The sequence below is a fragment of the Carcharhinus amblyrhynchos genome, chromosome 31 (genome assembly GCF_965287045.1).
Source record: "Carcharhinus amblyrhynchos chromosome 31, sCarAmb.v2.hapA, whole genome shotgun sequence".
Classification (NCBI taxonomy): domain Eukaryota; kingdom Metazoa; phylum Chordata; class Chondrichthyes; order Carcharhiniformes; family Carcharhinidae; genus Carcharhinus; species Carcharhinus amblyrhynchos.
Window position 1 is genome coordinate 7652768 of NC_137354.1, and position 288358 is coordinate 7941125.

Consider the following 288358-nt stretch of genomic DNA (forward strand, 5'->3'; position numbering starts at 1 on the left):
AAAGATCAACTTAGTGAGAGGTAAGTCCATCCAAAAGTCTGATGGCAGCAGGGAAGAAGCTGTGCCTACCCAACTCCCAGTGCCACCTTTATATATCCCGGTGAGTACTGTAAAACAATTAGCATACAAATAAGATCTAAAGTGGAAGGTTGCGGTTAACCCATTCTTTACAATGTAAGTTTGGAATTCTCCGCCCCAGAGGGCTGAGGAGCTTCAGTCGTTGAGTTTGTCCGAGACTAAGAGCGATAGATTTCTACATATTAAAAACATTAAGGGATACAGGATAAGGCAGGTAAATGGTGCCCAACATCGGCCGTGATCTGACTGAATGACGGAGTGGGTTTAAAGGGCTGGATGGCCTATCCCTGCGTCTAATTTGTGTGCTGTATTGTCCTTCTAAATTTGGCTACAATCACTTTTGAGTTGGTTTCCATGGCATTGGTGAGACTGCACCTTACGTTCTGTGTACAGTCTGGTCTCCTTACTTTCAGAAGGGGTTTACTTGCTTCGGAAACTGTTCAGAGGAGATTCACTCATTGGTCAGAATATTGAATAAGGAGTTGGGATGTCTTGTTGAAGTTGTACAAGACATTTAAAGTCACACTTGGAATACTGTGTACAGTTCTGGTCACCCTATTATAGAAAGGATATTACTAAACTAGAAAGGGTACAGAAAAGATTTACTAGGATGTTATCGGGATTTGATGGATTGAGTTATAAGAGGAGGCTGGATAGACTGGGATTTTTTTCTTTGGAGCCTGGAAGGCTGAGGGCTGATCTTATAGATCTTGAGAGCGGAGGAGGATGAGAGGCGACTTAATAGAGGTTTATAAGATGATGAGGGGGATAGATAGAGTGGACGTGCAGAGACTATTCCCTTGGGTGGATGTAGCTGTTACTAAGGGGCATAACTATAAGGTTTATGTTGGGAGATATAGGAGGGAGGTCCGAGGTAGATTCTTTACTGAGAGAGTGGTTGGGGTGTGGAATGCACTGTCGGCTGTGATAGTGGAGTCGGACATTTTAGGAACTTTCAAGTGGTTATTGGATAGGCACGTGGAGCACACCAGAATGATAGGGAGTGGGATAGCTCGACCTTGGATTTGGACAAAGCTTGGCACAACATTGAGGGCCAAAGGGCCTGTACTCTGCTGTACAGTTCTATGTTCTATGTCTTTAGCGGCACAGATCAGCTAGATAGTCAACATCTTTTCCCAAAGGTAGGAGAGACTAAAACTGGAGGGCATAGGTTTAAGGTGAGAGGGGAGAGATACAAAAGTGTCCAGATGGGCAATTTTTTCACACAGAGGGTGGTGAGTGGCTGGAACAAGCTACCAGAGGCAGTAGTAGAGGCAAGTACAATTTTGTCTTTTAAAAAGCATTTAGACAGTTACTTGGGTAAGATGGGTATAGAGGGATATGGGCCAAATGCAGGCTTTTGGAACTAGCTTAGTGGGAAAAAAAGGGGTGGCATGGACAAGTTGGGCTGAAGGGCCTGCTTCCATTCTGTAAACCTCTCTCACTCTATGATTTGGCTGATTCCTGGAATGGGAGAGTTGCCTTGTGAAAAGAAGTTGAGCTGGTTGGGCCTGTACCCAGTGTGGTTTAGAAGAATGAGCAGTGTTCAAACCACAGCTCTAAGAGTGTGTACACTTTTGATCTTCACATTTAAGAATGGATAAACTTGCACTGGAAGCCATACAGGCGCAGATCCAGAGTTGGAACCCAGGAGGACATTTCTACAGTTGCATAGTTGATTCTGTCTGACCTTTTGTAATAAAAGCTTCTGTATTGTTTGCAATAAATCCCTTATTATTTTGATCCACATTGAGTCACCCTTGATTTATTACACATACCCACAGTCCAACAGTGACTACTGCATTGAGATATCCAGGGATTGTGAAAACACTACGTAAATGTAAGCCTTACTTTTTTTCATTAAACCTGAACTGCAGGGTTCTCTCATTGGACAGCACCTTGAGTACTTTGTCTAGTTCTGGTCATTGAATTCTTCCAGTTCTGGGTGGCACGGTGGCACAGTGGTTAGCATTGCTGCCTCACAGCACTAGGGACTTGGATCTGATTCCCGGCTTGAACCACTGTCAATGCAGAGTCTGCACATTCTCCCCGTGTCTGCGTGGATTTGCTTCAGATGCTCCGGTTTCCTCCCACAGTCTGAAAGACATGCTGGTTAGGTGCATTGGCCATGCTAAATTCTCCCTGAGTGTACCCGAACAGGCTCCGGAGTGTGGTGACTAGGGGGTTTTCATAGTAACTTCATTGCAGTGTTAATGTAAGCCTACCTATGATAAATAAATACAGGGGAGGAGGCACAAAATTTTTTTTTGATTTGATTTATTATTGTCACATGTATTAACATACAGTGAAAAGTATTATTTCTTGTGTGCTTCACAGATAAAGCATACAATTCATAGAGAAGAAAAGGAGAGAGTGCAGAATGTAATGTTACAGTTATGGTTAGGGTGTAGAGAAAGATCAACTTAGTGCAAGGTAAGTCCATTCAAAAGTCTGATGGCGGCAGGAAAGAAGCTGTTCTTGAGTCAGTTGGTATGTGACCTCAGTCTTTTGTATCTTTTTCCCAATGGAAGAAGGTAGAAAAGGGAATGTCTGGGGTGCATGTGGTCCTTGATTATGCTGGCTGCTTTTCCGAGGCAGCAGGAGGTGTAGACAGAGTCAATGGATGGGAGACTGGTTTGCGTGATGGATGAGCTACATTCACGACCTCTTGTAGTTTCTTGTGGTCTTGGGCAGAGCAGGAGCCAATGTTCCCAATGATGTATGGATTTGAGATACGTGCCCTTGCTCTCAATTGGTTCAGCTTTAGTCCATAGGATCTGGCTTGATCACATGACACCCAGGGCTTGCCCCCTTAAAGGGGCCACGCTACCATAGTATGCAATGTGACATTCTCTGCCATTTCCTTGACAGTAGTCTCACTTCCCAAACAAAAGACGCAACAAAGGTTTTCCGGCCAAAATCAGTTCTCTTTATATTTTCAGCATTGAATAAAGTAACAAGTTCCATTAACTCTACACCTGTTTACCATATGACAGTTAAAGCAGTTATTTATTAGTGTCACAAGTAGGCGTACAGTAACACTGCAATGAATTTACTGTGAAAATCCCCTAGTAGCCACACTACAGCAGCTGTTCGAGTACACTGAGGGAGAACTTAGCATATTTTTGGAATGTGGGAGGAAACTGGAGCACCTGGAGGAAGCCCACGCAGACATGGGGAGAATGTGCAAACTCCACACAGACAGTGACCCAAGACTGGGAATCAAACCCGGGTCCCTGTGAGGCAGCGGCGCTAATCGCTATATACAATTCACCATGATATAGAATTGCAGCTAGTATTAACTTAATGTTTGAGGCTCTGGGCTGGACATTAGTGGGTTGCCAACCCTCACCTTAGTGTATTCCAGCCTCCCACTGCCCTGCACCATCCCCATGCTCCTGACATTGGTCTACCCAAAACCTCCATCCTCACGGCCCCCTTGCCTTCCTCAGTCGACTGCAAAGCAAACTGACTCCTCACAATTCAACTTGGGATGAATGGCTGACTGTCTGTCAGTCGTTTCCCTAAACCCCCGTGCCTGATAAATGAAAGGGTCCCGAGGAAATGCTCTGTTTGTTTAATGTGCCTCTGAGATTTCCCCTGGGTGTCCCCCCTCCCCACCACACCCCCCCCCCCCCCCCCGCCCCACCCCCCACATTGTGCTGGGGATTAATCGCCATGTCCAGGGTAATCCTGAAGGGTTGGCAACAGTGTCACAGCAGGTTAGCACTGCTGCTTCACAGCACCAGGGACCCGGGTTCGATTCCTGGTTTGGGGGGGGTCACTGTCTATGTGGAGTCCACACATTCTCCCCGTGTCTGCGTGGGTTTCCTCCTACATTCTGGAAGACGTGCTGGTCAGCTGCATTGACCCGAACAGACTGGACCGGGGATTTTCACAGTAACTTCACTGCAGTGTTAATATAAACTTTACTTGTGACACGAATAAATAAACTTTTTAAAACCATAATTGGAAGTCCCAGTGACTATTTTGCCACACAGAATGGCATCGCCACTGGCAGGCACTCAGCTGTATTGCAAGGCTCTGGTACACGGTGAAAATAGATTGAGGGATCTGGGGTTACAGTGGGTGTAAACAGTCACTAGGTCTTTGAGCACGAGGGAAAAACAATTTATGAAGGAGGCGAGGCATACATTTTCTGTAGTGAAACATTTATCAGCTGCTTTAAAGCAGTAGTTCAGTTTGAACTGCTGCTGCAGACTGTTTTCTGTCACCCACAGACAGAGTTCATGTTTGGGGTGCGGCCTGTAATGTTACGACAATCCGGTTCTCTCCTTCCTCCAGCAGACAGCTGAGATCCAGATGAATGTCATGTAATAACTCTGGTGATAACTCACACGCCTTCCCGCATTCAGATCCCTCAATTAAATTGTTTGTGAAGCTGAGGCTGCAGCTGAAATCCTGCGGGGAATCTCGATGGAGCCCGCGACAATCGGATGCCATCTGTTTGTGTGACAGGGAAGATAGAGACATAAAAAATGTTGCAACTCTTGCCACCTGTACCATCTATTTAATTGACACAATACTGGCATGTATCCAGTGGGAGCTCCTTCTGTCTGTATGCGTTTGCATGTCTGCCTGTGTACAATATGTGCACGTGTGTTCATGTGATAGCTTTGTGTCTGTGTGCACTTTTGTATGTGTTTTTGTATATATGTGCGTGCGTGCATAATGTGTGTGTGTGTTTGTATTGGTGTGTGCATGTGTGTGATCTCATGTGTGTCTGTGTGCATAGTAGGTGTGCATTTGCATTGGTATGTGCATGTGTGTGTGTGCATGTGCATTGTATGTGTGCATACATGTACATTGTACATTGTATCTGTGCATACAGTGCACAGCATGTGTCTGGGCATAGTGTATGTGTGCATAAAGTGTGTCTGGGTGTGCAGCTGTATGTATGTGCATGTGTGTGTGTGTGTGTGTGTGTGTATACGTGTTTCACCAATAAAATGTTATTTATTCAAGCAGCACAATGACTGGCCGGTCACTTCTCATTAAGCAGTTCTTCCAACTCTAATTCTGAGCTGGTCGAGTAAATATGCTCCTGAAATCTAGACTGACACTCCAGTGTAGTGCTGCGGGAGTGCGGAACTGCCATAGGCACCATCGTTTGGATGAGATATTATCAGCCGAGATCCTGTCTTCCCTCTCAGGTGAACCTAAACTAATATTAAAAGAATGGGAAGTTATCTTGAGCTAGAAGGAATCCAGTCCACAATGCAACATGTGAGAGCTGATCAGGTGGCTCAGTGGGTATTGTTCTGATCTCTGAAGATGGTGGAACTCAGCCACAAAAACATCACTCCAGTACTGCACCAATGTTCAGGGAGGGGTGCTGTTTCTCAGTTCAGATACTGAAGTAAGTTCATAAATTCATAAGATATTGGAGCAGAGTTAGGCCATTCACTGTTATCACTGTTTGCAGTGTCTGTGGGAGTTTGCACATTCTCCCCGTGCTTGCGTGGGTTTTCTCCGAGTGTTCCGGTTTCCTCCCACACCCCAAAAACGTGCTCTTAGGCTGATTGGTGTTAACAAATTGTCCCTAAGTTAGTCTCCCTTCAATCTGGTTATGGTTCCGTTATTGTGGAGTCCAATAAGTGTAGACAAAGGTCATAGGTAGAAGAGGACACTCACAGTGTTAAAATGGTGGTGTGGGCTTGTTGGGCTGAAGGGCCTGTATCCTGTGCTGTGTTGTTCTTTGTTCTTTGTTCTATTTGGCACATCGTTTCCGCTCTGCCATTCGATCATGGCTGATATATTCCTCATCCCCATTTTCCTGCCTTCTCCCCATAATTCTTCAACACATTACCAATTAAAAATCTCTCTAACTCCTCCTTAAGTTTACTCACTGTCCCAGCATCTACCGCACTTTGGGGTAGCGAGTTCCACAGATTCACAACCCTTTGGGAGAAGTAGTTTCTCCTCAACTCTGTTTTAAATTTGCTGTCCCTTATCCTAAGACTATGAACTCTCGTCCTAAAATGCCCCACCAGAGAAAGCATCGGCTCCATGTCTACTTTATCCACACCTTTTACCATCTGGTACACCTCAATTTGATCTCCCATCATTCTTCTAAATTCTAGAGACTATCAGCCTAAACTGTCCAATCTATAGACTCCATCTGTTCTGTCAGGATGTAGAGTTTTATGTGGGATGATGTGAGGAAGAGCAGGGAGTCCTCTCTGGTGTTCTGCCCATTGCTTATTTTCTTTAACCAACTGGACATTGTCACATTGCTGATTGTGGGACCTTGCTGCGGGAGAATTGGCTTCCTACGTTGACTGTGACGCCCTTGAGGTGGTGAACAGCACGATAGAAACTCTTCCTTTCCTCCTTCAGAGGTGGCGAGGTTGCACAGTCGTTGGCACTGCTGCCTTACCGCACCAGGGACCCGGGTTCGATTCTGATCTTGGGTTATTGTCTGTGTGGAGTTTGCACTTCCTCCCTGTGTCTGTGTGGGTTTCCTCCCACAATCCAAAGATGTTCAGTTAAGTTGATTGGCCAGACTAAATTCCCCCTTAGTGATCAAAGATGGTTAGGTCAGATGGATTGATCATGCTTAATTGCCTCATAGTGTCCAAAGGTGTGCTGGTTAGGTGAATTGGCCATGCTCAATTCTCCCTCAGTGTACCCAAACAGGTGCCGGAGTGTGACGGGTAGGGGATTTTCACAGTAACTTCATTGCAGTGTTAATGTAAGCCTATTTGTGACACTGATAAACTATAAAAGAGCCCAAAAAAATTGCAGATACACAAGGCAGAGTGAACTTACATATAAACCCTTCACAGCAAACCAATCCTGAGAGATTGGAGCCCACTGCCCATTCAGTAATTGAAAGCGAAGACAGGGTCCACTCTCTTCACATCCCAGACAGAAACAAATATCAAACCAATGTTTCCCCGTAATACAGGACATGTTTCATCTGATCTTTACCAACTTCCACCATCTGGTGGCCAAAGATTGGAAATACAATGAAGAAAAGAAGAAGAGGATATTGTCTCTTGGCATCCCGTCTTCTAATGGCCCAGGGGGTGATTGTAAGGGGATTATCAAGAGGGAGGTTCCTGCTCCCAAAAAAACGGAGTGAAATGTCCAGGCAATGTTACCAATCATGATCCGCCAGGAATCTTCCCGGTCTGACCACCTGTCATTGGCTGTGTTGGAAATAGATACCCAAATTGTGTGTCCACAGATTGATCACACTTTCCATGGTCGTCAGGTCCTGAGGTGAGCCTCGTGCATATGTTGCCCATCCCTAATTGCCCCTCAACTGAGTTGCTTGCTGGGCCCTTTAAGTGTCAACCAGACTGGCCACAGTGTATGAACGTACCTTCCATGGTCACCAAGTAAAACTCAATCCTGCAGTCACCTAGAGCTCAGACCAGATTTTCTTTCCTTAAGGACTTTAGTGAACCAGATGGATTAACAATGGTTTCGGGAGGTGATGGCCTAGTGGTATTCTCGCCATATCCTTAATGCAAGAATTCAGCTAAGGCTTTGGGAACCCGGGTTCGAATCCCACCATGGCAGATGGTAGAATTTGAATTCAACAAAAAATATTTGGAATTCAGAATCTACCACAAAACCATTGCTGATTATTGGAAAACCCATCTGGGTCATTAATGTCCTTTAGGGAAGGAAATCTGCCGTCCTTACCTGGTCTGGCCTACACGTGACTCCAGAACCACAGCAATGTGGTTGACTTTCAGCTGCCCTCGAGCGAATAGGAATGGGCAATAAATGCTGGCCAGCCAGCGATGCCCATGTCCCATGAATAAATAAACAAAAAAATTGATAATGGCTAATTTTACTTTAATTCCAGGCTTCTTTTAATTGAATTCAAATTCCACCAGTTACTGTGGTGGGATTCGAACCTGGATCCCTGGTCCAGTAATAATGTAACTCTGCCACTGCCTCCCCTATGTTAAAGGCAGTGAGCGCATACAAGTTGTTGGTGTTAAAACCCCACTTAAACCATCGATACTACTGGGGTAGTATCAATAAACAGGGGAAATACTCCTGTGCTTCACGACAGTGTTTAATGTCCGGGTGGGATTTTACAGCCTTTCTATGATCCGCCCCTCGCCCGCTCCGATTCCCGTTTGTGGGCGGGGCTGGTAAAATTCCAGCCTTAAAGCCCGTTTGCCCCATGGGGAAGAAGTCATTGCAAAGCTCAATAAAGCTAGAGATGCATTTAATCATCGAATCTCTACAGTGCACAAGGAGGCCATTCAGCCCTTCTAGTCTGCACCAATCACAATTCCACTCAGGCCCTATCCTATGCATCTACCCTAGCTAGTTCCCCTGACACTGTGCGGCAATTTATCATGGCCAATCCACCTAACCTGCACATCTTTGGACTGTGGGAGGAAACCGGAGCACCCGGAGGAAACCCACGCAGACAAGGGGAGAACATGCAAACTCCATACAGACAGTGACCCAGGCTAGGAATCGAGCCCAGGCCCCTGGTGCTGTGAGGCAGCAGTGTTAACCACTGCGCTGCCTTTGAAGCTTCTGGAACACAAAAGCCCAAAATCAGGCTCTATAACAATAAAATCAGTGCTGCTGTATGGATCAGAATGTTACCGTGAGTAAGACAGACATGGGCAAGGTAAGTGTCTTTCAGAATAGTTGCCTAGGTGAGATCTGTACCATTTACTGGTCGAGTATAATTTCCAATGAGGACCTGTACAAGAAGTCTGGCTTCCACAGCTTGTCCTCAAGATCTTGCAGGTAAGGTGGCTCAGACTCGAGGTCAGGATGTCCCAGGAGCAAATAGTAAGGTGGACACCAGCTGGAAAGTGTGCAAGGAAGAGGGCCAGAAAGAACATGGTGGATGTTTGGGGTGACTGGACTGGAAGAGATGGGCCTTACACAGGGCGAGATGTAAAACCACAGCATCAACAAGGCCTCGATGGAGGAACATTGTTGTGGATTATACACCACCTGGGACTGGGAGGATAATTAACTAATACAAAACTCAAATTTTCTTTCTACTTGCACAAGATTTCCTGCATTGGTGCTCTAATAGAGCAATCCCTCTGATTTGATTTGATTTGATTTATTATTGCCACGTGTATTGGGATACAGTGAAAAGCGCACTCTGCAGACAAAGCATACTGTTCATAGAGAAGGAAAGGAGAAAGTGCAGATTGTTGTGTGATAATCATAACTAGGACATAGAGAAAGCTCAACTTAATGCGAGGTGGATCCATTCAAAAGTCTGACAGCAGCAGCGAAGAAGCTGTTCCTGAGTCGGTTGGTACGTGACCTCAGACTTTTGTATCTTTTTCCCGACAGAAGAAAGTGGAAGAGAGAATATGCGTTTGTACATGATACTTATTCACCTAATTATTTTATACTGCAATGACCTTCCCTAATTCCGCAAGTCTCTTCATTGAGTAATGAAGTGCTTATTTTAATTTATCCAGCATAAGTTCTGGTTGGTTGAACAGGATCCCAGTTCAAAAGCAGATGTGCCAGAGAGATTCCAACAAAGAGAGGGAAAATACTATTAGACAACCTATTCAATATGCTGTGGATAATTGTACAAATTGTTTTTATCAGTCACGGTGGTACAGTGGTTAGCACTGCTGTCCCACAGCTCCTTGGACCTGGGTTCAATTCTGGCCTTGGGCACTGTCTGCGTGGCGTTTACACATTCTCCCTGTGTCTCCGTGGGTTTCCTCCCACAGTCCAAGGATGTGCACGTTAGGTAAGATTAGGCTGGCCATGCTAAATTGCCCCTTAGTGTCCCAAGATGTGTAGATTAGGGGAGGTAACGATATGGGGATAGGGCCTGGGTCAGATGCTCTGTCAGAGAGTCAGTGTAGACTCAATGGGCTGAATGGCCTCCTACTGAACTGTAGATATACACCTCCTATTATTTTGTCACTATTAAAATAATGGAAGCCTAAGACCATTGCATAGCAAAAAAGGCCTTTCAGCCTCCTGTGCCTGTTCTATCCCCCCAGCTTGGTAAATGGTTGTACATTTTTTCAATCAGATCGTAAAACATTTACTCCTCATCAGGTCTTGTGGCCATGGGAATAAGCAGGATGTACAGTTTATTTTTAGTAAGAACTGAACCTACCTGTTGGTTTTCCTGGGTATCTTTTAACAACACTCAATAGGCTACAAAGGGATTAAACAAGAAAGCACTGACTGAGAATGTTCTTGAGAAGTAGGAACTTATTTTGCTACTATCTTCGTAGCTAGGATTTTTTTTTAAAAGAAGCAATTCGAAATCCCAGGTATTTGCTCAAAAAAGGAAATCACAATGTTCCACGGCTTAAAAGAGAAGATTTTTTACTCTACAAGAGTTAAACAAGGCAAGTCAGTGTATAAAGCAAGTCTTGCTGCAACTGTACAGGGCACTGGTGAGGCTGCAGCTGGAGTACTGTGTGCAGTTTTGGGCGCCGTACTTGCGCAAGGATATTTTGGCCTTGGAGGGAGTGCAGAGGAGGTTCACTAGGCTGATACCGGAAATGAGGGGGTTGGACTATGAAGAGAGACTGAATAGACTGGGTCTGTACTCGTTGGAGTTTAGAAGGATGAGGGGGGATCTTATAGAGACGTATAAGATGATGAATGGGATGGATAGGGTAGAGGTGGAGAGATTCTTCCCGCTCAGAAAGGACAACAGGACTAGAGGGCACAGCCTCAAGATAAGGGGGGAGCAGTTTAGAACAGAGTTGAGGAGGAACTTCTTCACTCAAAGGGTGGTGAATCTCTGGAATTCTCCGCCCGTTGAAGTGGGGGAGGCTACCTCACTAAATATATTTAACTCACGGGTAGATAGGTTTTTGGTAGGCAAGGGGATTAAGGGTTATGGGGAGAAAGCAGGAAAGTGGAACTGAGCCACTTCAGATCAGCCATGATCTTATTGAATGGCGGGGCAGGCTCGAAGGGCTAGATGGCCTACTCCTGCTCCTACTTCTTATGTTCTTATGTTCTAAACAATTATTAAAGAATATTTATTAACTTAAAAGAAATGAAAAATACATATTGAACAAGACTACAATACTCTAAGACATGGATACTAAAAGCTCATACACAGTTTATGTAGAAATTATCCTTTATTCCAAAATATATCAATGATCCCTAAGACTTCCCTTTCCCAAACAACATCCAAATAAATATATAAGTCTAATCTAGCTTATAGTTACCACACAATACAAAGCTGATGATCCAGTCTGGGAAATGCCTTTTTCAGGTCCAGCTAAGGTATTTAATCTGCCTTAATGAAGGCTTCCTTGGCTGTAAGATTTAAATGCAATGCTGTAGCATTGCTGAGAAGTAAGCGATATTTCAGGAGGCCTTGGCTGTGAAATGGGTCCTAGCCTCATGGTATGGATTGGCCTCTGATTCTGAGGGAGCTATAGTTATACTGTCTCCCCTTTTGTTACTTCAAAATTGAGAGTTGGCTGTCTACATATCTCAAATTATTTCCTTTTGTGGACTATTTATAGAGCATTTCCATCATCAGCCAATCATTTAGGTAAATTGTTTCTGTCTGGCAAAATTAACACTTCTATAGCAGTCCTCTAAGTAATCTGTTACTACTGTTGGAGCAGTTCACATCTAATCATCTTTAGATGTTCTGATGCTTTTGGAATGTCCTGATCACTCTTGGGGAATTACCTACCCTGGAAGTGCTAGCTGTTATAGTTGCGAGACAGATTTCTACCTCTCAGACCTTTTTAAATTCTCATTACTGTTGCTGCTAGGCAAACCCTTGATGGTACTTTCTGGTTTGGAGATGGTATGCTACTAATTGATCTTAACCAAAACAATATAAAGAATAACAGAACACTTTGGGCATCTTGACTGAAGATTGGGCATGCATGACTTTATTAGATTTTTAATTTGATTTATTATTGTCACATGTATTAACATTCAGTGAAAAATGTTGTTACTTGCACACTATACAGATAAAACATACTGTTCATAGAGAAGGAATTGAGAGAGTGCAGAATGTAGTGTTACAGTCATAGCTAGGGTGCAGAGAAAGATCAGCTTAATGCAAGGTAGGTCCATTCAAAAGTCTGACAGCAGCAGGGAAGAAGCTGTTCTTGAGTCGGTTGGTACGTGACCTCAAATATTTGTATCTTTTCCCCGAAGGAAGAAGGTGGAAGAGAGAATGTCTGGGGTGTGTGGGATCCTTAATTATGTTGGCTGGTTTGCTGAGACAGCGGGAAGTGTAGACAGAGTCAATGGATGGGAGGCTGGTTTGCGTGATTGATTGGGCTACATTCATGACCTTTTGTAGTTCCTTGGGTGTTGGGCAGAACAGGAGCCAACACTAAGCTGTGATGTAACCAGAAAGAATGCTTTCTATGGTGCATCTGTAAAAGTTGCTGAGAGTTGTAGCTGACATGCCAAATTTCCTTAATCTTCTGAGAATGTAGAGGCATTGGTGGGCTTTCTTAAGTGTAGTGTCGGCATGGAGGGGACCAGAACAGATTGTTAGTGATCTGGACACCTAAAAACTTGAAGCCCTCGACCCTTTCTACTTTGTCCCTGTTGATGTAGACAGGGGCATGTTCTCCTTTACGCTTGCTGAAGTCGATGACAATCTCCTTTATTTTGTTGATATTGAGGGAGAGATTATTGTCATTGCACCAGTTCAGCAGATTCTCTATCTCATTCCTGTACTCTGACTTTGTCTTGCGATAGTCTTGATTCTACATGTATTGAGACATCTTGCAACATTTACTCAAAATGTGGCTGTCTAGCTGTACTGATTAATGAGGGTAGCTACTCCATCACCTTTCTCACACACCCTTTGCCAGGTGGGGAGGGTGGGGAGGTGGTGGTTCTAAGGGGATTTAAGCCTTTGATTGATTGAGATTTTGCAGCCATGACCGCTGTTTGCTTTTGCAGGAATCTAAAAAGAGGTTGGGTTGTAATTGCCAAGGTTCCTGTTTCAAACAAATGGCCTTTGTGTCCTTGGCGAGTTTTTTTTTGTGTCAGTGTTTGGGTTTGTTGGTGGTTTTTATAGGAGGGGTGGGTAATGTATTACTGTCTGGTGAGTTGTTGATGAGAATTGGCGCAGCACAGTGTACATATTTCACTCAAATTCTTTTGGCATCTATCTTCCCTTGGGGAAGTCAAAACAACTTTAAATTCACATTCTCTAAATGTTGTGTTCATTATACATTCTCGGCAAGGCTTTAAGTTTATTACGTTTGGGTTCTATTTCTTAAATTAAACCATCTGAAGTTTTTTTTTATTGTACCATCTGTTTTTGCCTTTTGTTAACAAGCGAAAGAACAAGAGGACAGAGAAAACCTCATTCCCTGCTGTCTGTAAGAATGTGCACTTACTTATTCTTTCATGGGATATGGACAACACTGGTAAGGCCAGCATTTGTTGCCCATCCTAACCCTCCTCCTGTCCCTGCCCCCTCGATCTCCATCCGGATGCAATTTCCATCTCCAACCCCTCCAACCTGAACCCCTCACCAACCTGACAACCCCCCTCCCCACCCGCCAACCAACTCACCCAACCTCCAGCCCCCCCATGACTTGCCCCCACGCTCCAGCCAATAAAAACACATCCATCACTAAACACGGCTCATTAAAGCTCATTTTGATATTTCAACTGATTCCAAAAATTGGCCAGAATTAATAATACGGTCTGGGTTTGCAAAATGGAACAGTACGAGCTATGAGATAAACAGAAGATTGCTTGAAAGATTGTAGGTTAGATGGATTGGCCATGCTAAATTGACCCTTCGTGTTGGGGGATTAGGAGGGTAAATACATGGGGTTAAGGGGACAGGGCCTGGGTGGGTGCAGGCTCGATTGGCCATAAGACCATAAGACATAGGAGCAGAATTATGCCATTTGGCCCATCAAATCTGCTGATATTTTACTCATCGCCAGAGGTTGTGCCCTCTGGTTCTAGTTTTTCTCCTATGTTGAGTCTGTTAATTGTGAAATTTCAAATGAGACCTACATGAATTTCCCATGTACAAAGGTGTAAAATACTAGTTCTTATCACCTGTGTGACTTCCGATTTTGTAACTGCAGTATACTGTAAGGTGTGGGATTGAGCAATGTGAAGCATGTCCGCTCTACCCAGCCCTCGCAGTATCCTGTAAGTTTCAGTAAGATCCCCCCTCATCCTTCTAAACTCCAACGAGTACAGACCCAGAGTCCTCAACCATTCCTCATACGACAAACTCTTCATTCCAGGGATCATTCTTGTGAACCTCCTCTGGAGCCTCTCCAAAGGCAAATGGCCTCCTTCTGCATTGTAGGGATTATATGAACCTTGTGCTCAATCAGTTGGTGCTCAACTGTCAACCAAACAGCCTATTTTATTCTCATTTTCAGCATCTTTATATAACAATAAAGAGAAATATTTAAAGAAAATGATGAAAAATATCTTGTTAATGTCCCTAAGATTTTTCTTCAATGTTGAACACAAAGGAGCAAAATAACTGGGACATAATGGAAATGAAACGTTCCCAACAACATGCCTTAAGCTCAAATTCTGAAGAACCAATACATGTTCAGTTCCCATCACTTATTCCAACTGCTAAATTACTGTCAGGTTTTATTAATGTCCATTGACTTGATAGAATCTGTGAAATAGCTTCATGAAAAGCTGAATTAATTTATCAATTAAATAAAGCAATGAAAGGTTTGTCAATTGTAAACTAAACTGATGGAGTTTGTCTGTTCTGGAGTCTGTCCTGAATTGGCAGAATTCTATTTCTAAAAGCTTTGGCTTTGTTACATCTCCTCCCACATTCAAAGGCCTTCTTTCTTAAGGTGGCAACTTCACCCGATCTTCCCTGACTTCTTTCTCTCCCGTCATTTACCTTAAAGCTGTGCTGTTTCGCCGCTTTGAGGGTTAGTACTGCTGCCCCACAGCGCCAGGGACCCGGGTTTGATTCCCAGCTTGGGTCACTGTCTGTGCGCAGTCTGCACGTTCTCCCCATGTCTGTGTGGGTTCCCTTCGGGTCCTCCGGTTTCCTCCCACAGTCTGAAAGACGTGCTGGTTAGAGTGCATTGGCCGCGCTAAATTCTCCCTCAGTGTACCCGAACAGGGGCCAGAGTGTGGAGACTCAGGGAATTGTGTAATAACCTCGTTGCAGTGCTAATAATGTAGGTCTACTTATGACACAAACAAATAAACTTTAGACTTGAATGAACTTTAATTGTACTTGAAGGTGTGAGTCAGATCTAAACCATCACGGTAACAATTTCTGTGGGAGTGCAATGACGCGAAAGGCACATATGCTCAACACACCGCTGACAGCTCCAGAATCATAGAACCCCTACAGTGAAGATGGAGGCCGTTTGGCCCATCAAGTCTGCATCGACCACGATCCCACTCAGGCCCTATCCCCATAACCCCACACATTTATCTTGCTAATCCCCCGACCCTAGGGTAAATTTAGCACAGCCAATCCACCTAACGCACACATCTTTGGGTCGTGGGAGGTAATCAGAGCATCCAGATGAAACACACGCAGACACGGGGAGAATGTGCAAACTCCACACAGACAGTGACCCAAGCCGGGAATTAAACCCAGGTCTGAGGCAGCAGTGTTAACCACTGTGCCACTGTGTCATCCACAGTGCCCAGAATAAAATTGAGATCAGGAACTCTTTGAGAGATTTAAATCCATCTTTACAAATATGAAGTGCGCAATATAGCAAATTGATCAAAGAAGCATGTCCACTGCGACTCTCACAAACTTTTACAGATACACCATAGACAGCATTCTCTCCAGTTGTATCACAGTTTGGTATGGCTCCTGCTCTGCCCCAGATCACAAGAAACTACAAAAGGTCGTGAATGTAGCCCAAGCAATCACGCAAACCAGCCTCCTAACTATTGACTCCATCTACACTTCCCACTGCCTTGGCAAAGCAGCCAACATCATCAAGGACCCCACACATTCCGGACACTCTCTCTTCCACTTTCTTCTGTCGGGAAAAAGATACAAAAGTCTGAGGACATGTCCCAACCGACTCAAAAACTGCTTTTTCCCTCCTGCCATCAGACTTTTGAATGGACCTACCTCAAATTAAGTTTATCTTTCTCTACACCCTAGCTATGACTGTAACATTACATTCTGCACTCTCTCCTTTCCTTCTTTATGAACAGCATGCTTTGGCTTTATAGCACACAAGAAACAATACTTTTCACTGTATACTAATACATGTGACAATAATAAATCAAGTAAACATTAAATATTTAAAAAGAGCAATTAAATAGGGGTCAATTTTAACAAGTGAAACCTGGGCGTGTGATGCTGAAAATATTTCTTACCGTGAGTTGCATCCCATCAACAGATATACAGAACAGATCAGTCCCACACAGGTACAGAGCTGTATTATAATGAGAGTAGGTAACACTCTCTCACCTCTACCAGAAACCCAACTTCTCACTAAGAGTCTATCCAAGTTGCCATTCAGGCATGGGTTGGTAGGTGGTAGGTTTGTAGGTTCGAGTGACAGTCCAGGAGTTGAGCAGAGAATCCAAGCTGGTGTTTCAGTGCAGTAAAAAGTCTGACAACACCAGGTTTTAGTCCAACCGATTTATTTGATAATATTCTCACAAGCTTTCGAGGGGTTACCCTCTTCGTCAGGTGAATGGAGAGTTCTGGCCTCAGACAGAGCATATAAAGCACAGACAGTTTAGAGATTACTGATTAAAATGCAGTACAGAGGGAATGCTACACTGCGGGGGCTGCTGTGTCTCCGCTGACATGTTAACCTGAAACTCCACCTGTCTATTCAGGTGGATGCAAACCATCCCGAGGCACTATTCAAAGTCAAGCAGAAGAGTCCTCCTGGTGTCCTGGCCCAAAATGACTTGCTTAATGTATACAATCAAAAAAAATCAGTATGGTAGCACAGTGGTTGGCACTGCTGCCTCACAGTGGCAGGGACCTGGGTTCAATTCTGGCCACGGGTCGCCGTCTGTGTAAAAATTGCACATTCTCCCCGTGTCTGCGTGGGTTTCCCCTGGGTGCTCCGATTTCCTCCCACAGTCTGAAAGATGTGAAGATTAGGTGGATTGGCCGTAGTAAGTGTGTGATGTTATGGAGATAAAGCGGGGGTGGAGGAGGCGAGAGCTTGGGTAATATCCTCTGTCAGAGAGTCGGTGCAGGCTCGACAGGTCCAATGGCCTTTTCTGCACTGTGGCAATTAGAGTGGAGCTTGCACATTCTCCCCATATCTGTGTGGGTTTCCTCCCACAGTCCCAAGATGCGTGGGTTAGGTGGATTGGCCATGCTAAAATGTCTCTTAGTGTCAGAGGGAATTAGCAGATTAAATAAATGGGGTTGTGGGGATAGGGGGCCTGGGTGGGATTGTAGTCAGCACAGGCTCAATGAGCTGAACAGTCTCCTCTGCACTGTAGGGATTCTGTGATAATTTCTATAATAAATCTGATCATTCTGGTATTTACTACTTGTCAGGTCTTGTTGCTCACAAGTTGGCTATTTGCCATTACAAAATAGGGATTGAATTGTTAAAGTCGTCAATTAGCTGAATGATGCCTTGGGATAGCCTTCATTTATGAAAGATGCTATACAAATGTAATTCTCCCTTCCTATTTCAGTTTAGTAAATGCTCCTTGTCTCTGAAATTCCAAATATATATTTATCACTGAGGTGTTTGATGTGTGAAAGCTTTGATTTAGATTTCTGAACCAGGAACTGCGCTGGCTAATTAAAGGCACCAGTGCCCATCCCCAAACTCATCAGCAAACCACACAGGAGCAATTTCAGATTGGTCTATCAGCTGGAGTTCAGAGCCCTACTGTTCAGCACATCGCAATAATGTCACACTGTTCCTCGTCCGGGTCAGAATGCACAGTGCAGCATGTCCCATGTAGAATAGTGGTCATTACACCTTTGGAAATTGGGGAAAGAACAATTGCAGTGATTCCCGTATCCTGCCAAACAGTGATTGAATACTGTGGGGATTGCCAACAGTTATCATGGAATCACAGGATCCCTGCGGGGCAGAAGGAGGCCATCGAGCCTGCGCCGACAACAATCCCACCCAGGCCCCATCCCCAAAACCCCACGTATATACCCTGCTAATCCCCCAATACTAAGGGTCAATTTAGCGTGGCCAATCCAGCTAACCTGCTCATCTTTGGACTATGGCAGGAAACCGGAGCACGAGAAGTAAACCCATGCAGACATGGGGAGAACGTGCAGACTTCATATAGACAGCAACCCAAGGCCGGAATCGAACCCAGGTCCCTGGCGTTGTGAGGCAGCAATGCCAACCGCTGTGCTACCCATCACAGGTGCTAGATAAATGCAAGTCTTTCTCCACATTGGATGGCTATTTTAAATTTGATTCCTGGTCGTGATGGAGTCTAAAACGGTTAACATTTCCTACATACAAGCATGCGAATTACAAGCAGGAGTAGGCCACCCGGCCCCTCGAGCCTGTTCCACCATTCAATAAGATCATGGCTGATCAGATTGTAACCTCAACTCCACATTCCCACCGACCCTCAGTAACCTTTAACCACTTGTTTACCAAAAATTGGCCTTAAAAACATTCAGACTCTGTTTCCATCGCCTTTTGAGATGGAGACTTTCAGAGATTCACCACCCTCAGAGAAAACATTCTCCTCATCTCCATTTTAAATCAATGACCACTTACTCTTAAACAGCGACCCCTAGTTCTAGATTGTCCCACAAGAGAAAACATCCTCTCCACGTTCATCCTATCAATACCCCTCGAGATCTTAAAGGTTTTGATCAAGTAGTATTTTGGTCTTCTAAACTCCAGTGGATACAAACCTAACCTCTCCAACCTTTCCTCATAAGACAACCACCCTGTTCCTCACTTTACCAAGTAAACCTTCTCTGAACTGCTTCTAACGCATTCACACAGGGTGGGTGCAGTGGGTTAGCGCTGCTGTCTCACAGCGCCAGGGACCCGGCTTCAATTCCAGCCTCAGGTCACTGCCTGCATGGAGTGTGCACTTTCTCCCCGTGTCTGTGTGTGTTTCCTCCGGTTTCCTCCCACACTCCAAAGATGTGCAGATTAGGTGGATTGGTCACGCTAAATTGACCCTTAGTGTCATAGAATCATAGAATTCTACGGTGCAGAAGGAGGCCATTCAGCCCATCGTGTCTGCACCAACTAGATTTCCATCCAGGCCCTATTCCTGTAACACCGTACATTTACCCTTGCTGGTCTCCCTGACACTAAGTAGGATTGCTGTGGAGATGCCAGCATTGGACTTGGGTAAACTCAGTAAGAAGTCTCACAACACCAGGTTAAAGTCCAACAGGTTTATTTGATAGTAAATGCCACAAGCTTTCGGAATACTGTTCCTTTGCCTAGAGAGTGGAGAATTGTGGCATTTACTGTCAAGTAAACCTGTTGGACTTTAACCTGGTGTTGTGAGACTTCTTACTAAGTAGGATGAACAGGGTAAAGGATGGTTACGGAAATAGGGCCTAGGATTGTGGTTGGTGCAGACTCGATGGACCGAATGGCCTCCTTCTGCACTGTAGGGATTCTACAATCTTTCCTTCATCAGGAGAACAGTACTGTACATAGTGCTCCAGATTTGGTCTCACCAATGCCCTGTACAGCTTAAGCATGACCTTCCTATTTTTGTACTCAATTCCCCTCGCAATAGATGATAATAATGTTCTATTAGTTTGCCTAATTACTTGCTGCACCTGTAAACTAACCTTCATGATACATGCACTAGAAAACTGCACGTCACAGCTTCTGCTTTAAGCGGAGGAGGGGGGGGAGGCTGAAGTTAACTTATCAAAGCATCCTCACAATAGACGCCAGATTTAGACTCACACACAGTCATAGTGTCACTTCTGATCATTACAAAGCAGAAAATACAACACTGCGACAGAAGCAGTGTAATAAACTGAAGTCCCAGAGTGACCTGGCCAAGCTGTTCTTGTGCATTAATTCGTACCGTACCTCCAGTTGCTTCTTACCTGACGGGAGCAGCACGTTGCATTTGTATAGCACCTCTCATGTCGCAGCGTGTTCCAGGCTGCTTCAAGTAAGTGTCACCAGACAAGGGGAGATATTGGGAAGGATGGCCAAAGGTTTGGGCAAAGGGGGGTTGTTTTAAAGGGGGTCTTAAAAGGAGGGATGGGAGGTTGCTAGGGAGGAGGGAGAGAATTTCACAACGCTTGTCTGGAAGTCATAGAATCCCTACAGTACAGAAGGAGGCCATTCAGCCCATCCAGTCTGTACTGACCACAATTCCACCCAGGCCCTATATCTGTAACTCCACACATAGAACATCTACACTGCTAATACCCTTGACACTAAGGTTAATTTAATATGGCCAATCAACCTAACTCACACATCTGTGGAGCGTGGGAGGAAACCGGAGCCCCCGGAGGAAATCCACGCAGGCATAGGGGGGAGAAGGTGCAAACTCCACACAGACAGTGACCCAAGGTTAGAATTGAACCCAGGTCGCTGGTGCTGTGAGGCAGCAGTGCTAACCATTCAGGTTGCTGACGGCAGGGCAGATAGTGTAAGTGTAATGCAATCACTCCAAAAAGGGAGTAACAGTGTTTGGAGAATTGGAGGGCCAGAGCAGGTTATAGAGAGAGAAGCAGGGATCAGCTGATGGAGGAACTTGGAAATGGGGATATCTTTCAATCGTTGCTGTTGTGGGGCCATCAATGGCAGAGATTGTGACTTGGTGATTTGTCTAAGTTCTGATCAGATAGAAATTGCAGAACTAGATTTGGAGGAAGACAGATGCACTGGGGGAGAGTTTCCATCAATTGGCCTTGGTTTTTTTTAATCGGCGGAGCAAAGCAAAGATTGCCGAATTGGAAAGTCAAGTGGTGTCATGGCCTGAATCAAGCTTCTGTGTTCTTTAGCCCAACTCACAGAACTGCCCCTAGATTGAAATAATAAGAATGGTGGGCTTGCACCAATTGCAATAGCTCTTCAAATCTTACAGGAGGCAATGGCTGAGTGGTATTATCACCAGATTACTAATCTAGAGACTCAGCCAGTGTTCTGGGGACCCGGAAGATGGTGGAATTTGAGTTCAATAAAAAATATCTGGAATTAAGAATCTACTGATGACCATGAAACCATTGTTCCATAGATAGAAATCCCTACAATGCAGAAGGAGGACATTCAGCCCATCAAATCTGCACTGACCATAATCCCACCCAGGCTCTATTCCCATGGCCTCATGTATTTAACCTGCTAGCCCCCATTAACACTAAGGGACAATTTAGCATGGCCAATCCATCTAACCAGCACGTTTTTGGACTGTGGGAGGAAATTGGAGCACCCAGAGGAAATGCACACAGACACAGGGAGAATGTGCAAACTCCACACAGTGACCCGATGCCAGAATTGAACTCGGATCCCTGGTGCTGTGAGGGAGTAGTGCTAACGACTGTGCCACCGTGCCACCCACATACCAACTGATTCAAGAACAGCTTCCTTCCTGCTGCTGTCAGAGTTTTGAATGGACCTACCTCGCATTAAGTTGATCTTTTGCTACACCCTAGCCATGACTGCAACACTACATTCTGCACTCTCTCTTTTCCTTCTCTATGTGTTGTCTGTATAGCACGCACAAAACAATACTTTTCACTGTATGTTAATGCATGTGACAATAATAAATCAAATCGAATGTTGATTGTCGGAAAAACCCACCTGGTTCACTAATGTCCTTTTTAGGGAAGGAAATCTGCCGTCCTTACCTGGTCTGGCCTACCTGTAACTCCAGAGCCACAGCAATCTGGTTGACCCTTAATTACGCTCTAGCAAGCCCCTCAGCTGTTTTTGAGGTGTCTCAAAGAACAAAGAGCAGTACAGCACAGGAACAGGCCCTTCGGCCCTCCAAGCCTATGCCAATCATGCTGCCTGCCTAAACTAAGACTGTACACACGTCTCATCACCACCTACTCAGGGGCAATTAGAGATGGGCAATAAACACTACCATCTTACCTGGATCTTCTTAATGAATTTGAAAAAGTTCCCTTACTCAATATAATGTTTTTTTTGTTGTTATTCAGCTGCATTAATGAAATCATGGCCAGGTTCACATTCTTGTATACATCAATAAATACTTTTAAATATATAAAGGGTTCCATTCTGTTACGTTGTTTGGTCACACTGGGTTAATTGAAGATTGTGTGGATCTGATCGTGTAAGTGAGTTTGGGCAAGGGGATTCTTACTTAAGCGTAGCTTCACACTCAATGGTTTTTTTACTCATTTGGGAATAATGGGCAGGGAAGGGCAGGGGTTGGTGGAAAGATTTCCAAGCTCATTATTATGAACTGCATTATTGCTCCTTCTGCAGCCGTTAAGTCCTCTCGAACCTGGGGCTACAGGTCCGGTGGTGGAGAAGGCTCCCCACTGTGCCACAAGGCCTCGCGCAACAGGAGGATGACTTCAAAAAAACCCTGTAATTCACCTCCACTTTCCCAACCATCCGTAACGGAAACTCGGACCAGGTTATAGGTAATACCCTCCAAAAGGATGACACGGGCACTTAACCTTAAATGTAACATCTGTTTATTGAACAGTATTCCTTGAGTTTTACAATAGTTTTGTCATCTTTAAATAACTATTAACATTTAAGAGTTTCCTTGATTTAAGTTTTTCTTAAAAGTCATATCTTGAAGACATAAAATGGTAGCCGTTCCCTTCAGGGTAATGGATGAGGTCACCAGTTTGACTGGCTTTCATAGTCCACTTGTGGAATTCATGAACGGTCTGTGTGATCTTTCTTAGTTCTCATTACTACGGGAGGATGTCAGCGTTCAACAAGGCAATCCTTCTCCACTTTGCGCGCAATGTAAACTTCAAATGTGGGTCACATCCAGAGTTTCGCCCCCTATCCATCCTCCCAACAGTGACACCTTAACCCTGACCCTCTTAAGAAGTCTCACAACACCAGGTTAAAGTCCAACAGGCTTATTTGGAATCATGAGCTTTCGGAGCGCTGCTCCTTCATCAGGTGAGTGACCTTCGAACAACATCAGGGCCAGAGTGATGCCCAATGTTCTGGTGAGTGTGTCCGCAGCCTCTCTGGTCCAGACTGCCAGGGGCGGTGCTGAATGAAGGTCACAAAAAAGCAGAAAAATGCTGGAAAATCTCAGCGGGTCTGACAGCATCTGTGGAGAGAGAATACAGCCAACATTTCGAGTCTGGATGACCCTTTGTCAGGGCTCTGGCCAAGGGTCATCCAGACTTGAATCGTTGGTTCTATTCCCTCTCCACAGATGCTGCCAGACCCACTGAGATTTTCCAGCATTTTTCTGGTTTTGTTTCAGATTCCAGCATCTGATGAATGAAGGTAACTGGGCTAATTGAAGAAATTGGGTTTGGGCCATCTGGCACAGATTTCATTTAAACCCAGTATGAGTTTGAGATACAAATCTTCCTCAATACCAACCTGAAACATTGGCCAACTTCCCTTCTCCGAACATTACCTCATCTGCTGGCCATCTTGAACTTTTTACAATTTGCTTTCACACTCCTACTGCCGGGTGTCTCTTTTTCACTTTGGAACATCACCAAGGCTGCCCACACCCACCTGCCTATCACCCAACCTCCCGCCTCCCTCATTGACCACTTTAGAACATGAACTTTTCCAGTGCACTCCCATCTTCTCACCCACCCTGTCCCCTCTGTGAGCCTGAGATCCACCAAGTCGCCGCCACCCCTCTCTTAACAAGTCTCCTTTCCCCTATCGGCCCAGTGCCCGCAGATCCGCAATGGCATCCCTGGTTTCAAATCCCTCCGTGGTCTCACCCCTTTCCCTATCTCCGTGATCTCTACAGCCTCCCGAGATATCCACACCGCTCTAATTCCGATCCCCTGGAGTATCCCTGAGTTAAATCACTTCACCGATGGTAGCAGTGCCTCCAGCTGCCTGGGCCCCAAGCTCTGGAATCCCCTCTTTCCGCCCTCCTTTCACCCCTTGACCAAGTTTACAGGTCAGCTGACCCAACACCTCCTCACGTGGTTTGCTGTAACTGTTTTATGACGCTCCTGTGAGTGGCCTCGGGATACTTCACCGCATTAAAAAGGCGCTATACAAATGCAAGTGTTATTTCAGCTAACTTCCCCTGCTGGCCAAGAGAATGAGCAAATGTTTTTCTGCGCTAGATTGGAGGCGAAAGGACAGCCTGCTAACTCATCATCTCGCTAAGGCACCCATCGCCAACAATTCTCTCCGCTCTTGACTCCAGAGCTCCCAAAAGTGAAAGGACCCGACCCCCATCGTTCACCTCCCCGAGGAACTGGGAATAAAGACAAGCTCAAGGGTTAACATTCAGGGAGAATCAGCCCTTTGTGATACAGAGTTTGACGACAGGCCAACTTGTTGCTCTAACGTTCCCTTCATTCTGTGCCTCTGGCTGGAAGTGTAATCAGTCCTGAGGTTTGAGATTTTGATATTAATTCAAGTGCCTTCATGTGGATAATTCTTGTTTGTGAGCTGGCGAGAAATCCACAGTGAACTTAACTCAACTTCAAACTCTATTCTGGGTCACGGGCTCATAAACCATCAAAGAGTGCATTGTAACTCTTCCCAAAGCTCACCCCATCCGTGACTTCTTGAACCCCGGGTGTTAATCTGCTTATCTCATTTCACGTGGGCCATTATCATTAGAGTGGCAAATTTGATGCAAACACTCTCAGTATTTGTTTGCTGGTATCACACAACACTAAGTCCGTGGTCCAAGATATCCTGCACTGTAGGGAAATGCTATTCAAATCCAGCTTCACTGAGTAACGTGTACGTGAATAAACAAGCTGAGAGTTGGCCTTGGAGGCCGAACCAACCAGGACCGTCCACACACTTTATCCCGTCTCTGATAGGTCCACCCGAGCAAATGCTTGCAATCGAGCAACTGTACGCCAACACGGTGGGTTAGCACTGCTGCCTCACAGCGCCGGAGACCCGGGTTCGATTCCCGGCTTGGGTCACTTTGTGTGGAGTTTGCACATTCTCCCCGTGTCTGTGTGGGTTTCCTCCAGGTGCTCCGGTTTCCTCCCACTGTCCAAAGATGTGCGAGTTAGTGGATTGGCCACGCTAAATTGACCCTTAGTGTCAGGGGGACTAGCAGGGTAAATTCCTAGGGTTATGGGGATAGAGTGTGATTGTGGTCGGTGCAGACTAGGTGGGCCGAATGGCCTACTTTTGCACTACAGGGGATCTGTAGGAGAGTTTCCACTGTCACACTGCGAGAGATTGCCCCACTCGGCCTGTGGGAGAATTCCCGGATCATCTGAGGGAAGCCACTCAGCTCACCTAACCCTAGCCCCCTTCTCAGAGAAAATTAAAGCTCCTTCCCACCCCACTAAACACCACCCCACATCTCCTCCCCCAAATCCTGCCCACTACCTTCCATCATACCTTACAACTGGAGGATCAGGTCAGCACTGAAAACCCTTAGTCTGACGGGACACAAGGTTCCAAAGAAAACCCCACTTTGTCAAAACAAAACACAGCCTAGCAGCACTGAGGGGAGGGAAGACTCTGTGGTGTAGATCTGGACTCTTGTGAGAGGGTGCAAACTAAGCTGGTACACTGCAGTCTAACAGTTCTCCCCTTCTCTGTGACTCCAGACCCACAGCAACATGGCTGGCTCTTAAACGTCCCTCTGAAGTGGCTGAGCCAACCAAGGGCAATTAGGGAGTTGGGGGGGGGCAATAAAAACGCTGGCCCACCCAATGACGCCCACATCCCATCGATGAACTTCTAAAACAAAAATCCAAGTCTCAGAAATAAAAATGGGGAGAAGGTCGAAACTCCTCTCCGCAAATGGCGAGCGATGCCAGATCAACTTGAAATGGAGGGTGATAGAGCCACAGGGATGTGGGACAATGGTATGGGTACATCGAGTTCAGTCAATGTTTATTGTCCTTGAGTGGGAGAATAGGCCTGTCCCTCTTCCAGTCTCTCACACCCTCGTACAAAGTTCAGATCTAGCCTGTAACCAGGCTTGGCTCCGTGATCTGGAATCTATTAGATTGCTGTTGACTTCCTGACCTTAACGTCAATCCTCCCAACTAGAACAAGGGGCATTTAAAATCACCAGATATATGCCGGATATATACCGGCTTCCCATCTGCCTAGGTAAACAGCGTAACATTGTCACGTATACTAAGAGAATTGTTAGCAACAGTCTATACGATTCATTCCGTCAGGACGAATCTAATGAAATATACATTGAACTGATTCTGATGTTTAGTGTTGAATAATTTAACATTTATGGACATGGGATGGGTAGGGAGGAGATGAGGAATGTAAAGCGGGTGCAAACAGCTGGATGAAGGGGAAAGAGAGACACACGACATAAATAAAGTATCTACTACGTCTGCTACGGTAGAATTAGCCCGTCACTGACGTGGACGTCACTGTCAGCAATGCCGCGGCAGCGAGGAACCCCCGACTCCTTAAACTCAGTTGGTGTAATCGAGGGATCCAGTCGCAGGTCCCACCACAACGCAGAATTGCAAACCGGGATCCGCCAATAGGCTTAGCCGGCCCCCGGGCCTGCTCCCGAACGCTGCCCTACACTAAACGAGCTACGGGTTTATACAGCTGCCGCGTGGGGTGACAGCAGCTGGCGTGGCGCGCCACTCCTCGCTGGCCGAGGGCATGCCCCTACCTCTCACCTGCTCGAGGGAGAAGAACAGGCTGCCGCAGGAGGAGGAACCGAGGCTGAGGATCCGGAAGGGGAAAAGTTCAAGTCGATCCCAGGGTCTGTTTGGTGGCTTGTCTCGTCGGGCCTGGCAGGTGCAGACATGGTTCCTCCCTGTGTACAGGCCCACTGCCCTTGAATGTCACAGTTATCGTGGCCCTGGTGCCTGTATCTCAAGCCCTGTGTTTCAGTCCTGGGGGGTGGGGTGGGGTGGGGGGAGGGGGAGGTGTGAGGGCGGTGGGGGATGGGGAGGAGAACCACTTCTGCAACGTCCTTGAACCTCGCATGCGCCAACCGTGGTGAGCAGCTACCCACTGGCACTACACTAAAGTCCGGAGTCGTAGCCGAATGCACAGCATGCTAGCCAGTCTCGGTGCAAAGCTCGGGCGTGTTATAGCTTGTGCTTGGTGTTGGTGGCGTGCCGGTAACTCCGGCGCTCCGAGGTGTTCCGTTTGACCCGGATGGTGATGACCGGCTGCTCCTGGTTGAGGGACGGACTGGAGCGGGATTTCGTCAAGCCATTCCCTTCGCTCTCGGCGCTGTCAAACAGGGCGGACTCAAACTTGTCCAGGTCGTCCGTCGCGGCCTTCGCCTTGGCGCGGAGCAGCGAGACGTAGGTGCTGAACCTCATTTTCTATTGGACACAAAGCACAAAGCTTCAGTATGTAGAATCACAGAATCCCTAGGGAGGCCATTCAGCCCATCGAGTCTGCATCCTCCACAACCCCACCAGGGCTCACAGTACGATGGAGCACAGAAGGAGGCCATTCGGCCCACCAGTGGGCACCATGGTTGTTAGCACTGCTGCCCCACAATGTCAGGGACCCCGGTTCGATTCCCGGCTAGGGTTATGTCTGGCTTAGAGAAGATGCTTCCACCTGTTACGCGGCTCCTAAACCAGGGCCATAAATAGAAAATAGTCACGGCCAAATCCAATATTGAACTCAGTTCCTGATCCAGGGAGTGGTGAGAATGTGGGACTCGCTGCCACAGGGAATGGTTGAGTTAAAACAGCATAGATTCATTGAAGGGGCAGCTAGTTAAATGCACGAGGGAGTAAGGGGTAGAATCCCTACAGTGCTGAAGGAGGCCATTTGGCCCGTCAAGTCTGCACCAACCACAATCCCACCCAGGCCCAATTCCTTAACCCTACACATTTATCCTGCTAGTTCCCCTGACACTAGGATCATTTCAGCATGACCAATCAACCTAACCCACACATCCTTGGGCCGTGGGAGGAAACCAGAGGAAACCGACGCAGACACGGGGAGAACGTGCAAACCCCACACAGACCCAAAGCCAGAATTGAACCCAGGTCCCTGGCTCTGTGAGGCAGCAGTGCTAACCACTGTGCCACCATGCCATCCCAACCTGTTAACAGAGCAAGGCTGGAAGGCTCGCAAACGCTGTCATAGATAGAGTGGCCTGTCTCTGCTATAAAGAGATCTAACATTTTGAGGTGCTGAGCGGGGGGATAAAATCTGCATCCAATGTTGTCGAGGTCAGTTTTCTCCCCACAGAAGGGACCCTCATTCATCCAGGTGTTAAGAGGCCCCCGTCACACTCACCAGGAATTCCTTATTCCCTATTGTGTGATTTCAAGAAGAAATTAGATATAGCTCTTGGGCTAAAGGGATATCGGGGGGGGGAATCAGGATGCTGAATTTGATGATCAGCCATGATCATAATGAATGGTGGAGCAGTCTCGAAGGGCTGGGTGGCCTCCTCCTGCTTCTAGTTTCTATGTTTCTACTCAAAGAGGAGCTGGGGGCTGCTGTTGCCCTGAATGAACATTTATTTAACAAACTGCAGCGGCTCACAGAGTGATAGAGCACAGAAGGAGGCCATTCAGCCCGTCAGTGGTTGACTCATTCCGTTGCTGTACGCGGGCTCTTGCCAAGGACAAAATGGCTGCCACATATGCCTCCATAGCAACAGATACTTCCACACAGTCAGTGTTGGGTGAAGCCTCCTGGGATCAGCAGGTTTCTCACGCGTTGGCCTGGTTTCTGCGGTGAAACTGTCCCCGTGCTCACCTCAAATTCCAGGTATTCCTCCTTCTGTCTGTATTCCTCCAGCTCTTTGCCTTTCACTTTCTTGTCGGGAGGGTAGGACTGATGCTCAGTCAGGTCCACCGTCATCGTTTTGAGTCTGGTATCGTGAGCCTTTATCTGTTCCTCCTGCAAAGTTCAGACAGAGAAGTTAATAAAAACCCAAATGGACTTTTAACCCCCCTCTCCCCTCCCCCCCTCCACCCCCCACCCCCCGCCCCACCACCGCCTCGTACCAAGTAACAAACTGATGTGACCCTTGTCCATTCTGCTCAGTCTTCCGATTCCGTCCTACATGCGTTTTGCCCAAAGGCAGGTCAGGAATTGAATTTCCACATTTGGCCTCATTCATAGGATACCTACAGTGCAGAAGGAGGCCATTCAGCCCATCAAACCTGCATTGACAACAATCCCACCCAGGCCCTATCCCCATATATTTACCCGACTCACTCCCCCCTGACATCCCCCTAAAACTAAGCAGCAATTCAGCATGGCCAATCAACCTAACCCGCACATTTTTGAACTGTGGGAGGAGACTAGAGCACCCAGACAACACCCACACAGACACGGGGAGAGCATGCAGACTCCGCACAGTCACTCAAGTCGGAAATCAAACCCTGGTGCCTGGTGCTGTGAGGCAGCAGTGCTAACCCACTGTGCCACCGTGCCGCCCCAAACTACAGGTTATCGATCTTGGGTTGCAGAGTGGTCAGCACTACTGCCTCACAGCTCCAAGTACCCAGGTTCAATTCCCAGCTTGGATCACTGACTGTGTGTGGAGTTTGCACATTCTCCCCATGTCTGTGTGGGTTTCCTCCGGGTGCTCCGGTTTCCTCCCACAGTCTGAAAGGCGTGCTGGTTAGGGTGCACTGGCCATGCTAAAATCCATCTCAGTGTACCCAAACAGGCACTGGAGTGTGACGACTGGGGGGATTTTCTCAGTAACTTCATTGCAGTGTTAATATAAGCCTACTTGTGACACTAATAAATAAACTTTAAATCAACTGAGATTGCTGCCCACTGTCAGTTGATGTACAAATGTGAATGCCTGCTCTACCCTCTTCCAGCCAGCAGAGAGTGCCATTACACTGCCAAAACTAACATGGACATAAGGGAGCTGTGACTCAGTTGTACTCTTGATTGTGGGTTCAAGACCCACTCCAGAGCCTTCAACAAATACTCTTAGGCTGACAGTCCCATGGAGTACTGAGGGAGTGCTGCAGTGTCAGTGGTTTGTCTTTCAGACGTAATGTTAAAACTGAGGCCCAGCCAGCCCCATTGAGTACATGTCAAAGACCCCAGGACACTTTTTTGAAAAACAGCAGGGAAGTCACCCCTGGAGTCTTGGCCCCCTTCTCTCCCTCAGCAACATCACCAAAACAGATCATCTGGTCATTATCACTCTGGGGCTTGTGGCGCTTGGTTGTGGTGTTTCCCACTTTGTTGACCATACTTCACAAGGGTAGCATGGTGGCACAGTGGTTAGCATATCATGTCTCATATCACTAAGGACCTGGGTTCGATTCCCGGCTTGGGTCACTGTCTGTGTGGAGTTTGCACGTTCTCCCAGTGTCTGCATGGGGGTGCTCCCACAGTCTGAAAGAGATGCTGGTTAGGTGCATTGGCCATACTAAATTCTCCCTCAGTGTACCCAAACAGGCGCCTGAATGAGGCAACCATGGGATTTTCACAGTAACTTCACTACAGCATTAATATAAGCCTACTACTGACTAATAAATAAACTTTAACAATGGCTTTAAGAGCAGCTCAGGACATCCTGAAATTGTGAAGGGTGCTCCCAAGAAGGAATATGTTTGATTAGTTGAAGGTGGGTCTCATGCTGGTCCACACTGAGCCCATTATTTTACCAGTTGAGTCACTGAGAGAGCGTTATAATGAGTACCCATGGATTGAGCCAATGTCCATTTTACCATGTCTGCCAGCTGCCTTCACCTACCTCAGCCAATGGCTGTCCATCACGTAACAGCATTGGTACAGGCCTCAAATTACAATTCTGTGGAACTGGGGCAAACTACTGTAATAAATCGAGGGCAACTCGATGAGGCTTCAGAACAGAAAGGTTTCACTGCCAATGCTTATTTATTTAGTGATTTATTTAGAATTCCAGAAGGCCATTGACAAGGTGCCGCACAGGAGACTGTTCAGAGCCCATGGTGTTAAGGGTAAGATCCTGGCATGGATAGAGGATTGGCTGACTGGCAGAAGGCAGAGAGTGGGGATAAAGAGGTCTTTTTCAGGATGGTAGCTGGTGATTAGTGGTGTACCTCAGGGGTCGGTGCTGGGACCACAACTTTTCACAATATACGTTAACGAATTGGAGGGAGGAACTGTTGTTAAGCTTGCAGATTGCACAAAGGAAAAGCAGAGGAACAGGTAGTATTGAGGAAGCGGGGGGGGCTGCAGAAGGACTTGGACAGGTTAGGAGAGCGGGCAAAGAAGTGGCAGATGGAATACAATGTGGAAAAGTGTGAGGTTATGCACTTTGGAAGGAGGAATAGAGGCAGAGACTATTTTCTAAATGGGGGAATGCTAAGGGAATCAGAAACAGAAAGGGACTTGGGAGTCCGTTTTCAAGATTCTCTTAAGGTTAACATGCAGGTTCAGTCGGCAGTTAGAAAGGCAAATGCAATGTTAGCATTCATATCGAGAGGGTTAGAATACAAGAGCAGGGATGTACTTCTGAGGCCGTATAAGGCTCTGGTCAAACCCCATTTGGAGTACTGTGGGCAGTTTTGGGCTCCATGCCTAAGGAAGGATGTGCCGGCCTTGGAAAGGGTCCGGAGGAGGTTCACAAGAATGGTCCCTGGAATGAAGAGCTTGTCATATGAGGAACGGTTGAGGACTCTGGGTCTGTACTTGTTGGAGTTTACAAGGATGAGGAGGGATCTTATTGAAACTTACAGGATACTGTGAGGCCTGGATAGAGTGGACCTGGAGAGGATGTTTCCACTAGCTGGAAAAACTAGAACCAAAGGGCATAACCTCAGGCTAAAGGGACAATCCTTTAGAACGGAGATGAGGAGGAATTTCTTCAACCAGAGAGTGGTGAATCTGTGGAACTCTTTGCCACAGAAGGCTCATTGAGTGTCTCTAAGACAGAGATAGATGGGTTCTTGATCAATAAGGGGACCAGAGTTTATGGGGAAAGGGCAGGAGAATGGGGATGAGAAAAATATCAGGCATGATTGAATGATGGAGCAGACTCGATGGGCCGAGTGACCTAATTCTGCTCCTATATCTTATGGTCTTATAATGCAATGATTAACTACATGTACAATAGGGCCCGATTGAATAACTGTGCAATGGTACACTACTCCCTGGCCCCACCTGTTAATCCTTTCCAACCCGGGAAATGTACCTTCGTACTCAATTGGTTCAGCTTTCTGCCTCAGGATTGCATAGGGCCTGGCCCAACCACATGACCCTCAAGGAACGCCCCCTTTAAGGGGCCACGCTACCACTCCCACACCATTTGACTACCAACTTTCTCTTTATTCTTTCATTAGATTTGGGTTGTCCACAAGACCAGTATTTGTTGCCCATCCCTAACTGCCCTTGAACTGAGTGGCCTTTCCAGAGGGTAATTAAGAGCCAACTGTGGGTCTGGAGTCACATGTAGGCCAGACCAAGTAAGGGCAGCAGATTTCCTTTCTTAAAGGACGTTAGCGAACCAGATGGGTTTTACAACAATCAATGATTGTTTCATAGTCATCAGTGCTGAAACTAACTTTCAATCCCAAACAAAATAATTGAATTTAAATTCCACCAGCTGTCGCGGTGGGATTTGAACCTGTGTGGCCTGCGGCATTTAGCCTGGGCCTCTGGATTACTACCACAGTGACGGTACCACCATCTCCCCTTACATTGACCTTTAGTTTCAATCCCTTGTAACAGAGGTATTTGCAGTTGTGGCAATATTACACATCCTTCATCACGGGTTGTAACGAGGCACAGATCACTCACCAGAGACAGCCTGGTCAGTGTGGTGGGCAGCAGGGGCCGGCTGAACTTCTTCTGGGAGCCGATGGCTGCCGGGAAAGGGGGTGCCGAGAACATGGCCGACACCAGGTTTATCCGGGTGATCCAGGATTGCATCAGCTCTGCGTTCCTGATGGGAAAGAAACCGGACAGACGGGTGAGGAACAGGCAGCAAAATCCGGGACCGTCAGAGGAAAACTGTGAGGCAGATCGATCCTAACCCTATTAGATTACCATGGCGTCAGTGTGAGGTGACAGGGTGTCCAAGGTGCAATGGAAAACATGAATGAGTTCCCTGTGTGTGGATTTCACTACAAATAGCAAAGAGATTGATGCCCAACACCTGTATCTACAACCTGGCTCATTTACCAGCTCCCCATCTCTCACAAAAATCATTCACTCCTTCTTTCAAAGAAAAGAGGAAGAATTATAGAATATTTGAGCACAGGAGTAGGCCATTCAGCCCATCATTTTTGTTCTTTCACCACAGTACACGTCTACTTTAATCCCACTCCTCTGTCTCTGGTCTAATCCCTGGATGAGGTGTCCCAGCACATTAGTACAGGAAGGAGCAGGGAAGAAATGATCACTGAGGCCAATTTTAACACACCAATATACCTGATCACCAATTTCTGCCCAACTATCATCCAGCTCACTCGCATGTTTCCATACAGCATGAGCCCCGTATCTAATAAACACCACCCTCTTCAGATACCACACCCATGGTGACCATGGACCGCTCCACGATTATGCAAAGCACTACACAGGTTTGCCGTTGCTTTCTGCACTGTGGCTAACTAGGAAACTCTCCCACTCTTTACCAGCCTGCCATCAGGTGCATTGGAAAGACTGACAGGCTGATAACCTGTTTGACCATGTTATGATCCCACCTCACCACCAAGTCCTGAAGTGGGAATTGAACCCAAAGCTTCTGAGCCAGAGGTGGCGACTCTGCACCGCAAGACCACCCGCCATCGAAATATAGAAACACAGAAGACAGGAGCAAGAGGAGGCCATTCAGCCCTTTGAGTCTGCTCCACCATTTATCATGATCATGGCTGATCATCCAACTCAATAGCCTAATCCTGCTTTCTCCCCATAACTTTTAATTCCATTCACCCCAAGCACTATATCCAGCCGCCTCTTAAATATATTCAATGTTTTGACATCAACTACTTCCTGTGGTAATGAATTCCACAGGCTCACCACTCTTTGGGTGAAGAAATGTCTCCTCACTCCATCCTAAATGGTCTGCCCCGAATCCTCAGACTGTGACCCCCTGGTTCTGGACTCCCCCCACCATCGGGAACATCCTCCCTGCATCTACCCTGTCTAGTCCTTTTAGAATTTTACAAGTCTCTTTGACACCTCCCCTCATTCGTCTGAACTCCAAATATCCACTGCCCTCTGCATAAAATATTTCAGCCGAAGCTGTCCATCCACCATCAGGTTTGTGAGTTTCCATCCGTGTCTGTGTTTCCCGGGGATTGGGATTTATGCCAAGTTATTTACCCACGTTACATACGGCCCTTAGGATCTTTGATTCGCTCTCCCCAAGCCTCCCTTTGCATTGCCGCTTCTCAGAAGTCTCTGATGGAGATTAATTTAGTTTCTATTTTTCAATTATTTGTGTCTTTTTTTCCTTAACTGGCCCTCTTTGATGTCAACTTCAACGGAGATTGAAACCAAAAGGACGAGGTTTATCTTTCGATCAGACATGGAGTGATTGATTTGTACCCTACCCCTTTAGCGCAGCCTGTGTGTGGTGCCAGGGATTTACTCGGTATTATAAAGACCAGTCACTCACGGCGCCTGGAGCAGAAATATTCTCCAATCAGCCGTCTTTAGGTAGAAGACGTTGGGCTTCTTGCTGTAGTCGCTCGCTCGCACAGCCAGGGAGTGGTGGATGCTGATGGCGTTCTTCAGGTCTTCCTCTGACAGCTGCTTGTCAGACTTGTACTCATCCTGTTACAAACAAAAGAGCGAGGAATTAATCAGCATGTCCTTCAGACCTCAGAATCTACAAAGAAAATCGCAACGTTCTCCTGGTAACCATCTCCTCACGCTCTCTACCCGCTTCCGCCTCACAACCAATACCATAAAAGAATGATCTGCTGGGCAATTTGTTGATGTGATTGGCTCATGTCTGCATTTCAAAATGTTTGACTAGTTGCAGATATTTTTTGAGTGTACAGCTCGGGAAATGCTTGTTAAAAACCAGAAGCCGAGGAAGTGAAGGTACAATAAGCTTGGGGCAGGGTCTTTTAATCCTCGTTCCCTTAGAAAGGAGGTAGACGTGTGAGTATTGGGCAAAGACACAATCGATTGCTGCCTGTCGCCATCTTCACTGGGTCTTTGGTTCTTCCAGAGGTGGCCAGTACGCTTGCCTGCGGAAACATCCTCTCCATGTCCACTCTATCCAGGCCTCACAGCGTCCTGTAAGTTTCAATAAGATCCCCCCTCATCCTTCTAAACTCCAACGAGTCCTCAACTGTTCCTCATATGACAAGCTTTTCATTCCAGGGTTTATTCTTGTCAACCTCCTCTGGACTCTTTCCAAAGCCAACACAACCTTCCTTAGATATGGGGCCAAAAACTGCTCACAATACTCCAAATGGGGTCTGACCAGAACCTTATACAGCCTCAGAAGTACATCCCAATTCTTATATTCTAGCCCTCTTGATATGAATGCTAACATTGCATTTGCCTTCCTAACTGCTGAGTGAACTTGTATGTTAGCCTGAAGAGAATCTTGAACAATGATTCCCAAGTCCTTTTGTGTTTCTGATTTCCTAAGCACTTCCCCATTTAGAAAATAGTCTCTGCCTTCATTCCTCCTTCCAAACCCCACACTTTGAGAATGGTTAAGCTGATGAACTGAGACAGGGGTAGAGTCTGTCCACGTCACAGAGGTGGAGACATTCAGGTTTCATGTGGGCGTGGGGTCAAAAACTCAGCTTGGCGTCAAATATGACACCAGGGTTCTGAACAGTTAGAGCCGCCATCAGGAACCAAACTGGAGAAATCTATAAAAAGTCACTGAGTGTTGTGATAAATTCCTCCATTCAACCAAAATACCCGACGCAAAAATCAAACCTTTTGTAAGTAGAGGATCATTCCTTTTAACACAGCGTAGAAGGTCTTCCAGCCTCGCCTCCCTCGGGGAGCTGTGGGGAAAGATATCAACAGAGTGACGCACTGTTCATCACAGAGTCTTTAAGCGACAGGAACCTTCAATGGCTGAGCCGACAATCATCCAGGAATTGGGCCAAGTTTAGCAACAACTGGGGAACTCGTGTCTGAGAATAAAGATAGCTGGCCTACCTGTAGCTTTCCCATTCTTTAAGTGACGTGCACCCTCCACACACTGCGAGGGTGTGGTCCACCTTGGCTCTGGGGGAACCGCGGGCAGGGCGTGGCGTGTGGTGCGCAGCTGCTGTGACCTTACAGACCGACGGAGTTGGAAAACCACTTCCACTTCCCAGGATTTACTCCCTACTGTCTACTCAGTTTGACTTGCTCAGAATCAACTCGGAACCAACCCAACTGCTGCGCCCGGATTGGTGGAGTTCATAGAGTCAAAGAGGTTTACAGCATGGAAACAGGCCCTTCAGCCCAACTCGTCCATGCCATCCAGTTTTTAATCACTAAGCTAGTCCCAATTGCCCACATTTACCCCATATCCCTCTATACCCATCTTACCCATGTAACTGCCTAAATGCTTTTTAAAAGACAAAATTGTACCCGCCTCTACTACTACCTCTGGCAGCTCATTCCAGACACTCACCACCCTCTGTGTGAAAAAATTGCCCCTCTAGACCCTTTTGTATCTCTCCCCTCTCACCTTAAACCTATGCCCTCTAGTTTTAGACTCCCCTACCTTTGGGAAAAGATATTGACTATCTAGCTGAACTATGCTCCTCATTATTTATAGACCTCAATAAAATCAGCCCTTAGCCTCCTACACTCCAAAGAAAAAAGTCCCAGTCTATCCAGTCTCTCCTTGTAACTCAAACCATCAAGTTCCAGTAGCATTCTAGTAAATCTTTTCTGCTCACTTTCTAGTTTAACAATACCCTTTCTCATAACAGCTTGATAACAATAATGCGCAGGGGGGCTGCTGGAATTAATGGCATAGAGATGGGAAGAGATGCCAGTGCAAGAAACTCCCTGGTGTACAAAATATATTCCTTCCCTCAAGGACACTGGGTGGCGAGGTGGCACAGTGCTTAGCACTGCTGTCTCACAGTGCCAGGGACCCGGGTTCGATTCCCGGCTTGGGTCACCTTCTGTGTGGAGTTTGAATTTTTCCCCTGTGTCCACGTGGGTTTCCTCCGGGTGCTCTGGTTTCCTCCCACACTCCAAAGATGTGCGGGTTAGGTTGACTGGCCATGCTAAATTGTCTTAGTGTCAGGGGGATTAGCAGGGTAAATATGTAAGGTCACAGGGATGGGGCCTGGGTGGGATTGTGGTCGGTGCAGACTCGATGGGCCGAACGGCCTCCTTCTGCACTGTAGGGATTCTATGATTCCGTGACCTTAGTGAGTCAGATGGGTTTTTAATGATAAATTAATGAGAATAGCTTTTAGTTCCAGATTTTATTAATTGAGTTTAAATTCCACCAGCTGCCATGGTAGGATTTGAACCTGTGAGGCCAGGACATCATCACTAGCCTAGTGACATTCACCTAACACTCTAAAGAACCTTCTACTCCTTTCTCCCTCATGTATTTATCTAGATTCCCCTTTAATGCATCTCTGCTTTTCACCTCAACCACTCTGTGCGCACAGAGTTCCACATTCTCCCTTCTCGCTGGGAACAAAGACATTTCTCCTGAATTCCTTACCTGGATTTATTCATGGCTACGTCATATTTGTCCCCTGTGGTATTGCTCTTCCCACAAGTCCAAACACCTGCACATCATCCAACGCATCAAACCCGTTAAGAACTCAGATCACTAATTATCTAACTTTCAATCTGAACCTCCAGCAGAGAGACATAATCCCAAGCAATAAACTTGGAAAGTTAGTGTGAATCATCGGGATATTCATAGAATTATAGAATCCCTACAGTGCAGAAGGAGGCCATTTGGCCCATCAAGGCTGCACTGACTCTCTGACAAAATATCGTACTAAGGTCTGTTCCCTCTCCCTGTCCCTGCAACCCCACACAATTACCATGGTCAATCCACCAAACCTGCACATTTCACAACACTAAGGGACAATTTACCATGGCCGATCCCCATAACCTGAACATCTTTAGACACTAAGGGACAATTTAGCATGCCAATCCACCTAATCTGCATATCTTTAGACACTAAGGGAAAACATAGCGAGGCCAATCCATCTAATCTGCACATCTCTGGAGTGTGGGAGAAAACCGGAGTGCCCGGAGGGAACCCGTGCAGACATGGGGAGAACGTGCAAACTCCACAATGTCACCCGAGGCCAGAATCGAGTACAGGTCCCTGGCGCTGTGAGGAACAGAGCTAACCACCGTGCCACCCTATTCCCTTATGACGAAGGAAGGCCCCGGTGATGAGTCAGCCTTGGATAAAATCTGAGAGCAATGATAGAATGCAGCAAAAAGCTGTTCCAAACATCAAGCTTGGTATCAAACACTGTCAAAGAATACCTGGTGATGGTCCAGATTGTGCGGGTCATCTAGTCAGAAAGGGCCAAGTCACTTTGTAGGATCCTCCTGCACAAAACACTTATGGACATAAATTCTAATCGCCCACCAGGAGCTCATTATTGTTACTCTGGAGCAGTTATCTCAGACTAAGGCATGGTTAGTAAGTTTGCATGACACCAAGATTGGTGGCATAGTGGACAGTGAAATAGGTTATCTCCGATTGCAACGGGATCTTGATCAATTGGGCCAGTGGACTGACGGATGGCAGATGGAGTTTAATTTAGACAAATGTGAGGTGATGCATTTTGATTGATTGAACCAATGCAGAACTTATTCAGTTAATGGTAGGGCATCAGAGAGAGTTATAGAAAAAAGAGATTTAGGGTTACATGTTCATAGCTCCTTGAAAGTGGAGTCATAGGTGGACAGAGTGGTGAAGAACGCATTCGGCATGCTTGGTTTCATTGATCAGAACGTTGAGTACAGGAGTTGAAGTTGTACAAGGCATTGGTAAGGCCACTCTTGGAATACTGTGTACAGTTCTAGTCACCCTGTTGTAGAAAGGATATTATTAAACTAGAAAGAGTGCAGAAAAAATTTACTAGCATGCTACCAGGGCTTGGTGGTTTGAGTTATAAGGAGAGGCTGGATAGACTGGGACTTTTTTCTCTGGAGCTTAGGAGGCTGAGGGGTGATCTTATAGAGGTCTATAAAATAACGTGAGACATAGATCAGCTAGAATGCCAATATCTTCTCCCAAAGGTAGGGGAGTCTAAAGCTAGACTTGCTGAAACTTCCTGCGGGGGGAAGCAGATACAATAGTGAGTTTTAAGGGGCGTCTTGACAAATACATGGATAGGATGGGAACAGAGGGATATGATCCCCGGAAGGGTAGGGTGTTTTAGTTCAGTTGGGAAGCACAGTTGGTGCAGGCTTGGAGGGCCGAAGGGCCTGTTCCTGTGCTGTAATTTTCTTTGATCTTTGTAACCTGTTGTTCTCCCTCTGGCTGGATTCCTCACATCACTGGTTTGAGGTGTCTCCGAGCGGGGAAGAGAAAGCAAAGCTCAGAAGCTTGGAAACCCCTTAGTTGCTCAATGGCGACAAAGGTCATGGTCTTCACTTGGCACTTTGACCAATATTTTGGACAATGGTATTTCTCTTTTAGGAAATGGTTATCTCGCCCCTGGATGGTACAGGAGTGAATCAGGTACATGACATTACAGGTAACCTTTCTGTTTCCATGGCAATATTCAAACAACATACAGCTGGGTTGATGACACTTACTTTTCTTCCCATCGGAATCTGCGTGAACCTTGCGCACCAGGAAGCCATGTTTGTAGGTGGCTGCGTTGGGATCTTGCACGATGTCCAAGAAGGGGTTGCTGCCACTACTAATCCTGTTCATAGCCTTCAGGCTGGGGTCCGTTCTTTCGTCAGCCAGTTCGGACAGAGACTTCCGCAGCTCCTCCTCATTGCTGAGGAGAAAAAGAAAACCAAATAAACTCTCACCTCTAAACAGTGATGGAGCCACCGTGACACAAGTCACCTCTCCTGTGGTTAAATCAATGATTAGTCATTGGATGGCATGGTGGCACAGTGGTTAGCACTGCTGCCTCACAGCGTCAGGGGCCCAGGTTCAAATCCCAGCTTGGGTTGCAGTTTGTGTGGAATTCTCCCCGTGACTGTGTGGGTTTCCTCCGGGTGCTCCAGTTTCCTCCCACACTCCAAAGATGTGCAGGTTAGGTGGATTGGCCGTGCTAAAAAGTGTCAGGGAGATGAAGGCCAGTCCAAAATTTGAAGCTGTGCATGGGAAAAGGTCCATGAGTAGTAACGGGGGGGGGGGCACTTAAGGGCACTGATAGGGGCATGGGCAGGTTGCCAATCTATGATCTGCCCACACCATAGAAGTGTGCCTGGGTTGGAGAGGAGGGATCACCGTAGGAATTCCGTCCATGCAATTTTACTCTCCATACCAGCCTCAGAACCTGCTGGTGGGGTCACGGGGAAGACGGGAGGGGGAGGAGGAGGGCATCAAACTCTGGCCTTGGTCAGTTTCAGTCAGTTTCAAAGGACGGGGAGGGGGCCTCCATAACTGCTCAGGCCTCCCACACATCCAGCTTACATCAAGTAGTCACAGAGGAAACTGCCCATCATTTACCCAATGGTGACTCTGGGCTGCATGTTGACACTAAGGGGTAACTCACACACAGTTAGGTAATTGCACCTAACCAGCACACCTTTCCGACTCTGGGAAGCCAAGTTCCGCACACACGAGGACGGCCTCAACCGGGATCTTGGATTCATGTCACACTATTTGTCACCCCCATGACTTGCCTGGGCTTGCAACATCTCACTTACAGTCCTGCCTGGAGACAATACACATCTCTTTAACCTATGCTTAATGCTATCTCCCCTCACACTGTCTGCACCTTTAAGACTTGATTAGCTGTAAAGACTCGCATTCTAATCAGTATTCTGTAAACTGAGTGTGTGTCTTCATACACCCTGTTTGTGATCAGAACTCCCCACTCACCTGACAAAGGGGTACAGCCCCGAAAGCTAGTGGCATTTGCTACCAAATAAACCCGTTGGACTTTAACCTGGTGTTGTGAGACTTCTTACTGCATGTTGAGATGCAGCAGAATGCCAGGGTCTCACAATGTGTCCCCTTGTAAGTGTTTTATTTTATTTATTCACATTACTGACAAGGCCAGCCACCCCTAATTGCCCTTGAGAAGGCTGTGGTGAGCTACCTTCTTGAACACGGTTGGCTTGCCAGGGCAGTTAAGAGTCAACTACATTGCTGTGGGTCTGGAGTCACATGTGGGCCAGACCAGGTAAATCCAGTGGATTTCCTTCCCTAAAGGGCATCAGTGAACCAAATAATTCAGAAGTTGTCTAGTCACCATTACCGATTTTTTAAAACGCTATATTTCAATATTAATTAATTGAATCTGAATTCCCCAGATGCTGTGGTGGAATTTCAAGTCTTGCCATCCAAAGTTTAGGTGGATTGGCCATGCTAAATTACCCCTTAGTGTCAGTGAATTAGCAGGGTGAATGCGTGGATTTACAAGGATAGGGCCTGGGTGGGATTGTTATTGGTGAACGTGCGATGGGCCGAATGGCCTCCTTCTGGACTTTAGGGATTCTATAATTATTTATTTTGTTCATCGGTGTCACAAGTAGGTTTACATTAACAGTGCAGTGAAGTTACTGTGAAAATCCCCTAGTGCCACACTCTGGCACCTGTTCGGGTACACTGAGGGAAAATTTAGCCAATGCTACTAACCAGTACGTCTTTTGGACTGTGGGAAGACACCCACACAGACACGGGGAGAGCTTGCAGACTTCGCACAGTCAATTATCCAAGCCAGGAATCAAACCCGTTCATTAATCTAGGCCTCTTGGATTGATAAACCAGTAACAATAGCCTCCAAGTAGCCACACTCCTGAATGTGTGCAGACCAGCACCCTGATGTCTCATTTTGAGGCCTATATTTTAGGATGTGGGAAAAACAGGGATCAAAAAATATTTGCTAAGCTGTAGCAATAGCCCCATGGGTGTTCAATGGAAGTGGGGATCAGTGACATTTCCAGAGATTATCAATCACTGCAGACAACCAGAGAGATCTCCCTTAAACACTGTCTCACACTCAGTCACTCCATTTAATTTCTGATTTTTTTCTCTGTTTCAGCATCCTCTCATTTTCTCTCACTCTCTCTTCCTCTTCCTGTCACCTCTGTATTTCTAGTATTCAAATTGGCTTGTTGATGACGTTGAGCAGGGCCTGTCTTTATAAGTCAGGCAATTCTGAAGGAGCTTTTGACATTGAGGCCTAGGATTCAGGCCTGTCGTTACTGAAAGGCGCCACGCTTAGCCAAACACCACATCGCTCAATCCTACTTTTTTTATATAAAAAGATTTTGTCTTTTTTTAAAATCAGACCTGGTACCCCGTGAAGAACACAGCTGCAATAAATCTCACAGCAGATAATCACAGATATGTGAAGAGAATTCTCACAGGACTGACTGCAAAATCAATGCAATTAACAGTACAAAGCTAAAATAAGAAAATCTAATTGAAAAGTTGTGCTTCCTGAACCTTTGAAAGTACACATTTCTGTTTCAACATCCAGTTAAAAGCTTTTATGCACAGATCCAACTATCTCAAGGTTGATTAACCTCCCAATTAGCTGTTGTAGAAAAGTGTACACTTTTGCTGACATTCTGATTTTGATAATTGTATCAGTCTTTCCGTCCTTCATTAAAAAGTTAGCACAGGAGAGGAAGTTAGCCAAATGACCCACCTTGGGAAGAATGCACCCTTCACAAATTGGGAGTGAGGTTAGTCAGTCCCTGTATTGGGTTAGGGCACAACTCAAATACACACTTCCATTAAAACCACAATACCAATGTAGGGAGCCATTCCTGATTTCACTGTCTTTCAGTTTTAAGTTTATTTGTGTCACAAATAGGCTTACATTAACACTGCAATGAAGTTACTGTGAAAATCCCCTAGTCGCCACACTCCAGCGCCTGTTCGGGTACACTGAGGGAGAACTTAACACGGCCCAAAGCACCTAACCAGCTGGTCTTTCGGACAGTGGGAGAAAACTGGAGCACCCGGAGGAAACCCACGCAGACGTGGTGAGAATGCGCAGACTCCACACAGACAGTGACCTAAGCCGGGAATCGAACCCGCGTCCATGGCACCGTGAGGCAGCAGTGCTAACCACTGGGCTGCAAGGTATGTGCACGTTACCCAAATAATTCTCATAATCAGTTACTCATTGATGGAAACTTTCATAGTGTTGTATTTACCATTTATATAGATGATCTGGAGGAGGGAACCGAGTGTAGGGTGTCGAAATTTGCTAATGACACCAAAATTGGTGGAAAGGCAAATTGTGCGGAGGGTGGGGAGAGTCTACAGAAGGATCTAGATAGGCTGGGCGAATGGGCCAGGAAATGGCAAATGGAATTTAATGTTGGCAAGTGTGAGGTGGTCCACTTTGGTAGGAATAATGGTAGGAAGGATTATTACTTACGTGGAGAAAAACTGCAGCATGCAGACGGTGCAGAGGGACCTCGGGGTCCTTGTGCATGAGTCGCAAAAACCCAGCTTGCAGGTGCAGCAGGTGGTCAGGAAGGCGAATGGGATGCTGGCCTTCATCGCGAGGGGGATTGAATATAAAAGTAGGGAGGTCTTGCTGCGGCTGTATAGGGCATTGGTGAGGCCGCAGCTAGAGTACTGTGTGCAGTTTTGGGCGCCGTACTTACGCAAGGATATTTTAGCCTTGGAGGGAGTGCAGAGGAGGTTTACTAGGCTGATGCCGGAGTTGAGGGGGTTGAGCTATGAGGAGAGGCTGAATAGATTAGGCTTGTACTCGTTAGAGTTTAGAAGAATGAGGGGAGATCTCATTGAGACGTATAAGATGATGAATGGGATGGATAGGATAGAGGTGGAGAGACTCTTCCCGCTCAGAAAGGATAGTAGGACTAGGGGGCACAGCCTCAAGATAAAGGGGGGGGGCGGTTTAGAACGGAGTTGAGAAGGAACTTCTTCACTCAAAGGGTGGTGAATCTCTGGAATTCTCTGCCCGTTGAAGTGGTGGAGGCTGCCTCGCTAAATATTTTTAAGACGCGGGTTGATGGGTTTTTTGATGAGAGAGGGGATTAAGGGTTATGGGGAGAGGGCGGGAATGTGGAACTGAGCCACGACAGATCAGCCATGATCTTATTGAATGGCAGGGCAGGCTCGAAGGGCTAGTTGGCCTACTCCTGCTCCTATTTCTTATGTTCTTATGTTCTTATGTAGTGTTGCACTCCCAATTGACTCAAATCTCCAAACTACAGTTTCTCTTCTCGTAATAATGCTACTTGTTTTAGAGTCTTACAGCACCTAAAGAGGCCCTTTGGCCCATTGTATCTGTGCCGGCCATTAAGCACCCATCTATTTAATCCCATTTTCCAGCCCTTGGTCTGTAGCCTTGTATGCTATGATATTTCAAGTGCTCAATTTAAATGTTTCTTAACTGAGAGGGTTCCCCCGCCCCCACCAGCCTTTCAGGCAGCGAGTTCCAGATTCCCATCACCTTCTGGGTGGAAAAGGTTTTTCTCAAATCCCCACTAAATCTCCTGCCCCTTATCTTAAATCTGCGCCCCCTGGTTATCAACCCCTTTACGAGAGGCAAAAATTCCTTTCTATCAACTCTATCTATGTCTGTCATAATTTTATACATCTCAGTCTGGTCCCCGCCTCAGCCTTCTCTGTTCTCAGGAAAACAACCCCTCTCTTCATAGCTGAGGCACTCCAGCCCAGGCAACATGAACTGTGTATTTTACTAATGTTGGTTAAGGGCTAAATATTGGGAATAACTCCACTTCTCCTCACCCACGGGGGTCTTCCTCATCAACCAAGAGGAGGGCCTCGGCTTAAGATTCTAGTCAAAGAAACAGAACCTCTGACAGTGTGGCATTCCCTGCGCACTGCACTGGGATATCAGCTTAGATTTGATGTTCCGGTGCCTGGAGTGGGATTTGAACGCACAACCGTCTAACTCACAGACAAGCGCACTGTCAACTGAGCCATGGCCAACAACGTAACAGCCTGAACAACTCTGGATTGATCCAAGTATTTGATAAGGTCACCAATAATCTGGCCTCTACTTTCTCAAAAGACGAAGCAAAATTTGGTATGTCTGCTACGACTCTCACCAACTTTTACAGATGCAGCATAGAAAACATTCTTTCCGGTTGTATCACAGCTTGGTATGGGCTCCTGCTCTGACCAAGACTGCAAGAAACTACAAAAGGCGTGAATGTAGCCCAGTCCATCACGCAAACCACCCTCCCATCCATTGACTCTGTCTACACTTCCCACTGCCTCGGCAAAGCAGCCAGTATAATTAAGGACCCCACACACCCCAGACATTCTCTCTTCCACCTTATTTCATCAGGAAAAAGATCCAAAAGTCTGAGGTCATGTACCAACCGACTCAAGAACAGCTTTTTCTCTGCTGCTTCAGAATTTTGAATGGATCTACCTTACATTAAGTTGATCTTTCTCTGCAGCCTAGCTATGGCCATAACACTATATTCTGCACTCTCTCCTTTCCTTCTCTATGAACAGTATGCTTTGTATATGTGTGCAAGAAACAATACTTTTCACTGTATACCAATACATATGACAATAATAAATCAAATCAAATCAAATCAAATCAAATCAAAATCAAAGGAGATGTATCATAGAACCACTCAAACAGTTCACCTTACTGGCTGCACCCTTGAGGGTTAAGTTAACTCTCTCTCAAACTTCAAACATATTTGTTTCCCCTGGGGGAGGGGGGTGAGAGACGGGGGAGGGAAAGAGGGGGTGACAACGGCAACAACAGAATATAACAAGCCCCCAAGGCGTTTGAGATCAGGAAAATCTGATAGCATCCAAAACAACCAGAGTGAAACAAACAAGAGCTAAACAAACTTAACACTTCATATGTACACATCATTCTCCCTCCCCCAACCCACACACTGTTTGGAGACTCGAGGCTAGATTTCCAGTGAGGTGTGCTGCTAATTATAATTCCTATCTGAAAAGTGACAACCTGTGCCTTCCATCTCCCAGAGGTTGTGAGTGTTTACTTAATGCCCAACGCACGGTCTGTTGACTGCAGCGAGGCACATCTGCCCCTGGCCTTGTGCTGTTAACAGCGCCATCAGAGCAGATTAGACCTCAACTGTTAACTCTTGATCTCCACGGATACGGCCTGATCTGCTGGGGCATCGCTAACATTCTTTTCTTATTATTTCAGATTTCCCACATCCGCACTGTTGTACATTCTTTTTATATTCAGTTATGTGGCAATAAGAGAAGCCGTGTGCGTTCACAGATGGACAGGGTTAACACACTGGCCTTCATCAGTCAGGGCATTGAGTATAGGAGTTGGGACATTGTGTTACAGTTGTATAGGTCATTGGTGAGGCCACACTTGGAGCACTGTGTCTAGTTTTGGTCACCCTGTTACAGGAAAGACATTGATAACAAGTGCAAGCTATGCGGATGTTGCCAGGATGGGTAGGCCTGAGTTATAGGGAGCAGTTGGCCAGGCTAGGACTTAATTCCTTGGAATGTAGGAGAATGAGGGATGATCATATTGAGGCGTATAAAATCATGAGGGGCATAGATAGGATAGTCTTTTCCCAGTGAAGGGGAATTGAAAACTAGACGGCCTACGTTTAAGGTGAGAGGGGAAAGATTTGAAAGGGACCCGAGGGGCAACTTCTTCATGCAGAGGGTGGGATGTATATGGAATGAGCTGCCAGAGAAACTGGTTGAGGCAGGGACAATTGCAACATTTAAAAGGATTTGGATAAGTACATGGGTGGGAAAGGATTAGGGGGATATGGGCCAAACGCAAGCAGTTGGGACTAGCTGGGAAGGCACCATGGTCAGCATGGACTGGTTGGGCTGAAAGGCCTGTTTCCATGCTGTATTTTGCGACAGAGATGTCCAAAAGTAAGCAGATATGTAAAGGTTATCTCCACTGGTAGAAAAGTCACAATATAGGCAGACAATACAGATTTAAAGAAAATGGCAAAGGAACCAAAAGGACACAAAGAGAATATTTTCTAAATGTGACAGATCCCGATCTGAAATGTACTGCCTGAAAGGGTGGAGAAAGCAGATTTAATAACAACTTCCTCAAGAAAACTGGGTGGATATTTGAAGGGGAAATTTGTCAAGGTTAAAGGCACACAGCAGGGGAGCGGAGCTGATTAGGTAGATCTCTCAAGGAGCTCGTTGAAACACAATGAGTCGCATGGCCTTTCACTTGTGCTGTATGATTCTAACCAATGTCCTGTCCTTACTGCGTGCAGTTCTGCTCACCAGAAGAATGTGGAAGCTTTGGAGGGAGTTCACCAGGATGCTGCCTGGTCTCAAGGGCATTGACTCTCAGGAGAGGTTGGATAAACTCGGATTGTTTTCACTAGAAAGAGATCTGACAGAGGTCGACAAAATGATGAGTGGCAGAGTCAGGGTGGATAGTCAGAGGCTTTTTCCCAAGGGTGGAAGAGTCAATTACTAGAGGGCATAGGTTCAAGGTGAGAGGGAAAATGTTTAAGGGAGATAAGCTTTTCACACAGAGAGTGGCGGGTGCCTGGAACCCGCTGCTAGAGGAGGTGATGGAAGCAGGCACATTAGCAACATTTAAGAGGCATCTGGATGGGTACATGAATAGGGAGGAATAGAGAGATACAGACCGAGTAAGGGCAAAAAGATTTTTTAAATTTAGAACATAGAACATAGAACATTACAGCGCAGAACAGGCCCTTCGGCCCACGATGTTGCGCCGACCAGCTTTTAAAAAAAAAACAACACTAACCCACTAATCTAAACCAATCCCATTTCGTCCATAAACCTATCCACAGATCTCTTAAACTAGGCGCATTTACAACTGCAGCTGGCAGGGCATTCCAGTCCCTCACCACCCTCTGGGTAAAGAACCTACCCCTGACATCAGTCCTATAACTACCCCCTCTTAATTTAAAGTCGTGCCCCCTCATGCTAGATTTCTCCATCAGAGGAAAAAGGCTATCACTATCTACCCTGTCTAAACCTCTAATCATCTTATATGTTTCAATAAGGTCCCCTCTTAGCTGCCTTCTTTCCAGCGAAAACAACCCCAAATCTCTCAGTCTCTCCTCATAGGATCTCCCCTCCATACCAGGCAACATCCTGGTAAACCTCCTCTGCACCCTCTCCAAAGCCTCTACATCCTTCCTGTAATGTGGGGACCAGAACTGCACACAGTACTCCAAGTGCGGCCGCACCAGAGTTGTGTACAGTTGCATCATGACGCTGCGACTCCTAAATTCAATCCCCCTACCAATAAACGCCAAGACACCGTATGCCTTCTTAAGTTTAGTTAGGGCATTATGATCGGCATGGACTTGGAGGGCCAAAGGGCCTTTTCCAGTATTGTACTTTGTTCCTTATCCTAATACAGATCACATTTGAAATGCCAATAATAGTTTCTCCAGGAGTCAAGGGGAAGATAATAAATTGGATCATTTATTGATGAATCAGCCTTCATACTGACAACAAGAATCTCAGTAATATTTATTATTTGGCAATAAATTATTTTTCTGCATTAATATTCTCTGCTCAGCAGCTGCCCACAGTCCACAGCTCGCAGCTCCCAGTCACCTTGACAACACAGGCTTCAGGACGTCCTAGTAGGCCAGACTCTCGAATGCTCCTGGTTTATTAAAATTCCAGAGCTGGAATCCATAAGACTGAGCCGCGAAAAGTAATTAGATAATTACATGTGATGCTGCGCTGCATCTGACGGTGACTGAGTGACTGAAATAAACAGGGAAGGCGTTATGACGTACAGAATAATGAAACAGCTGGGAACCTGCTCAAGGGTGGAAGAGACACACAAGAGCAAACAGCGAGTGGTTTATTAAAAAGGATCCTGAGCCTGAGAGAGCTTTCACGTTTAATACCTTGACTGAGTCTATGGTGACGGGGGAACCAATAAGAAAGAAAAACACATTTGGCAGGCCGCCGCCTCACCAACCTTCCGGTTGTAGATACATCTGTCCATGACGGCATCGGTAGGAGTGACTGCCACATTGTCCCTATGGAGACCAATCGCCTCTTCACATGGAGGATACCCTCCACAAAAGACTGGGCAACCATCAGACACTGTGGGCCATCAGCAGCAGCCAACTTGTACTTGACCATAACCTGGTTCAATGAAAGGTGAGGGAAGGTGTGCGGGGATCAGCACCACTTGCACCATGACAGTACAGTGGTTAGCACTGCCATCTCACAGCGCCTTGCCATCTCACAGCGCCAGAGACCCAGGTTCGATTCCCGGCTTGGGTCACTGTCTGTGTGGAGTTTGCACATTCTCCCCGTGTTTGCATGGGTTTCCTCCTGGTGCTCCAATTTCCTCCCACACTCCAAAGATGTGTTAGGTTGATTGGCTGTGCCAAATTACCCCTGAGTGTCGGGGGACTAGCTGAGGTAAATGCATAGGGTTTTGGGGATAGGGCCTTGTGGTTGGTGCAGACTCGATGGGTCAAATGGCCTTCTTCTACACTGCAGGGGTTCTATGATACCAGGCATATCTGGAAATGTGGTGTCAACCTGGTGAAGCTACAACACAGGACTACTTGCGTGCCAAATAGCAGAAGCAGCAAGTGATAGACAAAGCTAAGCGATTCCACAACCAATGGATGAGATCTAAGCTCCTTAATCCTGTGAATGGTGATGGACAATTCAACTACTAATTTGCGGAAGAGACTCCAAAAATACCCCCGTCCTCAGTGATGGAGAACTCCAGCGCATCGGTACAAAGGACAAGGCTAAAACATTCACAACAGCCAGATGTACTGAGTAGATGATCCATAATAGGTGGCACCACTATGGCACCTCCAGCCAATTTGACTCACTCCATGTGATGTCAGGAAATGGCTGAAGATACTGCAACATTCCAGCAATAGTACTGAAGGTTTGTTCTCCAGAACCTGCCGTATCAAGCTGTTCCACTATAGTAACAACATTGACTTTACTCAGCAGTGTGGAAAATTGCCCAGGTGTGTCCTTTACACAAAACGCAAATCCCACCCAGCCAGTTACTGTCCCATCAGACCACTCTCAATCATCAGGAAGGTAAGAGAAGGGGTTATCAACAATGCTATCAAGCGCTACTTACTCAACCTGCTCACTGATGCTCAGTCTGGGTTCTGCCAGGGTCACCCAGCTCCTGACCTCATTACTGCCTTGGCCCAAACACAGTCAATAGAGCCGAACTCCAGAGGTGAGGTGAGAATGCCCTTGATATCAAGGTCAAGTGTGGCATCAAGGTGCCCAGCATAACTGGGGCCAATGGGAATCAGGGGGCAAACCCTCTTCCACTTGAAATCATACCAGGCACAAAGGAAGATGGTTGTGGTGGTTGGAGGTCAGTCATCTTAGCCCCAGGACATCTCTGCAGGAGTTCCTCAGGGTACTGTCCTAGGCACAATCATCTTCAGCTGCCTTATCAATGGCCCTCTTCTCTCATAAGGTCAGAAATGGGGAAACATGGTCTCGGTTGGGAATCCTATCCTTGCCCCAAATGGGGCTCTTTTGTGGCCAATGTAAGGGCCACTCCGAGGGGGAATGGGGGAGCTATGCATAGGGTTTCCATCATCTCACCAGCACTCAAGTGAATCTGGACAGGGCATGGACATACTCTCCCTGTGTGTGGGTTTGTTGAGAATGCACCAGTTTAAGGGGGAATAACCCAAAAATGACGAAGGGTTGATCTTGGCTGGGAAGTGTGTGGGGGGGTGGGGGGGGGGGGGGGGGAGGTGGTAGGGTGTCACCTCAATCTGAAGCCCACCAGGGGTCACCCTCCCTTTAAGACTGGGCGACTTGTTCACCTCTTTCTTCCCCCTCCAACCACCCCCAATCCCCACTCATCTCAGGCCTATCTCCCAAGGCATCAATCACCCTCCTCCAATCCCCCCAGCCTTCTCTACCCACCGCACTCTGGAGCCCCTGGGCCTCCTGTCCCTGCTGTAACAGTTCCGTGCAGTGCCTCTCCTGGCCACTAAACGCTGGTCCAGCCAGAGAAGCCCGTGTCTCATAAATTAGTGAAATAAAAATACCCGCTCACCAGAATGAGAGGAGTTAGTGGTGGGAAATGGTCCTCACCCAGCCATGACCTCAATAGGTCAGCGTAGTTGCTCTTGTTAGGTACAATCCAGAGCAGCTAATTTGTGCACAGCAAGATCCCACAATGTGATAATGACTAGATTCGATTTCTTTTAAACTGAGGGATAAATGCTGGCCAAAACACCATGGTTAACTCTCTTACTTATCTTCAATATAATGCCATGGGATCTGCTACATTCACCAAGAGGGAAAAAGGGGTCTCAGTTTTAATATCTCATCCGCCAGTGTAAAATTCAGCGCTGCTCTTGGGGGAAGCACTCCAGGACAGAGAAGCCAGCAATTAAGGATCAGTTTGCTTTACATTTTGCACTTTTAACCCTTTGAAATGGGACCTCTGACAGAGCAGCACTGGAGATAAGAGGGGATTCCCTCTTATCTGAGCATCTATTTGACGGGGGACGTTTATGATGAGACATCTTGTCTATTTATTCAACAGCCTCTTGAGAGACAGAATGGAGACGTGAGGTGTCTCCCAAAAGGGATCTTAGTGGACAGGTGGACATGATGGGTTCCACGGCGGCATGGTGACACAGTGGTTAGCACTGCTGCCTCACAGCGCCAGGGATCTGAGTTCAACCCTGGCTTCGAGTCACTGTGGAGTCTGCACATTCTCCCTGTGTCTGCGTGGGTTTCCTCCAGGTGCTCCGGTTTCCTCCCACAGTCCAAAGATGTGTGGGTTAGGTTGATTGGCCATGCTAAATTGCCCCTCAGTGTCAGGGGGATGAGCAGGGTAAATACGTGGAGTTACAGGAATAGGGCCTGGGTTGGATTGTGGCCGGTGCAACCTCGATGGGCCGAATGGCCTTCTTCTGCATTGTAGGGGTTCTATGCTAAGACTGATAGCCACAATTACACTTGGGGTTGTGTCTCACTCAAGAAGCATTGGCTGTATTGTCCATGCCCTGTCCAGATTCTGAGTGCTGGTGACGATGATGGAAACCCTACACACAGTCTCCCTGTGCGTTGGATTGTTGAGAACACACCAGCTAAAGTCATCACGAGGGGAACAGAATGGCGTAAAAATCTGGAAATCATGAAAGCTGCATCTGGTCTCAGATCAAATAACAAACTGTTAACTCAAATCTCCCAAACCTCCTCTTGGCAAGGTTGCTGATTCACTGTTGTGGGATGACATGGTGGCATAGTGGGGACATTCTCCTCTCTCCATCCCCCAAAATCTTTCCATCCCCAATCGGGGTCCAAAGATGTGTGCAAGTTAGGTTGATTGGATAAGTTAAGTTTATTTATTAGTGTCACAAGTAGGACTCGAGCCCCCTTGTTGACATCTGTTCATTTTATTTATTTATTAGCGTCACTAGTAGGCTTACATTAACGCTGCAATGAAGCTACTGTGAAAATCTCCTAGTTGCCACAGTCCGGCGCTTGTTCGGAGAGAGAATTTAGCATGGCCAATGCACCTAACCAGTACGTCTTTCGGACCTGCCCCTTGGTATCAGGGGGCTTAGCGGGGTAAATACGTGGGGTTATGGGAATAGGGCCTGGATGGGATTGGTGCAGACTCAATGAGCCAAATGGCCTCCTTCTGCACTGCAGGGATTCTATAATTCAAAACCCTGAAAACAGAAGTGGACTTTGCTTTAAAATGCAGTAAAAGCAGTCTCCCTGCTCGCCAACATCTCACCAGGGCCAAGCGAGCCGTCCACATCAGTAAGGACAGAGCCCGAAGGTCGTCTGAAGGTTGAACCACTCGCACCGACGTCACCCCCATCAATCAGCAATGATCTCACCAGCAGATAAATCCCACCGCTCACGCCATGTTTATGTCAGTGACAGGGAGACGCTCAGCACCTCTGCTCCAAATTGGCCTCTTAATAAATGCGATTCCCCCTCCCCGAGGGCATCTGTGCACTCCCAGGGGTTTGACACACGTCCCAATACGTGTGACATGAAAGCAACAGCAGTCTGCACCACCCCCGCGAAACTTACACCGAGCTGTCACAGCCAAGTGCTGAAAAACAACTTGTATTTATGTAGCAATTTTAAAGCCATCAAAGATCGCGAGGCACTTCACAGGAACATAGGACGGACAATACTTTACTCTGAGCTTAGAAAGATGGAGACATTAGGGGACAGGTACACAATTCCTCACCACCACACTGCCTAACACGGTGAAACACCTTCTCACCGCCTGCTCTTAGAACATAGAACATAGAACACTACAGCACAAACAGGCCCTTCGGCCCACGAGTTGTGCCGATCACATCAACACCTACCAACCTACAGACCTATCTATAACCCTCAATCTCATTAAACCCCATGTACTCATCCAGAAGTCTTTTAAAAGACCCCAGCGAGTTCGCCTCCACCACCACTGACGGCAGCCGATTCCATTCACTCACCACCCTCTGAGTGAAAAACTTACCCCTAACATCACTTCTGAACCTCCCTCCCCGCACCTTAAATCTGTGTCCTCTCGTAGCAACCATTTCAACCTGGGGAAATAGCCTCTGAGAGTCCACCCTATCTATTCCTCTCAACATTTTGTAAACTTCTATCAGGTCGCCTCTCAACCTTCGTCTCTCCAGGGAAAAGAGTCCCAGCTCCCTCAACCTAACTTCATAAGGCATGCCTCCCAGTCCAGGCAACATCCTTGTAAATCTCCTCTGTACCCTCTCAATAGCTTCTACATCTTTCCTATAGTGAGGCGACCAGAACTGCGCACAATACTCTAAATGAGGCCTGACAAGGGTCTTATAAAGTTGCAGCATTACCTCCCGACTCCTAAACTCAATCCCTCGATTAACGAAGGCCAGTACACCATACGCCTTCTTGACCACCTCCTCCACCTGCGAGGCCGATTTAAGAGTCCTGTGGACCCGGACCCCAAGATCCTTCTGCTCTTCAACACTACTCAGACTTCTGCCCTTGATAGTGTACTCGTTCATCCCGTTGGTTCTGCCAAAATGGACGACTACACATTTATCTGCGTTGAAGTCCATCTGCCACTTCTCCGCCCAGTCCTGCATCCTATCTATGTCCTGCTGCAACTTTTGCCATCCTTCCAGACCATCCACAACACGACCAACCTTCGTGTCATCAGCGAACTTACTTACCCATCCCTCCACTTCCTCATCCAGGTCATTTATGAAAATGACAAACAACAAGGGTCCCAGAACAGATCCTTGAGGCACTCCTGCTCTTTGGCAGGAATTTTATAGCCTTTTACGGTGGTGATGAGAAGGGGCCTTTCAACAGCTCACCAAGCGCGGGGGGAGGTGAGGTGGAACATCCCAGCCTCTGAGGCAGGTTTGGGCAGGAAACAGTATGAACCTTCTGGAATATCCAAACACTGCAGCACCACCAATTACTGCATCCGCAAACTCTGCAGTCTCTCCGTTTACCTGGACACAAGCTCGCTCAGTGACTCAAACTCAGTTACGCTTTAACAGCAGGTTTAATACAGGGAGACGGCACAGGGGAGAAAAAAAGAGCAGAACGGGAGACGAGGAACTTCAATTATGTGGACACATCGTAGAAGCCAAGGTTGCTCTCCTCTAAGCAGAGAAGCTTAAGAGGACATTTAAATTATCAAATCCGTACAGAAAGAAGGAGGTCATTCGGCCCATTGAGTCTGCGCCGAACACAATCCCACCCAGGCCCTATCCCCTTAACCCTCATTTACCCTCCTCATCTCCCTGACGCCAGGCTCAATTTAGCATGGCCAATTAACCTAACCCACGCATCTTTGTACTGTGGGAGGAAACCAGAGCACCCGGAGGAAACCCGTGCAGACATGGGGAGAACTCCACACAGACAGTGACCCGAGGCTGGAATTGAACCCGAGTTCCTGGTGTGCAAGGCAGCAATGCTAACCACTGTGCCGCCATGCCCCCCTTGATTGAGATTTACAAAATCACAAAGTGTTTGGATGGAGTAAACTTGTGTTTGGGTGGCACAGTGGTATAGTGGTTTAGCACCGCTGCCTCACAGAGCCAGGGGCCCGGGTTCGATTCCTGACTTGGGTCACTGTCTGTGTGGAGTCCGCACATTCTCCCAATGTCTGAATGGGTTTCCTCCGAGTGCTCCAGTTTCCTCCCACAGTCCAAAGATGTGTGGGTTAGGTTGATTGGCCATGCTAAATTGTCCCTTAGCGTCAGGGGGAACTAGCTAGGGTAAATACGTGGGGTTATGGGGATAGGGCCTGGGTGGGATTGTGGTCAGTACAGATTCAATGGGCCTAATGGCCTCATTCTGCACTGTAGGGATTCTGTGATAATTAAGGAGAAACTGTTTCCTGGGGCAGAAGGGTTAGTAACTAGGGGCCATGGATTTAAATGCAATCGACAAAAGGAGCAGAGACAACATGTCGAAACATTTTCTCACACAAGGTGTGAACGTACCGATGGAATGGGAAGGGGAAGCAGGTTCAATGGCGCTATTTAAAAGGAACTCGGCCCATCAAGTCTACACCAACCACAATTTCATCCAGACCCTATCCCCTCAACTTCATGTATTTACCCTGCTGGTCCCCCTGAAACTAGGGTCAATTTAGCACGGCCAATCAACCTAACCTGCACATCTTTGGACTGTGGGAAGAAACTGGAGCACCCGGAGGAAACCCACACAGACATGGGGAGAATGTGCAGACTTCACACTGACAGTCACCCGAGGCCGGAATTGAACCTGGGTCCCTGGCGCTGTGAAGCAGCAATGCTAACCACTGCGCCACCATGCCATCCATGTAGGCCAGACGAGGTAAGGACAACAGATTTCCAGATGCGTTCTTCTGATAATCAACAATGGTTTATTGAATTCAAATTCCACCGGCTGCCATGGCGGGATTCGAACCTGGGTCTCCAGAACATTAGATGAGTTTCTGGATTAATAGTCTAGCGATAATACCACCAAGCCTCCTCTGAGTTGAATGGCAGAGCAGGTTTGAGAGGTTGGGTGGCCTACTCCTGCTCCTGTGTTCCTTTGTGGGAAACACAATTAATTCAAAGGGTCAGCACTGACACAATGGGTCAAATAGCCTCCATCTATGTATCTGTTGTATCATAATTAAATAATCCAGTCCTATGTTGTTCTGCAAACAATGAAATCCTTCCCTGAGCAATGTGGTGGGAGGTGTAGTTTAGTCTACACAAATCCAACAGGTAGACACGTTCAGAGCACGAGTATAGCTACCTTCATTTATTTAGGACATGACTCAAAAGCCGTCTATTCATCTCCCACCTGTACCAATTTGTGAGACAGTAATGGGTCTAATTAGTGTGTGATTGCTAATTTGATACCATCCATTTGAATCCAATCCGAGGCACCAGCAATTAAAAGGCAGGGAGACCCAGTGCAATTAGCAAGAACCAAACCTATCTGCTTCCCTTACGTTCCGCAGACTGTTAGAAGTCGGATAATGATGAATGGTCACGAGTATTTCTGCTATTTAGGGTCCGATGATGGCCAGGGGAACCAGGCAATGCTCCCAGGGTATCATGAAGCCACCCAATCTCAGCCAGTGTAGGACAGAAGAGTAGCAAGTGCCCTGAGCACAGCCGAGATCTTTCCCCTGACTTATGTTAACCTATCAGCATTTTATTTCAGAAACTGGGGGGGAAATATGGCCCATGGTGCGTGTCAGTATTTGCTGGGGGATCCTGGGAGTGTGTGTCAGCATTCGCAGGGAGTCCTGGGGTGTGTTTTGGTTGTTATGATGTGGAGATGCCAGCGTTGGACTGGGGTAAACACAGTAAGAAGTCTCACAACATCAGGTTAAAGTCCAACAGGTTTATTTGGTAGCAAACGTCACTAGCTTTTGGGGCTTTTCCCCTTCGTCAGATCAAGTCAGAACTCCCCACTCACCTGACGAAGGGGAAAAGGCCCGAAAGCTAGTGATGTTTACTACCAAATAAACCTATTGGACTTTAACCTGGTGTTGTGAGACTTCTTACTGTGCATTTTAGTTCACAGGGAATCCCAGGGAGTCTGTCGGTATTCAAAGGGGGTTCCGGGGAGTGTGTCAGTATCTGCAGGGGGTTCTGGGGAGTGTGTCAGTAATTGCAGGGGGGGTCACTGGGGAATGTATCAGTATTTACAGGGGGTCCTGGGGAGTGTGTCAGTATTTACCAGGGGTCCTCGGGAGTGTATCAGTATTTACAGGGGGTCCCGAGAAGTGTGTCAGTGTTACAGAGGGTCCCGGGGAGTGTGTCAGTATTTATAGGGGGACCAGGGGAGTGTGTCAGTAATTACAGAGGGATCCCTGGGAGAGTGCCAGTATTTACAGAGGGTCCTGGGGAGTGTGTCAGTATTTATAGGGGTCCAGGGGAGTGTGTCAGTAATTACAGGGGGATCCCTGGGACAGTGCCAGTATTTACAGGGGGTCCCTGGGGACTGTGTCAGTATTCACACGGGGTCCTGGGGTATGTGTCAGTATTCACAGAGGGTCCCAGGAGAGTGTCAATATTTACAGGGGGTCCTGGGGTGTGGGTCAGTATTTACAGGGGGTCTCGGGGTGTGGGTCAGTATTTACAGGGGGTCTCGGGGTGTGGGTCAGAATTCATAACACAACATTTCACTATCCAGATAGCAAACAGAAGTTGCAGTGAGATCTGCAATTTCTCAGACAACAAATTACAGCAAAGTTACAACTTGTGTGTGAATGTAACAAGTACTCAAGACAGATGCTCCATACTCACATTGTCCACTGTAACTTTTCATTTTTTATCGAACTGTACAAAACCTGCCGAGAGACAAAGATGGAGGGAGAATGTGAGAAGAGTCATGATGAATAGTGTCGATCCTGCAAGAACCAAACTTTATATATAGCTTCAGGGTGTCAGCTTGGATTAGCAGCCAAAGGTTGAAGAATCTCCAGGGATTGAACAATCTGGACTGGCATTACAGTGCAGCACTGACAGAGGGGCACCTTGTCCCAGACATTACATTTAGGTGTGACGATAAACAGAATGGACCTACCTCGCACTAAACTGATCTTTCTTTACACCCTAGCTATGACTGTAGCACTACATTCTGCACTCTCTCCTTTCCTCCTCTATGAACGGTATGCTTTGTCTGTAAAACACGCAAGAAACAATGCTTTTGTTTCGTCACGTGTTTGTCACATGTATTAACATAAATCAAATCAAATCAAAATGTTATGTCTGCTTGAGAACCAAATGCAAATGTTATACTGGGAAGGCATGATATTCAGGAAAGATAAGATCTAAAGGGCTTTCATCATTTTAAATGCCAAATATTCTTACTTAAAGCATGTGAAATGATGTGTAAATATTGTTGCGAATTTTACATGGAAACATTTAACTAAGGGTTTTCCAGCATTTATTGCCCATCCCTAACTGCAGCGTGTTTTTCAGCGCCATTGACCATTGCCAGGATCTTTCATAGAGGGTCAGGACTGGATGATCCAGTCAGCAGGCAGAGCTAGAAGGTCCAGTCAGTAGGCAGGGCTGGAAGATCCAGTCTGCAGGCAGGGCTGGATCTAATCAGCAGGCAGGGCTGGAAGATCCAATCCGCAGGCAGGGCTGGAAGATCCAGTCTGCAGGCAGTTTATGTTAATACTGGAATGGACCAGGATGGGACTGTTCCATTTACAGATCTCTGCTTATACAGTGAGTGTGCCTATCCATTACACAATCTACCCCCAGAAGAGTGTCCTCTTGAGGGATTGTAAGGGGCTTTCCACATGCTGTTCTAACAGATTCTTATACTCGTTTCCCTTGTGGCTTCATCCTTGTGGACTTCTGCAGTACCATTCATGGGGGTTTGTTTGGATCAGGGCGTGAGCCATCTGACAAAATATTGCTCAGCCTTCCACAGGACTCTGGGTTATTTTTCACTCCCAGCTGTTACAGAAAGCACACAGGAAACTCAGTGACAAATTCAACCATGTATAAAATGCAATAAATTGCATGGGAATAGAACTAGGCCAGTTAGCCCCTCCAGGGTACATTGCCAAAGAACAATTAGACGATTGACTGAAGGAGTCCGTTGTTTGGCTGAGAGTTGGATATTTGACTGAGCGAGTGGAATATCGAGAGAAGTGACCATGTGTAATACCCTTTCCTTATCCATGACTATTTATTGAAGGAATGACAATAACAGTGCAGTCCCTTGCACATGTGGAATTCCGGGTCATGTCTTATTTTAAAGCTAATCAAGGATTGAGTTCTTTTTAAATTAATTCAAGGGATGTGAGCATCGCTGGCTAGGCCAGCATTCATTGCCCAACCCTAACTGTCCTCGAGAAGGTGGTGGTGAGCTGCTACAGTCCATGTGCTGCAGGGACACCAACAGCGCTGTTAGGGAGGGAGTTCCAAGATTTTGACCCAGTGACAGTGAAGGAACGGCCGATATATATCCAAGTCAGGATGGTGAGTGACTTGGAGGGCAACTTCCAGGTGATGGTGTTCCCAGATATCCACTGCCCTTATCCATCTAGATGGTAGCAGTCGTGGGTTTGGAAGGTGCTGTCTAAGGAGCCTTGGTGAGTTGCTGCAGTGCATCTTGTATATAATACACACTATTGCCACTGTGTGTTAGCGATGGAGAGAGTGAATGTTTATGGATGGGGTGCCAATCAAGCAGGGCTGCTTTGTCCTGGATGGTGTCAAGCTTCTCGAGTGTTGTTGGAGCTGCACCCATCCAGGCAAGTGGGGAGTATTCCATCACACTCCTGACTTGTGCCTTGTAGATGGTGGGCAGCGTTTGAGGAGCCAGGAGGTGAGTGACTCGCTGCAGGATTCCCAGCCTCTGGTTTGCATTTGTGGCCTCAGTATTTACATAGCTAGTCCAGTTCTGTTTCTGATCAACAATAATCCTCAGGATGTTGACAGTGGTGAATTCAGCAATGGTAATGCCATTGAATGTCAGAGGGTAATGGTTAGATTCTCACGTTCTTTGTACAATCTTTATTTTTCCCATGGCTTCATTCCAAAACTAATTTTCATAAGACTTTCCTAAAAATCCCTGGACACCTTCAAAGCACTTTACATAATGGGTTAGAAGTTCATGCTTCAGTGACAGACATCTCCATAGAGTGATCTCCATAGAAGAAGCTAAAGAGCCACGATTATGGTGTATCTAGTCACTTGCTAACCACTGGGAATAGTCTGTTTTCAGTTTGTTGAACCAGATTTCCACAGAGAACCGGGTGACACAGTCGGTAAGCATGCTCCCCTCTCCTTCTATCTCCAAAGCTAGGATTTAAATCCAACCGGACTTGTGGGGGTAAGTCCTCAGTGAAGAGTTTTTACAGGGACAGGAAAGAGTCAGGCAGTCTTAATATAAAGTTTATTTATTAGTGTCACAAGTAGGCTTGCATTAACACTGCAATGAAGTTATTGTGAAAATCCCCTAGTCGCCACACTCTGGCACCTGTTTAGGTACATGGAGGGAGAATTTAGCATTTGGGTCACTGCATGTCTTTTGGAAGGGACCGGAGCACCTGGAAAAAACCTACACAGACATGGGGAGAATGTGCAGAATCTGCACAGTCACCAAAGCCAGGAATCAAACCCGGGTCCCTGTGAGGCAGCAGTGCTAATCACTGTGCCACCATGCCTATAGTAGTTCACAATAAAAATATTCTCAAAGCATGGTGCAAACAGATACCATATTGCCTGCTACATGATGTACCAAGCTTCACCAGTTGGGCGTACATGACGGTGAGTCAGACTTTCAGAGGAACCCCCTCCCTGTTTGGCTTTTTAAGAGCAAAATTGCAAGTGTACGTGCAAAGTTGCTCAGCATATAACTACATATAGTGAACAGTGGAAGTAATCGTCCATTAACAGGGCAAAGTGCAAGGGAGCTTGACATGGTGTCCAACTCCTCCACCCCCCCGCGTCCCCCCACCCCACCCCCACCCCCATGTTGTGCCTGACCTGGTGCAGCTCAAAGCTGACCCCTGGGCAAGTTACAGGAAAAATATCCTGTTCCCAAATCACTGACGTCCCGTCAAAATTTCACAAATTCATCAGAACAGCCCTCTGTGAGTTTTGTTTCATTTTGACTATTCCAGTCTCTTTACAGAGGGGACCAATCTCTAACGACACAGAACATTTTGTTTCCCATCCTGCTGTCACATTAGGCGCATTGTTCACCCTTTCAGATACATCACAGCCGATGGAAAACGCAGCGATGTTTTAATATTGCTAAGCAAGACAGAGGAACAGCGTAGCATGAGATCCAATATAATAAAGTCTTCAATCATGTCATGCATGCTCTACGAGGTTCCCTGTTAGTTGTAAACCCCAAAACAGAAACATCCAAATTAAGCCAAGGGAACCATCTGAAGAGTTTACATTAAATAACATCTGCTCCACTCAGTGAAAGCTCTGGCGCCTAAGTGGGATGATTTTCTTCACAGCTTGTGTTACCCTGTTGCTGTTTTGGAGAGATTTACATGCACAAACAGAGTTTCCAGTGGAATGAGGTAAAGTCGCCAGAGTCCCAGGTGACCATACGCTCCTTTCCCCTTTGCAGGGGAGGGCTGACTGGCAGCGATTTTAACCTGAGGATCACCACACCTCAGGCAAGGGGCAAGATTGAGAAGACGGGGTCTTCATGAATAACCTCAGCCGGTATGGGAATTCATAGGATCCCTACAGTGCAGAAGGAGGCCATTCGGCCCTTCAAGCCTGCACCAACAACAATCCCACCCAGGCCCTATCCCCATAACCCCAGATATTTACTCTGCTAATTCCCCCGATACTAAAAGACAATTTAGCATGGCCAATCAACCTAACCCACACATCTTTGGACTGTGGGAGGAAACCGGAGCACCTGGAAGAAACCCACGCAGACATGGTGAGAACGTGTAAACTCCACACAGACAGTGACCCAAGGCTGGAATTGAACTCAGATCCCTGGCACTGTGATGCAGCAGTGCGAACCATTGTGCCACCATGCCAACCATGCAATTGAACCCATGCTGTTGCATCAGCAGCCAGCTGTTCAGCCTACTGAGCTAACCAGCCCCCTCCCCAACCAGTGAAGTGGGAGGTGCTCATTCAGACCCTTGAGAATATTCTGCCATTAATTGAGATCATGTCTGATCCATTAACTCAATTTGCCTTGGCTGCGTACCCCTAATATCCGTCACTAACACAAAACTGCTTGGTCAGTCTGAGATTTTGAGTTCTTCAATTGAACGAGATCCGGGTTCGATTCCCAGTTCGGGTCACTGTCTGTGCAGAGGTTGCAAATTCTCCCCACCATCCACACCCTTCCCCCCCCCCCCCCCCAACCCCATGTCTGCGTGGGTTTCCTCCAGGCACTCCAGTTTCCTCCCATGGCCCAAAGATGTGCGGGTTAGGTTGATCACACAAGTTAATTTCACCAGGGGGATTAACGGGGTAAATATGTGGAGTTACAGGTATAGGACCTGGGTGGGATTGTTGTTGATGTAGACTCAATGGGCTGAATGGCCTCTTTCTGCACTGTAAGGATTCTATGACTCTATGAACTGTTGTGTTTGAAAGAGTTGAACACTGCCAATGCCATTTGTTTAGAGCAAGAGAGGGCTCAGGCAGATTGCATAGGATATATGTCCCAGGAACAGGCCATTCAGCCCAACCAGTCCATGCTGGTGTTTGAGCTCCACTCAATAATCTTCCCATCTTTCATCAGCTAAATCTACCATTGTAACTCTCTATTCCTTCTTCCTCATCTGCTTGTCTAGTTCCCCGTTAAACCCATCGACACTATTCACTGCAGCCACTCCCTTTAGCAAGCTCCATACTCACATCGCTGTTTGGGTAAAGAAGTTTCTTCAAAATTCCCAATTGGATTTGTTCGTAACTATTTTATATCAATGCTCTCCAGTTATGCTCTTCCCCCCACAAGAAGAAACATTCTCTTTGTAACCACTCTTTAAAAGCTTTTCTAATTTTAAAGACCTCTACTAGATCACCCCTCAGCCTTCTTTTGCCAAGGCAGTAGCAACCCAGCCTGTTAATTCTTTCCTGGTGTGTAAATCCATACATTATTCTGATATCATCCTTGTTAATCTTCCCTGCACTCTCACCTGTGCCTCTTTATCCTTCTTATAATATCGTGATCCAAACTGCACGGGATACTAATGTGTTATATAGCATCTTATCGCATTATGCTGTATCGCACCTTGTCACAGTAAACAGACAAGGTGCTTCATATAATGACTTACTTGAAAAAGTAAAGTTTATTTATTAGTCACAACTAGGCTTACATTCACCCTGCAACAAAGTTACTGTGAAAATCCACTAGTCACCACACTCCGGCTCCTGTTCGGGTACACTGAGGGAGAATTTAGCATGGCCAGTGCACCTAACCTGCACACTTTTGGGCTGTGGGAGGAAATCAGAGCACCCAGAGGAAACCCACGCAGACACAGGGAGAATGTGCAAACTCCACACAGTCGGGAATCAAAACTACGTCCCTGGTGCCGTGAGGCAGCAGTGCTAACCACTGTGCCACCGTGATTTATTACTGTCATGTATTAGTACACAGTGAAAAGTATTGTTTCTTGCATGCTATACAGACAAAGCATACTCTTCATAGAGAAGAAAAGACACAGAACAAAATGTAGTGTTACAGTCATAGCTAGGGTGTAGAGAAAGATCAACATGGAGGTACAGGTCCATTCAGAATTCTGATGGCAGCAGGGAAGAAGCTGTTACTCTGTAGCCAAGTGTGGCAGTCACAATCCAGTTAATGAATGATCAACAAATATATTTTTGGCTGTGAGTAGAATGTTGGCCAAGACAAGGCTGGTAGACTCACGGCCTCAATTTAGCATCTCCTCTGAAAAGGCAGCATTGGCTAATAGTACAATGCACATTTGATATTAACCCCTTAGACGTTATGCTCCAATTCCTGACCAACATTGTGCCATTCAGTTTGGTCACTGCTGATCTACAGCTCAGCTCCAACACTTGGCTTTGTTCTGTATTCCTTCACATCCAACAAGTTTATTTCCCATTGACACCAGTGACTGGTTGCCAACCACAGCAACTTTGGATCAGGATCCTGGTGATCCACACTCTGACTTTCCCCACTCTTGTTGGGATGGAACAAGTGAGTCTCTCCCAGTATCAGAACCAAGATAGTGAATGCAATGCAAATCATTTACAAATTAGAAAGGAGAAAGATAAGAAATAAACCACAAGTTACCAATTTGTGGAACCTCAGTAAACTTCCAGGTGGCCGGAACACTGAGTGTAAAACATTTGGAACAACACAGAGGAAGAGTTAAGTTTATTTAATAGTGTCAGAAGTAAGCTTCACAGTAACATTGTAATGAAGTTACTGTGAAAATCCCCTAGTCACCACACTCCGGCGCCTGTTTGGGTACACGGAGGGTGAATTTAGCATGGCCAATACTCTTAACCAGCACATCTTTCAGACTGTGGGAGGAATCCGATGCGCCCGGAGGAAACCCATGCAGACACGGGGAGAATATGCAGACTGCGCAGTCACCCAAGTCGGGAATCATACCCGGGTCCCTGACGCTGTGAGGCAGCAGTGCTAACCGCAGTGCTAACCACTGTGCCACGCTGCTGCCCAAAAAGAGAGTGCATTAAAAGTAAAACTAAAATTTAAAGTTTATTTTTTAGTCACAACTGGGCTTACATTCACACTGCAAAAAAGAAGACGAAAAGCCCCTAGTCACTACAGTCCTGCGCCTGTTTGGGTACTCAGAGAGAATTTAGCATAGCCAATTCACCTAACCTGCTCATCTTTGAATTGTGGGAGGAAACCAGAGTACCCGGAGGAAACCCATGTCATACCATCAGCTACAGAAAGTGAAATAAAGAGAAAGAAAGAAATACTGGATTAACAGACAGAAAAGGGACAGAAGGAGAAAGTAAAAATAAGGTAGAATTTGGCATTTTTTGAACTGTCCTGAGACCATTCATGACCTGTAAGAAGGAGTGTCTGAACCTACAAATGCTTATATTATGATGATTGGCAATCATTAACCATTACGACATTGTGGAGGGTTAGACACTAGATTTAACCTTGTGATACCATTAGTGTGTAAAGACAGCAAACTTCTTGTAAATCATGGACAGATTAAGCGCAAATTGGTGCTTCCACAAAGCTAAAAATGGAGCGGGACATCCTGGGGGTTACCACTGACCAGAAACTGAACAAACCAGCCAAATAAATACTGTGGCTACCAGAGCGAATCCTGCAATGAATAACTCACTTCCTGATTCCTCAAAGCCTGTCCACCACAAGGCACAAGTCAGGAGTGTGATGGGATTCTCTCCACTTGCCTGGATATGTACAGCTCCAACAACACTCCAGGATAAAGCAGTCCGCTTGATTGGCGCCCCAATCACAAACATTCACTCAGTCCGCCCAAAGAACATTTGCAGCAGTGTGTACTATCCACAACATGTACTGTAGGAACTCAGCAATGTTCTTTAAACTTTAGACAACACCTTCCAAACCCATGACCATCTAGAAGGTCAAGGGCAGCAGATACATGGGAACACCACCAACTGGAGGTTCCCCTTCAGGCTACTCACCATCCTGACTTGGAAATATCATAGAATCATAGATTCCTACGGTGCAGAGGAGGCCATTCAGCCCATTGCATCTGCACTGACCACAATCCCACCCAAGCCCTATTCCCACAACCTCATGCCATTTACCCTAGCTAGTCCCCCCCAACACTAAGGAGCAATTTGGCATGGCTAGTCCACCTAACCTGCACATCTAGGACTATATCATCGCTCCTTCACTGTCGCTGGGTCAACATCCTGGAATTCCCTCCCTAACAGCACAGTGGGTAAACCTACACCACATGGATCAGACTGGCAACTCACAACCACGTTCTCAAAGGCAATTAGGGATGAGCTGACCTAGCCAATGATACCCATCTATGGATGAGTTTTTAAAAAGCAACCAGCAATTTGTGGTGAACATGATTCGTTTGCTTGTTGGTGACAAATCCAGGGTCAGTTTGTGCATTAGTAACACAAGTATGTGTTTCAATAGCATTTAACTCTCAGCAAAAATATGGCCCATTGTTCCAGGGGACAGAAAGCCACTAATCTCACTCTCCTGTTTCGGATCTCCAAAGACAAGTGCCAGCGACATGAGTGGAGGGTCAACAGTCAAATGGAAAGGACTCGTTGAATGTTTTTAAGGCAAAGATAGATAGATTTTTGAACAGTAAAGAAATTAAGGGTTATGGTAAGCGGGCGGGTAAATGGAGCTGAGTCCACGAAAACATCAGCTATGATCTTATTGAATGGCGGAGCAGGCTTCAGCAGGAAATCTGGCATGTCAGCTACAACTCTCACCAACTTTTACACATGCAGTATAGAAAGCATTCTTTCTGGTTACATCACAGCTTAGTATTGGCTCCTGCTCTGTTCAAGACTGCAAGAAACTACAAAAGGTGGTGAATGTAGCCCAATCCATCACTCAAACCAGCCTCCCATCCACTGACTCTGTCTACACTTCCCGCTGCCTCGGCAAAGCAGCCAGCATAATTAAGGACCCCATGCACCCCAGAAATATCAGGCTGGCACAGTGGTTAGCACTGCTGCTTCACAGTTCCAGGAGCCCAGCTTCGATTCCCGGCTTGGGTCACTGTCTGTGTGGAATCTGCACATTCTCCCTGTGTCTGCGTGGGTTTCCTCCAGGTGCTCCGGTTTCCTTCCACACTCCAAAAATGTGCAGGTTAGGTTAACCAGCTGTGCTAAATTGCCCCTTAGTGTTCTGGGATGCGTAGGTTAGTGGGTAAATATGTAAGGTGTGGGGATAGGGCCTGGGTGGGATTGTTGTCAGTGCAGATACGATGGACTGAATGGCCTCCTGTAGGGATACTATGATACTTCCATCAGGAAAAAGATACAAAAGTCTGAGGTCACGTACCAACCAACTCAAAACAACTTCTTCCCTGCTGCTGTCAGACTTTTGAATGGACCTACCTCAAATTAAGTTGATCTTTTTCTGCAACATAGCTGTGACTGCAACTACCTTCTGTACCCTCTCTCATTTCCTTCTCTATGAGCAGTATGCTTTGTCTGTATAGCACGTAAGAAACAATACTTTTCACCGTATTAATATACATGTGACAATAATAAATTGTGTCAAATCATAAATCAAATAAAAGGCTTGAGTGGCCAGATGGCCTACTCCTGCTTCTAGTTCTCGTAACTAGGATGTAAATAGCAGGGCAGTGGAACTGGATGAAGACTGGGACTGAATCCTGGGGGTTTGGATTAGATCTGCTGGGCATTGCTCTTGTTTGGCCAGGGTTTCAATGGCGGGACTGCTGCCAAGAATATTGCTACTGCATTGCATACACACACACAAACACACACACACACACATTGCAAGTAAACAGAAGGTGAAAGCACAAACCACAAAGTTCCCAGAGCAACAGCCTCTGGAACTTGAGTGATTCTCACTCCGCTCAGGTCCCACAGTTTTCTGCCCTTTTACTGCAATGCAGCAAACGGGAGGCAGGGGGGCTGCTATCCTGCATTTGGGGAACCAGCGCTCCTGTTCCCCCCACCCCCAAATCTTAACCCTCCCCCCCCCACCTTGCACTGTTCCAATGTTGGTGGTGGTGGTGGGGGGGGGGGAGGTTGGAGAAGTGTAGCAAATTTCCGGAGCTCCCCAACTTCAGTGGGATCCTCATTCAACACATGTAATGAACCAGGAGCTGGGACACACACACACACAAACAGGAGGATGTGACTGGCATTATTATAGTCTAAACTTTCCCCAATTTCCCCTTCACTTGCGTCCCTAGAATTAAAAGATTTTTTTAACATTAATTAAGAGAGAGGGAGAGAGAAATCCAGCCAATGCTCTCTGTCTCTCTCTCCCCTTTCCCTTACCTTCTTATTCTGTACTTTAGCCGCTCCCGCTGTTCGCAGCGATTTGGAGCGTTGCGGTGGCCGGTACCGAGCGGCGTGAGCGCCGCAGTAATCCCGGTTGTAGCGGGCAGAGGCTGCGGAGCGGGGCCGCAGGTTCTCCCCGGTGTGGACGCTGTTCAATCCGATCATGCTTGCCTCTGGCGAGAGGCTATGGGCAGATTCATGCACACAGACTGCAACCTGAACCTGGGCACCTTCAGACTGAAATAGCTTACTGCACAGAGAGAGAGACAGACAGGGAAGCTCTCTCTCTCTCTCTCTCTCTCACACACACACACACACACACACACACAGATAACAGAGACACAGAGAGACAGACAGGGGAGCTCACACACACACACAGATAACAGAGACACAGAGAGACAGACAGGGGAGCTCACACACAAACAGATAACAGAGACAGAGAGACAGACAGGGGAGCTCACATACACACAGATAACAGAGAGACAGACAGGGGAGCTCACACACACACACAGATACACAGAGAGAGAGAGACAGACAGGGGAACTCACAGCACACACACACACACACACACACAGATAACAGAGAGAGAGACAGACAGGGGAACTCACAGCACACAGATACACACAGACAGACAGGGGAGCTCACTGTACACACACACAGATACACAGAGAGAGAGAGACAGACAGGGGAGCTCACAGCACACTCACACAGACAGATACAGAGAGAGAGGAAGACACACACAGAGGGGGCTCACTGCACACACAGACATACACACAAACAGGCAGAGAGAGAGAGAGTGACAGAGACACACAGATTGATGGGAGCTCACTGCATAGAGAGAGACAAAAAGACACAGAAGGACACAGACAGAAAGACACACACTAGCTCACTGCACACAGAGATACACACACTGACAGAGAGACTCACGACACAGAGAGAGAGAGAGACAGAGACACAGACAGAGAGATACACACACACTGACAGAGAGGCTCACTAGAGAGACAGAGACACGGACAAAGAGGATCTCACTGCACACACACACACACTGAAAGACAAACAGAAGAACTCACTGCACACAGAGACACAGGGAAGCTCACAGCGCACAGAGACAAACACAAACAGAGGTGCTCACTATATACACACACACACACAGTAATTGCTACACAGTGCAGGTCACAGTACAGCACATCCACCGATCAATAGCCCGTGCTCGGGGCTGGGACTAAATTAACATTGTAATTGCCAGACTTTTTGCCAGATCATTGGGAGCATCTCTCTCTCTCTCCTCCCCCTCTCCATTCTCTTCCCCTCCTCCTTTTTATACAAGCAATATTGGTGTGATGCCTTGGGGAGGCTCCTGTCACCTATTCCTCACTAATATTAGTGACTGTGCTGGAACGTTTAGTAGGCGTCGAGTGTTTTCAATGTCAGACACAGAAAATGTCAGCTCCTAATTAGCACTGTGGGCAATGCTCAGAGCTCAATACATCTGGTTTTATACGTAGGCTGTTTTTCTCAATAAGTATATTTAAAAGCATAGGAGCAGGTTTACAAGTGATGTGCTTTTATTAATCTTGCATATCGGCAGTGCCCACATTCCACGCCACCCAATGCCACCTCCACCACACGCTGAGAAGGGTATCTGCCAACACCCCCCCCCCCGCCCCACTGACAACTCAAAACTGTCGGGCATGGGCACAGTGGGCGATGTGATGAGCAGCTACACCCCTCACCCCTCCATCCCTGTCCACCCCCATCCTGCCATCTCGAACTGGTCCTCAGTGCAAGAGGGGCGGCACGATAATTAGCACTGCTGCCTCACAGTGCCAGGGACCCGGGTTCGATTCCCGGCTCGGGTCACTGTCTGTGCGGAGTCTGCACGTCCTCACCATTTCTGCGTGGGTTTCCTCCCACAGTCCGAAAGAGGTGCGGGTTGAGTGGATTGGCCCTGAGTGTCAGGGGATTAAGAGGGTAAATGGAGTTATGGGGATAAGGGCTGGGTGGGACTAGTTGTCAGTGCAGACTCGATGAACCAAACGGCCTCCTTCAGCACTGCAGGGACAGTATGAATACTGTGCACCTCAGTACCCCAGTGTTCCCCGTACTGTACATCAATCATAAGCAATGATCCTGGAGAGACACGTAGTATACTGAGAGACACATTTTGCATGCTAACTCAAGTACAGCATATATTACAGCATGCACAACATGTGAACTTTGGACATGGAACGCCAGACTCGAAACCCTAGCTCTATTCTCACTCCACAGATGCTGCCAGACCTGCTGAGATTTTCCAGCATTTTCTGTTTTTGTTTCAGATTCCAGACTCTGCAATATTTTGCCTTTACTAGAATGAACATGTTTAATTTAGAAGTCTGCATTTTCAGGCCTCTAGCTGTTTGAAGCATTAACTCTGTTTCTCTCTCCACAGTTGCTGCCTGTCCTGCTGAGGACTTCCAGCATTTATCCACTTCTGCTTCAGATTTCCAGCTCTTTTTGCAGTATTTCGCCTTTGTGTGTTCTATTCCAGAGCAGGCACACTGTATTGTGACCACATGCACTACTCCATGTTCAGTGTACACCAGCCTCACAACACCAGGTTAAAGTCCAACAGGTTTATTTGGAATCACGAGCTTTCAGAGTGCTGCTCCTTCATCAGATGAAGAAGGAGCAGCGCTCCAAAAGCTCATGATTCCAAATAAACCTATTGGACTTTAACCTGGTGTTGTGAGATTCCTTACTGTGCCCCACCCCAGTCCAACACCATCATCTCCACATCATTGTATACTAGCACAATGACACAGTGGCACAGTGGTTAGCACTGCTGCCTCACAGTGCCAGTGGCCAGGGTTCAATTCTGGCCACGGGTCACTGTCTGTCTGGAGTTTGCACATTCTCCCTGTGTCTGCGTGGGTTTCCTCCGTGTACTCCGGTTTCCTCCCACACTCCAAAGATGTGTGGGTTACGTTGATTGGCCATGCTAAAATTGCCCCTTAGTGTTGGGGGGGGTGGTGCTAGCAGGGTCAATACATAGGGTTACTCTACACAAACAGTGACCTGAGGCCGGAATCGAACCCAGGTCCCTGGTGCTGTGAGGCAGCAGTGCTAACCACCGTGCCACCCCATGAGGCTGTTATCCAGAGAATGAAATTCCAAGATTAGTGACGGAGGTTCAGGGTTGCAGAGGTACCAAGAGTTTGGCCCTGGAGGTTCACAGAGAGGCTTTGGAATATTCTGATGTTCGATCAGTTGTAAAGCAGGCAAAATGGATGGTAATGCAGAAAGGTTGGCACCATTCACTGGAGCGACAGTGCTCAATGAATTGAATAGCCTTTAGATCACACACCGCTTTCTACCAAGCAGGCATTGAAATTGTAATGAGGCGAGGGGTGACTGCACGGTATAGACCAATTGAAAGTGCCGACATGGCAACGTCAGTGACAATCTGAAACAGTGAACCACAAAAAGGTACAATACTGAAATACAAAATCTAATTTTAAAAATGCATTTCCTTTTATGCCTGTGTCCCTGATGCGTACATAAACGGCACTCTGAACTACAATAGAACTGGGAGCATCAAACTGAAAGCATAGCCTCCAGAATGTATGCTTAATTATGTTATTAATTTTAAGTCTCCTGTTCATTGGTGGCTAGGGAAATATTTGCTGCGCTTGTTCCTCATGATTTCTGAATTTTCTGAAAGGAACGCATTTGTCGGGACTTGAGGAAAGTTATTTTGTTTCGCCCAAGCATGGAAACTTAGCCCCAGTCTCTCGAGAGTGAGCCCAGCAGCCCTCTGCTGTGAACCGACTATTTGGGTTAGCTTGTAGCTCTGACTCGGAAATGAGAGCATCTGAAAATATCGAGTGGCCCAGTGTTCGCCCGCTGAGTTTAACTTTCCAACAAGACCCCCCCCCCCCCCCCCAATGGAGTCGTGTGTGAAATAGAAAGAAGTTGCGTCTGGTGAAAACTGACAATGTGTGATTGTACCCAAAGCATTCAAATCAGGGGCAGCACATAGGTTAGCACTGCTGTGTCACAGCTCCAGGGACCTGGGTTTGATTCCTGGTTTGGGTCATTGTCTGTGTGGAGTTTGCACATTCTCCCCGTGTCTGCGTGGGTTTCCTCCAGGTACTCCGGTTTCCTCCCACAGACCAAAGATGTGAGGGTTAGGTTGATTGGCCATGATACATTGCCCCTTAGTGTACCAGGATGTGTAGGTTAGAGGGATTAGCGGGGTAAATGTGTGGAGTTAGAGTCTGGGGTGGGATTGTTGTCGGTGCAAACTCGATGGGCCAAATGGCCTCCTTCTGTGCTGTACGGTCTCTATGATTCTCTATGTGAGAAGTTTCAAAAGTGCGATCTGTGGATTCGGGATCTGCGTTGGAAGCCTTTTACCTGAGATCGAGCCCTAGATCAGGTGCAATCAGGTGCCTTTCCTTGTCAGCTTGGATCTTGCCCTGTCTCTCTTGTGAGGCATCAGTGCTACCCACCGTGCTGCCCATTTACATGCCATTTATTTGAAAGGGCAGCATCTTGGTTTGACATTTCACCCAAAAGACCTCACCCTCCGACAATGCAGCAGTCTCTCGGTAACTTCATGGATCTGTTTGTTGTTGCTCAGAATGAGGGATCACCAGCATAAGGGTGCCTGGAAAGTACAGGGATCCCTCTGGGTCCAGATGTACTTGCGTCCCTGGAGGTTTTGATTTTGCTCTGGTGTTTGTGAATCTGCACAGTGATGTTGGGTCTTGACCGTGACCATGAACTGATATCAATCTGAAATGGCTTTTGGAGGAAGCAAGGAGATGGATTAAGGGCCAGTCATGCCTGGTCTGTGTGTTGGCTTTGTAACATTAAGAAAGGAAGCCACAGAGTTCCACACGGCAGTCACTGACCCGCCAGTTTCAGGATTCCAATGCTGCATCCGTATTTCCTATTTCTGCTTATTTTCTATATTTCCTGACAAACAATGCACTATTTTCCTGAACAGAACATGCGCAGCATTGATGGGTCAGTTTTACTTTAGGTAGCTGATGGCGTTCAAAACAGGCATTAGACCAGAAGTCATGAGGAGATGGTGGTTTAGTGGTAATGCCAATGAACTTCAATGTTGCGAATTCAAATCCCACCAGGAAATTCAATTTAATTAATTAAAAATTAATAATAATGGAATTGAAACTGACAGAAAGAAATCTGGTTAACTTTGCTTCACTTCCTTTAGGGGAGGGCAGTAAAAAGCCTCACAAATCCAGGTTAAATTCCAACAGGTTTATTTGGAATCATGAGCTTTCGGAGCGCTGCTCCTTCATCACGTGAGGGAAGGAAATCCGCCTGTGAATTTAGGGAAGGAAATCTGCCATCTTTATCTGGTCAGACCTACATCGCTGTTCCTTCCCTGTCGCTGGGCCAAAATCCTGGAAATCCCTTCCTAACATAACAGCACTGTGGGTATACCTACTCATGATATGGAGATGCCAGCATGAGGATGGCCTCAACCAGGATCTTGGGTTCATGTCACACCATCTGTGACCCCCACAACTTGTCTGGGCTTGCAAAATCTCACTAACTGTCCTGTCTGGATACGATTCACACCTCTTTAACCTGTGCTTAGCCCTCTCTCCACCCGCATTGTCTGCACCTGTAAAGACTCGATTACCTGTTAAGACTCACATTCCAAACATTATCTTGTAAATTGAGTTTGTGTCCGTGAATGCCCTGTTCGTGAACACTACTCCTCACTCACCAGATGAAGGAGTGACACTCCGAAAGCTAGTGCTACCAAATAAACCTGTTGGACTTTAACCTGGTGTCGTGAGACTTCTTACTGTACCTACACCACAGGGACTGCAGCAGGTTCAGGAAAGCAGCTCACCGCCACCTTCTCAAGGGGCAATCTGGGATGGGCAATAAATGCTGGCCTAGCCAGTGGCATTCTGTAAATGAATTTTAATAAACTTGCCATGGGTCACTATCAGTGTGCCCATATTTACATGGAGCATCTGGGAGCAAGACCATAATTATATGGGGTCCCCGGAAGTATGCCCATAGTTGTTCAGGGCCACTGGGAGTAGTCCCATATCTGGGGATAATTACACAGGGACCTTCGAAAACAACTGCCTTAGATAACTCCAAATCCATTATTTGTGCTTTGAAAAACAAAAAGGAAACATGTTTTATTTTCCAGGACACGGATGATTGGTCCCATCGGTGGTTACAATCAGGCTGCCCGCTCTTTTATTTCTTAGTGTGGGAATCATTGCTTTACCCAGCGCATCAGGATTTCTCTGGCGAAGAGTTACCCAGTCTGCAGGGAGTGGGAGAGGAAGAGGGACGCACTAATAAATGACCCAATATCACTGCACAGAGGCACAAACACAAGGGCAAAATTAAAACCTCCAGGGATGCAAGTCCTCCCTCAGGTATGTCTGGCTCCAGAGGGATCCCACTACTTTCCAGGCACCCTTATGCAGGTGATGCCTTCATTCTGAGCAGCGACAAACAGATCCAGCTGAACTGCCTGCTAAACTCCGTCTGCAAATTATCGTCCCAGTAGACACAAGATTCCCTAGCGAACGCAGTCACTGACAGAGCCCCTTCAAGCTCGAAGGAAAGAGGATGCAAGATGGAACGGGTCTGTGTCATTTCCTCTGTAATTTCCTCCGGTTAAGCTGTGTAATTATAAACATCGACAGGCTCGAAAAGCAATTTTAAAAGGTAATGGGGTATGGAAATGCCACAGATACAAACTAGGAGCAGGAGTAGGCCATTCAGCCCCTCGAGCCCATTTGGTAAGGTCATTGCAGATCTGATTGTGGCCTCAGCCCTATTTTCCTGTCTACCCACCACCGCCGCCCCCCCCACCTTGTGCTATGTTGGTCTTCATCTCAAGGGGGTCGGGATTAAATAGAAAAAGAATGGACATTACGTTGCAATTTCTCTCTGCAACTGAAAGCATGAGAACCAAAAACTGCCCAGCGTCAGAGTCAAGGACAATTTCTTGAGGTTGGGGAGGAACTCGGGAGTGGGAGGTGAAGTTGTGGTCCATCTAGGACAAGGAAAGAGCTTCATCACAGGGCACTGGCAGCAGTACCAAGGAAAGAGGAAGCTGTAGTGTTGGGATAGCCTTCACCTGAACCACACAGGGACCAACACACTGGCAAAATGAATACACATATTAGAGTGTGCCAGCAAATACCATAAGGTAAACTTGTAAAAAGTTTGAATGACAGGTCCTTTATCTGGGTGCATGCAGCATTTATAACAAGCTAGATGAACTGATGGCACGGTAGCGCAGTGGTTAGTGCTGCTGCCTCACAGCGCCAGGGACCCGGGTTCAATTCCTGGCTTGGGTCACCAGCTGTGTGGAGTTTGCACATTCTCCTCGTGTCTGCGTGGGTTTCCTCCGGGTGCTCTGGTTTCCTCCCATGGTCCAAAGATGTGCAGGTTAGGTTGACTGGCCATGCTAAATTGCCCCTTAGTGCCGAGGGGGTGGGGGGGAAGAGAACAGCAGGGTAAATGTGTGGGGTTAAGGGAATAGGGCCTGGGTGGGATTGTGGTCTGTACAGACTCAATGGGCCGAATGACTTCTGTACTGTAGGGGTTCTACGATTCTGTGATAACACGAATAGAGACAAATGTTTCTGATGTGGCTCTAAACTGACCATGGCTGGGACCTGAATATTCAAGGGTATTTAGCAGTTCAGAATGATTGGGAGAAAGGGAAAGGAGGTGGGGTAGCTTTGCTAATAAAGGATGAGATCAGAACAGTAGTGAGAAATGATCTTGGTTCAGAGGATCGAAATGTAGAATCAGCTTAGATGGTGATAGGAAATAGCAAAAGGAAGTTACTGGAGGGAGTTATTTAAAGGCTCCCTGTCGGTAACTACACTGTAGAGTATAAATCAACAAATAGAATCATAGAATCCTACAGTGCAGAAGGAGGCCATTCGGCCCATAGAGTCTGTACCAACCACAATCCCACCCAGGCCCTATCCCCATGCCTTTACCCTAGCTAGTCCCCCGACACTAAGAGGCAATTAAGCATGGCCAATCCACCTAACCCGCACATCTTTGGAACCTGGGGGGAAACCGGAACACCCTGAGGAAACCCACGCAGACATGGGGAGAACATGCAAACTCCACACGGACAGTGACCCAAGCCAGGAATTGAACACGGGTCCTTGGCGCTGTGAAGCATCAGTGCCAACCACTGTGCCATCATGCTGCCCTTATAGTGGGGGACAAGTGTATGAAAAAGAAGTGAGTCACTAAAGCGAGTACTGGTCCATTAGAGGGTTAGACAAGTTAGTTAATGATAGGAAACAAAAAAGGGCAGAGGCTTTGAACAAATATTTTGTCTGTATCTTCATAGAGGACGATACAAAAGCCATCTCAAGAATAATTCAAAGGCTGGGTGCAAAAGGGAGGGAGGAATTGAAAATAATCACGAGTAGAGTGAAAATTCAATGCTCCCAGGGAGAGGAAAAGTGAGAGCAATGATCTATAAAGCAAGCAAATGAAAAAAAATCCAATCGCATTGCCTAAAGCAGAGTTTGGAGCAGCTGATGAACGTTCTGCTCAGACCCAGTGATGCGTGTGCTTGAACCCGGAGGCTGGCAGACTCTGCTACATTACTGAAGGGGAACGGGGGGAGCTGGTGGTCAATGTTCCTCCAGCAACTGGAGGCCATATCACTGAGAAGGAACACCAATCAATGCTCTGGGTCACAGCTCCGATTTCATAGAGACGGGTGAGAAGTAACTTTGCAGCACGCCTTAGTGCACCACTGCGATATCCCAGCCTGCTTTCCAACCATTCTGCACCTCAAACAACTCCTTTAACATCATAGCATTAGCCATTTGCTGTTTTACCTACCTGTCTTTGATTCCAATAACTGGCCCTCAGCCACTTTGAGTATTTTCACATTGAATTAGTACCAGACATTTTCCATTACCGCTCTAAACCCAATGATATTCTCACTGTTTCCAAAACACTTTCCAATAAACCATACCACACTTGGCCCAGAACCAGGGTAACTACCTTCCTCACTGGACTGGAAATATGAATCAAGAAAATGTGCTTTTACCCATTTCTGGAATTCCTTCCCCTCTTTGCAGTTCACACTGTAATTTTCCCAATCTAGGATAATTGAACACCCCGGTTATCGTGACTCTAGCTCTTGCATCTAACCAAAGAATGGCAGAGTGTTGGCTCTGGCAAGAAAACCGGTTTCTCTCCAGATCTTACCGCACTCTGCCATAAAGACACAAGTGGGTGAGTTTCACACCATCATGCAGAGCAGCAATCTCAACACACCAGCAAAGTCCGGCTGCACTGAAATTGGGCTGCCATGTTTAAAGGGCACCTCAATCAGAAAATACAGAAACCTCTCCCCCTGGTCTGGTGCGACAATAATCTCTCCCTCAATGTCAGCAAAACAAAGGAGATTGTCATCGACTTCAGGAAGTGTGGTGGAGAACATGGCCCTGTCTACATCAACGGGGATGAAGTGAAAAGGGTCGAGAGCCTCAAGATTTTAGGTGTACAAGATATCCTGGTCCATCCATGCCGATACTATAGTTAAGAAAGCCCACCAATGCCTCTACTTTCTCAGGAGACCTTGCCTTTGACAAGGTCCCTCATGGCAGACTGGTGCAGAAGGTGAGTCGCATGGGATCAGAGGTGATACAAAACTGGCATAAAAGACAGAGGGTAGCAGTGGAAAGGCGCGTTTCTGAACAGAGGGCTGTGACAAGTGGAGTTCATGATGTGGAGATGCTGGCATTGGACTGGGGTAAACACAGTAAGAAGTCTCACAACACCAGATTAAAGTCCAACAGGTTTATTCGGTAGCAAATGCCACCACCTTTCGGAGCACTGCCCCTTCATCAGGTAGGTGGGAGTTCTGTTCACAAACAGGGCATATAAAGACACAAATTCAATTTACAGAATAATGATTGGAATGCGAGTCTTTACAGCTAATCAGGTCTTAAAGGTACAGACAATGTGAGTGAAGAGAGCGTTAAGCACAGGTTAAAGAGATGTGTATTGCTCCAGACGGGACAGTTAGTGAGATTTTGCAAGTCCAGGCAAATCATGGGGGTTACAGATAGTGTGACATGAACCCAAGATCCCGGTTGGGGCCGTCCTCTTGTGGTGTTCCTCAGGAATCAGCGCTGGGACCTTTGCTGTTTGTAATATATATAAATGATTTGAAGGAAAATGTAACTGGTTTATTCAGAAAGTTTGTGGACGACACAAAGGTTGGTGGATTTGCAGATAGCGATGAGGGCCATCAGAGGATACAGCAGAATATAGATCGGTTGGAGACTTGGGCAGAGAGATGGAAGATGGAGTTTAATCCAGACAAATGTGAGATAATGTATTTTGGAAGGTCTAATACATATAGGAAATATACAATAAATGGCAGAACCCTTAAGACTATTGAAAGGCAGAGGGATCTGGGTGTACAGGTACACAGGTAACTGAAAGTGGCAATGTAGGTGGAGAAGGTACTCAAGAAGGCAGCAACAGTGGCACAGTGGTTAGCACTGCTGCCTCACAGCGCCAGCGACCCGGGTTCGATTCCTGGCTTGGGTCACTATCTGTGTGGAGTATGCACATTCTCCCCATGTCTGCATGGGTTTCACCCAGGTGCTCTAACTTCCTCCCAGAGTCTGAAAGATGTGCCGGTTAGGTGCATTGACCCAAACAGGTGCTGGACTGTGGTGACTAGGGGAATTTAACAGTAACTTCATTGCAGTGTTAATGTAAGCCTACTTGTGACTAAATAAACTTTAACATTTTTTTCTCCTTGTGTCTGCATGGGTTTCCTCCGGGTGCTCTGATTTCCTCCCAAGTCTAAAAGACATGCTGGTTAGCTGCATTGGCCACACTAAATTCTCCCCCAGTGTACCCAAACTGGCACTGGAGTGTGGAGACTAGGGGATTTTCACAGTAACTTCATTGCAGTGTTAATGTCAGCCTACTTGTGACACTAATAAATAAACTTTACTTTCACTTAAAGAGATGCAGACCACTTTTAGGACAGCAGCACATCACAGGACTGTGTCCATTGCAATCAATCGAGAAACCTGTTCCCCTTGTCTAGAGTTGAGAGGGTTAACTTTAATTAAGATAACTCCATCACAGCATGGCATAGCCTCGTCACTCTGTGCCACCTGTCCCAGGTCCTCAAATACAGAGTCAATTAGATCATTCTTTCCACTGTTCAAAAGAGTGTGTTGCAAGTTCTCTAGGGGCACTGAGGCACCCTGGTGAACAGCACCCTTTGTTAGAGAACACAAAAACACAAATATTCTAACGCAGGAGGCTTTGGATGAGGAAAGATGAAGGTTTACCTCCTTTGCCCTTCAACATCCTGACCCAACCTACAATGATAGCTGAACTGCTGAATAATCTGAATCAATCTCCACCAACTAGTTCACAACAGACTCAAGACTTGAGGTGAAGAAAGCCATTGGAAAAGTATAAAGTCACCCGTCCTCCCCAAACACGCTACGTTTACTGTATGCCATGTCTTAAATTCTTAACATACTTAACCTCAAAATCGGGAGCCAGAAGGGGTATTCTCGTTTGTTCTTAGTTGATTACACGAAGGAGGATTTTATTTATCCTTTGTTGTTGGCTGGGCCATCCCCAATTTTCTCTGAACTGAGTGGCTTGCTAGGCCGTTTCAGGGTGCAGTTTAGAGTCCATCATGATGCTGTGGGTCTGGAGTCACATGTAGGCCAGGCCACGTAAGGATGACAGATTTCCTTCCCTAAAGGACATGAGTGAACCAGATGGGTTTTTACAACAATCAATGATCGCAGAATTGTTACGGTGCAGAAGGAGGCCATTCAGTCCATCATGGCTCCACCGGCTCTCCAAATGACCAAGTCACTTAGAGCCATTCTCCCACCTTCTTCCTGTAACACTGGATATTCTTCCTTTTGGGATAACAGCTGGATCATACTAGCGGGATCTTCTGGCCTTGCCAACTGGGCATCCTGCCGTGAGTTTCCTGGCGGCAAAGAGGTTCCTTCAACGGGAAACCCCGTTGGCGACGGTGGAACCAGAAGATTCTGCCACCGGCCAATGGCGGGGCTGTCTTCACCACTGCAAACACGCAGCAGGTTGTGTGGAAAATCCTGCCCAACTGGCGCATTCCCTTTTGAATGCTTCAACCGAACCTGCCTCCAACATCCTTTCGAGCAGCGCATTCCAGACCAGAACCACTCACTGCAAGAAAACGCTTTCTCTCATATCACGTTTGTTTCCTTCGCCAATTATTTAAAATCGCATGTTCTCCACCCTTTGTGTGGGAATAGCATGGTGACGCAGTGGTTAACACTGCTGCCTCACTGCGCCAGGGACCCAGGTTGGGTTTGTGCGGAGTCTGCATGTTCTCCCCATGTCTGCGTGGGTTTCCTCTAGCTTCCTCCCACTGTTCCAAAAGACATGCTGATTAGGTGCATTGGTTGTGCTAAGTTCTCCCTCAGTGTACCTGAACAGGCGCCGGAGTGTGGCAACTTGGGGATTTTCACAGTAACTTCTTGGAGGTGTTAATGTAAGCCTACCTGTGAGACTAATAAATAAACTTTAAACCAAACTGAATATAATTTTCCAGTTGAGGCTGAACTGTTGTTCAACATGAACTCCTTGCTCTTGTACTCTCTGCCCCTATTAATAAAACTGAGGATGTCTTATGCTTTATTAACTGCTCGCTCAACCTATCCTGCCACCTTCAATTACTTATTTTTTATTGTCTCTCCATGTTCTTCCAACCAAAATGAATCACTTCATGTCTCTCTGCATTAAGCTTCCTCTGACACCCGTCTGCCCATCAGTTAGGCTAATGAGGTTAGTCTGCTAGAAAATGAACTCCCCGATGAGTCCTGTATTATTGACTCTTTTAGTCACATTTTAATTTGATGATTTAAGTTTCCTTTCCACTTTGTTTTCGTTAGTTCCCCTTCTTTTAGGGAGCTGCCCCTTTTTGAGTTGTCCCTGAGTTAAGTTGATTTTGTTTATTTGGTTGGACACAAAAAAATGTCCCTGATGAGTCCTAATTGATGGTCCACTCAGGAAGCCTCATGTTCCCTATTTAAAACAGGTGTGTCAGTTTCTCTGCCTGCTGAAGCAAGAAGCAACTGAGAGGGAGCTCTGTTGTTTGCTATTCCCTTTTAAATAAAGAAACCTTCACTTCCATGGAGTTATTAATTGTCTATGTAATTTTGAACTTGTGAATTATCCTCCTCACTGTTCACAATGCTTCCAAGTGTTGTCCTCTTCAAAAATCTTAAAGTCAAGAGCAATACAGTGTGGCACAGTGGTTAGAATGGTCCAAAGATGTGTGGGTTAGATAGATTAACCATGATAAACATGTGGGGTGATGGGGATAGGGTGGGGGGAATAAACTGGGTAGGGTTACTCTGTTGGAAGGTTGGTGCAGACTTGATGGGCTGAATGGCCTCTTTGGCACTGTAGGGATTCTATGAATGCCATGATTCTCTGATCCTTACCCGGTCTGGCATACATGTGACTCCAGACCCACTGGAGTCTATTAGCGGTTGGCTATTAACTGTCCCTCTAAAATATTTTAGCAGCCACTCAGTTGTACTGGACTGGCTGTTCAAGGAGGCAGTTCACCATGACCTTCTCAAGGGCCATTGGGATGGACAAAAAGAAGATGCCAGCCTTGTGTGCAACACTCACATCCCATGAAAGAATAAAGCAAGTGGGCATCTGCATTTACCCTATCAACTCCCTTCATTTCACCTCCAATATTCTATTCCAGGGCATAATAAAATTATTCACTCACCACGAGTTCCTGATAACAGTACGGAAACTGCAGAATCATGAGAGGGTCCCTTTAGACATAAATAAGAACAAAATCTAGAAAAAAGAGAGACCAAGCCAACACAAGTAGGACTGGATATAGTAAGAAGTCTCACAACACCAGGTTAAAGTCCAGCAGGTTTATTTGGAATCACAAGCTTTCGGGGCACTGCTCCTTCATCAGGTGAGTGGAGAGTTAAGTTCACAAACATGACATATACAGACAAAGACACAATTACAAGATAATTACAGCTTGGAATGTGAAAAATGGTTGGAATGCAAGTTTTTACAGGTAATCAAGTCTTTACAGGTCCAGACAGTGCAAGTGGAGAGAGGGATAATCACAGGTTAAAGAGGTGTGAATTCTCTCAAGCCAGGATAGATAGTAGGATTTTGCAAACCCAGGACAATCTGTAATTATCTTTCAATTGTGTCTCTGTCTATATATGCTGTGTTTGTGAAATCTACCTCTCCACTCACCCGATGAAGGAACAGCGCTCCAAAAGCTCGTGATTCCAAATAAACCTGTTGGACTTTAACCTGGTGTTGTGAGACTTCTTATTGTGCCCACTCCAGTCCAATGCAGGCATCTCCACCTCAGGACTGAATATCAAAGCGCCAACTGTGCCAGGCTGTCTGCAGCAACAGTGAGAAAATTGACAAATTTGATCAGTTTCCATGCCATCAACCTTGGTCAGTTTCAGCACAAAGCTAATTTCCATCAGGGCACAGTCCCATAATGAAAAGACAACTGGGTTATTAAGTAAGATCAATCTAACAACATATTCCCAGGATTCGATGGCAACACATTAGATCAGCAGTAATACTGTTAACCTCTTGTTGCTGTCTGACTCTCATACTGTTGACAAGTAATCAGAACTGTTTTTGTTATAAAAGGGCTTGGAAGGATTTGATTAAGGACAAAATTTCAGTAGTTACAGAGGTCTTCTAGGCGGGCAGGACCAGCGCAAACACAATGCTAATTATTCTCCTCGGCAATCGTACCTTCAGCAGCTCCTTTGGGTAATCTTTCCCCTCGTTCAGTCCTTCCAAATTCCCGATGAAATCGGAACAAGACATCCTCTTGCCAATATTCTGTGATCAGAAAAAACAGGTCATTCAGTCCAAATGGTCTGTCCCAGTCTTTATGTTCCACACAATCTATTTATTTATTCTTGTGGGCATCGCTGGCAAGGCCAGCATTTATTGCCCATCCCTCGGTGGTGGTGGGCCGCCCTCTTGAACTGCTGAAGTTCATCCAGTGTAGGTACACCCACAGTGCTGTTAGGGAGGGTGTTCCACGATTTTGACTCAGTGATAGCGAAGGAATGGTGATGTAGTTATAGAATAGAAACCCTACAGTGCAGAAGGAGGCTATTCAGCCCATTGAGTCTGCACCAACCACAATCCCACCCAGGCCCTATCCCCATAACCCCATGCATTTAACATAGCTACTTCCACTGACACTAAGGGTCAATTTAGCGTGGCCAATCAACCTAACCTGCACACCTTTGGGAAGAAGCTGGAGTACCCGGAGGAAACCCATGCAGACACGGGGAGAATGTGCAGACAGTGACCCAAGCCAGGAATCGAACCCGGGTCCCTGGCGCTGTGAGGCAGCAGTGCTAACCATAATATTTCCAATAATAATATTTTTAAGTCAGGATGATGTGTTGCTTAAAGTTTATTAATTAGTCACAAGTAGTCACATTAACATTGCAATGAAGTTACTGTGAAAATCCCCTAGTTGCCACCCTGTGGCGCACTGAGGAAGAATTTAGTATGGCCAGTGCACCTAACCTGCATGTCTTTCGGACTGTGAGAGGAAACCGGAGGACCCAGAGGAAAACCATGCAGACACAGGGAGAACGTACAGATGCCACACAGTCAGTGACCCGAGGCTGGGACTGAACCTGGGTCTCTGGCACTGTGAGGCAGCACTGCTAACCACTGTGCCACCATGCAAAACTGCCATTGTGTGAAACTCTGGGGAACCCGCAGTGGTGGTGTTCCTATGTGTCTGCTGCTCTTGTCTCTCCATGAGGTAGAGGTTTGGGTTTGGAAAGTGCTGCCAAAGGAGCCTTGGTGAGTGGCTGCAGTGCATCTTGTAGATGGTACACACTGCTGCCACTGTGCTTCGGGGTGGAGGGAGGGAATATGCAAGTTGGTGGATAGGGCTACTTTGTCCTGGAACGTGTCAAGTTTCTCAAATGTTATTGGAGCCACATTTATCCAGGCAAGTGGAGAGGATTCCACCACACTCCTGGCTAGCGCCTTGTAGATGGTGGACAGGCTTTGGGGAGTCAGGGAGGCGAGTTATTTGCCTCAGAATTGTTATAGCCACAGTAAATATATGGCTGATCCAGTTTAATCTCTGATCAATAGTAACTCCAGGATGTTGATAGTGGGGGATTTAGTAATGATAATGCCTTTCAATGTCAAGGGGCAATGGTTAGATTCTCCCATGTTGGAGATGGTCATTGCCTGGCACTTACATGATGTGAATGTTACCTGCCGTTTGTCAGCCCAAGCCTGGATATTGCCCAGGTCATGCTGTGCATTGATTAGACTCCTTCAGCTTCTGAGGAGTCGCAAATGGTGCAATCATCAGCGAACACCCCCGATTCTAACATTATGATGGAAGGAGGGTCATTGATGAAGCAGTTGAAGATGGTTGGGCCGAGGACACTACCCTGAGGGACTCTATAATGATGTCCTGGGACTGAGATAATTGACCTCCAACAATCACAGTGGCACAGTGGGTTAGCACTGCTGCCTCATAGCGCCAGGGACCCGGGTTCAGTTCCCGCCTTGGGTCCCTCTCTGCATGGAATTTGCACATTCCCCCTGCGTCTGCGTGGGTTTCCTCCGGGTGCTCTGGTTTCCTCCCACAGTCTAAAGATGTGCAGGTTAGATTGATTGACCATGCTAAATTTCCCCTTAGTGTCAGGGGGATTAACAGGGTAAATATATGGGCCTGGGTGGGATTGTTGTTGGTGCAGGTTTGATGGGCCGAATGGCCTCCTTCTGCACTGTAGGGATTCTAAGATTTTATGAATCACAACCATCTTTCTTTGTGCTGGCTATGATCCGGCCAGTGGAGTGTTTTCCCCCCTGAATCTCATTGACGTCAATTTTCCTGGGGCTGCTTGATGCCACACTCGGTCAAGTGTTACCTTGACAAAGAGCAGTCACTCCCCTCCCCTCTTAAGTTCACCTCCCGAAGCATTTCTTCTGAATGGATGTGTGTTCGTAATGAAATGGTAAAATGTCAACACAACAGTGAACCCTTTGATTAGGCTGGTGTTCCCTCAAGTATTGAAGATCAAGAGGTGATCGAATGAATTAAGATGAATAAAAGAGTTGAGAGGGCAGATGGAGAGAAACAATTTCCTCTGATGGTGGGGAAGTCGAGGCCAAGAGGGAATCATTACAAAATTAGAACCTGGCTGTTCGGAGCAAGGCGGCTTCTCGCCAGCTGTGCCCAGCATACCTTCTAATTCTTTTACTCTCGTTCTATGCTTCTAAAACATCATTCTTTATGACTGTAACACTACATTCTGCACCCTCTCCTTTCCTTCTCTGTGAACGGTATGCTTTGTCTGTACAGCACGCAAGAAACAATACTTTTCACTGTATACTAATACATGTGACAATAATAAATCAAACCAAAATCACTTCTTCACACAGAGGGGAATGGAAATCTCTTTTCCCAGAGCATTGTGGTCTCTGGAATTCTCTTCCTCAATAGGCAGCGGAAGCAGAGTCTTTGAATATTAAGGTAGGGCTGGGCTGGATAGATTCTGGATTTACGGGGGGGGGAGGGGGGGGCAGGGGTGAAAGGTTATGGGGGGGATGGGCGGGAATGTGGGGCTGAGGTTATAATCAGATCAGCCACGATCTTATTGACTGGCTCGAGGGGCCTAGTGGCCGACTCCTGCTCCTAACTGGTCCGCTCACATGGAAGGCTGGAACTCGCTCCCTGAGAAGCGGTTGAGGCTGGGGAGGGGAGGAGGGTGCGTCAAATGAAAGTGCCGTAACTGAGACAGATCGGTTTTTGTCTGCAAGGCTGGGCAGACAGACGGATTTAAGACAGAAATCAGCCGTGGTCTAATTGAATGGCGGAAGAGGCTCGACGAATTGAATGGCCTCCTCCTGTTCCCAGCCAACTCTGACTGAACAGTATAATCAACACCTTGTGTCAGCAATGATGAGCCTTTGTTCCGACGCCATCAACTGAAGTGGAGAGAATTCGGTTGCCATTGGTTGCAAAGTCATCAGCAAACTTAGTGTTCAGTTAGATGAAGTCAAACCTAGCTCCTGTGGAGTCATTATAATTCCGAATGCCTATTACTGTGCTGTTAGAAACATAGAAAATAGGAGCAGGAGGAGGCCATTTGGCTCTTCGAGCCTGCTCTTGCCATTCATTTTGATCATGGATGATCATCAAATTCAATATTCTGATCCCATATGGACAGAAGAGCTCACCATATGAGGAACAGTTGAGGACTCTGGGTCTGTACTCATTGGAGGTTGGAAGGGTGAGGGGGGATCTTATTGAAACTTACAGGATACTGCGAGGCCTGGATAGAGTGGACATGGAGAGGATGTTTCCAATAGTCAGAAAATCTATAACCAGAGGGCACAACCTCAGGCTGAAGGGACGATCCTTTAAAACAGAGATGAGGAGGAATTTCTTCAGCCAGAGAGTGGTGAATCCGTGGAACTCTTTGCCGCAGAAGGCTGTGGAGGCCCGGTCATTGACTGTCTTTAAGACAGAGATAGATTGGTACTTGATCAATAAGGGGATCAGGGGTTGTGGGGAAAAGGCAGGAGAAAGGGGATGAGAAAAAAAATCAGTCATGATTGAATGGCAGAGCAGACTCGATGGGCCGAGTGGCCTAATTCTGCTCTTATGGTCTTCATTTCCCAAGCACCCCCCCCATATCTTTTGATCCCTTTAGCCCCAAGAGCAATAACTAATTCCTTATTGAAATCACACAACATTCTATTCTCTACAAAGACTTCCTTCCACACATTTAAATCTATCAGCATATTCTTTCTCCTTCATGCGTTTGCTGGCTCTCTCACTCACCTGATGAAGGAGCAGTGCTCCGAAAGCTCGTGATTCCAAAAAACCCTGTTGGAATTTAACCTGATGTTGTGAGACTTCTTTTTGTGCCCAATTAGAAGTCTCACAACATCAGGTTAAATTCCATCTCCATCTCATGGCATCTATATTACTCACCCTTTCTGGGTAAGGAAGTTTCTTCTGAAATTCCTCTTGGATTCATTAACAAATAGCTTACATTTATCACCTTTAGCTTTAGACACCACCAGACCAGCCGATTAAACTTCCCCTTTTCCTGCAACTGTGTGGCTGATACTGTACAAAGCATTAGCGAGATCACTCTTAGAATATCGTGGACAGTTTTGGTCCCCTTTCTTGAGGAGGGATTTACTCGCATTGGAGGCAGTTCAGAGGAGGTTCACTAGGTTGATTCCAGGGATGAGGGATTTGTCTTGTGACGAGAGATTAGGCATCATAGGCTTATGCTCCCTTGAGTTTAGAAGAATGAGAGGGGATCTGATTGATACAAGATAATAAGTGGGATTGACATTATAGATGTGAAGAGGATGTTTCCCCTTGTAGGGCAATCTAGAACAAGAGGTCATAGTTTTAGGATAAGAGATAGAAGATCTAAAGCAGAGATGTGGAGAAATTATTTTTCTCAAAGGGTTGTGAGTCTGTGGAATTCACTACCGCAGAGTGAGGTGGGTGACGGGACTTTGAGTAAATTTAAGGAAGAGACGTACAAATTTTTAATTAGTAAGCATTTGTAGGATTATGGTGAATGAGCAGGTAAGTGGAGTTGAGGGCAAGATGAGATCAACAATATCATATTAAATGTTGGGGCAAGCTTGAGCGGCTGAATTCCCTACTCCTGCCCCTAGTTCTTATGATTCCTTCAAAATCAGACCTCCCCACCCCACCTGCCAAAGACTGATCGATCACTATCTTAAAGACTCCATTTGTCTTCCAGCATCCACAGACTCGTTGGGTAGAGAATCACTACTGCACAGATGTAATCAAGTCCCCACCTTAAATTCTGAATTGCTTTTTTTACTGTTTACATTCTAACCCTTTTTTTTTCTGGCACTCCCATATATAAAATAAATTGTCTACTTAATGAGACACTCAGTACCGGCAACTAGGGGAAAGTCAATGGTATAGGCACTATTATTATTACAAGCAGTAAAGAAGGCATGTTGGCCTTCATAGCGAAAGGATTTGAGTATAGGGATAGGGGTGTTTTGCTGCAATTGTATGGGGTGTGGGTGAGGCCACACCTGGAGTATTGTGTGCAGTTTTGGTGTCCTTATCTGAGGAAGGATGTCCTTGCTACACAGAGGGAGTACAGCGAAGGTTTACCAGGCTGATTCCTGGGATGGCAGGTCTGTCATATGAGGAAAGACTAAGTTGGCTAGAATTATATTCACTGGAGTTTAGAAGAGTGATAGGGGATCTCATAGGAACTTATAAAATTCTAACAGGGTTAGGGTTAGGGTTAGAGTGTCGCAAGATCAGGAAGGGGAAAAGAATGTAAGCCAGGATTCAGGGCTGTAAAATAAAGCAGGTTTGCAATGCAACATTAGTCCCATTTGTGGTACTGTACTGTCAGTCTTCCATCCCAAACATTGGTCCATTATTCTATGTTGGTACTTACATGTCCATGAAGATCCGTATTAAGTAGCATCAGTGCACAAGTAAGTGTGTGTATGCCATCTGCAGAAAGAAAATTCAAACAGCCTTAAACAGGATGACTAGAGTGTATAGCACCAGAGAGATGTGGCCTATCCCAAAATTCAAGAGTAAGGGATGGACAATCAATGCTGGCCAGCCAGCAACGTCCATGTCCCACGAATGAATAATACAAAAGAAGTCTCACAACACCCACTTAAAATTCAACAGGTTTATTTGGGATCACGAGCTTTCGGAGCGCTGCTCCTTCATCAGGTGAGTGGAGAGGTAGGTTTCACAAACACGGCATATATAAACAAGAGATACAATTACAAGATAATGGTTGGAACGTGAGTCTTTACAGGTAATCAAGTCTTTGCAGGTACAGACAGTGCAAGTGAAGAGACAGATAATCACAGGTTCTGGCTTGTGACAATTCACACCTCTTTAACCTGCAATAGATGCCAGCATTGGACTGGGGTAAACACAATAAGAAGTCTCACAACACCATGTTAAAGTCCAACAGGTTTATTTGTATCAAACACCACTAGCTTTCAGAACTGGCTGTTCCTTTGTCAGGTGGGTGGGAGTTCTGAACTTATGTTTTTTGATACAATGAGTGTTTTTACCTCCACCCATATTTCGGACAGTGAGTTCCAGACCCCCACCACCTGCTGATTGAAAAGAAAATTCCTCAACACCCCTCTCATCTTTTGGCAAATTATTTTACATCTGTGTCTCCGAGCTATTCACCTTGCTGCCAAGGGAAACTAGTCCTCCCTATCCACTCTATCTCAGTCCTTTATGGTTTCATACACTTGTGCGATATGGTGGCACAGTGGTTAGCACTGCTGCCTCACAGCGCCAGGGACCCGGGTTCAATTCAGGCCTTGGGTCACTGTCTGTGTGCAGTTTGCACGTTCTCCCCGTGTCTGCGTGGGTTTCCTCTGGGTGCTCCGGTTTCCTCCCACAGTCCAAAGATGTGCAGGTTAGGTGAACTGATCATGCTAAATTGCTCCTTAGTGTCCCAGGATGCGTAGGTTAGGTGGATCACTAGGGTATATACGCGGCGTTCCGGGCCTAGGTAAGATTCACCATCAGAGAGTCCGTGCAGACTCAATGGGCCAAATGACTTCCTTCTGCACTGCAGGGATTCTACGATTCTATGAATTAAATCTTCCTTCAGCCTCTGCTGTTCCAAAGACGAAAACCTTGGCCCATCAGATCTTTCATAGGATCACAGAACCCCTACATTGAGTCTGCACTGACACTCTACAGCGCATCTTAATCAGACCCTCCCCTCCACCCTTTCCCCGTAACCTCATGCATTTACCCTGCTAATCCATATACGCCTTGGCACACTAAAGGGCAATTCAGCATGGCAATCCACCTAGCTCGCACAGCTTTGGACTGTAGGAAGAAACCGGAGCACCCAGAGGAAACCCATGTAGACACGGAGAGAATGTGCAAACTCCACACAGACAGTCACCTGAGCCGGAATCGAACCTGAGACCCTGGTGCTGTGAGGCAGCAGTGCCAACCACTGTGGCATCATGACACCCTTATTGGCCATACATCCTCATAAATCTTGTAAATCGCATAAAGGAAAAGAATGAGCTAATCAGAGGGGACATGAGTGAATGGAACAAACCTGGAACAGTTGTAGATTTTTACTTTAACCATAAGCTGCCCTCCAGTGCCCCCATCTGGCCATTGAAATGAAGTACAAAACCTGTCCATCCACCAACTCAGAGTCCCTACATTGCAGGAAGAGGCCATTTGGCCCATCAAACCTGCACTGACAACAATCCCACCCAGGCCCCATGACCCCTCGTTTTTATCCTACGAATCCCCCGACACCAATTCTGCACGGCCAATCTACCTAACCTGCACACCTTTGGACTGTGGGGAGGAACTGGAGCACCCGGATGAAACCCAGGCAGACACGGGGAGAACATACAAACTCCATACAACCAGTGACCCAAGCTGGGAATTGAACCTGGGTTCCTTGCGCTGTGAGGCAACAGCGCTAACCACCATGCCACCCATAAAAAGAGCACTGAACCATTTTTACGTCGGCTGATTTCTATGAGGGCAGGCTCCCATTGCCCACCCAGGCCATTCTGGGTAGAGCATGTCTGCTTCTGAATTTTAATTTTTAAAATATTTACCTCTCCGTCCTCTCAATTCCCGACCTGCCTCGGCAGCAGTCACCGCTCTCCCCCATCCTCTGGGTCCAGCTCCTGCCATCCATCCTTAACTGGCATAGGGCTGAAGCTGCTCTGTTTCTTGGGAGACTGACACGGAGGCACAGTGGTTAGCACTGCTGCCTCACAACTCCAGTGTCCCAGGTTCAATTCTGGCCACGTGTCACTGTCTGTGTGGAGTTTGCACATTCTCTCCGTGTCTGCGTGGGTTTCCTCCGGGTGCTCCGGTTTCCTCCCGCAATCCAAAGATGTGCGGGTTAGGTGGATTGGCCGTGCTAAATTGCCCCTTGGCATCAGGGGGATTAGCAGGGTAAATATGTGGGATTACGGAGATAGGGCCTGGTTGGGACTGTGGTCGGTGCAGACTCGATGGGCCGAATGGCCTCCTTGTGCACAGTAGGGATTCTATGATTCCAGCTGCACTTACCCTCTGTGGAGATGGCGTCAGGATTGCACTGGTGATATCGATGTGAGAAATGAATCAGCACTCGCTCCCGCTCCTGTGTCTCTCCCATTAGTGCAAACTCCTTCAGGAACGCTCTGCAAGAAGAACATAGAAACCATCACTTCATTGCATATTAATACCACACCTTCTCTAAGGCCCTCTACTCAGGGGGTTTGTATGTAGAACGTGTGCTTTAGGCAGCATAGCAAAGATGTAACGATTGATGCGATCAAGGCAACTTGTCCCCCTCTCACCAAACCTTTCACTTTGCACCCATGCTCAGCACAATGGTTAACAGCACCAGGGACCCAGGTTCAATTCCCAGCTTGGGTCACTGTCTGTGTGGAGTCTACACCTTCTCCCCATGTCTGTGTGGGTTTCCTCCGGGTGCTCCGGTTTCCTCCCCCACAGTCCAAAGATGTGCAGGTTAGGTGCCTTGGACATGCTAAATTAACCCTTAGCGTCCTGGGATGTGATAGGCTACAAGGATTAGCAGGGTAACTAAGTGGGGATAGGGCCTGGGTGGGATTGTTTTCGGTGCAGACTCGATGGGCCAAAAGGCCTCCTTCTGCACTGTGGAGTTTCCATGATTCCACTATGAAAGTTGCCTAGTCTCCACACTCTGGCACACGTTTGCCACCTGTACACTGAGGGAGAATTTAGCACGGCCAATGCACCTGACCAGCACATCTTTCGGACAGTGGGAGGAAACCAGAGCACACGAGGGAAACCCACGCAGATACGGGGAGAATGTGCAGACTCCACACATACAGTGACCCAAGCTGGGAATCGAACCTGAGTCCCTGGCGCTGTGAGGCAGCAGTGCTAACCACTGTGCCACCCAATGGGCTTCCCATTCGACTCCCTCTTCACCTCATCGTGAAAAGGTGAGTTGGGTCGGGGCAGGCGCAATCCCTGAGGGAATTCCATCGAATCAATTTACCCCTCCTTCTCCTGGCTCACAACCTGCCCTTGGCGAATCCTCTCCCAACTTCCCCCAAGAAATTAGACAGAAACTGTACAGAGTAGCTGCTGTGTGGCCTCACCAATGCCCTGTACAGTTGTGAACAAGACATTCCATTCCCCTTGCTGCAAAGCCCAACATTCTGTTTTGCCTTCTTAATTGCTTGAGATATCAGCCAGTGTATGCAATGTTTTTAAGCTTGGCTTATTAGACTTTTCAAATTAATTCTATTTATCCAACTTTGTTAACCCGATTGAATTGGCTGAAACTTCTTAATCACGATTTATTGGACTTCTCTGAAGTGTTAATGCGAAGGACTCTTAACCGAGATTGTTCTGACTTGTGGGATATACTTAAGTGCAGACAAAGGACTGGTTTCTATTTCTTACCTCAGCGCTTGATCTAGACTCATCCCCGTGAAGTCAAAAAACCTCAGGTATTCCTCGGCCACCATCTTACTGAAGTCATTACTGAAAGAAGAAGAGGAGAGTGAAGAAAAGGGAGAGAATGAGAGACAGGCAGCATCAGGATGAGAGAAAGAGAGAGGAAGGGCTGGAGTTTCCGCGCCGGGCGCTGTTGTTGGAAGTGACACAAGTTGCACCCAAATTGTACCAGTGTCGAGATAATGTTCTTTCCCTTGGTTTTCTAGATCGGGGTCTCCAAACTACGGCCCGCAGTGGGCCACATCCGGATCGGAGTTTGGAGACCGCTGTTCTAGATCATAGAATCCCTACAGTGCAGAAGAGGCCATTCGGCCCTCGAGTCTGCACCAGCTCTCTGACAGAGTATCTTACCCTGGCCCTCTCCCCTACCCTATCCCTGAAACCCCACGCATTTCCCATGGCTCCTCTAACTCATTTGCAAAATGGTAAACCCAAAATCTAGCCTGAACCAGTGCTTTAAAACCAAATTTTTAAAAAGTAAGAAAATTTGCTTTCTTTATATTCTAAGCTAGGTGCCGTTTGTCCAACAGATTGCTTTAAAAGGCTCTGGTCAGACCCCATTTGGAGTATTGTGAGCAGTTTTGGGTCCCATGTCTAAGGACGGACGTGCTGGCCTTGGAAAGGGTCCAGAGGAGGTTCACAAGAATGATCCCTGGAAAGAGAAGCTTGTCGTATGAGGAACGGTTGAGGACTCTGGATCTGTATTCCTTGGAGTTTAGAAGGATGAGGGAGGGATCTTATTGAAACTTACAGGATACTGTGAGGCCTGGATAGAGTGGACATCGAGGGGATGTTTCCAATAGTAGGAAAAACTAGATCCAGAGGGCACAACCTCAGGCTAAAGGGATGATCCTTTAGAACGGAAATGAGGAGGAATTTCTTCAGCCAGAGAGTGGTGAATCCGTGGAACTCTTTGCCACAGAAGGCTGTGGAGGCCAGGTCATTGAGTGTCTTTAAGACAGAGATAGGTAGATTCTTGACTGATAAAAGGATCGGGGTTATGGGGAAAAGGCAGGAGAATGGGGATGAGAAAAATATCAGCCATGATTGAATGGCAAAGCAGACTCGATGGACCGAGTGGCCTAATTCTGCTCCTATGTCTCATAAACACGGCTAAGGATGAAGTTACCACGAAACAATAATACTTTTTAAATCAGCCTCAATCCACTTTCAGTGAGTTACCTGTTCCGAAATGACCGAAAATTACTTTTGAAATATACACAGCTCTATTTGTTAGTTATACTGAGATTAACCTCCAAGTTAGATTCAAATTCAGAACATTTATTTATAATTTATTACATAATTTGCCCAAAAGAGGCAGCATAGTTTATGGAACTTGTTTTGTAAAGGGCCTGCAGAGAGAAAGAGGGAACGGCTATTTTGTCTACAGGGCCTAAGCCCGGTACAACATATTTTCAACTAAAACAGAAAGTTACAGAAACTCGAGTTGTGCTCTGTGTCACTTGTGCCTAAAAATTCTGCAACATTTTACATCTTTACGTCAATTCAGGCAGAATTATTAGAGAATCCCCACAGTACAGAAAGAGGCCACTCAGACCTACACTGACTTTCCAGATCGCATCCTCATAACCCCACATATTTACCCCGCTAATTCCCCTAACCTACACATCTTGGAACATTAAGGGACAATTTAGCACGGCCAATCCACCTAACCTGCACATCTTGGGACACCAAGGGGCAATTTAACATGGCCAATCCACTTAACTTGCACACTTTTGGACCTTAAGGGGCAATTTAGCACGGCCAATCCACCTAACCTGCACATCTTTGAAGTGTGGGAGGAAACCGGCCGACCCGGAGAAAACCCACACAGACACAGGGAGAACGTGCAATCCCTACACAGCCAGTCACCGAAGATTAGAATTGAACCTGGGTCCCTGGCACTATGAGGCAGCAGTGCTAACCACTGTGCCACTGTGCCGCCCACTGCTGCAGGAGAAACCAGAAACTCCAGTCTTTAGTGGGTTTAAGAAGCAGAGTAGCAGGCGGAGATGTATGAATGAGGGAGCGAGAGAGGGAAGGAGTCTGTGTGATTGATAAAGAGAGAAGGTCAAGGAGACAATAGTATGAAAGGCAGAGTCAAGTGGAGTCAGAGAGAGAATAACTGAGACAACGCAAACATTTAAAATATTCCCAAACAGGAACAGGAGACCAAAGAAGAAACAGAAAACGAGACAGGGAAGAGAGAACATTAAAGAGATAAATAGAATATTGAATATACAGAAAACAGCACTAAAGCAGGAGGAGATAAAATAGATAGGAATAGAAGAACAGATGCAGAATTTTATAAAGTGCACAATAAAGGCAATCATTAGGACAGAAAAGGAATGTGAGATGGAGGGAGGGCAGGAGGAAAGACAGAAGGGAGGAAGGAGAGGAAGAAAAGATGCATGAGGAAAGGAGGAAAAATGGAGGAGAAACAGAAAAGGAAAGGAGAAAGGAGAGAAAGTAGAGAGGGGAAGAGAGTGGAGGGGGAGAAATGGGGAGAATCATCACAGCTTGTTTTTGTGACATTTTGGAACATCGAGACAGCAGCACCCTCTGATGGCCACGAGAAGATGAACTGGAACTTGGTAAATCTCAAAGGCTGCTTTCCAAACACTTTGAACCTGCTCAGGTAATTTGCTGGGTAAAATGACGTGACTGGAAGCACTCGCAAAGGTCACACTAAGTCCTAGTAACAGAGCCCGGGAAGGTCTCAATCAGCCTCTCCCACAATTAAATATCTGCCCTGTAAACCCCAGCGGAATGACTTTTGTGATGTGAGTTTAGATGAATTTTTATGATTTGGTATTTCCAGGAATACAAAAACGTGGAGCAGAAACGGGAGTGTTGGGAGACATCACACCAGGATCACGCATTGGTGACTTTCCCACCCTATATGTTTGTTACTCTGAGACAGATACAATCAGAAATCTCACCAGGTTAAAGTCCGACAGGTTTATTCGGAATCATGAGCTTTTGGAGCGCTGCTCTTTCAGTGGAGAGATAGATTCACAGACACGGATGTATATAGACAAAGACACAATTGCAAAATAATTACAGATTGGCCTGGGCTTGCAAAATCCTACTGACTGTCCTGGCTCGAGACAATTCACACCTCTTTAATCTGTGATCATCTCTCTCTCCACTTGCACTGTCTGTACCTGTAAAGACTTGATTACCTGTAAAGACTCACATTCCAACCATTCTTCACATTCCAATCTGTAATTATCTCACAATTGTGTCTCTGTCTGTATATGCTGTGTTTGTGAAACCTACCTCTTCACTCACCTGACGAAGGAGCAGCGCTCCAAAAGTTTGTGATTCCAAATAAATCCATTGGACTTTAACATGGGATTGTGAGACTTTTTACTGTGGCCCACCCCAGTCCAATGCTGGCATCTCCACATCTGAGGCAGATAACAGCATTATAAGTGGGCGATTTGAAAATCAGAGACTAACGTGTGTCAAAGTTTCTGCCAATCGCACTGATATTTAAACTCTTTTTTTCCAGCTTTATTTCCAGCTCCTCTCTCTTTCTCCTCTGTCATTTCCCAGAGCCACTCACTTTTTCCCCAGGTGGCGAGCCACGTCTGACCTCTTGAACCCGTCCAGGTAATAGAGGCGCTTGGCCAATCGCTTGGCGGCCTCCTGGTCCGTCTTGTTGCCATTGGCCAAAGTGTCGGTGCTTCCCAGTGCCAGCTGTTCGGTGCTGTCCATCTCGGACTCAGAGTCTATCACCAGGTGGTTCAGGTTGCTGTCACTGGGGAACAAAACATTCGAGAAGGGATCGGTAAAATCCACTCAGACACCTTGTGAGTCTTTCCCCGAGTTAAATCACAACGTGCTTCAAGCAACAGACACAGGTCTTAACTTATGTAATCCATCGTCACATCTCTCAGAAGAGGCTCTTCAGATACAACAAGTTGCTTCAAAGCGCCACACATGTTCCAGAAGCAAGCACAGAAACCATTTTCTGCATAGCAAGATGCCAGAGAAGTCATTCAGCCCATTGTGTCTGCAATGACTCTCTGACAGAGTAACTTACCCAGATATCCTTCCTTCCCCACCTTATTTCTGTGACCCCTCACATTTCCCATGGCTAGTCCATCTACCCGAGACATCTTTGGACACTAAGAGGCAATTTAGCATGGTCAATCCACCTAACCTAGAATCACAGAATCCCTATAGTGCAGGGGGAGGCCATTCAGCCCATTGATTCTGCACTGACCACAATCCCACTCAGAACCTATTCCTGTAATCCCACATATTTACCTTGCTGATCTCCTGACACTAGGGTTAATTTAGCACAGCCAATCAACTTAACTGACACATCTTTGGATTGTGGGAGGAAACTGGAGCACCCGGAGGAAACCCATGTTGACACAGGGAGAATGTGCACACTCCACACAGACCGTCACCCGAGGCTGGAATCGAACCCGGGTCCCTGTCGCTGTGAGGCAGCAGTGATACCACTGTGACGCCCTTAGTGATGGGCTATTTTATCTTTGACATATTAGATTGGTATGTCCCAATACATGACAGCTACCAGGAAATCCCTGCCAATCTTTCACTAGCTCCATGGGATTTTAAACACCGGTCAGTAACAATATTTGCTCTAATCATAGGGCCTGAATATAAGCCTTTGAGCAAAAAGACATATAGAATTCTCTTGTAATGAAAACAGAAAAATGCTGGACAAACTCAGCGGGTCTGGCAGCATCTGTGAAGAGAGAAACAAAGTTAAAGTTTTGAGTTCATGTGACCCTGCTACAGAATTTTCTCATTTTGTGCACATAAAAATATCATTGCTACTCAATCAAATATTTAAAACATGCATTATTAAAACAAACAAAATGGATAGATTGTTAATACGTTTAAGGATGAACTGTCAGGTCATTCTCGTCACCCTACCTGTAACTGCGACAATATAATTCTGCACCCTCTTCTTTTCCTTTGCCCCTATGTACTTTATGAACAGTATGTTTTGCTTAGATAGCACAGGAAAAATGCTTTTCATTGCATCTCAGTACAATGTGACAATAATAAGTCAAATCAAATGTGTCTTCGCAGACAATAGAGGGTTGGCCACTGATTATCAAAGAAGCAGAGTATTGCTGACAAAAGCTTGGCAGTTAACCGTACCCTGGTGCATTCTCACCTCTATCAATCAGAGTCACTTTGCCAATCACTCTCCACTCATGCGGTATAAATTGTTGTTTGCTTTACAATTAGTATTCTGTTGGTATGAGTGCAAGGTGAGAAGGTTATTAAAGAGTTGTGTCGGGGAACCGATTACTGGGGTGCGATTGAAGAGGTATACAAGACTTTGAAACATCTCCTAGAAGCATCTCACACAATGGGTTACTTTGAAGGCCGCGGACATAGGCGCATAGCCTCCAATGAGAAGCTCTGGGAACAGACCTCCACCCTCAGCTAAATAGTCAGCTCCCTGTGGTGGACGGCTAAATGCCCACTGTTGGTAAAATGCCAACCCAGGCTCAGCTAACCCCTCCCCTCCCCCTGGAGTTGGGGTCAACTCCCGCTTTTGATCTCAGCAATGGGAATTCTTCCCTCCTTTTGTGTTTATTTATTAGTGTCACAAGTAGGCTCACATTAACACTGCAATGAAGTTACTGTGAAAATCCCCTAATCGCCACACTCTGGCGCCTGTTCGGGTACCCTAAGGGAGAATTTAGCACGGACAATGCACTTAACCAGCACATCTGTGAACTGTGGGAGAAAAGCAGAGCACCTGGAGGAAACCCACGCAGACACAGGGAGAACGTGCAGTCTCCACACAGACAGTGACCCAAGCCGGGAATCGAACCCAGGTCCCTGGCGCTGCGAGGCAGCAGTGCTACCTGCTGTGCCACCATGCCATGCTGATAAAATTCCAACCACGGCATCAGAACAAGTATTCCGGTGGAGAGTAAATGTCGAATTATTAACAGGGTTTTGTTTGGAAGCGTTCACCTGTGGTTTTTATAGAGAAGGTACAAAGCTCATGAGCAATCTCCTGATGTGTCACTTCTGGATTGATTTTAAAATCTTGATCAATAAATCCAATGAGTAATCTCACTGAAAGTGACTGAAAGTGATTAAGAAGATAGTGTGGTGTAAAGAATCTGATATATATGGATTCCAATGTGTCATGCATTGTCTTAAAAGGCATGTGAAAGTACTAAATGTACACTAGGCAAGTATACATGCACCCAGTATATCAAATTTTCATTTCCTCCTTCAGCATCTATTTAATTGGAGAATGTCAATGAAATAAAGTGAAATTCCTACTTTGATAACGTCTTTCACATTCTCAGGATGTTTAACTAACTAAATCTTTTGAAGTGCAGTCGTAACATAACGTGACACCCAATTTGCACACAGCAAGCTGCGACAGACATTAGGGCCATGATTTTACCACCACGCCTGCCCCAATTCCGAAGAAACCAAAACGGAATTCTCCGCTGGCCTCAGGTGGGATTTTACGAGGCTCGCCTGAGCGAGGTCGTAATATACCGGCCTATGACTGTTTTAATGATGTTGAGGCATTAATGTTGGCAAGGACATTGAAAGAACTTTCCAATTTGTGAATCGTGCCATGGTAGCCTACCTGAGATAGAAGGTACCACTTTGGTTTAACATCTCAGCACCTCTGATAGTGCAGCACTCCCTCAACACCGCACCAAAGTTTCAGCCACGATTATGCTCTCACATTGCTAGGCGGGTCTTGGACCCAGAGCTTTCCAATTCTGAGCCATGCCTAACGCATCAGAATTGAGTTACTGAGATTTGCAAGATGACAGATTTTAGCTCCATTAACACTCAAGAAGCTCAACACCATCCTGGACAAAGGATCCCACCCCATCCAGCTCCAACATCTACTCCCTGCACCATCGACCCAGCCGTGTGAACTATTCACAAGATGCACTGCAGCAACTCACCAAGGCTCCTTCGACAACGCCTTTCAAAACCGCCACCTCTACCACCTAGAAAGACAAGGGCAGCAGATACACAGGGAACGCCACCACCTGCAAGTTCCCCTCCAAGCCACTCACCATCCTGACTGGGAAATATATTGCCGTTCCTTCCCCGTCGCTGGGTCAAATTCCTGGAACTCCCAAACAGTATCTACACCTCAAGGGCTGCAGTGGTTCAAGAAGGCAGCTCAACACCATCTTCTCAAGGACAATTAGGGATGGATAATTGAAACGATGGCCCAGCCAGCAACGCCCACAACCCACGAAAGAATTAAAAAGGTAAATCCGAAAGATGACACATTATCCCTGGTAACAGTATCTAAGGAGTTCTGATGCCTACTTTTCATACAAAATCCCAATTATTGAAGAAATTATTCTTAAAGAACCACTGACAGCTCCTGAATACTGGAGGGGCCATTCAGTTTTCCCCAAGCACTCCAGCCGTGTCCCAATCTCCTTTCCAACACTCACTATCCATCTCAGCAAAACACCATCCCCCAACCCCTTATACCCATAATGGACACAATTCATTCATGAGAATTCCATTCCATTCATTGGAATCATAGAATCTCTACAGTACAGAAGAGGCCATTTGACCCATTGAGTCCACACTGACTCTCTGACAGAGTATCTTATTCAGGCCCTCCTCCTTGTCTTATCCCCGTAACCCCACACATTTCCCAAGGCTAATCCACCTAACCTGTACATTTTTGGACACTAAGGGACAATTTAGTATGGCCAATCCACCTAACCGAAACACCTTTGACTGTGCAAGGAAACTGGAGCATCCGGACCAAACCCATGCAGATATGGGGAGAACGTGCAAACTCCACACAGTCACCCAAGGCCAGAACTGACCCCGGGCCCCTGGCGCTGTGAAGTCACAGTGCTAATCACTGTGCCACTCATTTCTGTATCATTTCCCACACTTCATCAGATCAACTCAGTCATGGGGTGACTCCCCTCTCTTCCCAGCAATGATCTTGTTCAAATACATTCCCCTTCTTAACTCTACTGTCAGAATCATAGAATCCCTACAGTGCAGAAGGGGGCCATTCAGTGCATTGAGCCTGCACCAATAACAATCCCACCTGGGTCCTATCCCCATATCTATCCAGCTACCCTCCCTGATACTAGAGGGCAATTTAGCATGGCTAACCCACCAAACTCGCACATCTTTGTGGGAGGAAACCCATGCAGACACAGGGAGAATGTGCAAACTCCAAACAGACAGTGACCCAAGGCCGGAATTGAACCTGGGTCCCTGGCACCGTGAGGTAGCAATGCTAACCACTCTGCTGCTTTAGAATGTTCGTGATCATTGGCCCTTAAATATTGATAAATAAGACCTTAACACTGGATATAGACACAGGTACAACAAGAGTTAAAAGCCATATTGAGTTATTCTAACTTGGGGTAACACTCAAGGTGATACTTACTGATGACTTCATCTGCCAAAACCTCTTTGCTGGACAGTGAGTGAGAGATATCGGTATGAGAAACAAAGAGAACGTACAGCTGAGTCACAGAAGCATCCGACAAACCTTTCTGCTCACCTCCGCACTGATAAAGCCCCTGGCACATGTCAATAAGTAACGCTTAGCACAGAGGTGGCTGGCTCCACCCATTAACACACCGCAGAGCAATGAACCCGGGTCATCTGCATTTACCAAGCTACCTGCCGACGTGAAGCATCAACAAAGTTGCCGTGGAATAAATGAGCTTGCAGTCTCTTTTCGCTGTCCAGGAGAATCACATTCCGGGAGCGCTATTTGGCCAACGCTCACAGGGGGAGGAGATTGGAATTAGTTCCTGTTTCTCACTGTGAGAAACTGCTTGCTCCTCTCAGCATTACCCGCGCAGTTTCACAGTCGATACAATCAAGTCTATTAATGATTAAACAGCCACAACCTTCCTTCTCTCTCTCAACCAGTAGGTAACCAAGCCAAACACTTGAAGTTTATGAAACTGCACAAATTGTTTGGCAGGTCCATGAGGCACCCGCATCCCACCACCATCCTCTCCACAACAGAGTATTTACTACTGGAGTTGCAAACCAGGGAACTCTGATTTAAAGCAAAACAACCAGTGGTGACCCCAGGGGAATAGAAAGGGTTTTTTTGCGCAGCGAGTGGTTGCGATCTGGAATGCACTGTCTGGGAGGGTGGCCGAGAGCAGGTTACAATGCAAACTGTGAGTGAGCAGCTGAACAGACAGCACTGTAGCGGTGCGGGGCTTCCTGGAAAGAGTGCGGAGGTGGGTGAGGAGAGGGAGTGCGATGAGTCTTTGCAGGGAGCCAACACTGACTCAATGGGCCAAAGGGCCTCCTCCCATGCTGTCTGTAACCGTCCAATGCTTCCAATGAGCAATGTTGCCAACCCTCCGGGATTATCCTGGAGACGCTGGGAATTAAAAATTAATCCCCTGGACAACCCAGGAGAAAAGTCATAAAAGCGTCAAAAAAAAGTGTCCATTTTAATTGTGTTTTTAACACTTTCGTTTATCAACTTAAAGTTTAGGTTTGCGTAAATTAAAGATTTATTTGCGTCACAAGTTGGCTTAGTTGTGGGGCAGCACGGTGCTTTAGCACTGCTGCCTCATGGCGCCAGGGACCCAGGTTCGATTCCAGCCTTAGGTCCACTGTCTGCATGTTCTCCCCATCTCCACATGGGTTTCCTCCGGGTCCTCCGGTTTCCTCCCACGGATGTGCAGGTTAGGTGGATTGGCCATGATAAATTGCTCCTTCGTGTCAGGGGGACTAGGAGGGTAAATATGTGGGGTTACAGGGATAGGGCCTGTGTGAGATTGTTGTCAGTGCAGGCTCAATTGTCCAAATGGCCTCCTTCTGCACTATAGATTCTATGATTCTTCAATGAAGTTACTGTAAAATTCCCCCAGTTGCCACACTCCGGCACCTGTTTGGGTACACTGAGGGAAAATTTAGCATAGCCAATACTCCTAACCAGGGCATCTTTCAAACTGTGGGAGGAAAGCGGAGCACCCGGAGGAAAGCCACACAGACACAGGGAGAACGTGCAAACTCTGCACAGACAGTGACCCAAGCCAGGAATCAAATCCAGGTCCCTGGCGATGTGAAGCAGCAGTGCTAACCACTGTGCCACCATGCTATGGGAATCGAGATTTGGTGGGGCGGGGGAAAGGGATGCATGTTTGGGTTGGATTATTGGAGGGGAGAAGCTAAGTCTCCAGGAATGCATCCTAGCAGAATTGGCAATCCTGAGTTTTTTTTTAAATGTGGGTGTCACTGGCTAGGCCAACATTTGTTGCCTGGCCCTCATTGCCCTTGTGAAAGCGGTGGTGAGGCACCTTCTAGTACTGCTGCAGTCTATGTGGCGTAGGAACATCCACCGTGCTGTTAGGGAGGGAGCTCCGAGATTTTGACCCAGCCACACTGAAGGAATCCAGGCAGTGTGGCAAGGTCCCTGCCTGCCTGGCTAAAGCCACGGTCACAGACTGCCCTTCCCCCCTGGATGGGGGTCCGCAGTAATGACCTGGCTATGGAGGTCACTTCTTAATCTAAAACCTTTGAGTGCCGGAGAAAGAGAGGTGCCTCCCATTCTAACAGCAATGAATGATGGCATCAACAACACAACACCGCTGTTCAAATGTTACTATCTTAACAGATGATGCTCTTGTGTTCAAACATCAGAACCTTTTGAAATATACAGTCAGTCACAATTTAAGACAGGATTTTTACCTCATGCCAAATGTTGATAGACCTTCGGTTAGGTCAGTTCTGCAACATTGCACTCAGGTTTCCTTCTCTAAAGGCAATTAGTGCACTAAATGGTATTTTACGACGATCGTTTCATGACCATCAGTAATTCCAGATATTTCATGGATTCAAATTTCACCATCTGCCGTGGTGGGATTCGAACTCGGGTCCCCAGAGAATTACCCTGGGTCTCCGAATGGATAGCACAGTGACAACACCACTACACCATAGGAGCTTCCTGCTTCATAGGGGCAGTTGAGAGTCAACCACATTGCTGTGGCTCTGGAGTCATATGTAGGCCAGACCAGGTAAGGATGGCAGATTTCCTTCCCTAAAGAACATTAGTGAACCAGATGGGTTTGTGACAATTCAGTAATTTTATGATCATAGTTACTTTTTTAATTTTAGATTTATTTTGGCCAATTGAATTTAAATTCCCCTGCAGCCATTTCAACTTGTCTCTCATTTGAACTCATATGAGTCCAGGCCTGGTGACTACAACTTACTCCGTGCTATGTCCATCATGTTACTCTATCCATACCTGAGGGTCAGTGTAACCAGAGGACACAGAGTTCAGGAAATAAGCAACAAGGCCAGAGGGGGAATGAGAAGATTTTTTAACGTGACAAGTTCTTGGGATCTAGGATGTACTGTTATGGATGGTCGAAGCTGGGTCACTAATGTCCTTTTGGGAAGGAAATCTGCCACCCTTACCTGGTCTGACCTACATGTGACTCCAGAGCCACGGCAATGTGGTTGACTCTCAACTGCCCTCCACAAGGGTAACTATAGATGGACAATAAACGCTGGCCAGCCAGCAATGCCCGTGTCCCACAAACAAATGAAACAAAAAGCAGATTTAATAGGAACTTTCAAAGAGGGATTAGATATTGAGCTGAAGGGGAAAACACTTTCAGAGCTATAGGGAAAGAGAGGGACTAATTTAACGCTCCCCCAAAGAGATGTGACAGACATAAGGTGCCACATCATCTACTGCAGTTTTTTCACTACACAATGACTCCAATCCAGAAAAAAAGATCCTTAATTGGCTGTTGGGGGAACTCTGAGATTGTGAAAGGTGCTATATAAATGCAAGCAAAAACACAAAATGCTGGAAAATCGCAGCGGCCCTGGCAGCACCTGTGGAGAGAGAAACAGAGTTAACGTTTTGAGTCCAATATGATTCTTCGTTGAAACTGAGGCAGAAACATGTCAGGCTGTTGAGAAAGAGGGGAAGGTCAGTGAGTGCAAAAAGTGGGGCAAAGCATGTGAGGGATAGGTTAGAGGGCAGGGAAGATTAAATTACAAAGACAACAAGAGCAAAAAGCAAAGAGAGTGGGAATGGTAATAGTAAAGAAAAAAATGCTTTAGTCCAGAGTATGTGTTAATAGCATAATAAAGGTCAGCACTGTCTGAAAGCAAAATAGCAGAATGTGTCAATAGCAGGATAAAGGTCAGAGCTCTCTGAAAGCTAAGTATGAGAACAAGATACAGATAGGCACTATGGGGAAAATACAAAATAGGATAAAGTTTGTGACCTGAAATTGTTGAACTCTGTATTGAGTCCAGTGGGTTATAAGTACCCAATTGGTAAATGAGGAGCTGTTCTTCCAACTTGTGTTGGACCTGCCTTTCTTTAAACAAAATTGACTGCCACTGAGATCTAATCACTACAAAAGTATCTCACATCAGGTGCATTCCAGTGTACAGTAAAGTCAACACCAGTAGCAATAATGTGCTTTCACACAGCACCTTAAAATAAAGCAGAACAATCCACTGCTCAGAACATGGAAGTTATTCATGAAAATCATTAACATCAAGACATAGAAGGACATTTCAAAACAGTTGACCAAAAGCTTGGTCAAAGAGGTAGATCTTAAGGTGTGTTTTAGCAGAGGACAGAGGCACAGGAGGTTAGGGAGAGAAAGTCACATTCAGAGGCTGGACAGCTGCCAGCATAGTCACCAATGGGAGAGCCATTAAAGTTAGGTTAGTGTTGCCATGCCAATTCTTGAGAGACAAGCAAGACATGTGGCACATTGGCACTGTGATTAGCATGGCAGCACAGTGATTAGCACTTCTGCCTCACAGCTTCAGGGACCTAGGCTCAATTCCAGCCTCAGGCGACTGTGTGGAGTTTGTATGTTCTCCCCATGTCTGCATGGGTTTTCTTCCACACTCCAAAGATGCACAGGTTAGGTGGATCAGCCGTGCTAAATTTTTCCTTAGCGTCCAAAGATGTGCAGGTTAGGTGGATTGGCCATGATAAATTGCACCTTAGGGCCCCATTAGCTATGGGAAATGTGTGGGGTTACAGGGATAGAGTGGGGGTGAGGATCTGGGTAAGATACTCTGTCAGAGAGTCAATGCAGACTCAATGGGGTGAAAAGCCTCCTTCTGCACTGTGGGGATTCTATGATTCTCTGAAGATGTGGGTTCACCCCATTTAGACAGGGAAGGGCAGGTTTACATCTTGTTGCGTCTTGTCCAGCCAGTAGGTTCCCTGACATTATAGCAGGAGAAATCCACTTAATTTTCTGCGGATCAATGATGTTAACATTGTGTGTCAGGTTCTCCAGGTCTAACAATAGATAAATACTCCAACTACCAAATCTTACACCAAACATCAGTAACAAAACCAGCATTCTCATCTCATTTGAAACTGGAGTCCATTCGAATCATAGAATCACTTTGGTGCAGAAGGAGGCCATTCAGCCCATCAAGGCTGCACCGAACCTCTGACAGAGTATCGTACCCTGGCTCTCTTGCCCGCACTGTCACTATGACTGATGGATTTACGTTGGTTAAACCATCCAACCTATGCATCTTGTGACACTAAGGGACAATTCAACATTCCTTCTAGATGGTAGAGGTCATACCCTGTCACAACCGAGGCAATTTCTTTTTACGTTCAATTGTGGGACATGGGTGCCACTGACTGGCCGGCATTTATTGCCCATCCCCAGTTGCCCTTGTTCAGAGGGCAGTTGAGAGTCAATGACTGTGGCTCTGGAGTCACACATAGGCCAGACCAGGTAAGGACGGCAGATTTCCTTCTCTAAAGAACATTAGTGAACGAGATGGGTTTTTCCGACAATGCTTTCATGGTCATCCGTAGATTCTTAATACCAGGTATTTTTAATTGAATTCAAATTCCACCATCTGCTGTGGCGGGATTCAAATCCGGCTCTCCAGAACATTAGCTGAGTTTCTGGATTAATAGTCTAGCAATAATACCACTGGGCCATTGCCCCCCCACTGCATCAGTCACTGGGGCAAATGTAGGCCATTTCAGACACTGGGGCAAATTAACACTGTATCACCCTTGGATCTAATTTTCACTCCGGGGTTATTTTAGGCCAGGCCAGGTTGTGTGGAAGAGTTCCCACCCTCCCCTCGGTAGGCAGCTCACTAGCACCACTCAAGTGCAGTCCAACAAGATCAGACGTCATTTCTGCCCACCAACCAGCTCTTCCTGTCCGCCTGGGGGCATGGTCACCTCAGAGCAACTCTGATACCCGAGGCAATATTTTTCATAGCATTTCATCAGATCACTGAGAAACCTCAGAAAACACTTCCTACACAGTGGACGACAATGAAAGCAAGAAAAGCCAATACCCCTGGGCTACTCCGCACACATTACTGGAGGACTGTTTCTCAACTCAGTAAGAACCTGGAATTCCTTGGAGCTGGTGCTACTGCGTTGAATTATTTCACTAGATGCCAGACTTAAACTCTGTTAATTCGACAGTGTAACATTGGCAGGGGGAACGCCACAAAACTTGCAGGCCTATGTTTTCTTGGTGGTAAAACGAAACCAAGAAGAAGTTAAAATGCTTCTGATCCCCTTAAAAGTTTTACAATTTTTACAGGTGCACCATGGAAAGCATCCTTTCCGGATGTATCACAGCTTGGTGTGGCTCCTGCTCCGACCAAGACCAACTACAAAGGGTTGTGAACGAAGCCAGTCCATCACGCAAACCAGCATCCCATCCACTGACTCCGTCTACACTTCCCACTGCCTCGGAAAAGCAGCCAGTATAATCAAGGACCGCCCACACCCCAGATATACTCTCTCTCACCTTCTCCCATCGGGAAAAAGATACAAAAGTCTGAGATCACATATCTACGACTCTCATCAACTTTTACAGATGCACCATAGAAAGCATTCTTTCTGGTTGTATCACAGCTTGCTATCGCTCTTGCTCTGCCCAAGACCGCAAGGAACTAAAAAAATGTTGTGAATGTAGCCCAATCCATCACGCAAACCATCCTCCCATCCATTGACTCTGTCTACAGTTCCAGCTGCCTTGGCAAAGCAACCAGCATAATTAAGGACCCCACACACCCTGGACATTCTCTCTTCCACCTTCTTCCTTCAGTAAAAAGATGCAGAAGTCTGAGGTCACGTACCAAGCGACTCAAGAACAGCTTCTTCCCTGCTGCTGTCAGACTTTTGAATGGACCTATCTTGCATTAAGTTGATCTTTCTCTACACCCTAGCTATGACTGCAACACTACATTCTGCACCCTCTCCTTTCCTTCTCTATGAACGGTATGCTTTGGCTATATAGCACACAAAACAATACCTTTCACTGCATGTTAATACACGTGACAGTAATAAATCAAATCAAAATTAAATCAAATCAAATCAACAAATTCAAGAACAGCTTCTTCCCTGCTGCCATCAGACTTTTCAATAGACCTAGCACATATTAAGCTGATCTTTCTCTTCACCCTATCTGTAACTGAAAGGTAGATCCTGAACCCTCTCCTTTCCTTTGTACTCTATGAACAGTACATTTTGTCTCGTGTACAAGAAACAATACTTTTCCCTGTATCCCAAATACACGGGACAATAACAAATCAAATCAAGGTGTCTGTTCCTCTCAGAAATCCAGCAGATATGATCACTCAAGCTTTGAGAAACACTCAATGTTATCTGCACCAGAAAAATAACCAAATCTCCATTAGGTCTTACCATGAGCTTGCACCCAGGGCCATATGAGACCATATCAGACAACAGCGTGTCTGGAGGTGATCACCACTGGGTCAGATTTTGATGTCTCCCGTTAAAGATGGACATAAGGAGTGGTATCTTCTTTCAGAGATTCATTAATCTTCGGAAATTGTTAGGATTGAGAGCAGTGGTGAGTCACTAATCCAAGGCTGAGTTAGATAGATTTTGGATTGACTGAGGAGTTAATGTTTCTGGGGGACAGGCAGGAAAGTGGAGTTAAGGCCAGTGTCAGATCAGCCATGATCTGATTGAGTGGCAGAGCAGGAGCAAGGGGCCAAATGGCCAACTGCTCCTGCTCCTTATGGGACTCAACTGGCGTCCAAGTCACGATTTGTTTCTTTACATGATGAGTTGTCACAAGGTGAGGCTGAGTGTGGCTTCGAAGGTTAACTGAGGAGTCGCAAGTTAAGCACTCAGTCCTGACTACGCACTTGCTCAAGATGGTTCTTCAGGGGGTAGAATCCTACCTCCCATCACCTTATGGATGGGGTCCAGGCCAGTCTACAGGGACAGCTGCACCTGCTTCACTGCAGTCTGGACACCTGACCTCAATCCACACTTCAAGACCAACTCCTTGGTCGTTTTATTTGTGCAGTGTTCCCGGAAGAATTGCCAAGTCTCTCTCCCTCACTGTTGATTCTCCCGTCATTCTTGCGTCAGCGGGCTTCGAGTACAGTTCTCACCTGGCATCACACCTGCTGCCTCCTCTCCCCTCTCTCGCAACGGACCAGCAACATCTGAAAGTAAGGAACAGGTATGGGTGAGTGCAGAACGGGGAGCGTGCTGAGTGATTTACCCAGCAGAAAATGTCAACCACAATTAGGTCACTGCAGCTTAAGGCTGTCATTGAGTCAATGACGAGATGCAGGTTAGGATGGAGACAGCAAAGTCATGCTGAAATGTATATGGTACATGAATTTTTACAGACAATGTAGCATGCATATGATGGATGACAAAGTAATTCAATCCCTTACCCAACCCCGGCACCTCCTCCTGATGGTTGTCTGATGCATCGGTGGTCCCACCTCAGTTCTCTTTGTCTATTCCCTCACAGCTGGGCAACACCGAGGTCTTCTCCTCGGGTCCATGCCCTCGACATGTGCCAACCTTTTCCTCCGAGGGCCCTCCTTACCCCCAAGTCCATGCTTGGCATCCCCTTCTGTCGCCACTCTGGACACCAGCACACAGTTCTCCAATCGTGGTATCTTATCGTTAACTCCATTTTAGTGGGAGGGCGGGGGGAATGGTGGGGGAAGTGGATGGGTGGATGGCGTGGGAGGGGCAGATGGACAAAAGGATGGCACCTGTACCCGCAAATGTTCCCTCCACAGCTGGCTCAAACTTGGGATCTTCAAACTTTCCAGTGTGGGGAACGGTCTGCAAATATTGACACGTTCCCAAGATCCTCTGCAAATACTGACACATTCCCAAGATCCTCTGCAAATATTGACATATTCCCAAGATCCTCTGCAAATATTGACACATTCCCAAGATCCTCTGCAAATATTGACATATTCCCAAGATCCTCTGCAAATATTGACACATTCCCAAGATCCTCTGCAAATATTGACATATTCCCAAGATCCTCTGCAAATATTGACACATTCCCAAGATCCTCTGCAAATATTGGCACACCCCCATGGTCCTCTGTAAATGTTGACACATTCCTGGGAATTCCTTTCCATGTATAGACCTACACTCAAGGGCTGCGTTTAAATATTCACATGCCCATGGTGACCCCTGATCCCAGTGTCTGAAAGAAAGTGTCAACCATTCAAAAGAAAAACAATGCCATTATTTCAGTAAACCTAGATCTTTGTTTCAAAAGTTCAAAGGGCTTCCCTGTCTCATTCCATCATTTGTGCAGAAAGCATTTCCTGATGGACTGTACACATCCCCACCAGATAACACGGACCCAACCCTCTGAGTGACATTTTGCAAACAATGGCTGAGACGCCATTGTCTTAGTATTCTTGATGCATGATGGATCTACCAACACTGACAACAGCCGGGGCCCTGAATGACATGAAATACTCCCCCCTCCCAATCCATCAAACCTCCAATAAACAGCTGTACATCTGGAATCATCCAGCACAGGAGGAGGCCATTCAGCCCATTACATTCTGTACTAGAGCCCTCAAATGAGCAGTCCCAAGTGCCAGCAAAATTGCATGAGGAGTTCTCCAAACTCTCCTGCTATAATCTTGACACAGACCACAGGAAAAGAAGCCTTAAGGGCATCTTTACCCAAAGTTACAGCAGATGATTAGGAGAAACCTTTGCAAGAATTTCATCCATAATTGTTTTAGGATTATTAATGTTTGACATGTGTGCAGAGTTCTTTACAGACACCAGTGTAGGCCAGTTGGTCTGTTACTGTCAACTCAATAGAAGACAATATAATTTCATCAGGAAGGAATATGAGATTACACAGCCAGGGGTTTTGCAAATGTACAAGTATGACTATGGAAAAACATACCATAATTGAGAAATCTAAACCATGGTAATGATGAACAATATGGTAACAACATGAATCCAATTAAACAGCAAGCAAGTGGTTGGTATGGTGGCACAGTGGTTAGCCCTGCTGCCTCACAGTGCCAGGGATCCAGGTTCGATTCCTGGCTTGGGTCACTGTTCTCTCTGTGTCTGTGCGGTTTTCCTCCGGGTGCTCTGGTTTCCTCCCACAATCCAAAAGACTAGATGCATTAGCCATGCTAACTTTTCCCTCAGTGTACCCAAACAGGAGTGTAGCGACGAGGGGATTTTCACAGTAACTTCATTGCAGTGTTAATGTAAACCTACTTGTGGCGCTAATAGGAAAGTGACATTGCTACAGGACCCAAGGCAGGTCTCTGAATCATCATAAAGTCTTTGTCAGTAAATTATTTCTCAAAAGAATGTTAAGGCATTGATTTCATTTTTCTATACATGGTAAGATCCCAGAAAGAGTGAATCCCAAATTAATCCATTTCCTGACAATGGTTGATCCAGCAATTTGAGATCATTCTTAAGCTGTTCTTTAAGTACCTCCTCAAGAATTTAAGACTTGGGCCCACATCGCACCTAACGCACTTCTAACCAGCCAACACCGGTGAGTCAGCATTAGAACATGAGAATTAGAAGCAGTGATCAGCCATTCGGCCCGTCGAGCTAGTTCTACCATTTGGTAAGATCGTGGTTGATCTGACAGTGGCCTCGCTTCCACTTTCCTGGGCACTGCCCTCCCATGACCTTTGACTCTACTGACAATCAAAATTCTAAATCCGCTATAAAAATATTCAATGGCCCAACCAACCTGCTCAGCCTTTCCTCTTAAGATAACCCCGTCATCCCAGGAATCAGCCAAGTGAGTTGGTACTCTACTTTCTCAGCAGGCTAAGGAAATTTGGCATGTTGGCTACAACTGTCACCGATGCACCATAGAAAGCATTCTCTCCGGTTGTATCACAGTTTGGTATGGGTTCCTGCTCTGCCCAAGACCACAAGAAACTACAAAGGGTTGTGAATGTAGCCCAATCTATTACGCAAAACAACCTCCCATCCATTGACTCGATTTATAGTTCCCACTGCCTCAGAAAAGTAGCCGGCATAATTAAGGACCGCACGCACCCCGGACATTCTCTATTCCACCTTCTTCCGTCGGGAAAAAGATACAAAAGTCTGAGGTCACGTACCAACCAACTCAAAAACAGCTTCTTCCCTGCTGCTGTCAGACTTTCGAATGGACCTACCTTGCATTAAGTTGATCTTTCTCTACGCCCTAGGTATGACTGTAACACTACATTCTGCACTGTTTCCTTTCCTGCTCTATGAACAGTATGCTTTGTCTGTATAGCACGCAAGAAACAATACTTTTCACTGTATACCAATATATGTGGCAATAGTAAATCAAATCAAATACTCAGATGGTTCACTGAGGGTCCCAACTGTGGATTACAGTGAGGTGATGGCCTAGTGGTATTAGTGCTAGACTATTAATCCAGTAAACCCAGCTAACATTCTGGGGCCCCAGGTTCGAATCCTACCATGGTGGAATTTGAATTCATTTTTTTATTGAAGAATCCACATTGTCAATTGTCAGAAAATCCCATCTGGTTCACTAATGTCCTTGAGGGAAGGAAATCTGCTGTCCTTACCTGGCCTGGCCTACATGTGATTCCAGAGCCACAGCAATGTGGGTGATTCTCAACTGCCCTCGGTCAACTAGAGATGGGCAATAAATGCTGGCCAGCCAGCAACATCTGTGTCCCACGAATGAATTAAATAAAATGACAAGGGGTGAGGGTGCTGCCCACTGATACATGGGGCATGGGAGGGGCAGTGGATAAGTGGAAGGCTTATTTCAAAAGGGTTGATGGAATGGGAGAACGCACCTGCATGCATGTCTGCGGAGCTTGAAAGAGTTAACAAATAGCAAGAGAGAGGGAAAAAAAAAAGTTCCATTGATACTCACAGCTCTGCCGTGTGCTGTGAGGGCCCAGAACCCCCCCGAAGCTGCAGGCAGCACAGGCTCCCGACTGCATCACCCAGCACCTCAGCAGCTGCAGATCCCATGGCTGCTCTCTCCAGCTTCCCACCCCCCCCCACCCACCCATCCACAGGCCCAAGCCCCCTCCCCCCTCCGCCCCCCCCAACTACCCAGCCACCCACACAGCCCTCTGGATTGCTGAATCAAAGCTGCCTGGGGAGACGGACACCTTCCCTCTTCTCCTTCAGTCCTGCCTGGATCCTGGTGAGAGCGGCTCAGTGGTGTGGAGGGCTGGAGGCACGGGTTTCGCTGAGAAATCTCATGCCAGTTAAGGCTGGGTGACCTTGACTTGACTTAAGGCGGAAAAACATAAACGAGGAGGGGGGGGGGGGGGTGGAGGTGGGGGGTGGTGGGTGACTAGCCACTTACACCCAGGCAGGCATCTTCTCATCAGCTTCAGGCTCCCTCGGCATCCCGCGCAGTTTAGAACTCAGATAGATAGGCAGTCTCTTTCTCTCCTCCATATCTCCTTTTAGTTGTGTTTGTTCTCTCTCTCATATCATCAGCCTCTCTTTCAGCCTGTGCTGCAGCTACTTCCAGTCTGCTTCTCATGTCGTTACACACCGTCCTCATATTGCAGTGTGCTCCTGTAGACCAAGCAGTAAGGTTCACTTCTCCCTTCCCTCAATCGGAACTCCCCCCCCCCCTCACCCTCCCCCTTCAGCCTGTCAATCTGGGACAATTCAGGCTCTGTCCATCCCTTCTATTGTCCTCCCACATCTGTTCCTTTCCTTCTTTTTTAACCACACCTTGCCTCTCCTGTCAAACATTTTCTTGCCAAACTTTTTCCTGGGGGGGGTGCTATTTGCGCTTTGCTGGATTGTCAACTAATCATCCGGCCTGTCAACGAACGAGTCCCCCTCAGTTCCTCGTCCCCTGTCCTGTATCTCTCTCCCTTCACTACACTGAAAAACAGACCATATAAATCTCTCTCTCTCCCCTCCCCCTCACTATTATTACCTTCCCCAGCAATCATTCATCGGTAACACTTCTTACATGACCCTGACAGGGGATGCAGGACTTGGGAGCAAACGCAAGCGGTAATAATGTTGTCCGATTTCAAGAAGAAATTAGATATAGCTCTTGGGGCTGAAGGGATCAAGGGATAAGGGGGCAGGGGGGAAGGGGGGATCAGGATATTGAATTCGATGATTGGCCATGATCAAAATGAATGGCGGAGCAGGCTGGAAGGGCCGAATGGCCTGCTCCTGCCTCAAGTTTCTGTAGACTTACCTCAGCAGTCGGGGCTTAAACAGGGCCGCTGGGTTTTTGAAGTCCACACTTTCCTCTCGACCTAACCCCACCTACCCCTTCCCACCACTGCCTCACAGTGCCAGGGACTCAGGTTCGATTCCCGACTTGGGTCGCTGTGTGAAGTCTGCATGTTCTCCCCATGTCTGCGTGGGTTTCCTTTGGGTGTTCCGGTTTCCTCCCACAGTCCGAAAGACGTGCTGGTTAGGTGCATTAGCCGTGTTAAATTCTCCCTCAATATACCCGAATAGACGCTGGAGTGTGGCGACTAGGGGATTTTCACAGTAACTTCATTGCAATGTTAATGTAAGTCTACTCGTGACACTAGTAAATAAACTTTAAGCTGAATAATGCAGTCATTATATCTAGTAGGTGGCCACTCAGCCCAGCAAGTCTAAGCGGTTCTTTAATAGAATCAAGATAGTCCCACTTTCCTGCACTTTCCCCAGATCCCAGTACTCTGTTTCCTTTAAGTACTGTGATTCCCATTTAAAGGATATGATTGAATCTGGATCTTCCCGCCATCTCATGGTCTATGGTTCAATTGTTCTGTGTTTGATTGTGTGAGCCACCTAGGCACTATCTCCATCATCCTGCATATTTACCCTGCTAATCCCCCAATATTTGCTGCAGCCTGCTGTGCTCAATTGGTTGAGCCTGGGTGTTGACTCAGAGTAAAGTAAATAGCCTCACAGAAGCTACTGAGGCGAAGGATGGAGTAATGCTTTGAAAGAAACAAAAATCTAACATATAGAATATACAACACACTGCCGATATCCAGATGGGAGTTGACCTGGAATCTGGGGGTTCACATTCTCCAAATTGCTGCTCAAAAGGGAAACAGGGGAGCACAAACCCATGAGATAACATTACACAGAAAGGCTGGCTTCACTCTACAAAGCTCGTATTATGGTCAATCATAGAATCCCTACAGTGCAGAAGGAGGCCATTCATCACATCAAACCTGCACCAACAATAATCCCACCTAGGCACTATCTCCGTCACCCTGCATAATTACGCTGCTAATCCCCCGACACTAAGGTCCAATTTAGCATGGCCAATTAACCCAACCCGCACATCTTTGGGCTGTGGGAAGAAACCAGAGCACCCAGAGGGAACCCACATAGACATGGGGAGAACGTGCTAACTGCACACAGACGGTCAGCCGAGGCTGGAATTGAACCCAGGTCCCCGGCATTGTGAGGCAGCAGTGCTAACCACTGTGCCACCTTGCAACTTAAATGGAGTTTGAGTGCTGAATGCTTCGGTGGCCGCACCTTCAGCTGTCAAGACCTTATATTCCAGGATTCCCTCCCTAAACATCTCTGCCTCCCCACCTCCCTCCTCCTTTAAAACTCTCCTTAAAAGTTCCCTTGTCACCAGTGCTAATGTTTCCAAATTGTGTTTGATAACAAAGAGGAGAGGCAGTGGCGTTGTCACTGGACTAGTAATCCAGAAACCCAGCATCACAGGTTCAAATCCCCCCATGACAGATGATGAAATGTATACCTAATAGAAATCTGGATTTAAAAGTCTAATGATGACCACAAAACTATTGCCAATTGTCATAGAAACCCATCTGGTTCATTAATGTCCTGTAGGGAAGGAAATCTGATGTCCTTACCTCGTATGACCAGCATGGACTCCAGAGCCACAGCCATGTGGTTGACTCCGTTGGGAAAAAGATAGAAAAGTCTGAGATCCCGTACCAACTGACTCAAGAACAGCTTCTTCCCTGCTACCATCAGACTTTTGAATGGGCCTACCTCACTGTTGCTCTTTCTCTACACCCTAGCTATGATTGTAACACTACATTCTGCACTCCCTTCCTTCTCAATGAACGATCTTAACAGTGCGCAAGACACAATACTTTTCACTGTACATCAATACACATGACAATAATAAATCAAATCAAAATCTTAAATGCCCTCCAAGGGCAACAAGGGCTGGGCAATAAATGCTGGCCAGCCAGCAATACCCATATCGCATGAACAAATTTGAAAAAAGACAACTGCCCTGACAAGTGAGGCAGACATGTTTAAAGTTTATTTGTTAGTGTCACAAGTAGGCTTACATTAACACTGCAATGAAGCTACAGTGAAAAATCCCCTAGTCGCCACACTCCGGCACCTGTTCGGGTACATTGAGGGAGAATTTAGCATGGCCAATGCACCTAAACAGCACATCTTTCAAACCAGAGCACCCAGAGGAAACCAGAGCACCCAGAGGAAACCCATGCAGTCACAGGGAGAACATACAGTCTCCACACAGACCCAAGATAGGAATCGAACCCAGGTCCCTGGCGCTGTGAGGCAGCAGTGCTGACCACTGTGCCACCATTTTGCCCAACACATGACTGATGAGCATTGCAATTATTCAAAAATTTTGAACAAATTCAGGGAATGCACAATGATTGGTTTAATCACTGCAGGAAGTAAAGAGGTATCATCACCCCAGGGCATTGTGGGAGGTAATCTCCACCATTCACTTCACATGTAAATCTACAACCAATCATCGTGGCTTAGGCCCTCTGCATCACTCTAACACTTCCTTGGTGACTGAGTCAGAGATTTTACTATTGATGAGGAAGACTTTCTGGCTGCCCTCTATACTGTAAATCCATTTCCTGCTTTCTCCATTTTCCAACTGACCACATATAATATTTAACTTATTGGTTTCTGATGCAGTGAAGCCAGGCTCCACTGTAGAAGGGCTTCAACTGTGGTCATATTATGCACAAGATCAAGGCAAAGATTCTCTTAGTCGCTCCAGATAGATGTTCAAGATTATTTGTCCCATTACAGAAGGCATTGGTGGAAACCATTTGTTTCCCTTCTATTCAATCAGTTAGAGGGTATGGGCATCGCTGGCAAGGCCAGCATTTGTTGCCCATCCCTAATTGCCCCTCGAGAAGGTGATGGTGAGCCACCTTCTTGAACCCTCTGCAGTCCACGTGGTGTAGGTACACCCACAATGCTGTTAGGGAGGGAATTCCATGATTCTGACCCATTGTCAGTGAAAGATTGGTGCTATATTTCCAAGTCAGGATAGTGAGTGACTTGGAGGGGGACTTGCAGGTGGTGATTTTCCAATGTATCTGCTGCCCTTATCCTTCCAAGTGGTAGAAGTCACAAGCTTGGAAGGTGCTCTTGAAGGAACTTTTGTGAGTTGCTACAGAGCATCTTGTAGATGGTATACAGTACTGCTATTGTGCATCAGTGGAGGAATGAACATTTAAGTTGGTGGATGGTCTATAGAATCAAAGAAGGAGGCCATTCAGCCCATTGTGAAGCATCAACTCCCAACTGCTGTACGTGAACTCTTATCAAGATCATTAAACTTCCGAGACCAACAAAGCACAGTCATCCAACTTCTTAACTCTTTCATTTAACATTTTAACATCCTACCAACTTGGGACTAAGCCCTTTGTGCTGGACACAGATTGACAAGAGAGTCAGACCCTGTACAACGATAATGTGCATTTATACAGCACCTTTAATATTGGGAAGCATCCCAAATTGCTTCACAGGAGTGTAAATCAATCACATTTATGATCCATCAAAACATAGCTGGCCAAAAGCTGGGTCAAAGAGAAAGATTATACGGAATGCCTTAAACATGGCGAGAGAAGGACACGGAGAGGTTTAGCGAGGGAATTCCAGGGGTAACTGAAGGCAAGGCCATCAGTGGCAGAACAATGAGGAACCAGGGATGTATAAGAGACTAGAAATAATAACGGGGCAGGAGAAGGCTACAGAAATAGAGAGGGACAGTTAAGGCCATGGAGGGATTTGAAAACTAGGATATTTGCTGCAGCGTCGCAAGTTAAATACTCCAGCCTGAAATGTGAACTCGGAAATGGGCCAAATTTTAAAAGGTTTGCGGCCTACCTGGAAGAATAATCCGACTTTGGTTCATCGTCTTCGAGCTCAAGGGTTCTCTTCAGTAGGTTGTCCTCCGTGTACAGCTGGCACCTGGTGAGAATGTTCTCCGACTTACTGTAAACCACCATCGGATTGACACCGGCCTTCTTATCCACTCTCGTCACCTCGCACCCGGGACTACTCGACCAATCAGAGTCCTTGGCGGAATTCAGGCATGAGTCACTCTCGCCACCATTCCAAGGCAAAAACTTCTCTTCGATCAGTCGGGCATTCTCCTTAATTTGTTCCTGGATTTCCGAGGTCAGGGTTGGAAAGTCAAAGGTGAAGTAATTCCCGTGATTCCTATTGGGAGAAGGTAGGATTTCCACCGAGTCCAGGCTGGTATAAGAGGTTCCCTTGGCTCGATGGGACTCCAGGATTGATTCGAATTGCTTGCTGAAGGTATCAGTGCCTTCTTCGGAGAGACTCCGTGAAATAGCTATCGAAGTGGCAGGTGAGAGCATATTTCTGACCTCTATCTCTGGTGACCTGCAGAGCACAAAGGTCAATAATGATGCAACTGTTCAGGGAATTGGTGAGAACACAAGGAGAGAACTCCATCTGTGTTTTATGAAGGATATACAGATACTGGGAGCAGTTCAGAGAAGGTTCATTAGGTTGATCTTTGGAAGAAGTGATTCATAGAATCCCTACAGTGCAGAAGGAGGCCATTCGGCCCATTGAGTCTATACTGACCACAATCCCACACAAGCTCTAGTCCTATAACCCTTCACATTTACCCTTCTAATCCTCCTGACATTAAGGTCAATTTAGCATGGCCAATCAACCTAACCTGTACATCTTACAAACTGTGAAGGAAACCAGAGCTCCCCGAGGAAACCCACGCAGACACGGGGAGAATGTGCAAACTCCACACAGACAGCGACCTGAGGCCAGAATCGAAACCAGATCCCTGGCGCTGAGAGGCAGCAGTGCTAATCCTTGTGCCACCGTGCCACCCCGTGCCTTATATTAGGAAAGCTAGAGGTGGTTGGGCCTATGCTTGTCGGAGTTTAGTCAAATTAAAGGACATCTTATTGAAACCTGTAAGATTCTGAGGGGGGCGTGGGGGTGGTGGCTGTTTGACAGAGTAGTTGCTGAGAGGATATTTCCCCCTCATGGGGGAATCGAGAAAGATGTAACAGCTCTTTTATTTAAGGCAGAGATGTTAATCTTTGAATTTTCTTCCCCAGTAAGCAGGGCAGGCTGGCTCATTCTATAGATTTTAGACTGAGTTCGACAGTTTTGATCTATAAGGCAACAAGGGTTTTGGGCAGCAGGCAGGAAAGTGAAGTCAAAGCCACAATCAGCTATGGTCTTATTTAATGGCGGACGGAACAGGCTCGAGGGGCCAAATGGCCTACTCTTACTTCTTACGCAGCAGAGAAGGAGGCCATTCCAGCAGTTTTTAGGAGCTATCAAATTAGTCCCACACCACCTGCACTTCACACATGTTTCTGCAAAATGTTTTCTCCCTTTCACTGTGGGCAGCACAGTGGTGAGCACCGCTGCCTCACAGAGCCAGGGATCCAGGTTCGATTCATAAGAACGTAAGAACTAGGAGCAGGAGTAGGCCACCTGGCCCCTCGATCCTGCTCCGCCATTCAATAAGATCATGGCTGATCTTTTCATGGACTCAGCTCCACTTACCCACCCGCTCACCATAACCCTTAATTCCTTTACTGTTCAAAAATCTATCTATCCTCACCTTAAAAACATTCAATGAGGTAGCCTCAACTGCTTCACTGGGCAGGGAATTCCACAGATTCACAACCCTTTGTGTGAAGAAGTTCCTCCTCAACTCAGTCCTAAATCTGCTTCCTCTTATTTTGAGGCCATGCCCCTAGTTCTAGTTTCACCCGCCAGTGGGAACAACTTCCCTCCTTCTATCTTATCCATTCCCTTCATAATCTTATATGTCTCTATAAGATCTCCCCTCATTCTTCTGAATTCCAATGAGTATAGCCCCAGTCTACTCAGTCTCTCCTCATAAGCCAATCCTCTCAATTCCGGAATCAGCCTAGTGAATCTCCTCTGCACCCCCTCCAGCGCCAGTAAATCCTTTCTCAAGTAAGGAGACCAAAACTGTAAACACTACTCCAGGTGGGGCCTCACCAACACCTTATACAGCTGCAACATAATCTCCCTGTTTTTAAACTCCATCCCTTTAGCAATGAAGGACAAAATTATATTTTCCTTCTTAATTCCCTGCTGCACCTACAAACTAACTCCTTGAGACACAAGGACACCCAGGTCCCTGTGCACAGCAGAATGCTGCAATTTTTTACCATTTAAATAATAGTCCACTTTGCTGTTATTCCTACCAAACCTCACATTTACCAACATTGTACTCCATCTGCCAGACCCTCGCTCACTCACTTTGACTATCTATACCCCTTTGCAGACTTTCAGCGTCCTTTGCATACTTTGCTCTGCCACCCATCTTAGTTCATCTGAGAACTTTGACACACTACACTTGGTCCCCAACTCCAGACTATCTATGTAAATCATAAACAATTGCATCCTGACACTGATCCCTGAGGCACACCGCTAGTTACTGATTCTGGCCTTGCATCACTGTCTGCGTGGGGTCTGCACATTCTCCCCATGGCTGTGTGGGTTTCCTCCCACAGTTGGAAACCAAGGGGCAATTTAGCGTGGCCAATCCACCTAACCCACACCATAATCCAAAGATGTTAGGTTGATTGGCCATAATAAATTGCCCCTTAGTTTTTACAGGGTTGGCAGGATAAATACGTGGGGTTACGGGAATAGGGGCTTGGATGGGATGGTCGTCGTTGTAAGCGCGATGGGCTAAATGGCCTCTTTCTACACTGTAGGGATTCTATTTTATTCTATCGTTCTATAAATTGCCCCTTAAGTGTCCCAAGATGAGTAGGTTAGGGGATTAGTGGGGTAAAGAAGCAGGGATTTGGGGATAGGGCCTGATAAGCTACTCTGTCAGAGAGTTAGCACAGGCTCAATGGGCCAAATGGCCTCCTTCTGTACTGTAGGGATTCTAAAATGCCTCTTGAGAATTTCTATTGAATCTGCTTGCACCATCTTTCAGGCAGTGTGTTCCAGATCACAATGTAAAGTGTAAAAAAAAGCCTCCTCATGGCCTGTGGGGCTCTTTATCCAATTACTGTAAAACTGTGTCCTCTCCTTACCGCCCCTCCTTCCACGTGATGTCTTCAACAATTCACATTAAACGCAGCAGCAAATAGAAAAGTTCTCCAAATGATAGAACGTTTCCACAAACAGCACGGGGCAGAGGGAGGGGAAGGGGGTGGTGTCTTGGTTATTTATGTTTTAAAAGTGCAATTACAGGCATTGCTGTCCATGGTGTTAAGATGCTGAGGCTGCAACGCTGTCCTAACAAATCACAGGAACCTCAATCCAGCATGCCTGCTGTGGACCCGGGAGGGGGGGAGCAGAATTAGGCATCTCGTCAAGCAAGTGCGATGCGAAGGAGTGCCAGCAGAGGGGGCGCTGAGTCAGGGTAACGTCAGGACACTGTGGACTCTGGGGATCCGCAACACAAATAGAAAACACTGGAAAGCCCTCAGAGCCTGGCTGCGGAGAGGAGGCTTGAGGTTAACACCTGAAGGAGAGAGGCACATTGGGAGGGGTTGACAACACCGGTGGGGAGTGAACGAAAACCGAAATGGAGGGCAAGAGTAGAATGCCTACAATGCAGAAGGAGGCCATTCAGCCCATCAAGCCTACAGTGCAGAAGGAGGCCCTTCAGCCCATCAAGCCTACAGTGCAGAAGGAGGCCATTCGGCCCATTTAGCCTGCAGTGCAGAAGGAGGCCATTCGGCCCATTTAGCCTGCAGTGCAGAAGGAGGCCCTTCAGTCCATTGAGTCTGACCGACTACAATCCCAGCCAGGCCCTAACACCAAGCATTTACCCTGCTAGTCCCCCTGACACTAAGGGTCAATTTAGCGTGGCCAACCCACCTAATCCACACATCATTGGATTGTGGGAGGACGCCGGAGCAACCCAAGGATGCTTATTCACCCCACCCCCCCAACACCACTTCCCCATGTGAAGCCCTGAGATGGGCTTCCTTCATCAAAGGTACAACTCGTTGCTCTCAGAGACTCACGATTTAACAATCCTACTGGTTAGTAATCTGGAAAGTCGGTGAACTAAGGGGCTGCAGTTATCATTCTACTCTGCAGTATTTAATTATTGTTTTACCTTAAGGAGATGTACAGATTTTTAATTAGTAAAGGGTTGAAGGGTTATGGAGAACGGGCAGGTAAGTGGAGTCAAGGTGAGATGATCGTATTGAATGGTGGAGCAGGCTCGAAGGGCTGAATGGCCTACTGCTGTTCTTAATTCTTATGTACCACAGTAAGAAGTCTCACAACACCAGGTTAAAGTCCAACAGGTTTATTTGGAATCACGAACTTTGAGAGCTGCTCCTTCATCAGGTAAAAGTGAGTGATGAAGAAGCAGTGCCCCAAAAGCTCGTGATTCCAAATAAACCTGTTGGACTTTAACCTGGTGTTGTGAGACCTCTTACTGTGCCCACCCCAATCCAATGCCGGCAGCTCCACATCATGGCTTATGTACCGTAGAATGGTATAATCATACAACCAGTGCTTTGCTATTGCCTTAATGCATTCATACCCATCTTATAAAACCATAGAGCCATAGGGAGGCACGGTAGCACAGTGGTTAGCACTGCTGCTTCACAGCTCCAGGGACCTGGGCTCGATTCCCAGATTGGGTCACTGTCTGTGTGGCATTTGCACATTCTCCTCGTGTCTGAGTGGGTTTCCTCCGGGTGCTCCGGTTTTGTCCCACAGTCCAAAAATGTGCGTGTTAGGTCAATTGGCCATGCTAAACATTGCCCCTTAGTGTCCAGGGATGTGTAGGTTAAAGGGATTAGTGGGTAAATGTGTAGGGATATGGGGTTAGGGCTTGGGTGGGACTGTGGTCGGTGCAGACTCGATGAGCCTGTTCCTGCACTGTAGGGATTCTGTGTTCTATAAAATCATTGAGCTTCTACAGTGCAGAAGGAGGCCATTTGGCCCATCAAGTCTGCACCGATAACAATCCCACCCAGGGCCTATCCCTGCAACTCCACTAATTTACCCTGCTAATCTCCCTAACTCATACATCTTGGGACACTAAGGAGCAATTTAGGATGGCCAAACAACCTAACCCACACATCTTTGGATGAGGGAACCAGAACCCCTGGAGGAAACCCATGCAAAAACGGGGAGAACGTGCAAACTCCACACAGGCAGTGATCTGAGGCCGGAATTGAACCTGGGTCCCTGGCACTGTGAGGCAGCAGTGCAACCACTGTGCCACTGTACTATCATCTTGGAATATAGGGAACATAGGAGCAAGAGTAGGCCATTCAGCCCATCCAACCCTCTCCATCATTCAAACAAATCATGGCTGATCTTCTAACTCTACACCACTTTTCCCACACTATCTCCATGACCCTTGATGTCATTAATGTCCAGGAATCTATTGACTCTCTGCTGGGAACATGCTCAGTGACTAAGCTTCCACAGCCCGGTGAGGTAGAGAATCCCAAAGATCTGTCAACTGCGACTGGAGAAATTTTTCCTCATCACAGTCTTTAATGGGCCTGTTCCTTATTGAGATTGTATCCCTGGTTCCAGACTCACCATCAGGGCAAACATCCTGTCTACACCTACGCTGTTACGTCCTGTAGCAATTTTGTAAATTTCACTGAAATCACCTCTTAATCTTCAAAACTCTACACAGGCCCAGTCTCCTTAACCTCTCTTCATCAAACAATCCATCATCCCAGGCATTAATCTGGTGAGCCTCCATGGCACTCCCTGTATATTCTTGAACAGACTAAGAATGTGCACAATTCTCCAGATGCAGCCTCACCAAAACTCTATACAACTGCAGCAAGAAATCTTTACTCCTGCGCTCAAATCCCCTTGTGATGAGCCTGCACTTGGGGCAGCAGGGTGGCGCAGTGGTTAGCACTGCTGCTTCATAGCGCCAAGGACTTGGGTTCGATTCCTGGCTTGGGTAACTGTCTGTTTGGAGTTTGTACATTCTCCCCGTGTCCGCATGGGTTTCCTCCAGGAGCACTGTTCCTGTCACAGTCCATAGATGTACGGGTTAGGTTGATTGGCCAGGCTAAATTAACCCTATTTTTGGGGGGATTAACAGGGTAAATATATGGGGTTAAGTTGTTGTTGGTGTAGGCTCGATGGGCCTCCTTCTGTACTGTAGGGATTCTATGAAGACTAATCATCTATTTCCCTTCCTTATTGCTTGCTGCAACTGTGTGTTAGTTTTCAGTGACTCATAGACAAGGACACTCAGGTCCCTTTAGACATTAGTATTTCCTAATCTCTCACTGTTTAAGAAATCCTTTGCTTTTCTGTTTTCTCTCCTTACTCACATCACATCTGCCAACTCCTGCCCACTCACTAGGCCTGTCCAAATCCCCTTGAAGCCCCCTTGCGTTCGTCTCACTTTCCCACCTAGCATCTTTGGAAATATTACATTTGGTCCCCGCATCCAAATCATTTCCGTAAGATTGTGAACAGCTGTGGCCCCAGCACTGATCCCTGCGGCACTGCGCACAAGTAACAGCCTGCCATCCTGAGAATGACCCATTTATCCTCACTGCTTCCTGTCTGCTCACCAACTCTCAAACCACACCAGTTGTGCTCTCATTTTGTTTGCTAACCTCCAGCGTACGACCTTATCAAAAAAAAAATCACTTTGCTACTCACTACCTATATCCATGCAACGATGACTAGGTTTATGTACAATATTCTATTGGGCAGCTTATGGACAGCGGAGAGCTATTGAATTACTTGATGAGGTCTTTCATTGCTCCTAATAACTATAAATTTCAGATAGGATTGTTTCCCTGCAGTGCTATTTAGCGACTTGTGTCCAAAGGAAAGGAAACAGGTGACTGGACAGTACATCTTGCTGCAACAGGTTCACTCTCCAACATCCACAGGTATCATAAATGCACTTTAGCACCCTTAATCTGCCCACAACTCAGCTCAAACTGGCCGAGTTACCACGAGAAACCCGAGGTTTGTTTGTGCAGGAAGGTAAAATGTCCCAGTCATTCAGAAAGGACCAATCCTCAAGGATCGATGTTGAGAGAGGTTGTTGGAGCACAGTACAGACCACTTTGCTCTATGTCTAACCGTTCCCTCAGCCTAGCTGGACTGAATTGCAGATTCCAAAGGTGTAGCTAAGGGTCTACACTATAACTGTGTGGCCAAACTCCCCTCCAACTCGATTTTCAACTTTGCTGATGACACCACCATAGGGGTTGGATCTCAAACAATGACAAGACGGAGTAGAGGAATGAGGTAGAGAATCTGGTGAGCTGATGCAACAACAATAATCTCTCCCCAACAAATTGAGGGAGATAGTCATCGATTTCAGAAATCATAGAGCAGAATATGTCCATCTACATCAATGGGGGCGAAGTAGAAATGGTCGAGAGCTTCAGGTTTTTAAGTATCAAGATCAGCAACTAACCTGTCCTGGTCTCCCCTCATGCCAACACAATAGTTAAGAAAGCCCACCATTGACTCTACTTCCTCAGAAGACTAAGGAAATCTGGTGTGTCTGTTACGACTCTCGCCAACTTTTACAGATGCCCCATAGAAAGCATTCTTGCTGGTTGTACCACAGTTTGGTATGGGCTCCTGCTCTGCCCAAGACCACAAGAAACTAAAAAAGTTCATGAATGAAGTCCAGTCCATCACGCAAACCAGCCTCCCATCCAATGACTCCGTCTACACTTCCCACTGCTTCAGCAAAGCAGCCAGCATAATTAAGGACCCCACATACCCTGGATATTCTCTCTTCCATCTTTTTCCATCAAGAGCAAGATACAAAAGTCTGACATCATGTCCCAACCGACTCAAGTACAGCTTCTTCCCTGCTGCTGTCAGATTTTTGAATGGACCTACCTCGCATTAAGCTGATCTTTTTCTACACCCTCGCTGTGACTACATTCTGCACCGTCTCCTTTCCTTCTCTATGAATGGTACGCTTTATCTGTATAGCATCCAAGAAACAATACTTTTCATTGTATACTAATACAAGTGACAATAAAATAAACCAAATCAAATCAGATACCATCCAGGCATCCCAGTGAGAAGGATTTTGATTAGTTTGAATTCTTTGCAGCAGTTTGAGACTTTTGGGATAACAGGATCCAAGCCAGAGATTTGAATCTAAACACAAATCCTTTTCCTGACAGTTTACTTATTTACAGAATGCGGCATTAGCGCGGTGAGCGTACGGACACCTCATGGACTGCAGCAGCTCAAAAAGGCCTTCTCAAAGGACGGTTAGGGATGAGCAATAAATACTGGCCCAGCCAGCAACACAAATATCTCATGAATAATTTTGTTTTTAATTCCCTATCTCTGTCTCAGAGTACCAGCAGTCCCTCTGTATGTTATTTAAATAAAACCAAAGGGTCAACAAATGAAACAAAAATCACAAAGGGTGACATCCCCTGATGGGTGGGACTGTAATTAAAACAGAATGTCAAAAGAAAACCCAACTAATCCAAATTAAAATATCATTACCCGGGGAGTGAGAATGTACCCCCACCCCCACAGCACCCACCATCACAACGCCTGAAATGTGACATTGGAAATGATGTGATTTGATTTATTATTGTCACGTGTATGGGGATGCAGTGAAGAGTACTGTTTCTTGCATGCTGTACAGACAAAGCATACCGTTCATAGAGAAGGAAAGGAGAGAGTGCAGAGTATAGTGTTACAGCCATAGCCAGGGTGTAGATCACTTAGTGCGGGGTAGGTCCATTCAAAAGTCTGACGGCAGCAGGGAAGAAGCTGTTTTTGAGTCAGTTGGTACGTGACCTCAGGCTTTTGTGTCTTTTTCCCGACGGAAGAAGGTGGAAGAGAGAATGTCGGGGGTGTGTAGGGGGACCTTAATTATACTGGCTGCTTTTCCGAGGCAGCCCAGCTGCAAATGTAGCCGCTGGGGAGGGGCAGGCAGTCAGATTGGATTATTTCCCTCGACTGCCCACTGCCTGGACCTGTGGATGGCCCCCTATCCCCTCTTTACCTGTATAATCAATCAATATTCCCTACCTCTTTATCCTGAACAATACGATGAAGGTGACATGAACAGGAGGCATATTGTAACACCCGCTCAATAGGCACTGATTACCTCTCATCAGCAGCAGAAGATGGCTCGGAGAATACGTCATCCTCTGTAGGCTTTGCCTGTTCCTCTCGGTACTCCTCGTGATTCCCTATGGTCTCTCCTGGCATGAAACCTCTTGAGGGAGCTCGAGGGTCCATCTGAACGGCATCTCCACCAACCATTAAACTCGGATGGTGAATACCGTCGTGCGTGTCCGAACTGGTCGCGTTGTACTGGGCCATGACTTCATCCAGGTTGGTCTCCTGGTAGCGTCTGATAGGCACAGCATCCAGATCAGTCTCTGAATACTTGGTTGTTCTAGTTTGGTCTCTTGCCTTGTAAGTGCCATTTGACAAGGGTGCGCCTTTCAAATCATTAACTGCCTCGGCAGAGCCATGATTGACCACCAATGGTTGTGCCTCGAGAGACCCTTCGTTAGACTCTCTCTTTTGCTTCTTCTCTGCTACTTCACTCGTCACAGGAGCGTGCGGATTCGCCAGCGAGTGCCGGATTTCAGAAGCAGCTGCAAGCAGACAACAGATTGTTAGGAACTGAATGGTGGAGGAGTTTCTGGAGATGTTGAGCGGCAGTGCGAAACCTAAGCGAAAGCCCATTTTTCATACAGTGTGTATGTCTGAACTAGATCCAGCTCAGTGCTTGTATAATTGCACAACCAGCAAGCACATTTGTGTAGGCTCTAAAGCGAGAGAATTCAGCAACTCACCAGCCATAATTGTGCGAATAGCCATAGAGGGAGTGTGTATGGAGCAGTCTATGAATCCTACCATTAGTAACGCAGGCCATTCACCTCAACTAGTCTGTGCTAGTGCTTACACTTCACACGTATCTCCTCCATCGACACAACTTCCCACTATTCTCCACTGAGAGTGTTTGAAGATTCTTATATATGGAGCAGCAAACAGTGCAATATAGATCTACGTTTGATCATTCAGAGTAACTCTTTACAGCCAGTAATTTGTCCCAAAATGAGTTTCTGTGATGTCTTCAGCCAGGCTAATGAGATTGGTTTGCCAGAGTATGAACTATCTGATGAGTCTTAATCGATAGCTATATCAGGGAGCCTCATGCTCCCTATTTAAAGCAGGTTTGTCAGTCTCCCAGCCTGCATTCAGCAGGGAGCAACTGGACAGCTGGCCGTGTATCAGATGTATGGTGTAAATAAAGTAATTTGGTGACGGGACTCTCACCTCCACTATTACAGTTTCGAAGTTTACCTTTATCTTCCGGGATCTGTGCTTCTGATGTTCCGTAGAAGAACTCCCGTCTGGCTTTTGCAATCCGCTGAGCCCGTTCAGAATATTCCCCAACCAATATGCAAGAGTTAGCCTTCAAAACAAAATGAGAACAGCCCATGTGTCCATTGATCAGCGAGACTCAACATGTTAATTGAACAGCGATTATCAAGACCTTTCTCAAAATTCCATGGGTCACATCGGGGGCCCCAAGTGTTGCCCTGGAAACCACATTAATACGTGCGTGCTCTAATTTCAACTCCTAATTTTGTGTCTGGTCCAATGAGGAAGGCTGGGAAAACTGCAGTAGGCTCATGTTGTAAACCAACAGAAACATTCCCTAATCTCGGAATGTCAACTGCCCAACATCCATATTCGACACAACAATTTGTGTCTTGTTAGCCTCACAACACCAGGTTAAAATCCAACAGGTTTATTTGGAATCAAGAGCTTTCGGTGTGCTGTTCCTTCATCGCCTGAAGCTCGTGATTCCAAATAAACCTTTGACCTGGTGTTGTGAGACTTCTTACTGTGCCCACCCCAGTCCAATGCCTGCACCTCCACATCATCTCTTGCTAGTAACCTTAACATGGCAAAATATCTCAAAACACTTCATAGGAGCATTATCTCACACACACACACACAAAGCAAGAGAGAAAATGCTGGAAAATCTCAGCAGGTCTGGCAATATCTGGAATGAGAGAAGAGCTGACCTTTTGAGTTCTGATGACTCTTTGTCAAAATTTGTCAAAGCGCACAGAAAAACTGGCAGAAAGCAACAATAAGGAAATAATTAAAGTTCCTCATCCTTGGAAACATTCTCATGAATCTTGTCTGTTTTTGAAGTTTACTTATTCTTGTTACAAATAGATTTACATTAACACTGCAACTAATTTACTGTGAAAATCCCCTGGTCGCCACACTCTGGCACCTGTTCAGATATACTGAGGGAGAATTTAGCATGGTTAATCCATCTAACCAGCATGGATTTTGGGAGGAAACCAGGGCACCCAGAGGAAACCCACAGACATGGAGAGGACGTGCAAACTCCACACAGACAGTGACCCAAGCCGGGAATCGAGCCCGGGTCCCTGGCACTGTGAGGCAGCGGTGCTAACCATTATGCTACTGTGCCGCCCAACACATGACTGATGAACATTGTGATTGTTAGATGGTGAAGAGGATGTTTGAGCAAATTCAGTAAATGCACAATGATTGGTTTAATCACTGCAGGAAGTAAGGAGATAGCATCACCCCAGGGCATTGTAGGAAGTAATCTCCGCCATTCACCTCACATGTAAATCTACAACCAATCACTGTGACTTAGGCCCTCTGCATCACTCTAACTCCTCCTTGGTGACTGAGTCAGAGATTTTACTATTGATGAGGAAGACTTTCTGGCTGCTCTCTATACTGTAAATCCATTTCCTGCTTTCTCCATTTTCCAACTGACCACATATAATATTTAACTTATTGGTTTCTGATGCAGTGAAGCCAGGCTCCACTGTAGAAGGGCTTCAACTGTGGTCATACTATGCACAAGATCAAGGCAAAGATTCTCTTAGTCACTCCAGATAGACGTTCAAGATTATTTAAGCGTCCCAGAGCACTTGGAGGAAACCCACGCAGACATGGGGAGAACGTGCAAACTCCACACAAACAGTGACCTGAGCCAGGAATTGAACCCAGATCCCTCGGGCTGTGAGGCAGCAGCGGTAACCACTGTGCCATTCTGTGCTGTCTCTAAAGTCTTCACATCCTCCCAAAGGTTCAGTGCCCAGAATTTAATTGAACTCTAGCTGAGGAGAAACCAGTATTTCATTAAGGCTCATCACAATTCCCTTGCTTTTGTACTTAGTGCCTCTTTCTATACAGCCCACCGTCCTGTCTGCCTCTTTAGCCATTTTCTCAGTCTGCATTGCTAGCTTCAATGATATTTGCACATACCACCCTCAGGTACCTTTGTTCCTGCATCCCTTTTTAGAATTGTATCTCTTTATTTTAACTTGCCTCTCCTCATTCTTCCTACCCAACTGTATCGCTTTATACACTGCTCTGTGTACAATTTCATCTGCCAATTGTCCACCCATTCCACCAGTCTGGGTCTGCTGGAAGTATCCGTACCTTCCTCACTGTTTATGACTCTCCAAGTTTTGTGTCATCTGCAAATGTTGAAATGGTACCCTGTACACTCAAGTTCATGTCATTCATGGTAAGACAAGCAGTAATCCGAGTATTGGATATTGGGGAACGCCACTACATAGCCAAAAAACCAACAACTCTTTACCATTACTCTACGTTTCAGTCACTCAGGAACTCTTATCTATGCCACCATTTTCCCTTCTATTTTACGGGCTTCAACTTTGTAGACAAGGTTAGGCCAGGCCACACTTTACCCTCTTGCAATGCTCACGCGATGTTCTTAGCTTGTCTAAACCAACTAGTTAAACTTGCACAACAGTTTGAAGAAAGTTTTGTTGATGAATGTTTTCAAAACAGAACCACAGTGCTGAACAATGTTTGCAAACTGGACAAACATTAGGGATGAGTGTTTTGTCATCAAATATGTCAAAGATTCATAATAAATTAGAGGCTGGCCATCTTATTGCAACCTTGCGCTAAACAGCTGAGTTTGTCAATTCTGAGAGATGTTGAAAGTTTTACTTTTCTCCCAGTCAATATTTATCCCACAATTAGCATCACTAAAAGCAGATTATTTGGTAACCATCTCATTGCATTTTGTGGGATCTTGCTGTGTGGGAACTGGCCGCTGCGTTTCCTACATTGCCAAAGTAATTGAATTACAACAAATTGCTTCTTTGGATAGGAAACACCTTGCAGACGTCCAAAGATCATGAAGGGTGCAATAGTAGGGGAGCCAGTGGTATTGCCACTGGACCAATGTATAAATCCCAATGTATATATCTCAATATATATATCCCAATGCATAAATCCCAATGTGAATCCCAATGCATAAATCCCAATGTATAATCCTAATATATATATCCCAATGTATATTGCAATGTATAAATCCCAATATATATCCCCATATTCCATTGGGTCACTTTCAACTGGCTTTTCAAATAGAAAGTCAAATGGACAACAAGGGGACAATGGAAATCTTTTGATTCTGTTGAAACAGTTTCATTCGATGTCATAAATGCTGGAATGTTTCTGACTGACGTGAAGAAATTCTTTCTGAATGCAATTCCTTCATTCTGTTGTTTACTACAGTTACCCTAGATCAGCTTTGAGCAAATCCTGCTTCACAAACTGCCAAGAGATTGTTATTCTCAATAGAAAGGGACAGAGGCATTGGGGTGGGCTTGGGAGGATGGGAGGGGGTAATAATTGGAGAGGACTGCCCTCACACAGTGGGCGAACTTTGACCTCTGCTGATCAACCATTATTCATTGCTCCTGATTTTCATTTCTGATATATTCAAGGTTGGGACTTGTAGTCAATCCATTATTACCCCTTACAAGTTTGGCAAACTCAAAACTAGGCCCCAGAGAAACATTTGCGCTCATGTGTCCAAGGCTAGAAATGACCATCAGGCCTATACCATGGCCGCCCTCACCCTTCAGTCCATCTTATTGTCATGCACCAACCATTCGTCCCCTCCACCATACAGGAGCAAAGCACAGATATTTATCATTAATTCAGGGTTCAAGTCCCTCTCCAAAGACCGAGGCAATTAATCTTGAGAATAATTTACAATGGAGTACTGATGCATTGCCGGAGGTGCCATCTTTTTTGGATGACATATTAAACTCAGTCACTACCTTGTGGACATGAAAGTCTCGCGAGAACCATTTGGAAGAATAGCAAGCAAACTCTTTGTGACAACTTTAATCAGGGAATTGAGGTGGGCCTGTTAGAATAAGAACTCCCTCATTAAGGGCCAAACTGATGGGCCAAACAGGGAGCCTCTTGCTTTGTATTTAACTGGGACTGCCAGTTCCTCTGGCACTCCTGGTGTAGACTGCTAACTGATAGCACTACGTATGCACTTGTCAGATTTGTAAATAAAGGGATTTTGGTGAAAGGACTTCTGCCTCCAAGGACTTATTACATTCTCCCTATTAATTGATTGATATTTATCTCTCAACCAACATCACTCGAATTAATTGACTTTTTTCTTTATTCCATTAACTGTCACATTCCCTACAATTTTCCTACAAACCAGCCTCCCGTCCATTGACTCTGTCTACACTTCCCACTGCCTTGGCAAAGCAGCCAGCATAATTAAGGACTGCACATAACCTGGGCATTCTCTCTTCCACCTTCTTCCATTGGGAAAAAGATATACAAATCTGAGGTCACGTACCAACTGACTCAAGACCAGCTTCTTCCTTGCTGCTGTCGGACTGTTGAATGGACCTACCTTGCATTAAGTTGATCTTTCTCTATGCCCTAGCCATGGCTGTAACACTACACTCTGCACTCTCTCCTTTCCTTCTCTATAAATGGTTTGTTTTGTCTGTATAGCACGCAAGAAACAATATTTTTCACTGCATGCTAATACATGTGACTATAATAAATTAAACCAAATCAATTCAACAGTGACTTCACTCCAAAGGTACCTGTTGCAATGTGTCTTTAAGATGTCAGCATGGCATTACTGGATCAGAAACACGTCATGTAAACCAGTCTTAGTTTCACTTTTCCTCTGAGCACAGCACACACACACAGCTCTGATCTCTTCAAGCTTTCTGTCCTGCTATAAATGTTCTCATGCGCCTAGTCTTAATAAATGATCCCGCAATGTGTTTACCCAATCCCCTGTGAGCAATTGATGCCTTGTGTCTTGTACAGTGAATACAGGATGATGTTATTATAATCACATGAACTTCATTTGCTGGTGAATGTTAAAGACTTGAAAATTGCCATACGATTGCAAGGACTGTCTTCATTTTGTCTTCTTGACCCAGTGCCATAGTTTTTTATCCAATCGTGGGACACGGGTGTCGCTGGCTGGCCAGCATTTATTGCCCATCTCTTATTGCCCCAGGCAGTTGAAAGTCAACCACATAACTGTGGCTCTGGAGTCACATACCGGCCAGACCGGGTAAGGATGGCAGATTTCCTTCCCTAAAGGACATTCTGAAATCTGAAGCACAAAGGGACTTGAAAATCCTGGTTCAGAACTCTCTTAAGATTAATATACAGAATCAGTTGACAGTTAGGAAGGCAAGTTCAATGTCAGCACTCATTTCTAGAGAACACAAGTAGGGGTAGAATCATAGAATAGAATCCCTGCAGTGCTGGGGGAGGCCATTTGGCCCATTGAGTCTGCACTAACCACAATCCCATCCATACCCTATTCCCATAACCCCTTATATTTACCCTGCTAATCCCCCCTGACACTAGGGTTAATTTAGCATGGGCAATCAACCTAACCTGCACATCTTTGAATGCACAGCTGAGGCTATATAAGGCTCTGGTCAGGCCTCACTTGGAGTATCGTGAGCAGGTTTGGGCCCCACACCTAAGGAAGGATGTGCTGGCCTTGGAAAGAGTCCAGAGGGAGGTTCACAAGAATGATCCCTGGAATGAAGAGTTTGTCATATGAGGAGCGGTTGTGGAGTCTGGGTCTATATTCAATGGAATTTAGAAGGATCAACGGGAATCTAACTGAAACTTACAGAATACTGAGAGGTCTAGATAGAGTGAACATGGAGAGGATGTTTCCACTAATGGGACAGACTAGAACTCGAGGGCACAATCTCAGAATGAAGAGACGCTCCTTTAAAACAGAAATGAGGAGGAATGTCTTCAGCCAGAGAGTGGTGAATCTGTGGAACTCATTGCCGCAGAGGACTATGGAGGCCAGGTCACTGCGTGTCTTTAAGACAGAGATAGATAGGTTCTTGATCAATAAGGGGATCAAGGATTAAGGGGAGAAGTCAGCAGGATGGGAATGAGAATCATATCAGCCATGATTGAATGGTGAAGCAGACTCAATGGACCGAATGGCCTAATTCTGCTCCCATATCTTATGGTGGGTTTTTCCAACAATCGACAATGGTTTCATGGTCATCGATAGATTCTTAATCCCAGTTATTTTTTATTGAACTGAAATTCCACCATCCGCTGTGGTGGGATTCGAACCCGGGTCCCCAGAACGTTAGCTGAGTTTCTGAATTAATATTCTAGTGATAATCCCACTCGGCCCTCGCCATCCCTAATCTGATCCTTCCATCATTGTCAGATCTTTGCATATAGGAGACCTTTCAGCCCACCATGCCCTCGCCACCATTCTGATTTGTCCTACTTCACTGCAGTAAAAACACCACAAGGAACGAATCTCAGGGGAAACGGAGGAGAGTTGCTGCTGAGGAGGGACAGGAATAAAGCCACTTCTGACTGGGCTGCATGTTCCCAGCTGCTAATGTGTTTAGTTGCTGATCATTGTCTCGATTCTGTTCCCAGGACAATTATCACAGTCCGCTTAATGACTGGGCAGCGTCAATGGGGCCCACCCAGTGTGTCAACTGGACATTCCAACATCTCTCTCCTGTGTTGGGCACTGAGCAAAGAACAGCAGCAGACCCAGTAACTCAGAGCAAGATCCATCCCTTTGTTACTCCTCATCTCTGTCACCTGGGTGAGTGAGGATCTTTTCTGTTAGCCTTATATGCACTCTCACACATACAAACTGCCACCCACAGCCACACATTCAGCTCAGTCTCATTAATAGCCAAATAACTGAGTTGGGCAAGAGCCAGTCAATAATCATATTTGTCTTTGCTGACCTCAATTACAGCTAACAAGTTAGACTGGTGCCAACCTTTAGTCTGGCCACCTCTGCAGATCCCACATCCTTTATTTCCAGGGTTTCAGGGTTACAGAGTTTACAGTGAAGTCGTTGCCTTACTCTCCTGTGTTTTCTGATCATAACTGGGCAGCACGGTGGCACAGCGGTTAGCTGTCTCACAGGGACCCAGGTAGACCATTTAGGACAGAGGTGAGGAGACATTTCTTCACCCAAAGAGTGGTGAGCCTGTGGAATTCATTCCCACAGGAAGTGATAACGAATTCCACAGGCTCACCGCTCCCTCTCCCTCAATAACCTCTTCCTCAATGTCAACAGAACGAGGGAGATTGTCATCAGCTTCAGGAAGCGTAAAGGAGAACATGACCCTGTCTACATCAATAGGAGTAAAAAGTCTGACAACACCAGGTTTTAGTCCAACCTATTTATTTGATAATATAGTCACAAGCTTTCGAGGGGACTGCCTCTTCGTCAGGTGAATGGAGAGTTCTGGCCTCAGACAGAGCATATAAAGCACAGACAGTTTAGAGATTACTGATTAAAATGCGAATCCTTACACCTAACCTGCTGTTCAAGACCTGAAGTGGCTGATAATGTGAGTGGAAGGAGCACTGATCACAGTTTAAAGAGATGTGTATTGTCTCCAGACAGTACAGTAAGTGAGGTTTTGCAAACCCAGGCAAGTCACAGGGGTTACAGATAGTGCGACATGAACCCAAGACAAGAACAAAGTAGAAAGGGTCGAGAGCTTCAAGTTTTTAGGTGTCCAGATCACCAACAGCCTATCCTGGTCCCCTCATGCCAATACTATAGTTAAGACAGCCCTCCAAGCTCTACTTTCTCAGAAAACTAAGGAAATTTGGCATATCTGCTATGGCTGTCACCAACGTTTACAGATGCACCATAGAAAGCATTCTTTCTGGTCATTTGGTGTGGTTCCTGTTCTGCCCAAGACCACAAGAAACTACAAAAGGTCATGAATGTAGCCCAATCGATCACGCAAACCAGCCTCCCATCCATTGACTCTGTCTACACTTCCCACTGCCTCGGAAAAGCAGCCAGCATAATTAAGGACCCCACACACCCCGGACATTCTCTCCTCCACCTTCTTCCTTTGGGAAAAAGATACAAAAGTGTGAGGTCACGTACCAACCCACTCAAGAACAGCTTCTTCCCTGCTGCTGTCAGACTTTTGAATGGACCCACCTTGTACTAAGTTAATCTTTCTCTACACCCTAGCTATGACTGTAACATTACACTCTGCACTCTCTCGTTTCCTTTTCTATGAATGGTATGCTTTAGCTGTATAGCGCACAAGGAATAATACTTTTCACAATAATAAATCAAATCAAATCAAAAAATAGTTGATGCCAAAACATTGAATGTATTGAAGAGGCGGCTGGATATAGCTGTTGGGGTGAATGGGATCAAAGGTTATGGGGAGAAAGCAGGATTAGGTTACTGAGTTGGACGATCAGCCATGATCGAGCTGAATGGTGGAGCAGCTCGAAGGGCCGAATGGCCTCTTCCTGTTTCTATGTGCCTTTCCTCCACAGCTCAGCAAATAATGCCTTTTCACATATATATCCAATTGCGCTTCTGAGAGGTTGCCAGGCATTGAAAAGTGCGACCTTTGTGTTAATGACTGACTTGCCACAATGCTGCGCAAGTGTTTGAATGACTGGGATAATGAATGAACCCGATGGTTATTAAAGAAATCTTTATAGACGATATGAAACCCGATTCTCATTAGAATGTAAAGGAAAGAATTGAAGCAGCAATCTGCCCCTTGTTCCAGTAAAAAGCTCACCTTGGACAGCCCAGAATATTCATCATCAGCAACTAGCAAAGGCATGGCATATCAACATGTAACCATGGAGATGCAACTCAAGGCTTTAAAATAACACAGCAAGAACCACGACACCTATCGATAATACACACACTGGGGAAGTGTGCACACATCGAAGGCACAGGATCACAGGATGCCATAAGGAGGATTGGGAATAAGGAACTACCATTCTTTATTTATTTAATTGGTGTCACAAGTAGGTTTACATTAACACTGCAATGAAGTTACTGTGAAAATCCTCTAGTCACCATATCCAGCGCCCGTTCAGGTACACTGAGGGAGAATTTAGCATGACCAGCGCACCTAGCCAGCACATCTTTCGGGCTGTGGGAGGAAACCCACGCAGACACAGGGAGAACGAGGAGAATGTGTAGATTCCGCACAGACAGGAAAGACTCCAAAGGCTGGAATCGAACCCAGCTCTCTGGCGCTGTGAGGCAGCAGTGCTAAACACTGTGCTGCTCACCACAGCTCTGCAAATTTTGCCTTTCATGTGTGCATCTAATTCCCTGTTTGAAAGTACCCACTGAATCTGCTCCCACCACCCTTTCAGCCCGCACATTCCAGATCACAACATCTCACAGCATTAATAAAAATATACTCATCTCCCCTCTTTGTCTGTCTCCTTAACTGACTAATCTCCAGCCACACTAGCCCAACTATGGACTGTACCTGAATCTCAAAACTTGAGGAGCACTCACACTAATGACATCACATGTATCCCATACCCACCATCAACGTAGCTTCCCTGAGCAAGCCTGCAACTCAACGCAGATGTGTATCAAACAGTTCAGAAAGAAAACTAGGTCAACATTCCTCAGACTATTTAGTACACTATAGCAGTCAGCAAACAAAGCTCATCTACATCTAAGCAGCCGTACCTGGATTTGAGCACGGACTCCCGGGACGAAACACGATCGTCTGGCCAGTCCTCATCTCACCCGGCTAGGTTTTAGAGCAGATAAGAGGCCGTAACTTCATGCCTGTAATCTAATATCTGCCTTTGGACAATACTCATGAACTGGGATTTGTTCTCACGGTCTACAGTGTCCCTTGATGAGAAAACAGCCTTGTAATTATGTCCTGTTATCCAATTTTGGAAGCAAGACGGGAATTAACTAATGGCTGTGATCCAGAATGGGCCATTTCTGTTTTCGGTAGCAAATCCCCAAAATGGAGACAGTATAAACTATTTGGAACGGCCAACTGTCTCTAGAGGTCCAGAGGGAAGATTAGTCCCACCTGCTCACATGCCGGACTTTCTGAAATTACTCCTCAGAGGCCAGGAGCCCTTCACCAGATTCCCATTTGGCTAAAAAATTATTTCTTCTCCTAAAAGTGCTTCAGGTTCAAAGTCCAAGGATTGAACGTTCCCATCCAGCCCGCTATGGGAATCGTTGGTCCATTGATCTCGGGTGAGTACGACCGGGGTGTCAGGAGACCCCTCAATTCATATACAGGTGAGACACCCTGATTGAGGTAATGATTGTCTTCCAATCAGAGAGCCCCCCCCCCCCACCGACCCCCATGGGCTTTAGTTGAGGTCATTACAATTTCCCTTTCCTTCTCTTCAAAGGTCAGTGAATTATGTCCAAACAATTGGCAAGGCAAATGATATGTTGGCCTTTATTGCAAGCGGATTTGAGTACAGGAGGAAACAAGACTTCTTCCAATTACATAGAGCCTTGGTGAGGTCTCACCTGGAACATTGTGTACACTGCTGGTCTCCATACCCGAGGAAGGACATACTTGCCAGAGAGGGAGTGCAGCAAAGATTCATCAAGCTGATCCCTGGGATGGCAGGATTGGCCGATGAGGAGAGATTACAGAGACTGGACCTATATTCTCTAGAGTTTAGAAGAATAGAGGTGATCTCATTGAGACATACAAAATTCCTAAAGGGTTTGACAGGGTAGATGCAGGAAGGGTGTTTCCCCTAACCAGGGATATCAGTCTCGGTGTAATTGGTAGGCCAGTAAGGACTCGGAAGAGGAGGAATTTCTTCACTCGGAATGGCACACTGTCGGAGGGTTGTGAATCTTTGGAGTTCTCTACTTCAGAAGGCTGTGGAAGCTCAGACAGTGAGTATGTTCAAGGCAGAGATGGGTAACTTTCGAGATTTTTAAAACGTTGGGTGGGGTTCTCCAGTCTCATCCATGGCGGGACCCATTGCCAGCGAGAATGGAAAATCTGGTGTTCCATCCAAAACTCCATTAACTTTCAGTGGCATTGAAAAATCCCAGTAAGTGATTGAGTGAGTGAACGAGTGCCGGTGTGAGTGAGAGCGAGTGAATGAACGAGTGACGGTGTGAGTGAGAGCGAGTGAATGAACGAGTGATGGTGTGAGTGAGAGCGAGTGAATGAACGAGTGACGGTGTGAGTGAGGGCGAGTGAATGAACGAGTGACGGTGTGAGTGAGGGCAAGTGAATGAACGAATGACGGTGTGAGTGAGGGCGAATGAATGAACGAGTGCCAGTGTGAGTGAAAGCGAGTGACGGTGTGAGTGAGAGCGAGTGAATGAACGAGTGATGGTGTGAGTGAGGGCGAGTGAATGAACGAGTGACGGTGAGAGAGGGCGAGTGAATGAACGAGTGACGGTGTGAGTGAGGGCGAGTGAATGAACGAGTGACGGTGTGTATGTGTGGGAGTGAATGAGTGACAGTGTGTGTGTGTGTGTGTCGCTCAGTCTGTCTCACACTCTCCCACCACACACACCCACACCCCGATACAAATCCACATCCCTATACGTGCATACACAGAACACACACACACAATCCAACATATTCTGGTCTTTTTCTATTGCTGTGACATTGCTTTAAATCTATTTCTCGGGGGCAATTAGGGAAGGGCAACAAATGCTGACCTTGTCACATCCCAGGAGAAGAATAGAGCTGTTCCAGACTCCCACACCACCCTTTGTGTGAAGCATTGCTCCCAGATATCTCCCCCAAACTTCACTCCACCCAGGCAGAGTAACGCCTCGCCTTCTGTCAAATCCCTTAATCATTTGAAGCATCTTACTCAGATCAGCTCCTGTTGGATCAGACTGGGATTCTCCCTTTTAAACTCATCCCATGACAACGCAGCAATCTAAATCCCTGCTGTCATTACTAATTCCTCATTATTTATGTAGAAGCTGGCCCCTTTAGAAGGGGGACACCGGGAGGGTCATGTGACCTGCTCACCCAATGGGAAATGAGTGCAGGATCTTGGGACAGAGCTATTACAGCCACACTACAGCCTGAAGTTGGAAGTGTTAACGTTGTGAAAGTACTCTGCGTATTTATCTGTTTGTGATTAACCGATTAGAATTCATTGATACTAACTCGTGGTCACCAATCATAAGAATCCCTACACAGCAGAAGGAGGCCATTTGGCCCATCAAGTCTGCACCGACCCTCCGAGACAATTCCATCCTATCATGGTAACCTCATCTATTTACCCCGCTAATCCCCCTAACCTACACACCTTGGGACACTAAGGAGCAATTTAGCATGGCCAATTCACCTAACTTGCACATCTTTGGAGCGTGGGAGGAAACCCATGCAGACACAGGGAGAATGTGCAGTCTCCACACAGACAGTGACCCGAGGCTGGAATTGAACCTGGGTCCCTGGTGCTGTGAAGTAGCAGTGCTAACCACTGTGCCAACATGCCCTTCCAATTATTACTACTTACAGTTTTAGATCATAAGGAATTGAAGATGTTTATAGCAGAATTCTTCAAGTCCAGGACAGCATGCCATTATAGAAGGGATAGATACACCTGTGAAACAGGCTGCTGAGAAGTAGGGATACACAGAGAGACAGCACTGTGACTATATCGTGTGTGCCTTATATCAAAGGCATCCACCTGCAAGAGTGCATTAGTTCAGCTTGCTTTACCTGGACAATTTGTAATCAGTCTAATTCCAACAGTGTTTGCCCGGTCTAAGATCTGAGACAGAGGATGCCCTTCCAAGCACTCCCATAACACATCACAGCCCACAGAATCTGTGCTTTCAACCCATACAGCGATTGAGTATACATCACGGGAGTCTCAAACCAAACAGGACTCAGAATGTTAGGTCTATTTGAGTCTGTCATAAATTGTTGAAATTGGAGAATTGTGTGGACCATACTGCTCCATCATTCAATAAGGTCATGGAAGATCGAACCTCAACTGTACTTCCCTCTCATATCCCTTGTTTGCACTTTATGAATCAGAACTGGAATTTGGAGGTAAATGTCAGATGTTGGAATCTGAAACAGAGATACAAAATGCTGGAAAACCTCTGCGGGTCTGACAGCAGCTGTGGAGAGAGAACAGAGCTGTAGGCTGGATCATCCTGACTTGAAACATTGGGTGGACTTTTACCAGCACGTCCGCCCATGGTTCGTATGATCCTGCCCAAGTCCAATGGACAGTGCCATTCTCCGAGCCTCACCCAGCCCTGGAATCGGGGCAGGCGTGCCAGTAAAATTACAGCCAAAAGCTCTACACTCTCTCCACAGATGCTGTCAGGGGTTTTCCAGCATTTTCGCAAATTTGAGGGGTTGGGGAACTGACGCAGATTCTCTCGACTTGCAACATGGCGCAGAGGGATAAGGATAGGGAGGGGAAATTGCTCAGTTTTCTACTTTCCATGTGGAGCAAGGAATGAACTCTGACAAGACAATAAGACAAAGAAAACGTGTGGAGAATAGTATTTGTATCACATCTTGACTGACACCTGTCAGAGTGGGAGGTATTTCATGTTTGAGGCTGGTCATTGGGTTTCTCCAGGATCTCAGTCAGATCATTACACTTAGACACAGATGCTGTAGTCCCTTTAGCCGATGCCAGCACCTCAGCAAGAAAGAAATGACCATAGCCCTCCGTCCTCCAGCTTCTTCCTTAGTGAGTCCAAAACCAACAACACAATTTGCTCTTATCTGTTTGCCATTAAAGATGAGAAAGACTTGAATTTATGTAACAACTTTCCCAACCTTGGGAAATTCCAAAGTGCTTTAGATGTATTAAATGCCTTGGGAGGATAGTCACTGCTTTAAAGTAGGAAAAGATTCCTACAGTATTTCACAGAATCACAGACAGACCAAAGTGGACAGAGAAGGAACTATTAGGAAGGATGACTAAAAATGTGATTAAGGAGGGCCTGTAATCATAGAGTGTCTACAGTACACCAACAGTGTGACAGAGTGTTCTATCCAGGCCCTCTCCTCCGCCCTATAATCTGTAACCATTAGCACATTTACCATGGCTAATCCATCTAATCTACACATCTTGGAACACTAAGGGACAATTTACCAGGGCCAATCCCTCTCACCTGCACATCTTTGGACGCTAAGGGACTATTTAGCATGGCCAATCCACCCAACCTACACATCTTTGGACAGAAGGAGCAATTTTGCATGACCAATCACCTTAACCTACACATCTTTGGGCACTAAGGAGCAATTTAGCATGGCCAATCCACCCAACCTACACATCTTTGGAGTGTGTGAGGAAACTGCAGCATCCGGAGGAAACCCACGCAGACACGGGGAGAATGTGCAAATTGCTATGAGGAGGCACAGGGACCTAATGAGACACTTGACTAACAACGTGGCCATCCATAGTGGGGGAAGATGGAGGGGTGCACAAGAGATGGGTGTCGAAGGTACAGAGACAACCCTGCAATCTGGAGCAGTTAGGAATAGAATACCGCCATGGCTCGCAGGAGTTTAAACAAGGGGGATACTAATTTTAATTTGGAAGATTGGGACCAACATAGATGGGGAGGGAGAGAGCGAGAACTGAGCAGTGGCTGGATGGGATGGGACGTGGACATTGGAGGTTTGTTTGAGCTGGGGTGAATGGAGAACACGGGAGGGTGCCCTGCAGAGGACTGGAATGGTGCAAGATGGAGTTAACAGAGACATGAGATAGCTAGTGCCACACAAGCAAGATTACAGAGAGATAAGTTAATGGTATTTGTATTGGATGGTCAATGGGGTCTAAAGATGTGCCAGTTAGGTTGACTGACGTTAATAAATTTCCCCCTACTGTCAGGGGGACAGGCAGGGTAAATACGTGGGGTTACAGAGATAGGGCCTGTGTGGGATTGTTGTTGCTGTGTGCTCGATGGACCAAATGACCTCCGTCTGCAGTGTAGGGAGTCTATTCTATTCCAGTGAATGAGTCAGTAGATCAACTTGGAAACTGAGATTGTGAAGAGTCTGGTATAGCCTGAGACACTAGAAAACATTCCGAGTTTGTGATGAATTAAAGAGCACTGCAAAACTCGAGTTTCAGAAGAAACAAGTAATTGTATAATGGATTAAATTCCTGTCCACTATGCTATTGGTACGGTGCTATACTTCCAATTCACACGTTTTAATTCATTCTCATTCTGATTGGACGATCACTGCTGGACAGTGATCACTGCTGGAATGTGAAGCCTCCTGCAGTAGCTTAGCTTCCATTTGGAGCAAGGAGTGAACTTAGCTGCTCCTCATCAGCATATATCATCAGTTAGATGAAGTCAGCAGCATTGACAGGAGCCAGAGAGGGAAAGAAGTCCTATCTGCCAGCCTTCCTAGGATTAACCATCGCAGGAAGCCCAACCTCTCAACCCCTCAACAGTTAGCCCATTTAGAATCATACTATCATGGAATCCTACAGTGCAGAAGGAGGCCATTCGGCCCAACATATCTGCATTGACTCACCCAGGGCCTACTCCCAATAACCCCATGCAATTACGTTGCTAGTTCCCCAACCCCAAGGGTGAATTTAACATGGCCAGTACACCTAACCCACGCATCTTTGGACTGGATCTACCATGACGATCATTCAGAATTTAATTCCGATTGGCGCTTTACCTGTTTGATCGTGGGAATGTTTGGGGCTTCTCTTCCAATTGGATCCAGGTTTGGGACAGTGGCAATGCCATGGTTGCCCGATGATTCACTGCTAGCCGTGGCAGTGATTAGGTCTCTCCCAAGGTCCAGAGTCTTTGTGTGGATTGGCTTTGAAAGGAATGGCTGAAGTGTTTTCTTCCCAGTCCGAGGGCTTCTTTCTCCGGAGCACAGACTCTGAGCCGCAGCATCGGAATACTTTTGACTGGCACTCCCAACTGATGAAAGCATACTTCGGGTGGGAATGAGACCATTTGAGAGCTCACTGGGGGCTCTCGCAGTCACCGTGCTTGTGCGCACATCAAGGTGCTCCGTCTGAACTGGTTTGGGTACGAAACCCCGAAACATTTTGGGCCTGGTTTGGGGGCTTTTCCATCGAGCAGAAGGGGAGGAAGGGTTAGATCCTGGAGGGAGCATGGACACACTAAAGGGATTCCCCACGGTCTTCACTCTGGCCTTCTCAATGTAGCTGAAGGTGACGACTGAACTTTGACCTCTGGGGTCACTGTCCATCCCACTGATTGCGTTCTCCAAGGAAACGGGACAAAAGGGATGAGTTCGATTGCACACCGGAGAGGTCGGGGCAGTGGACCTTCCCGGGCTAGAGGGAATAATTTCCCGAAAGGGGTTGGTCTCCGATCGGGTGCGGACGAGCGAGGTCTTGGCCTTCTCGCGACCAGGGAAGCCCAGGAAATCCATCCTCGTGTCTGGTGGAAGGCTGCGTCTCTGCGTGCGGGAGGCTGGCAGCTGAGGGCTGACTGAGAGCAGGCAAGGCGATTGGGCATTGGTATCGGGAAGGGCAGTGTTCAGACAATCCCGCTTCTTCAATGCTGGAGATCTTTTGGCACAATTGGTGGGTAGACCGGTTCTCAGCTCCATATAGAACGCCATGACACTTGTATTCTGCGTCATCTTTGCATAACGTCCATCCAATTAGGAGCTAGCAGGACGCAGGAGGAGTGCGGGTACCACGATCACCCTCCCAGGCTGAGGTACATTGGCTCTCCAACCTAGACAAAATCCAAGAAAGAAATTACTGACAAAAACTGTCAAAATATTAACAAAATTTTAATGTGGGGCCTCTGAAATAGAGAGTGTGAGGTGGCACGGTGGTGCAGTGGTTAGCACTGCTGCCTCACAGTGCCAGGGACCCGAGTTTAATTCCTGGCTTGGGTCACTGCCTGTGCAGAGCCTGCACATTCTCCCCGTGTCTGCGTGGGTTTCTTCCGGGTGCTCCAGTTACCTCCCACACTCCAAAGATGTGCAGGTTAGGTGAATTGGCCATGCTAAATTGCCCCTTATGGTCAGGGGGACTAGCTAGGGTAAATGCATTGGGTTATGGGGATGGGTGGGATTGTGATCGGTGCAGACTCGATGGGCTGAATAGCCTCCTCCTGTACTAGGATCTATGATCCATGAACACGTTGGCCAAGAAACCAATGTCAATGGTTCAATGGGGCACCAACGCAATAGACCTTTGCCCAAATCTGAGATGGTGTCCAATTAATCCAATAATACATGGAAGCTCAATTAAAATAGGGCACATCCATACAGGTGCAAGTACCTACACACAACATTTGCAGTGGCACGGTGGTTAACACTGCTGACTCACAGTGCCAGGGACCCCGGTTCAATTCTGGCCTCAGGTCACCGTCTGTGTGGAGCTTGCATGTTCTCCCCATGTCTGCGTGGGTTTCCTACACTTGCTCCAGTTTCCTCCCGCAGTCCAAAGATGTGCAGGTTAGATTGACTGGCCATGTTAAATTGCCCCTAGAGTTGGGGGGGGGATTCGCAGGGTAAATACGTGGGGTTATGGGAATAGGGTCTGTACGGGGCTGTGTTTAGTGCTGATGGGCCAAATGGCATCCTTCTACACGGTAGAGATTTTATAATTCATGGACATGTACATACACACCCATATAAGGGTGGGATTGTGGTTGGTGCAGACTCGATGGGCTGAATGGCCTCCCGCTGCACAGAGACACTATGATCATATAAGGAGCTGGGTTTAAAACGTCATGAGGCAGGAGCACCTCCCAATCAGTTTTAACCAATTGATCAGATTTTAGATATTCACAACAAAATGAAGGAAATCTAAGGCTGCAATTACAATATTTCCACACAGCGGCTGGAGCAACTGGCAGTGTGTTAGTGTCCCTGCCTCTGAGCCCAAAGCTCTGGGCTCGAGTCTCACCCCAAGCCTCAATGGTCAAGTTTTAAAATTTATTTATTAGTGGCACAAATTGACTTACATTAACACTACAATGAAGTCGCTGTGACAATCCGCCACACTCCAGCGCCTGTTCGGGTACGGTGAGGGAGAATTACCACGCTCAAAGCACCTAACCAGCACGTCTTTCGGACTGTGGGAGGAAACCCAGGGGAAACCCACACAGACATGGGGAGAATGTGCAAACTCCACACAGACAGTGACCCAAGCCGGGAATCGAACCCGGGTCCAGAAGGTGCGTTCATAATCTGGTCACAAGCTGTGTGCAAGATCCTTCCAACACACCAATGGCTGGCGGTAAGAGAGGGAGAGTCTCCTGGTCAGTTACATTTAATGTGGAGAGGCGTCTCCAGCGACAGACTAATAAACTGTTCCGGGAATTACTACCATGCAAACGGACGGAAGTCTGCACCACTAAAGACGGGAAGGGAATTGGACGGCATGGCCTGAGGTATACTGAACCCAGCTTCTCTGACTCAAATTGTTGCTAAATAACTCCAAAGATGTATGGGTTAGGTGGATTGGCCATGGTAAATTGCTGTTAGTGTCAGGGGGATTAGCTAGGCTAAATACATAGGATTATGGGAATAGGGCTTGGGTGGATTATTGTCAGTGCAGGCTTGATGGGCCAAATGGCCTCTTTCTGCACTGTAGGGATTGTAACCATGATATAAAAGCTTCTTCAATAATTCCTTACAGGCAATGAATTTTATAACAGGTATGGTTCACTGACTGAGAATCAAAGTATTTAGGTCAATGCCGTTGGCTGAAGTGCACGAACTCCGGGTTAAGTTCAGGTGGATAAATCTTCATCCCATCGAAGGAGAATCTTTTCAAATCATAATTTGTCTATTCTACTTGTGGGGGCTTCCTGTGTCCAAATTGGCTGCAGCAAGGAGGAGGTGGCATAGTGGTATTGTCACTGGACTGGTAATCCAGGGACCCCGGGTAATGTTCTGAGGATCCAAATTCAAATCCCACCACCAAAGATGGTGAAATTAGATTTTGATAAAAATCTGGAATTAAAAATCTACAAATGACCACGAAACCATTGTCAGAAAAACCCATCTGGTTCATTAATGTCCTTTAGGGAAGGAAATCCTGCTATCTGTACCTGGGTCTGGCCTACACATAACTCCAGAGCCACAGCAATGGGGTTGACTCTCAACTGCCCTCCGAAATGTTTAAAAAGTTAAGTTTAAAGTTTATTTATTTATTAGAGTCACAAGGAGGCTTACATTAACATTGCAATGAAGTTACTGTGAAAATCCCCTGGCAATGGGCAATAAATGCTGGCCCTAACAGTGACACCCACATCCCATGAATGAGTTAAAAAATAAAATTTCAAAGGTGGCTACATTTCAAAAAGTGCCAAGAACTTTGGAACATCCAGCGGTGGTGAAAGGTGCCATGTGAATGCAGGTCTTTCTTCTTTCCTGGATGCACTTTGCCCATAATTGACCAAAGGACGGAGTGTGTCGACCCTCCACTGTGCAGCTGGCACCTGCCATCCACTGAGCACAAACACACAGGCACGAGGAATAACCTGGCAGCTGGAGACAGGGACGGAATTGGATTTTAATATGTTGACCGAGCAAATCCCCAGAGCATGTTATCGTGCAGCCCGAATAAAACCTGCTTCAAGTAAATTGTAAAATAGTAACGAGAATAACACTATCGCAAGCTGCAGTGACGCAGCTCACAGTCTCCATAGATTAGAGAGAGAGAGAACAGAAACACAGACTGCCTCCCCCACTGTGCCCTGATGAACTGTTTACACTGCATCCCCGAGAATGAAGTATGATTGAAGTTGATTTAATCCTGATTAATATCCTTGGGCCACGTGAGCGGATGTAGGCTGGTGGGCTGTGTTGGAGGTGGGGGGGGGTGGTTAGGATATAAACAGCAGGAGGGACAGAGGCGAGCAGGGTCGGATAGACAGTCAACAACAGAGAAGCTTCTCAGGATTAACCCGCTCACAGCATTCAGAGCTAGCGTTGCTCACAAATCAAGAGTGTTTTGGCTCAAAGACAAATGTCGCAACTAAATGAACCTACTTGTTATTTGGTTGCTACTCCCAACACTTTCATACATGCTATGCTAAGTATAAGACTGTGTTGTCAACTATTTATTAGGTAGATGTACCCACCAGTGCTGATTTCAATCTCTACAATATTGGTTTAACAATGCTGGTTTTTAGTTTTTTTATTAATTCGTGGGGCATGGGCGTCGCTGGCTGGCCAGCATTTATTGCCCATCTCTCGTTCATAGAATCCCGACAGTGCAGAAGGAGGCCATTTGGTCCATTGACTCTGCACTGACCACAATCCCACCCAGGCCCTATCCCTGTAACCCTACGTATTTACCCTGCTAATCCCTCTGACGCTAAGGGGCAGTTTAGCACGGCCAATCCACCTAATCCGCACATCTTTGGACTGTGGGAGGAAACTGGAGCACCCGGAGGAAGACCACACAGACACAGGGAGAACTTGCAGACTTCCCATAAACAGTGACCCAAGGCCAGGATTGAACACAGGTCCCTGGCACTGTGAGGCAGTTGCCCTTGAGAAGGTGGTGGTGAGCTGCCTTCTTGAATCACTGCTGTCCACGTGCTGTGGGTTGACCCACAATGCTATTAGGGATGGAATTCCTGGATTTTGATCCAGTGACAGTGAAATATTTCCAAGTCAGGATGGTGAGTGGCTTGGAGGGGACCTTACAGTTGGGTGGTGGTTCCCATGTATCCGTTGCCCTCATCCTTGTAGATGGAAGTGGTTTTGTGTTTGGAAGGTGCTGTCTAAGGATCTTTGGTGAATTGCTGCAGTGCATCTTGTCGATATTTGCTGTGATAGTGGAGTCGGACACTTTAGGAACTTTCAAGCGGTTATTGGATAGGCACATGGAGCACACCAGAATGATAGGGAGTGGAATAGCTTGATCTTGGGTTTGGGCATAGCTCAGCACAACATCGAGGGCCGAAGAGCCTGTACCGTGCTGTACTGATCTATGTTCCATGATAGTACACACTGCTGCAATTGAGCATCACTGGTGGCGGGAGTGGATGTTTGTAGATGTGGTGCCAATCAAGTGGCCTGCTTTGTCTTGGATGGTGTCAAGTTTCTTGATACAGGAGTCCCATTTGGGATGGCCAGCTGATAGTTCTTCAACTGAAAGTCATGTGTTTGTGGGTGGGTGTCCATACTCATGTAGATTATATGTATGGACTTCAGGTGAGGGCAGGAGAGAGTAGCGATGGTTAATTAGTTACCGACACTCATTTTCTGGACTTAGAGAAACTGACTAGTTGAAGCAGCCATAAAGCCAGACCTTAGTTTTGTTCTCAGTGGAGCATCGGAGGATGAGGTTTACAAGATTATGACAGGCTTGGATAGAGTGGATAGCCAGATAGAGTGATAGAAGGGTCAATTACTCAGGGGCATAGGTTGAAAGTGAGAGGGGGAAGTTTAAAAGAGATGTAAGGGGCAAGTTTTTCACACAGGGCGTGGTGAATGCCTGGAACGCGCTGCTGGAGGAGGTGATGGAGGCAGATTCTCCAACGTTCAAGAGGCGTCTGGATAGATATATGAATAGGCTGGGAATAGAGTGACATGGACCACGTAGAGGCAAGTAAGTATTAGATTAGAGAGGCATTTGTGTCGACACAGACTTGGCGGGCCAAAGGGCTCGATCCAGTGCTGCACTAGTCTTTGTTCTAGGGGTAATCTCACAGAAAAAAAACTGAAAAAAAGAAACATTCCCTGGAATAGCAGCTAAAGGTTAATGGTAGTTCCCAATGGAGTAAGGTGGGGAGAAGGAATATCAATTTCAGAGCTAAAATTCACAGTGGATCTCGAATTGATTGCCATTTGTGGAAGAGAGCTCTACCTTCCTACCATCCTTTGTATGAAAAGATATTTTCTAATTTCACTCTTGAAAGGTCCAGTCCCTCACCCCCACTAGTCTTAGACTTTCTAACTGGCGGCATTAATTTCTCTCCATCTACTCTATTTACCCCCCTTAATGTCTTAAAACCTGAATCCAACCTAAATTCCTGGGAATACATCACCAGGGTTGCATACTAGGGGGCACGGATGGTTCGCGGCACCCCTCCTCCCTCGTCGCCTCCATTGGCTTGAAGCTGTCTTGCACCGTGCCAACCTGCCTCGCAGGCGTAACACTCTGTCAGTGGGCTAAGTACCTGCCAGCGGGAATCCTGCCCTTCACTGGGGAGAAGGAAATCCCACCCTCGACAGTTGCTCTCCAATCCCACCTCAGTTGCCGATACTGGACGAGGAACAACAGAAAGGTCCACTTGAATCCTGGGGTAAAGTAAGTCCTTGGGTATTGGGTGGGAAGGGTTTGGTCAGCTTAGGGAGGGGTGGGGGGTGCGGTTTAGCAAGTAGGTGGGTAGGAAGAAAGCAGGGGTACTATCTTAGGGGAGTGGGCACCCAATGCACAAGGAGGACCCCCCCCAAAAATAGTATCCTCCCTCCCTTCCCACTCTTTTCAAAACCTTTCAACACCAAGAATCTGTCCCCTCCCGGAACTCAATCTCAAGGACAGCATCCTTGAGTGTTGCTAAATGCTGACTATGAATCATAGCATCCCTACAGTGCAAAAGGAGGCCATTCAGCCCATCGAGTCTGCACTGGCGACAATGCAACCCAGGCCCAATCCCTGTACCCCCATGTATTAACCTCATTAATCCCCTGACCAATGGCCAATCAACCTAACCTGCAAGGTGGGACAGTCGTTAGCACTGCTGCCTCACAGCTCCACGTACCCGGGTTTGTTTCCCAGCTTGGGTCACTGTCTGTGTGGAGTTTGCACATTCTCCCCGTGTCAGCGTGGGTTTCCTCCAGGTGCTCTGGTTTCCTCCCACAGTCCAAAGAAAAGCTGGTTTAGGTAGATTGACCATGCTAAATGCTCCCTCAGTGTACCTGAACAGGTGCCAGATTTTCACAGTAACTTCATTGCAGTGTTAATGTAACCCTACTTGTGACTAATAAAAACTTTTACTTTACGTTATCTTTGGAGTGTGGGAGGAAACCGGAGCACCCGGAGGAAACCCATGCAGACATGGGGAGAACGTGCAGCCTCCACACAGGCAGTGACCCAATGCCGGAATTGAACCCAGGTCCCTGGAGCTGTGAGGCACTGCTTATGTTAAATACACACATTCATGCACACAGAAACACACACACCATGTACAATTTATATTATGGCAAGGGTGGCATATTATTGGAGTTAACTGGCTTGTTCACAAGCTCAATTAGCCCTTGATATTTGATTTAAAGATGGCAGGTGGGCTGCCAATTTTGGTGTGTGCCCACCTACCACGACACAGAGGGGGCATGAGCTCAGGGTGGATGAGAACATGCCACCCCTCCACCCTCACGAAAAAACACCCAGCAAGCGCACATAAAATCCAACCCCAAGCTTGTCAAACCTCTCCTCGTAAAGAAATCCTCTAAGAGTCTGGCCATTATTCTGTTAAAGACAAGCTGCACTTTCCCAAGGCCGATCAGTATATCCATCCTAACGTACAGTGTCGAAAATCCGAGTGTGGTCTGATCATATCTTGGTGGGTATTTCATCAGGGCTGGCAAGTGTAACAATTCCAAGGTCTCCGTGCTGTCCCAGAGTGTAAAGCACAGGCTGAAGGGGAGATGGATACTGATAATAATTATCTGCACATTGTCGGAATTGCTTCATCTAATGCTCCCGTGATACTTCCTGAAGCATCAAGATGGATTACGTGCTCGAGACAGTTTCTTTCCGAGCTTTCCTCACAGCTTTGAGCTTGACAAAATGCAACACTTTCAATGCTCGCTTTGGCAGTCACCACAAAACATGCTAGAAATAAACACTGTCATCTGAAGGACAGCATCCTTGAGAGTTGCAAAATGCTGATTATCGTCAAACACACACTTGCACTGACGCATCACAGATGCAACAGGGCGCGCACGCACACACACACACACACACGCACCCCCATTAAAACACACGAGGTGCATACACAAACTCACATACACAGAATGTAGAGACACCTCCAAATACACAGATGCATACACACGCATGTACTGACACCCACAAAAACACACTCACTCACATACATGAACAGGCACTAACAAAAACATACACATACATACACACACAACTGCACTGACACACGCAAAGACATGAATAGACACCCACAAAATCACACACACAGCTGCAAACACAAACTCACATACACACAATGTACAGACACCAACAAACACACAGACATGTACAGACACATGCATTGACACCACAAAAACACACACACGCACAGACATCCACAAAAACACACACACAGGTGCACATACAAACACACACGTACAATGCAAAGACACCCACAAACACACAGACGTGTATACACGTGTACTGACACCCACAAAAACACACACGCACAAATGTGTACAGACACACACACACACACACCCTCACTCACAGTCAAACCCCATGAACTTTGGTCTCCTCATCTAAGAAAGGATATACCTGCCACAGAGGGACTGCAGCAAAGGTTCACCAGACTGATTCCTGCAATGACAAAATTTTTAATGTAATTATTTCAGTTTGTCACCAATCCCTAACTGCCTTTTGAACTGAGTGGCTTGCTGGGCCATTCCAGAGGGCAGGTAGGGTCAACCACATTGCTGTGGCTCTGCAGTTACACATAGGCCAGACAGGGGCAGGACGGCAAATTTTCTTCCCTAAAGGGCATTAGTGAATCAGATGGGTTTTTAATGACAATTAACAGTTGCTTCATCGTCATTTTTTTTTGCCATGGTGGGATTTGAACCCAGGTCCCCAGAAATATTATCCTGGGCCTCTGGATTACTAATCCAGTAACAGTATCACTCCCTTCCCATGTCTGACATATGAGGAGCATTGGGTTGAGCGGCTCTCTACTCATTGGAATTCAGAAGTATGAGGGGAGATCTCACTGAAACTATAAAGGCTGGAGAGATGGGATGCAGGGATGTTGTTTCCCTTGACTGGGGGATCCAGAACAAGGGAGCCACAGTCTCAGGGTACGGGTAGGACATTTAGGACAGAGATAAGGAGAAAGTTCTTCACTCAGAGGATGATGAACCTGTAGAATTCTCTACCACAAAAGGCTGTGGAGGCCAAGGCAGTGAATATACTTAAGGAGGAAATAGGTAGATTTCTAGATTCTAAGGTGGCAATGGGTATGGGGACACTGCAGGAGTATGGCGCCGTGATAAAGGATCAGCCATGATCATATTGAATGGTTGACAGCACACAACCACACACACAAGTAAGGTGTACTGTGAGATCCTTAACTGAGACAATGGGCTCCCTTTGGTGACAATATAAACCTGTCAGTGATTTAGAATTTTGAAGAATGTATATTTCAGAACAAAAAAACAAAGAAAATTACAGCACAGGAACAGGCCCTTTGGCCCTCCAAGCCCGCAATGACAATGCTGCCCAATTGATCTAAAACCCCTTACCCTTCCGGGAACCATATCCCTCTATTTCCATTCTATTCATGTATTTGTCCAGACACCCCTTAAAAGTCACTAATGTACCTGCTTCCATTACCTCCCCCGGCAGCGAGTTACAGGCACCCGTCACCCTCTGTGTAAAAAAACTTGCCCCATACATCTCCTTTAAACCTTTCCCCTCACACCTTAAACCTGTGCCCCCTAGTAATTGACTCTTCCACCCTGGGAAAAAGCTTCTGACTATCCACTCAGTCCACGCCTCTCATAATCTTGTAGATTTCTATCAGGTCGCCCCCTCATCCTCTGTCGTTCCAGTGAGAGCAAACCAAGTTTCTCCAACCTCTCCTCACAGTTAATGCCGTCCATACCAGGCAACATCCTGGTAAATCTTTTCTGTACCTTCTTCAAAGCCTCCACATCTTTCTGGTAGTGTGGCGACCACAATTGAACACTATATTCCAAGTGCGGCCTAACTAAGGTTCTATAAAGCTGCAACATGGATGCCAATTTTTAAACTCAATGCCCCGGCCGATGAAGGCAAGCATGCCGTATGCCTTCTTGACTACCTTCTGCACCCACATTGCCATTTTCAGTGATCTGTGTACCTGTACACCCAGATCCCTCTCCCTATCAATACTCTTAAGGATTCTGCCATTTACTGTATATTTCCCATCTGTATTAGACCTTCCAAAATGTATTACCTCACATTTGTCAGGCTAATGACTGACAAACTTCCCAATAATGTGAAATAATAAATGCTTCACTTCAGTTTAACTCAATGAGGTAAATTCTGCCTTTTATATGCAATATTTGTGTAGTGGGGCTTAGTGGTATTGTCGCTGGACTGGTAATCCAGACACATATGTACTGCTCTGGGGACCCAGGTTTGAATCCCACCACGGCAGACGGTGAAATTTGAATTCAGTAAAAATTTGGAATTAAAAGTCTAAATGATGACGAGGAAACCATTGTCATAAAAACCCATCTGGGTCACTAATGTCCGTTAGAGAAGGAAATCTGCCGTCCTTACCCACTCTGGCCTACATGTGAGTCCAGACCCTCAGCAATGTGGTTGACTCTTAAATGCCCTCAGGGGCGAGCAACAAATGTTGGCCCAGCCAGTGACACCCAGATCCCCTGAATGAATAAATTTTTAAAGGAGCAAGTATCCCATCTTAACAATCAGAGGAAGGTGCAATCCATTTCACACCATTTAAAATCAATCAAAAGTACCACTGGGTTCTAATTTGTGTGTTCCTAACAATTCTTACAATGGCCAGTCCGTGAAAACATGAGCCCATGTCAAGATGAAACAAAAGGCCTCGCTCTTTGGAAAACAAAATGTTTTAAACTTTCTAAGGGAAGAAGGAATTCTTCCTTCCTCTCTTCTCATCTCCACATCTCCGTCGATGGGAGAACCACAGAATCTCTTCTGGCAAACACACAAGAGGAGCAGGAGGATAATGGGGGCATTTACCAACCTTCAATGAGAGAAGAACATGCAGACGCCCACTCAACAGTAAACTGGGCTGGACCACATCATGGGAGTTATTTATGGATCCTTCAACTAATAGCAATGTGGCTATTACTGTAGCACAGTACCTTGTAATCTCTCCATATCCCCTGTGAGAGCTCCTCGTCCAGACAGAATCACAAAGCCTTTTCATTCTTTCGCCCTGCAACCATTAATGAAACAGGAATGAGCGGTGACTCAAGTGCGATGCGGGGCTTTTGATACAGCAAGCAGGGAGAAACTGTCTGTGCTGGCAGGGCTCCTCAGTAACCAGCGGAGACTGTTTTAAAATGATCGAGAAATAAACATAGTGGGGAGGGGATGAAATTTTGTTAAACAGAGCGAGCTGGTCTAATCTGAAGAGGCAGTGGAAGTAAATTTAATAGCAATTTTCAAAAGGAAATTTGAAATATCTAGAACCCCTACAGATGGATATTCTCCCAAAAGATAATATTGCTCCCATCAATTCAGATGAGAGAGGGAGTTGGAAACAGTTGGGTGGCACAATGGTTAACACTGCTGCCTCACAGTGCCAAGGACTCGGGGTTCGATTTCCTGCCTTGGGTGATTGTCTGTGTGAAGTTTGCACATTTTCCCTGTGTCTGGATGACTCATCAGAGCTGATGAAGGGCCATCCATTCTCTCTCCACAGATGCTGCCAGACCTACAGAGATTTTCCAGCATTTTTCTGCTTTTGTTTCAGATTCCAGTATCCACATTTTGCCTTTATCTCCCCGTGTCTGCGTGGTTTTCCTCCGGGTGCTCTGGTTTTCTCCCACGGTCCAAAGGTGTGCAGGTTAGGTGGATTGGCCATGCTAAATTGCTCCTTGATGTCTCATGGCTAGGGGATTAGTGGGGTAAACACGTGAGGTTATGGGGATGCTCTGTCAGAGAGTCAGTGCAGTCAAATGGTGCCCTCCTGCACTGTAGGGATTCCGTCATGTTGAAGAATGTCACCTTGAAATGCGACCCCAGGTAGAAAGTGCACTGATTGAATTCTAAATGATGGGGCAGCCGTATATACATCTTGGGTACAATGAGGGTGAAATAACTTCTGAGAGGCCCATGTCTCCACACTAGATCACATAGATGATTTGGAGTTGGGGACCAAGCGTAGTGTGTCAAAATTCACAGATGACACTAAGATGGGTGGAAGAGCAAAGTGTGTAGAGGACGCTGAAAGTCTGCAAAGCGATATAGATAATCTAAGTGAGTGAGCGAGGGTCTGGCAGATGGAGTACAATGTTGGTAAGTGTGAGGTCATCCATTTTAGTAGGAATAACAGCAAAATTGACGATTATTTAAAATGGTAAAAAATTGCATCATGCTGCTCCGCAGAGGGACCTGAGTGTCCTTGTGCAGGAATCTCAAGGACTTGGTTTGCAGGTGCAGCAGATAATTAAGGCGGCAAATGGAATTTTGTTCTTCGCTGCTCGGGGGATGGAGTTTAGTAAGATTATGTTGCAGCTGTATAAGGTGCTGGTGAGGCCACACCTGGAGTACTGTGTACAGTTTGGGTCTCCTTACTTGAGAAAGGATATACTGGTACTGGAGAGGGTGCAGAGGAGATTCACTAGGTTGATTCCGGAGTTGAGAGGATTGGCTTACGAGGAGAGACTGAGTAGACTGGGGCTATACTCATTGGAATTCAGAAGAACAAGGGGAGATCTTATAGAAACATATAAGATTATGAAAGGAATAGATAAGATAGAAGCAGGGAAGTTGTTTCCACTGGCGGGTGAAACTAGAACTGGGAGACATGGCTTCAAAATAAGGAGGAGCAGATTTAGGACTGAGTTGAGGAGGAACTTCTTCACACAAAGGGTTGTGAATCTGTGGAATTCCCTGCCCAGTGAAGCAGTTGAGGCTACCTCATTGAATGTTTTTAAGACAAGGGTAGATAAATTTTTGAACAGTAAAGGAATTAAAGGTTATGGTGAGTGGGCGGGTAAGTGGAGCTGAGTCCATGAAAAGATCAGCCATGATCTTATCGAATGGCAGAGCAGAATCGAGGGGCCAGATGGCCTACTCCTGCTCCTAATTTTTATGTTCTTATGTTCTTATTAAATCTGAATTATTTACCATGGTTTGTAGGTATTTCCCAGGACAGAGTACTCACCCCAGTGCCTATGACCCGGACACTCCACATCATATGTCCCTGTAGAGCTTCCTGATTGGGCAACCATAACAGGCTTTAATTAGGGACATCTTTTTGCGTTCAACCAAATAAACAAAGTCAACTTAACTTAGAGACAACTCATAAAGGGGCAGCTCGCTAAAAGGAGGGGAACCACCCAAAACAAAAGACAAAGTAGAAAGAAAACTTAAAGCATCAAATTAAAATGTGATTGAAGGGGTCAATAATACACCCCAGTCCCTGCGGTGCCCAGTAGGCACGGAATGCATCAACAGTGCTCTTGGACACCGCATGCTCCCTCTCCATGGAAACCCAGCCGTGAATAGAGCCACGGTAGAGGGGCAGACAGTCGGGTTGGACGATCCCCTCAATCACCCGCTGCCTGGACCTGTAGACAGAACGCCTTGCCAAGCCCAGGAGCAGGTTCACGAGGAGATCCTCCTCCTTCCCTGTCCCCCTCCACACCAGGTGCCCATAGATCAGGAGCATGGGGCTGAAGGGCAAACAAAACATCAATTAAAGATTTTTGAGAAAACTGGCACAGCGGTTAGCACTGCTACCTCAGAGCACCAGAGACATGGGTTCAATTCCGTCCTCGGGTCACTGTCTGTGTGGGGTTTGCACATTCTCCCCGTGTCCCCTTGGGTTTCCTCCCACATGTCCAAAGATGTGCAGTTTAGGTTGATTGGCCATGCTAAATTAACTCTAGTTAGGAGGATTAGTGGGTAAATATGTGGGGTTATGGGTGTAGGGCCTGTGTTGGATTATGGTCTGTGCAGGTTCGATGGGCCAAATGGCCATCTTCTGCACTGTAGGGATTCTATGATTCAATGAAAAGTTTCTGCAGTCTACAACACATAACATAGACATGGTGTATGGACTCCCAAGGTTGCAAAAAGGGCACACTTGGGAGCCCGTGAACTGGTACACCCTATGGTTGTACGGTTCTGTTGTGTGTAGCAACCTCCGCCTCAGGTCCCCGAGAAGGTGGGGGGAGATCCCTCCATAGAGAGACCTCCATTGGGGATCTCCTCTGCCCGCCAAGGAAAGGCCTTAAATTAGGGACCTCATCTTCCAGCAGGTCCAGTAACACTACTCAGGGAACATCAGAAGGTCTGAGCACTGAGCTGGGAGGTCCAAAGAGGCAGAAAGGGAGTCGTTAGATCCTAGGAAAGATATAGCCGGGAATAACAGTTCAGAGCCAGAATTCCAGAGAGGAGGAGCACAGTGTTTGGAAATGAGGCACTGGAGGTGGAATGGAATTCCTGGAGGAAGAAGTAGCTGTTTCCCTGAGTTGAAGGGTCAGTTACAACGCGACACAAGTTAAAAGTGAGGGAGGGTTTGGGGGGGATTTGAGGATTTTATCCAGAGGGTGGTGACAGTCTGGAATGCGCTGCCTGGGAGGGTTGTGGAGGTGGGATGCCTCACATCCTTTAAAAAGTACCTGGATGAGCACTTGGTACCGTAACATTCAGGACTATTGGCTAAGTGCTGGCAAGTGGGACTAGGTGGGCAGGTCAGGGCATTTCATGCATCAGTGCAGACTCAGCGGGCCGAAGGGCCTCTTTTGCACTGTAGTATTCTGTGATTCTGTGAGCAATCTGGGATAAAGGCAAAATTCTGCGGATGCTGGAATCTGATACAAAAACAGAAAATGCTGGAAAATCTCAGCGGGTCTGACAGCCTCTGTGCAGAGACAATAGAGCCAACGTTTCGAGTCTGGATGACCCTTTTTCAGGTCCTCCAGACTTGAAACATTAGCTCAATTCTCTCTCCACAGGGGGGGTAACCCAGGATTGACAGAGTGCAGGTGGCGAGCTGAGAGATTTCGTGCAGGGAATGGAGAGATCTGAAGGTGAGGATCTTGAAAACAGTTCACTTGGTGACAAGAACTTGGCCAGAAAATGGGGTTGTGGGATGGGGGCAAGGGCTACTTGGCTCTGGATTGGCTGAAGTTTGTGGAGGGTTATAGGTCAAGATAGTTCAATCCTTGAGGAGATGGAAGAATGGCTTAGGATTCCATTAGCGGAGGGGGAGAGTAGGCAATATCCTGGAGTGCTGAGGAAGAGAAGGCTGAGTGTAAGGGATTCAGTTTGGAGTCAGACCAGAAGCCAAGGCTGCACACCACTGTACCCCATCGAGGTTAATGGAGGGATCAGCTTTGTGGGTGCTGGCAGATTAAAGAAATTCATTCTGGTTTTGCTAATGTTGAGTTGAGGCAAATTTCAAATGCTTCCAATTCAGGTGGGGTCAGTCAGCTGGACAGCACATGTGGCTTTGGAATTGTTGGGGTTTGGGAAGAGGTAGAGTTGACAGTTATTAGCTAGCTGAACCTGGCTGATAATTTTACTAAGATGTTACTGACACCCAATGATAGCCCGTGCGTCAATATCTTCCCAGTAGTTCGAGCCAATGTTGAGGCACGAAGTAACAAAGCTTTAGATGGGTGTAGCACGTCAGCACCTTCTCAACCTGACCCTCAAACATCGAGGGTCAGATTGGGAAAATGTGGAGGCAACGATATAGTGGTATTATTGATGCAGAAACTCAGCTATTGTTTTGGGGACCTGGGTTCAAATCCCGCCACTGCAGATGGTGGAATTTGAATTCAATAAAAAATATTTGGAATTATGAATCTACTATGACCATGAAACAATTGTCAGATTATTGTCATATCAATTATTATTGTCATATCAATCATCCTAGTGTCCTACAGGGAAGGAAGTCTGCCATCCTTACCTGGTCTGGCCTACATGTGACTCCAGACCCACAGCAATGTGGTTGACTCTCAATTGCCCTCTGAACAAGGGCAACTAGGGATGGGCAATAAATGCTGGCCCAGCCAGCAGCACCCATGTCCCATGAATTTAAAAGAAATCTCTCTATTTCAGGGGGGGTGCAAAGGTGCGATCGCTAAGGAGAAGAACCAGCTTTTTTACCTTGCAGTTGTGCACCCATCAGAATTCTGGTTGGCCCCAGCCTACATGTGAAAAGAAAATAAAGAAATTATTATTTGCATTCCTTGTCAGACTGGTTCCAATCCAGCCGCACACCCCATGTTGCTACTCCTGAGTGCTGAACTCCTCAGCACTGAATCAGGAGTTGCGCCTGTTGTCATAGACGTGCAAACAAGATAAATGAAGCGGTTTACAAATGTGCATGCTTGTAAAACTCAGGCAGCGATGAAATGGCTGCTCCCTCTAATAGCAACGTGCTTGCACTTGGTGCCGTTACATGACTTACAGTAACTCTTTCCTGACTGCAGAATCAACTTTGCTTACAATGCAGCAGCCACCTCGGACTCAACAGAGAGGCACACTGCTCATTCATTGCACAGAGTGGTAGAAGACCCAGCTCTGAGGAAAGGTTGGTGAAACACAGACACTTCAATCCGTCCAGCGGAGCGCCGGGGGAGAAATCCTGAACCTCTTGTATTAGTTAAATCGTCGCTGCAAAAGGGCAGAGGTAGAAAATGCTCACACGGCTGACCTCAATAAATGATGGGCGGGATTCTCCAGCCATGCGCACCCCAGCACCGGAAAATCCCACCCAAGCTCATTGGGCCTTTAAATGACTCGCCCAACTTTCTGTCGCACCCATTACGATTCCCACGGCGAGCGAGGGGGGAGAATTTTGGCCGATGTCTTCATAGGATCCCTACAGTGCAGAGGGAGGCCATTTGGCCCTTCGAGTCTACATCAACTCTCTGAAAGAGCATCTTAACGTGCCCTTAAACCCTTTAACCCCATGCATTTACCATGGCTAATCCACCTCAAAGGGGCAATTATAATGGCTAATCCACAAAACCTACATATCCTTGGACACTGAGGGGCAATTTAGCGTTGGCCAATCTATTTACCCTACACATCTTTGCTCACTAAGAGGTAATTTAGCATGGCTAATTCATCTAATGTACACATCTTTGAACACTAAGGGCACTTAAGCACAGCCAATCCACCTAACCTACAAATCTTTGGACACTAAGGGGCAATTGGACATGGCTAATCTACCTAACCTGCACATCTTTGGAGTATGGGGGGAAACCCACGCTGACACGGGGAGAACGTACAGTCTCCACACAGACAGTCACCCAAAGGTGGAATCGAACCCAGGTCCCTGGCGCTGTGAGGCAGCAGTGCTAAACACTGTGCCACCGTGTTGCCACATGGTAACCAAGCACTTCAGGCAAATAAGTGTTAGTACTGAGACCGTCATCAGACACACACTGATGGTTAAAATTCTCAATCAAGTTTATAATGCGCACAAGTCATAGAGCTGCTCAGAAACTGGATGAACAACTAGGCCGGCATCAGCGAGTGTGCGGCTGGTGTCAGTAAGGAGTTGGTGAAGCTGGGAATAAAGGCAATTTATTGTGTTTAGTCGAAAGAATTGGAATTGTACTCTTGATCCTGAAACAATGTCCCAGCTAGGTTCCAGCTCTGAGAGAATATTCCATTCTTCTTCAGAAATTCCCTCTAACTATTGCGCTGTCGGCTGTGTTTCAGTGGCTAGCATGTTTGTCTCTGTGGGTTCAGGGCCCTTCCTTGAGGCTTCAGCACTATATCGAGGTCGACCTTCCAGTGCAGGTACTGTTGTCCTTCAGGTAGCCGTATAAACCAAATTTACACTGCTCTCTCAGGTGGATACTAAAGATCCCATGGCAATAATTTGAGGAAGAGATCTCCCCAGTGTCCTGGCCAATATTTACCCTTCAACTAGGGTCCAAAGATGTGTGGATTAGGTTGATAGGGCATGTGTCAAGGGGGTTAGCAGGGTAAACATGTAGGGTTATGGGATTAGGGGTTGAGTGGGATTACAGTTGGTAGAGACTCAATGGGCCGAATACCCTCCTTCTGTACTGTAGGGATCCTATGATTCTATGCTGGCCATGATGTTGTCCCTGGGACCTTGTTGTGTACAAATTGCCTGTTGCCTTTCCTACATTATAACAGTGATTACGTTTCAAATTGTACCTTAGAGACATTGGAAAAGACATTAAGACAAAGCATTAACCCTGCGGGCAGGATTTTCTAGCCCCAAGAGTGGAAAGCCCTGCCCGAGGTCAATGGACCTGTGCATGGTCCGTGTCCAGCCCGCTACAATTCCCATGGCGGGCGGGAAGGGAAAATTCCACCCAATGACTCTTTCTGCTGGCGATGCATGGCCAGCTGAGAATTTCCAGCAATCTCTGCTTTTCCTTCAACTGAGACTCCACTAAGTTTAATCATATAATGAATAAGAGCAGCACAGTGGTTAGCACTGCTGCCTCACAGTGCCAGGGACCCAGGTTCGATTCCTGTGTGGAGTTTGCACATTCTCCCCATGTCTGCGTGGATTTCCTCCAGGTGCTCCAGTTTTCTCCCACAGTCCACAGATGTGCAGGTTAGGTTGATTGACAAATGCTAAATAGACCCTAGTGTCTGGGGGATTAGCAGGGTAAAGATGTGGGGTTACGGAAATAGAGCCTGGATGGGATTGTGATTGGTACAGACTCGATGGGCTGAATGGCCTCCCTCTGTACTGCAGAGACTCTATGATTGTATTCTATGATTCTCGTGCAGCCTGAGTCTGATATTTAATTGGATTATGTCACCTATTCTGCGCCCACCCACAAATTACCTCCACTTTATGCAAACACAGATACTGTGCCGAAACCAATCTGTTCCGCTGCCAGACACACATTTAACTACAATCGAAGCCTCTGCAAGTGTTAAAGCCCAAACAAATAGAACAGAGAGTAAATATTTAGTAATGCGAATAAATACTCCCTATTATCAGGTCATCATTGCTGTGCCAGGAATTGCATTGCTGGAATCCCGGGCAATGCGCCAAGATACATGCACACTATATCAACGTGTACATTACAGGACAGCACGGGTACAATTTTACCAATCTAAAGCACGCGTGCGGAATGCTACGATACCCACTGGTCCAAAGGAATGGACTTCCTCTCACCAGCACTTACAAACCAATTGTAAGGACACCCACCAGGTGACCGGGGCCAGGTGTGCCCAACACAGGGCTGCCAATAAACAGTTGTTAAGCCACAGGTTGAAAGCTGTGCCCACATTGTGAGGCTGTGGCTGTCGGAAGCGCGTACAAGTCAAAAACTCAGCTTAAGGCTCTCCAAGCTTTCCCAATGGAACTCCCAATCAGGGGTTCCCGGGATGCAATGGGGAGCAGAACATTCGAAGATGAAGCCTTGCGGTTTCAGAATGGAGAAACCCAGGGGTGCCCACGAGGCCTGCAGGATCCTGCCCTGTTGGAGCCTGGTGTACCAATGCATGGGTAAGATGAGGGCAGCATGCTGGCACAGTGATTAGCACTGCTGCCTCACAGTGCCAGGGGCCCAGGTTCAATTCCCAGCTCGGGTCACTGTCTGTGTGGAGTTTGCACGTTCCCCCCATGTCTGCGTGGGTTTCTTCCGGGTGCTCCGGTTTCCTCCCTAAGTCCAAAGTTAGGTGGATTGGCCATGCTAAATTGTCTCTTAGAGTCAGGGGGACTAGCTAGGGTAAATGCATGGGGTTATGGTGATAGGGCCTGGGTAGGATTGTGGTTGGTGCAGTCTCAGTGGGCTGAATGGCCTCCTTCTGTACTGTAGGATTCTATGATTCTACGAACACATTGACCGAATACCGTGATTTCAGGGGAATTGAACCTGTTGGTTTCTGAGTGTTAAGTAGCCATGCGACTCATCCATTCTAACCCTTACTGCGCCATCTGCCTACACCAGCCTCCCATCATTTTTGCATTTATTTCTCTCCCGTCTGAGGACTCTTTTCATCCCATCTGCCCTCTCAGGTGGGAGGAAAAGATTCCGGGGCACTATTTCAAAGAGAAAGAGGGCAGTGAGTTCCCCTGACACCACACCCCCAATCCCACCCCTGTGCCCTGCCCACTATTTATCCATAAACCAACCGGTTCTCTGGCCATTGGCACAATTCTCTGCTTGTGGGATCTTCCTCTGTGAAAATTGGGTTCCATGTTTGCCTCATTATAACAGTGACTCCATTGGCTGCAAAAGCATGTTGCGATGGTGCCCTGCTGATGTGACAGGCACTACATCAATGCAAGTTCTTCTTTCCTAATCTTGGCTGGCAATGCCAGGGGAGTGCTATGCTGTTGGTGGCGCCAGTTGAAGTATTCAATCAAACCTGCCTCTTCATAAGGCTCCAAAGGACCTCACAGCATTTGTTTTGGAAGAGGATTTCATTAATTCCTCAATGAAATCAGATTAGGCAGTCATTGTTTGTGGGATCTTGCTGTACCAACATAACAACCAGGACTTCACGTCAAAAAATAATCCATTGGCTGTCAGATTTTTAAGAAGCATTTGTTTAGAGAATCCCTACAGTGCAGAAGGAGGCCATTCAGCCCATCAAGTCTGCACCAACAACAATCCCAGGAGGCCCTATTCCAGTAACCCCATATATTTACCCTCTAACCCATATAATCCCGCTAACCAATGCATCCCGGGACACTAAGGGGCAATTTAGCATGGCCAATCCACTTAACTCGCACATCTTTGGGCTGTGGGAGGAAACCGGGGCACCCGGAGGAAACCCATGCAGACACGGGGAGAATGTGCAAACTCCACACAGACAGTGATCCAAACCAGGAATTGAACCCATGTTCCTGGAGCTGTGAGGCAGCAGTGCTAACCACTGTGCCACCATGCTGACCGATATTATGGGATGTGGGCATCGCTGGCTAATCTGGTATTTATTGCCCATCGCTAATTGCCCTTGAGAAGGTGGTGGTGTGCCACCTTTTCGAACCGCTGCAGTCCATGTGCTGTTGGAACACCGACAAGACCAACTATCCGAAAGGTGCTACATAAATGCATGTCACTTCTCTGTCTACATCATTGCCGTTTTCCTCGCAGAATCTTGGCTAGGCTTCTAGCTTATTGGAACGTAATAACTGGAGGAGACCATTCAGCCCAAGAAGTCTGTCTCCTCCTTCAGTTAGATCATGGTTGATTTGAGACCCACTGTGCCACCACGTCTATCCATGTATCTGTCAAGATTCCTCTTAAACATTGCTATTGTATCTGATTCTCCTCTGGCAGCGCATTCAGGCACTCGTCACCCTCTGTAAAAAAACTTGCCTCTCACATCTTTAAACTATGTCCCCTAGTAATTGACATTTTCACCCTGGGAAAAAAATTACAACTATCCATTCTATCCATGCCTCTCACAATTTTGTAAACTTCTATCTTGTCGCCCCTTAGCCTTTGAAATTTGAGTGAGAACAAACCAAATTTGTCCAACCTCTCCTCATAGCTAATATCCTCCAAACAATATCCTGGTAAACCTTTTATGATGTTCCTCTACTCTTTAAAGTGAATCAAAACCTATTGACTGAAAGGTGCTTTCTTTACAGCTGAGTTTTTGATGCCATTATTGAGTCTCTTACATAGAAATAAGAAGAAGGTGTAGGCCATTCGGCCCTTCAAGCCTGCTCCACCATTCATTTTGATTATGGCTGCTCATCAAATTCAATATCCTGATTCCCCCTTTCTCCCACAACTCTTTAGCTCCAAGAGCTATATCTATTTATTTTCTTGAAATCACATAACATTTTGGCCTCAACTACACTCTGTTTTTGAAGTCCACACATTCACCACCCTCTGGGTGAAGAAATTTCCCCTCACCTCAGCCCTAAAATGTTTATCCCTATTCCTCAAACTATGACCCTTACTCTCCACTCACCTGGATGAATACAACTCTAACCAGAAGCTCGACACCACCCAGGACAAAGAAGCCCGTTTGATAGGTAGCCCTTCCACAAACATTCATCCCCTCCACTGCCAACGCACAGTGGCAGCCATGTGTACCATCTATGGGACGCATTGATACATCGCTGCAGTCCATGTGGTGTAAGACAACAACTCATACCACCTTCTGAAAGGCAGATTGGGGCAGGCAATCAATGCTGGCCTGGCCAGCGACACCGCATCATAGGAAACACACACACACACACACACACATATATATACACACACATACGCACACCCACATACACATATATAAACACACATGCACATATATGCACACACATGCACATATATACACACACATGCACATATACACATACACACATACACATACACACACACATGCACATATACACATACACTTATATACACACACACATCCACGTACACATATATAAACACACATGCACATATATATACACATACATACACACGCATACACACACATGCACATACACACATGTACACATATATACAGACACACACATACACACACCCACGTACACATGTATAAACATGCATGCACATATATACACACACATGCACATATACACGTACACAGGCACACATAACCACACACATATATACACACTTCAGCGCACACACACACACACACACACACGCACAAATACACACATATATGTAGAAATGCACACACATACATATATATTAGCAGAACCTGTAGTGCCCTGCAGTGGGGCAGCAATAGCAGGAAGTAACTCTGAAGTAGGAATGGGGCTTGCAAACTGTTTGCCAATATCAGATTGCAAAGCCGCATTGCCAAATTCTGACCATTCATCCATTCGAATGATTGAGATGATAGAGTTCGGCGAGATGTATTTCCATAATGTAGATGGAAAGATTGGCACATGGAAAGGCAGATGGAAAAACTTGCATTGACAGTGGCACCTCTTGCAACTTCGAACATCCTTTACAATAAAGAAGCACTTGGGGATTTTTTTTTGCAGTGCAACGTAAGAAACACCACAGCCAATTGTCGCACAGCAAGCTCCCACAACAGCAACCAGATGATGACCAGCTTTAGTCACGTTGCTAAAGGAATAAATATTGGCGAGGAGAGTGGGGAGAACTCCCCTTCAAAATAGTTTCACCAGATCTTTAACACACACCAGTTTAATTTCACTTCCAAAAGATTAAGGAGATTAAGGAGAACCCCAAGGCGTTCTACAAATATGTGAAGAGTAAAAAGATGAGATGTGAAGGAATAGGACCTATAAAAGGTGAAGGGGGAAAAGTCTGTGTAGAACTGGAAGAAATGGCAGAGGTGCTCAATGAATACTTTGCCACGGTATTCATGGTGGAAAATAATCTGGGAGGTTGTACTGCAGGTTTGTGGCGGGCTGAAAAGATTGAGTATGTGGATGTTAAGAAAGAGGATGTGTTGGAACTTTTAAATTCTATCAAGATAGATAAGTTGCCAGGACCAGATGGGATGTACCCCAGGTGGCTGTGGGAGGCGAGGGAAGAGATTGCAGAGCCTCTGGCGATGATCTTTGCATCATCAATGGAGACGGGAGAGGTTCTGGAGGATTGGAGGATTACAGATGTAGTTCCTTTTTTCAAGAAAGGGAACGGGGATAGCCCAGGAAATTACCGACCGGTGAGTCTGACCTCAGTGGTTGGTAAGTTGGTGGAGAGGATACTGAGGGATACGATTTATGAACATTTAGAGAAGTTTAGTATGATCAGAAATAGTCAGCATGGCTTTGTCAAGGGCAAGTCATGCCTTACGAGCCTAGTTGCTTTCTTTGAAAATGTGACTAAACGCATTGACGAAGGAAGGGCGGTGGATGTGGTTTACATGGACTTCAGCAAGGCATTTGATAAGGTCCCCCATGCAAGACTTCTTGAGAAAGTGAGAGGGCATGGGATCCAAGGAGCTGTTGCCTTGTGGATCCAGAACTGGCTTGCCTGCAGAAGGCAGCGACTGATTGTGGATGGGTTTTTTTCTGCATAGAAGTCGGTCACCAGTGGAGTGCCCCAGGGATCTGTTCTAGGACCCTTGCTGTTTGTCATTTTCATAAATGACCTGGATGAGGAAGTGGAGGGATGGGTTGGTAAGTTTGCCGATGACACAAAGGTTGGTGGTGTTGTGGATAGTCTGGAGGGATGTCAGAAGTTGCAGCAAGACATAGATAGGATGCAAGACTGGGTGGAGAAGTGGCAGATGGACTTCAAAGTGGATAAATGTGTAGTGGTCCATTTTGGCAGGTCCAGTGGGATGAAGGAGTATAATATCAAGGGTGGGACTCTTAGCAGTGTTGAGGAGCAGAAGGACCTTGGGGTCCGGGTCCATTGGTCTTAAATTGGCCATACAGGTGGAGGATGTGGTCAAGAAGGCATATGGTGTACTAGCCTAAGATCCCACTTGGAGTACTATGCGCAGTTCTGGTCGCCTCACTACAAGAAGGATGTGGAAGCTATTGAAAGGGTGCAGAGGAGATTTACAAGGATGTTGCCTGGATTGGGTGGCATGCCTTATGAGGATCGGTTGAGGGAGCTAGGTCTTTTCTCCCTGAGAGATGAAGGTTGAGAGGCGACCTGATAGAGGTTTATAAGATGTTGAGAGGTATAGATAGGGTGATTCTCGGAGGCTATTTCCCAGGGCTGAAATGGTCGCTACGAGAGGACACAGGTTTAAAGTGCTGGGGAGTAGGTACAGAGGAGATGTCAGGGTTAAGTTTTTCACCCAGAGGGTGGTGAGTGAGTGGAATCAGCTGCTGTCGGTGGTGGTGGAGGCGAACTCCTTGGGGTCTTTTAAGAGACTTCTGGATGATTACATGGGATTTAATGGGATTGAGGTTATAGATAGGCCTGGTAGGTAGGGTTATGATCAGCGCAACTTATGGGCTGAAGGGCCTGTTTGTGCTGTAGTGTTCTATGTTCTATGGGATCACCGCACTACACACTGGTGGGGAGGGGGAAGCCTCATCGCTGTCTGGAGAGGCAACTTGAACCCACAACCGCTCTGATTCAGAGGTGAGAGATGAGTAATGCTACCTGCTGGTCCACGGATTTAAAAAAAACACAAAACCTGTTCAACTACCAGCATCATAAAGTCTATTGCCCCACCCGGTGTCTGCCACCGCCCTGCTCTCTCCAAAATAAATATGATTACACAACAATTACAATGATGTGCATTTCCACACTATCCTTTAATAAAGTGAGAATGTCTCCAGATTTCTAGGAGGAGAAAATAAGCATAGAATAGAATCATAGAATCCCTGTGGTGCAGAAGGAGGCCATTTGGCCCATCGAGCCTGCACCGATAGCAATCCCACCCAGACCCTATCCCCGCAACCTCATACATTTACCCACCCTTACACTAATATAGTATGTGCCAATCCACACATCCCACACATCTTTGGACTGTGGGAGGAAACCAGAGCACCCAGAGGAAACCCACGCAGACACGAGGAGAGTGTGCAAACTCCACACAGACAGTGACCCAAGGCCAGAATTGAACCCGGGTCCCTCGCGTTGTGAGGCGGCAGTGCTAACCACTGTACCACCCCATTGTTTCTATTCTACCCTCGTAAATGCCTGGATTGAAACTACCTGTACTGTAGGCAGTGCATTCCAAATCCCCAACCACTTCCTTGCGCGAAAAAGAATTTTTTTTTACCCCCTCAAAGCAGCTCCGTGTGCGTGTGAAACACTTGTATCTGAGAGGAGTGATTAGGTTTCGATATGCAAACCTTTTCTTCAGCTGAACTGAACAGCGAGCGGCAATTTTTCGCTCATTAGTCAGCCCGGCGTTCTGTTTGCTGAGTGCACTGTCTGCACTCAACAGAGCCGTCCCTACAGGAACTCGACACTTCTTGTTCTTTAATCCCTCTTATTGCTGCCTAATGAGACAATGCTCTCGGATTTTCTCTGCTGTTGACGGAAAGCCAGTTCTGTCTAGTTGCAGATTACACAGCCGAGAGCCCAAGGCCGAGGCAAATACACGCTGAGAAATGACCAATTTAGCATTGTTTGCATTGTCCTGCCTGAAGATTAATGGGGGCTTCCTGTGGCCCACGGAACTGGTGGTGTCTAAGGCACAGACACCCCTCCCTTACCTCAGTCCCAGGCTTCCTGCGGGTCGCCAGACCTGTTGCTGTCCAGTTTGCCAGCATCTGCAAGCACTGCTATCAATACAGCATCTGTTTAGGCTACAACAGAGCCACCTCTAATTACTGCCTTCAGATCAAAAGTGCGAGCAGTTAACTCCCAGAGACCGAAGCATTTCCTTCCAGTTTCAGTCCCTAGTCCGTCGCATCTTCCCAAACTGAGAGGCGACCTACATCCATCCCGCGCTCCAGAGCAGCACGACCACCGTCCGTCAAACTGTTTGCCTCGCCACAGCCAATCCTCTGTGCCGGGGCAAGGCTGCCAGTCCCTCCTCCGCAGGTCTCATTCAGGTTAACAGATGGTCAGCGACTCGCTGTGGCGTCCACCCGGCTACTGCTCGCAAGGTCAGTGGCTCCATTGAGGTGGGAGGGAGGAGGCGGCGGGGGCTTTGCTCTCGGGACAAAAGGAACAGGTGGGATGAATTACAGCGTTATTCTGCTTGGATGGTCAGTCAGGAATCCGAAAGGCCACCTCAAGAGTTGAACAACAGCAGAGGCCAGGGACAATGCGACGAGGGGCAGGCGACAAGCCAGTGGCCTGTCAACTTGCCACATTAAGGGCAAAGAAATGGGATTAATTGGATAGCTCTTTCCAGGGACTGGAAAAGACACGATGAGCTAAATGGCCTCCTAGTGTCTGTATCATTCCAGCCTCCCATCCATTGACTCTGTCTACACTTCCCACTGCCTCAGAAAAGTAGCCAGTATAATTAAGGACCCCACACAGCCCGGACATTCTCTCTTCCACCTTCTTCCATCGGGAAAAAGATACAAAAGTCTGAGGTCACGTACCAGCCAACTCAAGAACAGCTTCTTCCTTGCTGCCGTCAGACTTTTGAAAGGACCAACCTCACATGAAGTTGATCTTTCTCTACACCCTAGCTATGACTGTAACACTACATTCTGCACACTCTCCTCTCCTTCCCTATGAACAGTATGCTTTGTATAGTACGCAAGAAACAATACTGCTCACTGTATGTTAATACATGCGACAATAATAAATCAAATCAAATAGTGCCGTGTCGTGTTTTTCCTGTTTCCTCTGCTTGTTAGTTTCACTCTCTGTATTTCCGACAGACTCCAGTCCATTTCACACACATGCCAAGAGACACATAAGCTGAATGATTAAAAAAACAAACTCAATTGTCCTCGTTTAGCTTTCAATGAATGCTGAACTTAGAGGGAGCACTGAACTGAATTCTTAATTCAAAAGGACTCGGAACTGGGTTGAACCAGAGCAGCCTGGATGGGGTCCAGTTCTCACCACTCCGAGTTGGGAAGCCTTTGTCCCTCGAAAGAAACTGGCTGTAAACACACATAAAAAAAATCCCCGGGTCCGTGTGTGTGTGCGTGCATGCAGGGTGACGGTTCCCAAACCCCATCATTATCATGTAGCAACGGTGTCTCTCATCGACCACAGAAACATGGGAACAGGGATGGCACGCTGGTTAGCACTGCTACCTCACAGCACCAGGGACCCAGGTTCAATTCTGTGTGCAGGGGAGTTTCTTGATTTCATTCTGGAAAGGTCTGACTACAATTCTTCCATTTACAAGTCAACTCATTAATCAATCAGCATCTTTTTCTCCCACAGTACAAATTGTTGCCAGTGTTTGAAATTTAGCATTCTTGAATTTGTCCTGATGAGTGCAAAGCAAAAAACTTCAACAACATTTCTCTTTTCAACAAATTTCAATTTTTAGGTTAAGTCCCCCTAGTCCTAGATTCCCCGACCAATGGAAATGGTTTCTCACAATCTACTCAATCTGTATTGCCTTAGTAACATTTAATTCCAAACCATGGAAAGATTTGTTGGCCCTGGATGGGATTTTCTGGTTTTGGGGTGAGCATGGCCAGAAAATTCCTCCCCCCCCACCACCAACATCTCGAGTACTGTGTGCGATTTTGGTTTCTTTATTTAAGGAGAAATATACATACGTTGGGGGAAGTTCAGTGGGGGATCTTTTGTATGCTTAGCCCTGTTTGTTTCAGTCTATGCCAAGACGTTATTTTAAGATGTTTCTGCCTATGCACAATTACATTTAAATGCTAGACTGTTGGTGGGGGGGGGGGGGCGGGGGGGGGAGTGGTTTAACTAACTCTGCTAAACTGAACAATTGTAGCTAATTTGACAACATATAGAATCAGCAGGCATGATGGGTTAGCTAAAAATTGACTGCGTTCCTGAAGGATACACATTGCAGGCAAACAATAGTTTCCCACAACAGTAGCTGCGAGGTTTTTCTCGACAATACGCGAAAAACACATACAATAACGAGATAAGGGTTGAAATATATTTTTGGTTTTGGAGTGTGTGAGTTCAGTTCAAGTTCAGTGCAGTTCAGTTCTGAGATGAGAGGGTCTGGCTGAAAAGCCTGTCTCCAAGTTCGCTTTTTTTGCTTCTGTCATGTTAATTCTTTAAGTTCTTTTCTATAAAAGAAAACCATTTTAAAACTTGTACCAGTGCTGTCCTCTTGTCTCTTCACACAAATGAATGGACCCAACATTCAGGGGAGGTTCATTAGATTGATAGCTGGAATGAATGGGTTGTATAATGAGGAGACGTTGGAATAACTGGTCTTGTTTCCACTGGAGTTCAGAACAATGGGGGGTGATCTGATGAAGTTTATAAAGGTGCTGAATGGTTTTGACAAGGTTGCTGTGTAAAGGATGTTTTCTCTTGTGGGTGAGTCCAGAATTGGGGGTTCACTGTTGTAAAATTAGGGGGTCACCTTTTTAGGATGAAATGAGGAGATTTTTTTCTTTGAGTGTTGTGCAACTTTGGAACTCTTTGCCTCAGAAGGCAATGGAGGCGAGACCATTGAATATTTTTAAAATGGAGGTAGCTAAGTTCTTATTAGGCAAGGGAATCAAAAGTTATGAGGGGTAGATGGGAATGTGGAATTTGAAACAAACAGATAAGCCATGACCTTATTGAATGGCAGAGCAAGCTCAAGGGGCCGAAAGCCTTACCCCTGCTCCTAGTTCATATATTTGCACATTTACATCCAACTCCTGATGGGTCATTTAGAGAGAGGGTCAGGTCGTTGAATCCAATGTCTGGGCATCTAGAACTACAACCGTGACTGTATATTATCTCGGTCTGATGCAGCTCTTAACAGTTCAAGGTGAGTCATTCGGTCAAATGGACAGATCACCACAAATAGCACATGGAGGAAACTTTCCTTTTTCTGTTGACACAAAGCAGTTTCCCTTGGCCTGTAGAAAAGGTTTATCTATAAGAAGTTGGGTTGGCCATTCAGTTGCCATTGTGCTTGTTTCTGAAATCATGTGTGTGACATGTCTTCAGGATTTGTCATTGGCTGAATGGCACACACAAACACGCGTGTAGAAAGGCTGCTTCTTCTTGTGTAAGAATTCAAACCTCGGGGACATGAATGATTATTAATACAGGCAGAGTGGGTGAAGCTTTTTGGTTTCACGCACCCCATGATCTGAAATTTCCACCTTTCCACTTGCCTGTCGAACTCTCCCACCCGTGACAATTCCCACAGCGAGCAGGGCCAAAACATTTAGGCCAATGTCGGAAATCCAGCTGTCCAAAATCTCAAATTGTCTGAAAAAGGAATATTTTTAGGATGTGCCGTCCATCAATCTTCATTAAGTAGTATAAGAAATAATTAACCTGGACTATCAGGCCAGCCGCTGTGGTGGCAAAATCATAGAATCCCTACAGTGCAGAAGGAGGTCATTCGGTCCATCGAGCCTGCACTGATCACAATTCCTCCCTATCCCCATAACCCCACATATTTACCCACTCATCCCCCAACACGAAGGGGCAATTGAGCATGACCAATCAACCTAATCCACAAATCTTTGGACTGTGAGAGGAAACCGGAGCACCTGGAGGAAACCCACACAGACACAGGGAGAACATGCAAACTCCACACAGAGAGAGGCCCAAAGCCAGGATCGAACATGGGTCCCTGGCGCTGTGAGGCAGCAGGGCTAACCACTGTGCCGCCGTGGAGTTGACAAGTTTCCCACTTGGTTGCTCGCACATCAGTTCATTCCCATGCTCCGAACAACCCTTGACAGCGCCCTAACTGGCTAAAGCCACCAACCCGAGAAACCGCACAATGCGAAACCCGGCACCACCTCAGTCCCGAGGTTATCGAGGATTTGAGACACTGTCCCTTTAAATCCATTTTGAAGAAACCTCTTTTCTCGGAGTGGTTAGAACATGGAACTCGTTACCACAGCGAGTGGCTGAGATAAATAGCATGGCTACTTTCAAAAAGGCAACCGGAAGAGTATATGAGAGGGAAAAAGAATAGAAAGATATGCAGAAAGGCTGGGATATGATAGACGGAATAGGAGGAGGCTCATGTCTTCTTCTTGGGTAGTCCCTCCAGATAGAAGGTGACTTGTTTTCACTCCAAATCAATGGTTCTGTGCAAGTCCAATGCACAATTTACAAACTCATATAGAGAGTGTCAACACCAACGCTACCTGGATTGGGCTGTTTTATGTACATTGGGGCATGCCCCTTTAAGAGAACAGTTCAGGTGACCCTGGACTCAAGCTCCAACTGTGCTAAAGTGTGTTAGTAAACAGTTTTCCATTTGGTTTACTACCACTGACCTCATGGTCTATTATTAGTCTCGATATCAAACAAAACAGGCTGCTTCTGCAATGTATGTTCTCTGTCATTCTATGTAATCTTGGCTGACTGTTCAATGCGCTATGGAAGGAGTGTTGCACAGTTGGAAGTGTCATCTCCCAGAGATGATGCTAAACAAGGATGGCACGGTGGCACAGTGGTTAGCACTGCTGCCTCACAGCACCAGGAACCTGCGTTCGATTCTCGGCTTGGGTCACTGTCTGTGTGGAGTTTGCACATTCTCCCTGTCTCTGTGTGGGTTACATCCCAAAGATGTGCAGGTTAGGTGCATTGGGTGTGCTAAATATTCCCTCGGTGTACCCGAACAGGCACCTGAGTGTGGTGACTAGGGGATTTTCACAGCAACTTCATTGCAGCCTATTTGTGATGCCTAAATAAGCTATGTCATGTGTCTTTTATAGGTCTTTCAGGGCATTGCAAAGAGTTGGTATCCTGGCTAATGGCGCACCCTCGATTTACACCACCAGGAAAATCAGTGGTCATCTTTTGCGTTGATATTTGTGGAATCCCGCTGTGTGGAATATGGCTCACTGGCTGGTCTATGTAAGCACAGTCACAACACTTTGCTGTGTATCAAATGGTTCAAAAAACAATCTAATTGGAAGTTTCAAAGATGCACATTTATGTAGAGACACAAGTCAAAGACTAAATGAGACAGTGTCCTGAGGCTGGATGCTTACTGGAGATCTCAGCAAGTACCCTTGACATCTTCTTCAGAAATACACTCCAAATGCTGACCCAAAACCCTGAATGCTTCATTGCTAAGATTCCACAACTCATTTCTTCATGTCTACCCATTTTTTTCTTCAATCTTTCATGATATGTCTGACAAAGCCAGCATTTGTTTCCCCGTTTGTCTCTAATTGCCCTTCAACTGAACATCTTAGAGGGCAGTTAAAAATCAATCATGTTGCTGTGGTCTTGAGTTACGCCTAGGCCAGGCTGGGTAAAGGACAACAGATTTCCTTCCCTCAAGGGAACCAGATGGGTTTTTTTGCAACAATCGGTGATAATTTCATGGTCACCATCGCTGAGACCATCTTCAAGTTCCACATTTATTAATTGAATTGAAATTCCACCAGCTGCCTTGGTGGGATTTGAACCCCGTATCCCCAGAGCGTTAGCCCAGATCTCTGGACTAGCAGCCCAACAATATTACCACTGTGCCACCCCATTTATTGATCTACAGCTAGCTATCCATTTCATTATGAAGCAGATTCATATTTCCAACATTACAACAGTGATCACACTTCATAAGCACATCAGTGTACTGATGGGTGGCACAGTGGTTAGCACTGTTGCCTCACAACGCCAGGGACCCGGGTTCAATTCCAACCTTGCACATTCGTAGAATCATAGAATGCATACAGTGCAGAAGGAGGCCATTTGGCTCATCGAGTCTGCATCGACAACAATCCCAACCAGGTCCTATCCCTGTAGCCCCACATATTTACCCCACTAATCTCTCATCTAAGCATCCCGGAACACTAAGGGGCAATTTAGAGTGACCAATCAACGTAACCCGCACATCTTTGGAGTGTGGGAGGAAACCGAAGCACCCGGAGGAAACCCACGCAGACACGAAGAGAACATGCAAACTCCACACAGACAGTGACCCAAGCCGGGAATCAAACCCAGGTTCCTGGAGCTGTGAGGCATTAGTGCTAACCACTGTGCCAACGTGCCACCCCTGCATCTGGATGGGTTTCCTCCAGGTGTTCCAATTTGCTCCCACAGTCCAAAGGTGTGCAGGTTAGGTGGATTGGCCACGCTATATTTCCCCTTAGTGTCAAGAGGATTAGCAGGGTAAATATGTGGGGTTATGGGGATAGGACCTGGGTGGGATGTCGACAGCGCAGGCTCAATGGGCCCAATGGCCTCCTGGCACAGTGGTTAGCAGTGCTGCCTCACAGCGCTAGTGTTCGATTCCCGGTTTGGGTCACTGTCTGTGTGCAGTCTCCCGGTATCTGGGTGGGTTTCCTCCGGGTGCTCCTGTTTTCTCCCACAGTCTGAAAGACGTGCTGGTTAGGGTGCCAAATTCTCCCTCAGCCTACCCGAACAGGCACTAGAGAGTGTAGCAACTGGGGGGATTTTCACAGTAACCTCATTGCAGTGTTAATGCAAGCCTTACTTGTGACGTTAATAAATAAGCAAACTTTAAACTTTTTTTGCACCGTAAGGGATTCTACGATCTCTGGCTGCGAAAGAGCATTGGGAGAGCGGCTACAGAATCGCAAGTTCTTTCGGTTCCTATCTAACCCTTTCTTATCGTCCCTGCGTAGCCTAGCAACCATTCCGCTGTTCAGGGCAAACTAACAACGGGCCCTAACTCCCACATCTGAGGAACGGATAAATGGGAGTCTGCAGCTGTGAAAGTGGCCAGCCGTTCGCACATAATACTCTCTCTGAGCTGCGTGGGTTTAATCTCCAGGGAACAATGTGACAACGGGCCGGTGGCCTTCATAAAGCCTCCAGGAGCATCCGAAGCCCGGCTCCGATCAGTATTCGGGCAATTAAAATTCTTCTATTAAAAAGAGAAAAAGAACGTAATTAAATCCAGTGTGAAAATTCAATCTTCACCCAAAAACCTCCAAGCGTGAAGTGGATTAAAACCTCACCCTCCGGTTAAAGCGTCGCCGTTCACAGAACAACTTCTTGACACATTGAATTGTCAGGCATTAATGGAGGGGGGGAGTCAGGAGCCCCCCCCTTCTCCCTGCTCTGGGGGGGTGGGAGCGGTGGCTGGGGTAATGTATCAGAGACTTCACTCTTTCTCTCCCAGCTCCCGAGCCTTTGCAAGCGGGCAGGGGAAGTAAAGTAGGTCATTTGTCCCCAGGCGCCTAAATATTTCAGGGCCTTTTCTTCGTTGAGCGTTGCCATAAATCACTGAGGGGCAAGCTGGCCTGGCCGCTCAAACTCAGCCCCATGTGCTGGGGGGGGTGCGGCTGTGTACTCACCTCGGGCACACTCACACTGATAAAATGGCTCACTGGAACTTAGCAAACGCTGAAGCTACGGATTGACCCTTTTGTTTTTAATTCGAGGAGTTTGTTGGGTTTGAGCAAAGTTTAAAGTCGTGGCGAATCTCCTCCATGGGTTTCCAACTCTGGCTCTGCCCCCCACCAGCTCCCACCATTGGTCACCCGACTTGTCCATTGATGTGGGGCCCAGTCCTCCCACCAGGACCAGGGAGAGGGATCATGGGCCCTGGGGCATCACTTGTTTCCAGGCCCTTTATTTCCTACCCCACCCCCCCCCTCCCTCGCATCCCCCCCCGCCATCCCTTCCCCGCTTCCCCACCAACTTCCTCCCCCTCTCCCATCTCCCTCTCCCACCACCCCCCCACTCTCCCAACCCCTTTCCCAGCACCTCCTCCCCTCTCTTCCAAACCCCCTCTCCCTTCCCCACCAAAGCCCTTCCCCCCGCCAGACCCCTTCTCCCACCCTAACCCCTCCCTCCCCTGCCAACCCCCCTCTCCCACCCCCTCCCTCCCCTGCCAACCCCTGCTACAACCCACTCCTCCCCCTTCCTTCCCAACCCCCTCTCCTCTCTCCCAGCCCCATCTCCCACCCGTTGCACTGCTTCTCCCCTTGCCCCACCACCCATCTTAGCCATCAACCCTATCCCACCCTCTCCGTATCCCTCCACCCCCACCACCACAAGCACCATCACAAAAACAATACATGACCCTAACTTACAATGAGTATATTGCGAATACTACTGTCTCACAGACTGCTGCCTCAAATGCAAATTCTCTTCATAAATGGAAACACTGTACTCAGATTCATATGGAACCTGGAATTTTTGCCATGTAGAATCATAGAATCCTGACAGTGCAGAAGGCCATTCAGCCCTTTGAGTCTGCACCGACCACAATCCCACCCAGGTCCTATCCCCATAACCCCACATATTTACCCTGCTAATCCCCCTGACACTAGGGTCAATTTAACATGGCCAATGCACCTAACCAGCACGTCTTTCAGACTGTGGGAAGAAACCAGAGCAAACCCACACAGACACAGGGAGAACGTGCAAACTCCACATACACAGTGACCCAAGGCTGGAATTGAACCCGGGTCTCTGGCGCAATGAGGCAGCAGTGCTAACCACTGTACTGCCCCATCTCTCTTTCTCTCTCTCTGTATGATCCAGGACAATTTATATCAGGCTGATTTTATTGATGATAATCCGTGTCATACCGTGGTCACTGCATCTAAACATCTCAGTATCATTGGTCACACACACAGTCTCCAGAATTGAAGCTAGCTGTTCCTGTATTCAGCAGGGCTGTGTGTGTGTGTGTGTGTGTGTGTGTGTGTGTGTGTGTGTGTGGGGCATGGCAGCATATTGTGAGGCAGCAATGCCAACCAATGCCAGGCACCCAGGTTCAATTCTGGCCTGGAGGTCAGGAAGTGCAACCCTCAAGCGGGAAAGGTCGGAAAGCTTGGTCAAGGAGCGTGGATTGGCAAACACTTGACTTAATGTGGTACTGAGGGGAGCTGGAACAAAGCATCAGGGTTCTGTGAGGGCAGGATGCGGTTCATTTCTTACTGGAGGGATAGGTTCTTAAGCGATCCAAGATCTCTGCCAGGATGGCAGCTGCCACTACGTCCAGATTGACGGCTCCTGCATCTCAGAGGAACCCAATGCTGGCCACTAAAGTGTCTGTCAGACACTTGCAGCAAGTCTTGCCCAAAGAAGTGACATGGGGTTCTCACTGGCATTCCAGCCGAAAGGCAAAACACCCACCTCCTACATTAAATACCGCCTACTGTGTGGGAAGCAGTGATGTGGTGTTGGACTGGGATGCGCACAGTAAGAAGTCTCACAACACCAGGTTAAAGTCCAACAGGTTTATTTGGAATCATGAGCTTTCAAGAATCCACTAAACTGATGAAGGAGCAGTGCTCCGAAAGCTCGTGATTCCAAACAAACCTGGTGCACTTTAACCTCGCGTTGAGAGACTCCTTACTGGGAAACAGTTGGTCGGTGAGACTTTCGTCACACCTGTCCTAACCCCATAATCCCGAGCCTACACATCTTGGGACAATTCACCTAACCGATACAACTTGGGACACTAAAGGAGCAAATTAGCACGCCCAATCCATGTAACCAGCACGTGTTTGGACACTGAGAGGCAATCTAGTATGGTCAATCCACCCTAACCTACACATGTTTGAACTCTAAGGGGCAATCTAGCACGGCCAATACGCCTAATCCGCATTTCTTTGGACTGTGGGAACAAACCGGAGCACCCGGAGGAAACCCCCGCAGACACAGGGAGAACGTGCAGACTCCACGCAGATAGTGACCCAAGCCGGGAATCGAAGCCGGGTCCCTGGCGCTGTGAGGCAGTGGTGCTAACCACTGTGCCCCATAGTAACCCAGCTCTTGAGGGCTGGAGAGCCAGATGTCTTCCAGCTTGAAAGCAACACAGATTGCAATGGCAGGTAAAGGGGAGGGGCCTTCTATATGAAGACACCCTCTCCCTCTCTCCAACATTTCAAGTTTTGAAGTAAGTAATGTTCCTTGCTAAGGCGGGATTCCACTATAATGGGGGCGCCTTTCTGCAATGTGACCTTCAGCCCCCCCTGCCAGCCAGGAAAGACCTCAAAGCATGCTGGGAGCACCTGACCCCTGACCTGTCACTAGGAGACTGGCTCCAGGCAGCGAACTGGACCCACCACCTCCAGAAAACTGGTCATCAACTTCAAGGGTCCTTAGGCGGCTGTTATTTAGTTTAATCAACTACCCACAGTATGCCAAGGGATGGGATAGAACCAGGGACCCAGCACAGTAGCCAATGGCTCCATTTTTAACATCTACCTTATTTTCAGGACATGTTCTTGGCCCCAGCAGGAGTTCCATGTGTTTTCCTGACCCGCTGAGGGTGGCCACACTGCAGTCTGAAAATAAAACGGACTATGTTTCTCTTTGGGGCAAGCGTTAAGGGCCTCTGGAATCATTCCCTTCCACCAGCGCCACCCAAAACCACTCAGGCATCTGAAAGTCCTTGGGATCCTGCTGTGCACAAGATGGCTGCCACCCCCACCCACACACGAATGGTCGCTGTGTGTAATACATCCTCAGAGGCAGAAGTCCCTTCACCAAAATCCCTTTATTTACAAGTCTAACAACAGCAAACTGAATGCTTTTGGTTAGCAGCCTACACCAGGAGTGACGTGGAGATGCTGGCATTGGATTGGGGTGGGCACGGTAAGAAGTCTCACAACACCAGGTTAAAGTCCAACAGGTTTATTTGGGATGCCGAGCTTTCGCAACACTGCTCCTTCCCTCAGTCCTCACTCGCCTGAGGAAGGGGCAGCGCTCCGAAAGCTTGTGACACCCGGAGTCCCAGAGGAACTGACACCAAACCAAGAGGATCCCTGATTGTACCATCAATTTGGCCCTCAATCAGGGAGCTCATACTATAACAGGCCCACCTCAGTTGCCTGATTAAAGTCGGAGTTTTGAAGCGATTTATGGAATGGGAGGATCACAGCAGCTGTGAGAGCAAATGGATTCGCCCCTGCTGCTGAAATGCTCATTTTGATCAAGCGTGGTGGAGGAGGCATTGGTTATCCTTCAACATTATGGACAGAACAAACCCATTAATTGGTACGTACGTCTGAGCTGGTCTGTTTTTAACCAGGACGGCTGTGTTTGCTGTCAATTACAAGACACAGCACGGTAATCAGTAACGGCTTCTGTCTGACATGGTGCAGCCCTCTGCATTTCAAGGACTATTCTCAGTTTATGAAATAAGCTCCAAGGAAAGTAGTGAGAGGATGAAAAGCTCAGACTGCAGATTTCACTTGTCCCCCTTTCAGGAACGATGCACAGTTGATACCCAATAATTAAATCTTTTGCTTGTGTTGCTGAGAAAGGAAGATGTCGCCGAAGCTTTTCATCTTGCACCCATCAGGACAAATGCAAGAATGCCAAATTTCCAACCATCGCGACAATTTTATACTACAAGAGAAGAGGGCGCTGATTGGTTGGCAAGTTGCGCCTGATTGGCCAAGCTGTTACCATGGAGAAAGCAATGGGGAACTATATGGGTGGCACAATGGCATAGCAGTTAGCACTGCTGCCAGAGGGCCCGGATTCGATTCCGGCCTCAGGTGACTGTGGATGGCAGCCATGATGTGGAGATGTTGGTGTTGGACTGGGGTGGGGCACAGTAAGAAGTCTCACAACACCAGGTTAAAGTCCAACAGGTTTATTTGTAATCACGAGCTTTTGGAGCGCTGCTCCTTCATCAGATGAGCGCTGCTCCTTCACTCATAGCTCGTGATTGAGAAGGGGATACAGGAGAGAGGGAACAGGAACAGGGGGGAATGTCAAAGGCAAAACACAAAGAGGGGGAAATGAGGAGGGGAAATTGGGAGAGGGTGAACAGAAAGGGGGAGAATGAAAAAAAAAGAGGGAAATCAGAGAAAGAGACCAGGAAGAGGGGAATCTGGAGAGAGGAAACAGAGATAGGGGTGAATGAAGAAGAGGAGAAATGGGAGACAGAAAACAGAAAGAACGAACAGGGGGCAGAAGAACAGGTGGGGGAATGGAGAATGGGAACTCAGGAGGGAACCACAGAGGAATGTGAGAAAATACAGAGAAGAAATAGGGAAATTGTGAGAGAGAAAATATAGAAATGAAAAATAGTAAGCGACACAGGGAGGGAGAATCGAGGATGAACATTTGAGAGGGAATAGAAGGAGAAGCAGTAGGGACAAGTGTTTGTCTTTGCTTGGGATGAGGCTGTAACTGCAAACGTGCAGAAAATTGCAAGTGTGAAATTCCAATTTGATATTCATCAAGATAAAAGATTCATAATTATCACATTCACAACAGCTCGAGACGAATTAAATCAGGCGTAATGCACTGTCATAAAGTGAAAATGTACCATGTCAATGAAGCAACTGAAGGAAGTAGCCTGGAGACATCTCAAAGAAACACAAAACTTCCCAAAAGGGGAATAACCACTGCAGAAGACATACCCATAGACACTGAAAACACAGCAATAACCAGAATAAAATTATACAACATTATGCTTATTAAAAGTGCCAAACATTATGAAAAAAATTATCTTCAAAATGCTTTGTACATTAAAAATTAGATCCAAATTTTAATGTTTTGTTGCTATTGAGAAAAAGATTTAAAACCAGAGCCAATATCTTAATTAACAGAAGATAGAACATTATTTTCCCTGCTCCCTCAGGGACATTAGTGAACCAGCTGGGTTTTTGTTACAATCACAGTCATCATTCGACCTTTTTTAAAATTCCAGATTTTTATTGAAGTTCACCATCTGCCCTGTTGCGATTATGAACCCAGGTCCCCAGATCTTGCCGTGTGATTCTAAATTATAAGCCTAGGACAATACCAGTACACCACTGCCTCCTCTCAGCAAATGTATCTTCCAATAAATCTATTACGCAGGGAAAAAGCCTGCCTTTTTTTTCCACTCATTCCTGAGACAGGGCCATCACTGGCCAGTCAGCATTTATTGCCCATCTCTAGTCACCCTTGAACTAAATGGCTTGCTGGGGCATTTCAGAGGACAGCTAAGAGACAACCACATTGCTGTGGCTCTGGAGTCACATGTAAGCCAGGCCAGGTAAGGAAAGCAGATTTCCTTCCCTAAAGAACATTAGTGAGTGAACCAGATGGGTTTTTCCAACAACAGTTTCACGGTCATCAGTAGATTCTTAATTCCAGATTTTCTTTATTGAATTCAAATTCCACCATCTGCCATGGCAGGATTCGAATCCGGTTTTCCCAGAACATTAGCTGAGTTTCTCGATTAATAGTCTAGCGATAACATCACTATGCCATCGCCGCGCCCCCCCCTCACCAGTACCCCAAGCTACAAGAGATTATTGAATCTAACGTCAATTCAGAACAATAGACTCGAGGCAACCAGCAAGCAATCACTAAAACAGAGTTGAGATGTCTGGGTGGTATCACCATGTTAGATGAAACCATTTCGCTGTCATATGAGTACACAAAATATTTCATTACACCATCTTGGGGAAGGGCGGGAAAGTTCTCCCCAGTGAATTAGACCAAGATTCAATGTCACTAAAAATCACATTGCGGTTCATGGGAGCTTGCTGTGAGCAAATTGGCTGCCTGTTTCCTAGCTTACAACAATGACTACACTTCAAAATGTACTCAATAAACCGTTCAGTACTTAGGCATATCTAACAGTGCGAAAGGCACCACATAAATACAAGTCTTTCTTCTTTTTCACTCCAGATTAGCACTGCCTCATTACGACAGATGGGTTGTTACAGGATTCACTGGCCCATTGCGATTCCAGTTAAAGCCACACTCCCTGATCTGTTGGAGGCTGCACTAAAAAGCGCAGAAGTGCCAACTTCTCTTGGTGGGTCCTGTGAATCGTGACTGGATTTACCAGCCCTGCTTCCTTCCGAGTATCGAGTGGAGAGCACTCAGCACCCAGGGTTCTGATATGAAAACTGCAAATTGTAGGCATCTGACGAGAGAGTGAACATGATGTGGGTATGCCGGCGTTGGACTGGCGTAAACACAGTAAAAAGTCTGACAACACCAGGTTTTAGTTTTTATATTATCAAATAAATAGGTTGGACTAAAACCTGGTGTTGTCAGACTTTTTACTGAGAGAGTGAACAGACAGAGAAACAGGGAGACAGAGACACAGAAAGACAGAGAGAAACAGACAGGGACACAGAGACAAGCAGAGACACAGAGAAACAGACAGAGAGGCACACAGAGGGCCAATTTTATCAAGCTGTGCCAGTTTTCGGATTCGAAAACTTGGCAAAGTCAGCCATGAGACGAGTACCGCGATCCGCGCCCACCTCTGTGACAGTTCCCCCTTTACCAAGGCCCGAAAATGGCCACAATTGGGATCGCGTCAATTTAAATGCATGCATTAAAATTGACTTAATGGGTTGCACGCCCAACCTTACCACTGCTTCCCCCTTTGCCACTGCGGTCACCCATCCAGAAGCAGCACAAAACAGGCATGCTCCACAGAAGTCTGATTCGGGCGCTCCGGTTAGTGCCTCGTGTCCGACGGTTCTCTATTTGAGATCAGCGGGGGGGGAAGGGGGGGGGGGTCTGCTGCCACTCTGCCTGAGATCAATGAGAGGGAGGGGGGGATAAGGGGGTCAGTAATGTTGTGGGGGTGGGCTAATGTCTATGGGGGCCAGGGGGAGGCATTATCGAGCCCAAGAGCAATGTGGCAGGGGAGCTGCATTCTATCATTTCTTTTCTGCGCACGCGCAGTTGGGGGCGCCGATCGGAGCTGCAGGGTTTTGGATGCGTTAAGCCCCGCCCACAGGCTCGTGCAGTGCGATTCAGAATTGTTAATCTGTTTTCAGGCAGAGTGCGCATGGAGGCACCGGAGAATGGGTCTAAAAGTCGGATCTGAAACACTCCCAGTTTCAAGTCCACCCAGCACTTAGAATCAAAATGGTAAAATAGGACCCAGAGACAGAGAAAGAGACAAAATACAGAGAGACTAGAGATAGAAAGGGAGGGGGACAGACATACAAAGAGAGGGAGAGAGGGACAAGACAGAGCGACAAGACAGAGGGAGACAGAGACAGAGACAACAGAAACAGACAGAGGAGAGGGACACAGAGAGACAAGTCAGAGGGATAGACAGAGGGAACCTGGGAGACAGAGAGACAGACAGACAGAGAAACAGAAACAGACAGAGACAGAGAGAACCCGATAGAGACAGAGATGATGGAAATGAAACTTTGAGGCAGGCTCCGATGTGAATTGTTAACAGCTTCTTTTGAACATAATCTCAAAAACACATGTCAGGGCTTCAGGATCAGCATATTGGTCTCTTTAAACGGCTGCAGACATCATGTTTTTGATATTTCATGCCTATAGCAGGACACCAAATGTGAACTTCTTACCCCTGGCCAATGATCAAACACCACACAGACGCCACAACATCTTGGATTAAGAAGGACCCCCTACTGCCTTTTTCAACACTGCTTGAATTAATGGGCAGATACATCTGCATCTAATCATGTTCTCCCTTGACTGAGCATCATGAGGAGATTGGTGACAAGGAAGCAAAATGCTTCCATCACACAAGGAACCTTCAAGCCCTTTTCCTCACCATAACTGACCGGATAGATTGGCTAATGTTACATCGCTCGGCACTCCAGCAATCAGAATTGGCAAAGGGGATATGTCAGGAGCAGCTGTTGAAGAAAAACCAATTCCTTAGGTAATTGGAGAGACTATAAGGACCAATTCTCTTTTTTTTATGCATTCAAGGGATGTGGGCATTATTGGCTAGGCCAACATTTTGTGCCATCTCAAATTGCCCTTTAGAAGGTGGTGGAGGCCTTCTATTTATTTATTACTCACAAGTAGGCTTACATTAACACTGCAATGAAGTTACTGTGATAATCCCTCAGTCGTCACACTCCGGCGCCTGTCTGGGTACACCAAGGGAGAATTTAACACGGCCAATCACCTAACCAGCACGTCTTTCGCACTGTGGGAGGAAACCAGAGCACCCGGAGGAAACCCACGCAGACACAAGGAGAACTACAGGCTCCGCACAGATAGTGACTCAAGCCGGGAATCGAACCCAGGTCCCTGGCACTGTGAGGCAGCAATGCTAACAACTATGCCACCATGCCTCCCAGGTTTGGGGAACTTCTAAGTCGTGGTATTCCCATAGATCTGTTGTCCTGGTTCTTCTAGGTACTAGTAGGCGCAGGTTTGGAAGGTGTTGTCAAGCAAGGCTTGTTTGGTTCCTGCAGTGCACCCTGTAGATGGAGGGAGTGAATGTTTGTGAAATGGGTAGCGATCAAGTGGGCTGCTTTGTCCTGGATGGTGTCGAGCTTCTTGAATGTTCTTGGAGCTGTAGCTATCCAGACCAACGGAGAGTTTCCATTACATTCCTGACTTGTGCCTTGTAAATTGTGAACAGGCTTTAAGGAGTGAGGAGATGAGTTATTTGCCGCAGGATTCATAGAATCTTTCCAGTGCAGAAGGAGGCCAGTCGGCAATCGAGTCCGCACTGACTCGCTGACAGAGCATCTTACCCAAGCTCTATCCCCATAGCCCCATATATTTACCCCACTAATCCCCCTAACCTACACACCTTGGGACAATTTAGCACGGCCCAATCCATCTACCCTGCATATCTTTGGAGTGTGGGAGGAAACCAGAGCACCCAGAGGATATCCACTCAGACATGGGGAGAACATGCAAACTCCACACAGACAGTGACCTGAGGCTGGAATTGAACCCAGGCACTGTGAGGCAGCAGTGCTAACCACTGTGCCACCCTTAATGCTAAAGAGAGATAATGTTGCCAAGGTTTTTCATCTTGCACTTATAGGACAAATGCAAGAATACCAAGGGTAACTGTTTCTGTATTGAACAGAAAATCTCAGCACATGAAGCAATATGTGGACTTTGAGCTTACAGCAAGAAGAATGATTAAAAACAAAACATTTGAGGAAGTACAGAGGAAGGTCTTGAAGTCAAAAGGAGCTGCTGTTTAACCTCTACAACCACCCCCACTTTCGCCCAAAACTGACCCCCGTATTTCACTATTGGCAGTTGTGTTAGAACGATAGCCTAATGACGATGGTAACACAGCGATAATGTTAAAAAACAGTGCTGGATAAACCTTAGCCAGACCAGCAGAATCTGTGAAGAGAAAAACAGAGTTAATGTTTTGGGTTCAGTGTGACACAGAAACATGGGAACTAGGAGCAGGAGTAGGTCATTTGGCCCTTCGAGCCTGCTCCGCCATTCATCTTGATCATAGCTGATCATTGAATTCAATATCCTGATCCCTCTTTTCTCCCCATTTTCTCTTGATCCCTTTTGTAAAGAGAAGAGATTAAATCCACTGTAAACCTTTCATTAGGCATCCAGCTAAAATATAACAGAAAACTGCTCTTTCTCCTCTATTTAACCTCTCAATTTTACAGATGGGCTCCTCCGTACTTCTCAAATGTTTTATTTTTAATAACTCTTCTTGCTGTAAACAGCAAATTCCAGATATTGCCTCATGTACTGAGATTTTCTTTCTCCTCTAATCCTGATTGGCCTGTCAGCTATTTTTCATTTCCAATGCACCATTTCCAGCGCTTTTCTCGGTTTCATAAATACAAACACATTCATGTTTTTAAGTGCACTGAAAGCTCCAACATGAATAAGCTTACCTTCAGTAGCAGGGAGATGAAAATAGCACAAGTATATAGGGGAAGAGGTGAATCATGTGTTACATCTCTCTTCTTACTCACGTAGCTTTTCAGCAGAGGAACATTCATCATCTTCAGCGGCAGAAGCAAACTATGTCACCCACAGCTAGATCAAGCCTTAGCCAACACAGGGCAGTGCAAGAAATATGTCTATTTATTGCACAATACTGCATACTTTGAGGCTAACATTCACAATCTCCGGGGGTGCTTATCCCTACCTTCTTGTGAACCGTCCCCCCCCCACCCCAGTTTAAGTAAGGGTCCTGTACGTTCAGGGCTGTGAGGCATCACCAACTGAGGAACTGGCAAATTTTCAGTGGTGATCATAGAATCCCTACATTCAGAAGGAGGCCATTCTGCCCTTCAGGTCTACACTGACTCTCTGACGTTTATCTTTCCCTATCCCTGTAATTCTACGTTATTTCCTGCTAATCCTCTTAATCTTGATAGATTAAAGGGGCAATTTATCGTGACCAATCCACCTAATCTACACACCACTGGACTGTGGGAATAAAACAAAACACCCAGAGGAAATCTCCGCAGTCATGGGGAGAACGCGTAGACTCCACACAGACAGTAATCTAAGGCCGGAATCGGATCCACATCCCTGGCGCTGAGAGGCAGCAGTGCTCACCATTGTGCCACACCTGAGGTGGAAGAGCTAAAACCTCGAGGAACAATGGCTGCTTATGGGTAGAGGATCCTTCAGGAAGGGAACTTGCCCTAAGCAGCATGATATAGAGGGAGATGATGGTCTACTGGTATTATCACTCAGCTGATGTACTGGGGACCCGGGTTCGAATCCCACCATGGCTGATAGTAGAATTTGAATTTAATAAAAAAATTTGGAATTAACGATCTATTGATGACTATGAAACCATTGCCGACTGTCAGAAAAATCCATCTGGTTCACTAATGTGCTTTAGGGAAGGAAATTTGCCATCCTTACCTGGTCTGACCTACATGCGGGTCCAGAGCCTCATCAACGTGGTTGACTCTCAACTACCCTTGTGCAACTAGGGATGGGCAATAAAAGCCAGCCAGCCAGTGACACCCATGTCCCAGGAATGGATAATATAGTAGCACAGTGGTGGGGGGCTCATGCGCAACTGAAGAGGAAAGCAGAGGAACCCGAAACATGGAGAAATGAACACAGGAGCTGCTTTTAACACATACTTGGAAAACTGGATCAGTGCCACCTCAACGGAGAAGCAAATTGGTCACCCAATAGTCCCTGCAGTAGTAGCTTGGCTCAGTGCCTCGTGTTCCTGCCTGTTGGTTAGAAGGTTGGAGTTCAAGCCCTACTCTGGACCTTATAGACCTCAGACTGACACTCCTGACAAGCTACAGCTACATCATCGGAGATCTATCCTCCCACGATTGCTAAAAGACCCCAGCGTCCTGTCACTTCGCTCGCTTAACACCAGCGAATTACACCCACTTACCTTATTGTGGGATCTTACTGCTGCACCTAGCAAGAGACAGTAATTCATTGAAGGTTTTACATATCTTTTGACATGCAAAAGAAGTTCAACTTCCCAGAGCACATTGTCAAATATTTTGACACACTGGCAGTCCTGAGTTAAAGGGTGGCATGGGCAACATTTTCTGCAAATATATCAAAATAATCCTCTATTTTGGTTTCACTTCTTCTTGCTGCCATTAATTGTAAAAGCGACATTGCAGCAGGAAGTAATGTTACAACATTGGTTCTCTGGCTCCTCCAACCAGGAGCTCCTTTTACGCCTGATTCCCCTGTAGCCCCAAAAAAATCGTAAGAAGTCTCACAACACCGGGTTAGAGTCCAACAGGTTTACTTGGTAGCAAACGCCACTAGCTTTCGGAGAGCTGCTCCTTCGTCAGGTGGGTGGGAGTTCACAAACAGGGCATATAAAGACACAAACTCAAATTTACAGAATAATGATTGGAATGCGAGTCTTTGCAGCTAATCAAGTCTTAAATGTACAGACAATGTGAGTTAATCTCCACATCATGACCCCCAAAGAATCAGCAGACTTATCCTGTCCACAGCATTGTAGAAGCCCACATGTGGAGTACTATGCTCCAAGCTGAGGAAGGACATTATTTCCCTGAGACAGAGTGCAGAAAAAAGTCCACCATATTCCTGAGAGGAGAGGATATGGTACTGAGGAAAGACTGACTAGATTCCCTGCAGTTTAGAAGAATGAGAGGTGATCAATTTAAACACATAAAACACTTCAGACTTGACAGGTTAGATTCTGAAATATATTCCCCTGGCTGGCAAATGTAGGATACTTGGTCACAGTCTCTGAAGAAGCAGTCGGCCGTTTAGGACCCAGACAAGACACTGAAAAAGTTGTAAATCTTTGGAATTCTCTACCACAGAGAGCTATTGGATATCATGGGGAGGCGATGGCCAAGTGGTATTATCACCAGACTATCAATCCAGAAACTTAACTAATGTTCTGGAGTCCCGGATTCAAATCCTGCCACAGTAGAAAGTGGAATTTGAATTCAATAAAAAAAGTCTGGAATTAAGAATCCTCTGATGACTGTGAAACCATTGTTGGAAAAACCCATCTGGTTCACTAATGGAAGGAAATCTGCCATCCTTACCCAGTCTAGCTTACAAGTGATTCCAGAGCCACAGCAATGTGGTTGATTGATTCTCAGCTGCCCTCTGAACCAGGGCAACTAGGGATGGGCAATAAATGCTGGCCAGCCAGCAACACCCATGTCCCACAAATGAAAAAAAAATATTCAGGACAAAGGCCTATAGACGTTTGGGTACTAAAGGAATTGGGGGACAACACAGGAAGGCAGGCTTGAGCCAAGTTCGCCATGGTCTTGTTGAATGAGAGAGCAGGCTTGAAGGGTTGAATGGGCTCATTCCTTACATCCTTATAAAAACCAGGAGCAGGAGTACGCCATCCAGCCCTTCAAGCCTGCTCTGCCGTTCAATATGATCATAGCTGATCCTCAATCTCAATGCCGTAATCCCGCTTTCTCCCCATACCCCTTGACACCATTAAAATCTAAAAAATCTATCATTTTTTTGAATATTTATTCAGTGACTTGACCTCCACAGCCTTCTGTGGTAGCGAATTCCACAGGTTCACCACCCTCTGAGGGAAGACTTTGTTTCTCATCTTAGTTCTAAATGATCTATCCCATATCCTGAAACTGTGGCCCTCTGGTTCTAGATTCCCCAGCCAGGGAAAATATCCTCCCTGCATCCAGTCTGTTTAAAGTTTATTTATTAGTGTCACTAGTAGGCTTACATTAACACTGCAATGTAGTTACTGTGAAAATCCCCTATTGCCACACTCCAGTTCGGGTACACTGAGGGAGAATTAAGCATAGCCAATGCACCTAACCAGCACATCTTTTGGACTGTGAGATGAAACCAGAGCACCCAGAGGAAACGCACACAGACACGGGGAGAACGAACTGTGGGAATTTTACTTGTTTCAATCAGATCCTCTCCCATTCTTCTAAACTCGAATGAGTACAGACACAGTCAAACAAATCTCTTCTCACAGACCAGTCCTACCAACCCCAGTATCAGCCTAGTGACCCTTTGCTGCACTCCCTCTGTGGCAACGGGTAGGGAGACCAAAACTGCACACAATACTCCAGGTGTGGTCTCACCAAGACCCTGTATGACTATAGCTAGACATCCCTACTTCTGAACTCAAATCCTCTTGTAATGAAGACCAACACGCCATTTGCCTTCCTGATTGTTTCCAGCATCCTGCCTCTCCACTTTCACTGACAAGGATCCCTTGGTGCATCTACACTTCCCAATGTATCAGCCATTTAAATAACACTCTTCCTTTCTGCTTTTCACAGCAAAATGGATAACTTCACATTTAACCACGTGGCACTGCATCTGCCACCTGCCCACTCACTCAGCTTGTCATTGTGTTCTACTCTGCACCTCTTTCATTCAATGGCCATCAGGGCAATACCGTGACCCTGTACAAAGTTTAATTCCACCAGGTCCTGGTGGTTTAAGCTTCTGTGGCAGCACAGTCATCGTCACATTGGGCTTGACTTGATTGCACTCCATTTAGTTTTTGACAGGTTAATGGATGCAGGAAACGCACAGGGAAATTTTATACTAATGCATTAAAGCAATAATTTACAAAAACATCAGAAAGCACTTCACATTTGACAACTCATAATAAAATGCAGTTCCTGATGCGTTGTAGATAGTTGGGGGGGGGGGACATTTTCCCATCCCGACTGTCATGGAGTGGGGTACCAGAACCTCGTCCATTGACCTCAGATGGATTTTGCTAATTTTGGGGCGAGTGCAGCCTGAAAATCCCACCCTGTAATTCTGTGCACAGCAAGATCTCACAAAACATCAACAAGAACAGTAGCAAATCTATTATCGTTGGTGTAAACCAAGGAATGAATGTTGGCCAGGACAAAAAGGAAGGGCATAGGTCAGCCAGATAGTTAATATCTTTTCCCAAAGGTAGGGGAGTCTAAAGCTAGAGGGCATAAGTTTAAGGTGAGAGGGGAGAGATACAAAAGTGTCCAGAGGGGAAATTGTTTCACACAGAGGGTGGTGAGTGTCTGCAGCATGCTGCCAGAGGTAGTAGTAGAGGCGGGTACAATTTTGTCTTTTAAAAAGCATTTAGACAGTTACAGCGGGTAAGATGGGTACAGAGGGATATGGGCCAAATGTGGGCAATTGGGACCAGCTTCAGGGTTATAAAAAAGGACAGCATGGACAAGTTGGGCCGAAGAGACTCTTGTAAATCTCTATGACTCTGAGTGTCGGGCTTAAATCATCCAGCTTCTTTGAACAAGAGGAATTAATAATACCAGCTATGTGAGAGTGAGAGAAAGGGAGAGATCGGCAGGTACTGGAGGAAGAACAGAATCAGAGATGTCGTTACCCTGCCCTCGGTGACTCTTGCTCACATCTTCAAAGGCTGAGTAGCGACCAGGCCACCAAGAAAACTTTCTGCTCTTCTTCCAACAAAGCCACACCATCTTTAATGTTCCCTTGAATCTCAGTTTGAAACTCCTCAAGCCCTACATCCTTCTAGGATCTTTGCACTCCACTAATTCTAGTTTCTTGTGCCTTCCCAATTTCTTATTGCCCCACCTTTGCTGGCTAGGCCCCAGACTCTGGAATCCCCTCACTAATCCTTCCCTATCTCTCTCTCTCTCCCCCTCACCTCTTTGAAATGTTCCTTATAAACCTCTTTGACCAGACCCCCATCCTACAGGATTGCCAACCCTCCAGAATCAGCCTGGAGTCTCCCGGAATTGGGAATCAATCCCTGGGACACTCCTGTCCAACAATCTTGAAGAAAAGTCATCGGGATATTGAAAAAGGTTGATGGATTTATCATTTCCTTTCACATTTCTCTGGATCAAATATAATAATATTGCAAATGGGAATTCAAGGCTGTTTGGCCAACAACCATATTGGGTAACCGGATCGATGAAGGCAAGTATGCCATATGCCTTCTTGACTACCTTCTCCATCTGTATTGCCACTTTCAGTGACCTTGTACCTATAACCCAGATCCTTTTGCCTATCAATACTCTTAAGCATTCTGCCATTTATTGTATATTTCCTATTTGAATTAGACCTTCCAAAATGCATTACCTCATATTTGTCTGGATTAAACTCCATCTGCCAGCTCTCTGCCCAAGTCTCCAACTGATCTATATCCTGCTGTATCCTCTGATGGGCCTCATTGCCATCTGCAAATCCACCAGCCTTTGTGTCGTCCACAAACTTACCAGTCAAACCAGTTACATTTTCCTCCAAATCATTTATATATATTACAAACAGCCAAGGTCCCAGCAATGATCCCTGAGGAACACCACTTGTCACAGCCCTCCATTCAGAAATGCACCCTTCCACTGCTACCCTCTGTCTTCTTTGACTGAGCCAGTTTTGTATCCACCTTGCCAGCTCACCTCTGACCCCATGGGACCTCACCTTCTGGGAGCAGATGTTTGAAGAAAAATCAACACCTGGCATGTGGGAGGCTTTCAAATGTACCTCGATAGGGTTTCAGGAGCAGCACCATCTTGATGTCCTACATCCTAATATTTTTTATCTGGTTCAGTGTTCAGAATTAAAGGTCTACTGATGACCATGAAACCACTGCTGTAAAACCCACCTAGTTCACTAATGTCCTTTAGTGAAGGAAATCTGCCGTCCTTACCCGGTCTGGCTTACGTGCAACTCCAGAGCCACAGCAATGTGGTTGACTCTCAAATGCCCTCTGAAATAGCCTAGCGAGCCACTTAGTTCAAGGATTATTAGGGATGGGCAGCAAATGCTGGCCCAGCCAATGATGTCCACATCCCCCGAAACCGAATTTTGTTTTTATATTAGTGTCACAAGTAGGGTTACATCAACACCGCAATGAAGTTACTGTGAAAATCCCCTAGTCACCACACTCCGCTGCCTCTTCGAGTACACTGAAGGAGAATTTAGCATGGCCTAATGCATCATCTTTCAGACCCTTGGAGGAAATCAGAGCACTCAGAGGAATCATAGAACCTCTACAGTGCAGAAGGAGGCCATTCGGCCCATTGAGTCTGCACCGACCACAATCCTACCCAGGCCCTTTCCCATAACGCCACATATTTACCCTGTCAATTCCCCTGACGGTAAGGTCAATTTATTATGGCCAATCAACGTAATCCGCACATCTTTGGGCTGTGGGAGGAAACTGGAGCACCTGGACGAAACCCACACAGACACAGGGAGAACGTGCAAATTCCACACAGACGGCTAGCCGAGGCCGGAATTGAACCCTGTGAGGCAGCAATGCTAGCCACCATGCCACCCTTTTAAAGAAGTGTCAGATTTTGGTTTAATAAGAGGCATCTTGCGGTGTTTCACCATCAGGGTTTTGGTTTAGTGCTTAGATTCCCTTCTTCAGCGGTGAGCACGAGCCTGGAACTGCGCACAAACCGCAGCTCAGGCTAACTGGTGGGGCTGACAGAGCAGGGCTAGAAACTCGACAAGAGCACAGAGCCAGGAAGATGGAAATTGATTCACAACCTGTTTTTAAACCAGCCTAAAAAGAACCCACTTGTCACAGCGCCATTCACTGAACATTTTGATTACATTCTCCATTCAAGAGAGAGCGCTGGGAATAGTTTATCCTGACAGGGGAGACATGAAAATGATAGCACTTAAATACACGAAAATAGCACAGAAGAACTGACAATAGGCAGCTATCTGTCAATCAGAGTGGAGTCCCGCTGAATAACAATCCTCTCTTGATGCTGAGGCTCTTTGCAATCCTGCTGCCTGTGTCGATGGATCATTGCTAACCAACTGTTGATTCTTGCAATTTGCAACTCACTCCGTTATCTGGACAGCTGCTTTGACAGTCCTGATCGTATAACTTCCATCTATAACTTCAGGGAACACCTCCCCAAGCACCTATTGATTTTCGGTGATCCTGCAACTCCTGGAAAAAGCACAGCGAGACTCCAGGAATAAAATAATTAGTATTTATCCAGCACTTTTAACCAGCTCAGGCAAGCATTGCTAAACCAATAAATTTCATTTATGAAGTGCAGTCGCTGTTGCAACGTAGGATACGCGTCAACGAATCCTCACCCTGCAAGCTCTGACAGACAACAGAATTTCTCTCAAAGAGGCCATTCGGCCCATTGCGTCTGCATTGACTCTCTGATAGAATATCTTACCCAAGCCCACTCCTCGCCCTATTGTCATAACCCCACACATTTCCCACGGCTAATCTCCCTAAACTACACATTTTGGGACACTAAGGGGCAACTTTGTATGGCCAAGCCACCTAACCTGCACATCTTTGGGAACTAAGGGGCAGTTTAGAATCATAGAAACCCTACAGTGTAGAAGGAGGTCATTCGACTCATCGGGTTTGCACCAACAATAATCCCACCCAGGCCCTATCCCCATCACCCTACACATCTTTCCCGCTAATCCCTCTAATTTCCACATCCAGGCACACGAAGGGGCAATTTATCACAGTTAATCAACCTAATCCACACATCTTTGAACTGCGGGAGGAAACCGGAGCACCCAGAAAAAACCCACACAGACACAGGGAGAATGTGCAAACTCCACACAGACAGTGACCCAATCAGGAATCAAATCCGGTCACTGGATCTGTGAGCCAGCAGTGCTAACCACTGTGCCACCGTACCGCCCACACAGACACGAGGAGAACATGCAAACGCCACACAGACAGTCACCCAGCGCTGGATTTGAACCCAGGTTCCTGGAGCTTTGAGGCAGCAGTGTTAACCCTGTGCCACCCAAATAATTCTGGTCTCTATTTCTCTCTCCACAGATGCTGTCGGACCCTTTGAGATTTTCTTGCACTTTCTGATTTTATTTCAGATCCCTGGCATCTGCAGTATTTTGCTTTTACAACAGTAATGAGATGATGAGCAGGTCATCTGTGTGGTTTGCTTTTTCAATGATGTTAGTTGAGGGACAGGTAGTGGTCAATCCACCAAGGATAATATGACCTTGATCTGCTTGGAGATTGTAGCTATGGAATCTTTTACCTCCACTTGGGAAGGCAGACAGGACCAGAGCAGACAAAGAGTCACAGAGGGACGGAGAATCAAATGTAATCATGAGTAAAAGCAGTAGGGGGGGGGGGGTGGAGTGGATAGATGGTGTGTTAGACTAGATGGCCTGTGTAAGCAAGTAGTTGGTTAACCTTCAGAACATTTTCATTAGCTCTGGTAGCAGGAACAAATATAAAACACTTAGAAATACCTAGTCAGACTTCACAGACATTGCCCGGGATTCCCCTGTCCCGCTGCAGTGAATGGAGATTTGGCTGAGCTCCAAATTGACTGTCTCACTGGGGTGTGAATGGCCGGAGAATTCCAGCCATTGTATTGCTTTGCATTTTATAAAACAGTCACTATGCTTTGCAATACAGTGAGTGTTTCATATCAGCAAATGAGATCCATTGTGCACACAGTGATTCTTGCGATATCTTAAAGCGCTTTACAGCCAATGAAGCACTTTTGAAGTATATTCAATTGTTGTAATGCAGGAAATCCAGCAGTAAATTTCTACTCACAATAAACCTCCACAAACAACAACGTGATAACAACCAGATAATCTGCTCTTTGTGAGGTTAGTTAAGGGATAAATATTGGATAGAAGGTTGGGGAGAACCCTTCTGCACTTCTTCAAAATTAGTGCGAGAAGTTCTTTTACATCCATCCAAACAAACCTTGGTTTAGCATCTCAACACAATCGCAGAATTGTTACGGCACAGGAGGCCATTTGGCCCATCATGTCTGCACCATACTCAGAAGTGGAATTTTTACCTTGTGTTACCTTCCTCAGGAGCACTTTCGGAGATATTTAACATCAAACTGTAACACCTGCACAGGAGGCCAAGTGGAGTCCGGGTGTGAAAGCAGATCACATTGAGGATGTGAAGAAGCAGGGACATTCCACCCAATGTGGACCCACTAAACTCCAACTTACTTATTGGGACATACAGTAGAAATTAAAGCTGACCTCTTGTACTATTATAATTTGGTTAATGAGACAGTGCATTGGGATCTGCAATGAAGGGGAAATCGTTTCTTACTCTTAATTAATGGGACAGCACTCAGGAGCATTGACATCCTCTCGCATTCCCTTATTAGTCAATGGAAACGCATGTTGTAAATCGGTAGTCAATCTCAGTCTGTGAGTGAGTACATTATGAACAATATCACCATATTATTTGCCGAGGAGATGCCAGTGTTGGACTGGGGTGAGGCACACTAAGAAGTCTCACAACACCAGGTTAAAATCCAACAGGTTTACTTGGGATCACGAGCTTTCGGAGCGCTGCTCCTTCATCAGGTGAGTGGAGAGGTAGGTTTCACAAACACAGCATATATAGACAGAGATACAATTGTAAGATAATGGTTGGAATGCGAGTCTTTTCAGGTAATCAAGTCTTTACAGGTACAGATAGTGCGAGTGGAGCAATCACAGGTTAAAGATGTGTGAATTGTCTCAAGCCAGGACTGTTAGTAGGATTTTGAAAGCCCAGGCCAAATGGCGGGTGTTACATGTAGTGTGACATGAACCCAAGCTCCTGGTTGAGGCCGTCCTTATGCTTGTGGAACTTGGCCGTCAAGATAGCCAGCTTCATCCACCTGATGAAGGAGCAGTGCTCCAAAAGCCCGTGATTCCAAATAAACCTGTTGGATTTTAACCTGGTGTTGTGAGGGTTCTTAGTGTATTACTTGGAGTACGGTGTACAGTTTTGGTTAGCCTGTTATAGGAAAGAGTGCACAGAAGATTTACAAGGGTGTTGCCAAGTCTGATGGGCCTGAGCTATAGGGAGAAGTTGGCCAGGTTAGGACTTCATTCCATGGAACGCAAGAAAATAAGATGTGACTTTATTAAGATGTATAAAATCATGAGGGACATAGATAGGATGAACGCACAGTGGGGAATTCTCCCATCCCACCTGCCACAGGAATCGTAGCAGGCAGCGAGTAGACAGTCCATTAACCTCAAGGGGGATTTTCCAGTTTTGGGGCTAGTACAGTCAGCAAATACCACACGTATCTTTTTCCCAGGGACAAGGAATTGGAAACGAGAGGGTATAGGTTTAAGGTGAGAGGGGAAAGATCTAAAAGGGATCCAAGGGGCAACTTGTTCATGCAGAAGGTGGTGCGTTTATGGAATGAACTACCAAAGAAAGTGATTGAGGCAGGTATAATAGGGACATTTAAAAAGCATTTGGATAAATATATGGAAGGGGAAGATTAGAGGGATATAGGCCAAACGTGGGCAATTAGGACCACCTGGGAGAGCACCATGGTCAGCATGGACTGGTTGGGCCGAAGGGCCTGTTTCCCTGCTGTATTGCTCCAGGACTCTACACTTTTATAGTTGAAAGCTAAAATTATGATCTGTCCAAGGAGTTAAAAGTTCAGTGCACTATCACTGCTGTGCTATTCACACCAAATGTAGTAATGAAATAATCTCCAAAGGTTCTAGCTCAACCAGCAAAGCTATCTGGATAAAAGCAGTGAATGGAAGTACAGTTATGGCTTCTTGTCAAACCCACATTGCTTCATAACTCCACATTGGGGGTCAGTTTAGCTCAGTTCACAGGACAGCAGAGTGACAGCAACAGCATGGGTTCAATTCCCACACCGGCTAAGGATATTCATGAAGATTTCTTCAAGCCTTCTCAACCTTGCCCCTTGCCTGAGGTGTGGTGATCCTCAGGTTAAATCACCACCAGTCAGCCATCCTCCCACTCCTCTCAAAGGGAAGAGCAGCCTAAGGTTATCTGGGATTATGGCGACTTTACCTCTATCCCACCACTGGTAGCCGTGTCTTCAGCAATCTAAGACCAAGGCTCCACTCCACGTCAAAATAAACCAACTCAAAGTTTCTTCCATTCTTGCCACCTGCCACAGGCATGCGTTGGAAGAATTCTGCAGGCTGCTACTGCAGCTATTTGGCCGTGTTATGAACACATCTTCCGTGGCCATCTAAAGCTTTGGGATTCTCTCCTTAAACCTCTCCACCATTCTCTTCTCCTTTAAGACACTCCTTAAAACTTGTTACTTTGACCAAGTGTTTGTGCGCTAATATCGCCTGCTTTGGTGTCAATTTTTCATCAACAGTGTTCTAGTAAAGTGACTTGGAGCCACTTACAATGTTAAAGGCATTGTATAAATATAGTTCATTGTTTGTGTCCTCACTGGAAGGATTTTGCAGGTTGATACTCAGCCTGTTGGCCATGTTATGAACGCACCTTTCTTGGCCATCAAGTCCTGGGGTGGGACTCGAATTAGGAGCTGCTGGCTCAGAGTCTGACAGAGAGTTCCAGGGATTCACAACCTTCTGAGGGAGAAAACAAAATCTCCTCATAAGTGGGCCACTGTGCCACAAAGCCTCGCTAAAAATGAAGCAAGATGACCTAGAAATAACAACACATTCAACGTACAGGACAATACCAATACTTGCTCCAGTATAATGTGTTTCTCTTCCAATGTGACCATAAGGGGATGAAAAAACAAGGCTATTGTTGCTCCAGTGTTTTAGCATGGTTTTTGTCCCTTATCCATGGTAAATCCTGTGATTCTCCTTGATTCCCCCAACATCTCTCACTTTCTGTAGCTGATGCCAATATTGGCCTGGGGTGGGCACAGTAAGAAGTCTCACAACGCCGGGTTAAAGTCCAACAGGTTTATTTGGAATCACGAGCTTTCAGAGCGCTGCTCCTTCATCAGGACTGGTGTTATGAGAATTCTTACTGTTTCTATACATTGTTGACTTTCCACCCGTGACATAGAAACTAGACGCAGGAGCAGGCCATTCAGCCCTTCCAGCCTGCTCCGCCATTCATTTTGATCATGGCGGATCATCAAATTCAATATCCTGATCCCCCCTTCCCCCCCCCGCCCTTATCCCTTGATCCTTTTAGCCTCAAGAACTATATCTAATTTTTTCTTGCATTCACAAAACGTTTTGGTCTCAACAATTTTCTGTGATAGTGAATTCCACTCGTCCAACACCCTCTGGGTGAAGAAATTTCTCCTCAAGTCAGTCCTAAAGGGTTTACTCCTTATCCTCAAACTATGATATCTAATTCTGGACTCCCTCACCATCAGGGACTTTTGAAGTTATTGGGGTTATGTTTAGCTTTCTAGTAACACAGGACAAGCTTAATAATTGTGTTAAGTATGGTTATTGTATGGAGTTATAAAACTTATATAAAATTTATAAAACTTACAGAATTCTAACAGGATTAGACAGGCAGATTCAGCAATGTTAAGCTTGCCCCAGGTTACTAGAAAGCTAAGTGTAAGCCATTAGCTTCAACAGGCTCAGGGAGCGGAAGATCGAGGGGTGTCATCCAACCCAACTGTCTGCCCTTCTACTGCAGCTACATTTACGGCTGGGTGTCCCTAGAGAGGGAGCATGTGGTGTCCATGGGCACCAAGGGATTTTGTGCCCATTGGGTATCACAAGGGCTGAGGTGTATTACTGACCTTTGTAATCACATTTTGGTTTGATATTTTAAGTTTTCTTTATGCTTTGTCTTTTAGTTTGGGTGGTTCCCTTTTTTTGGGGGGGCCTGCCCCATCCCGCTTTGCCCCCGAGTTTGATTGATTTAGTTTAATTAGTTTGCATGAAGAGAAATGCAACCCTGTAGCTATCATCAGCGACGATACTGAACGCTGGCCATAATAACAGAAAATCAATCACTACAGATGGACCAGGAGGCAATAGGTGCCAGGATTAAATGTTCATTATCCACGCCAATGTGATGAATTAACTGCCCACACAACATGAATTACAAGCATTCTCAGAACAACATTTTGGCTCGAATACTGGTGGAGGAACCCTGCTTAATGAATCCCGCAGCTGGAGCTTTGGATAACAGTAGCGGCTCCCAGACCTTTGGAGCTTGGAGCCACGTACAACAGGCCAGAACCTGTCACCGGGCTGTATATGATGACACAATAATCCCATCAAAAAAAGAAGTTTACTTCCATCTACCAGCAATGTAAAGGATAGAATAAGGAGGATGCGAGGAAAAGAGAAGGTAAAATATCCCCAGAAGTAATATTTATTTATTGGTCACTAAGGTTTACATTAACACTGCAATGAAGTTACTGTGAAATTTCCCTAGTCGCCACACTCCGGCACCTGTACGGGTCAATGCACCCCAACCAGAATGTGGGAGGAAACTGGAGCACCTGGAGGAAACCCACACAGACACGGAGAGAATGTGCAAACTCCACACAGACAGTGACCCAAGGTGAGAATCAAACCCGGGTCCCTGGTGCTGTGAGGCAGCAGTGCCAACCACTGTGCTGCTGTGCCACCTATGCCAGGTAGAGAGAGACAGAAAAGGAGAGATGAGGAACAGAGGGGAGAGAAAGACACAAGCAACAAAAATATCTGAGGGGAAAGAAGGAACTCGCTGTCTTGGAGGACGGTGGAGGAGGAAATAACCATAAAGGGAATGGGATGGCTACTTGTGGGAAATGAAAGGGGATAAATTGAAGCAGCAAGAAATCACACAACGTTTTGGCCTCAACTCATTTTGTGGGAGTGAATTCCACACATTCACCACCCTCTGGGTGAAATTTCTCCTACCTCAGTTCTAAAGGGTTTACCCTTTATCCTCAAACTATGACCCCTAGTTCTGGACTCCCCCAGCATCAGGGCCTTTTGAAGCTACTGGGTTACATTTAGCTTTCTAGGAACTCGGGACAAGCTTAACAATTGTATTAAGTAGTTATTGTATGATTATTATAAAACTTCTATAAAATTTAAGTTTTATATCAATCCCTTTTCTTTTTATTTCCCACCTTCCACAGAACTAGTTTATGCAAACAGGTGAATTAGGAGTAGGAGTCGGCCACTCGGGCCTGTTCCACCATTCAACAGGCCGCAACCTTAACCCAATGTTCCCACCTGCCCCTAATAACCTTTTACCTCCTTGCTTATCAAGAATCTATCTACCTCTGCCTTAAAAACATTCAAAGACCCTACTCCCATCGCCTTTGGAGGAAGAATGTTCCAGAGAGTCCCCTGAGGGAATCTCTGTCCTAAATGGGGGACCCTCTCATTTTTAAAACAGTGGCCTCTAGTAAGAGATTCTCCCACTAGAGGAAACAATGGACGAAAATTTCCCATTTCACCCGCCATGGTTAACATAGTGAGAGAGTTAGAGAATTCGGCAGACCAATTAGACGTCTGTCGAGCTTGGATGGGAATTTGGGCCGTGCACAGCTGGAGAATCCCACCCATCCTCTCCTGATCGGCCCTGTCGAGACCCCTCAAGATTTTCTCATATGTTTCAATCTTATATGTTCCAATCAAGTTGCCTCTTACTCTCTAAACCCCAGCAGAGTCCATTTGGTCTCCTCTCTTATTTTGTCAATTTTTTTGAATCTTGCTGTCTCACTTTTCTCTAACCTCTTCCCCATTCATCCTCTCTCATTCTTCAGAGTCATTGGTGGCACAGAAGGAGGCCAGTCGACCCATTGAGTCAGTGCCGGCTCCCTGTAGAGCAGCCCAGTCATTCCCCTGTTCTATCCCTGTCGCCCCGCAGTACAAATAACGTAACTCTCATCAAAGTCAAATGTGCTGCCAACTCACAACCAGGATTACTCATTGCCTATGGCTGCCCAAGGGCCTTGAGGGAGGTGATGACGCAATTGTTTTGTGACTAGATTAGTAGCCTAGATTAATGCACTTGGGTTCAGATCCCACTGCAGCAGATGGTGAAAGTTAAATTCAATGAAAATCTAGAATTGGAAGTCAATGAAATGATCAGTGGAAAAATCCATCTGGTTCACTAATGTCCTTTAGGGATGAAAATCTGCCGTCCTTACCCAGTCTGGCCTACTTGAGACTCCAGAGCAATGTGGTTGACTTTTAACTGGGCACAGTAAGAAGTCTCACAATGCCAGGTTAAAGTCGAACAGTTTTATTTGGAATCACGAGCTTTCAGAGCGCTGCTCCTTCATCAGGTGAGTGATGAAGGAGCAGTGCTCCGAAAGCTCGTGACTCCAAATAAAGCTGTTCGACTTTAACCTGGCATTGAGAGACTTCTTACTGTGCTTATCCCAGTCCAACACCGGCATCTCCACATCATGACTTTTAAATGGTCAGCACACTATTCAGTTCAAGGGATGGGCAATAAATGCTGGCCCAGCCAGTGACATTTACATCCCACAAATGAACTGAAGAAAGAGATTAATCTTCAGCAACCCAGGATGACCATCATAGGATGTTTTAAAAGAAACCATAATTCCCTTGATCACTCTCTCAATTAATATATTTGAAATATTCAAATATTGAAAGTGGGGGGTAATAGATTATTATGGATGGATGGTAGTCCTCACTATAATTCCAGATAAATAATAAATTAAGGAAATAGGTATTTATTAGTCACAAGTAGTCATTTTAACACACTGTGAAAATCCTCTAGTTGCCACACCCCGCCGCCTGTTCGGAGGGAGAATTTAGCACGGCCAATGCACCTAACCAGCAGATCTTTAGACTGTGGGAGAAAACAGAAGAACCTGGAGGAAAGCCCCACAGACATGGGGAGAACATGCAAACTCCACACAGACAGTGACCCAAGCCAGGAATCGAACCCAGGTCCCTGGTGCTGTGAGGCAGCAGTGCTAACCACTGTGCTGAACTTTGTCTTTATCGTTCTGCAGTCAGTGAGGAGACCTAAAGATTCCTCACCAAGACGCACTGAATTGTACAACGAAGGTGGATTTGAGATAAACGTGTTCTTCTCCAGAGCGTTGAGAATTGTTTTCCGACCTTCTCCTGTCTGATGGCCCATTAGCCTTCTCTTTTGGGGAAGCAATTAGTAGACAAACATTTTACACTTCAGCTATTTTTAAAAATGTTCTTTGTTGCAAATTGTTGGGGGTGGTCCAAATTGTTACAATCCCAGTACCAGCTTTCAGAGAGTCGCAATATTTCATTGGACCACAAAGTCACCAATTGTAATTGGCTGAAATTGCCATCAGCAGTTGGCCAATGGTGTAGAGGAGACAGCAATGGTGTCTGTACAATGGGCCACATGCAGCTCTGGGATGAAATGTAGAAACTTTTCTTTAACTACTCATTTGGCAATTACACTCTTATTCAGTGATTCCAAATAGACAAGACTGGATGTCAAGTCAAAAGGTGTTTGGGCTTGAATACGATGCCCAGACCATTCCCTTCCTCCCATTCCGATATGGGCCCACACCAAAGAATGACGACCAATAGAGAATCAAAATCCCCCACACTCCGACGCCTGTTCGGGTACAATGAGGGAGAATTTAGTACGGCCAATACACCAAAACAGCAGATTGTGGGAGGGAAACAGAGCATCGGGAGGAAACCCACGCAGACATGGAGAGAATGTGCAAATTCCACACTGACAGTTTCCAAGGCAAGGGTTGAACCCAGATGCCTGGCGCTGTGAGGCATCAGTATTTATTGCTGTGCCACCATGCCACCTTCTAGTGAGTGAGTCAATCAAACCTTGCCAGAGTTCCCTGCCCTTCTCTAAATCACCAGTGCAAGTAGTGGCCTTAAGTCCTGACCCAAAGCAGAACATCTTAAATAATACAACATATCTTCCGAACTCTATGGGAAGTTTATTGTCCTCTGCAAACAATAAATCAATTGGGGGGACTTTATTTGGATATCAGGTCTTGAGGATGATGCCTCGAACAGTGCGGCACCCCCTCAGTGAAACCCTGGCAGATGGATTATCTGCTCCAACCTCAGATGAGCCAGAATCCAGAACCTTCTGATATTGAGGCAAGTGTGAACCATATTTACCTAGAATATCTCTGGAAAGGCTCACACACCCTTGAAGCACAACTGGGCAGTAGTCCAGAGACATTCACCATTCTTACCGCCCTCTACAAATAAAAACATCTCCCACGATAAAGTCACTTCCATGTTTTGTAGCCAACCGCCACACTTGCTAAGATTGCACAGTGCTTCAACCCCATGGTTCCAAACCGCACAGTTCAATAGATTTTTGTTTAAATAGAAAACAATTGCAAAAAAGCAAAGAAAGATTGTTCAACTGGCACATCTTAACAGTAAGCTTATATTCTACCCCCATTTTCCCCCAGGAGTTATTAATACCAACTCTCCACAACCACCCTCCCCCGAAAACCCAACCTCACCCCCAACGCAACCCCCAAATGTACGTAGCCCAGTCTGTCACACAAACCAGCCTCCCATCCACTGACTCTGTCTACACTTCCCGCTGCCTCGGCAAAGCAGCCAGTATAATTAAGGACCCCACACACCCTGGACATTCTTTCTTCCACCTTCTTCCTTTGAGAAAAAAAGATACAAAAGTCTGAGGACATGTACCAACTGACTCAAGAACAGCTTCTTCCCTGCTGCTGTCAGACTTTTGAGTGGACTTATCATATATTAAGCTGATCTTTCTCTGTACCCTATCTGTAACTGTAACACTATGGGGGTGATTCTCCCATCCCACTGCGCTGATTTTTTTTAGTGCAGTGGGCCAGGAGATTCAAGCAGCACCAGATTAGTGCGATCCACGCTGGGCGCCTGGGCCTGAGTGCTTCACCCTGGGTCGGAAATAGAATTAGAGTTGCAGCTTCTAATTTAAATGTAATTAGTGGGTCTGGGACTTAAATCTCCAGGGGGTTTGTTAGCTTCTATACCCTGCCACGAGTATTTCACTCCAGCGGAGTTTACAGTACTTTCCCATTGCTGGGAAGCTGGCAGCCCGACCCCGGTGGAGTGAAGGAGGGGCAATTGAGGGCCCACCCCAGAAGGTCAGGCACCAGGGGGCTGGTGCCCCCCCCCCCCCCCCCCAGGCATTGGCACCTTGACAGTACCAGCCTGAGCCCCCTGTCACTGTCCAAGGAGCAAAGTCCCAATGCCCAGGGGACACCTTGGCACTGCCCACAGGACATGGGGCAGTGCTGAGAGGGTGGTGCATAATGGGGCAGGGCATATAGGGGGTGCAGGGAGAGATCAGTGGGGGTGGCAGGGGGTCCCACTGCCACTCTACAATTGGGCAGAGTGACAGAAGGAGGGAGGCCAGCAATGGGACGGTGGAAGGGTGATGGGGGGTGGCGGGTTTACACATGAATTTGACAGAATTTTTCTGGGGGAAATCACCCCCCAATATTCCACACCCTCTCCTTTCCTTCTCCCTATGTACTCTATGAATGGTATGCTTTGTCCGTGCAGCACACAAGAAACAACACTTTTCACTCTATCCCAACGCATGTGACAATAATAAATCAAATCAAATATTTAACCATATACTTCCCCGAATACTGGTGTGATTTACAGCGACATGAGTTCTGTTAGCCAGGAAAGGGTTAACAGGAGAAAATACAGAACAAGATTTGAATAGAGGAAAATGATTGTTATTTTCTGATCGAGAATAGGATGGAGGTTCAGCACAATACCTGTCTGGCAGGAACAATAGCAGCTCCTTATAGGCCAGGAGGGACAGGAACTGCAGGACTGGTGTTTCTCACGAACCCTCTGCACATCTGGGAACACAGAGCATCCCGCGAGTTGTTCCACTGCACTGCACTGCCTTCAGATCCCACTCACACCATCTCCAGCTCCAGCTCCCGCACGGTGAGACAGATCCATCTCCTCCCAGTGTTAAGGTCTGCACAGAGCTCTCTCGCCGTCCTTACGGGAGGCAAAACCTCGCCTGCCAGTGTGGATTACAGATAGTCCACAGGGAATCTCTGAGCACAGCCTGACTGCACGTGATTCCCCCTAAATCTCCCCCCTCTTCTCCCCCCTCCTCCTCTCCTGATTTCAATTACACTCAAGCCTGCCAGCCTTGTGATTAAATGCACAATTAATTTAGCCAGCTCTGGAAAACAATCCAGACCAAAAGCAGTCACTCCAGTCTCTGACCACAGAGGCGAACTCACTGCAGGCAGCACACTACTCGCTGATCAGGAGATGATTAGAGGCGATGCCGAGGTTTAAATTGAAAGCTGCCGGGACCACAACGCTCCTGACAAACCCCACTGATCTTTTTTTCCTTCTTGGCGAGTTGCATTGTGTAGCTGCCGCCTACAGCAGCCCTGCCCGTCAGCCAGTGTTTACAAAAACAGCCTGCACAATCAATTCTCCATCTCCCTCCCTCCCTCCGCACCACAGCCAGGTCTGGGCAGGTGAACTAACACACTGCTCCTTATTATCTGGGAGACCCCTGGGCTCCCAAAGGATCTCTTCTGAGAGCAGTCCAGCTGATCTTTATAAATATTTTTGATGGGGATGTCAAAATGTTAGGGTCCTTATGGTGTCTGTATAACACACACAAGAAAGAACACAGCACCACAGAACACACATATAGGCGAAGACAATAAAAACTCACAATAAAACACATGCACACAAATAAAATATAACAAAAACATAGACAATAGAACACGGAAACAGAACAGAAACACACAATAGAACTGCAAATAGTGAAAAAACACACAATAGAACAATTGTATCTTGTATGTTTGTTATACTATGGTATGTGTATATTGTGAGTTCTATTGTGTGTACTTTTATTGTGTGTTTGCATGTTCTATTGTGTGTGTTTTTACAGTATGTGTGTTCTATTGTGTGTTTTCATTGTGTGTTTGTGTTCAATTGTGTGTTTTTACAGTATGTGTGTTCTATTGTGTGTGTTTTATTGTGTGTTTGCGTGTTCTATTGTGTGTGCTTTGACAGTATGCTTGTTCTATTGTATGTTTTTATTGTGTGTTTGTGTTCTAATTTGTGTGTTGTTTGTGTGTACGCACATTTGATTGTGTATGTTTTTACTGCATGTGTATTCTATTGTGTGTGTTTCTATTGTATGTTCGTGTGTTCTATTGTGTGTTTTCATTGTCTTTGCCTATATGTGTGTTCTGCAAACATGCAGTAAAAACACACAATAGAACACGCAAACACAACAAAAACACCCACAATGGGACATGCAAAATACAATAGAAACACACAATAGAACACACATACAGTAAAAACACACACAATAGAACATTACATTTTGTATGCTTGTTTTGCTGTGGTATGTGTATATTGTGAGTTCTATTGTGTGTGTTTTATTGTGTGTTTTTATTGTCTTTGCCTATATGTGTGTTCTGCAAACATACAGTAAAAGCACACACAATAGAACACACAAACACAGCAAAAACACCCACAATAGAACATGCATAAAATAAAAACACACAATAAAACATGCAAACACAGTAAAAACATACAATAGAACATGCAAATACAACAGAAACATGAACAATCTAACACAAAATATATACATACCACTGTATAACAGACATACAAAGTACAATAAAACAGATATATACTCCTACCACAGTAGAACTCACAAAAAAACTAACAGTGCATGTACCCAAACCACAACATAAGCCACAACTCATGCAATACACACTCGCATTTCAGGCAAATGACCTTCCATCAGAACTGAAATAAAGACTGAAACTGTTCCTCTCTCCACAGGTGCTGTCAGACCCACTGAGTTTTTTTCCAGCATATTCTGTTTTTATTTCAGATTTCCAGCCTCCGCAGTGTTTTACTGAATCCAGATACACTGCCTCGCTGGCACTACTCCCAAACATTCAGCAATGGGCCAGCAACAAATGTGAAGGGCAAGAACTTGAAATGGAACCACCAGGGGCCATTGAGGACTCTCAGTGGTCATTGTACCCTGGCCAGTCCAGGTTCATCATGATCGTCACTGTGATTCCGACACTCAGCCCCACACCCCCTCGCTCACTGGCGCTATCAGTGCCACCATTTTTCTTTTTAATTCATCCTTTCTTATTAACAAGTCACGTAACAAATGTTTAGAAGACCACATTGCTGGAGATCGTGATTTCCCAGTCTATGAATCATGGTCTCCCCCTCAACGGAAGCACAACAGCCCAAAGATGCAAACTGATCGGTTAAAGTTTATTTAGCAGGGTTACAAGTAGACTTACATTAACACTGCAATGAACTTACCGTGAAAATTTCCTAGTCGCCACACTCCGGCGCCTGTTTGGGTACTCTGAGGGAGAAATTAGCACGGCCAATGCACCCAACTAGCATATAACCTAACCAAGTAAAGATGGTAAATTTACTCCTTTGCTGAGCAACAGTGAACCATATTTGTTGTTAATATGGGCAGCACAGTGGCACAATGGTTAACACTGCTACCTTACAGCGTCAGAGACCAGGTTTGATTCCAGCATCGGGTCACTCTCTGTGTGGAGCCTGCACGTTCTCCCCATGTCTGCATGGGCTTCCTCCAGATGCTCTGGTTTCCTTCCATAGTCCAAAAGCGTGCCGTTTAGGTGGACTGGTCATGCAAAATTGCCCCTTAATGTGTCCGAAGATGTGTTGGTTAGGTAGATTGGTCGTGCTGAATTGCCCCTTAGTGTGTCTGAAGATGTTTAGGTTAGGGGGATTGGCCGTGAGAAATGCACAGGGGATGAGGCAGGAAGGGTTGGTGGATGTGCTCTTTCAAAGAGTCATTGTAGACTTGATGGACCAAATGGCCTCTTTCTGCAGCATAGGGATTCTGTGGTGAATAATGTATCAGTGCATCAGTCACATGGAGAGCTGTGTGAGTTATGTTCGATTAAGCTCCAGCATTTATGTCTATGGGCTGGATTTTCCGGCCGCTTTTGCCTGGAAACTGGAAAATCCCACCTGAGATCAGCGGACCTTTGCATGGTCTGCCCCCTCCCCTCCATCCGCTCCGATCCCCATCACGGGCGGGACTAGAAAATTGCTCCCTACAAGTAAGATCACTTCAATCTTCTAGAAATCACAATTAACTTTGGACATGGGAGTTTATAAAGGAATATATATATATAGAATCATAAAAAGTTTATGACACAGGAAGAGGCCATTTGGCCCATCATGTCTGTGCTGCCCGATAAACCACCCACCAAGACTAATCCCACTTTCCAGCATTTGGGCTGCAGCCCTGGAGGTTAGAGCTTGTGAGGTACAAATCTACACAGCTTTGAAACGACTTGAGGATCTCTGCCCCTACTGCCCCTTTCAGGCAGTGAGTTCCAGACCCCCACCACCCCCCCTCAGTGAAAATCCTTTTCCTCATCCCCCGTCTAATCTCTCTGCCAACCATTTTAGCTCTCTGCTCCCTCCCCCAATCACTGACCGCTCTTCTAAAGTCAATAGGTCCTTCCCATCCACTCAGACCAAGCTCCTCACAATGTTGTACATCGCAATCAAACCTCCTCCCAGCCTCCTCTGTTCCAAGGTGACCAATCCCAGCCTATCCAAACTTTCCTGATAGCTGCAATTTTCCAATTCTGGCAACATCCTCATAAACCTCCTCTGTACCCTCTCTTGTGCAATTTTGTCCTTTCTGTAATGAGATGACCAGGACTACACACGGTACTCAAGTTGGGGTCCAACTAATGTTTTGTATGGTTTCTCCCTGATCTTCTATTCTACGTTTTATTTAATAAGGAAAACAATTTAATTTGCCTTCTTAACCACCTTATCAACATGCCCTGCTACCTTCAGGTATCTCTGAGCATTCACTCCACGGTCCTTCACTTCATCGACACCTCTAGGTATCCTTCCATTTATTGTCCATTCCGTTGCCCTCCCAGAGTGCATCACTGAACACTTTTCTGGGTTGAATTCCATTCACCACTCTTCTGCCCACCTGAGCTGACTGTGACAGTATTGCTGGAAAAAGAAACGTTTTGCCGAAGTTTTTGTCTTGCACTCATCAGGGTAGTTACAAGAATACCAAATTTCAAGCAATCACAATACTACAGAGGAAAGGGTGCTGATTGTTTGAAATGTTGATTCTGATTGGCTAAGGCGTTGCCACGGCAAAAACAGAAGGGAACTGAAGATTCCCCAGGTAATTCAAAAAATCCACAAGCCTTGAACATATTCCTTTTGTTTGCATAAAAAGGCCTCTGCATATGAATATATGTCCTTTCTAACAATATCTGAGTCCTCAAACAGGAGACCAATCAGCTATATATGATATGATGAAACTTTATCTACACAATCTTATTGTATGAATGTGAAACACTTTTTCTATTTTATTTTTATTTATTAGTATCATAAGTAGGCTTATTATATGCTTTGTCTGTATAGCGCACAAAAAACAATACTTTTCACAGTTTACTAATACAAGTGACAATAATAAATCAAATCAAATATTACCACTGCAATGAAGTTACTGTGAAAATCCCCTAGTCGCCACACTCCGGCGCCTGTTCAGGTACACTGAGGGAGAATTTAGTGTGGCACGTAACCAGCACGTCTTTCAGACAGTGGGAGGAAACCAGAGCACCCAGAAGAAACCCAAGCAGACACAGGAAGAACCTGCAACTCCGCACAGACAGTGACCCAAGCCAGGAAACAAACCCGGGTTCCTGGAGCTGTGAAGCAGCAGTGCTAACCACTGTGCCACTGTGCTATTACCAGTTGCAAGTTATGTAAAGTCTATTTATTGTTGAAGAGTTAGATAAAAAAGTTTATATATTAGTGTCACAAGTAAGCTTACATTTACTGTGAAGTTACTGTGAAAATCCACTAGCATTGAAAAAATATCCGGAGGAGAAAAGAATTGTATAGATATGGTGGAGGGGGGAGGGTGGGGGGGGAGCGAGGACTTGGGACCAACTGGATTTCTCTTAAAAGGTGCTAGCATAGATGGGTCGAATGGCCTCTCTCTGTGCTGTACTGAACTTTGATTCTCCAGGCGGGATTTTCCAGCCATGTTTGCCCCAAGACCGGAAAACCCCATCCGAGGTCAACATTGTCTTCCCACTGTCTTCCCAATCCTGCCCACTACAATTCCCAGGGCAGGCGGGGTGGGAAAATCCTGCCCTCCGTGGCTGTCAGGCAGGTCTGTGTCATGCGCGTTAACGCAGAGCGATCCACCCCAGGGAGATACTAATACAACAAGATTGGCAGATTTGACATTCACAGAGGTTGTGTTTAATTTTAACATAATTACACGTGTGGATTTCCTTGTTTGTCATCCTGGCGGATTATCTGAAGGGTTCAGCTAAACTGTCTCTGGCGTGGAGAGGAACTGGAGAGGAATAGAGAGAGCAAAAGGATTGCACAAATGAAAGAGAGAGAGAGAATTACACTGAATTCAGTGCATAGAAACAGGCCATTCGGCCTGACCAGTCGATGCCAGCATTAAACTCCACCAAAGAAATGAAATAAGAGATAAAAACAAAAAGAAAACAGAGAGAATGAGAAAATAAAAATCGGAGAGCAACTGAGCAGATGGAATGGCATTCTAAATGAACTGCTGACACCTAGTGGTTTACAGAACAACTTTTGACTTGTTCAAAGCACAATTCTAAGTAAAGTTTATTTATTCGAGTCACAAGTAGGCTGACATTAACACTGCAATTAAGTTACTGTGAAAATCCCCTCGTCGCCACATCCCAGTGCCTGTTTGGGTACACTGAGGGAGAATTTAGCATGGTCAATGCACCTAAACAGCCCATCTTTCGCACTGTGGGAGGAAACCGGAGCACCCGGAGGAAACCCATGCAGACACAGGGAGAACATGCAGACTCCACACAGGCAGTGACCCAAGCCAGGATTCGAACCTGGGTCCCTGGCGCTGTGAGGTAGCGGTGCTAACCACTGTGCCACTGTGCCACCCTCTCATTTCTAATTCTAAGTCTAATTCTCAGTCACTTCAAGATGTCTTTTTCTTGGTGAACCTTTTTTGGGACCATTACAGGGAAGCGGGGACAGTGCTCACTCTCATAGTATTAAACATTCCATGAAAGCAAATGTTGGAGTGAGCCCTCTCTAACGGGGATTCACGTATCGCCAATAAAATGTTTATTGCCTCCTCAGAAGGCCCAATTGTTTCCAACCAATTGAATGACCTCAGCGGCATCTTCGCTGTTAGTAAGTGGGAAAACATAGCAACCCATCCCTGCACAGCAAGATCCCAAAACAATAGTGTAATGAGATAATGATCGGTCATCTAATGTGTTTATAAATGGAAGAGGGAATGGGCATTTGGACAGGACACCGTGGAGGTCAACTCTGGGCTTCTCTCTGAACAATATATTGACTGCGACTAGGCAACCAACCCTTTGTTTCACATCTCACCCAAAAGACATTGGACCAGTTTCCCCAGCCAAGAAATAATCTGGGAAACAGGAGCGCCCAGAGGAAACCCACGCAGATACGGGGAGGATGTGCAGACTCCTGGTCTAACGGTGTTCCCATTAGGGTTCCGTGCAGAGTTTAAACCCTGTCATAATTTTGTAGACTTTTACCTCCCTCTTTCCATACTCTCAAATCACCTAAACATTAGCAGCAAAGGTAAATTGCCTCAAGTATTCCCAATTTGAACGATCAGAAGTCCACAAGCACCTAAGCCCAGCTCGCAGCCTTGCCTGAGTGAACTCAGGCAAGGCCGAAACGTTGGCTCTGTTCTCTCTCCCCACGGATGCTGTCAGACTTGCTGAGGTTTTCCAGCATTTTCTGTTTTTGTTTCAGATTCCAGCACCCGCAGTATTTTCCCTTTATCAGCAGCACCCTCTGTCGTTTGCTGGTGGGACAACAACTGGGTGGGACTGGTGCAATCAGAGCAACGAAAACTTGAAGAATTTGAACAGGTTAGTGCTTCCACCCAGAATTGCTTTTAGGGGAGACTGCATAAACTCTTTAAATTACCTCCCCCCACCTCCTCCCACCTGTGCAAAACTCAGATTAATTTTAGAGAAGGATATTAAAGGATATGGAACCAACATTGATAAATAGAATTAAGATGCACTTTGCTCACATTGCTGCCTCACAACGCTAGGGACCTGGGTTCGATTCCGGCCCTAGGTGACTGTGTGTGTGGAGTCTGCACATTCTCCCTGTGTCCACCTGGGTTTCCTCCAGGTGCTCCGGTTTCCTCCCACAGTCCAAAGATGTGCAGGTTAGGTTGATTGGCCATGCTAAAATTGCCCCTTAGTGTCCTGAGATGTGTAGGTTAGAGGGATTGGTGGGCAAATGTGTAGAGATTTGGTGGGGGGGGGGGTAGAGCCTGGGTGGGATTATGGTCGGTGCAGACTTGATGGGCCGAATGGCCTCTTTTTGCACTGTAGGGTTTCTATGAAACTTCTATGAAAAGGTGAATCTGGACAAATGTGAAGTAATGCATTTTGGAAGGTCTAATATAGATAGGAAATATACAGTAAATGGCAGAACCCTTAAGAGTCATAGAGGTTTACAGCATGGAAACAAGTCCTTTGGCCCAACTTGTCCATGCCATCCTTGTTTTTAAAACCCGTAAGCTAAACCCAGTTGCCCGCATTTGGCCCATATCCCTCTATACCCATCATACCCCTGTAACTATCTAAATGCTTTTTAAAGTCATCCCAGAAGGATGTGAAGGCTTTGATGAGGGTACAGAAAAGATTTACTAGGATGTTGCCTGGTATGGAGGGCATTAGCAATGAGGAGAGGTTGGAAAAACTTGGTTTGTTCTCACTGGAGTGATGGAGGTTGAGGGGTGACCTGACAGAAGTCTGCAAGATTATGAGAGGCATGGACAGAGTGGATAATCAGAAGCTTTTTCCCAGGGTGGAAGAGTCAATTATTAGGGGGCACAGTTTTAGGGTGCAAGGGGCAAGGAGATGTATGGGGCAGATTTTTTACACAGGGAGTAGTGGGTGCCTAGAACTCATTGCTGGGGGAGGTGGTGGAAGCAGATACAACTTCCAAGGCGCGTTTTGACAAATACATGAATAGGATGGGAATAGAGGGATATGATCCCCAGAAGGGTAAGGAGTTTTAGTTAAGCATGATCGGTGCAGGCTTGGAGGGCCAAAGGGCCTGTTCCTGTGCTGTAATTTTCTTTGTTCTTCGCTCTTTGGAGGAGAGGAAAATCGTTACAGATTAAGACCTACTTCAAGCAAAAGGTCAGACTTGAAATGTTAACTCTTAATTTCTCCAGATCAGCTAAGTATTTCTGGTACTTTCCACTTACATTTGCAGCACTGGCAAAACTTTTGCTATTATTTTTAGTGATGGAATGAGCTTAGTTTTTCCCTATTTTAACTCAAGTGCTAAACCGTTCACACCAAATTGGATTATGGATCAGGTAAAATAGCGAAGTAATGTTACACCATCAAACCAAACTCTTGCACAATAATATCCACAGCACACTAACATCCACTTGCCTGGATGGGTGCAGTTCCAACAACACCACTTCTACAACATTCAATCCTTCCACCACCCACACTCAATAGCAGCAGTGTGTACCATCTACAAGATGCACTGCAGCAATTCACCAAAGATTTTTAGGCAGCACCTTCTAAACAGCTGACCATTTCCATCCAGGAGGACAAGGGCAGCAGATGCACGGGAACACAACTAGCTGCAGGTTCCCCTCCACGCCGCTCACCATCCTGACTTAGAAGCATATTGCCATTCCTTCACCGTCGCTGGGTCAAATTTCTGGACTTCCCTCCCTCATGACATTGTGGATCAACCCACAGCACATGGACTGCAGCGTTTCATGTTGAGAGGGTTAGAATACAAGAGCAGGGATGTGCTTCTAAGACTGTAGAAGGCTCTGTCAGACCCCATTTGGAGTATTGTGAGCAGTTTAGGGCCCCATTTCTAAGGAAGGATGTGCTGGCCTTGGAAAGGGTCCAGAGGAGGTTCATAAGAATGATCCCTGGAATGAAGAGCTTGTCATATGAGGAATGGTTGAGGACTCTGGATCTGTACTTGTTGGAGTTTAGAAGGATGATGGGGGATCTTATTGAAACTTTCAGGATACTGCAAGACCTGGATAGAGTGGACGTGGAGAGGATGTTTCTACACTAGGAAAAACTAGAAACAGAGGGCACAACCTCAGGCTAAAGGGATGATCCTTTAGAACACAGATGAGGAGGAATTTCTTCAGCCAGAGGGTAGTGAATCTAAGGAACTCTTTGCCGCAGAAGGCTGTGGAGGCCAGGTCATTGAGTGTCTTTAAGTCAGAGATAGATAGATTCTTGATTAATAAGGGGGTCAGGGATTATGGGGAAAAGGCAGGAGAATGGGGATGAGAAAATTATCAGCCATGATTGAATGGCAGAGCAAATTTGATGGGCCGAGTGGCCTAATTCTGCTCCGGTGTCTTATGGTCTTATGGTTTTAAGAAGGCAGCTCACCGGCACCTTCTCAAGGGCCACAAGGGATGGGCAATAAATGCTGGCCAGCCAGCGACGCCCATGTCCCACGAACGAATAAAAGAAAGATAGTAAGACAAAGGGCTGAATGGCCTGTCATCTGCATTACAGCAGTGACCGCACTACAAAAATATATCCCTGGATATAAAGTCCATGGGGATAGCTTGAGGTCGTCCAACTCAAACTTTGTTTATCATTTGTAATCATCTGTGAATAAACTGTGCATTTATCCATTTGGTTTAACATCAGAGCTGAAGAAGGCCATTCAGCCCCTCAAGCCTATTCTTAATTCCAAAGAATCCCTATACTGCAGAGAGAGGCTATCCGGCCCATCGAGTCTAGACTGACTCATCAAAACAGCATCCCCACCCTGGCCCTCCCTCTGCCCCATCCCTGTGCATTTAGCATAGCCTATCCACCCATCCTGCTCATCGTTGGACAGTAAGGGGCAATTTAGCATGGCCAATCCACCTGCACATCTTTGGGGTGTGGGAGGAAACTGGAGTACCCAGAGGAAACCCATGCAGACACAGGGAGAATGTGCAAACTCCACACAGAGAGGCACCCAAGGCCGGAATCGAACCCGGGTCCTTGGTGCTGTGAGGCAGCAGTGCTAACCATTGGATCATGGGTGATGTGCATCTCTATTTATCAATGTTAGTTCCATATCCTTGTCTAAAATTAATCTCAGTTTTGAAATGGTGCCCTTTCTTGTCACTGATTGCTGGCGAGGGTTCTGGATTTCCACTCCTCTGCGTGTGAAGAAATGCTTCCTGACATCTTCCCAAAAGGCCTCAATCTAATTTTAAGATGATGACCCTTTGTTCTGAACTTCCCTTTCCAGAGGAAACCATTTCTCTCAATTCACGCTCTTCAATCATCTTAAACACTTCAGTTACTGCCTCCCCCTAATCTTCCTTACTGGAAAGAATAAAGGGAATGAGAATCAAAGTTTCCGAACACAGATAACAGCTGCTGTTAAGGATGGTTAACACTGACCACTGAAAGCACCATTCACCTTTGAGCAAGTTCAAACCGGTTATCAAATGGAACTTGGAACCCTTGACCAGACTGAGTTGATTCCAGTTGAAATGAGTTAGCGTGACTCAAATTGAAAATTAGATCGACTCTGGTCGTGATCGGTCAGACTGATTAATTTACTGGCTCGACCAGTCCTGACCGGTTGAATATCCAAAACCTGCGGGAGTGCAAATATAGAAAATTAATTCACCTGTTCCATCACATTCACCCCAACACCACTGATAAGTGAAAAAAAATTACCTGTGTGTGTGTATGCGCACGTACATGTGTGTGCGTGTTTGTATGTGCGTGAGTATATGTGTGTGGGGTGCATTCGTCTGCAGGTGTGTGTGCGCATGTATGTGTGTGTGTCTTGTGCATGAGTGTGTGTGCGTGTGCATGCATGTATGAGTGTGTGTGTATGTGTGTGCATCTATACATGTATGCACGTGGGTGCATTCGTGTGTATGTGTGTTTGTGTGTGTGGGTATGTGCATGTACTTGCCTGTGTGTGCGTGCATGTTTGTGTGTGCGCGCATGCGTGTATGTGCGCGTGTGCGTTACGGGCTAGGTGAAGTGTTAAAACACCTTAGCTGGCCTCACTGTCACTTTGTTGCAGTAAAAATTCACAGGTCATCACCAGGAATTTTCTGGGAGAATTCTCCCAACTAGTCGGTGCAACATTGGCAGAACTTCGGCAGTGAATCACCAGGGATGTTCCCCATGAGGACCTGTAAACAGGGAATAGGAACACAACTAGAGTCAAACAGCAGAGAGGGCAATGGGACTCTTCCACTGGGATGTTTGGAGCATCCATCACAATCCACAAGACACTAATTGCCCCTTCATGTAACCCTGAGTTACCCAGTGACCGCCACTGTCATTGAAACATTTCTGGTAACCATGATCAGAAATACAACTTAGTGAAAGAAGGGCATCAAATGGCACTTGGTAACTTCAAGTGGATTAATGAGAATTTAATCCTCCTGGGTGCTACTGTTTTGGACATTGGTTAATGTGTTTCGAGTAAATTTCCTACTGTGCCAAAATAAACAGGCTACAGAGAGTGTCAAAGTTAACTCATAGAATTTCAATGTCAACAACATTGGAGACAGGCTGTGAAGATAGGGGGTGATTTACACACTGAGATTCCAATACCACTCCAACAAGTAATACCTAATGATTAGAATGGATCTCCTGTTCTTCGGGCAGAGGCTAAGAATCAGATGCTGTCAGCTGTGCAAAGTTGTGAACAATACAGGCTGTTCAAGCGGCGATTGGGTTAAAACAGTTTAAAACCGTGACACTATCCTTGGCGTTAGAGATCTCTCAGTCCGGCCATGAAGTTTCTCTGAGTTTCTGCCAGGGATCTTCATGTGACAGCAGAGGCCGTTTCCCCACCCTCAGGTCCTTGGGTTCATGGGGCAGGATGTCCCACGAGGCAGCGGGGAACAGAGTGCAGGATTTTGGCTTTTTTTTACTTCCCCCTCTTTGCCGCCGCTCTGCCTCATCATTCAGACATTGTGACTAAGAGCGTGACACAGCTTGGAGAACAAGCATGAACGGTCGGTAACAATCTCCTCCTGTCAAGAATGTCAGTGCTGCTGTACTTCATGGAGAGTTTCAGGGTTTTTCTTTGTCATTCTCTGGAACATTACACATCTGAGATTTGAGAGAATAATAAGTGATGTGTTGGGTGATTCTTGGTCATTAGAACTCAGTGTCCAGTCCACTGAAGTTGATTTTGCTGGAAATTTTCCTAAATGCATTGGTGTCATTTAATCATAGAATCATACAGTGCTTTTGTAATCTATGCCTCGGTTGATAAAGGCAAGTGTCCCATATGCCTTTCTCACCACCTTACTAACATGCCCTCCCACTTACAGAGAACCGTGGACAAACACGCCAAGTCCCCTTTGTACTACAGAACTTCCTAGTGTCCTACCATTCACTGAGTACTTTCCTGTCAAATTATTCTTTCCAAAGTGTGTCACCTCACACTTTTCAGGGTTAAATTCCATCTGCCACTGCCCAATTGACCATTGCTGTGGCTCTGGAGTTACATGTAGGCCAGACAGGGTAAGGAAGACGGATTTCCTTCCCTAAAGGACATTTGGGGTTTTTCCGACAATTGACAATGGTTTCATGGCCAGTGGTAGATTCTGTGTGCAGTTTTGGTCACCGCACTTGCGCAAGGATATTTTGGCCTTGGAGGGAGTGCAGAGGAGGTTCACTAGGCTGATACCGGAGTTGAGGGGGTTGAGCTATGAGGAGATGCTGAATAGACTGGGCTTGTACTCGTTAGAGTTTAGAAGGATGAGGGGAGATCTCATTGAGACGTACAAGATGATGAAAGGGATGGATAGGGTAGAGGTGGAGAGGTTCTTCCCGCTCAGAAAGGATAGCAGGACTAGAGGGCACAGCCTCAAGATAAGGGGGGGCAGTTTAGAACAGAGTTGAGGAGGAACTTCTTCACGCAAAGGGTGGTGAATCTCTGGAATTCTCTGCCCGTTGAAGTGGTGGAGGCTGCCTCGCTAAATATATTTAAGACGCGGGTAGATAGGTTTTTGGTAGGCAAGGGGATTAAGGGTTATGGGGAGAAAGCAAGAATGTGGAACTGAGCCACTTCAGATCAGCCATGATCTTATTGAATGGCGGGGCAGGCTCGAAGGGCTAGATGGCCTACTCCTGCTCCTATTTCTTATGTTCTTATGTTCTAGAGTCCAGATTTTTTTTATTATTGAATTCAAATTTCACCATCTGCCGTGGTGGGGTTCGAGCCCATTGTCAACAGGGCTTCCTATCAAATATACCCCTTGCCGCTAGGGACCCACAATGGGGTGCACTGCCGGCAGGACTGGAAGATCCCGCCAGTGTGTATGGCCAAAATGTTCCAGCCCAAGACACAGAAGAAAATATCAGAACAGGTGTCCCGAAGAGTTTGGGTTCAAAGGCTGTCTTGAGGGAGGATTTAGGGAGGGAATTTCAGAATGTGGAGAAGAGGCAGATGAAAAGACAATAATGAAAAACCAGGGATGCCCAAGGGGCCAGAATTGGAGAAACAGGGTGATCCCCGAAGGAGTTTACAAAAAAGAGAGGAGCAAGGATATGGAAGAATTTGGACTTGTTTTCCAAAGAATTAGGAGAAGCCAAAGAAACATTCCTCCAAGCCTGCTCTCTCATTTTATAAATTCCTCAATAATCTCCGATATCAAATTTGCTTTCACATCCCTCTATTGGTAAATGTCCAAAACTAACCTCCAATTGATCAAATGTGATTTGAACTTGTTGTATTTGATTATTTATCTATTTTAAGTCCAGTGACATAATCTCTACAGTACCACCTTTTGTACCTTTTTAAATTATATTTATTTATTAGTGTCACAAGAAGGTTTAAATTACCACTGCAATGAAGTTACTTTGAAAATCCCCTAGTCGCCACACTCTGGCACCTGTTTGGGTACACTGAGGGAGAATTTAGCATGGCCAATGCACCTAACCAGCACGTCTTTCGGACTGTGGGAGGAAACTGGAGGAAACCCACACAGACATGAGGAGAACATGCAGGCTCCACACAATGACCCAAGCCAGGAATTGAACCTGAGGTTCCTGAGCAATGCTAACCACTGTGCTGCTGTGCCACTGTGATATATGGACCATGGTTCCTACGGAGGTCTTGCTTATTCATAGATTTATAGTGTCCCTACAGTGCAGGAGGAGGCCATTCAGCCCATCGAGCCTGCACAATTCCTCCCATTCCTATCCCAGTAACCCCATGTATTTACCCTGCTAATCCCACTAAGGGAGAATTTAGCATGGCCAATCAACCTAACCTGTACATCTTTGGACTGTGGGAGCAAACCGGAGCACCTGAAGAAAACCCACGCAGACATGGAAAGAATGTGCAAACTCCACTCAGACAGGCACCTGAGGCTGGAATTGAACCCGGGTCCCTGGCGCTGTGAGACAGCAGTACTAGTTTTGGAAGAAATATAGGTGGATTCAAGCTTATTTGATCAAGCTATACTGGGGGCAAATGTACACATCATTGAGGTTGACATAGATTGAAAGAGTGTCAATAGTATGTTAATTATATTGTTAAGATAGACAGGTAAAGGGCACTGTTTAATTAATGACTTCGAGCACTTGTAAAGAGAGACTGCTAGGGTCTATAAAATAAGGAGGGGCACAGATCAGTTAGATAGTCAACATCTTTTCCCAAAGGAAGGAGAGCCTAAAACTAGAAAGCATTGGTTTAAGGTGAGAGGGGAGAGATACAAAAGGGTCCAGAGGGGCAATTTTTCACATAGAGGGTGGTGAGTGTCTGGAACAAGCTGCCAGAGGTAGTAGATTGTAGTAGATACAATTTTGTCTTTTAAAAAATGTTTAGACGGTTACATAGGTAAGATGGGTGTAGTGGGATATAGTCCAAATGCCAGCAACTGGAACCAACTTAGAAATAAAAGCTGGGTGGTATGGACAAGTTGGGCTGAAGAGCCTGTTTCTGTGCTGTAAACCTCTATGAAATTGAGGGGGCGCCTGACCAAAAAGTTCTGTGCCTACACCAGTGATGGGTCAGCAGAACTCAGTGTGAGCTAGGGTACTGGCAGCGGAGTCTCGGATGGCATCAAGTTTATGTAAGGCGGGCGCTGGGAGGCCAGATAGGAGAGGATTGGGGCACTCAAGTTGAGCGATCAGGATGGCATTGGTGAAGGTTTCAGCAGCTTATGAGCCGGGGTAGAGGCAAAGTCAGGCAAGGTTACCAAGGTGGAAGTAATTCTCCTTTGAAATAGTGCCATGAGGTCTTTTACCTCCACCCAAGACAGCAGACGGGGCCTGGATTTAGCATTGCATTCACAAGGTCCAACAATGCAGCAGCACTCCCTCAGTACTGCACTGGAGTATCAGCCTGCCTTATGTATCCTGATACTTCTGCAGTTGTTAAATTCATAGAATCTCTATAAAAAGAGGCCATTCAGCCCATCGAACATGCACAGACAACAATCCCACCTCAGCCCTATTCCTATAATTCCACTTATTTATCCTGCTAGTCCCCCTGACACTAAGGGGCAATTTAGCATGGCCAATCCACCTAACCCACACATCTTTGGAGTGTGAGAGGAAACCAGACCACCCAGAGGAAACTCACACAGACACGGGGAGAATGTGCATTCGCCACACAAACAGTGACCCAAGCCAAGAATTGAACCCAGGTCCCTGGCACTGTGAGGCAGCAGTGCCAACCACTGTGCCACCGTGCCGTCATATTGATCACTTGCGTGGAGTAAACATCTATTTATCTTCTGGGTCTGGCCTGTACCTGGCACAGAATAATTCTGACACATGACAGTATGTTGCAAAATATTTTCCGCCCACAATATACAGTACCCGAAAACAAGATCAAACGATTAAAAGAAAATGCTGTATTGCTTTTTTGATCTTGCACATTGGCACAGCGGTTAACTCTGCTGCCTCGCAGCAGCAGAGACCCAGATTCAATTCCAGCCTCAGGTGACTGCATGGAGTTTGCACATTCTCCCCGTGTCTGCAAGTGTTTCCTCCAGGTGCTCCAGTTTCCTCCCACAGTCCAAAGATGTGCGGGTTAGGTGCATTGACTGTGCTAAATTGTCAGGAGACTAGTTAGGGTAAATGTATTGGATTATGGGGATAGGGCCCTGGGTGGGATTGCTGTCAGTGCAGGTTTGATGGGCCAAAAGGCCTCCTTCTGCGTTGCAGGGTTTCTATGATTATAATTGTTTTCCCTCTTCACAGGCAGCCTAGAATGCTTGTTAGCTTGAATACACTGTATCAGTGCAAAGTGAATGAAGAGGTGCAACAGATCCATAAATCGTTCTCTGCCATGGTTCTTACGTCCAGCTTTATGTTTCCTCTGGCTGATAGCATTGATTCAGGAATCTGGACACGTTATTTTCCACCTAACCGTTCCAAAACAATTGCAGCAAACGCCTCCCTGTCTGGTTTAACCTCCCACCTTGCAAATGGAGACGTGTTAACACCAATAAATGGCATTGCTGAAACAGGGAAGAGAGGGAAAGTGCAACATCTTCCGAGTGTTGGTTTGTCCGAGGCAATTTATTTCCTTCGTTGGCCCAGTAAAGATTCCCTATGCAAAAGCACAAAGGTGTTTTGTACAAGGTTCCTTCTTTCATCTGCGTGGTTATAGCGAAGAACGCCAAGTCGACAAGTTGCTTTGCTGGATTATGGGAGATTTTCAGCAACAACAATTTAATGCTGCCTATATTTTTAAAAAAAGATTAATCACCATCATCGTTCTCCACAGATAATATCTTTCTTTAATCCAACAATGTTATTAATAAAGAGAGACTTACATTCGTATGCAACCATCTGAGCCAATGAAGTACTCTTGGAGTGTAACTCCTGTCGTAATGTAACAAATGTGGTAGTCAAGCTGCGATGTGATATTAATATATCTTATTTTGGGGGGGGGACTGTTTTAAGTTTCAGTGTTTTTCTACAAGCAGTCGATTTGTCTGGAAGGAATGCAGCAGATGCTGAGGATATAGGATAATAACCAGGATAATTTTAGAACAAAGAACAACACAGCACAGGAAACGGGCCCTTCGGCCCAACAAGCCCACGCGCCATTTTAACATTGTGAGTGCCCTCTTCTACCTATGATCTTTGTCTACGCCTATTGGACTCCACAATAAAGGAATTATAACCAGATTGAGGGATGCCTAAAATAGGGACAATTTGTTAACACTAATCAGCCTAAGATCACGTTTTTGGGGTGTGGGAGGAAACCGGAGCACCCGGAGAAAACCCACGCAAGCACAGGGAGAATGTGCAAACTCCCACAGGCACTGCCCCAAATCCATGTATCTGCACAGCAAACAGTGATAGTCACTGAGCTGTCATGTTGCCCATCAGCTGGTCCAGTTTAAGCGTACACTAACGACGTGAAGCACTAGGCAACTCTCGAAGCAACATCCAAGAGCAGCTCTCGCACGACCCATCGCATGTATGACCCTTGTTGGACAACAAGGCGGACCAAATCCCCTGTGGATTAAAAAAAAGACGTCAATCAACATGCACAACTTAAACAGACATTTGTGGAATCCCCAGAAGCTCAAACATAAGACAAGTCAGCCATAAAATGTGTTGGACGGTCCATAGGAATCAATTGATTCCCAGGAATGTCCTAAGGCTCTTGATCCTTATTTAGAACAATCTTCTGTATTCTGTTCTTTAGCTAGGAATGTGTTACTTTGTAGAGTTAATGTTCACTGAAGTTCTCCTGGGGTTTCAGACTAAGATGGCTGAGTCATGTGATTTTAGGTTACTGAGAGGAGCTAGGCTTGCAGCAGAAAAAACAGCTTCATTTTCATTTTAGAAAGAGTGCAGTTGCTGCAGAGGGCTGGTTAAAGGCAACAGCCTATGATCAGTTCTCCCTCTCTACAAAATCTGTCTGGAAGTTCCAAAACTGTTAATCCAAGTAAGAGCAAGTATATTTGGATTTGCTAACTATATCTTAAAAGTGGGGTTTAAGCCTATAAGAGAAATATTGCTTAATTGGAACTGAATACAATACGTTGGAAATTGAGCTGTTTCTTTTCATGTTCAAAGATTATTTAATGTTTAATAGTTACACCTGAATTGTGTTATGAATAAAGCTTGTTATGATAAAAATAAGATCCCTGATTTGTCAATGGAATCACCCCTGAGACAAAGCACCCTTTCCTCACATTTATGCCAAATGAGAAAGTTTTGGTGTCCAGTCTGACTTTGGAATATACATTGGGGTTTCTGATCTGGTACCCTGACAAGAACTGGGGGCTCTTAATTGCACTGATGTGAAGGGAAAGTGTAAGTGGTGGGGAGATTACCAGGCATAGAGGACTGATAATTGGATTTATTCTGATTATAAATTTATTCATAAATATCAATTTATTCCAATAGAACCATAGAATTTCTCCAATGCAGAAAGTGGCCATTCTGCTCATCGAGTCTGCGCCAACACTTCAAAAGACCATCCAACACAGGTCCCAGCCCTTCCCCTCTATCACTGTAACCCCACGTGTTTACCATGGCTATTTCACCTAACCTACACATCTTAGGACACTAAGAGGCAACTTATCATGGCTATTCCCCCTAACCTACACATCTTGGGACACTAAGAGGCAACTTATCATGGCTATTCCCCCTAACCTACACATCTTAGGACACTAAGAGGCAACTTATCATGGCTATTCCCCCTAACCTACACATCTTGGGACTCTAAGGGACAACTTACCATGGCTAATCCCCATAACCTACACATCTTGGGACACGAAGGGGCAATTTACCATGGCTAACCTCCCTAACCTACAAATCTTGGGACACTAAGGGGCAATTTAGCATGCCCAATCCACCTAACCTGCACATTTTTCGGACTGTGGGAGGAAACCAGAGCACCTGGAGGAAACCCACGCAGACACAGGGAGAATCAAACCTATGTCCCTGGAGCTGTGAGGCAGCAGTGCTAACCACTGTGCCACTGTGCCACCCCATCCCCTTGGGTGACTCAATGTCAAACTTTGTGAGATAATGCTTTTATGAAGCGCCTTGGGCTATTTTATTAAGTTTTGGGGCAATATGGATACAAGTTGTTTTAGAATCATTGAAAATATATATTCAGGCAGAATAGGTAACATCACCAGTCCCACACTCACAATGGAGAGTGAGTCACTGGGGGAGTATAAATCGATTAGCATGGCAACAAGTGCCCAATCATTGACCCATGGTCCTTTGAAGCATTGCTTCCTGTTCAGACCATGTAGTCAGTAAATTAACCAGGATAAAAGCAAAATATTGCTTCTGAAACAGAAACAGAAAATGCTGGAAAATCTCAGCAGGTCTGACAGCGTCTGTGGAGGGAGAACAAAGAAAACGTTTCAAGTCTAAATGACCCTTTGTCAGAGCTCATTTGTGCTCTGATGAATGGTCATCCATACTCAAAACATTGTCTCTGTTCTCACACATAGATGCTGTCAGACCTAGAATTCCTATAGTGCAGAAGGAGGCCATTTGGCCCATCGAATCTGCACCGACCACAATCCCACCCAGGCCCTATCCCTGTAACCCCACATGCCAATCCCCCTGCCACTAGGATCAATTTGGCATGGCCAATCAACCTAACCCGCACATCTTTCAGGCTGTGGGAGGAAACCAGAGCCCCCAGAGGAAACTCACGCAGACACGGGGAGAACATGCAAACTCCACACAGACAGTGACCCGACCCGAGGCCGGAATTGAACCCCAGTCCCCAGCGCTGTGAGGCAGCAGTGCTAACCAGTGTGCCACCTGCCGAGATTTTCCAGTACTGTCTGTTCTTGAATCGACCAGAGTGTTTAATCCACGGGCCTGTGAGTGTAAAATGAACAGTGCGTCTGGAAAGTTAAAAGGTAGGCTGTTGGTTTGCACTGTGTCTGGTCGAGGGCCAAATAATCTGGAACTCCTTGACGTAGCTTGGCAAGCATTGCATTTCCCGTGGAGCGTTCTGGCAGCAGCTATGGTTGGTGATTGCTAACACTCCCGTGCTCTACTTCATTGGCTATCATGCATGTAGCCTGTATGTAAATGACATGATCGTCAGCTGGTCATGCTGAATGGCTCTGCTCAGAGGGCTGGGTGAGTTGTCACTCTGATGTTTTTGCCTTTTGGGAGCTGGGCTAGGTTCCAGTTTAGAATGCCGAGCTCCTTTTGCGCTAGATACAAACGTCTGTTCTTACGCAATAAGTTGTTCGGCCTCAATTTAACTCCAGATAGTTGGGATGCATGCATAAACAACACACACACACACACACCCTCTCAATGGCGCGCTTATCATCTCAGGCTAGGTTTACACTGGCACGCTCCGAGTTGCTGGACTCACGTTTTGAAAGCACCTTGGAGGACAGAACCCTTTTAAATGTGAACTCTGGATTCAGAGGCCAAATCCTGGATATGTCGATTGTTACAAACCCAACCCGAGGAGGTCTCAGAGGCATTGCCAAACTGTAAATGGGTTCTTAGTGCAACAGAATCCACGCCGGGATTAGCAAGTAGAAAAATGGCAAGTCAGCCTTTCCACTCCGTTTTTAATAGCGTTGAATAATTCAAGAACACAGATTGATGAAATGTTTGTTCAGTTGTGCTGCATTACTATGTGTCCTCAATGCACCAAATCTACTTTTCTAATTATCAGGGATTTTTGTTCCTGTCTGCGGTTTTTGATGCACAGATTAACAAAGCAAATGTGAGTCTAATTCTGCATCACTGCTGGGCCAATCAGTCAGAGAATGGAGATACGGGATTGGCTATGTTCCACTGGAACAGTGAATCATAACCCAACACCTTACACTTAAAGAGCACCTTTTTAGAGGAATACAGCAGCCCCAAATGCTTTGTAAGAAGGCTTATCAAACAAAACTTAACGTGTTGCACAAGGGGTGTACTGCTGATAGAAGCCTACAAGATTATGAGGGGCATGGACAGACTGGATTTTTTACACAGAGGGTGGTGGGTGCCTGGTTCTCACTGCCGGGGGAGGTAGTGGAAGCAGATACGATAGTGACATTTAAGGAGCGTCTTGACAAAGGCATGAATAGGATGGGAATAGAGGGATATGGTCCCCGGAAGGGTAGGGGGCTTTAGTTCAGTCGGGCAGCATGGTCAGTGCAGGCTTGGAGGGCCGAAGGGCCTGTTCCTGTGCTGTAATTTTCTTTGTTCTTTGTTCTTTGCACCCGAACAGGCGCCAGAGTGTGGCGACCACGAGATTTTCACAGTAACTTCATTGCTGTGTTAACGTCAGCCTACTTTTGACACTAATAAATAAACTTCATGTAAAGACAAGTGACCAAAAGTCCGCTCACAGAGGTAGGTTTTGAAAAGCACCATGCAGGAGGAGAGAGATGGAGAGGTTTAGGGAGGGAATTCCAGAGTTTAGGATCCAGGTGGCCGCAATGCACGGCTTCCAAGTACTGGGATAATCAGGAAAAAAGAACAAAGAAAATTACAGCACAGGAGCAGGCCCTTCGGCCCTCCAAGCCTGCACCAACTATGCTGCCCGACTGAACTAATGCCCCTTACCGTTCGGGGGACCATATCTCTACATTCCCGTCCTATTCATGTATTTGTCAAGGTGCCCCTTAAAAGTCACTATCGTATCAAAACTGACAAGAGACCAGAGTTGGAGAGTGTCGAACCCGAGGCAAAACTCCTAGACCCAATTTTAACCACATTCACATAGGCATTTTCTCCTGGTAGCTTCTGCGACTTAACCACAGCACTGGAAGAGATATCCACCTGCATCCTCTATAATGTGGACATGCATTGACTAAGAATCCTCCAAAGACAGTGCTTATAGCGTCATTGTGCCAGTTCAACAGCTTTTGGTGACCAAATACGACAGGTGCAGAGCCAATGAAGGAAATGACCAGTCAATTTGAACAACAGCCAAAGGAGAAGTGTTCATCACATCGTGCCGTATGGTGGCACAGTGGTTAGCGCTGTTCATAGAAATCATAGAATCCCTACAGTGCAGAAGGAGGCCATTCGGCCCATCAAGCCTGACCAACCACAATCCCATCCAGCCCCTAACCCCGTAACACCACATATTTACCCTGCTAATCCCTCTGACACTAAGGGGTAATTTAGCCTGGCCATTTAACATAACCCGCATATCTTTGGACTGTGGGAGGAAACCAGAGCACCCGGAGGAAACCCACACTGACACAGGGAGAACATGCAAACCCCACACAGGCAGTGCCCCAAGACTGGAATGGGACCCAGGTCCCTGGTGCAGTGAAGCAGCAGTGCAAACCACTGTGCCACCATGCTGCCCAAAATGTACATTGCCTGACTGGTTAATATTATAAAAATTTACATTGTATTTACACAGTAAATCTCTATTTTAATTCTGAAGTTGAATGTTGTAGTTGAGACTTCCTCTGTGTTGAATGTTTTACCGTAATTCACAAACTCGGCCTTCCTGCGACTGGGAACTCCCTGGGAAATCTCCGGACACGCAGTGAATCTGGGTCGATTGTTGTCTGACTTTCTATCCTGCCCTAACCCAGTCACCAAATATACAATTCTTTACATTTCTGTCCCTCTTCAGCTCTGAAGAAGAGTTGCAAGATCTCAAAACGTTAACTCTTGTTTCTCTCCCCACACACACTGCTGAAATTATCCAGCATTTTCGTCTTTATTTCAAATTTTCACCAGCTGCAGTATTTTACTTACATTTGAGTGTTTAATTCACTGCTGTTTCTTTTCCAGAAATACCCACCTTGGAGAAGTGCTTCCTCCTCTCCTCAATGGGATTCCCATTTGTCTCTTGTACTCTGTTGACTTTCATCGCTTTCCATTTCCCTCTTGGTGTTTGACAAGGTGTTAAGCTATGCTCACTTCCACAGCCGATGTCTCCATCTCCGATTACTGTACGTGTAATCCAACTGAAGTTCCATTCTCATGAAAACAGTTTCACCTCCCTGACTGAGCCATCTTTCACATGTTTTCCAGTTTTACTTTCATTGAGTACTAAGCTTTGTTCTCCTATCAACACATTCTTACCTTCAACCCACTAAAAGCACCTTCTTTAGTCCATAAAAGGTACCATTAACACTCCTTAGGGTGGCACAGTGGTTAGCACTGGTGCCTCATAGCGCCAGGGACCCGGTTCGATTCTCAGCTTGGATCACTGTCTTAAAGTTTATTTATTAGTCACAAGTAGGCTTACATTAACACCGCAATGAAGTTACTGTGAAAATCCCGAAGTTGCCACACTCTAGTGCCTGTTAGGTGCATTGAGGAAGAATTTAGCATTGCCAATGCTCCTAACCAGCACATCTTTCGGACTGTGGGAGGAAACTGGAGCACCCAGAGGAAACCCACGCAGACACAGGGAGAATGTGCAAACTCCACACAGACAGTGACCCAAGCCAGGAATCAAACCTGGCACCCTGACGCTATGAGGCAGCAGTGCTAACCACAAGTGCTAACCCAGAAAGCCTACTGCACCTGGTATTCCCAGGCAGTCTCTTGTCCAAGTATTAATCAGGCCTCTGCCTGTTTAGCTTCCAAGAGCAGATGAGATTGAGCCTTTTTAGATTTGTGTGGCTGTACGGAGTCTGCACATTCTCCCTGTGTCTACGTGGGTTTCCTTTTGGTGCTCCAGTCTCCTCCCACAGTCTGAAAGTTGTGCTGGTTAGGTGGATTGGCCATGCCAAATTCTCCCTCAGTGTGCCTGAACAGGCGCCAGGGTGTGGAGACTAGGGGATTTTCATAGTAGCTTCATTGCAGTGTTAACGTAAGCCTACTTGTGACACTAAGAAACAAATAAACATTGCCTTGAGTCTGTGACCATCTTTGTCAATCTCTCCTTAGCTCTGATCATCCATTCTGCTCCACCCACCTCCCCAACTATATAATTAATCATATTTCTATCCCTCTTCAGATCTGAAGAAGAATGATATTGGACTTAAAATGTTAACTCTGTTTCTCTCCCCACAGATGCTACCAGACCTGTTGAGTTCATTCAACATTTTCTGCTTTTATTTCAGATTTCCAGCAGTCGCAGTATTTTGCTTTTATTGTCCTTTGCTCTCAGTATGGTTCCCATCAATGGAGACCTCTCCCAGATTCCCACTGAGTTCAGTTTTGTCCTGAATGCCACTCTCATTCAAAAGCTGCGTGGATGTCAAGGACAGTGACTCTCACCTTACATTGTGAAGTTGTACGAATGAAGTAGTGGCTTGATGGGAAAATTGGTCAAGTATTTGGTACAAAAGAAGGAAAGCTGATCAAGGTATTCCAAAATGCCAGGCCCCTGTAAGACTTAATAAGACTGACTCCGCGTAACTTAAGACATGAATAAGACCAGAGAAGGTTAAGCTGTGCCTAACCTCAGTAAGACCTGATAAGGCTGACTCCACATGACCTAGAGCTGTATGAGTAAGACAAGATAAGGTCAGGGATGAAGGAGTCATCGACTTTGCTCTGTTCTATCAAAGGACAAGATAAAGGTATGACTGATGAGACAAAGAGTTTTAGGAAGTCTGCAGGTTGTACCATGACATTGCTTATGATGCCTCTATTTGATCAAATTCCTGAATAAACCCTGTCATGCAAACTGATAATGATGATGTATAAATAGTGAATTGATTCCTTATGTAAGTGTGGACTTGAGGAAGAATTAGCAAGTCATAACGACGGCTCTCTGAACTCAAGTTTTTGCCAATACTGCACGCAGTCTTCCGGAAATAAAGACAAGTTATTTTGTTGGAACGAACTTTGTTGAGCCTTTCTACCACAGTCAAGAAGGAGGAAAATTTCCACTTCAACAACCTCTTAAATTCTACTATTTTGCCCATGTTTGGACCAAGGCTGTAATGAGGTCAGGAGCTGAGTAACCCTGGCACAGTTTGCTGATTATCGAGAATAGACCGATGATGTGGTAATTGGCTGGGGTGGATTTGTCCTGCTTTTTGTGGACTGGGCATCCAAGATGCACTGCAACAACTCAATAATGATCCTTTCACACCAGCTTCTAAAACCACAGCCATCTAGACGGGCAAGGGATAGATGGGAACACCGCCACCACCTGCAAGTTCCCCCTCCACGCCCTTCACCATCAAGAGTTGGAAATATATCGGCCGTTTCTTCACTGTCGCTGAGTCAAAATCCTGGAACTCCCTCCCGAACGGCACTGTGGACTGTAGCAACTCAAGAAGGCAGCTCACTCGCCTTCTCAAGGGCAGTTAGGGATGGGCAATAAATGCTGGCCTAGCCAACAATGCCTGCTTCCCTTGAATGAATAAGAAAAAAAGATTTTGACATTTCTGGGTAGATGTCAGTGTCGTAGCTGTACTGGAACAGCATGGCTAGGGGTGCAGCAAGTTCACGAGCTTTCAGTACTATTGCCAGAAGGCCCCACCTTCTCAACCTTGCCCCTTGCCTGAGGTGTAGTGACTCTCAGCTTAAATCATCAGAGAGAGTCACCTCTCTCCCGCAAAGGGGAAAGCAGCCTCTGGTCATCTGGGACTGTGGCAACATTTCCTTTTGATCTTTGCTTTGACAGAATATTACCAGGCCCATTGCCTTTGCAGTATCCAATGCTTTCGGCCACTTCCTGATATCACATTTTGCAAAAACATACTTTATTCATAAAATACCTGAAAGAAACATTAGAAAACATTTCAGACTGTCATAACACAAAAGTCAAATGAAATTCTCATTTCCTCCAGAGATCAAGGTGCACTCTCACACACTTCCATTCAGCTATTAGAACATTAGAACATGGGGTGGCACAGTGGCTAGCACTACTGCTTCACAACGCCAGAGACCCACATTCAGTTCCGAGTGGGTCACTGTCTGTGTGGTGTTTGCACCTTCTCCCCGTGTCTGTGTGGGTTTCCTCCCACATTCCAAAGATGTGCAGGTTAGATGGATTGGCTGTGCTAAATTTCCCCCTGGGGGGCTAACTGGTGTAAATGTATTGGGTTACGGGAGTAGGGCCCGGGTGTGCTTGTGGTTGGTGCAGACACGATGGGCCGAATGGCCTCCTCCTGCACTGTATGATAACAAACTGCAGTTGAGAATTCTGATTAACTCTAAATGTCCAACATGAGGATAATTAGCAGCTAATGTTTTAATATGTGGTTTGAGAATAATACAAAATATTTAAGTAACATCTTAAGAATATCTCTACGAAATGAATTTGTAACATGCCAGTAAGGTGAACAATGTTTTCATGAAAAATATCAGCATAAGTCAGGCACAAATTATGCAATAAGGTAAATTACCCAGGCCGGGTTATGATACCAAAAGATAAAGGCGTCTTCATTTGATTTTAGAGCTGGTTTAAACTAGTTAGAGAAATTACAGGAAGCCATTTTTTGGAGAGACCTTGCGTAAAATGAATAGACAAATGACAGATCAATATTTGAAGGTGTCAAACTATAATTGATTGAAGGGCATGCCATTGTTAGGTTGACAGAACAGCGAATGAATGAAATTGCTTTTTAATTAAGTGCTGAGCTGTATAATCTGATAACAAGAAGAACAATATTTTAATCTTTGGCATGAAATCAGATCTTTCGAGAATGCCTCATTGTTAATTTGCTGTGCGGTTGAAATCAGACCTCTCCCTTTCAGCTGAAAGAAATTTATCTTGACTTAATTGTATGTTTGTCTGAATCTGAGTATTGTTAATTTGTAATGTCTTTGATTCTCATGTTTTAATAAAACTAGTTTAATTGAAGAATTGCATTGAACTGAATAAACTTTTATTATTTGCCTTTGTGAAATGAAACGTTTAATGAAAAATTAATCAGGCCACCTAGAAGAATTTCCCACAACACAAACATTTCCATATTTTTGTAACAAAGAGTACGATTCTGTTCAAACTACACTCATCGGTCATGTCTGGTGTTTCAATACAGTTGCATATCGTTAGGATTAATCACACAATCCAAGGGTTTTTACACAGTTACTATCCCCTAGGTGTACATTGACCTCACATGGAGACCTTTCTCCATTATGTCTTGGTGGTGGCTGCTCCAATCTTGAGTGCGTCCCTCAGCACATAGTCCTGGACTTCAGAATGTGCCAGTCTGCAACACTCAATCAACGACGATTCTTTGCACTGGAAGGTTGACAATTTCGGACAAACCAAAGAGCGTCTTTCACTGAGTTGGTGACCCCCTAGCAGCAGTTGATATTCGTCCTGGAGTGTGTCCCTAGGAACAGCCCGTAGAGCACAGAGTCCTGCGTCACGAACCTGGACATGTATCACTGCATCTCTCTTCACACTGTCATTCCACAAGGAGGTGTGCGACCATCTTGGCCCCCCCCCCCAACACGTCTCACCTCCCCCTGCTCCCCGCAGTCACTTCGAGGGCAGCGTGCGGTAGTGCAGAGACTTGGGGGGTACATGAAGGATCTGATGGGGAGGGGGCTTTCTCACCACCAGCCCAGCTAGATCTTGGTGCTTGTTGGAAAGTTCTGGTGATGAAGCACCCAGCCTTTGATTGTCTACTCAGGGAAACCATTCGACAAGACCCACCTCTCCTTTTCCCTCATGGCACCTGATGATTGCCTAGCTGAAGTTGCTAGACCTGTCTGAAATCTATTGCATTTAGCACGGTGACAGTGCCACGCGACACAGTGGAGGCATCCTCAATGTGAAGACAGGACTTTGTCTCACAGTGACAGTTCGTGTCACTGTCTATGCAGAGTTTGCACATTCTCCCTGTGTTTATGTGGGTTTCCTCCGGGTGCGCCAGTTTTTTCACACAGTCAAAAAGGTGTGCTGGTTAGGTACACGCTAAATTCTCCCTCAGTGTACCCAAACAGGTACCAGAGTGTGGCGACTAGGGGATTTTCACAGTAACTTCATTGCAATGTTAATGTAAGCCTACTTGCAACACGAATAAGTAATGTTTAAACTTAAGAGCATCTTACCAAATTCACCCTCCCCCCTCTGTCCTCTTCACTATCCCTGTAAACCTGCGCATTTATCATGGCCAAACAAACTACACATGTGGGACCCCAAGGGACAATTTAGCATGGTCAATGTACCTAACCTGCACATCTTTGGACTGTGGGGGGAAACCAGAGTACCTGGAGGAAACCCTCGCAGACACGGGGAGAACATGCAGACCCCACACAGTCACCCAAGGCTGGGAATTGAACCCAAGTCCCCGGTGCTGTGAGACAGCAGTGCTAACCACTGTGCTTCACTGTTGGATTTTAACCTTGTGTTGTGAGACTTCTTACTGTGTCTACCCAAGTCCAGCATCGGTATCTCCACATCAGGGCCCTACCACCTCAGTAAGCAAGGTGTTAGTGAGCCATTCTTGGTGGATGCTTCAACTGAGTTAGAAGAATAGAACCCCTACAGCACAGAAAGAGGCCATTCTGCAATTGCGCCTTCACTGACAACAAACCCACCCAGCCCTTATCCCTGTAACTCCAAGTATTTATCCTGCTAATTCCCCTAACCTACACATCTTGGGACTCTAAGGGGCAATTTAGCATGGCCAATTCACCGAACCTGCATATCTTTGGACTGTGGGAGGAAACCAGAGCACCCGGAGGAAACCCATGCAGTCACGGGGGGGGAATGTGCAAACTCCACACAGACAGTGACCCAAGCCAGGAATGGAAGCCGGGTCCTTGGCGCTGTGAGGGACCAGTGCTAACCACTGTGCCACCGTGCCGCCCCAATATACAAGGCTAGGGACCAAGTGCGGGATAATGAGATTAGAACAAATATTTGATGACCAGCACAGTGGGTCTGTGAGGCTGCAGTGCTAATTACTGTGCCACTGTGCTGTTGTTAGAAGAACTGAATCAAATTGGTGAGGTTCGAATCCGCCCCCACCCCCAGCCTGCCCTGAATCATCTCTTCAGCCTTGTGTTTAAGTGCAAAGAAACTCTGCAAGATTTTATTTCTTGGAGCAGGAAGCACATTGGTTGACGGTTAAGCTGATTGATGCAGCCTTGATGACAGATTATGTTTTGGTGCGAGTGGTTTATGCTGAAAGTTGAGAGTGTGGGAGGACAAGCTGGCAAGGCAGTGCAGTGCAAACTCAGAGCGAGTCCAAAATGATTATGCACGCACTCCCCTCTGCACTGCCCACATCACCTGACAGTCTCAGCTTTAAGTTGCCAGCAGGCAGGACATGACATTAGCTCAGAGTAACAACTGAATCGAGCCGGGAGCAAACAACACAGAGGGGCTAAACAGAGGCAGGGCTGGAGTAAAACCAGGACCGTGCACAGGCTGGGTACTGGAAAGGCAACCCCTGTCCAGGTGTAACTATGGAATTTATTTTCTCGTCTCCAGCCTAAGGTCGTGCTGTCTGTCACATCAACCAGGATTAACCTACAGCCAAAGGGGAGTGGTACACCTGTAGCTGTTGGTAACAATAAGGTTAGTGTCGACTCACTTTGCTCCTTCACTTCTAGTTCTTGGGAATATATTAAAAAAAAGGCTTCCCTTATGCCACTGCTTTCCCAGCCGTTGCTGGCACTCTGGTGTGGTGCCAAGGGAGTGCTGCACCATTCGGGCGAGAGATGGGATGTACGGCGGGATTTTCCAGCCACGTTCACCCCAAAACCGGACAATCCTACCAGAGATCAATGGACCTTTACATGGTCCGCCATCTCCCCCTCACCAGCTATGATTCCCGTGGCAGGCCAGATGGGTAAAATCCCCCTGTAGATTTTTACAGCATACAAAGAGGCCCTTTGGCCCATCTTGTCTGTGATGGTCATCAAATATCTATTCCAACCTCGTTTTCCAGCACTTGGTCCGTAGCCTTCTATACTGGGGGTGGCACAGTGGTTAGCACCTGCTGCCTCACAGCTCCAGGGACCTGCGTTTGATTCCCAGCTTGGTTCACTGTCTGTGCAGAGTCTGCATGTTCCCTCCGTCTCTGCGTGGGGTTTCCTCCGGGTGCTCTGGTTTCCTCCCACAGCCTAAAGATGTGTGGGTTAGGTGGATTGGCCATGCTAAAATTGCCCCTTAGGGTCAGGGGAACTAGTTAGGGTAAATGCATGAGGTTATGGGGATAGGGCCTGGGTGGGATTGTGGTTGGTGCAGATTCAATGGGCCAAATGGCCTCTTCTGCACTGTAAAAGTTTAAAATTTATTTATTATTTACACATAGTTTTTACCAAATATTTATTGTAAATATCCCTTAGTCACCATACTCTGGCGCTTATTTGGGTACACTGAGGGAGAATTTAGCATGGTCAATGCACCTAAGCAGCGTGTCTTTTGGACTGTGGGAGGAAACCCACGCAGAGAACATGTAGACTCCGTACAGACAGTGACTTGAGCCAGGAACTGAACTCCGATCCCTAGCGCTGTGAGGCAGCAGGCTAACCACTGTGCCACCGTGCCGCTCTGTAGAATTCGATGATCTGTACTGTGGCATTTGAAATGCTCACCTAAATGTCTCTTAAATGTTGTGAGGGTTCCCCGTCTCTACCACCCTTTCAAGCAGTGAGTTCCAGATTTCCACCAGCGTCTGGCTTAAAAATCCTTGCTAAATCCCCTGTCCCATTGATTGGGTGCTCTGAGTAACATTTCTGACTGAACTAACATTGTAGAAAAATAAAAGTCGTTGCACGCCTGTGGCATCTTGCTAATAGCTCAGAATGATTGCTGTGGTTTTCCCCAGAGGAAACGCTTTAGTCAGCTGTGAATTGCTTTCACCTAAGGGGTCATATAGACAAATACAAGTGGTGTATTTATTTAATTTATATTTAATATATATTTAATCAAATTCTGTGAAGAGTCATAATGCGCTTTAGAAAATCTATCAATCCTTATCATGGTTTCAGACTCCCACTTCACCACATTTCTTGCTTCACTGCCACATCCATGACTTAATTCAAGAACTAAATCCCATCCCATGGAAAGTCCCGGAAATTTATATTCCAATACTTCATCCTGTTAACACATTTTAATTCGGTAACATGCACTGTCGAACGTCTTTGCTGCCTTTGTTGGATAAATATATCAGATTGCCATTTGGGGCAGGCGCATGATGTTATCACAACACAAACTTGCTTCCTCTCTAAAAGATGACTGATATCAGTAGAAGATTATCGCCAGACATCACATGTAACTCTGTCAGTAACCTGTCACCAACTCTGCTGCACAGTCACGTCCCAATGATCTAATGGCATGGAAGTTAATGGTGCCTTTTCTAATTGTGGGATTGTGGTCGGTGCAGACTCGATGGGCTGAGTGGCCTCCTTCTGCACTGTAGAGATTCTACGATTCCAACACAGACAAAGGAATTCATTTTCACAAGGGGCTCCAAATAATAGGGCACCTCATCTGATAACAAAGGAAACATGAAACAAAATCAGAATCTGTAAAACAATACAACACACGAGGCCATTCAGTCCATTGCTTTACAAGTCTAGCCACCCCACTTTTTTTGGTGCAGGATGACAAATGAGTTCTCATCAAAGGGCTCTCAGTCTCCCTGAACTGGGACCAATGGCAACACATTGATGGAAATCAATGAGTACAAGTCCTGTTCTAGCACGCTGTGAAACAGTGTGTGGTTGTTAGTATTGCATATATGCTCACACCTCTCTATCACCTTCATTTTAATAACATAAGAACTAGGAGCAGAAGTAGGCCTTCTGGCCCCTCGAGCCTGCTCCGCCAATCAATAAGATCATGACTGATCTTTTCGTGGATTCAGCTCCACTTAACTGCCTGCTCACCATCACCCTTAATTCCTTTACTGTTCAAAAATGTGTCTATCTTTGCCTTAAAAACATTCAATGAGGTAGCCTCAACTGCTTCACTGGGCAGGGAATTCCACAGATTCACAACCCTTTGGGTGAACACATTCCTTCCCAACTCAGCCCTAAATCTGCCCCCTCTTATTTTGAGGCCATGCCCCCTAGTTCTAGTTTCACCCACCAGTGGAAACAACCTCCCTGCTTCTATCTGATCTACTCCCTTCATAATATCATATGTTTCTATAAGATTGTCCCTCATTCTTCTGAATTCCAATGAGTATAGTTCCAGTCTATTCAGTCTCTCCTTATAAGCCAACCCTCTTAACTCCAGAATCAACTGAGTGAATCTCCTCTGCACCCCCTCCAGTGCCATTATATCCTTATACAGTACTGTCTATAGATTGTTAACAGTTTGTTACACGTAACACTGTGCACCTTTGTCTTATGCAGCAGCCTGTATAGGGCATTGGTGAGGCCGCAGCTGGAGTACTGTGTGCAGTTTTGGGCGCCGTACTTACGCAAGGATATTTTGGCCTTGGAGGGAGTGCAGAGGAGGTTCACTAGGCTGATACTGGAGTTGAGGGGGTTGAGCTATGAGGAGAGGCTGAATAAACTAGGCTTGTACTCGTTAGAGTTTAGAAGAATGAGGGGAGATCTCATTGAGACATATAAGATGATGAATGGGATGGATAGGATAGAGGTGGAGAGACTCTTCCCGCTCAGAAAGGACAGTAGGACCAGGGGGCACAGCCTCAACATAAAGGGGGGGCGGTTTAGAACGGAGTTGAGGAGGAACTTCTTCACTCAAAGGGTGGTGAATCTCTGGAATTCTCTGCCCGTTGAGGTGGTGGAGGCTGCCTCGCTAAATATTTTTAATGATGGGTTTTTGATAAGCGAGGGGATTAAGGGTTATGGGGAGAGGGCGGGAATGTGAAACTGAGCCACGACAGATCAGCCATGATCTTATTGAATGGCGGGGCAGGCTTGAAGGGCTAGATGGCCTACTCCTGCTCCTATTTCTTATGTTCTTATGTTCTTTTGTGTGGCACCTTGTCAAATGCCTTCTGGAAATCCAGATACACCACATCCACAGGTTCCCACTGTCCTCCACACTCATACTGTTCTCAAAGAATTCCACTAAATTAGTTAAACATGACTTTGGAGGCTTTGGAGAGGGTACCAAAACGATTTACCAGGACGTTGCCTGGTATGGAGAGCATTAGCAAGAGGAGAGTTTGGAAAAACTTGGTTTGTTCTCACTGGAATGATGGAGGTTAAGGGGCGACCTGATAGAAGTCTACAACATTAAGAGAGGGATGGACAGAGTGGATAGTCAGAAGCTTTTTCCCAGGGTGGAAGAGTCAATTACTAGGGGACATAGGTTTAAGGTGAGAGGGAAAAGATTTAAAGGAGATGTATGAGGCAAGTTTTTTACACAGAGGGTTGAAGGGTGCCTGGTACTCGCTGTCAGGAGAGGTAGTGGAAGTAGATACGATGATAGTTTTAAGGGTCATCTGGACAAGTACATGAATAGGATGGGAATAGAGGGATATGGTCCCCGGAAGGGTAGGGGTTTTAGTTCAGTCGGACAGCATGGTCGGTGCAGGCTTGGAGGGCTGAAGGGCCTGCTCCTGTGCTGTAACTTTCTTTGTTCTATAACCTGCCTTTCATGAACCCATGCCATTTCTTCCCAATGGGACAATTTCTATCCAGACAGTTCGCATAGACTGAGTGACTCCACTGAGTGTAGATAAAGGGCGAACAACTAACTGTGGGTTTTAAGACGATAGAGTGGGCTGGAAAGACACAAACTTTTTCCTCTGGTGGGGGAAGCCCAGAACAAGGGCAGCATAACCTTAAATTTGGAAGCAGGTGAATTCAGAAGTGATGCCAAGGAGGCACTCCTTCGCACAAAGGGTTGTGAAAATTTAAACCGTTCTCCATCAAAAAAGCTGTTGAAAATGTCATTGACGTTTTGGGATTGACAGATTTTTAATTGGGCAAAGGGATAAGGGTTATGGAACCAAGGAGAGTAGTTGGAATTAAATAGAGATAAATTGTGATCCAAATGAATAGCAGAACAGGCTCGAGAGCCAACTCCTGTTCTCTATGTCCAACCAATCTCTTTGGCTTGGCTGCCTGTCCTTACATCTCCTCAGGTGTTTGATGTTAGATTTAGACTGATTACATTTTCGTAAAGTGTCCGGGGACATTTGATTGTGTTGAAGGCGCTGAATGTAAGTTATTCTTGTGCCACCGTGTGGGCACACCGGGTAAGAAGGTTTGGCACTGCACAGAAGTGGGATTGTCAGTTTTAAACACAAACAATTATGATATGAACTTTTAAGCCACTTCCAACTTGAGAGTGGGTGTGTTTCCAGTCTTGTAAGGGGGCAGTTCAGCCTGCAATTGTAACTAAGAGCCACTGAGGGTGACACAACAACAGATACCATGACTACTTGCATCAACAACACTGCAAATGATTGCAGAGCAAACACTATAATGAGTTTACCTTAATTGCAATGAAATTAAATGTTTGGTCTGCAAATATATTTCTATCTCTTAAAGCCAGTCATGAAGTAAATGGGTTAATTTTGTTTGGTGCTTCACACCTGACTTCCTCTTTTAACATTCATATCTGTGCAGTGTTCCAAACAATGGAAAGCTCGATATGCAAGCAATACACATCAGATCGCATCATGGTACATTCTAGGGGACAACCCCGCTACTTCTGGCCAGGAGATGTGCTTTATGTGTAAAATCAAAGAAAGGGCCATAGCATCCCAACAGTGCAGGAGAAGGCCATTCAGCCCATCGAGTCTACACGGAGTCTCCAACAGAAATCTTACCCAGACGTATCCCCTTGCCCTATTCCCATAACTCCACATATTCATCCCACTAATTCCCCTAACCTATATATCTTTGGACATAAGGGGCAATTTAACATGGCCAACCCACCTAACCTACACATCTTTCAACATTAAGGGGCAAATTAGCGTGCCAATCCCACTAACCTACATATCTTTGGGTAGGGAGTGGGAAGATTGTTGAGACAAGACAAAGAGAACATCAACAGTCTACAGTCTGAATCAGAACAAAAGCCACCCCCCCAACTCCCCCCGTCAACCAGACGTAACCTCTCGTTGCTAGGCACGGGCCTCCCCATGGGGATTGACCTCTCGTTGCTAGGAAGGCCCTCCCCATGGAGATTGACCTCTCGTTGTTAGGGACAGCCCTCCCCATGGAGATTGACCTCTTGTTGTTAGGAACGGCCCTCCCCATGGAGATTGACCTCTCGTTGCTAGGCCGGGCCTCCCCGTGGGGATTGACCTCTCGTTGTTAGGAACGGCCCTCCCCGTGGAGATTGACCTCTCGTTGTTAGGGACAGCCCTCCCCATGGAGATTGACCTCTCGTTGTTAGGGACAGCCCTCCCCATGGAGATTGACCTCTCGTTGCTAGGCCGGGCCTCCCCGTGGGGATTGACCTCTCGTTGTTAGGAACGGCCCTCCCCATGGAGATTGACCTCTCGTTGTTAGGAACGGCCCTCCCCGTGGAGATTGACCTCTCGTTGTTAGGGACAGGCCTCCCCATGGGGCTAGACCCCTATCAGTGGGCTGCTCATTCCCATGTCTCCCCCCATTCACTCACCCTGCTGATGGCCAGGAGGAAGTCCAGCCTCCCCGAGTGACGCATACTGTGGCGGAGTTTTCAGTAGATGAGATGCTCGCTGGCGAACACCAGCAAGCTCAGCCCCATGGCAACCAGAAGCATGTAGAAGACCCCCGCCATGTTGTCGATGTCCAGCTTGCTGCTCATCACCTCAATTTTATCGTTGTGGCAAATGCCTGACAGCCAGAGCCTCTCCAACATCTCGGTGTCCCCTGGGGAGAGAGAGAGAGGGGCAGTGTGAGACAGAGAGAGCCAGAGTCTCTCCAACTTCTCGATTTCCCCTGGGGAGAGAGAGAGAAAGAGAGAGAAAGAGACCGAGTGAGTGTGGGAGTGTGGGAGAGAAAGAGAGAGAGACAGAGAAAGCAAGAGACAGAGAGAGAGATAGAGAGAAACAGACAGAAAGAGACTGAGTGAGTATGGGTGAGAGAGAGAGAGAGAAGATGGGGAGAGAAAGAAAGAGAGAGAGAGACGGGGAGAGAGAGGAAGAGACTGAGTGAGAGAAAGAGAGAGAGACTGAGTGTGGGCGACTGTAAGAAAGAGAGAGGCAGAGAGAGAGAGAGACGGGGAAAAGGGAGAAAGAGATAGAGAGAAAGAACAGGACAGCCACTAGGCTGGTATCAGCTGTTGGTAAAATGCTGGAATCTATTATTCAGAAAGTCTTAACCAAGATACTTAGAAAAACAGTCAAACTCTGGGCGGCATGGTAGCGCAGTGGTTAGCACTGCTGCCTCACTGCTCCAGGGATCCGGGTTCGATTCCTGGCTTGGGTCACTGCATGTTCTTCCTGTGTCTGCGTGGGTTTCTTCCAGGTGCTCCGTTTTCCTCCCACAGTCTAAAGATGTGCGGGTTAGGTGGATTGGCCATGCTAAATTGTCCCTTCGTGTCAGGGAGACTAGCTAGAGTAATTGCATGGAGTTGTGGGGATAGGGCCTGAGTGGGATTGTGGTTGGTGCAGACTTGATGGACCGAATGGCCTCCTTCTGCATTGTAGGATTCTGTGATTCTATAGCTCAACTGGAACAAAACAACATGGCTCTATGAAAGGGAAATCCTGCTTATCAGGATTATTAGTGTGTTTTGAGGATGGAACTTTTACCAGGATGTTGCCTGGTATGGAGGGGAGGTCCGATGAGGAGAGACTGAGGGATTTGAGGTTGTTTTCGTTAGAAAGAAGGCGGCTAAGAGGGGATCTTATTGAAACATATAAGATGATTAGAGGTTTAGATAGGGTGGACAGTGATAGCCTTTTCCCTCGGATGGAGAAAGCTAGCACGAGGGGGCATAGCTTTAAATTAAGGGGTGGTAGATATAGGACGGATGTCAGGGGTAGGTTCTTTACCCAGAGGGTGGTGAGGGATTGGAATGCCCTGCCTGCTGCAGTTGTAAATGCGCCTAGTTTGGGGGCGTTTAAGAGATCCGTGGATAGGTTTATGGATGGAAAGGGATTCGTTTAGGTTAGAGGGTCATTGCTTTTTAACTGGTCGGCGCAATATTGTGGGCCGAAGGGCCTGTTCTGCGCTGTAATGTTCTATGTTCTATGTTCTATGTTCTATCAAGGGACAATTTACCATGGCCAATCCACCTAACCTAAACATCTTTGGACACTAAGGGGCAATTTAGCTTGGCCGATCCACCTAACCTACACATCTTTGGACACGAACGGACAATTTAGCGTGGCCAATCTATCTAACCTGCACATGTTTGGAGTGTGGGAGGAAACCCACACAGGGGGGACATGCAAATTCCAAACGGACAATCACCCAAGGCCAGAATTAAACCAGGTTCTTGGCACTGTGAGGCAGCAGTGCTAACCACTGTGCCACCGTGCTACCCTGTAGCTCCTGTGAGAGGAAGGAGAGAGGGTGAGTGCAGCAACAAGGAAGATGGGAATGCACCATAGAGGATGGCCCAAGTGACCACAGAGACTGGAAAATATGGTGGGGGAAAGGGAGGATTTCAGAAGCTCTGGTGCAGCAAGTGTAATCATTAGATTTGAGGAGGAGAAAAGGGTTGGTGAAGCAAAATGGGACTGAATGCAATGCTGGTAGTTGTGAAGTAGTAGCCAGGAATGGAGAGAAAAGTCAAAGGCTGGGGTGGAAGAGTTATAGATGGAACACAAAGTAATAAGGGAATTGGGAAATTTGATGAGTAAAACTCTGCAGATCAGAGCGAGAGCAGGAACATCAACACTGCCATCTGTATCATGGAAGGAGATGTTCAAGACAGGATTTCTAAAGCACTGGAGGAGGCAGAAGGAATAGAATCTTTGGATGCATTGTGCATTTGCTGTGTTGATACATTGCTATTGGATTATAGTGCGGCTGCTCTTTGCAGGGTGGCACGCTGGCACAGTGGTTAGCACAGCTGTCTCACTGTGCCAGGGGCCCGGATTTGATTCACGGCTCGGGTCACTGTCTGTGTGGAGTTTGCACGTTCTCCTCGTGTCTGCGTGAGTTTCCTCCAGGGGCTCCGGTTCCTCCTGCAGCCCAAAGATGTGCGGGTTAGGTGGATTGGCCATGCAAAATTGCCTGTTAGTGTCAGGGGGACTAGCTAGGGAATGGAGATAGGGCCTGGGTGGGAGTAGGGTTGGTGCAGACTGGATGGGCCAAATGCCCTCCTTCTGCACTGTATGATGCTATGACACAGCCAAATCAAAGATGGTATTTTTTCAATTCAGAAATACCTGAATGCAACCCAGTCAGACCCTTCAAACTCGAGGTGTGCTAATTGAAGGCGAGGAGCAAAAGGCGACAATTCTCCTTCTCCGGGCAACACTTTAATTTAGTCTTCCATTAGCTGTCGTGTGCTTGGTGTCCTGAAATCAGGAAGATGCTCCATAAATGAGGTCTTTCGTTTCTCCCAAAGTGCTTCCTCTGTGACAAGGACAAAACGTTCTTATTTAGGTAATCAGGCCCCATCTATGGTAAGAGAGGGAGACCAAGTTAACATTTCAAGTGTGTGGTCGCCATAAACCTGAAGATCAACACCTCACCTTTCAATCATAGAGGTTTACAGCATAGAAACAGGCCCTTCGGTCCAACTTGTCCATTCTGCCAGTCTTCACCACCAAACTAGTCCCAATTGCCCACATTTGGCCCATATCCCTCTGTCCCCATCTTACCCATGTAACTGTCTAAATGTTTTTTAAAAGGCAAAATTGTACCCGCCTCTACTACTGCCTCTGGCAGCTCATTCCAGACACTCACCCCCTCAATTGGGTTAGTGCAAGGTAACACAAACAGGAAGCTTTAAATCACTTCAGAATGTGAAGTTTGCACATTCTCTCCCATGTCTGGGTGGGTTTCCTCTGTTTGCTCCGGTTTCCTACCACACCCCAAAGATGTGAGGGTTAGTTGATTGGTCATGCTAAATTAACCCTTGGTGTCAGAGGTATTAGAAGAGTAAATACTTGGGCTTACGAGGTTAGAGCTTGGGTGGGATTGTTGTTGGTGCAGGCTTGATGGGCTGAATGGCATCCTTCTGCACTGTAGGGATTCACATGGCTGCCTAGGAATCTCTCACACTCTAACCAACAGCCATTGGTGTGTGTTGGAGGAACTTACACACAACCTAATTTTGTCCGGATTGTGAACGCACCTTCCTTGGCCATCGGATCTTGGAGTGAGACTCAAACCTAGAGCTTCTAGATCAGAGGAGGGACGTTACCCACTGTGCCACGAGACCATCCCTTCATTGAAACCAGCAGGCATGGACAAGTATATATGTAATGCCCTCAACAAGGCCCATGAGGCTGGGCTCATGGAGTATGAGCTCCCTGACTGAAGAAAGCTCAATCAGGGAGCTCATACTCTAATAGCACAAACTGCTGGGTTTCATTGAAATCATGATAATACATGTGCCAAAAGGGTATTTGGATAGATTGCAAAAATGTATTTCATGAATTTGCCATTAAGGTAGCACACTAAAGATAAGCATTCAAAAATCATATCACTTAAAGTTTATTTCTTAGCCACAAGTAGGCTTACATTAACACTGCAATGAAATTACTGTGAAAATCCTCTAGTCACCACACTCCATTCGGGTACACTGTGGGAGAATTTAGCACGGCCAATGCACCTAACCTGCACAGCTTTCAGACTGTAGGGGGAAACCGGAGCACAGAAGAAACCCACGCAGACACAAGGACATTGTGCAGACTCCATGCGCAATCACCAAAGCCGGGAATTGAACCCGGGTCCCTGGCACTGTGAGGGAGCAGTGCTAACCACTGTGCCACCCTTAGATTAGTGATCGATTTATAAAAAGCTGGCTGAGGGTAAATCAGGATGTAATCAAATGTCTTTCTTTGCCCGTCTTGTGCTTGTGTAGGTGCCGTTGGCTTGACCTTACCTCCTCGTGGCGTGAATGCCAACAGTTGACGATGTCAGCTCATGTACTGGAAGTCTGGGCAATTTTTCTGGTGATCCTGGCTACCATCATTGCAATGAGCTGTCTAATCTTCCTGCCTCCAGCTGTTGTACTAATCTGGAGGATGAAGCATACCCCCGATATCTCACTGGTGGGAGCAACATGAAGCCGGATGCACAGAGGCCCTTGTGCAACAAACTTTACATTAATGGCTTGACTCAAATCTATCATTCCCATGTCCAGGTTTAGCACTCCGAACTGTAAAATGCTAACCTCTTAAATCTGAAGGATTTTCCTCCTGGCAACATCTCTCTTGTTGCAAATCTCAGGGAGACTCCTGCTGCTGAGTCAATCTTTTAATCTTCTTGGAAGAAGCAGGAGATTTGAGATAAACCCTGTCTCACCTTTATCTATAAAGTTTAGTTATTAGTCACAGGTAAGGCTTACATTAACACTGCAATTAAGTTACTGTAAAATTCCCCAAGTCACCACACTCCAACACCTGTTCGGGAACACTGAGGGAGAATTTAGCACAGCCAATGCACCTAACCAGCATGTCTTCCAGACTGTGGGAGGAAACCAGAGCACCCAGAGGAAACCCACACAGTCACAAGGAGAACGTGCAAGCTCCACACAGACAGTGACCCAAGCTGGGAATCGAACCTGGGGCCCTGGGATGTGAGGCAGCAGTGCTAACCACTGAGATGCTCATTGCCGCCGTGCTACCCATACTTCCAACTAGAATAGAGCAGCAGAATGTGGGGGGGGGGATCCCTGAAATGATTTAAGGAATAGTTAGCTCTGATAATGTAGATTCTTCCTGGATGACTGTGCTTTTTATATATTCATTCATGGGATGTGAGATTATATATTCATTCATGGGATTTAACCGGCATTTATTGCCCATCCCTTGAGAAAATGGTGGTTCCATCTCAGAGATGGAGCATTTCTCTGCCATTTCAGAATCCCCATTCCACTTTTTACAAGTTACAAGGCGTACAATGCAGTTTTGAGACTACCAGCAAATACAGTCAGCTAATCTCACTCTATAAACTGTATAAAATGTGTAGTTTCACTCTGAATCTGTTAATCAAACTCGAGTACATGGTCTTGTGCATATTGAGGCACTCCTTTAATACAAATATGGTCCCACCAACAATGTTATCGAGATGGTCCATTAATGCAAGATATTGTCATTTTGTATGAATCACCCCCTTTGACTTGTGTGTGTGCTCATTTTCAACCTAGTGCTCTGCATGACAGTAAATATACTCAACCACAGTACAAACATTGATAGGAAGATAAATGTCAAGATACACTTTAATGATGGGAAAAAGGATTGTGGCACCATCTGGTGTCAAACTAAACAACACACACACTCAGGCACACCAAGCCACACATACAGGTGAAGGGGCTTTTGGAACCCTAGCGAAAGCCCCTCTGACAGCAGTCACAATCTCCCATGTCAGTTCAGCTGTCCTGCAGCGGGGGAGTGGGTTGGGGAAGGCAAATGGGAAGAGGTCCATTGGGTTGGTGAGGATAGCACTGAGCTCAGTGTAATCCTGTAATGTCAGGTGCTAAATAAATGCAGGAAACTGAAGTTTAAAGATAATTTATTCGAGTCACAAGTAGGCTTACATTAACACTGCTGCAAAGTTACTGTGAAAATCCCCTAGTCCGTTGCTTGTTTGGGTACACTGAGGGAGAATTTAGCATGGCCAATACATCTAACCAGCACATCTTTCAGACTGTGGGAGGAAACCCACACAGACATGGGCAGAATGTGCAGACTCCACACAGACAGTGACCCAAGTTGGGAATCGAACCTGGGCCCCTGGCGCTGTGCGGCAGCAGTACTAAACACTGTGCCACCGTGACGAATCCAGGTGTGCACTTCTGAGCAGCAAATAAATTAGTGAGCAAGACACCATCCTTGGGCACTAGGGTTCCAATATTAGCATTCACACAAGATACCCACATCTACTGTTTTAGCATTTGTTGGTAAAATAGTGAGAAGAAATGAGTGTTTGTTGATCACTGGGAGTGCTTTATTTCCTTGATTATGAACAATGTTTATTCTGCATATATTCTTGGAAAGTCCTGTTACCTGTTCTGTGTACGTGCAAAGAGCTTCCTATAAGATTAGCCAGATTGTGATCTGCTCTGGGTACCATACTTTGGGAAGGATGTGAAGGCATTACACAGGGTGGAGAGAAGATTCACAAGAATGGTTCCAGGGATGAGAGATTCAGTTATGAAGATAGTTTGGAGACATTGGGACTCTTTTCCTTGGGGAAGAGGAGATTCGATGGAGGTTTCTTCTTTATAGGTGTCCAGAGTCATGAGAGGTCTGGACAGATGGGAAGAAACTGTTCCCACTCGGGGATAGTTCGAAAACACCAGGACAAAGAGTTAAAATAATTGGCAAAAGAAGCAATAGCAACACCAAGACAAACTTTTTTGACAGCGAGTTGTTAAAATCTGGAAAACACTGCCTGAGGGTATCAGAGGTGGACTCAATCGAAGTGTTGAGAAGTCAATTAGACTGTAATCTGAGAAGGTTGAGTGTGGACCATTGCAGGGAGAAGGTAGGGGAGTGGCATTAAGTTAATAGCTTAGAGAGCTAGTACTGAGACGATGGGCTGCATGGCCTCCTGCAACAATTCTGTATCCAGCTAAGATAATGTATCTGCAGATAGTCAGTGATGTCTTTCGACAATAGTTGATAATAGCTGTTCAACCTTCCACGCAAGGCTCCTGGAGGACTGATAGTGAAAGACTAACAGCAAGTCAGGGCCTTCACAGAAGGGGGCAGGTAACCAAAGGTGTTTGCTCTCAGCAATGTATCCCTACTCCTCCTCACTCTACAGAAATCTTTCAATCAGCCATTGCATTGAGCCATGGAAGAATTGACCAGGGTAGGCGCAGAAGACAAATTTAATGGACGGATCCTCAAAAAGGTGCCAGGCATCTGCGCTCCCCCATATCAGCCTTCATCACGTCCATTTTAAGGGCATACTGACGGAACATGGTTCAATTTCTAACCTCCGACCTCTAATATGGAGCCAAGTGCCACAAGGAATAATCACCTTTGACATTGAGACATCATTCAATCATGGAGTTGGTCACTAGACATCAAAGCACAGGACGGTAGGGTGAGATAACTGATGGGATTGGCCGCTATCAACTCCATCAGTGCTGTATCACATGACTACCAGGATTCTAGGGAGCTAAATAAATGGACTCTTGTTTTTTTTATCTGGAATCTTGCTCCGATGACAGGACACAGCCTGAAGCAAATGTTTTGTCCTAACCTTGTACCAAGTTTTATTTCCTTCGAGTGATAATTTGTGTGCGGAGCAGGAATTTATGTATGCCACTCTCTGGCAAGTCAATAAATCTGTTTTACTATCTGCTTCATGCTCCATTGATTTCAATTCTACAGCTATACAGGAAGATCACAGCACCTCACTTCACTGAGAGGCAGATTCGATTCGAGCACAATATTGCAGTAAAGTACTGTGCTTGGTTGACAAGTTGGCAGTATTACTATACAGAGCATTATCAAAATTTAATGCTTTCCTTCCGAGTGAACACATCAGATATGCACGTACGACTTCAACAACATCCAAAAGCACCCAGGATAATGGCTAACCAGGAAATTGCTATCACACAGTTTGGTCATGGGATTGTATTTTCATGATTTAGATTGTTTTCAGAGGTCGAAACTGATGCAAGTTATCACCGGCAGGGCACCCACTTCAATCTTCCAGGAAGCAGTGGCATCCACTAGCAATCCAGAGACCCGGCGGTGTTGCTCTGAGGACCCGGGTTTGAATCCCACTGCAGCAGATGATGAAATTTGAATTGAATAGAAATCTGGAATAAAAAATCTAATTATGTCGATTGTCAGAAAAACCCATCTTGTTCACTAATGTCCTTTAGGGGAGGAAATGTTTAAGTTTTTCAAGTTTAAGTTTTTTTAAAAGTTTTAAGCTTAGTTTTTTTTTCAGTGTCACAAGTAGCCTCACATTAACACTGCAATGAAGTTACTGTGAAGATCCCCTAGTTGCCACTCTCCGTCACCTGTTCAGGTACGCTTAGGCAGAATTTGGGCCCATCAAATCTGCACCAACCACAATCCTACCTAGGGCAGCACGGAGGTTCTATTCCCGTAACCCCATATATTTACCCCGCTAATTCCTCTAACCTACTCATCCTGGGACACTAAGGGGCAATTCAGCAGGCCAATCCACCTAATCTGCATATTCTGGACTGTGGGAGGAAACCGGAGCACCCGGAGGAAATCCACGCAGACACAGGGAGAATGTGCAAATTCCTCATGGACAGTGATCCAAGCAGGGAATCGAACCCAGTTCCCTAGCGCTCTGAGGCAGCAATGCGAACCACTGTGCCACAGTGCCACCAGAGTAAATCAGCGTGTGCGATTTAACGAATGGTGACTGTGGTTTGAGCAGCTGTTGAGATAAATAGCACAAGGGGGCAAAACAAAATGAATGCAAGAAAGCTGAAGGGTCCGCAGTCAATTCTCCCTTTCGAGCACTATCTAAGAAAAGCCTCAATGAGATATTGTTGCAAGAACAAGTCAGAGGCTAGGAATACTGCGAATAACTCACCTCCTGACTCCCCAAAGCCTATCCAACATCTACAAGGCACAAGTCATGAGTGTGATGGAATACTCCCCACTTGCCTGATTAGGTGCAGCTCCAACAACACTCAAGAAGCTTGATACCATCCAGAACAAAGCAGCCTCGCTTGATTGGCACCACATTTGCAAATAATCATTCCCTCTACTACCAACATTCAGCAGCAGCAGTGTGTGCTATCTCCAAGATGCACTGCATCTATTCACCAAAGATCCTTAAACAGCACCTTCCAAACCCATGACCATTTCCATCTAAAAGGACAAGGTCAGCAGATACATGGGAGCAGCATCACCTACAAGTTCCCTGCCAAGTCACTCACCATCCTGACTTGGAAATGTATCACCATTCCTTAACTCGCTGGGTCAAAATCTTGGAATTTCCTAATGTCATTGTGGGTCAACCCACAGCACATAGACTGTAGCGATACAAGAAAGCAGCTCACCACCACCTTCTCAAAGGCAACTAGGGATGGGCAATAAATGCTGGCCTTGCCAGCATCACCCATGTCCCACGAATGAATTTAAAAAAAGCTAACCTCTGCATAGCAATGACCTCGTTTCAATTTCAATTGCCCCATTGCATGTCACTTTAATGCCACTCTGACCTCTTGCTGTTCACACGCCTTCTGCAAGTTGATCCCAGAGTTCTGGGTACTGCGTGGATCCCATGCACCATTGGTAAAAGTCCATTTCCCTGGGGAAATGGCCGCTGACGGGTCCAAGTTGTTGCAATGCTGGTGGCTTGCTGCCCCAGAGGGCGCCTCAGAGAAAAGCAGTAGGAAGCAGAAAGGTCAAGGAAACCTCCAACTGCCTTTCTTAACCAGCCTTCTGCACCCCCACTGCCCCAGTGTCCAAACCCTCTGCAATGCTTCTCCCCATGCCTCCCTGGTCTGTTAAGCCCAGCTGTGCTTCAAAAGAACAACCTATGCATGTCTTACTGTACTTCCAGTATACCATTTCTGAGAGCAGCCACCTTCTCTGCGTCAGCATGGATTTCCTCTGGATGCTCCAGTTTTCTCCCACGCTTAAAAGCTGTGTGGATTGCCTATGCTAAATGGTCCCTTAGCATCCTAAGATGTGCAGGTTAGGTGGACTGGTCATGGTAAATATATGAGATTAGGGGGATAGGGACAGGGAGAGGGCCTGTGTAACATACTCTCAGAGAATCAATGCAGACTCGATGAGCTGAATCATTTGGAATCTGTCAAAGACCACAGTTGAAAGCATATATGGCCTGCCCAGGAGGGCTGGGAAAGTGCTGAGTCTAGGGAGGAAGGCTTGGAGCAGCGGGATAGCGAGACTGAGTTCATGAATGAAAGAGGGTAACAGAAAATGTGTGGTCGAAACCAGGGCATGTGTAAAGTGATATTAATAAACTTTACCTGGAGAGGCCCAAAAGTTGCAACCTTGAGGGGAATTCGGAATGGGCAAGGAGCAAAGTCCAAATCCCACAAACTAATGAAAAGAGCCAGAGAGTATTATGTCTGAGGTCTGATATAAAGACTAATGAAAGACCCCAAGGTAAGTGAAAGTATCCTAACTGGAATGGTTTATTAACAACGTCTATACTCCAACGCACTCAGCACAGGACTGGCTAGTAAAAGATCCACCCAGAATAGAGCTTGTGTTCCAGGTCACCTGACCCATTCCCTTAAAGGAGCATGCCCCATAAAATACATAAGTTACACAGCACCCCAGCCTCAAATAACCACACACACATATATGGGATCTGACCACAACCGAGTGGACAAAGGGAACAGGTCAAATATCAAGTAAAGAAACAAACATCACAATGGCTTTGGAGAGAGAATAAGTACAATGCACAGATTTACAGTCGACTAAAATTATTTTTATTTGGTCAATTCTGTGCGTACAGACAGGTATTCCATAGTGGAAACTTCGCAATTTAATTTGTAATTTGAGAATCTTGTCTTTAATTGGTGGAACTTGTACTAGTTTCTGACTGGCTAGCTTATTCCCCCAATCAGCATTGGGTATGAAATGATGTGCTTTGTGATTGGTGCATAGTTACTAAAGAACCAATAGGAATCTCTTGCAAGTGGGAAAAGTGTGGGTCTGACCACCTACCGTAAAGAGGGACAACATGAAGAATTTGGAGTATTGTGAGCAATTCTGGGCCCCGTATCTAAGGAAGAACATACTGGCCTTGGAGAGGGTCCAGAGGAGGTTCACAAGAATGCTCGCGGGAACGAAAAGCTTGTTGTATGAGGAGCATCTGAGGACTCTGGATCTGTACTCGGTGGAGCTTAGAAAGTTATGGGGGAGAGGCGAGAAGAATCTCATTAAAAGGCCTGGTTAGAGTGGGCGTGGGGTAGATGTTTCCATTAGTAGGAGAGACCAGGATTGGCAGGTACAACCTCAGAGTAAAAGGATAACCTTTTAGAACTGAGATGAGGAGCAATTTCTTCAGCCAGACAGTGGTGAATCTGTGGAATTCATTGCCAGGGGGCTGTGGAGGCCAGGTCATTGAGTGTATTTGAGACAGAGATAGATACGTTCTTGACTGGTAGGGGGAAATCAAAGGGTACGGGGAGAAGGCAGGAAAATGGGATTGAGAAAATTATCAGCCACGATTGAATGGAGGAACAGAATTGATCTTAATTCTGCTCCTATATCTTATGGTCTGAACACAAGTGAGTCCTGATCTTCTGTCATTAAGTGCATGGGCCTTCTGTCATAAAAAACAATAACTAAGGGAGTGATGTCCTTCTATCAAAAAGTGGATGGACCTTCTGTTGTAAAAAGCAATTAAGAGAATCCTGGCCTTTTGATGTAAAGTGGATGGATGTTGTCATAAAATACAACAGTAAAGAAAGAAGTTTCACAACACAAGTTCAAGTCCAACAGGTTTATCTGGAATCACGAGTTTCATCAGGTGAGTGGAGAGATAGGTTTCACAAACAAGGCTTATAGATGTAAAAACACAATTGCAAGATTAGATTGGAATGTGAAAAATGGTTGGAATGCAAGTGTTTACAGGTACGAAGTGTGCGTGGAATGGGGGATAATCACAAGTTAAAGAAGAGTGAATTGCCTCAAGCCAGGACAGTCAATAGGATTTTGCAAACCCAGGCAGTATGGTAGGAGTTACATGTAGTGTGACATGAACCCAAGAGCCTGGTTGAGGCCATTCTCATGCGTGCAGAACTTGGCTATTAGTATACATATGGTCTTAACCCAAGGGTGTCCTGACCTTCTGCCATAAAGTGATGGGCCTGGTGTCATAAAGGACAACTGAGTGCCATCCTTCTGCCATTAAGTGGATGGTCTTTCTGTCGCAAAATACAATAATAAAGGGAGGCTTGTCCTTTTGCTGTAAAGTAGATGGACCGTCTGTCATAAAGAGGGATAACACCAGGGGAGCTCTGACCTCTGTCGTAAACTAGATGGATGTTGTAAAATACAACAGTAAAGAAAGAAGTCTCACAACACCTGGTTAAAGTCCAACAGGTTTATTTGGAATCACGAGTTTTTGGAGTGCTGCTCCTTCATCAGGTAAGTGGAGAGGTAGGTTTCACAAAAATGGCGTATTTTGGCAAACGCACAACTGCAAGATAATTACAGATTGGAATGTGAAGAGTGCAAGTCTCACCGGTACAGACAGTGCGAGTGGAGAGAAGGATAATCACAGGTTAAAGAGGTAGGAATTATCTCAAGCCAGGATAGTTAGTAGGATTTTGCAAACCGAGGCAGTATACTGCGAGTTACACGTAGCATGACGTGAACCCAGAATCCCAGTTGAAGCCACCCTCACGTGTGCAGAACCTGGCTATTATATACTTATGGTCATAATACAAAGGAGCCCTAACCTTATGCCACAAATTGGATAGCCTTCTGACGTAAAGGACAACTATGGGAATCCTGTCCTTCTGCCATTAAGCAGATGGTCTTTCTGTTGCAAAATACAAGACGAAAAGGAAACTTGTTCTTCTTCCGCAAAGTGAATGGACCGTCTGACGTAAAGAGAGATAACACCGGTGGAGCCCTGAATGCTGCCGTAAAGTGGATGGGCCTTCTGCCATAAAATACAAGGTAATGCTGTCCTTCTGTGGTAAAGTGGATGGACCATCTGTCATAAAGACATAACCATGATGTGAAGATGCTGGCATTGGACTGGGGTAAACACAGTAAGAAGTCTCAAAACACCAAGTTAAAGTCCAACAGGTTTATTTGTGGCAAAACGCCATTAGCTTTCAGAACTGGCTGTTCCTTCGTCAGATGGGTGGGAGTTTTGATCACAAACAGGGCATATAAAGACACAAACTCAATTTACATGAATAATGGTTGGAATGTGAGTCTTTATAGCTAACCAAGGACTTCTTTCTGTATAGAGAGAGAACACTCGAGGAGCCCTGACCGGCTGCCATAACGTAGATGTGCCATCAGCCTTTAACCAAGGGGTAATACAGTCCTTCTGCCGTAAAGTGGGTGGACCATCTGTCATAGAGGGGTAATACGAGGGGGAGCCCAGACCTGCTGCCGTAAAGCACGTCCCCGCTGCCCCGGGGGGGGGGGGGGGGGGGGGGGGTCGCAGCCCTCCTGTCGTAATGTTGCCGCTAAGCTGAGGCAGAGCTCCATGGCGGCGGCGGCTGTGCTGTGCGGGCCTTGGCCGCTCCTGGCGCTGCTGTGCTCGGTGTGTGCACTACGAGAGCCCCAGGTCTTCGAGGCGGCCTCGACACTCTCGGGCTTCGAGTTCGGCACGGCGGGCGGGAGCGGGAACAGCAGCGAGGGCCGGGCGGGCGACGAGCTGCCGCTGCTGGTGTGGTGGAGCGGGCGGCTCTTCCCGCATTTCCCCGGTGAGGGAAGCCAGCGCATCGAGTGCGGGGCCGCCTCCTGCCTGGTGAGCCGCAGCAAGCGGGCCGCCCGCCAGGGCCGCGCCGCCGCCCTCATCTTCTACGGCACCGACTTCCGCGCCGAGCGGGCGCCGCTGCCGCGGGCCCCGCGCCAGAGCTGGGCCCTCTTCCACGAGGAGTCGCCCATGAACAACTACCTGTTGTCGCAGGGCCCGGCCATCCGCCTCTTCAACTACACCGCCACCTTCCGCCGCAGCTCCGACTACCCGCTCCCCCTGCAGTGGCTGCCCAGCCCCGCGTACCTACACACACCGCCCACCCTCTCCCTCCACCGCAAGAACCAGCTCCGCCGCGGCGGCCTGGCCCCCGTCCTCTACCTACAGTCCCACTGCCAGGTGGCCTCAGACCGAGACCGCTATGTCCGCCACCTCATGGAGCACCTGCAGGTGAGGGGGCGGGTGGGGGGCCCGGGGGGAGGAGCCTGAGGAAGGGGCGGGGCCGCGTGGGTAGGGGAGGAGCCTATAGTGAGGGGCGGGGCTTGGGACAGACTGGATGGGTTTTTCGCAGGGAGAGGGGAATTAGAGTGGGGAGGGTTTGGGGGGTGGGGGCCTGGGAGGGAGGGGCAGGGTCCCATATGGAGAGGGAGATGGAGAAGGAGAAGGAGAAGGAGGGGGTCTGGGAGGGAGGGGCCCATGGGGAGATGGGGGGGGCCAGGGAGACGCCCTGGCCCCGGCCCCTAGGGTCAGGGGAGGGGCCCATGGGGAGATGGAGGAGGGGGGAACATGATGAAATGGGGAGGGGCCAGATGAGTGGGAGAGAAGCCAGGAGGAGTCTGGGGAAAGGGGTGTCATGGCACGATGGGGTCTGCTGTGGGGCTGTGGGTGAGAAGTTGGTGCTCGGGAAGGGGCAGTGTGACTGTGGGAACAGCCAGTGAGCGAGCAGGAGACCCTGTTGGGGGTGGTGTTGGGCCATCATGAGGGTGAGGTTGTTGTGTGGCTGGCGGTGTTGGGGCAGTGCTCAACAACCAGATTGCCCATAGCAAACCTGCGAAGCAGCAAAGTGAAAATAGTGTGTTGCCAGGGATAATTCCACTGCTCCTTTATTAGTATTAACATCTCATCTGGAAGACAGCATTTCGCACGGTGTAGCCCTCCCTCACTCCTGAAGGAAAGTGTCCTTCTCGAGTTTACTTTCAAGTCCCTGGAGAAGGACTTGAATTCACAATTCTCTGATTCTGAGCTTGACTGTGCAGCCACTGACCAATGGCTTAAGCATATCCCCCTCCTCTCGATGATTTAGAAAAAAAAGTTACGTGGCATATTGCTGCAAATTAAAGAATCTAAGTTGGTAAACAACTTTAATATCTACGTAGTCTGCAAATAATAAACTTAGTAGTTTAATTGCTAAACACCTAAGACCCAGCCTGTTGGAAGGTATTTGATTTCTTTTTAACTAAATATCAGGAACATAATACTTAATACTTATAAAGGCAATGGAGAAATATTCAGGTGGTACTGGCGTTCTGACAAATTAAGAACGCAAAGGATCCGATCTGTGGAAGTGTTTAACCCATTGATGCCGGTAGTGCAGCATTTTTTGATCTTACATGAAATTAAGTTATATGGAAACATGGACAATAGGAGTAGGTCATTTGGCCCTTGAGTCTTTTCCACCATTCAATGCGTTACGGCCGAACCTCTATCTCAATGCCATACTCCCAGTCTTCCCATAACCCTCATCACCTTTAGTGTCTCAAAATCTTATCTACTTATTTCTTAAATATATTCAGTGACTTGGCCTCTACGATGTGTGGTGGAGAACTCCGTAGATTCACGATCTGAATGAATAAGTTTCTCTTCATCTCAGTCCTAAATGGCCTGTCCCATACCCTGAGATCATGATCCCTTGTTCTAGAACTCTGCGCCCAGAGGGAACATCTGTGCATCCCTGTCAGAATTTTACATCATTTGAACCAAGTGAACCTGTCTACAATTTTGCTCTGCACATTCTCACAACCATAGGACAAATCAGCTTAATGAAGTTGTGTGTTTGAGACTGGAAGAGTTAATGTGGGAGTGGGTGTCTTTCGGGTCAAACCAAGTAATAATGTGGGAGTGGGAAAACATTATGGTGTAGAGAGTCACATGCGGGCAGTAGTGAGGGTCTGGTCGAAGTCCTAGTCAGGACTGTATCCTGTATATAGTTATGTGTTATTAATAAACAGTTAGTGTTCAAACAAACAAGCCTCTGGACCAGTTCATGACACAATGTGCTACCATACAGTTTGAACAAGACTTCATTTAATCTAGTGTTAACATAACCTGTCTTTGGAGAGATTGAAGAAATAGTAATGTGGAAGATATTGTGTCCGTCACAAGGTGGTGCTACTGTTCGATTCTCAGCTTGTGCTATTGAACAAGGAATGTGTTGTCTCTCAGAGAAAGTACCATATTCAGGCCTCTGGAGCAACTGAGTTCACTGGAGTTTCAGGGTTATCAGTGGCTGAATTTGTAAGCCCCCTCGCTGGCTACCCTTTATGAGGCTGACTTAGGTTCGATATTAAGGTCAATATTAGATAGCTTGCTGTTGTGAAGTTGAGTTTGTGAAGTGTGGTCCCTTTAAAAGCTGGTTTTATGTCAGTTCTTGGATGTTTAAAACACAGGGTACACTGATTGCAACAATTGTAACAAGGACCAAGCATCAGGGTTGTCTTGGTAACAGGCTTTGCAGGCTTTTGTATTTTGACAGCCTATCAGTTTATAGAAGACACTCAACTATCAAGAACCTATCAAATTTGAATTTGCTGTTGTAGGCAATATCAGACCAATCCTGATGTAGGAAAATTGATGAGGTCATCAGTTATAAAAAGGAACTCGCCTGCCTGCCTGGAGTTCAACTGAAGAGATGCCACCTCTCAACACCTAGAGAGGGAAAGAGCAGCTCCCTGCCAGCTAAAAAATATCTTGCAAATTCTCCATCTGTCTAACGAAAGGTACCAAATCAGAAAGAGCTTATAGACAGTGGAATTGACAGAAAAACGACAAAAGGTTTTCCAAAGTCTATTTATTTCTGGTAACAAATAGACCTTGTATTTATTTGAACGGTATTCCAGTAGTGTCTTACTTTAATCAATATGTTACTTGTTTTGTTAAAGCTCCTGGTTGGTTCAATAAATAACTTGTTAATTTAATTAAAGTGAGTGTCAGGTCTTTCCGTTAATGAACCTTTAAATGTGAATGAAGAACAGTTTACACCTTCCCAAACACTTATAACAGATTATGAAGCGAGGTATTCCTCTTTGGGTGATTCAAAGTGGGTTCTCAAAAAAGGATCAACCGCTGCATCGTAACACTGTCATCACACAGATTGACAATAAATCACAGCTCAGTTGGATCTCTCTCTACCACCCCCCCACTGCCCTCCACGTTGGCCAATACTTCCATACCTGTGACATTCTGCCTTCTTACACAAATAGGAAAGCAAATAGACCCAATCAGATGATGCTTCACTATCAGCCAAACAGCCTCCTCCACCCTCTCTCACTCTCTTCCCCCACGCCCACCCCACCCCCCTGCCCCACCATTTTCAATATGTTTATACTTGATGAAGGAGAAATGATTTTTCTCCAGAGCTTCAGTGTCTTGGAGATTAATCATCAATTCCTGGAAATTCCAAACTAATCCGGGCGGGTTGGCATCCCTAGAAGCGGCCAGTAATTTAGGACTTGAGATTAGGAGAGTTTATTTCACTTGAAGGGATATGAATCTTTAGAGTTCTGTACCCTAGAGGGTTGATTGTTGGCCTCTCAGGGAATTAAGGGATGTGGGAAGGGGTGTGGGCAGGACAGTGTGATGCCCAAGATCAGCTATAATCATATTGAATGGCAGAGCAGGCGCTGTGTGCCTTGTGGTCTACTTGGGTGTCTGTGGTGTGTCTCTTGTGTATTCTCTTCCCAACTGTGTCAGTGCTGCTAGTAGGATTGAGAAAAGACTGGCACATTCCGCACCAGGATGTGGTGACGTTCAGATACTGACCATGGTGCAATAAACTCTCCCACTTGGTTAGAAACCGTACACCCAAGTTACAGCACTCACCAATCGAGTTTTTAATCATCAGTCGGAGTCAGAGTCTTCAGCATAGTCAAATTTGGCACCAGCCGTGGGAAAAGAGAGGTCGTTGAAATCTGTCCTCAGGCCCTCAGTTAAATGCTCCTTGAGGGAATGTACATGGCCAGGTGCTTTTTCAGGAAATAAAATTGCCCAAGAAAACAGATGATATCGTACATATTTCTGGCAGAAGCATTTTGTGATTGAAGGCGAGCAACAAGGATGTGCTTTTCTGGAATCGTGTGGCAGATACAGGCAAAGAGAGCCTGACTGGCTGCGAAAAGAGACACATTATCAAAACTTTTCATCTTGCACTCACCAAGACAGCTCGCAAGATAAGCCGACAAAGTTTGTTTGTTAGCGGCACAAGTAGGCTTACATTAACACTGTAATGAAGTTACTTTGAAAATCCCCTAGTTGCCATACTCTAGCACATGTTCGGGTACACTGAGGGAGAATTTAGCATGGCCAATTCACCTAACCTGTACATTTTGGAGTGTGGGAGGAAACTGGAGAACCCGGAGGAAACCCACGCAGACATGGGGAGAACGTGCAAACTCCACACGCAGGCATGGGGGTGAAGGTGCAAACTCCACACAGACAGTGAGTTGAGGCCGGAATTGAACCCAGCTCCCTGGTGCTGTGAGGCAGCAGTGTTAACCGCTGTGCTGCACACCATGAAAAGAGACTGCAGTCCATTCTTTTAAAAAATATAGTTTGTTGTGGATTAACAGAACGTTTTAGTTTCCTCATTTCTAAAGAAAACTATGAAATCTTAGTCAATTTCAAAATTCTCCCAAATGACTCTCAGGTGTAATTTAGCTTTTAGGGATGTGGCAAACACTAACACAAGTCAATGTCTTGTTGTTTCCCTTTATAGTTTAATGTTGTGTTCTTCAAATAATGTTTTACTTTGAGCTTTCACAAAATTTTACAATATTTTAGGGTTAGGTGGATTGGCCATGCTAAATTGTCCCTTAGTGTTCCAGATAAAGTTTAAAAAAAAGTTTTTTTTAAAAGTTTATCTACTAGTGTCACAAATAAACTTACATTCAGACTGTAATGAAATTACTGTGAAAATCCTTGAGTCACCACACTCCAGCATCTGTTCGAGTACACTAAGGGAGAATTTAGCACGATCAATGCAGCTACCCAGCACATCTTTCAGACTGTGGGAGGAAACCAGAGAACTCAGAGGAAACCCATGCAGACATGGGGAGAACGTGCAAACTCCACACGGACAGTGACCCAAACTGGGAATCGAACCCAGCTCCCTGGCTCTGTGAGGCAGCAGTGCTAACCACTGTGCCACCGTGATGTGAAGGTTAGGAGGATTAGCGGGGTAAGATGCAGGGATAGGGCAGGGGGAGGGTGGGCCTGAGTAAGGTGCTTTGTTGGAGAGTGGGCGCAGACTTGATGGGCCGAATGGCCCCCTCCTGCACTGTAGGGATTCTGTTCTATTATAGGGTTCATCAGCAGGTTGTAAAACTACTGAAATATAGATTAGCGCAACAAATAGCTTGCAATATACTGTAGGTGGCAGTGTGAATCTACAAGCAGAACGAACATGAAGAAATCACAATAATGGCTTCAACTGGGTTTAGTCAACTCGAGCTGACCAAGATTAAAATAGGATATTTGAAACATTCCCCTTCATGAGCTGCAGTTAAAGAAGCAATCAACAAGGCAGAGAGTTTTATTTGAAATTCAAACTCCATTTAGTTTTAAATGTCGAACTGCAGAACATTTGTCCTATTACCCTATTTATGAGGAAATGCATTGGATGTGCTTTCGGATTGAGCAACACTAAAGATTGTCACACCTTTTTGTTCAGTAATTTAATTGATACCCGGTTTAAAGAGACCCCCCTTTTCTGACTAAGCTTTACCTAGTTTTAATACTTAAATGTGCACCGTTGTTGCAACGGCCTATAATTTAAGCCTGAACAGAAAATATGCATTTACTTTCAAAAATAAAGAATAAAACCTTTGTTTTTCCATAATTGAATCTGGTGTATAGGAAGAGTTGCATTCATTATAGAATCCTACAGTGCAGAAGGAGGCTGTTCAGCCCATTGAGAATGCACCAACAACAATCCCACTTAACTCCGTAATCCCATATATTTACCCTGCTGATCCCTCTAACCTGCGCATCCCGGGAAACCAAGGGGCAGTTTAGCATAGCCAGTCGGCACAGTAGCACAGTTGTTAGCCCTGCTGCTTCACAGTTCCAGGGACCTGGGTTCGATTTCTGGCTTGGGTCACTGCCTTGTGGAGTTTGCACATTCTCCTCATGTCTGCGTGCGTTTCTTCCGGGTACTCCGGTTTCCTCCCACAGTCCAAAGATGTGCAGGTTAGGTTGATTGGCCATGCTAAAAATTGCCCCCTTAAGAGTCCTGAGATGTGTAGGTTAGAGGGTAAATATGTAGGGATATGGGGATAGGGCCTAGGTGGGATTGTGGTCGGTGCAGACTCAGTGGGCCAAATGTCCTCTTTCTGCACTGTAGATTTTCTATGATTCTATGAATCAACCTAAACTGCACATCTTTCCCAACCTCAGGACATCCCAAAGTGCTCGACAGCTAACAAAGATCACTCTTACAACTGGATAACCATAGATTCTCTGTGCTGAAGAAAGACACTTCCTGGCCCATCAACTCTTCAAAAGAGCATCCACCCAGTCTCTCCCCTCTGCTCTATCCCCGTAACCTGCACATTTACCTCTCTAATCCACCTAACCTATACGTCTTTGCACACTAAGGGGCAATATAGCATGGCAATCCACCTAACCTGCATGGGTCTATTCCCATGGGCGGCACTGTGGTTAGCACTGCTGCCCCACAGCACCAGGGATCCGGGTTCGATTCCAGCCTCAGGTGACAGTCTGCGTGGAACTTACATGTTCTCTGTGGATTTCCTCTGGCTGCTCCGATTTCCTCCCAAGTGGCCCTATAACCTTCATGATTACAGTAATTTTGTTTGTGGTGTTGACAAGGACCAAAATTAAATATTCTAAACTCGATACTAAGTGATGTGGTTGAATTGGGTATCATGTTCACACTGCTATGTGGAGCAAGATTTCTGGCATTGTTTGAGTTGCAACCTATCCCCAGTTAACCTCTCCTCCTCATTCACAGTCAAATTGCCATTTTGTTTTAATATGAACTATCCATATATTATTTGCCAAGGTTTCATGTATACAACTGATGAAATAAACTGCTTTTTACAAGCCTCCAGCAAGCACTTTTCTCTGCTTATTTGATTTAGGCCACGTGTATTAGAATACAATGAAAATTATTGTTTCTGGTGTGCTATACAGACAAAACATACCATTTGTAGAGTACACAGGGGAGAAGGAAAGGAGAGGGTGCAGAATCAGCAGCCACATAAAATGGCTTTTAAGGCACACATTGATCATAATATGGAGATTACAGTGTTGGACTGGGGTGGGCACAGTAAGAAGTCTCACAACACCGGGTTAAAATCCAACAGCTTTATTTGGAATCACAAGCTTTTGGAGCATAAGAACATAAGAAATAGGAGCAGGAGTAGGCCATCTAGCCCTTTGAGCCTGCCCCGCCATTCAATAAGATCATGGCTGATCTGAAGTGGCTCAGTTCCACTTTCCCGCTTTCTCCCCATAACCCTTAAGCACTGCCCCTTCATCAGGTAAGTGGAGAGGTAGGGACTGTCTGTACCTGTAAAGACTTGACGCACTGTCTGGACCTGTAAAGACTTGATTACCTGTAAAGACTCACATTCCAACCATTATCTTGCAATTATATATTTGCCTAAATATGCCTCATTTGTGAAACCTACCATTTCACTCACCTGATGAAGGAGCAGTGCTCCAAAGGCTCGTGATTCCGAATAAACCAGTTGGACTTTAACCTGGTGTTGTGAGACTTTCCCATTGACCATAGAGGTTTACAGCATGAAACCTCTATGTATGTCACAGGTATTACCACACTATGTTTCACCATATGCATGAAACAGGCCTTTCGTCCCAACTTGTCCATGCCACCTTTTTTTTAACCACTGAGTCAGTCCCAATTGCCTGCGTTTGGCTCATATCCCTTTATACCCATCCTCCCCATGTAACTGTCTGAATGCTTTTTAAAATTGTACCCTTAACTCATTTGATTTCTTTCCCTCTCTCTTTCGCACCTAGATTGATTCTTACGGCCAGTGTCTGCAGAACAAGGATCTGCCTAATGATCGGCTGGTGGACACGCTAACAGCCACAACTGAAGATGCCGAGTTCATGGAATTCATTAGCCGGTACAAGTTTCACCTGGCCATGGAGAACGCAATATGCGATGACTATATGACTGAGAAACTGTGGCGCCCCATGCACTTGGGAGCTGTGCCGATATACCGCGGCTCCCCAGTGGTACAGGATTGGATGCCCAACCCCCACTCCATAATCCTCATCGATAGCTTTGAATCTCCAAAGGCCTTGGCGGACTACATAAACTTCCTGGATCAGAACGACGAGGAGTATCTGAAGTATCTCGAGTACAAGCAGCCGGGAGGCATCACCAACACACTGCTGCTGGAGAGCTTGGAGAAGAGGGACTGGGGGGTGAATGACATCAGCAAGCCCAACTATCTGAACGGGTTTGAGTGCTTTGTGTGTGAGAAGGAGAACGAGAGACTGCGGGCAGAGGAGGCTCACCGACAACAGCCAGATACGTTTCCGCCGCCGGCCCCTAGAATAGCTGCTTACAATCACATGGGCTGCCCGCTGCCAGTCCCTGGGTATGGAAACTTTGAAGACATTCCTGAGGATGACAGGTACGCCACCACCATCGTGTCAGGTGCACAGAACGTACAAGAGCATTGAAGGAGGTATTTGCCCGAGGGAGCGCAAAAGTTCTGTGTTAAGCACAGATCCTTGCACTTCCTTGGGCAACAGCCAAGATAGTGTAACATTTAAATACATTGCCACATCCTTGGTGTTGAGGTAAACTTAGAAAAGACGAGGGGGGATCTTATTGAAATTTATAAGATTCATAAGCTTATAAGCCTGGATAGAGTGGACGTGGAGAGGATGTTTCCACTAGGAAAATCTAGAACCAGAGGGCACAACCTCAGGCTAAAGGGACGATCCTTTAAAACAGAGATGAGGAGGGATTTCTTCAGCCAGAGAGTGGTGAACCTGTGGAACTCTTTGCCGCAGAAGGCATGGAGGCCACGTCGTTGGATGTCTTTAAGACGGAGATCGATAGGTTCTTGATTAATAAGGGGTTCAAGGGTTATGGGGAAAAGGTGGGAGAATGTGGATGAGAAAGATATCAGCCATGATAGAATGATGGAGCAGACTCGATGGGCCGAGTGGCCTATTCTACTCTTATGGTCTAAAGCTGACAGCTACAATGCACTCAGTGCGCTGATTCACACTCTTTATTGATTCTGTTCAGGTAGAATTGGATGCATCTCCTGTTTGTTTTAAAGCAGATTGCTTTAGAAATGGGGTCATGTCGTGCCTGCTTTGTGGGCATTGCAGCCCCAAATCGTGGGCATGTGCGCTCAAACACTTCCACGCCAGGAACGTGTTGGCTGCCTCTTGTTCATTCACTCACAGGATAAGGGAATTGCCTGCAAGGCAAAGGAGCCAGTTAGCTTTCATGGTCACTGTTGGTGATAGGAGATTTACTTGTGTAGTTGAATGGAAATTTCCTAGCTGTCCCTGGTGGGATTATGAATCTGTGTCCTAAGATTTTTAGCCAGGTCTCCACAACTACCATCCCAGTAGCATAACCACAAATCACAACACCACATTACCCTGAATCTTGGGTGAGGATAAATGTAAAGAACAGGGTTAGAACTGTAGAAGCGTAGAATCCTACAGTGCAGAAGGAAACCACTTGGTCCATCGAGTCAGCACCGACCACAATCCAACCCAGACCCTATCCCAACAACCCCATGTATTTACCCTAGCTAGTTCCCCCTGACACTAAGGAGGAATTTAGCATGGCCAGTCAAACTAACTTGCACATCTTTGGAGTGTGGGAAGAAACTGGAGCACCTGAAGGAAACCCACACAGACACGGGGAGAACACGCAAGCTCCAGACAGACTGTGACCCAAGCCAAGAATTGAACCCAGTTTCCTCCCACAATCCAAAAGACATGCTGGTTAGGTTCCCGCACTCCAAAGATGTGCAAGTTAATTTGATTGGCCATTTTAAATTCCTCCTTAGTGTCAGGGAGACTAGCTAGGGTAAATACATGGGGTTGTTGGGATAGGGTCTGGGTTGGATTGCAAACTCGATGGCCCAAATGGTTTCCTTCTGCACTGTAGGATTCTATGCTTCTATGATTCTAGCCCTGCTGTTGCTTGTTAGCGAATTCTGTTAGTGTTTCAAATCCTTTAAGCTTCAACCTTGCCCAGATTCTCCATCCCAGCGATGGAAGGTTACAAGACAACTTGCACAGAAGCTACGGGAAAGTTGTGAAAGTAAATTGCAATTAGTGGTGTGGACGTGAATAGGCACGTTAGGATTGCAAGCAATGGATTACGTTTGGTAGGCAGGGTATGTATGAAGATATTGGCAAGCCATTACTGCAGGGATTTACAACGACAACATGTGTTCAGCCCTAACAAGTACAGCGTCCCAAGGTTGCTGGATGGGATTGCTATCAAATAAATGTGCAATGTGTTCATGCCGAGACTGACTGCAATTATGTTGAAGCTTTGACTAAGTGCTGTAGTTTGATTCTCGTCCCAGCATCACTTACTCTTGGTGCTTCCCTTTCAGAAGCAGCAGCCAGATTATGGAGGAAGGAAGCAGATGCTGTCTGCCTTTTAGGCAAAGGAAGGAGGCATTCGGAGATTAGCTCATATCAAAAGTAGATTATGTGGTGTCTGGGTCAGTCTAAGGTGTTACAGAGTCGCATGTAGCGAGGAAGGTGAGGGGTCGGGAGGGGGGGGCGGTTCCTATGAACGAAGCTGGAGGTTTTCATTCCAATTCGGATAAACACATCTGTAAATGCCTCTGCTTGTTCACGACTAATGTCCTGTGACAATGCCCAGAATGTTTAGCAATGTTGGTATGTCAGCAAGAGAAAAAAAATGAAGCACAGTTTCCACAGCAACTGCATTGTTTTGACAGAGGGAAACAAAGCACCACAGACTTACGAAGCCATAGATTTGCTAAAGTACTTTCCACCGTTAAAGTAATTACGCTTCTGATAGAAATCTTAGAATCAAATGTACAGTGAGCTTTAATTAGTTGCACAGGAAAATACAACGCAAGCTAAATATTGCCTTTTTGATTTGATTTATTCTTGTCACATGTATTAGCATACAATGAAAAGTATTATTTCTTGCACGCTGTACAGACAAAGCATACCATTCATAGAGAAGAAAACGAGAGATTGCAGAATTTGGTTTTACAATCATTGCTAGGGTGTAGAAAAAGATCAGCTTAATGCAAGATAGATCCATTCAAAAGTCTGACAGCAGCAGGGAAGAAGCTGTTCTTCAGTCGATTGGTACATGACCTCAGATTTTTGCATCTTTTTCCTGATGGAAGAAGGTGGAAGAGAGAATGTCCAGGGTGCGTGGGCTCCTTAATATTGCTGGCTGCTTTGCTGAAGCAGCGGCAAGTATAGACAGTCAGTGGATGGAAGGCTGGTTTGCATGATGGATTGGGCTACTTTCACAACCCTTCGTAGTTGCTTGCAATCTTGGACAGAGTAGGAGCCATACCAAGCTGTAAAACAAACAGAAATAATGCTTTCTATGGGTGCATCTGTAAAAATTGGTGAGAGTCGTAGCGGGCATGCCAAATTTCCTTAGTCTTCTGAGAAAGTAGAGGTGTTGATGGGCTTTCCTAACTATAGTGTCAGCATAGGGGGGTACCAGAGCAGGTTGTTGGTGATCTGGGCTTCCCAGGGTTGAAGCTAAATGCTACATTGATGACCAGTAGCTGTTTTTTATGTTGCTAGTGGCAGTTTACCATTGGGCACACAGACTGTGGAGAACTCAGTGAATGGGTCCAGTAAGGCTCAGAGAAATAAAACACAGGAAGAGTGTACGAAGCGTGACAGGGCAGACACAAGGAGTATGACAGGTAAGGCAGATGAACTTAAAACTTAGATTATTACATGGAACTATGATGTTGTGGCAGATGAGAAGACTTTGAAAAAAGAAGGGCAGGACTGTCACCTTAGCATTCCAGGATTGAGATACTTCAGGCGAGATAGAGAGGGTGACAGAAGAGGTGCGGGTGTTGCTTTACTGATTAGGGAGAATGTCACAGCTATACAGATGGAGGATACTTTAGTGGGATCATGCAGTGAGGCCATATGGGTAGAACTCAGGAACAGGAGCGGTGCAATCACACTTTTGGGGTTGTACTACAGACCTCCCAACAGCTAATGTGAAGTGGACGAACTGTTATGTCCACAGATTATGGGAAAATATAAAAACAATAGGGTTATTGTGATGGACGATTTTAACATCCCCAGTAGAGTAGGATTTCTTTAGTGCCAGGGTCTTGGACGGGGCAGAGTTTGTTTAGTGTGTCCAAGAGTGCTTCTTGAGGCAATATGTAGATAGTCTAACTTGGGAAGGGGCTATCTTAGACCTGGTTCTGGGAAACGAGCCTGGACAGGTGATTGATGTCTCAGTGGGATCAGTGATCACAATTCTATAAGTTTCAAGATGCTTGTAGAAAAGGACAGAAGTAGTCCCAGAGTGAAAGTACTAAACTGAGGGAAGGCTAACTACATCAATATTAGGCAGCAGCTACAAAATGTGTACTGGAGTGGCTGTTTGAGGGTAAATCCACATTAGATATGTGGGAGTCGTTTAAAAGTCAGTTGTTAACAATTCAGAACAAGTATATCCCTGTAAATATGAAGGATGAAGATGGCAAGATTCAGGAACCCTGGATGACGAGAGATTGTGAGCTTAGTGAAAAAGAAGAAGGAGGCATTCATAAATTTCAGGAAATTGAAAACAGAGATAAGGCTCTTGAGGAATACAAAGATAGCAGGAAAGAGCTTAAACACAGTCTTAGGAGGGCAAAAAGGGGGCACGAAATTTCCTTGGCAGGCAGGATTAAGGAGAATCCCAAGGCTCCTTATGCATATATAAGGAGGAAGTGGGTAGTTAAAAAAGGTAGGTCCACTCAAGGACAGTGGAGGGAATTTGTATGTAGAGCCAGATGAGGGGGTAAGGTACTTAATGAGTACTTTGCATCCGTATTCACAAAAGAAAAGGATGTGGTGGATGGTAAATGTAGACTGAAGGACATTGACATTCTGGGACGTGTTGAGATAAAAAGGGAGGAGGAATTGGAGGTTTTGAAAAACATTAAGATGGACAAGTTCCCAGGGCCAGATAGGGTCTATCCCAGAATACTGAGAGGGGACAGGAAGGGTTCTGCTCTTTCTGGCTCCATGGTATCTAGCAAAGTCAAATTAATTAAATGCGACAAATCTAGATAGAATTTTACTTGTATTCATTCACTGGAACATTGTTGTAGGAGCCAGCATTTATTGCCCATCCCTAACTGCCCCTGAGAAAGTGAGGGTGAGCTGCTGCCTTGAACCACTGGAGCCCATGTGATGTAGATACACCCACAGTGCTGCTAGGGAGAACGTTCCAAGATTTTTCATCCAGCAATGATGAAGGAATGGGATTATAAGATATACCTCTGAGAAGGTGTGACTTGGAAGGGAATGGGCAGGCAATGGTGTCCTCAAGTGCCTGGTATCCTTGTGGGGATTTTCACAGTAACTTCATTGCAGTGTTAATGTAAGCCTACTTGTGACTTAATAAATACACTTAAACTTCTAGGTGGCAGAAGTCGTGGGTTGGGAGGTGCTATCAAAGGTGATACCTGCCCACGATAAGTCAGTTGTTCCAGGGCTATTTCACTGATGACTTCGATCAGTGTTCACTATCGAAGTACAAAGTGTGAAAATATTCAATCACCCAAAAGTTACATTTCTCATGTACCAGATTAGTAAATTACCAAACATTGCAGAATGGCTTCAAAGATACGGTAACACAGTGGTGAGCACTGCTGCTTCACAGCGCCAGGAACCCGGGTTTGTTTCCTGGCTTGGGTCACTGTCAGTGCGCAGTTTACACATTCTCCCCATGTCTGCATGGATTTCCTCCGAGTGCTCCGGTTTCCTCCCATAGTGCAAAGACATACAGATTAGGTGGATTGACCATGCTAAATTGCCCCTTAGTGTCAGGGGGACTAGCTAGAATAAATGCACGGGGTTATGGGGATAGGCCCTGGGTGGGATTGTGGTCGGTGCAGACTCGATGGGCCCAAAGGCCTCCTTCTGCACTGTAGGGATTCAATTCTGTGAAAGGTATCAGAAGAAAACACTGCAGTTTATTTCAGCGATGCCCGTAGCTACTTTGCATTTGAAAAGCCAGTTGGGAAGGTAGTCGATCAGAATTATGGTGGGCTGATGTCAGAGTTGTAACTGAAGTGTATTAAATTGGACACTAGCCCAGCGAGAATGGATACTAAAAATAAAACTGTTGTGTTGGTCAAATGGTTGAAGATGAAATTGGAAGGATTTGGGTAGCTTTGCAGTGGAGCAAATGATTGATGTAATACAGTAAGGCTGATTAATGGAATTAATTAGAATTATAGCGTATAGGATATCGGTGAAATGTCCTCAGGATCTAACATACATTTCTTTCAATATACTGTTGAGGACTGAGGTGCGGGAAATTACCAAAGCATGGCCTAGATACGGCCAGTCAAGAGGAGTGAGAAGGTGACGGCAGATTTAGGGTTGAAAATCCTATTGATTTTATTGGAATGGACAAATAAGGGGATCAAGAGTTTGTGGTTTGGGATTCTTCTGGGTAGTAACTTATAGTCATTGCTGGTGCTGTCCTTGTACGTCTAAGTGGCAGAAGTCGTGGGTTTGGGAGGAACTGTCAAAGATGATACCTGTTCACAATAAGTCAGTTGGTCCAGGGCAGTTTCACTGGTGACTTCAGCACCATGATTTTCCAGGAAAGCAGAAGCACATCGCAGGCATGAGAGCATTCATCTGTAACTCCTCCATGGCTCTGCATTGACCAGTCTATCGGAGCTCTTTTCCCACCGGCTGTGCCAGTTTGATACCCAACTCTTACCTTCCTTCTCCTTACCTACTGGAATGCTGCTAATTTCCTTAAGCATTTCATTGGTTGTGAGATGCTTGAGAATGTGCTGAGTCTGTGGAAAGCGCTGTATAAATGCAAGCCCTTTCTCATAGAGGCCAGAAATATAACCACACTGAGCTTTAATATACACTGGAAAGGCGATGTTCTTAAATTAGAAAGTAGCTGCACTTTAGCTGTTAAGTGTATGAATGCTTATGGGACCTGTTTTTGTCAAGAAAGCTTTTTCTCTAGATGAATTATTTGATATCGTTACACTGCAGTGTACTATTAAACCTGGCTTGCCTGTATTTATAAGGCATAGTTGTTAATTTTAGAAGTTCAGGACTGGTTTGTTCAGACTGAGTCATCCCATCATTTACTGCAGCCAGATTTCATTCCTGTAAAATGTCCATTAGTCAAATTGCTCATCCTGTAATAAAAATTGATTGGAAAGCTTCCACTTAGTGTCTGCTTTCCTCTGCTCAGTTTCATTCGTCACTGCAAAGTCACCCTGTTGTCATGCTTCATCAAGAACAGAAGTGAAACATTTGGTTTGAGCGAACACATGAGGAGAGCAAAGGCTGAAGCGACTGTCAAAAAATATTTCCAACTCTCTGCTTTTTATCTCTTTATTGTTTCACGGGGAGAGGGGATCACTGGCAAGGCCAGCATTCATTGTCCTTCAATTGAGTGGCTTGCTAGGCCATTGCAGAGGGCAATTGGCCGGACCAGGTGAAGAGGGCAGATTTCCTGTGGGCCAGGTGCAGGAAGGTGGGATTAGAAAGGGCACGTGGGTGTCCTCAGACTGACATGGACAAGATTGACCTAATGGCCTCCTTCTGTGCTGCAACCTTTCTATGGTTCTGAATGCAGAATGATCATGTGATTGGCGGATGACTTTGAATAAGAATAAACGTGTGGTGGTGCACTTTAGTAAAAGAATAAGGAGGTCCCATGCTCCTCAGAAAAATAAGACTTGTAATGGGGTGGGAGAGGAGTCATAGAGGTTTCCAGCATGGAAACAGGCCCTTCAGCCCAACTTGTCCATGCTGCCCCTATTTTTAAAGCCCTAAGCTAGTCCCAATTGCCCGCATTTGGCCCATATCCCTCTATACCCATCATACCCATATAACTGTCTAAATGGTTTTTAAACGACAAAATTTTACCTGCCTCTACTACTACCTCTGGCAGCTTGTTCCAGACACTCATCAGCCTCTGTGTGAAAAAATTGCCTCTTCTGGACACTTTTGTTCCTGTCCCCGCTCACCTTAAACCTATGCCCTCTAGTTTTAGACTCCCCTACCTTTGGAGGAGCAAAAGGACTGAAGGATTCAGATTGATAAATCACTAAAAGCACCCATGTCAGATAAATCAGGACACTTGAAAAGCAAACTGAGCTGCATTTCCACAGGGACGTGCGTTAGGATGTGGAAGCACTGGACGAAATACACAAAAAGTGTTACTAGATCAGGAAAGATTCAATAGGCTGGAACTCTTTCTGTAGCAAAGAGAAGGCTGAGGGCTGACCTAGTCTAGATTTTTAAGATGACAAAGGTGTTGGATAGAACAGTAACAGTAGATGTTTCCATTTGTAAAAGATTAAAACCAGAAATACAGGAAAGTCACTAAGCAATCCAGTAGGGAATTCAGGAGAAATCTCATAATCCAAAGATGGTGAGGCTTGAAATGTAGGATTTGCTACCACTTAAGATGTACAGGGAGATAAACACAGGAGGGTGATAGGAATAGATGGTAAAGTTTGATGGGGTTAAATGAGCAGAGGTGGGGACAGAGGAGCAGCACAGTGGTTAGCACTGCTGCTTTCACAGAGCCAGGGACCCGGGTTCAATTCCCGGCTTGGGTCACTGTCTGTGCGGAGTTTGCACGTTCTCCCCGTGTCTGCATGGGTTTCCTCCAGGTGCTACAGTTTCCTCGTACCGTCTGAAAGATGTGCTGGTTAGAATGCATTGACCCGAACAGGCACCGGAGTGTGGCGACTAGGGAAATTTCACAGTAACTTCATCGCAGTGTTAATGTAAGCCTTACTTGTGACACTTGTAAATAAACATTAAACAAGGCTTTGTGTGGAGCATGAACACCAACACAAACCAGCTGAACTGAATGACATCTCTGTGATGTGCACTCAATATGGTCTTTGTTCAACTGTTTCTCCAATCTGTAATGCAGCACTACGTATAAAAGCTATTGTACTTATTCCAGTTAATATTCTAATTAATTAGAAGTGCCTGATTAGATTTATTTTAGGGCTGTATTTAAATTAAACCCAAATTGTCATTTTTTATTAGATTACTTTAAAGACTCTGAAACTTTTTTTCTAAAAGAAAATGATTTTGTGAGTTAGAGTGTACAACATGGTGGATGGATGAGTCATCGCATTTAAAGAAAATGCATTTCAATTATTTTAATATAATTTGAAGACAGACCTTGAATTGTGCATGGTCAAAGTTTAGATTCTTGCACTGTCGTCACAATCATCTTTAAACAGCCAAAGTCATTCGCTCTATTGGCAATCCAGCCTTAAAATCATAGAATCTCTGCAGTACAGGTCATTCAGCCCATCGAGTCTGCACCAACTCTCCAAAACAGCATCCCACCCAGGCCTTCCCCTCTATCCCCGTGGCTCTCATAGAATCCTGCAGTACAGAAGGAAGCCATTCAGCCCATCAAGTCTGCACCGACCACAATCCCACCCAGGCTTTATCCCCATCACCCCATGCATTTACCCTAACTAGTCTCCCTGACACTAAGAGACAATTTAGCATGGCCAATCCAACTAACATTTGCACATTTTGGGCTGTGGGACGAAACCAGAGCACCCAGAGGAAACTACGCAGACACGGGGATAATGTGCAAACTCCACACAGACAGTGACCCAAGCTGGGAATCAAACCCAGGTCCCTGGCGCTGTGAGACAGCAGTGCTATCCATCGTGCCGCCCTATAATGCTACTTGAGATACCTATTTGGACAGTTTACTATTTAGAGAGAGCAAGTGCCATTTCTTTTGAGTAGTAATCTATGGAAGTCATCAGGATGGCTAGATGAGTGGAGAAAAAAGGCTCAATGTAGCCAAAGTGAAGCAGCACGCTATGAGATGAAGAACAGGGCAAGGAAATCAAAATCTTATCCAGTCATTTATAGCCCAGAATGAGGCCATTCGGCCCATTGAGTAAGTCCTTGCTGATTCACTGCAATCCCGTCAGTATCACTCCCACGGGAAGAGAAACAGAGGAAAGAAAGATTGGCTGGCATTATATCGCATTGCAGGCAGCTTCACAGACAAGATTTGACACCATCGTACATAAAGGGATGTTGGGGCAGGTGACCAAAAGCTTGGTCAAAGAGGAGAGGTTTAAGTACCTTCTCAAAGGAAGAAGGTTCAGGGAGGAATTTCCAGAGCCTGGGGCCCAGGCAGTCGAAGCTACAGCTGCCATTGATAAGTGATTTAAAATTGGCATTGTGCAAGAGGCCAGAATTCAACAAGATTTTGAATAGAGCAGAGTCATCTTGGTGTACTGAACCGCAATCACTAAAGTATGAGTAGATTAAAAAAGAAAGAAGAAATTGAAATGTTAGCGAATTCCAACTGACCTAACTGATTCCTAGTATACAGTGTACCCTGTACTAATATTCAGTATGCCATTTAAACGGGCTTTTTAAAAATAGGGCAGTGTGGAATTGTTTGCAGCTTTGTCAGTAGCTGCTGTGACATGTAAAATTGCTTAGCGGCTGACTCCTACCTTGACAGTGACAACGGTTTACAGGTGAATTGTGCAAAACCCAATTGTCGTTCCAACCTAGGTTTGGTGAAATGGTCAGAGCAAGAAACAGAAAGCTGATCTCTTGGGGATTGCGCATTGAATTTGGGAGTGGATTTGGTCTCAAACTTACCAGACGCGTGGCCTGAGACTTTGGCTGGTAATCGATGCATTGGAGCAGATGGGGGAAGGGGAAACAGAAACCGCAGTGCCTTGGGTCGTGGAGCTTGTTTCGAATTTGTCATGTGAATGTACGCAGTCTGCTCAAATACACTCCCAACTAGACAGAGAGTTAAAGTTTTTGAAGTTTATTTATTAGTCACAAGTAAGGTTTACGTTAACACTGCAGTGAAGTTACTGTGAAATTTCCCCAGTCGCCATACACCGGTACCTGTTCAGGTCAATGTACCTAACCAGCATGTCTTTCAGACTGTGAGAGGAAATTGGAACACCTGGAAGAAACCCACACAGTCTTGGGGAGAGCGTGCAGACTCCTCATAGTGACCCGAGCCAGGAATCAAACTTGCGTCCCTGGTGCTGTGAGGCAGCAGTGCTAACCACAGTGCCATCCTGTGGAAAGAGACCCAAATGGGCAGGAAAGTAAAGTTGTTGAGGGGATATGGGATACAATGAACAGTACAGCCTAGGAAGAGGCCCTTCAGCCCACCAAGCCTCCATTGGCACATGATGCCTTCCTAAACTAAAGACCTTTTGCCTCTATGTGGTCCAAATCTCTGTCTTCCCTGTCTATTTCTGTATCTGTCAAAATGCCTGGTAAGCATTGCTATTGCAAGTTTTTAAGTTTTTACACCTCAACCGCAGAGGCAAAGTATCTCCGTGCATTCCTGCGGTCTTTTGGGAAATCATATTCTCTGATGCATGATATAATTGGAAAATGGTGTTTGGGGGTTACAAACCACGATAGTTGCCAAAGGACACTTGATGAATGCTGTGCAGAGATTGGTGAAAGCAGCGTGTAAGTCAGTGTTCACAAAAGAAAGAGCTGCGAACCATTGATACATTGTGCAGTGTCCTTTGAATAGAGTAGGTTACGGAGTCCTTAGAACGGAGTAGGTTACGGAGGATACAACCACAAGGGGGTTTATGAGCGTTATATATGTCGCAATCCTGCTCCTTCCATTAAGTGCACTTTGTCTAGACATGTTAACTGACCTCCACAGAAAGCTGCTAGATTAATTGTGACCTAATTATATGTTTTGTTAATGCATCTAACATGCCAATAATGAGTTATCACAAATTACAATTTTAAAAGGCACACAGGAGCAGAGAGGTTTCGGGGATTCTCACACACAAATCTTGAAGGTGTCGGGCCAAGTTGATACAGCTGTTTGGCATATAGACAGGATCCTTGTTTTGTAGAGACATGGGTGGGATAAAGGCAAGGGAGCTCTGCTCAACCTTACTAAATGCTCAGGTCTCAGCCAGAGTGTGTCCTATTCTAGCACGAAGGATGTCAAACCCTTGAGGGTGCAAAGGAAATGTACCAACATGCTCAGAGACTTCAGCTCTATAGAATCATAGAATCCCTACAGAGCAGAAGGAGGCCACTCGACCCATAGAGTCTGCACCAACCATAATCCCACCCAGGCCCTATTCCCATAACCCCATGCATTTACTCTAGTTAGTCTCCCTCACACTAAAGGTCAATTTAACATGGCCAATGCACATCTTTGAACTGTGGGAGGAAACCGGAGCACTCGGAGGAAACCCAGGCAAACACGGGGAGAACATGCAAACTCCATATAGACAGTGACCCAAGGCCGGAAATTGAACCCGGGTCCCTAGTGCTGTGAGGCAACAGTGCGAACCACTGTGCCACTGTGCCATGCCAGAGAGGTTAGAGATTCTCTAAGGATTGTTCTCCTTAGAACAAAGTAGGTTACAGAGGATGCAACCGCAAAGGGGTTTATGAGGTGTTTGATGGAGTAAATAAGGCAAAACTACTTTCCATCGATGGGAGTCAGTAACAAAGGATATAGATTTTGATCCATAAACTGGAACCTGCAGTTGAGGCAGTGAAGACTATCTGTTCTGTACCTATTCAGTGATCAGGAAAATATTTCAGTGTGTGTAAAGAGGAAAAAGTGGGCATTGAGCTGGGGAAAGGGGGGATAAACAGAATGGGGCAATCAATTAGTTTTGAACAGGTTTTTGAAAGGAGGAAGTTAGTGATGGATTTGCAGGTAAAACTTAAGGGGCCAGACTTTAGTGGGGGTGAAATTCTGTGGGGCTTCCCTTCCACTGCCTTAAATTTGGGAGCCTGCTTTGCATTAGCAAAGCTGAAGAAGCCCTACAGAAATGCATCACCATAGATTCTAATAGGCTGGAGTCAAGGTCGTCAGGAGAGAGGATAGAGTAGGTAGGGAGGGCTGTGTGAGCGGAAAGGATTGCTCAAGTAGGGGGCCAAGTGAGAAGATTAAGAATGATGTCAGTTCTTGAGCAGAAAGACTAGGGGCTTTGCAAGGATGGGTATGTAGGAAGTGTTCAAGATTATAAGGGGCATGGACAGGGTGGACAGGGAGCAGCTGTTCCCCTTACTTGAAGGGTCAGTTACGAAGGGACACAAGTTAGAAGTGAGGGGTGGGAGGTTATGGGGACAGTTGAGGGAAAACCCTTCTACCCAGAGAGTGGTGATGGTCTGGAATGCGCAGCTTGGGAGGGTGGTGGACACAGGATGCCTCATATCCTTTAGACAGTACCTGGATGAGCACTTGGCGCACCATAACATTCAAGGCTATGGGCCAAATGCTGGCAAGTGGGATTACGTGGGCAGATTATGTGTCAGTGTAGACTTGATGGGCTGAAGGGCCTCTTCTGCACTGTGTGATTCTGTGATTGTCTTGTAGAAAAAAAATTTGCATTTCTACAGAATGTCATTGCATCATTTCATTTTAATGAATTTTATTGCTATTCGTCACTTGTTTCCAGCATGTGAACTAGGTTACTGGAGACCACCCTACATTCTCATTTCATTAAAAATAGTGCTAATGATACAATCTAAAACTCATTTGTCTACCTCGGCAGCAAGCTGCTAATTGCATCACGTTTTCTGTCAAAGCTTGACAGTACAGTTCTCCACCTAACCTGTAAAATAATTCAAAACTAGCCAAGTGTCATTTGAATTCTACTAATTATCTACATTATTATTTAATACTAAGTGTTAATTGTATCTGAGGCAATAAACTTGAGCTTTTTGCTCTTGAAAGGAGAAAACTTAATTGAGCTATTTAAGGTTCCTGATTCCAGGGATGAAAGGGTTGCTGTATGAGGAGAGATTTAAACAATTTGGACTTATACTCGCTGGAGTTTAGAAGGCTGAGAGGGGATCTGATTGAGGTGTGTAAAATTTTAAAAGTGATTGATAAAGTAAATATGGACCAAATGTTTCCTCTTATGGGGAAATCTTGAACAAGAGGTCACAGGTATAGGTTTTGAGGTGGTAGATTTAAAACTGAGATGAGGAGGAAGTACTTCTTGCAGAGAGTGGTGAATTTGTGGAACTCGCTGCCCCAGCATGCGATGGAGTCTAAATCATTGAATGGTTTCGAGAAGAAAATAGATATATTTCTGATCTTTAAAAAAAGGGGTAAAAGGACACAGGGAGCAGGTGGGGAGGTGGATTTGAGACCAGGGAGAGATCAACCATGATCTGACTGAATGACGGAGTGAACTCGAAGGGCTGACTACTGCTCCTAAATCCTATGTTCCTAAGGTAGTAAATGATATGGAGAAGACAAATCTAGAATGAATCTTGTTGATCAAAACTGCAATCACGATGTAAGCAGTGGGGGGATACAAGCTGAAAGTGACAATGTAGAAGTGATGGCAGGAAGCTCTTCATACTTCAACACAAGTAAGACAGTGGGGACAAACCTGGGAATGGTTTATGATCTCACTGGATGCACGAGCCTTTGTCTTCTGTTATCAGTTCAGGATTGCTCTGCAAGATTAATAACCAAACTATTTTTTTCTTGATCCTTTCCACCGCCACACCTAACCCTCTGATCTTATTTGATGTTCTCTTGCAGCTGGAAACAAATGTGGCAGCAAGACTACTGGCAGAGCCTCGACCAGGCTGAAGCCCTAAGCACTATGATTCACCAGAATGAGACCAACTCAAATAAACTGTGGGATTACGTTCATCAAATAATGTCAAAGAGGATCAAACACTAACGTTGGGACTAAAGACACCTGCGACTGCTGCTTGAGAATTAGGCCGCTGGTTAAACACTACCACCAGTTTAGTTATCACAGACTTTATTGACACTTTTATATATAGATATATTTTTATTGGGAGCAACTTTTCTACTTTTTACAATCTCTTTTTTATATTTATCCTGCTCAAATTTACCCAAAAATAGGCTGTTTTTCATTGTTTGGGCAGGGAAAGAAGCATTCAAACTGAGTAAATTAGTAAGCTGTTTAAATGGTCTGGCACACACTACATTTCCGTTGTGTTTAAAAATGGTGCTAATTATCAGATTTAAGACTTGTTTCTCCTTTAGAGAGATGTCTGGTTTGGGGATTAAAGTTTAATCCATGCAAGATGTTCCCACGCGAAATGGGTGTGTGACAGAGGGCCAGTGATGCTGCAAGCCTGAGCTAATCTCTTTAATTCCTCTCCAGTTGCCCCGTGTACAGAGCTAAATGTCTTTAAATTACACTTAATGTTGCAATACGAGAGTTTAGATCAAATTTGGGGTCTCCCTCTCTTTAACCTTCTTACTGCGGTGAACACCTTCTGTTTTAAAGGATTTTGCATGAGCACGACAGCTCAGTAACAGGTCATTTGGCCCAACAGATTTATATTCCATATGAGCCCTGTCTGTCCAAAAGATGTGCTGGTCAGTTGTATTGGCCATGCTAAATTCTCCCTCTGTGTACCTGGACAGGTACTGGAGTGTGGCAACTAGGGGGTTTTCACAATAGCTTCACTGTGGTGTTAACGTAAGCCGACTTGTGACACTGGTAAATAAACTTAAAACATTACATATTATGTTTCTATGCCGCTTCCCCTTAAAGGGATCGCTTAGTGGTATTATCTCTAGACTATTAATCCAGAAACGTCTGGCAAACCATGGTTTAATTTAAGTTTAGTGTGACTTGTCTGTCACATTCCTTCCCACTCGCTGACCTGTCCTGTCCTGTCCGCATGGAATTAAGACCAAGTGTAGACTTCGGTGATGCCCCAGCAGATGTTGAAGGGACGATTAAACTATATCAGGCCAGTGTAAGACAGTCCTCATTTGAAATCTACAGTTTTATTGCAAGTTGCCCTCCAAGTCACTCAGCGTCCTGACTTGGAAATATATCGCCATTTCTTCGCAGTCGCTGGGTCAAAATCTTGAAATTCCTTCCCTAATGGCATTGTAAGTCAACCCACAGAACATAGACTGCAGCACTTTAAGAAGGCAGCTCCCCACCACCTTTTGAAGGGCAACTACGGATGGGCAATAAATGCTGGCCAGCCAGCAATGCCCATATCCCATGAATGAATAAAAAGAAATTCTTCAATACTTTTTTTTAGGTTTGCACTGTTAGAAATGCAGAAATATCACATTAACACAAGTGTTTATAGTCCGAAGCAGTTTCCACATTCAGTGGGGACGCAGAAATTTATAATATAGGAGACCTTTTCGTGTAGTACAGATTGAATAATTAATATTCGCACTGTAACTTCAAAGCAGAAGTTTTTAATGGTGTATCGTACTAGCGAAATCTATATCTGGCTTTTGCATTCATCTGGAAGGAAGGTGCAACAAGGGGAAAGAAGAGGCTATAAAAATATGTTTGCAAAAACGTTCTTGAGCAATGCCGTCTGTATTGGTACCTTGGGAGCTGCCATTGTAGACCTTCTTGAAGATTCATTATGTGCCAACTCGGAAATGTTTCCTCTTGTCTTCTCAAGGTTACGCGATCGTTTATCGTTTGGTCGTTGGGGGTATAGTGCTTCAGGGTTCCTTGTTCGCTTCCTGGTGATTGACAGTGTCGATGTTGGAGCAGGGTTAATTGGTGCCTGAGGGAGACCAGAGCTCCACTTGAAAACTGTCAGTAGCTCAATTTATCTCAGGTTTTCAGTCATTTTCCAAGCTTCGTGAAATATCAATCTTGCCATTGAGGTATAATTTTTATTAACCCCATAAATCAAAAGGACTGGTTCTGGTGTGTTGTGATTTTTGACTATTTTTTTGACAAAGTATAAATAGTTTGCAGTCCAGGCATGACCAAGAGAGGTAGCAAGAGACTGGTAAGAAGAATGAGATGATTTAAGATAACTCTTGTATGAATAAAGGAAGATCTTAAATCACTGAAGAAAACTACAGTTTGACGTGAGCATATATTCAGAGATATAGCACAGAATTTACCCGGCACTCGTGAAATAGTTTCTGCATTTTATTTTTGCAGTTGTCATAGTTTAGTGAGGACAGCGTTGTGAGGGATGATTTCTTGTAAGTTCAGTACATCACTAGAGTAGAGGTCTTATGATTCAGTCCCTACCTCTGGGCCAGAAGGTCCGGGTTTAAGAAAAGTCACTTCGAGACTTTGGTGGGTGCAGAAGGTGCATTCATAACATGGCCATATGGGTTGCTTATCAGCCCGTAAATCCTTCCAATGTACCTGATAGCAGTCCGTGAAGAGCGGAGAAGTTTCCCGGTCAGCCATCCCGAGGAAGGCAACAACAAACCACTGTGGTGCTTTGCCAAGAGTGATCACGGACAAATCCGATGGAAGTCCAATGGTTTCTTAGGGCTTGATACCTGAAGGAGGAGGAGGACATTACTACTGGTACAATTCTGTCATCACGTTAACAATAGAGCCACTTCCATTTAAATCTCTGACTTTCTTTAATTTGTGTACAAATTCCACAAAGGGAAAAGTAGTGGAATTAACATGCTGACAATGTCCAAAGGTGTGCAGGTTGGGTGAATTGGCTGTGCTAAATTGCCCCTTAGTGTCAGGGGGACTAGCTAGGATAAATGCTAGGATAAAGGTTCTGGGGATAGGGCCTGGGTGGGATTGTGGTGGGTGCAGACTTGATGGGCCAAATGGCCTCCTTCTGATCTGTAGAGATTCTACAATGAGGCATCGGATCTCGCTGTCAAGTTACCCGTGGGATAAACCACTGATTCGCGCCTTTTCCCCACATGCTGCCCCAAGTATTGGCAGATTGCGACACAATTATTGATTGTGGCACATTACACTAATTGCCACCCTCAAGAGTTTTCACGCAGAGTGAAACAAACTATTTTGCGCGTTGAACTGATGGACGAGCTGAATTAATCTATTGCACTTTCAAAGCAATCCCCTTTTTCAAGTTTGGGATGAATTAATACTTCAGTTTAAATGGATGCCAGAGAATTATTTCAGATTGCTTTGCACGGTTCTTTCTGAATGCAGGCACTGACCATTTCTGTCTACTGTGTGCCTTGGGCTTTGCCTGCTGGATGCAGGTTAATGTGTAAGATTGATTTTTGTTCCAAAGCAGCAATATCCACAGCAGTAAGGCTGAACGGGTTCCAAGTCATACTGATTACAGAGTGTTTCGCCCATCCCAAAGAAAAGTTGAATGTCTTCTTATTGCTGCAACCAACCTTTTATTTTTTTATAATGCAATAACGCAGCTGTTCATTGTTGCTATTAATTTTGTACTTCAATCCCTGCGGGATGAAACCCTTTGCCAAGTTTGTATTTTTTTTTGTGTGCGCCAGTGCCTTTAAATTTCTGCTAACGTCTGTGGGTGCACCGCAGCCTCACAGTTCCAGAGACCCAGGTTCCATTCCAGGTTCAGGTCACTGTCTGTGTGGGGGGGTTTGCGTGTTCTCCCCATGTCAGTGTGGGATTCCTTCGGGTGCTCCGGTTTCCTCCCAAAGCTGGTTAGGTGGAATGGCAGTGAAACACTGCCCTTTAGTGTCAGGGAAGTTTGCGGGTTAAATAAATGGGGGTTATGGGGATAGAGCCTGGCTGGGATTGTTTCTGGTGCAGTCTCGATGGGCCAAATGGCCTCTTTCTGCACTGTGGGGATTCTATGATACAATGCAATCTGATGAATGATAGAGATGTTAAATCATGGGTGAATTATTAGGCATCAAAGGGACACAAGGGGTCGGGGGTGGGGGGGGGGGGGGGTGGTAGTGGGGAAAATTCTCCCCAGAATGGCTGGATGCAGTAGTAACAATTGCCGAGCATCCTTGAGATCAAGCTCATAGAATCGCCCTGCATCTCAAAGCAGCCCGTTGGCCCATCTTGCCTGTGCCTGCTAACTGTTAGAGAACCATAGAATCCCTACAGTGCTGAAGGAGGCTGTTCAGCCCATCAAGCCCCCACCGACCACAATCCCACCCAGGCCCTATCCCCATAACCCTTTGCATTTACCTTAGTTAGTACCCCCCCCGCCCCCCGGCCACTAAGGGGCAATTTAGCACAGCCAATCTCCACCTAACCTGCACATCTTTGGGTTATGGCAGGAAACCGGAGCACCCGGAGGAAACCCACACAGATACAGCTGAACATGCAAACTCCACAAAGACAGTGACCCAAGCCAGGAATCAAACCCAGAGTCCCTGCCGCTGTGAGGCAGCAGTGCTAACCACTGTGCCATCGTGCCACCCACTGTTTTTGCACAATTGGAAGAAAGATCCAAGCATTTAATCCAAATACACTAACTGCCGTTACGTTTTGACAAACCGGTGGCATTTTATAATTTGTGATACAGACAGTATTGAACATTTTGCACAAAGATAGAAATATGGGATTGTTGCATTAAGTCAGACAGACTTGTGACATTTCAGACAAGCGTCTGGTTAATTTATTTTGTCCTTTTGCTGTTCTTTTCACTTTAGTTTTATGCATAACTGATGTACTCAAATCTTGTGAGGAGCTTGTTCTGAAAATGTCATGGAATATAGGTTGACATTATTAAAAATACTCTCATTCTCAGTGAGTGAGGACTTGCTGTTATTTCTTGATCTTGTAGAAGCTAAAAGAAGAAGTGTGTGTATATATGTGTGTAGTGATGTATGTCAAATCAATAAAAGAGATGAAAAATGAACTTTTTGCAACAAATGAGATCATTTATGAATCAGTAAACCTGTTAGTTGTCACTTTTTTAATTTATTCATAGGATGTAGATGTTGCTGGCTATGCCAGCATTTATTGCCCATCCCGAATTGCCCCTTGAGAAGGTGGTGGCAAGCTGCCTTTTTTGAAACACTGCAGTCCATGTAGGTACACCCACGGTGCTGTTAGGTAGGGAGTTCCAGAAGTTAACCCAGTGACAATGGAGGAGTGGTCTTATATTTCCAAATCAGGATGGTGAGTGGTTTGGCAGGGAACTTGTAGGTAGTGGTATTCCCACACAGAATCCCTACAGTGCAGAAGGAGGCCATTCAGCCCATCAGGTCAGCACCAACAATAATCCCACCCAGGACCTATCCCCATAAGCGCACATATTTACCCCGCTAATCCCTCTAACCTATGTATCCTGGGACACCAAGGGTCAATTTAGCATGGCCAATCAACCTAACCCACACATCTTTGGATTGTGGAGGAAACCGAAGCACCTGGAGGAAACTCACACAGACACGGGGAGAATGTGCAAACTCCACACAGACAGTCACTCAAGCCGGGAATCGAACCCAGGTCCCTGGAGCAGTGCTAAACACTGAGCCACCATTCTGACCCATATCTGCTATTCAATGCTATTAGTTTGACCATAATCGTGTAGACAGTGCTACTTCCAAATCCCACTCTTTCTCCTGAATGGAACCTCTTCCCTGCACACATTCTCCTGCTTGAATCCTGCAACTTCCTGCTCTAGTTCATGCTTTCAGCCGACAGGCAAACCTTCCTGCCACAATCCTTGTGCAGTTAAATAGCAACCACAACGTCAGCTAATTAGCACTTCCTAACTTGCATCAGCCCTGTTCTTGGTGCCAATTTGGCTTATTGGTTGCATTTCTTTTGCTTCCTTGTCAGAAGGCTGTAAGTTTAGTCCAAAACCAGTCTTCAAGAGCAATTTATGTTAGCATTTCTCCAAAATGCTTCACAGGTACGGTTGGACTTCTGAGAGTGGATACTGAGCCAAAGAAAACTTTAGGATACATAACTGAAAGGTTGATCATCAGGAGGTGGGAATGAATTGAAGTCCTAAGGGAGCAGAGAGGTAGAGATTTAGGGAGAATATTCCAGGGGTGGCACAGTGGATAACATTGCTTCCTCACAGCACCAGGGATCAGGGTTTAATTTCTGCTTGGGTCACTGTCTGTGCGGAATCTGCATGTTCTCCCTGTGTCTGTGTGGGTTTCCCCCAGGTGCTGCAGTTTCCTCCTACAGTCCGAAAGACATGCTGGTTAGGTGCATTGGCCGTGCAAAATTCTCCCACAAACAGACACTGGAATGTAGCAACTATGGGATTTTCACAGTAACTTCATTGCAGTGTTAATGTAAGCCTATTAATAAATAAACTTTAAACAGAGTGCAGGGCCTGGATAACATTGCGGAGAATGCAAAATAGACTAAATTGGAAGAGCAGAGTTCTCAGTTGCCATTGCATGATTGTTCCTTTGGATTCGGAGCCAAAAATTTCCGAGCACTTCCCAAACGCACATTTCCTGCAGCAACAGTAATTAGCTCCTGATAGATGGATGTTTATAGCAGAGACTTAGTGGTCTTCAAAGAATAGGCCAATTCATCCTTCACACGAGAATAATATACTCTGGGTTACATGGTATAACATGCCTGGAAGAATAAAAATGTATATTATCTGCCTTATGGGAGAGCTGTTAATAAGCTATGATTTCAAACTCAATTCTCCATGTGTTTCTCAACTAAGTATTCATCTTGAAGAAAAGAAAGCCTTGTACAGTGCCCTTCAGAACATCCTAAAGCACTGAACAACAAAACTGCTATGTCTTGAAGTGTTGGCACTTTTATAACATAGGAAAAGTGGCAGCCAATTTGTGCACAGCAAGCTCCCACAACCAACAATGTCATTTAACCAAATAATCTGTTTCAGAAAAAAGCAAAAGACAGCTCTGAAGAAGTTAAATTGGACTCGAAACATTAACTCTGTTTTCATCTCTCCACAGATGCTACCAGAGTTCTTCCAGCATATTCTGCTTTTAATCAGTTTCAAATTTTGGTTCAGGGATAAACATTGTTCAGGACCCTAGAGACATGTTTGGACAACAGGTTACTGTGTCCAGATCCTGCTGATAGATCAGGCTGGATCTCAAACATGTTATCAGCCTGAGTGATCAATTGAAGGGAGTTCTCCTGGCCAACAAGATCCCTCAACATACATTGTCAAAAACAGATTGCCTTGTCATTCATGTCAATGTTGCTGGAGGAATTTTGTAAAGAACTGAATGGCTATGGCATTTGTCTGTGTAATACTGTAACAGTCACTGTAAATCAAAAGCATTATAGGTGCTGTGTTTTGATCCGAGAGATATGATTAATCGATATTTAAATACTTCTTACTCCCTGGACCCTCATCCAACACCATCCTTGAATCAGCTGTTGGGAGGTATGTATGAGCAGGCCAAATAGTCCATTCTGTCTTTGGGAACTGGATTATTCTCTAACCCATAATCGGGAATACACCACAGCAATTTGCATTAATGTAAAGTCTCTGTGTCAAAGAGTGCCTTATATTGGAAAGGAATATCAAATCAGCCTAATCATTCTTTACCCAAGGAAAGTGGGTATCACTGGCCAGGCCAACATTTGTTGCCCTGGAGAAGGTGGTGATGAGCCACCTTCTTGAACTGTTGCTGTCCATCTGGTGCAGGTACACCCACCATGCTATTAGGGGGGGAGTTGGAGGACTTGGCCTGTGACAGTGAAGGAACGGTGATAGATTTCCAAGTCAGGATAGTGTGTAGCTTAGAGAGGAAGTTGTAGGTTGTGGTGCACCCCATGCATCTTCAACACTTACCCTTCTAGATGGCAGAGGGCAATGTCATAGGCGGCACAGTGATTAGCATTGCTGCCTCACGGTGCCAGGGATCTTGACTTCAGGCTTGGGTCTCTGTTTGTGTGGAGATTGCACTTTCTCCCTATGTTTGCATGAGTTTCCTCTGGGTGCTCCGGTTTCCTCTCACAGTCCAAAGATGTGCAAGTTAGGTGGATTGGCCAAGCTAAATTAACCCTTAGGATCAGGGGGGCTAGCTAGGGTAAATGCATGGGGTTGCAGGGATAGGATCTGGGTGGGATTGTGGTTGGTGCAGACTCGATGGATCGAATGGCCTCCTTCTGCACTGTAGGATTCTGTGATTCTATGACTTGGAAGGTGCTGTCTGAGGAGCTGTAATGAGTTGCTGTAATGCATCTTGAGATGGTTGGACATTGGTGGAGGAAATGAATGTTTAAGGTGGAGGATAGTGTGCCAATCGGGCAGGCTGCTTTGTCGTGGATTGTGTTGATCTTCGTTAGTGTTAATGGAGCTGCACTCCATCTTGTCTGTGGGACCTTGCTGTGCACAAATTTGCTGTTGTTTTTCCTACATTATAAAAGTGGGGAGAATTACACCACACTCCAGATTTGTACCTCTCAGCACCT

The 288358-nt window shown here is 46.1% G+C and overlaps 2 protein-coding genes across 10 annotated transcripts; one reads left to right on the plus strand and one right to left on the minus strand.

The window, feature by feature from the left end:
* Positions 1 to 23337: 23337 nt before the first annotated feature.
* Positions 23338 to 207480, minus strand: LOC145360525 (PH and SEC7 domain-containing protein 1-like). Of its 9 annotated transcripts, none has more exons than XM_080215785.1 (21): positions 207186 to 207479; positions 160364 to 160404; positions 157407 to 157457; positions 155377 to 155450; positions 144013 to 145058; positions 128528 to 128639; positions 127317 to 127815; positions 118082 to 118603; positions 109093 to 109146; positions 96242 to 96436; positions 92617 to 92697; positions 91246 to 91358; positions 88598 to 88656; positions 82875 to 82964; positions 57852 to 57895; positions 39747 to 39937; positions 35925 to 35995; positions 34636 to 34793; positions 32814 to 32958; positions 28815 to 28958; positions 23338 to 27412 (listed from the first exon to the last, which is right to left on the minus strand). In XM_080215785.1, exons 5-21 carry the CDS (start codon positions 144958 to 144960, stop codon positions 27170 to 27172), a joined length of 3669 nt encoding a protein of 1222 aa, XP_080071911.1. In that variant the 5' UTR covers positions 144961 to 145058; positions 155377 to 155450; positions 157407 to 157457; positions 160364 to 160404; positions 207186 to 207479; the 3' UTR covers positions 23338 to 27169. The 9 variants fall into 9 exon arrangements, with proteins under 9 accessions (XP_080071911.1, XP_080071910.1, XP_080071908.1 ...); XM_080215784.1 differs by lacking the exon at positions 207186 to 207479 and adding an exon at positions 170289 to 171324; XM_080215782.1 differs by lacking the exon at positions 157407 to 157457.
* A 49006-nt stretch (positions 207481 to 256486) lies between these two features.
* pofut4 (protein O-fucosyltransferase 4) lies at positions 256487 to 283887 on the plus strand. The gene is made up of 3 exons (XM_080215674.1): positions 256487 to 257204; positions 265035 to 265660; positions 279826 to 283887. Exons 1-3 carry the CDS (start codon positions 256542 to 256544, stop codon positions 279968 to 279970), a joined length of 1434 nt encoding a protein of 477 aa, XP_080071800.1. The 5' UTR covers positions 256487 to 256541; the 3' UTR covers positions 279971 to 283887.
* The last annotated feature ends 4471 nt before the right edge of the window (positions 283888 to 288358 follow it).

Coding starts and splice junctions, on each gene's coding strand:
- LOC145360525 (XM_080215782.1), bottom strand. CDS start 144,960: ATGACGCAGAATACAAGTGTCATGGCGTTCTATATGGAGCTGAGAACC. Junction 35,996..39,746: donor AGATTCCGATGGGAAGAAAA/GTAAGTGTCATC, acceptor CTTTCCCCACAG/CTCCCCGAGGGAGGCGAGGC. Junction 32,959..34,635: donor ATATTTCTGCTCCAGGCGCC/GTGAGTGACTGG, acceptor CTTTCCCATCAG/GAACGCAGAGCTGATGCAAT.
- pofut4 (XM_080215674.1), top strand. CDS start 256,542: ATGGCGGCGGCGGCTGTGCTGTGCGGGCCTTGGCCGCTCCTGGCGCTG. Junction 257,205..265,034: donor ACCTCATGGAGCACCTGCAG/GTGAGGGGGCGG, acceptor TTTCGCACCTAG/ATTGATTCTTACGGCCAGTG. Junction 265,661..279,825: donor GACATTCCTGAGGATGACAG/GTACGCCACCAC, acceptor GTTCTCTTGCAG/CTGGAAACAAATGTGGCAGC.